The sequence below is a fragment of the Pipistrellus hanaki genome (genome assembly GCF_964339955.1).
Source record: "Pipistrellus hanaki genome assembly, chromosome: 5".
Classification (NCBI taxonomy): domain Eukaryota; kingdom Metazoa; phylum Chordata; class Mammalia; order Chiroptera; family Vespertilionidae; genus Pipistrellus; species Pipistrellus hanaki.
The window spans coordinates 38,910,053-39,198,410 of NC_140507.1; the positions used below are offsets into that span (position 1 = coordinate 38,910,053).

General features: G+C 41.1%; 3 protein-coding genes across 10 annotated transcripts; 2 read left to right on the forward strand and 1 right to left on the reverse strand.

The window, feature by feature from the left end:
* The first annotated feature begins 6,158 nt into the window (after window positions 1–6,158).
* On the forward strand, window positions 6,159–60,069 carry JADE1 (jade family PHD finger 1). Of its 7 annotated transcripts, none has more exons than XM_084884597.1 (11): window positions 6,159–6,403; window positions 23,510–23,587; window positions 33,412–33,497; window positions 36,129–36,286; window positions 38,122–38,309; window positions 40,102–40,313; window positions 43,140–43,307; window positions 44,463–44,579; window positions 47,667–48,188; window positions 53,001–53,118; window positions 56,478–60,069. In XM_084884597.1, the coding sequence occupies exons 2-11, from the start codon at window positions 23,536–23,538 to the stop codon at window positions 57,284–57,286; spliced, it is 2,430 nt and encodes an 809-aa protein (XP_084740723.1). In that variant the 5' UTR covers window positions 6,159–6,403; window positions 23,510–23,535; the 3' UTR covers window positions 57,287–60,069. The 7 variants fall into 7 exon arrangements, with proteins under 7 accessions (XP_084740723.1, XP_084740726.1, XP_084740725.1 ...); XM_084884600.1 differs by lacking the exon at window positions 6,159–6,403 and adding an exon at window positions 6,593–6,615; XM_084884599.1 differs by lacking the exon at window positions 6,159–6,403 and adding an exon at window positions 6,822–6,845.
* Window positions 60,070–64,763: 4,694 nt separating this feature from the next.
* On the reverse strand, window positions 64,764–148,452 carry SCLT1 (sodium channel and clathrin linker 1). Of its 2 annotated transcripts, XM_084884603.1 has the most exons (21): window positions 147,958–148,424; window positions 144,241–144,308; window positions 141,695–141,753; window positions 141,091–141,163; window positions 137,396–137,451; window positions 135,605–135,740; window positions 132,570–132,692; window positions 130,267–130,332; window positions 125,199–125,269; window positions 112,039–112,129; window positions 110,388–110,479; window positions 106,070–106,247; window positions 102,820–102,918; window positions 100,284–100,355; window positions 95,914–95,988; window positions 93,853–93,998; window positions 91,946–92,138; window positions 87,076–87,272; window positions 71,857–71,935; window positions 69,034–69,129; window positions 64,764–65,283 (listed from the first exon to the last, which is right to left on the reverse strand). In XM_084884603.1, the coding sequence occupies exons 1-21, from the start codon at window positions 147,989–147,991 to the stop codon at window positions 65,221–65,223; spliced, it is 2,067 nt and encodes a 688-aa protein (XP_084740729.1). In that variant the 5' UTR covers window positions 147,992–148,424; the 3' UTR covers window positions 64,764–65,220. The 2 variants fall into 2 exon arrangements, with proteins under 2 accessions (XP_084740729.1, XP_084740730.1); XM_084884604.1 differs by lacking the exon at window positions 141,695–141,753 and having other exon boundaries at window positions 147,958–148,452.
* Window positions 148,453–148,527: 75 nt separating this feature from the next.
* Window positions 148,528–167,390, forward strand: LOC311623003 (UPF0462 protein C4orf33). Its single transcript, XM_084884614.1, is given in 7 exon segments — window positions 148,528–148,670; window positions 155,157–155,346; window positions 157,938–157,998; window positions 160,779–160,830; window positions 160,959–161,158; window positions 164,157–164,238; window positions 164,240–167,390. Coding segments are annotated over 6 exon segments (600 nt in total). The 5' UTR covers window positions 148,528–148,670; window positions 155,157–155,165; the 3' UTR covers window positions 164,264–167,390.
* The last annotated feature ends 120,968 nt before the right edge of the window (window positions 167,391–288,358 follow it).

Consider the following 288,358-nt stretch of genomic DNA (forward strand, 5'->3'; position numbering starts at 1 on the left):
TTTTCTTTTAATTTCTTTTTTATTGAATTTATTTTGGTGACAATGGCTAATACAATTATACCGGTTTCAGGTATACAATTCTATAATACATCATCTGGATATTATACTGTATGTTCACCATCCCAAGTCAAGTCTCCTTCCTCCACCATTTCCCCCCCTTTACCCTCTATCTCCCCCTTCCCTATGGCAATCACCAGCTGTTGTGGGTCACCTTTCATTCCAACTTCTTCCTCACTTCTGACATCCAACCCAACACTTCTTGTCTACAACTAAATGTGCTTCAGAACAGGGGGGAAACGTGAATTCTCAAACAATTCTAACAGAAACTGCTTGGTTTCCCTCCTTTTCTTTGCCTCATTAGCACTGGAACGAAACCATGGGGGGCACCTCCATCCAGCTTCCTTTCCCCCCACATCCTCCAGCACTCACCCCCTTCGCCTCAGAGAATTGGGAAGTCAGTTTTTCATTTGCTAATGATTGGGGCTCAGCTTATAATGGGCCATTAAGGGGTTTCGGAAGAGAGGAGGAAAAATGGAGCAGAGGGATCAGGAGGCACTGGAATAGCAACCCTGGGAAGTGAGGGAGGAGGGGCCTGGGATGGATGGGGCTGGGAGACCAGGGCCCAGAAGGACCTGCAGAGGCCCAGCGCCCCCCCCCCCCACCCCATCCCCCCGCCCCAAACCTTTGCCCGGTGTCATCCGTGAGACCTCCAACTGCTAATAAGTCAAGTGACAAGGAGTTGGGGTAAGGAAAGCGACTTTATTCAGAAAGCCAGCAAGTTGAGATGATGGCAGGCTAGCATCCTAAAGAACCATCTTAAAAAAACACACACGGAATTCAGGCTTCTTCATGCAGGGGTGTGTGTGTGTGTGTGTGTGTGTGTGTGTGTGTGTGTAAAGGGAGCCGGGCGGGGCTTGAGGTCAGGAGGTGGCTTATGACCAAGGACACCTGGATTTCAGCAGGGGCCCCAGGGTGGTGGCGAGACTTCTTTGCTTTTGGTCAACAAACTCCAGTTGCCTGGTCCTAGTCACAGTTTCCCGTAAGTCTTCTGATGAACAGTCATCATTTTGCACATACCTTCCTTATCTCCCGGGGGAGGCAGTTTCCAGCAGGGAGGCAGTTTCAGTCATTCCTAGGCTACCGATTGGATTCCTTTAGTGATTAGCATCGCTGTGTGCAGGTCTAAGCAGAAGTCGCTAACTGACCTGTGATGGGAACTGGGCAGGCTCCAGCAAGGTGGGGTCAGGCAGACTGATTATTTTATTTCCTCACTGCCCAGCACCATGGCCTCTACTTTTTGGGAGCCCTCCAGAGGTGTCCCAGAGGCATCCCTGAAGGAGCTCTCACCCCGCCCCAAGCACGTGTTGAACCAAGCAAGCTGGAGACCTCTGGAGGGCTGGAGTTAGCTGTGCCTCCAACACAGTCAGTGTCTGCCGTCTAAGCCCCTATCTCACCGGGTCCCTGCGGAAGCCTCCTATCTAGCCTCCCCACCTGTGTCTCACCCCCACCCATCCATTCTCCACACAGAAGCCAGAATTTTTGTAAAAAAACAACAACAAAAACCAACTCTTGGTCTCCCACCCCCTTCCTCACCTATAATCCTCCAGGGTTCAGGTTCAGGTCATTTATTCTGAGCCGTCTTCTCTGATCACCCTCCTCCCACCGCACACACACAAGTTTAGGGCCCACGTATTCACTTCCTCAGAACCCTGTGGTTTACCGTAAAACTTGTTCATGTTTCAACTGGCCTGTGGCCAGAGAATAGGTGGGCCAGGGACTGGCCACCTTGTCGGGTGCCTGACTCTGTGCTCCCGTGTGGAGGATGGGAGTGAGATCCACACGAGTGGCTCTCAGATGTGGGTGTGGGCCAGAATTCCTTGGAGGGCTTGTTAAAACACAGATTGCTGGGTCCCCCTTTCTGATTTGGGAGGCCTGGGGTGGGGCTGGAAGTAATGCGTCTGGCCAGCTCTCAGGTGCAGCTCCTGGTGACCACATGTGGAGTTCACACAGCTCTGGATCCAGTCAGAGGAGCAGACTGGAGGGCTGAATTGCAGTGACCGTTCCGATAAAAGGAAAGGTCGAGTGAGAAGCCTAAGCTTTGGAAGTCTCAGAGAGAGTAAAACGAGAGACTTCAATCTGATATTAAAGATGGCGGCACTTTCCAATGGTTGACAAGGCCCAGCGAATAAGCATGAGAGCGTGGGGCTGACGTGGCCAGTGGAGGAAGGTGTGGTATGCAGGCGAAGACCTGAAAGTTAAAAAATAAATAAATAATGTTTACTTAATGAAGTACAGGGCTGAGATGAAAATAATGAAAGAGGTAAGTGAAAAGGAAGACTGTAAAGTGGAATGTGTGAAATTATTGCGATTTTATTAAAAAATGCCTAGAAAAAGACTGAACATATGTGGCAATATTTATAATAGGTGAGTTTTATTTCCTTCCTTCGCCTTTCTAAATTTTCAAAATTCTCTCCATTATCATCTTTTCTTTTCAATATTAGGGAAAATCTTTTCCTGTTTTAAACCTCCTCAAATGTCCATTGTCTTGGACACTTCATCTAGTTGAAGTAATTTATCTTCTCTCCTGTCCACTTGTGAGACTTGTCTTTGATATCTTGTGCTAAAAGTATGGAAACCAACAAAATGTAAACAATCCAAAGCAGACAAAAGAAGAAGAAGAAAAAAAAAAGAAAAAAAGAAGAAAGAACCTCAAGAAAAAAAAAACAATTTAGTTGGTACTGATATCAACAAAAAGGTATCTTGGTTTATTGGCCTTCCAATCATTCTTACAACAGAATGTTGTAATCACCTACCTGGCTATTCGGGATCCGTGACCTCACGGACTGGTCTGACAGGGAGCTCTGGTCCTGATCGCCTACCTGTGACCTCCTGTTTCTTCTCATGTGGTTCCGGCATGGGCTGAACATTGTTCCCAACTTCACTCTTCTTGTTCAGAGTACCCACGTATTCTTCCTTGAATTAGATCCCCTCCCAACCGAATAACATCATTCAAAAAAGGTAATAAAGTTATTCTTTTCTGTCATTCAGTTATTAAAATTACTGTTTTTTTCTCTTAGAACACAACCCATTTTATCCAGGAGAGTACTTGTGCAATAGAAAATTCTCTCTATGTAATGTAATGTATACCAATTGGCAATGGTATTTGTCAGTAAGAATTTCTTGCTCATTTCTCTAAAGGAATGAGATAGTACTTTAGCATGTGAATCTACTTCACTTCCAGTATAAGTAATTCTGAATTTCTTGTCAAGACCTTATAATTCTTTACCTATAGAGTAGACACAAAGGATATTAGTAAGTAAACATTTATAGGTGTAATTATGAATGGTTTCACAGTCAGAAATATGAATATCAAAATTTCATAAACTGTATATGACTGCAGCAAAATGCATGGAACATATAGAATTGTAATTACAGTGGTGCCTCACACAACGAACTTAATTCGTTCCAGGAGCAAGCTTGTTATGCGAAAAGTTCGTTATGTGAAATGCGTTTTCCCATAACAATACATGTTAAAAAAAATAATTCGTTCTGTAGCATAAAATATGCTAAGATGACATAAAAAAATATGCTAAGATGACATATTTTTATTTAGATACATCTAAAAACATAATTTTTTTTAAAAAAAACAACACATTTTTTAAATTTTAAGACAGACTAAGTAGAGTCTACCGAATCTTGCACATCTTCCATTTTCTGCTTTTTGGCCGATGGTTTCATGAAAAACCTGTCCAAAGTTCGCTGTGCGATGCGTTCGTTATGCGAGGCACCACTGTATCACCAAGAATACTAATCAGATCAGAAAAGACTAGAATCTTAATATTTCAACTAAACTGACTACCTAGTAGCTATTTCCTTAACTATCTTTTCATCTCTGAAAATAAAATATGAATTAACAAAACCATTTGAGAGATCAGGAAATGGCCATCCTCAGCGATTTGGTAAGGTAAGACACTAAGTGACAGAGTGGAACCAGCAACTCGTTTGCCTAACTGTCAGCTTAGTACCTCTTATTCTAGCATGTATTGTCTGTGCTGCCAGAAGGCAAACCATGTTACCACCTTTCCTATTTTAGAAATAAGTTTCTTTGGAGGTTTGATGGCAAAAGACACCTATTATTTTAAAAATGTCAGCAGCTAGTGATTTAATGAGGGTTTTTCTTTTGTGTGTGTGTGTGTGTGTGTGTTTTGTGTGTGTGTGTGTGGTTTTTTTGTTTGTTTGTTTTTACATATTCTTTCTCCATTCAAGTTGTTTTCTACTCATTAAATAATCACTTTTTAAGCTAGGTAAGAGCAATCAGAAATTAGGAGTTAAATTTGATCTTGTCTATCATCTCAATGGAAAAACTAAGACGCAAAGAGATTTGTCCAGGGTCTTCTGGTCCAGCGTTATTTATAGCGCATGACACTGCCTCAGCCATAACCATTTGGAAGAATTGGCATAATTGAAAGGATGTTCTGGAACCATCCGTCCTGATCAGTGTATCTGTCTGCATGGGGTGTTTGGATGCCGTTTTACTTCTTTAATTTTCTTGTCCATTTTATTCACTTCTTTGATTTTGTTGCCTGATGTTTTGGGATTGGAGACAGTCAGTAAAAGACATGTAAAATAGCCAGTGGCGAGTGCAACCTAGATATTTTAGGGGGAATGAGTGAAGTAAGTCTAATTGGAATTTAGAAGTTGCAATTTTCCATGGAGAGAAGACCAAGAAAGGGATATTGGAGAGATGGCTGAGGGAATCGATAACCTCCTACTGCCAGGGCCTCTGCTGGGCACTTTTATGGGTTTTTCTCTTTCCTCTTAACAACCCTTTAGGTAGGGGCTGTGACCCTCACTTTATTACTCTTGAGGCTCAGAGTACTGTTATTTACCCAACAGATACACACTGATAACAGGCAGAGGCAGGCCAATGCAGAGTTTGTCTGGCTCTGAACCTGTGTACTTCACTTCCGCAGTAGAGTTTGTGTGAGGCGAACCAGTGAAAACAATAACTGCAATGCAGTCCTAACAATAGTAAGAATGGTAGCCTAGTCCTTCACATCCGAGATCACTTTGAACAGGATTAAGTGAGCATGTGAATTGGGCCAATGTGGTGTCTTTTACTCTTGTTAGTGAAACGGCTATGTCTATACTTAAGATTTCCTTTGGCTTACTTTGCTTTCTGAAAAATAATGGAAAGGCTCAATTAGTTTTGCCTCATACATCAGTTTTTAGGTTCCTCGTGTGGGCGGATGGGTTGGTGTGTGACTGTGTGAGGTCAAACCCGATATATTCAGAAGTATGCATCCAATGCCCTTTGGGTTAGATACTAAATTTTGTAATTAGTGATCAGTGTTCCTATTTACTGAATGGGAATTTTAATCCCCACGGAGGTCTTTTTCCTTTTGAGGCTGAATATCATACGCACCCTTATGTCTTTAGGGCGGGGGGTCCATGAAACAAATATGTCAACCTTCCCATGGAAAAGCAAGTCTGTATTCGGTGGAAAATTGATAACCACTCATTTTTACCCCCAAAATGAATCTCTGATGACTAATTTTGTATCAGTCCGCAACTCCAGCTTTAGCTTCGGGCTCAGTTCTCATATTTGGAAGGCGATGCCCAGGGGTGTGGTGCCGTGTAACAGAAAGGCGGTGTCGATTTATAACATTCTTCTAATGAATGAATGAATGCTCATCTGCAATGATCAGTTTGATACTAACTTAGGGAAAGACGTGCTCCGGCTCCAACACTGGATCCTCTGTATTTAAACATGTCATTCTAATGCGAAACTGTTACTACAAAAGAGTTATTTATTTTACCATTGAGTCTAAAAATAGAACCTCTCACCCAAATTTTGTGCCTTTAAGAGCCACTTTTAAACTAGTAATTTGAAAGGATCCATGTCCAGGTTCTGTGATGTCGGACAAGAGTCGGGACTGGGACAGTTAGAAGGGGACAAAGTCAACACCCACTTCCCTGCTGGGAGACACCTCCAGAACTCCAGGGCTCGCAGGCGGGGTGACGGAGGAGCCTCTCCGGGCCGCGCAGGGCCCGCCCCGCGGACGCAGGTCGGCAGGCCCGCCAAGAGTTAACCGGGGCCGCGGAGCCCCCCGCGCCGCCGCGGGCTCCCCGCGCTCCCGCCCCCCGGCCCCCTGTCCCCACCCTCTCGTTTTGGCAAGGGATTAGAGTGCTCCCCCCTGTGGCAGCAGTGACCCAGAAATGAGTTCGATTCACACAGTCCTTCCTCCTCCATAACCAGCCCAACGCCCGGCCGAGAGTGCCTCCCCGCGCGAGCGCCGGGTGTGTGCGCGCCGGGAACGCAGGGGCCCGCCCGGCTCCCTCCCCTCCCGCCGCGGCCCCAACTCGTGCGGCGGAGCCGGCGCCGGCGGAGCCTCCGCAGCAGGTACGCGCGGCCGGGGGGCGAGGGGCGCGTGGCCGCGGGGCCGCGTGGGGACGTGTGCGCGTCCCGGGCCCGCGGCGGCGGCGGCGGCGGCGGCGGCGGCGGCTGCAGGACGAGCCGGGAGGCTCAGCCATATTTGATGGTTTTGTTGCTTCGCTCGGGAGTTCTCGGGAGTAATTGAATGCCGAAGGTCGCTGCCTAGTGGAAATAATATAGTACGTCATTAATATGGCGCCAAAAGATTGGGTTCTCGATACGTAGCGAGGAGGGAGGGAGGGCGGGCAGGCAGCCGGCGAGCGCAGCCTCACTATCCCACCAGCAACTTGGGCATTGCCGGGGCGGGGGCCGGGGCAGGAGCAGGAGGAGCAGGAGAGGAGGAGGAGAAGGAGGAGGAGGAGAGGAGGAGATGGTTTTTGGAGCCTGAGAATTGATTTATGTTGGATCAGTAAGTTTGACTATGATTATTATTATTTTTATTTCAATTTGGGGGGGGGCGAACACTTAGAGCTTCCCCCCCCCCCCTTTTGGGATGTGTGAAGAACATGCGGTTTTTCAGGTGAAGCATCAATGAAACGCGTTTCAGGAGCAAGAAGCCGAGTATAGTTGGCCCCAAAGTGCATTAGGGCTGCATGAAAGTGGAAAGCATAGTAGCAACTTGGTAGACAGATGGCAATGGCAGAACGCAGGTTCGCATACATACATGAATCCAGGGTGTGTGTGACCGGGGAGGGAGGGGGACGGCTATGTTTGTCTAAATATAGGTGTGTGTGTGTGTGTGTGTGTGTGTGTGTGTGTGTGTGTAGAGGTACATTGTGTAGGGTGGCCACAGCCCCGGCTCTTGTCACCGCGTCACCACATGTCCAAAATATTCATTGCATCAATTCAAGGGCAGTGAGCAGGGGGGTGGAGGGACAGCTTGGCAATTAGATCCTTCCAAATTGGGTTTCCAGCGATCAGACCTTTTACTTTACAGCGAGACTGCCTGTTAAAGTGTAAAAACCCCTTCCTCGGTGAAATTAGGAAGGAGTTGCATTGGCGGAGAGCAAAGTGCCGATTAACCGTGAACTTACAACGGGATTGCAAATTGCAACCTTTGGCACCATCTGCAAATTGTGGGGGTGGGGTCGCTGAGTACTCGCTGCCTTAAATGAACGTGCAGTGTGTGTACCCTGGGACTGCAAGTTGCAAAGCCCTTCGGTGCACGTGTCCTGTGCCTGTGTGTGTGTGTGTGTGTGTGTGTGTGTGTGTGAGTGAGTTGGGGGGCTGTTGTTCGGCAGCCAGCAGGCAGGCTTTCCGGGTTGTTGGCGCTGGCTTGCAAAATTCGGGAGAGGGATGGAATGTGGAATGTTGACCGGGGAACCGAATCCTGTCGGAACGGTCCCATTTGCTGGAGAAATTCGATCCCTTCCACCTCCTTCCCGCTCCCCCGCCCCCCCTCACCTCACCCCCCCCTGCGGGCAGGAGGCGGGGCCGGGGACCGGGCTGCTGCTGCTCAAAGTGGCGGAGCGCGGCGGCGGCGGGAGGCAGGTGCACCGCACCCGCCGGTGGGGGTGCCTCAACTTCCGCGGGCGTTTAAATAGCAGCCTCGCTCCCCTCCCTCCGGTAATAGGTGACCTGGCGGCCGGGGGCGGCGGGGGGAGAGGGCCGGGGGACCCGCGAACGAGCCTCCGCGGCGGCACGTGGGCAGGTGCTGGGCGGCCCGGGGGCCAACTTTTGGAGCCCGCCTCCGGCGGCGGCTCGGGGTGGACACGGGGGCGGCGGGCGGCCGGGGTGCTGCTTCCTCGGCCGCGGCGGCCGGAACGTCACCTAACGGTCCCAGCAGCGGCGCCGCGGCGGTCGGGGTCGGGGGTGGCGGGGGGGGGGGCTTCGGGGACGGGGATGCCCGGCCCACCGCGCCCGCGCCGCCGGAGCCCCGCACAAAGCCCGCGCCGCGGGGGCCGCCGCCGCGCCGCCGCCCGGGGACCGGCCCGCAGCCCGCGTCGCTGTCCCCGCGCCGGTTCCGGCGGCTGCCGCGGGCGTGTGTTTGTTGGTTCCGCGCCGCCCTCGCCGCCGGATGGCTTCCTGTGACAGAGGTGATCACAGTTTCCAGAACTGCCTGGGGGCGGGAGCGGAGCGGGAGCGGGAGCCGAGCCCGCTCGGGGCCGCTCGCCGCCGCGCTCGCCGAGCGCCCGCCCCGGCCCGGAGGAGCCGCCCGGGAGGGACGCGCGCGGGGCGGGGGCCGCGCGGCCGTTTGCGGCGGCGCTAGTGGCTCCGGGACGCGGGGGCCGGTGTGATTGGCCGCCGGGGCCGCGCCGATTGGTGGGGCGGCGGCGGGGGGCGGGCGCAGGCGGCGGCGGGGGCGGCCGCTTTCGAACGGCGAGGGCGGCGGCGGGCGCGGCGCTGCGGGGAGAGGGAGCGGCGCCCGGTCGCGCCGGGAGAAGGTGTCATCCCCGCACCCGGAGGGGCCGGGAGTGACTTTCCCCGTCTCCCCCGCTGTGGTTCCTGTCGCCTCGGGAGGAGGACGGCGGGGGAGGGCGGGAGGAGGCGGTGCGCGGGCCTGCGCGCATCCCGGCGGGCGGGCGCTGCGCGGTGAGCACCCCGTGCAGGGCGGCGGCCGCACCCCGACCCCGGGTCGCCCCCAGCCCACCCCGCCATCGCCCCGTGCCCCAGTGTCCCCATCCCCACCCCGGGACCTCCGCCCGGCTCTCCCCGCGGCTGCCCCTCCCAGGCGCACGGCGGCGGCCGTGGCCCCGGGGCCGGTGAATGCAGCGAGCAGACAAAAAAGCGGGCGATTTAAACCTGCCTCCAAACCCGTTAGGAAGGCGTCCTCACTGGGAGATGGTTCAGAAGCAGCCGGGGCTTTCTAGTAACCGAGAGGCGGGCGCTGCACCGCGGCTCCGCGGGGACCCGGGTCTGTGGTCTTCCGCTTACCCCAGTCAAGAGGGAATTCAACATTTCTTTTTGTAAAGTGATAAGCTGCAGTTGAAGGACGTAAGACAGCTACGTTTTCAGGAAAGTGGCAGATAGTCTGAGGTTTCCATTCATGGGGATGCTTGGGGGCTTCTTTCCCCAAGGTTTTTATGATGTGATCTATTTTTTATTTTATATATATATATATTTTTTTTAGAAAACCCGCTGTGAAAGGCTAGCTCTCTAGTTACTTGTAGCTCAAGGCTAATAAATGAACTAGTTTTAAGATTCAGAGAATATTATTTCCCTGAAAGCTAATGTAGGTAGTGATCACCAGTGGTTAGAGGTTATCATAGGAAGTTGCATTTTCATCAAATTACCACTGATCGATATTGAAATCGCGTCTAAGTGGAGAAAGGAAGCCTTCAAACGTAACCATAGTTAACACTTTTGGTGGGATAACTTGTTGCAGAGGGCAGCAGCACGGATTGGAGAGAAGCTTGGGATATTCTGGTAGGCGACACTTCCTAGCAAATAACTGCAACCCAGAATTGTTTTGTCCCAAGTATTTCAGGCTCATGTAATGCCACTTTTACATAAGACGACTTTCTGGTTGTTTGGCCTTGTGCTTTCTTCCTTAAACGTGTGTATTTTTTATACACAAATATATTGTGTGTGATTCCAGCACTTCCATTTCCACATCTAGAACAATCACAGTTTTCAGGTTATTTGCTAGGTTTCCCCATATCTACCTTCATCTTTCACTAGTCAGACATAAAGGGTCTTGCCTGACATGCAGTAGAACTTGACCTTGATGCCATCTTAAGATCATAGATCATACACTGCTTTCTAGTAAGTAAAGTTGCCACAGACATGTTTAACTTTGAATAAGCTGGAGAGAAAGATCCCCGCCCCCCCCTTCTCCACTGTATTAGTTCCTCCTCTGTCACAGGCGTTCAGCCTACAGAAGAGTGTTTTAGCTTTTATGTCTGTTGCCAGGGTTGAAAGAGTAGCTATAAAGGGAAAACGGTGAAAAATTATTAGTGTGCCTGAGAGAGAACAGAGGGGGGGAAAAAACCTCTTTGGAGTTTAAGGAAATGTTACATTTTAAAAACGACTGTTGCTTAGCCCAGAGGCTTGGGGAGAAGGATTAACTGAAAAAACTTGGAGGCCCTGGTGAGAATGAAAGCAGATCTCTGTGTGTCTCACCTATAGTAGGCACATCATAAATACTGATTTTTGACTTGAATGAGCCCTTGGTGGCTTGAAGTATTATTACAGAAGCGGTGTTACACATACATTGTTGAAACTTAGAAAACACAGAGAAGCAAATATAATCACGTATTTCTACCACCCAGAGCTTCATTGTATTGCTTTCCAGATAATTGTCTGTGCATATGTGTGCATGTTTTAATCGAAATGAAATCATACTGTATATACAGTTATGTAAGGAGTTTTGTTTTTTCCCTGTCAGTTAGCTTGGTAAGTTTTCATCTCATCACTGGGACCTAGATTTCCTCAGTTGGCCCCCAAATACGACAGCAGCTTTGTCTATCACACGTCTGGTCGAGGCTCATTTATTGCGCCTGGTTATTCTCCATACATAGACTTTCACCCACAGAAAGTCTCTGACATGGAGGAGGCAAGCCTTTGAAATTGATCGTGATGGGATTTTTTAAAAAGTTGGAAATCAAAGTATCATTTTATTGTAATTTATTGGAAGTCTTAGATTTGGAGATTTTGTTAGAAAAACACTGCTCTAAAGAAACGTGCCTGATGAATTTGCCCACAGACTTGTGGGAAAAAGGATCGGTTTCAGTACTGAGCTGGCTGGAACAGCAAACATCCTCATCAAACACTGATGACATCCTCTGTCTGGAGGGCTTGCATGCCTGAGGAGGAAGCAAGCATATGAGTCTGACAGTTCTGCTCCTTCCTTCCTGTTGGTGAAGTTCTTCCCTCCTTAGTATTAAGGGCACCTGTTACGCCATCCCAGTTAATAGTTCGTCAGAATTGGAATTTACAGACTCAGTTTTCCCACAAGATTAATGAAATAGACATGTTCCGGAGGAAGATATGTCATCTTAGCCAATACACCTTGCTTCTTTATTTGGGTTGGCATTCAGAAGTTTGGCTGGATTGTCCAAACACTGAATTATATCAATGTTAAGCTTCTTCCCTCGCCTCTCTGTCCAAGCGTATACATTAGAACATCGGCACTGTAGACAACAATACTACGTAGTTAAAAAAAAAAAAAAAAAAAAAAAAGTTAAAATACAGGGCGGCTTTGCTTAGAGTTGTTTCTTACGTGGTATCAAAAGTTTGGTAGGAACTTTAATTGGGAAAGTATTTTGATTCCTGAGACGGTAAGCTGTTTACTTGACAGTTCTGGTATTCAGTCTACATTCCCCATTTTCAAGATGTTGCAGCACTTTATGTGATCATGCACTTAAAATTTGAACAATTAATGTGTATTATTTTAGTTCATGATATTTCAGAAAGTCGAGACTTGATGGAAAAATCTATTGCCATTTACTAGTAGGCAGTGTGTCCTTACTATGTGGTGTCCTTAGTATGTGGTGTCCTTATTCAGACTGTTGCCCTGGGAAGGTGAGGGTATAGATTTTGATGTTTTCCCAGTTGGTGGGCTGTGATGGCGGCAGTTACCCACATTCCTAATAAATGCAGGAGTGGCCCGGAGGGCCTTTTTACCTCTGAGTGAAAGTAGTGGCCTGTGTATATGTTTAGTTATAGTGGAGGATCTTGGACCTGAGAGAAAAATCTAGTCTTAAGAGGATTCTTAAGAGGATACCCACCCTGACTCTGGCCATGTTTTGTTAGCCTTAACTAGTCTAGACCTTGAATGATTACTAAGGATGTCTTTCCTCACCTGAAAGTACCAAAAATAAAGACGGCCAGACATGGAGTAGAAAGCGTGGTCGTTGGCGAAGGGATTGTGTGCTTTCATTTTGAATCCTCTATTAACGGTAGACCAGTGGTATATGATGTGCACTTAACAAATGTTCAGGGACCAAACCTTTGGTTACGCTATAACCAGTCCAGCATTTAACCACTGACTTTGGCTTTTAAGGTGAAGACATACTAAGGTGATTGAGGACATTTGGAATAGTTCATTTTTAAAAACGTAGCTTCTGTTGGACTGATTTCTTGAAAGAATTAAACCATATTTTTCTGTCGTTTTGAAAGCATTCCCAAACTGGTATTAACATATTTTTAATATTGATCAATGAATGTCTGCATATGAGACTATTAATTTGAAACTTCACAACGGCTTCTAAGACACTTTTTAAGCACTGACTTTCAGGGAAGCTGTCAGTGCTGAAGGTACAAACCGAAGACCGAGACAAGCATTTGTCTCCTTCACTCCTTCCTCCTCCAGAGCAGGGAGCAGGACTTGGCAAGGTTAACAGCGGTTGGAGTGTGAGCTGCCTGGTTTGCTTTTGTTTAGCCCAAAGTACTCTAAACATGATTTAAGATTTTTCTTGATGACTCATGGCCAGCTTTCTTATGCACATCAGTTATTTCGGTGTTGAAATATAATGACGCACTTAAGAAGTGTAGGCTGAGTGCTGGTGGCTCGTAACTGTTTTAAAAGTCAGACTTAAACCTGTGGGACCTCTCCCCCAGGAAAAAGCCAGGGGCACTGAAATGTACCTGTCATTTCAGGGACTCCCTGGGTACTTTGGATCCCAGGTTAGTGTTTAAATTTTGGGGACTTCTTTTTTATGATTTCTGCCTGATCCTTTTATATCACTGTTAACCATGGATTGTCGTTAAAATCCTTGTCTCGAACAGTCATTTTTCTGCTTGTTGGTGATTGACTTGAAAATCAGATAAGAAGCTTGTTAGAAGTTTTTACAACTTAGTGTACACTGGCCCCAAAGTACGAGCCTCGGGGATTTCCTTTTGAGAAGAATTCTCGGTTTTCTAGACACGGCCTTTATTTAAGTTGCTCAGTACACCCTTCCCCCTTTCAATTCCCCTTGTGATTTCTGTCTGTTCTAGTTAAGGACTCCTTAAGGACAAAGTGTGTCTGATCCTTAACTTTGTAAGCATTAAGGTATTTGTCAGCTGTCCAGGACCTGGTAATTGACATTTCATTGAACATGTAGAATGCTGGTTTCTAAACATCATGCTCCCAGTCTCTTGATTTATAACAAGCATCAGTAAACTTTTTATTTATTTATTTATTTATTTATTTATTTATTTATTTATTTAATGTGTGAGGGCCCAGATAAGATAGTAAATGTCAATGTTTTAGGCTGTGGGCCTGACAGCCTCTGTTACAGCTGTACAGCCATCTTAAGTACAAAGGCCTGTGAGCACAAGGGGAATGAATGAACATGGCTGTGTGCCAGTAACATTTTATTTACTGTCAGTGAAATCTGAATTCTGTGTCATTTCTGTGTGTCATGAAATGTGCTTTTGATACCCTCTACCCCAACCCCAGACCGTTTTGATATGCGAAAACCATTCTCAGCTCAGGGGCAGGACAGAAACAGCCCCGGCCTCTGACTGACAGTGAGACATAGCCTGACCTGGTCACCGGATTGTCTCTGTTAGGGCTCAGTTTCCTTTCAGGCAGGGACCTGAGATCAGAAGTTGAAATCAGAAGTGTGATAAATATGGAGGGAGCTGGCTAGTCCGAGGACTGAGGCTTTTAACCCTTTGGTCCCAGGATCCCCCTTGAGGATAGGGTGTATCACACGGACCCTGCGTACCTAGGAGAGAAAGCTCACTGGGTAGTTGCACCGCCAAGGGAGCCAGGCCAAGGAGCCGCATAAGGGGAAATGCTCTATAAAGCAGTTCCTGCAGAGGGAGATACCCTCTCTCCAGCAGGGAGTGTGTGTGTGTGCTCAGCAGAAGTTAGTGCCTGCTGCTCAGGGCACTCCCCCCTGACAGTGTTCGGGAACTTCTGGCTGCACACTCCTCCAGCTCCACAGGCAGCATGGCTTTTGCAACCCTCGCCACATCAGCCTGCCAGGAAACCGTGTTTGCATTTCCAAGTTCACAGACTGTTGTTCACGGATTACATTTTAGTTGTCTGCTCCCCGACAACATGACAGGGCATGGCCTTCGTCTTCTAGGTAACTTCTTCCTAAATCCTAGCAGGCCTCCAGGGGGAGGAAGCCAAGGTGGGTGGGCACCCAGGTGCCCACTCACCTTGGGGACTGGTCTTTGGTTTGGGGATTGGCTTTGCCCTGGACCTGAGTCTTGACTCATGCTGCTTCACCTCTCCAGAATTCAGTGCGCTTGTCTTTAAAATTCGGAAAGGCAGGTTTAATTATCCTTGGAATGTTCTTTAGCACCACAATGCTGACTTGATGGGCTTCTTTTGGGAAGTTTTCCTGTAGATACAATCCATGGGGTAGACTCATCAGCTTTAAACCCAGAGACTATTTCCCAGACCCGGCTGCTGAGTTTGAGTCTACCTTGTGCGTCTGTCTCTATGAACATAACAAGATTTGTGCATTGTGATGACATGTTTCTTTTCATACGCAACTCAGATGGGGTATAAATGCAATTTTTGTTCAGTGTGCCATCTAGGTCTTCCAGTTCATACACGGGGAGACTTTTGTTTCTTTTTAAACAGTACTTTAAAATTTTTGGAGACTTAACATTGTTAGTGGTAACTGATAGTTTCTGACACCCGGCTATAATCAAGGAACAAAGTTCCTTAAAAACAGCTGCATTTCAATCTGTGTGCAGTGTAATTGTCATTAGCTGGTTGAATCTGGTTTCCGCAGAAGCTGCTTTGTATATCCTGTATAAGAACATCTGGTTTGAACATTTAAAAATCTTTTAAAATTCCCCTGTAGACACTTTGCATTTATTGACTTATTCTTCCAAGGGTGGAATAGGGGTTGTAGATGCTTTTCCTATCTGCACCCTTAACTATGTTCATTCAGAAACCATCTCCTCTGAACACTTCGTTGTTTTTTTTAAAGTTTTATTTTTGTCGTTAATTCTCACCGGAGGATATTTTTTCCATTGAGTTTGAGAGAGAGAAACATTAATGTCAGAGAGACATACTGATTGGTTGCCTCCCATACGCACCCCACCCGGGGCTGGGGATCGAGCCTGCAACTGAGGTACATGCCCAAGGTGCCTGAGACCCTTCCGTCTGTGGCCCGATACTCTCTGCACTGAGACAGATGGACCATGGCTAAAGTGTTAGTTTTCAGTGAACTTTTAGTTTCCAGATGTGTACATATGCGTTATGTAAATTAGACCTTGTTCAGACTCAAACACAGAATGGAACACAAACTTCTGATGTCAGTGAAATGCTTTAGAAAAGATTTTATTTTCATCTATTCTGAAGAGATAGGTCTTACCAGGTAAATGGTCCAAAAAGTGTGCAAGGAGGAGTAGGATTATATCTCCTATGAATTCTGAAGTGGTAGCACTGTGTGTTAAGTAGGATTCTGAAGTCACGCCTGGAATTGTTGAAAAGAATGAATGACCTTAATATGGGTGGAAGGAATGGTGGTTGGTAGTCAACTCTAGAACATAGCTTTTTTTACGTTTATTTTTCCTTCCAAATAGTACTACTCTTAAAATGTATAAGAAGTTGAGTGTTTATTCTTTAAAGGTAGTTTATATCCCAGTTTTCCAGTCTGGGTTAGTTTTCCTATTATGACAGACATTTCTAGGGACTTGCTTCTGGCATTGGCTATTCTTATATTTTGAAAACTTTTGCTTTTGAACTACATAATGAATGGCTGAGAGTAGCATTTTACAGCCTTATCCTATTACCTTTTCAATTTTTTCCCTTCTGCACTGTTCCATCGGGCATTCTTTTGAAGCAAGACAAGCCTTTGATACCCATCCCAGGAAGGAGGTGGAATATATACTTTATTGATGGCTGTTCATTTTAGGCTGGTGCCTTGCATGGGGCCAAGAAGCTGTGCCCCAGGGTCTTCTCCACATGGAGAGGAGCAGGGAGGAAAGGCTTTGGATTTTAAATCTTTACTATTTTAAGTGTAGCACAGGAGCATGGTAACAAAGAGAAATTTTATAATGATCATAACGAGACGTAAAAGTTCCCAACCCGTTCTGTCTAGAACACTTTGGCCATATTTCTCAACGATTAAACACTATTAGCCTTTATGGTCTTCCAGTGATTTTTCATGATTATGCAAGCAATTGGTGTTCGTGTTCTCTTCCCTCCTCCCTTTTTTGGATAAATTAATCCATATTATATTTCAGGTTCTCCCCCTCTGGCTCCCCCCCCCCCCCTGCAGTTTGCCTGTGTTTCTTTCTTAATATGTCTTTGGCATCTTTCCATACCTGAGCATATAAACCTAACAGAAAGGATTTTGAGTACATGAAACCAGGAATAGAAGCTCCAGCTTGGAGGCCTTGGTGACTGCCTTCATCGTTTGGGTGTGAATTCATTTATTTTTCTGTCCAGGAAAGCAAACAAACAAACAAAAAACATTCCAAATACAAATGATTAGAATGTTTGTAGCTGCTTTTCAGTTGTTGACACTGATTGAGTCAGCAATTACAGAGGCCTGGGAGGGGTTAACAGATTGTTTTGGGCACATAAGCAGGAATTGGATTATTTATAAATTGGCAGGCAGTGGCTGCTGGTGATTCATTTAAAACCACTCAAATTTATGAATTCCTTAAAATCTTGAAAAACACTTTTATTGACTTTTAAAGTCTGAGTTTCAAAATAATTTATGAAGAATTTGCAGTTAATTAATGATAGTACTTGGGCTTTATTAGTAATGTTCCTAGGAGTAAATGTTGTAGTGATGCTTATCTGGTCAGTTTTTAAAATCTTTGCTTTTTGGGGAGAGATGGTTATTTATTGCTAACATAAACTCTTTTCAGCTGAATATTTTCTTTTTTTCTTTTAATATATTTTATTGATTTTGTACAGAGAGGAAGGGAGAGAGATGGAGAGCTAGAAATCGATGAAAGACAGTCATCGATCAGCTGCCTCTTGCACACCCCCTACTGGGGATATGCCCGCAACCAAGGCACATGCCCTTGACCGGAATCGAACCCGGGACCCTTCAGTCCCCAAGCCGACGCTCTATCCATTGAGCCAAACCGGTCTCGGCTCAGCTGAATATTTTCAAGTGTGACAACTTTGCAAAGGCTTACAATAGTAGCTTGGCCAGCATTTTCCTTAAACAAATTTTGATGTATGACATAAAGGACACATATTTTAAAGTTCCATTTGGGGGCGCGGGGTTGAGATATTTAGACAAGGTTAAAACTTTTAACAGTTAAGGTCTAAGCAGTTTGTCAATTCAATCAAATCTATATTATTGTTTTAAAAAATGTTTTTATTGATTTCAGAGAAGAGGAAGGGAAGGGAGGGAGAGACACACATCCTTGATGGGCTGCTTCCTGCATGCCCCCTACTGGGGATTGAGCCTGAAACCTGGGCGTGTGGCTTGACTGGGAATCAATTGGTGACCCCCCTGTGCAAGGAAGAACACTGAAACTACTGTGCCACTCCGAATGGATATAAATCCTTTGATTAAAGTGAGAAATCCGGGTTTGAATTATAGTCACATTAGTATTTTTAGACTCTGAGAGCATATGAATTAGATAATGTTGCCAATTTGAAAACTTCTATCTAGGCAATTAATGTTTTAAAATTGAGGGAAGAGCCCTGCTGGAGTGGCTTAGTGGTTGAGTGTTGGACCTATGAACCAGGAGGTCACGGTTTGGGTTTGGTTCCCGATTGGCACATTCCCCGATTGCGAACTGGATCCCCAGTAGGGCGTGTGCAGGAGACGGCCTGGTCAGTGATTCTCTCTCATCATTGATGTCTCTATCTCTTTCCTTTTCCCTTCATCTCTGAAATCAATAAAAATGTATTAAAAAAAAAAAACAAGACATGTAAGAAATCATCTGGATTCCCTTCACATTCACTTAGGGCCAGAAATTACTGTGAAGTAGTGGTCACTGTATTTGGGTACTTTGGTATTCTGAATACTGCGTACTCCGCAGGGAACTACTATAAGGTGGTGACCTATTAAGAAAATGTAAATCTTTTTTTTCATTGGGGTGGATATGTTATGATCAACAATTTAGGAATCAAATTACCAATTACATGGTGTTTAAAGATAGTACCGTATTCAAATTGTGTGAACTTAGAAAACAAACAGAAAGGAGTAGTTCATTACAAAATACTTTATGTGTAAGACCCCCCCTTGGTGACCGAAGATATATTCTTTAACATTTTTATATTATACATTTTCTAAATACATTTTTAAATACTGCATTTAAAACACGTTTTTATTGATTTCAGAGAGGGAGAGAGAGATAGAAACAACGATGATGAGAGATAATCATTGATCAGCTGCCTCTTGCATGTCCCCTACTGGGGAATCGAGCCTGCAACCTGGGCTTGTACCCTGATGGGGAATGGAATGGTGACCTCCTGGTGTATAGGTCAACGCTTAAACACTGAGCAACACAAGCAGGGCTGAATCTACCACATTTAGGTATTAGATTAACTTTCACAAAGCATGGAAGGACACCAATAAATTTAGAAGTAATTTAATGGAAGTTACTCCAGTTAAAGGTCAATTAAGATATTAAAGTGAAAGCTTCTCACATTCCATAAAGCCTCTGAGCATTGGATACAGTTCACGTACCGGAATCCAGTCGTTCATCCAAAGGTTACTGTGATGCTCAGCGCCGCATTTGGGGATAATCCAGAAATATAAGGGGTCTTGAACGGAGCCTTCTTGGACTTCTTGAGAGTGAAATAAATAAGAATGGAAACAGTAGATAAAATTGATATTTTGAGGAAGAAGCTAGCCTTTCTGAGTATGAGCCATAAGATAATTAAAATCACCAGGGTATAATTCTTATTACAGCTGTAGAGTTTATGGCCGGATAAGTGGTCCCTGTTCAACCACAGAAATTCTGGTAACTGGACAAGTTTGTTTTCCTCAGATGGGTCCCTCTTTCCCAGGAAAAGCGTTGAATAAACATCCTCAAAATCTTAATCATCTTAATTCTTTTGTGAAAGCCCTTCTCTCCTTGTCCCTGTGAGTTCATTTCTCATTCTTTCTTGGAGTCACATACCAGTCATGCCTCCCTGGGACCGCACCCTGGTCACTGAACTTGTTCCCTTACACATTCCTGAACCACCTTCGGGGTGGTTCCTGCAGCTAATGGCTGCTCTTAGTACTGGTGTCTCTCTCCTCCCCCCACAAAGGAAACTTGAATTTTAAGGTTGTCAGGTACATTGCTATCTAATGGACAGGTTCCATGTCCCACCAAAATCAACCAGCGGTAATCCGGTAACCTGTAGCAGTGGCCACATTGAAGCTGCTGGTCTAGTCGTGTGCTTGCTGCGTCCATCCGCATCTTCACTGTGTCTCTGGCATCAAACTCCACGCACGTTTAATTGGATTGATATCAGTTGATCCACCACTGCATTTTAACTGAGTGACAGGAGAGACTGAAAGAGAGTGACCTGCATGCGATATTGAGGCTTGGGCCAGTGAGGGGAGGAGCCTGCTTCCTGAGCAGGTGCTGCTCTGAGCAGCCACCACACCTCCCTGCTTGGCATGTCCCTCTCTACAGCGGGTAGGTGAGGAGAAGAGGGCAGAGGAACCACATTAGCAGAGGCAGCGGAGGAGGTGTCTCCAGGGCAGAGGCCTGGCCCAGCCGAGGTAAGCTGGTCAAGCTGGGAGAGAGGCTTGGGCAGGGCTGAAGGGCCAGGTGGCAGGAGACCTCGGTGTTCTGCCTGGACCTGTTTGCATTGTGGAGCAAAGGGAGAGGCGGGTTGGCTTGGAGCACGGCTCGATGAGGTCACCTCAGAGGGAGGATTAGTTTAGAATAATCGGAAAGGGTAAGAAACTGTAGACACTAAGAATGGAAGGGTGGTGCTTTCAGCAATGTAGGTAGAGGTGGTTGATGACAGACCTCTGGGGCAGTGGACTTGAAGAATTCATACATTGTGAATCAACGAGCTTTGGCACTGGAGCACAGGATAAGAAGGGATGTGTATTAGTATAGAAATAGTAAGGTCCTTAGTGCGAAGAGGCTGCTCAGAGTGATATGCTAGTTTGGATACATGTTGTTAGATATGGTAGTGCTTTGCCCAAAATGTTGTGCTTCCTCTTCCAGTTCCCTCCCCTTTGTTCTCCCCGACCTTGCTCAGAATCCTTCCGGACTCCATCAGCCTCTGTCCCACAGCGTGCGCTGACCACTGCCAGGCACTGGCCATCCTGAGCTCCTGTGGCCGTGCCTCTCCTCGGCTGCACCGGCGCTGCCCGCGGTCGGGGCGCTCGCTTTCTTCTCCTGCCTCCCGACAGCCCAGAGATTCATGTGCTTGTGGCCATCCTCTTGCAGCTCTCTCCGCAGTGTTGAGAGTAACCCTGTGATTGATTATTACTTAAACTATTACCGTCCAGATAATAGTCAGCCATTGCCCTGAAAGAGGCAGCAAGGTAGTGGTGCAGGGGCCCTCTGCTCCCTCCCACCGGCTCTTATTGCACGGCTCTTATTCAACAACTGTACCGAGTTTCCTAAAGATCGTTACGTGTATTTTGACTTCTTGATGTCGTAAGGAGCCCCAGGTGAGAGACAGCAGCCGATGTCAGTGTGTAAGTACACCAGAGCCAGTGAGGAGGAAACTGCCCAGCACTCACCCCTTCACCTCTCGGGGTTCCTACAGAAGCACATCACAGTGCTCTCAGCTCCATCACTCAGCATCTTCCAGGGCAAATGAAAATGGAATTCATTAGAAGAAAAGTACTATTTTCACTCTTTACTTTGCATCATCTTGCTTGAGAGTGTTGATGTGTGTTTAGGAGAAGAGTGTCAGTGCTTTTGGGCGGTGCTTGCATTTTCCAGTCAGTGACTGTTCAGTAAGTGCTTCCCCTGGTTTGAGAGGAGGAAGGCATTTTGATGCAAAAAGAGTCTTCATTCTCCGTGTTCTCCTGTGCAGGTACATTTAAGTTGTCTGCATCAATGATGTGTAATCAGCCTTTGTTTTTCTGTTTGTCGCTGGGTGGCTGGAGGGGCCTTCTCAGCCTCCCAATCTTCCTCTCCACAGTTCTCGCACCAGCTCCCGCTGTGTCCTGCTGCTTCACACTGTTACTTTAAGGAATTCCTCTTTAGGTAGCACTTTCTAGTTGTTGTTTTTTTTTTTTTCTTCTTTCTTTTTAAACTCGCTTACAATTAGACTCTGGGAGCTGCAGCTTTTGGGATGAGTGCTCCTTTCTCTCCCTTTCCTCCCTGTACTGCCTCCTGTGGGGCCCAGAGGGGAGCAGGGTGTCCCTGTGAGCAGTTAGTGTACGTGGTGACAGGGCCAGAAGGTGAGCATTTCAGGGGCAGTGGGCCACAGGTGTTTGTGGGTGTGCCCCAGGCCCAGCTGTAGGCAGCTGGGTGTTAGTTACGGGTGATTGGGGCTCTGCAAAAGGGTGGGCGGGTTTAGGACTGTGACCTGCCCCCCAGGATGAAACCCTGGCCCATAAGACAACTCATGACCCAGATCAGGACTCATGTCCTGGCTCTGTAAATTCTTTCCGTGTTTTTTGAAGAATCCGTTGGCAAACAAATATCCACACATCCTAACTGTGGTGGTGTCTCAGAAAGAAAATATAAAATATTGGAATTAGAGATTAGGGGTCTGAATATTCGTGTGAATTGCATAGGTCTATTTTGCAGGTGGGAACGGCCATCCTGGGATCATTTCTGCTTTAAAATATCTATAAATCTATATATCTATATCTATCTATCTATCTATCTATATATATATATATATATTTATTTTTTTTTTTTATTTTTTTTTTTTACGGAGAGGAAGGGAGAGGGATAGAGAGTCAGAAACATCGATGAGAGAGAAATATCAATGAGCTAGCTGCCTCCTGCACACCTCCCATTGGGGATGTGCCCGAAACCAAGGTACATGCCCTTGACCTGAATCGAACCCGGGACCTTTCAGTCTGAAGGCTGACGCTCGATCCACGAGTCAAACCCGGTCTTGTTTCACAGGTCCGTTTGGAGAAGAGCTCTGGGTTGTTCTCTTGGGTCTGGTACTAGCACAATCATTCTCCATACATCTGTGGCCACGCTCCTGTTCACACCACATTCTGATGCTGTGGGTCACACCATCCTGTGGCCACACTCCTGTTCACACCACATTCTGATGCTGTGGTTCCCTGTGACTCAAAAGCCCTCCTCCCTTCCTGCGAATCATTGATCTGCAGTAAGACCAGGGCCCCAAAGATACATAGAGGTGATCAATAGTTGTAGTTTGGGAAAGTTTTTCGATAGTTGCCCTGTGAGTCCATCTAAGTTCAGTGATCAGCCATTGAGGCTCCATCCATGGCCCTTTCTCCTAAATGCAGCCTGCCTCTTACCGGATGGGGCTGAGGCCTGTCATCACCTGTGTCTCCGAGGAGCTGGCACAGTGGGCTGGGCATCTGGACAGCTGATTTCTTAGTGTGCTGCGTGAGGCTGGACTCCTGGACCTCCTGGAAGGAGCTGGGGTGACGTGTAGTGAAAATGGACTGGATTAGGAGCTCCCCACCCACAGAGCGACCTTGTTTGTTTATTTATTTTTTTTATTTTTCGCTTCAGTTTCCTAATGTGTCAGGAGAGGGCTCGAATCAGAATCCTGTGGCTCTCCGGTCCCTTCCTGTCCCAGCTGTGCACCGCTGGGGGTTGGAGGTGGCTGCGGGAGGCTTCTGCAGTCCCACCTCCCCATTTGTCTTCCCCGGAATCTAGGTTATTCGGTTTTTAGGGCTGTTTCAGTGAAATATGCCTGAGAAGCATAATCATGCCCAGTGCAGTGTAAATATTCACACATTCCGGCTCGCCGCCCCCTCCCGGAGACAGGAGCCTGTCTGCAGAGGAAGCACCGTGGTCGTTGGTTGCCTGGGTTTTTCCTGCAGTGCTTGCCGCTGCCAGCTGAAGAGGCTCCTGGAGTAGTTGCCATGCTGTCACAGGGATGAGCCAGGAGCCCGGCACCTCGGGGAGACTCCTGCTGCGTGACTCCCCCGCCCTCCCCCCTCAGCCCTGAGCCCGCTCGGTTAATGATTGCACCTGATCATGTATCTTTGGGCTTTTCGCCGGTGACCGTTCAGGCACTCCTTGGAGCCGATTGTTTGCTTTTGTGTGCCGTAAATCCCGGCTGCCTTCTGAAGCACAACTTGATGATTGTGTGTCTTATCATCTCGGGTTAAGTGCTGTCTCATTGCTTTGCAGGCCGCCTGCTGTTTCCCGGGGAGATCATGAAACGAGGTCGCCTTCCCAGCAGCAGTGAGGATTCTGACGACAATGGCAGTGAGTCCCGCTCTGTTGTTCTCGGAGCCCACCAGGGTTTGGGGCAGAAACATGGGTGTTTTTTTTTTGTTTTTTTTTTAAATGGAATGCTTTAAAAATAGCCGAGGCCCTGGGCCTCCCAGGCAGGTCTTGCCTGTCGGGCAGGTCGCCGAACGCCCAGGCCTGGCCAAGCACCTGGCGTGATGCTGCAGGCCTGTGGCCACAGCTCCCCGGTGACGTGGCTGCGCGGGCGCTCCTCAGGCTCCTGTCTGTCACCCCAGGACGAGGAAGCCAGTTCCAGGAGTCACTGGCCTGTGTGCTCCTCCCGAGCATCCCTGACGGCACTTCACGCCGCCCTGTAGAAGGGAACCTAACCGAAGCCAGTTAATTATTAACGAGCTCAACCCGATAGGGAGGGAGACCGAGGCCTGCCCGGCGGGCGGGGTGTGACGTGCTCGGTGCGGGTCTGCAGAGGGGGCGAGTGGGGGCCCTCCCCGGAGTGACTGACGGTCTGTGACGCCGCTGCCGCCGCACCGCAGCCCGCTGGCAGCCTCGTGTTTTCACAGTGCAGCTGAGAACCAGAAGTTAGTTGGCTTCCAGGCAGCCAAAATAAATGCCACACCGCGTCTGTGTGCTGAGCAGCTAGCAGGCTGCTGCGGAGCGCCCCTCAGATGCCGATGTCCCTAGCACCGGGCCTGAGCTCCAGCCGCCAGCAGGTGTTCTGCCTTAGAGGTGACCTGCGGGGAACCCAGAGAGAGCGCTTGCTTTCCTGTGTGAGGGCAGAGGCATGGGGCCAGCGTGCTGAGTCAGGGGTACGTAGACTCCAGCTCTGATAGACAGACGGCGTCTTGGGCCGTGGCAGAGATATCACTGGTGCCCTATGCAAACGGTGAACGCAGGCATGGTTCACAGGAGTGGGGGGCCAAGGGGGCCCGGGGAGGAGATGGAGGTTGGGGGGCCAAGGGGACATGGGGAGGAGATGGAGGTTGGGAGGGCAGGGGCCCGGGGAGGTGATTGAGGTTGGGGGACCAAGGGGACATGGGGAGGAGATGGAGGTTGCTGGGCGGGCAGGGGCCCGGGGAGGTGATGGAGATTGGGAGGGCAGGGGGTCCGGGAGGAGATGGAGGTAGAACGATGGAATAATTTTTAGGCGAACAGGATCGTTTTGGTTTTCTGTCTCCCAGTTTTCCGTAGATTAAAAGCTGCACGTTAGAAAGCAGGGCTTTGCCGCCAGGGGGGCTGCACTGATAGCCACAGGGAACGTGGAGGGAGGGGCCGCGGAACATGCAAACTTCTTACACACCGGATCTGGTTGGCACTCTGGTCCCGGCGTGGGCAGTGGGAAGCACCGTTGGCGGCTGCGGGAGGGGGCCGGAGTTTGGGGGCACGGGTAAGTTTAGCCGTGACCAGATCAGGGAGCAGCTGAGGGGTTGGCCCTTGGCTCAGGGAGGAGTGAGTGTGAAGGAAGGAAAAACCAGGAGGCGGGCTCTAGAGAGAGGGCTTTCCTTCATTTCGCGGGGAGCTCCTGCGGGCCTGAGCCTGGGCGCAGGCGGTGAGCCACCTGTCCGGCCCGCACCGTGCCTTCTGAGCTCCCCGGCCCGCACTGCCTGTGTGGTGTTTGCTTGGCTCTTTTTTCTCCTTGAGGCAGGAACATGCTTAGGTAATCTTGTCTGCTTCCCGTGGTGCCCATCAAAGGGTCCTCGGAACTTACAAGAGCTCAGTAAACGCTGGCGGAGGACACGCGTCAGTCCTGCAGCAGTTTTAAAAATCTGCTTTTTGGTTAGTTAATCAGAGGAAGGCTTTACGAGCAGCCTTCACCCAGCCGTGCGGGCGGAGGCTGAGCGCGGTGCCCGTGTCCTGTGGGCAGCAGGGTCCTGCTCGCTCCGCCCGTCACCGCCTCTGCTCCCCCCAGGACAGCCCGGCTCGCAGGGGTTCGGAATGTTCCCCCAGAACCAGACCCTCCCCTCTCGGGGACTCCAGCTGCCCAATTGGATGGAAATGTCCTGATCCAGTGTAACTCAGGAAGTTCATTTTAAAATTTTATGTATTAATTTCAATTTGAAAAGCCTCGTGCGTCTGGCGATGACCGTATTGGACAGTGCAGCCCTGGGCGGGGGCCCTCTGCTCCGCAGTAACCACAGCTCAGGCTGGGCTTGAACAACAGAGGCTTATTTTCTCACGGTCCTGGAGGCCAGAAATCCAAGGTCAAGGTGTGGACGGGTTGACTTTCTCTCCGAGGCCGCTCCTTGGCGTGCATGCGGCCGCCGCCTCGCGTGCCCTCACATGGCCCTCTGTGCGCGGGTGCCCCTGTGTCCGTGTGTCCCCGTGTTCTCTTCTCAAGGGGACACCAGCGAGCTTGGGCCAGGGGCACCCGTAGACCTCATTTCATTTAGTCACCCCGTTAAGGCCCCGTCTCCAAATACATCCCATTCTGAGGGAATGCCGGGGACACTGTTCAGCCCATAACTGTGGCCATAGAAGACCGCATCCTTCATCTAAACATGCAGCCCTCCCCCTCCCAAACTCCGGTTAAACATGAAGGAGGCGGCGGCTGAGGCCCCACTGACAGTGTGTCCATCAGAAGTCACCTTTCTGGGGACGGGCTACTTTCCTCCTCCTCCTGATGTGCTCATAGCCATGTGGGGGGCAGGCGGTTCAGGTCGGAGTTCAGAGGGTCCTGGGGGTTAACCAGAGACACGACCAAGCTGGAGGCGCCGCAGCGCTGCTCCAGCCAGGAGTCGGGCTGGACGGGACTAGACGTGGGCAGGACAGTGGCTGCTGGGAGGTGGTGGCAGGTCTTCGTAGTTGGTGTAAAGCAGGCGCTGATGCCTCACAGCCGTGCTGTCCATCCAGGCCTCGTGTAGGGCAGTTACGGTGCCTGATGGCAGTGGTGAGAACCCTGGCATGCCCAGCCTAGGAAATAGGCACGCCACCCACGGAACCACCCCTTCCCAACTTCTTCGAGGGCAGTGGTCGGCAAACGGGGGCTCACGAGACACATGCGGCTCGAGAGCCGAGGTTTGCTGCTCTGCTGACTAATGAGTTTGCTGACCACTGGGATAGGGGCTAAATCACAAGGAACAACAACAGCCTGTAACTATTGGAATCGAGAGTCTAGGTCAGTGGTCGGCAAACTCATTAGTCACAGAGTGGCAAACCTCGGCTCTCGAGCCGCATGTGGCTCTCGAGCCCCCGTTTGCCGCCCACTGCCCTGTGCACTAGAGCTGCCTGCCCTGGGGCCGCCCGACCTTTTGTGCAGTGAGGTGCCTTCTGCCCCTGCCGCCAGGTCCCCAGGCCCCCGCCGGCCCCAGCGGATCTGGGCGCTTGGAAGAAGGGCTGCTTGCAGGGAGGGCTGGGCCTGCAGTGGCCGCTCTCCAGCCTGCAGCCCTGACGGTTCTGGCAGCAGCGCCCGCCCAGTGCAGAGCGTGTCCAAGTGGAGGAGAGGGAGCCACTGACGTCGGCGGGCGGGGGGCCTCGCCGCTGGCCTCGGGCGGGAGCGGGTCAGGGAGCAGCAGAGTGGTATTCGCCGCGGGGAGCGGACGGGCATGCTCCATGCCAGTGCGGGCCTCCCTCCAGCTGCCGGAGCCGCTCCAGGTGCCCCGCGGGGCCAGCCCTGCTCTTGGCCGGAGCGGCCTTGCGGTGTTTTCAGGCTGTGCCTGTAATTGCTGGGCTCCCAGGACCGGGTGGCCCTGCCAGCCTCTGAAGCTGTGCTCGGTGCCAGGGGGTGGCCAGGGAAAATGGGCCCTTCCTTTCCCACTCCCCTGCCTGGGATCCTCAGCCCTGAGGGGTTTCTGCCAGCGTGCAAATGGGATCCACCAGCTAGTTCCAGCATTTCCAGAACCTAAAGGCGATCTCCTTTGATCGGTAATAAAGCTGCAGAGGCTCATTAAGACATCGTGTTCTGGCTTTGGCAGGAATCAGGTGTTGCTGATTATCTCAGGCCAGTTAACAGCTCTGATCAGCATTCTCATATATATTTTTTTTTTCATGTAAAAGTAAGACAACAATTAAATAGTAGAACATAAAGAAGACTGTTCATTTGGCCAATTTTATTTTTATTTTTTTATTTTTTAAATATATTTTATTGATTTTTTTACAGAGAGGAAGAGAGAGGGATAGAGAGTTAGAAACATCAATGAGAGAGAATCATCGATCGGCTGCCTCTTGCACACCCCCCACTGGGGATGTGCCCGCAACCAAGGTACATGCCCTTGACCGGAATCGAACCTGGGACCTTTCAGTCCGCAGGCCGATGCTCTATCCACTGAGCCAAACCGGTTTCGGCCATTTTGGCCAATTTTTTAAACACGTGGGGGCTTTGGCCAGGAGAAGGGAGCCAAGTGTAAGTGGTGGTTTTTGGGTTTTTTTTTTTTTTTTGTGTGTGTGTGTTTTGGTTGTTTTAAAATGTGCCTCTCTCTCAGAGACCCAGAGGGAAGTGAAATCGGTTCTTTTATTTCCCACGGAGAGAGAAGAAGTGTGCTGACAGGTCAGAGTTTTTCCTAAACTTGTGAAGCGAGGCTTCCTTTTTCTGTCTGACGTCCTCCGTCTCAGGGCTGGTCCCCCTCCCCACGGAAGGCCGGGCGTGGCTGGGGTCTGGAGCCAGGCACCGCCCAGGTCCACACCTGTGCCGCCGGGACACGCTCCTGTCTGGTCTGGTCCTGCCGCTGAGCGCGGCTCCCCCTCCTGTCACACGAACGGGCAGAGAAGACTGCTGAGTCAGACTCCCTCCGACCAGTGTTGCCGCTGGTGATGCAGGCCGATGGCTGGCAAGCAGGACGCCGGGAGGGGGTGTCCTCCTGGGCTCCCTCCAGCGCGCAGGCGGCAGTGAAGGCCCCGTCGCTTGTAGCGGAGGAAACAGACTTCCTGTATCACTGCACTCGATGGATTCCCATCGAGTGTTGGATAGCTTGTCTTCATTGTCTGTGTTTGGCCGGCTGTGCTTAGTCACCCCTACACACGTCTTCTTCGGTGGTTTCTCTTCTGCTTGAAAGTGCGCAGTTCTGCTCCCGGGTGACTGTACCTTTAGTTTGCTCCTTTTCCACAGGAGTGGCATAGTTCAGTTGGAAATGTGGGAATTTTGGCTTGAGGTAAGGCAGAACGTATACTTGTATCCATGTCTCCTCAAGGCCCATAGGTGGCTTTGCCCCTTTTCAAACCCAACTTGTGGCTTGACTTTGACATTGATGAAAAGGGGAATAGCTTGGGCTCAAGGAGCCACTGGCCCAAAGGGTCCTGTGCATGGACTAACCTCTGTGGCCCTGGGGCTGGGACCTCAGCAGGAGGTCTGGGGGCTGGGAGACAGTCGTGTGTGCTGGTTTGGTTGAAGAACCCAGGGCGCTAAGTATGTCGGAACGTGCCTGGGCCAGTTCTTTGAATGTACGTGTTACGCTACTTGTTTTGGAAGGTGGCAGTGACTGGGAGGATGGAGCTGAGCTGTGCTGGGAAGGCATAGTTGGGGTAGGCATCGGGTCAGCCCCTGATAGAAACGGCGGCTGTATCCGAGGCTGCCTCCTGTCATCCCGTTACAGTGAACAGCCAGTGACTGCATTAGCTCAGCTAACGTTCCGATAGGGATGTCCATGGCTCTGACTGACCTGCACAGGGCTAGGCTGGCCTTCCCTGGAAGTGACGCATGGGGCCTCCCGGGTCTGCACTGTCCGCTGATGCTGGCCGGCCACTGGACTTCATGCTTGCCAGTCCTAAGCGTCTTACCTTGTTAAGCTGGCTTAACGGATTGGAGACACCAGCATCTTGTTTGCTAGTGCCGGACACACGGACTGAGACACAGGGACTGAGACACAGGGTCCGAGACATAAGGAGACGCACCCTGGGTCCGAGGCGAGGTTCTTCTGTCATTTGCATTTTGTGGTGTGAACACCCAGGCCACCATTCATTCTATAATTTCTGAACCATCCATGCAATGCACGACCTGGGAGGCTCACCACACATGAGCTGCTGTGTGCGAAAGTCATGTGCAGCACGTATTAGGTTTACTCTTGAGGTTTTTTTCCTTATTTGAGATCTAGGGCAACTCAGTGTGGCTACTTTTAATATTTCAAAGGAGCACACTTGCACTATCAGAAAGCTGGTGCCCACAGGATCTGTGCCCACAGTATTGCCACCTGTGAACCTTTTAATGGGAGGTGGGGATATTAAAACAAGACATTTTTTACTTGCATCATTTACGGTATTTAATATACAATATTGTTACTCTAACAGCATAAGAATTTCTCAGATTGCTTACATTTGTCATGGTGTGGACTTAGCTTCAGGTACTCTCTTGAGTGTGGTCAATAAAATAATCACATCATCACCAGATGAGAGTTCCCAGCTCCTCCTGAAAACAAAAAGAAAATAAAACAAAGTCTTACTTGTCACATTTTAAATTTAGTCTGCCTTTAAATGTTAGCCCTCAGAACAAAGCAGAACGGGGCCCCACCCAGTGTGGCCTCAACACACCGTTTCTGAGAACTAGCCAGTGGCAGGTGTTTGCTGAGATAAGCCTTTGTCTTTCAGGGTTTGAAATACTCTCATTTCTGGTTTCACAGTTTTTCCCATTCAGCATTATCTAGTTTTTTGTTTTGTTTTGTTTTGTTTTGTTTTGTTTTTTCCCCCCTAATTACAAAGGGATGCAAATTATTTTTGTTTGGATCGTATCCTGGGAGCTTCTTGACCATCCAAGAGCTGTCCGGAGAGAGCCTGGCTGAGTGGGGAGGACTGGGCAGGGACGTCGGACACTTGTTCGGGTCCCCGCTGTGGGCTCCCTGGGAACCTGTGGATGTCGCTGCATTCTGACCCAGAGGCAGTGGCCCCACCAGGCTGCCGTTACCTGTATCATTGCTTAATTTTCCTTGAGCTCAAACCTAACTTCTGAGAGGCAAAACGGAAGCGTGTTCTCGGTGCTGGGGCCTTCAGTTCAGAAGTGACAGGGATGGTTCTCGCTGAGTAAGACGGTCCTGAACAACGACTCCTCGTTCTTGTCCAGTTTTAAACACACTTACTGAGGATCTGCTGCGTCACAGAGGTCCGGAGGAAGAGACCACCAGCAACAGGGCCCGCCGGCCCGCCCCACTGGTGGGCTGCAGGGTCTCGGGTGTATGCAGCCGCCTGTGCCAAGTAGAAGGGAGCATCTCCTTCTTGTTGTTAGTGGATGATAGGAGACCCTCCGCTATCTCCTGCCCACCTTACAAGTGGATACGCTGATAAGTTCTGACATGTTTACAGCCTCAAAACTCAAGGACATCTCCCCCCCCCACCTTTCCCCTCATCAGATGATCCACTTTCTGTCGCTGGAGATAAATGTAATTTTTCAGCCGAAGCCGGTTTGGCTCAGTGATAGAGCGTCGGTCTGCGGACTGAAAGGTCCCGGGTTCGATTCCGGTCAAGGGCATGTACATTGGTTGCGGGCACATCCCCAGTAGGGGGTGTGCAAGAGGCAGCTGGTCGATGTTTCTCTCTCGTCGATGTTTCTAGCTCTCTATCTCTCTCCCTTCCTCTCTGTAAAAAATCAATAAAAATATATTTTTTAAAAAATGTAATTTTTCAGAGTTTTCTGTAAGTGGAGTAACACGCCACAGACTGTCTGGTTTCCTTCTCTCCATGGAGTTATTCCAACTTTGTCCACACGGCCTGCCTCGGAAGCTCCTTTCTTGGTGCAGCGTCCTGTTCCACTGTGGATATACCACCGTTGTGTATCCATGTCGTCTGTTGGCCCATAATTAAGTTTCTGGGTTTTGGCCTTTATAATTACGCTAAGGACATTTTTCACATCAGTGATAATTGAAACTTAGCTCCCTCCCCCAGCCTCACTTTCTATAAAGTGGGCTTAACAGGATTAACTCTTACTTCTCTCCCGTCTTGCGCATCACGTCCATTAAAAGGAAGAGGAATGGACTGCTCTGGGTGGACCGGTGTTTCTCTCGGGCAGTGTTACTGTCAGGTGCCAGATCTGCAGCGCCTTCGGCTCTCTGTTTTACAAAGTGAGTGTGGTGCAGACACGCACTGCTCAAGGATAGAGAAGCGGCAGTTTCTGTATGACCGTCACTCCTTCGGTTGTTCCATGCCAGCAAGGCTGCAGGCTCCTGGGGACCTTGGAAACGACGCTGGAGGGATGCTGACAGATGCCCAAGAAAAGGCTACAAGGTCCCCAGCCCACCAATGACAGGAGTGTGGCTTCTGCTCAGCTCTGAAAGGACGGCCTCGCCTCCCTCCGCCCCATGTGAGGTTTCCAGGATAGCAGTGGAGTGCATGGTCCTTGTTAAATTTCTGGGTTTGTTCCTTTTCATTATAACCCTTCCATAGTAACTGGGAGGAAAGGATCGTGCCTTCCTGCCCTAACCGCTCTTTCCCTCCTGAGACCTGAGATCCCCGGCACCTCCTGGAGTTGCTGGCTGGTCCCCTGTCTCCTTTTAGCCCTGAGCCGGCCGAGGGGCCACAGGACCCCAGGGTGAGAGAGGCCTGTCTAAGGCATGAGCCACCCACCACCTTCCTCTCCAGGTTCCTAACTTGGCTTCTGTCTTTGCTTTTTCCAGTGATGACAGGATTTGGAACTTCTGTACGTTGGGCTCACCCCAGGGGCCCGGAATATTTCTTTCTCTGTGGGTGTGAAACATTCTAGTTCACGTTCCCTATTTCTTAAAAAAGCATTTTCTAGACGCTTTACTGAGCGTGGCTACAGGGGCGACCTGTAGGAGGTCTGATTCTGCTGTCCTAACAGTCGCCCCATTTACAGGCCTCAGAACTGATGAGTGTGGGTGGTGCCAAAGGGAAGCCTGGCGTTAGATCCCCTTCAGTCTCCGTCATCGCAAATCCGATGATAGGCTTATGTGCAGATTCTATCTGTTAGTGTCCCCAAGGTCTAATGGGCACTTGGTTCTGTCCTTTATCTCTGGGATCTGTAGAGATAAGAGCTTCCAGTTTGAGTGACAGTAGAATGGCGGTTCCCTCCGGTTGGGCTTCTGGGGGGGAGGCTGTTAATTTCTGGGAAATGTAGGTATGCGTTCAGGGTGGAAGTGAGACATACTGTAGGTGGGGCACCCACAAACAGGAGGCCGCAGCCAGTGTCTATACAGCACGTTATGGGCAGTCGGGGGATTGGGGGCTGACTGGGAGTCCGAGGCAATGGGCAGTGAGTTAATACAACTTTGCCATTAATTCTACCTGTCCTGAGTGAGGAGGGCCTCGGGTGGCTTAGATTTCTGAGTTCAAGTAGAAATGTGATACTCACAAGGTTAAGAATAGACGGGGAGGACAGGTGTGGATCAAAGGTTGGGTCCAGTTTTGTGTCGCTGAGGTGACGGCTCTGGGGCGCTCTGAGGTGATGTCTTCATTCGAGGTGAACATGCCCCTGGAGGAGAGTGAGGTGCAGGTCTGACCATCTGCTCAAGCCGGGAGGGCCTGGGCTGGGCCTGGGGAGCGGAGAGGCGCGGAGAGGGGCACCAGGAGAGAAGCACCACCGCTTCTTGCTTTAAGTTTTGAGGTTGGCCTTAGGGTTTAGCATAAAGATCTTAGTCTTCGCATACAGAACGTTTCCTAAAAACTCAGGAAGAAGTTTCCCAGTTGGTATTTAGCACCAGGAGACCCTGAGCCTCTTAACTTCAGAGGTGCAGGCTCCTGGCCCAGAGCCGGTGTCCTCCTGGGTGCTGGGCCGGGGGTCTCGCCCGGGTGGGCCTTAGCGCATGAGCCCTGGGCGTGGCGGGGCCCTGCGAGTCCAGCGCTCTGGCCCAGCGTCATGGCTGTCTCATGGCGTGTGTGGAGGTGGGCCTGGTGAGTTTGGTCAAATAAAACTGAGCACTCAGTGATTTCTGCACTTTTAATCATTCTTCTGTGCATGTTTGTGTCTTCAGGCCTGTCCACCACTTGGTCCCAGAATTCTCGGTCCCAGCACAGGAGAGGTTCCTGCTCCAGACATGAAGATCGGAAGCCTTCCGAGGTATTTCCCGAATGCTGGCGTGACGTATGTCTGACACGTGTGCATGAGAACACGTGATGACATACAACCCTGAGGCTGATACTGTGTCTGTCTGTGAAACTTGGGCAAGTCACCTTTCTGTGCCTCAGTTTCCAACTCTGTAAGATGGGGACAACATAGGTGGTTACCTCAGGACTATTGTGAGGATTAAGGGGTTACTACACAGAGGTCAACACATACAAAGCACATAAAAAGTGCTCAGTAACTGTTAGCTATTATTATCATTGATTATATTCTTCTTTTCCTTTCTCTTCCCTGTTTGCTGGCTCCCAACAACTTTCCTGCTGGCCAGGACATAAGCGAACTCAGCGGCTGCCAGTCACTGCCAGCCTCAAGTTCGTTTTAGCCGTAGATCTGTGGCTTACTTGGCAACAACAGTATAGTTCTGGGAGTTTTGTTCTGGGGATTATGCTTGAGGCTTTCCCCTTCTTTTCCAGTTTGTTTCTCATCTTAACATCTCTCCTGCTCCCCATTTTGTTATCTGTCTCGCTGTCACCTGTCATTCTATTTAAGATTGTCTTTTGGGGCGTCTCTCTGCTGGCTTTCGTTGACTGGGGGCTCCTACCAGCCTTGAGGGGTTTCCTCTGAAAACCTCTGCTGGCCCCCGAGCACGGACATCCTGGGAGAAAAGGCGTAGTTTATCCCAGTGTCCACGCGAGCAGGTCATAAGGGGGAGCGTCTGGTTCTGCCCCTTGGCGGGGTGACCTCACGGACGCCTGGCCACGGCCTCACCTGCAGCCCGCCTGCTTCTCTGGCTGAACGGGGTGTGGGGGGTGCTGTGTGAGTGTAGCAGAGACTCCCTCTCTAAGAGGGAGTAAGGAGTGCTCATCCTTTGGAATTGTAGGAACCTCCCCAGGAGACACTTGAACTTGGGGAGGTTTTACCCCCCCGGGCTCATTCAGGCTGTCCCATGGAGCCTGCCCACCCGCTTCCCTTTTGGTAGCTCTGGAGTGGCCAGGTCTGCTGCTCCTCTTTTAATTCCCCTGCTGTCTCTCCTCTGTACTCCTGTCATTTCAGGGCAGGGATGGGGGCTAGAGAACACCGCCGCCGCCCCCCCCCTCCCCCCGGCCAGGGCACCTGGACTGTGCCTTGTGCCTGATCCATGTTTTGTTGCAGATTTTTTCTAAGATTCCTCTGAGTTCAGACATCTTTATACCTGAAGCACTGACGCTGAATTCTGCCAGGGACCTGGGTGCCCATCTGGGGGCACCTGCTTTGGTTCTGAGCGTCCCCGTCCTGTCTGAGTAAGGAGGTGGTGGGCTGCCACTTTTTTCAGTGCGGTTTGATTCTCCTTCTTCGGAACACGCCTGATTTTTCCACTTACAGGACTCAGTTGGAATGCATTTTCAGTCTGATTTTCTTCCTGAAGCTGTGGACCTATCCTTTGTTTTAAAGGACTCCTTCTTTGGGGCGGGGAGGCCCTGGCCTGGCGGGGCACCTGCTTTGGGATCAGTGCTTATAAGGGAGCCGATCTTCCTGTGCTTTTGTGGGGCCTGCACGGGGTTCTCGCTGTCCCTGGGGCGGGAGCGGCGTGCTGGGGGGAGCTCAGACACTGCCTCAGACTCGGCTGGGGCGAAGTGTATTAAAGCCATCACCAGCTTGAAAAGCCACCAGGAAAAACAAACACGGCCCTATTCGCAGGGAGAGAATGCGAGCCGCGCTCCGCAGCACAAGAAAGAGCCCCCTGTCCTCCTCGGGGGGAGTGCGCCCGGCATTGTGACTTGTGTAAACAGAGAGCGTGGCCTACAGATGCAGGCCCGCTCCTGCCAGGGCGGCGCTGGTGCCAGGGTCAGCGCTGTCGCCCAGAGACGGGCGTGGACGAGGAGACGGGCCGGCTCCGGCCCCGCGGGGCAGTGGGCCTGCAGGCCGCCTTTGTGTGTCCCCTCGGGGCCGACACAGGCCGGAGGAGCCGTCTTGGCTGAGGTCCTTTGGAGACTCTGTGGCTCTGTTTCGGGCAGGGAGAGGAGAGGGCAGGGCTTTCCTTGTCTTCTTCCCCTCTCTCCCTCTCCCGCCTCCTCCCCACTCGGCACAAACAGCAGTTGTGCCCGGAAAGGTGTGCACATGTGCACGTGCTGTGAGGCCCTTTCTCGGACCTGGCTCCCAGGCCTGTCACTGCTTCTGTCCCAGGCTCCTCTGCGCCTGGCACAGGCCAGCTGGGCCCTGACCTCCCAGACGCCCCGCCATATGCCCTGGGGCCTGCGGTGGGGCCGGGGAGGCCCTGGTGGTTCCGGGTTCCAGGTCTGGGTTTGAAGTTGCCTCACGGTCAGTGGAGCTTTGGTTCTTAAACACCACCAGGAGCTCGCCTCCCTGCGGGATCCCGCCCACGGCTTCCCCAGCGCTCCTCTCCGTGAGCTGAGGGTTCGGGGAAGCTGCTTGGCTGACGCCGTTCCAGCAGCTGCCGTGTGGACGTGGAGCCCCCGAGCCCGAGGCCAGGGTGCGGCAGGCTCAGGGCTTCCTGTCACAGGCCAGACTGGTTCTCTGTTGATCCAGTGACCTTGTTCCAGGGCAGCTCCATGGTTACCCTGCAGCTGCCAGTGCTCTGAGTAAGAAAGCAAATATCAAGTGTCCGTGACCCCGTCTCTCCCTCTGCAGGTGTTTAGGACAGACCTGATCACCGCCATGAAGCTGCACGACTCCTACCAGCTGAACCCCGACGAGTACTACGTGCTGGCAGACCCCTGGAGACAGGAGTGGGAGAAGGGGGTCCAGGTGCCAGTCAGCCCGGGGACCATCCCGCAGCCCGTGGCCAGGTAGACGCGCCCCGGGAGGACGGCCCTGCCTCTCCCGCGGGGCCTGTGTGCCCCTCAGCCCGGGGCAGAGAGCGGCGGGTCCTCGGCGGCACTGAGGTCCCGGGCGTAGGGGCACGTCAGGCCCACAGGACAGTGACTTGGAGGACTGGCTGGGGTTCGGGTGTCTGCACCCCTGGCTGTCCCTCTTCCTGAGCTTACATCTCCACTCCTGGTCACATTCACGCTGCAAAGGTGGCTTCCTGGGTCCCATGGTGGCCACTCCCCCTTTGGAGGAGGACAGGTGTGGGGTAGCCAGGTTAGGCGTGTGGAGGGGAGTTTGGGGAGAAGAATGGATTAGGTGACTTTGCCCAGTTCTTGTGGGGCTTTGTCTCCATTGACTCACAAACCACTCTCCCCCTGAGGTTCCTCAGTGACCCAGCTTCACTAGAAGCTGCAGCCAGTTTGCACTTGTCCTCTCATCAGCTCCCCCGACCCTGGGCTGCTGGTGGGGAGAGGAGGGAGCAACCTGGGCTCTGCATCCTCACCATCGCAGAGCGGACAGGGCTTGCCTCACCTTCACCCTCACCCTCACCCCTCCTCCCTCCTTACCCTCACTCTCTCACTTTCACTCTCACCCTCACCCTCACCCTCACCCTCACCCTCACCCTCACCCTTTCCCTCACCCTCACCCTCACCCTCACTCTTCACCCTCACCCTCACCCTCACCCTCTCACCCTCACCCTCACCCTAGCCACCCGGTGTCTCTCCAGGCACTGGCAGTGATCAAGTTTGATCCCTGCTCTTCGGGATCTCTGCGACAAATGTCCGCCTAGGTCTGCAGGTGCAGAGATGGGCCTGGCGGCTCCATAGGCGGGCCCCTGGCCTGTGGGCGGGCTGTCGCGGGGCTCTCGCAGGGAGCACTGTGTTTGCCAATGTGCACGCCTTGGCACCACACCAGCCTGGCAGCCCCCAAGCGAGGAACTTTTCACCAGTTTGCTCACGACATTTGGGAGCCCAGCATAACGGTTACTATATAGCCGATGGACCTTTTTAGCTGAAGAAAAGCCTGCTCTTGGTTGAGTAGGAGAAACAGCTGTCTAGTTAGCCCATCTCCGTGTCCTATAGATGAAATCACTTTAGTAATGATAAAGGTGATGACGAAACCTGACACAGTCTTTGGACAACTTGCCAACTGCTGAACAGAGATGTGGAGGGCTGTGCGGGCTCCCAGCCGGGGGTCTGCAATCTCTCGTGCCATCCGGGCCTGGGGGGCGTGGTGGATGAGACTGCTTCAGGTGTTAGGTGGGGGCAGAGGGGAGGGTGAGGAGGAGAGGGAGCGCGGGTTCTTGTCCTGGGGTGTTGGGAGAGTCCCCGGCCGGGCTCACTCTGGTTCTGGGGCCGCTGAGGGATGGCTGAGGTCAGACAGAGGCTTCCCTTGGTTCCCAGCATCAGCGGCGGCTGCTCTTGCTCCTCCATGTTCCCGAGAACCCAGTGCCTGGCGTCCAGCAGGCTGGGTGGTTCTGGTTGCAGGAAAGGGATTGAATGGGCAACGCTGGGCACCTAAGCGGCCACAGCACCCGCCGCTGTGGGCCGGGGTGGGGCCGGGGTGTCGGGGAAGCTGAGTGGGAGGAGCAGGTTTTGAAGACTTCTGCAGGGTTTGCACCTGGACCTTTCCCTATGGGTGCGTTAGGGCTCCTTAGTTTTACTGGCAGTGATGCCAGGCCTTTAAGCCCGTTAGTCCGGCGATGGCCTGGGCTGGGGGGTGGGGAGGGAGGACTCTCCTGGGGCCTTGGCACAGCCGGGCTGGCCTGCGGCAGGAAGGGTGACCCGTCTGCCCCGTGTTTGCTGTTCACTAGGGTCGTGTCGGAAGAGAAGTCCCTCATGTTCATCAGGCCCAAGAAATACATCGTCTCCTCAGGCTCCGAGCCCCCGGAGCTGGGCTACGTGGACATCCGCGCTCTGGCCGATGGCGTGTGTCGGTACGACCTCAACGACATGGACGCGGCGTGGCTGGAGCTGACCAACGAGGAGTTCAAGGAGATGGGTGAGGCCCTGCTGCTGTCTGTAACGAGCGCTGTCTGCTGAGATGGACTCGGGGACCGGGCCAGCGAGGGACCTTCCCTGCCCTGATCTTCTTTACCCCATGGGCACGGAAGCCTGAGAAACAAAGTGACGGTCCCTGGACCACAGAGGGCCGGCACTCCTTTCCCAAGGTGCATCTGCCCCGCCGCCGAGTCCACTCCAGCCCCCCAGCCCGGCTCCCTTCCAGACCCCGCAGCGCAGTGATGCCTCCTCACCAGGTCCGGCCCCTGAGCTGGAGCGCCTGCCTCTTTCCTCAGGGATCTGTCCTCTCCGGGGCCCGCCCCGCCCCTCCCCTTCCCAAGCCCAGGTCCGCCCAGCCGGCTCTTCCTGGAGTTTGCTCGTTTGCTGTGTGAGTCTGCGCCACACTCACTGCATCTCCAGGTCCAGGTAGAGACCGGGTGGCCTGTGGTTTGCCCTCCGCATTCCTGATTGCTGAGGGTCTGTCTCTCTAGGTGTCCTGATGAGCAAGACGGTGAAGTCTAGTCTGAGCTCGGTGCAAAACACTGGAGTCTTCTCAGAGCTCTCAGGGGTGGATCTGTTCCAGCTTCTTCCATCCACCGCCTGCTTCACAGCGGTTTTGTAGAGACCAGGTTCCCCTGACCGACCAGGTGGCCTGTGTTAGGCCGGTACAGCCAGAGCCACTGGTGCCTTTGAGGTGGTTCAGGGATGAGCCCTGGGCTGGCTCCTCAGTCGGAGGGAAGTGCCCAGGACATAGGCAGCTACTGAACACGTGTTTTTATTAGTCTTTTTAATGGCGAGAATTAATTACAGGGCATCGGATTGTATTTTCAAAACCAGTGGTGTTTTTAGAACTGCATACTGGGAGCGCCTGGCCGCGCAGAGACTGTCTCAGAGTTAAATAGGGTTTGCGATGGTAGGTGCTTTTTTTTTTTAATAACCGTTTAGGGCTTATCACACCGTCAGCTCTATCCTGGTGGTTCTCAGATTTTCATAAAAACCCAAGAAGTGTTAATTTGATGGCTTTAAACTTGCGATAGTGCACAGAAGTTGTGGTTGGCTCTAATGACATTTCTGTTGTTTCTTGCTGCTTCAGTGTTCTGTCTGAATAGCATTTGCAGCCTATTTTTTCCCGTCTGCGTGAGTGTTTTCATGGTAGGAAGTTTGGACTATATCCACACGTGGAAGAAAATAGAAGGCTCATCCCACCACTGGCCATAACCACGAGAACCACTGGGGATGTATTTTGGATCCTTCTTGCCTAAGAATGCAGTTTGATCCACAACGAGCCGTCTCCTGGGCTGCCCACAGTCCTTGTGTTTTGGCCGCTCGTGTGTCTGATTCACTGAGCCTCTCGGTGTAGTCAGTTCAGAGGGTGCAGAGGGATGAACCGGATGAGAGCATCCAGTGCTCACGGAGGAACCTGCTGTCAGGGCACCGTCACAAGTAGTAAGGAAGGAAAGTTTTCAAACAAACACCCAACCCGCAACCCAGGGTCAGGCCAGGGCTTCTGAGCCACTGCCATGGTGGTTGACGTGTAGCATTGCAATGACATGGCTATTGAACGACAGTGCCTTGAACAGCCTCGCTCCCTTTGGGGGTTTATCTCGTGTTTTCTACTTGCAACACAGCGTCTCCCGTGGAAGGGTCTGAGGGCACGCACTAGAGAACGTGCGGTCGCTCAGGATGGATTTACTTATCACATTATGTGTTCACTGCCCATCGCTCACACGTGCAAACACACGGTGCCCGGTGATGCCGGTGGCGGGGTTACCGAGGCGGCTCTGCGCCCGCAGGCATGCCGGAGCTGGACGAGGGCACCATGGAGAGGGTCCTGGAGGAGTTCGAGCAGCGCTGCTCCGACAACATGAACCACGCCATCGAGACGGAGGAGGGCCTGGGCATCGAGTACGACGAGGACGTGGTGTGCGACGTCTGCCAGTCGCCCGACGGCGAGGACGGCAACGAGATGGTGTTCTGTGACAAATGCAACATCTGCGTGCACCAGGTATGTGGGCAGCAGGCGAGGCCCAGACACACACCGGGCCTGCGCCCGTCCGCCCCCGGGGCGCCCAGAGAGGCTGGGTCTCCCTCCAGACCCCGAGGGAGTCCCGGCATCTCGCTGTCCCTACGCGGTCCTTCGTGTTTGAAGTATCTCTTATGCATTTACAACCGGACGCATAGACTCCTTTGTGAGACTCTCTCCTTTACATGGTCTTAGTCCTGCCCATGGAGGTCAGGTTCCCTTAGAAAGAATATACGTGCCCCTTTGCCCGGCGCCAGCACCTGAGTTCAGGTATTAAGAACACTGAAAAGGTGGGTAGTTAGCTGGACTGGTTTCCTCCAGACTGTCATAACGAAGAGCCACAAACTGCGTGGCTTACGTACAGAAGCTTGTCTTGCTGCTCTGGAGACTAGAAGTCTGAAAGCCAGGTGTGGGCAGGGCCATCGCCTGAGGCTCCCCTGCTCCCACTCTCCCAGTGTTGTGTGGTTTGCTGACCATCATTGGTGCTCCCGGACTTGCAGCTGCACAGGTGTCCCTGCCTTCGCCAGGTGGGTCCTCCTGTGGGTGTCTGCACACCTGACATCTTCTCACAGGGCCACCTGTCCTGTGGCATTCAAGGCCCACCCTCCCCCAGCGTGACCTCCTCTTAACTGGCCACATCTGCGATGCCCCTGTTTCCAAATAAGGCTGCCTTCCGAGGCACTGGGTTAGGACTTGGGCATCTCTTTTTGGGATACGGTTTAACCCATAACACTTGCAGATGTGTTCGTGTGCAAACTGAGCTGTTAAGAAGAGGAAGGAGTTCCCTTTCCTGGAAATGGATTTCCTGTCCTCCCTGATGGATTCCGGGAGGGTTTGGTGGTCGCTCGCTGCCTTCTATGAAAAGTAACCTGGAGGTGTCCGTAAGGGTGGACACTGGGCCAACCCCAGGCTTTCTCACCTCTCTTACTTACTTTTAATGCAGTCACGCAGTGACTCGGATTTCTGTGGGGACTCACGTACACTGTTAGGATTTAAAAGGCTACACTGAGGTCCTTTCTTTGAATTCACCTGTTTATGCCGACATCAACTTAGACGGTGGAGATTGCTCAGCGACTTCTTGGTAGAAGAGTCAGGTTTGCTCTGGGACTTCTTGGGTCATTGTTTTCTGAACGATGTGCTGCCTCTTGGCCTCCCCTCTGCCTTCAGCCTGGCCTGCCGTGTCCTGTCCCGCTCCTCCCGAGAGCGGCATGGTCTCTCCCTGCGGCCGCCGGAGCCGCCCGCAGCCCTGGGCTGCCCGTCGTTGGGGGAACTTCCTGGGGAGACCGGGACTCCTTGTAGGGTCTCCTTGTGACAAGACCGGGAGCACTGTGACTGCCATCGTTGTTTTTGTTGCTGGTGCTGTTAACCTGGATGACTTTTCAGGCTTTTTTCCTATTTTACTTAGTTTGCCCCTGTTTGTTTGGAAAAAAAAAAAGGGGGTTCTGCTTGGAAGCTCTCAAACCCCATTTCATAGATAAGTGACTGATATCAGGGGGGTTGCTCAGGGTCCCTGTGGGTTAGTGGCCATTGGAGCTGGAAGTTGGGGTGTCCGGGCCCCCAGCCACCCCCCTCTCCTGGTCTTGTTCCTCCTGCCATCACCATGCTGTGTCTTTCCTTAGCTTTTCCTTGTGGTTCATTTATCCTTTGAGGCATTCTTCAGGGCTTGACTTAAAGGCATATTTTATTTAATCTTTTAATTTTGTTTAGACTTACTTTTCTAGTAAAAAAAAAAAGTTATCTTTTCAAATGTGACTTCCTCTAGAATGCCTGATAGGAACCTTTGGGTGCTGGAAACCTTACTGGTGTCATTTCACTCTATTTAAAGTTGTTTCCCGGCAGCCTGTGTTGACAGTGGCTCATTCATGGCGCTGACATCGCGCCCTGAGCTCAGTCTGGCTGCTGCCTCCGCCCGCTCTCATCCCTGCGGTTTCCTCTCTGCGTCCTGCGCTCGCAGACGGCACTGGGCTGCTTTCCTGTCTGGAGGCTGGAGCCCGCGACTGGCTCCCGACTTCCTGACTCCCGGGTCATCTGAGGACAGCGGCTGGCAGTGGTGTTGAGAGGCTCTGGACCTGCTACCATCATGGTTTTGTTTCCTCACTTGTTTAACACGCTGCCTTTTCTAGCTTTGAGCCATCTTGGCGACTTTGCTGGTAAAAAGCCTTGATTTCTGCGATTGGCTTTCTTGTGCAGAACAGGTTTTGCTCTAAGTGTCAGTTAAAAAGACCAGATCCTCTGGGTCTAGAAAGTCTCACCTTTCTGGGCCCGCGGGTCCACTTGGGAGAGTGTTGGGATCGGCCGGTAGCGTCTGAGCCCGGGGGACGAGGATGGATGCTCCTTAGCTGGTGTTCCATGGTCAGCGCGTTTCATCGCTTCGGGAGGCTCCTGGGTGCCCTGTGTTGTTTTCTCACTTTGAGTCCCACCCACGCCAGGAAGCCGGGGGCAGCTCCCCCTGTTTCACCCCGAGCTCTGCCCTGAGGATCTGCGGCTCCGGGTTCAGAGCTGGGGGGCCCGTGGTGGCCCTGGCCACACAGCAGAGCAGACTCCTCCCGGACCTGACTGTCCTCGGGGAGAGTTCAGAGTCACCTGGCGGTGAGCACGTCGTACTGCACCCACAGACATCACACACCATCCGGCTCTGACCTGGAGGGAGAGGAACCCTGTGTGGTGGGCAGAGCAGTGCTTCTGTTTAGCCACTTGTCCTGATATAAACCTTCTGGGTGTTGTAAGAGTAACAGGTATCATGGGAAAAACGAATCCTTTTCTCTCTCTCTCTCTCTTCTCCTTTCCCCGGGGGCGCTGGCCTCACAGGCCTGCTACGGAATCCTCAAGGTGCCCGAGGGCAGCTGGCTGTGCCGGACGTGTGCCCTGGGGGTGCAGCCCAAGTGCTTGCTGTGCCCCAAGAAAGGCGGAGCCATGAAGCCCACCCGCAGCGGGACCAAGTGGGTCCACGTCAGCTGTGCCCTGTGGATCCCCGAGGTGAGTGTGGTCTCACGGGGGCTCTGCCTTTTGGCCGGGGTGGAGGAGGGGGCCGGTCACAAACAGGCCAGGTGGTATCCGATGAGGAAAAGGACACCTTTTTAGTGCCACCCGTTTGTTTCTCCCCCCCCCCCCCCCCCCATCACCTGAATCTCCCCGCACCTCCTTCTAGCCAGGGGGGACACACTGTGGCCGTACTAACCCAGGCAGCAGTGCGTGGGGTGGTGGTCAGGCTTCGGTTCGGGTGTCCGTCACAGCTAGGCCTCCCACTGGGCCAGGGCCCCGGGGCAGCCCTGCAGCTTGTGGGCGGTGGCCCGGACGCCCAGCCCTTCCCCCGGGACTGCGCCTGGCGCCGGTCCACGGGACGGCAGCACGCTGAGGAGCCACGGCTCTGGGTCCTGTTTCTGTGACTTTTATGGGAGTTCTCCCTTAGCCTCAACCTTTTTAATTTCAGGTCTGGTGTAATTTATTTCCAGTCCCAGACCTTGACTAATTTAATTTGCATGGTTCACTGTGGAGAATATCATTTTCGATTCAAATTTCAGCGTTTTTGGTGTGTGATTCCTGGTGCATTTCCCTCCGGAGGGCGATTATCTGGGGACGGCTGGGGCTGCGGCTTCATGCCTCGGGTGCCGGCAGCGCCAGGCCGCGTGGTTTGCTATTAACGGGGACCCGGTTCAGCGACCCAGGCCCCGTGCCAAGGAGCCAGTGTGTCTTGGTAGTTTTCCACCATGTAGCAGCCTTTCCAGTCGGAAGAGGATGGTTCTCTTTAGTGAGACAGACGCTGAAGTCCGTCTGTGTAGACGTGCTCCACCTCCAGCCCTGACCGCGTCGGGTGGGCCCGCTGTGGGGGGCGCTGAGACGGGCACCCCGGTTATCTGGGAGTTCTGGGAACAGGCGCTCCCGAGTCACATGGCCCCCAGGTGCTCAGGGTGGAGGGAATGGACTCTGGGCTCTGGGCTCTCCTGCCCCCGAACTGTCCCCTGAGCTGTCCTGATGTGCCCCTCCTAGGAGGTCGAGTGCCCCTGGCCCCTGTCTGGCGGAGAAGGGGAGGGGGAGCACGGGAAGTAGCACATCTCTCAGGTTCTGCCACCCGCGCCCAGCCTTGGTCTGTCTGACGGCCTCAGTGCACTCTCGCTGTTCCTCGGGCCCTAGGTGAGCATCGGCAGCCCCGAGAAGATGGAGCCCATCACCAAGGTGTCTCACATCCCCAGCAGTCGGTGGGCGCTGGTGTGCAGCCTCTGCAACGAGAAGTTTGGGGCCTCCATACAGGTATGGCCTAGCCCCAGCGGCTTCTTCTCCTTCCCTGTGTTGCAGGGAGCAGGCTGGAGTTTGGGGGGGAGCGGTGTCTGTGAACTCTGGAAATTGCAGGTGAATTCAGGAAGCAGGATGGGGGTCTCACGCTCTTATGGGGAGGCTAGGGCTGGTCTGGTCCTGTGATGTGGGTAGATTGTGTTCTGTGTAAGCAGAACGCCAGCTTGGCCGGCACAGGGCCACTTGGGCTCCGTCTGAGCAGTGAGGACGGTCAGTTTGTCTGCGGGCACCCTCCCTGCTCCCAGCCTGGCAGCCGCCTCCGGGGAAGAGCCAGCCTTGGCGCTGGAGGGCTGGCCACCCTCTTACCTGTTTGCGGGCTGAGCAGGTGACCCGCCTCCAGCTGCCCTGACGCTGCTGGCTTCCCAGGTGTGCAGGGTCATGTCTCAGGTGAGACGAGGCAGCAGCTGGCATAGCTGGCTGAGGGACACCCCGCGGTGCTGCACCGAACGCAGCCTGGCTGCCTGGTTCTCTGGCACCGTGCGCACGCACTGTGGCTTTTATGTAAACCTGGCTTCTTTGTCCGCACACCAACAAGTGTAAATCTACAGGTAGATAGAGTTAAGGAGAGAACATACAGCTATCCTTTTTCATGTTGTCTAAAACTAGTTGAAGTTAATTTCTGGGCCTTAGGTTATTGGCATCTCCACAGTCAGGACTCGAGGTCTGCAGTGCTGTCCCTGCGCCTGCAGACGCCGCGTGTGGCCAGCTCAGGGCCAGGGCTTCCCCTCGGCCTCCCCTCGGTCCCCGTCACACTCCGAGCAGGCGCACACTCCAGGAGCTCGGTCCAGCTGCCAGTCATGGGTTTTAAGAAAATGACCTCATTTGGCAAAACCGATTTGTATATGGCTGATAAATATTTCTTTCGTTACGGTACCCACTGACTGGTGGTTTTAAAAATTTGTCATTCTATACTGGTGTCTGAGAATCCAGAATGGAACAGAAATATTCAGAGGGTGAGGCATGAGCCAGCTAGTGGGATCGGTCTGCAGACCTTGAAAGCAGTGCAGAGTTGTGTATTCGAATAGAATCTGCTTAAAACTAACACATGGCAAAGAGCCTGGAGTTACAAAAAAAACACGCATTAGTGTGTGTGTGTGTGTGTGTGTGTGTGAGAGAGAGAGAGAGAGAGAGAGAGAGAGAGAGAGAGAGAGAGAGAACTTGCAGGAACAAGCTTTGCAAACCCAGGAAGATGGAAATCTTCCCAGTTACCCCCGTGAGTCCCCGTGAGGCCTGGTCTGTGCCCTCCCCAGCTCCCATCCCGGTCCGCACAGGAGGCAGCGGTCTCTGTCTCTCTTTCAAAGAGAGATAATCGGGTGATTTTTGTGGCCGTTGACCTCTTTTCCCCGAACGTTCACTTGGAAGAGAAGAGGCCGAGGAAGGCCGGTGATTTCTCATATCTGCACAGAGTGGGCCGATGTTATTAAAGAATTCCTCCCCGGAATGTCTGCAGCTGTGAGGGCTGTGGTTTACGGTTCTGTAACATCTGTTTGCTGAGTCAACCTGAATCGGAAAACCCACAGGAAGGCTGCTTGGCGTCCTTACAGAGTCCTGTGTAAATCCTGCGCGGCAGCGCCCTCCTCCGCGGCGGCGCCTGGGCTCAGGGCGGTGTGAGCCAGACCCAGGCCCAGGCCCAGACCCAGGCCCAGGCGAGCCCGGCCTCCGCGCCCCGCCCCTGGCTGCGCTGCCTGCGCCCGGGGGGAGCCCTCCTCCGGGCTCTGCTGGTGGCGGCCAGGTGTGTGCGCGTGTCCTGCCGATTTCACACGTTCCCGGGAACTGAGGTTGTTTATAGGTAAAGTTACAGACAGATTTCTCTTATTTGGCTGTTAAGTGTTGGTAAGGAGGGAGTGGTGGAGGGAGCTGGGTTTTCCGTACTTGTGGGTGTAATAACGGGAGAAATCCCGAGTGGCAGTGAGTTACATGCTGACCTGTAACGGCATGACCTGTTACATGCTGCCATGATGGGGGAGGAGCCCCAGCGCCATCCTCTGCCCTCCGTGGTCCCAGTTCTGGCCGCTCAATGAGTGTAATTCAGCTTTTCAGCTGGCCCGGGGCCCGGGTTCTGCTTCCCGCAGCCCCAGCGAGCCCAGGTCCCGTGGCCTCACGCGGCACAGGTGCTTCTAAGAGACTGGCTTCAGTCTTCACCAGAAGCCTCCTCCAGGGGTTCATCCTGTGACATCAGACGGGAGCCCTCCTGCCAGGCCGCCAGCCCTCTGAGCTGCAGATTGCAGCCCTGATGCTGGGGTGAACCGGAGGCTCCCGGGAGGGGGTGCAGCCATGACGCCTGGCCTCCAGGCTTCCTCGTGACCCGGGGGTCAGCCCCTTGCGGTTCTCTACCACCACAGCCAGTCCCGGGGGCTGCTGGGAGCAGCCAGCACCGCCAGGCAGGGCATGTGTCTAGTGCCACTTCCACTGCCCCAGGAGCATCGGGCGAGGGTCCCAACGGGTGTGGACACTGGTCCCGACCTCCCCGGGCTGGGCTTTCCTTGCCTCCCGCTCCTCTTTCTCTGTGGGAGTTGGTGTTCACCTGCCTCATCTGGAGCGGCGGGCTGGGAGGGAATGTCCCGCTGTGCTGGGCTCCGCTGGCCGGGGTGAGGCGAGCACTCAGGTTCCCGGAGAACCTCCGACTGGTTGTCACTCCTCTCGGGAGATTCCTGTCGTCCGGCCTTTTACACAAACACGAAAGAGCTCAGACCCAGAGAGAAAGCACAGCGGAGCTTCTGCGGGCACCCTGCCAGGGAGCGCACGTTCTCTGGCGTGGAGCGTGAGCGCCAGCCCCGCTCAGGCCACAGGCCCCGTGCAGGCGGTCTGCCCCGGACCCTGGGCCACAGGGCTCGTCCGAGAGGCAGGGTTGGTCCATGAAACCTTCCCTCTGAAGTTTCCTGAACCCCCCGGCCTTCCCTTGTTTCACACACCCCGGGGTTAGTGTGCCGGTAACGCCGGGGCTTTGTCACGGCCACGCCGGGCGCAGCTCTGCCGGGCGCCGGGGCCCGGCACCGAGGGGCGTCAGCCACGGCCCGCCTAACGGTCCCCTCCTTTCCTCGCCAGTGCTCCGTGAAGAACTGCCGCACGGCCTTCCACGTGACCTGCGCCTTCGACCGGGGCCTGGAGATGAAGACCATCCTGGCGGAGAACGATGAGGTCAAGTTCAAGTCCTACTGCCCCAAGCACAGCTCCCACAGGAAAGCCGAGGGGAGCCTGGCGGCGGGGGCCGCCCAGGAGAACGGGGGCCCCGAGCGCTCCCCCCGGAGCCCGCTGGAGCCCTTCGCCAGCCTGGAGCAGAAGCAGGAGGAGGCCCACCGCGGGAGCGTCCGGAAGCAGAAGCTGCAGCAGCTGGAGGACGCCTTCTACACCTTCGTCAACCTGCTGGACGTGGCCAGGGCCCTGCGGCTGCCCGAGGAGGTGGTGGACTTCCTGTACCAGTACTGGAAGCTGAAGAGGAAGGTCAACTTCAACAAGCCGCTCATCACCCCAAAGAGAGACGAGGAGGACAATCTGGCCAAGCGGGAGCAGGATGTCTTGTTTAGGCGGCTGCAGCTGTTCACGCACCTGCGGCAGGACCTGGAGAGGGTAATGATTGACACTGACACCTTGTAGTGACTTAGCCAAGAGGACTGCTCAGAGGCCGCGCTTGCGCAGCCAGCGTGGCGGCCGGTCGCTCGCTCAGACCCTGTACACACTGCAGCATGGGGGTGTGTCCGTGTAGTGTCCCCGGGCTGGGAAGCTCACACGGGGCTTCTCTGTGACCTCCTTTTAAATATTTCCCCGTTAATCCCAGTATTGTTCTTCTGCAAGATCCAATGGGGTGTGTGTCCCCTCCATTCTAGAGCTAGAGTGATCTGAGCCCCAGGAAAACGACCCAGGGATTGGCCCAGAATAGTTTGCAAACGGTTAGGACACCAGTTAGACTTGCCGAACGGTGGTGCAGGCAGGGGGGTAAGATCTCTTGTTCAGCCTGAGGCACACCAGGTGCTGGTCACGTGGCTCTGAGAGGAGTGGGGGGTGCTGCCTCTGCCCCCCCATTCCTGGCTGGCTCGTGGGCGCCCTGTGCTGAGGGGCAGGGCAGGTTGTGGGTGCTGGCGCGTGTGCGAGCACTTACACACGCGTGTCTGCCACAGGTCCTCCTGGCAGTGAGGTGCTACGTCATCCCCGAGGCTGTGTGTATATATCACGTGTGCATGTGTGTGTCCGTGTCACGTGTGTCTGTGGTGTGTCCTGTGTGGTTGTGGGGATCCCGTCCCGCTCAGCACGCACAGTATCGCTGCGCATTGCTGGTGAGGCGGCTGTGGGCTGCCTGGGGCCATGGCCGCTTCCTTCAGCTGTTGCTGCTTTGTGCCTCCACCCTTACCGTTACGTTACGGGGAGTCCCAGGTGGGCTTCCCTCCTGCACAGATATAATTAGGAGGGCGGTCTCCCCCCAGGGCCTCCTGCTCCCAGTAGGTAGCTTCTGACTGAGGCTTGCTAATTGGAGATGCATCTTAGAGCACCTTCTGTGGCAGCTCCCGGCTGATTAAATTCATTAGCGCACAGCTGGACTCTGCTTCTGGCCTGAAGCAGCCTGCACCACGGCCAGGCCTGGAACAGTTAACGCACCTCCCTGAGCCCCCAGCAGGAAGTGATTCACCTGCCTGGGAGCCTCTGCCTCAGAGACTATGGGAAATGAGAGTGTAGGCCAAGCGTAGGGCGAATGGACGAATGAACCAAAAGATGCAGATCTCCCAAAGGGACCTGCCTGGCCCTGGGAGAGGTGGCATCGGCGTGCAGGTGTTTTTAAGTGGTCATTGGAGGCCTGGTCTGCACACGACCCAGGGCCAGCTGGTGACACTCCTTCCTGGAGCAGGTTAGGATTGGGGTCAGGTGAGGCCAGCAGGGAGGGGGGAGGGCTGGGGCTCTCGTGCTCCCACACGCCCCCTGGTGGTGAGTGTGCAGAAGACCTCACCTCCAACCACATGGATGTGTGGCGTTTTTTGTTAATTTGAGAAAGGGTATTCTGAGGGATAAGCTGGAACCCTGGCGAGGAGCCAGTACGTGACGGCCGCTGTCCTGGGCGCACGAGCCCGGAGTCAGATAGTCCTCAGGAGGGAGGACGAGAAGTCTGATGTTTGGACTGTGTTTGTCTCACAATCACCACAAAATAAAAGTGTAGAAAATGTTTGTGGTGTACTAACTCTTTTCTGTGCTTAAGTTACTCAGATTAACACGGACTTATAATTAAATTCTAAACATCTTTTTGGAGTCATCACTGTTGCTTTTTAAGTAGAATGATGCCAATTATGTATGAGAAACAGGGAATAAATCAGGATTTCTGTGTGTGTGTGTGTGGCATTACTTACATTTACTTTAATAAAGAGCTTAACAGATTTTAGGGTATTTAGTGCCAGTTTAAAACGGGCTTATTGTAATGAAAAATACATTCTCCACAATGTGCCATGAGGCCTGTGATGGTGGGGCTTTAGAAGATTGAACCTTTGTCATGCCCCAGAGAGTCCAGGGCTCTTTGCAATCATAAACAAGAAGTATATCAGGCCAGAGGCTCATCAGAACAAATCATAACGTATGCTCTCTTTGTTCTGCCTACTTCACACAGTAGAACATCATAGCAGGCACACAGGATCAGGTGCCACCCGGGACAATTGGGGTTCATGGTCAGTCCCACACTGACCCCTGAGCAGCCTTCATTAGAAATGCAAACCGCTGACACCTGATAATGGCGACTGCTCTTCCCTGCAAAGACAGCTGGAGGCGTTGCACGCCTGGTACCCGGTCCGGACCAGAAAGGATAGGGATGGCTTTCAGGAGGGGCTGGGGACCCACACCTTTAAGAAGACATGATTGCTGATGAGTGCCGGCTGCTGACAGCAAGGCCCCCAGGCCCCTCCCCTCCCGAGGGATCCTTCCCCCTCAATGGGGTTTGCTGCGAGAGGCGGCAGAGTGCCTGCTGAGACAGACACGCTGCCTCTGTGTCAGGAGAGGCTGGTTCTTGGGCCGGTCCACTCAGTGCCCAGTGGCACGGCCCCCTGTGAAACTGGAGCCGCCATTATCCCTGAACAAGAGGCATGTCCGGCTTTGGTGTGGCAGGCAGTGCCTGGGATTCAAGAAAGCCCTGAGAGCACTCGGGCTCCTGAGGGCAGTGGTTCTCAGGATGGTCCCCAGCCAGCAGCATTACCTGGAAACCTGAAAGGCCAGTTTTTGGACCCCACTTCTGACTCCAGAATTCTGGGGTGAGGGGACAGCATTCTGTCTAGGGAAACATACACATATATACACTGATTTTAGAGAGAGAAAAAAATATCGATTTGTCCCGCCTTTTCATGCATGTATTAGTTGATTCTTCAATGCCCTGACGGGATTGAACCTGCAGCCTTGGTGAACCGGGGTGGTGCTCTGTAACCAACTGAGCTACCCTGCTGGGGCCTGCAAACACTGCATTTGATGAAAACCTCACTCAGGTGTCACGTGGTGTGAGGCTGTACCGTGAGCTGGTGTTTCGGGGTACCTCCCTGCTGGCCTGTTTGGGGGGGGTGTGCAGGAAGGGCCAGGCAGGGTCTGCTTTCAGGGCAGAGCCTCCGCTCAGCACTACACACGGGGGCCGCTGGTGCACCCGTCCTGTGAGGAGTGTGTGTGTGCACCAGGGGGTACCGTTTAGGCTGCTCACTATTCTAAATAGCCTGGCCTTCAGCGGCCGATTCATCCCAACTGACAGTGAACCTGGGCCTTTGCCTCTTGGGGTTACAGTTGGATGTTTCTCATCAGAGGTTGTGGGGAAGAGACGGGGAGTTCCCCATTAGCAGCCAGATGGAGGCTTCCCGGGGGAGTGGCTGAAGCCCTTGAAATTAAATTTGAATAAATACCCAATGTCCCGGTCTCTGGCTCCCCAGGCCTCTGTTTCTGTGGGTAATTTTAAGAAAGAGATGTGTCTCTGCCGTGCATCCAGCTGGAACAGAAGAGCCGCCTCTCTGTCCCCAGAGCCAGAAGTAATTCCCACTTCCGGAGGCCAGATTCCTCCTGCTTGTTTTGCAAAGGGTTTTGAATCTGTGACCTCTATCTAGGTCTTGCCTCTTCCTCTTTGAGCTTCCTCTCTAATCTCCCCTGGGTGGAAGATTGCTCATGAACGAGAATAGCCTGGTAGCCACCTCTGTCCCCAGTGGGTCAGGGTTTTATAAAGGACACCTACTTCCTGGCCTGGGGTCTGAGGCTGTGAGATGAAGTGAGAGGAACCAAACTATTTACTCAGGGAACGAGACTTGTTAAGATTTATATTCTTTTTCAGTGAAGGAAAGTGTTAGGAAGATGCTAAATACGTTACACGTGGATGTAAACGTAGGAGCCAGAGAGCTGCCCCTCTGAGAGTCATGTCCTCTCCCTTGGAACCCAACGGGGCTCGGGATGGACTGAAGACACAGGGGCGGTGTCTGCAGGAGCCAGTGCAGTCCTGTGTGCATGGCTGGTCCTCATCCTCACTGCGAACCGCAGAGGGCGAGGACCTTTGACCTCTTCTGTTTCAAGGCAGGCGGCGGGGGAAGGGATTGCCAAGCATAAGGTTTTGAGGGGAGTTGGGAGCTGATGGGGAACAGGAGTCACTGCTCACCGCTGCCAGGGAGGATTGGGGACATCTCGTCCACGTCCTGCAGGAGGCCGGACCGTGTGCTAGCATCTCCTCTGCTGCGTTTTGAGATCTGTGCATTCAGGCCCCTGGAGTCTGGTTAGGTTTACCAATAGGTCTTAGGACTGAGGATTGGAGGGGTTTTATTGACAAATCTTTTAAGTTCTGTTTCTGTGTTGACTGATCCCAGGTTGGCTTAGGACTGAGTCTGTGTTGGTTAGTTACAAGTTTCGAGTGTGTGCACGTGATCCCCAGGGGTGGGCCGTCAGGCACAGTGGAACTGTGGCTCAGTGCCAGCTGACCGAGGCGTTCACCTAGTGAGCCTTGTGCAGGGGATGGGCTTCGCTTCTGATTGCCCTTGACCCTGTGCTGACCTCACTTCCCTTTCAGAAGGTGCTGGGCAGAGTGCAGCGCAGGGGCTTCTGATCTCTCTAAAAGCCTTTCGCCTGCAGGTGCTGGGGCAGGTCCTTGGGGGTGGCGTAGCGATGAGTCTAAGGCGGGTGTGGTGGAGGCGGCGGGACTTTGGGGCGATCGGTAGGAGCTCCTCTCCCATCTCATCCTGTGTGGAGGGGCGTGTGTGGAAGCCTTGTTAGCAGCCCCAACGAGATAAGAGATTGGATAACACATTCAAAGTACATTTTGATTTCAGATGTCACTCAAGGCCCTAGTAGGACAATTTTCTCTCAGGTAAAAAAAAACAAAAAACCAAAAACAGAACAACCACCAAAGTACTGTTACAATGCATTGCTTACTTAGAATCTTTATTCTCTACATTCTAGGTTCGGAACCTCACTTACATGGTGACCCGCAGGGAAAAGATTAAGCGATCTGTGTGCAAAGTCCAGGAACAGATATTCAATCTTTACACTAAGCTCTTGGAGCAAGAAAGAGTTTCAGGTATGCATCAGCCTCGCAGCTCCGGCGGCAGGCGGGGCGCAGGCCTCACGCTCTGCTGAGGAAAGCAAGAGTAGCTCCTTTCCTTTCCTTGTACCCGACAGGATAACCTCAGAAGCACAGGCTTGCCGACTACAGGAAATCTCTGAGCATCTGAGGCCCGGGGCGCAGGGGGAAGGGCTAAGGATTTGGGCCGCATCCTTGATCCTCTACGTCTGGGCCAATCCCAAGCGGGTCTCCAGTTCTCCTAGCCGCCCTGTTTGCTCAGATGGAACTTGAGGGTGGTGGTGCCGCCAGCTACCGCCCGGGAACTGTTTTCAAAGGCTCAAATGAAAGAGTAACTTCTTTATTGCAAAGCACTTGATCAACCGTAAGGCATCCTGGGGAGACCTAAAAAGATAGGGGGTTACCTAGCCTGGCACCTGCCTGTAAGCATACGCTCAGTGTATCTTAAGACCGCGCTCGAGGCATATGTCTGTTTAGAGAACATTCCCAGTGGACTTTTTTGGTGTAGGGCAGTGGTTGGCAAACCGCGGCTCGGGAGCCGCACGCGGCTCTTTGGCCCCTTGAGTGTGGCTCGGCGTTAGAACCACTTCTTCAGAATAGAGTCGCCCAGGCCGAAAACAGACTGCTGCGCATGGGCCACGAAGTTTCGATCGCACTGTTCCTGCGCGCCGGCACGTGGTATTTTGTGGAAGAGCCACACTCAAGGGGCCAAAGAGCCGCATGTGGCTTGCGAGCCTCGGTTTGCCGACCACTGGTGTAGGGGGAATTTGCATCTTTTGGAGACTCAGCACCAAGTATTTATGCATTTGGTGCCTTCAGGTTAACACGGCTCTGGGTAACCAGAGGGGAAAGGAAAAACCACGGCAATCATTGGAGATCAAATACACGGTTGTTGGGCCGCCGTGTAACTTCCCTGGGACTCTGTGGGCTTGCAGAAGAGGCCGGGTCCGGAACCAAAGCTGCCTTTTGGCGCTAACGGTCTGCGCGCATCAACGCAGGGAAGCAGGTTGGGCGGCTTTCAGAAAAGGCGATGCGCCGAGCGTGGGTCAGGCAGCATCGCAGACTGCGGGCACAGGCAGCTCTGAGGGGAGCTTGCCTCGTCTCATCTCTGTGCCTGTCTGCCCTTTGAAGTTAGAGCGGCAACATCTGAAATACTTGCTTTGCGCTGAGTCGCGGCTGGCTCGATGTAGATTATTCCGACACGTGGAAACAAGGTTGTTACACCCTAGAGTGGTGAAATTCGAATTCTGATTTACCCCAAACCAACCAGATCAAGGTGACCAGAGGTACAGAGTGTTTCCTTAGGATGTGAGGAGAGGCCGTGGGAACGCCTCCTTGTTCCTCCCTGTTGGCCTCTGGGAAGCTGGGTTCCCACGCGCCCGTTCTCGGGACATCGCCGAGCCTGTTGGCGTGAAGGGAGGACTTCCTGTGGAGTGGTCAGTGGAAGAAAGAGAAGAAAGCCTACGGAGTGTTAAGTGACATTCTTGAAGTAATATATACTTTTAATAGCATTGATTTACTAATAATATTATCTTAGATTTTTTTTTCCCTCCAGGAATGTATCAAGCTAGTATCCTCAGACTTTTAAAATGAGAATTTTTAGTAGGGTGTCACAAGTGACAGCAGTTCGATTCAGATTCTTTAAAATGGACTCCTGGCTGTTCACTGAGTTTCCGCACGGGTTTCCCCTCTGAGGACGTTGGAGCTGGGCGGGGCGGAGTGCGGCCGCGCCTGGGGGCGCTGGGCCTTCCTGGGACTTTTGCTAAGTTGTTGTTTAAAGGGAATGAGCTGTAAAGAGCATGTGCGCCGGGTTTCACCGAGTCCTTTTTTATGGTGTTGCCGGCAGCTCTCTGCGTTTCCCGGCTGAGGCTCTTCCTTGGCTGAGTGGCGGAGACCCTGTGTGTGTAACAGCTGTCACGCATCCCTCCACTCGCAAGTCCTGCAGACAAGGAACCCCACCGGCCCCCACACACCGGCGGGAAGGGCTGGGCGCAGCCTGTGGTCCCTGTGGGAGCCGCAGCCAGGACGGGGCACCCCCGGGGCCTGTGTCGCTCCTCCTCAGTGTTAGACTCAGCCGGGCGCTGCCTCTGCCGCCCCTCGCCTGCTCTGGGCCTGTGATTCCAGGCGGAGCAGCGCGGACACCCATGGCGTGTCATTCAGGGGCCACGGCTCAGGCTGTGAGTGGCTGAGGACGGGGAGGAGGGCTGTTCTGCTGGGTGAGAGTCCCCAGTGGAGGGGCCGCCTGCAGAGGTCATGCATCGGAGACTTGAGAGACACGATTCCAGGTCAAAGAGAATCCGAGTCAGGAACCCCCCGCCCTTTGCTTTTTCCCCACGGCAGGTGAGAAACAGCCACCAGTGTGGCGTGGAGGTGGACCCTAGCCTTTGATGTTTGAGAAAGCCGGCAGATTATGCCCCCCCCTCCCCGTGGTGGCGGTCTGTGTTTGGAGTCGCTGGCTCTGTTCCGGTTCACGCTTGCTCCGTGTCTGCTCAGCAGTAGGTTCCTTCGGGCGCTCAGGCCTGGGGCTCCGGTGGGACCCACTTTCCTGCTGGTTCTCACGCCACAGGGGACAGAAGCCCGAACCGGCTCTGAGGCCCTTGCTGTGAGCTCACCCAGCTTCCCCAGACCCAGGGGCAGGGCTCCGTGGGTGGCGAGAAGAGCTGAGTAGTTAGTTCATCACTAGCTTCAAAAACAAGTGAAACGGCAAAGGTCAGAGGGCACATCAGATGCTAAAGGACAGTAAGACTTAAGGAAAAGTAGGCTTTTCCTGAGTTAGGTGCAATTTAGCGCTTACTGTGATTGGCATGAAAAATGTTTGAAAAAGACCAGTTTAACTTATCTCCTGTGGGGTTACATTTTCAGTTTAATCCCACAAGTGGGTTTTACATCTGATAGTAAACATTTAAAAAAACATTTGCTCTGTGTCTGGGAGGCGCTTAAACACCTTCCCTTACTCACCTCACAGCTCCTCACATTCCCCGCATCACAGCCCTGGGGGCCCCCACTTCCCTCTCGCCTTAGCCCTGCTGGGAGGCAGGCCCGCCACACCCCTCCCCGCCCCGCCTCCCCTGGGGTCCTTGTCAGCTCAGCTGTGGTGTGGAAGGACGTGCCTTCCTTGGAAAGATGCTGCTTCAGGGGCTCCTCTGTGGCTCTGGCTGTTTCAGAAAAGGCAGCTGCTAGCCGTCCGCAGCTCCAGGGCTGCTCCCCAGGCGGACCCCTCTCCTCTGACGGTTCTGCAGCCCGGCCCTGTGTTGCCTGCGGGACGTTTGCATTGCGCGGGCCCCACTGCGGGTCTGGAGCTGGCCTCCTCGGACTTGCTCCTGCTGTAACCTTTCTCTCTGCTTTCCCCCCCGCAGGTGTGCCTTCGCCCTCCTGCTCCGCCGCCTCCCTGGAGAGCATGCTTCTGTTCAACAGCCCCTCCGTGGGCCCCGACGCGCCCCAGATCGAGGACCTGAAGTGGCACTCGGCCTTCTTCCGGAAGCAGATGGGCACCTCCCTGGGCCGCGCCCTGAAGAAGCCGCACCCGCGGGCCGCGGGCCAGGCCCCGCACCGGGCGGCGGGCGCCCCGCAGGGCTGGCTGGGCTTCGACAAGGCCTTCGCCGACGCCCGGCTCCTGGCCGCCCCGCAGCGCAACGGCGCGCTGGCGCCAGACCCCGGGCGCAGGAGGGACCCCCGCTTTCCCTGCGACCCCGGCCAGGGGGACGGGAGGGACAGGCCTTTCCGACACAAGCCCCTCCGGGCCGCGGACGCGCCCCCGCGGCACCCGGACCCCGCGCCCCGGGCCGCCCGGAGAGAGGGGCCGCCCAAGTGCAACGGCGCCCTGGCGCGGGGCAGCCACCCCCCGCCCGCAGCCAAAGTGCCTACCACGCCCGCCAGCCCCGGGAAGAACTGGGGGGGCTTCCGGATCCCAAAGAAGGGGGAGCGGCCGCCGCAGGAGGCGCCCGCCCCCGGGGCCGCCTGCCCCTGCCTGGGCCTGGGCCGCGGGCCCGCCAGGGAGAGGGCCAAGAGCAAGCCGCGGGCCGACCCCGAGAGCGACGGCTACGCCCCCGACGGCGAGATGAGCGACTCGGAGGGCGAGGCCTCGGAGAAGAAGTGCATCCCCGCGGCGGGCGGCGCCATGGGCCGCAGGACAGACTTCATCCGCAGGAGCATCCTGGCCTCCTGATGCCTGGCCCCGAGCCGCGCACACACTGACTCGCCGTTCAGATGGATTTTTTTTTTTTTTTTTCCAGTCATTTATAAACCGCGAGGAGTGTGTGCTATTTGCACCTGGTTGAGGAAACACGTAGGTTGCGACCGCAAGGCACGGCGGAGACTAGAAGCTTAAACACTAAGCTAAGAATGAATGAATGAAGTGCATTTTTTAAAGAGGGAGAGGCCTACGGAGGCCTCCTGAGTTTTTATTGCTCTGTTTTCTTCCCAAAGCACAAACTCTTGGTCACCCGACTACACGGAGTCAGATATGGTTCTAGACACCCTCGCGTACCGTTGGCTAGCCTGTAACTTATTTCCTGGACGGTGGCGGATTGGAAGCCATGTTCTTGTTGCATTGCAGTCTGCAGGCAGCAGCTCCGAGGAGCTCGAGGGGGCTTCTGTGCAAATGTCCCAGATGGGAGAAGTGTTGAAGGTCACCCCTGGAGGAGCTTCGGGGGCTGGAATGTGAGGGGATGTGGCTCCTCGGCCTGCAGCCCTGGGAGGGAGCGGGATGGAGAGACCTGGTGCAGAGCGAGGTCACTGGGAAGTTCTGTCTGTGGAAGAGGGCAGCTGAGGCCCCATTGACCAGTCCTCTAGACACTCTCTTCCCTAACTGCCGTCTGTGGGCCAGCCTGGGCGGGGTCCCCTAAGCCATTGGCAATCACTGGTCCGCTGGCCTCCAACAGTACAGTAGTCATTCACGTTCAAGCGATGAACTTTCAGACTCCAGTGACTCATACTTCCCAGGGTCCCCAACTGGAACAGATTCCTTAAGAACAAGGAAAAAAGGAAAAGAAAAAAAGAAAAAAAAAGAAAAGAAAAAAAAAAGCGTGAAATAGGCTATATTTTAGAAACAATAGAAAGGCAATAAGTTGTGATAACCTCTTACCATTGACCAAGTTTCTACAGGAAAGAGTTTTAAGTGTAGTAGGTTTTTTCTGGAGTCAGTTCTAGGCTCTGATTCGTAACTTGGACTTCCTAATTGCAAATGGCAATAACTCGTAAGTTATCAGCAATAATGAATTTAGCATTAATTTGGGTACAATGTTCTGTTTTCGCACTGACTGCGGTGCATCTGTGTTAAGACAATGGGTAGTGTTAAGGTCCTGTTCATTTTCTTTGGAATTCAGCGTAGTTGTGCATCAAACTTCAGAGAAGGAAAGTTTAAATAGCGATTAGACTTAGAATTATGGGCACTTGGAACAAGCCCAGCTTCCCCTAAATCACCCCTTAGTTTGCTGGTGTCGGTATTCAGACTCCTGATTCATTTATCCATCTGTTTCCACGTGGCAGGGACATTCTGATACTTGATGAATAATGGTTTGAGTCCTGCGGTTCACTTTCAAGTCTTCCAGAGGATTGTCAACACCAAACAAGGCTTATTGAATTCCATCTTGCTATGCAAGTTTTGTCAGATGATCAAATAGTAGATCGGATGCATCTCCACTGTATGTATGACATTCTCAGACCAAGTCTTAAGCTTTTTGAATACATTGTAGTAGCTGATTCAGGAGAGGGGAAAGGATGACCCAGGTTTAGATGGACTATTTTTGAGCTGAGAGGCTCCTTTTGAAAAAGACTGTTGTCCAGATAAGCTGTTGCTGCAGATAGAAGTTTCTTACAAATCCAAGTTGTACTTTCACTCATAGCCTAATTGAAAAGGCAGACTTTGCAGAGGAGCAGAAACCTTTTGCTGAGCACAGAAGGTGGACTCTACCCGGTAACTTTTGGACTACAGTGACAGCTCTGGTGAGAGTTCGAGGATGTGGATTTGTCAAGCCATAGAAAGAAAACCTAAATTCTAGTAAGCGTATGACCTCTCACCATTTTAAGAGGTTCACAGATTCATTTGCACTATTAGGAATGCTAGTTTTGTGCAAAAATAATGCCTTACCTGTTTCCCCCCCACATTTAGGTTGAAAAGCTTTCAAATGTTTCAAGTTATGCTGAACCAAAAAAAAAAACACACAAAACAAAAAACAAAAACATAAAACGAAAAAAATAAAAAATAGCCCAAGGAAAAGAAGACACACAAAATATAAAAAGCCCACTTTTAATTTCTGCTTTGAGAGGCAAATGGCTAGAGCACGGTGTCTCCGGTGTAATGATAGCTGTGTAGGTCAGTTCTCTGTCCTGCTGGGATGTCTGTGTGGCCACCAGCAGCAGCAACCCCTACCCCCGCCCCATGTACACTTCTTAGTGTGGGACCTACCATTTGCTCTTTTTCTTTCTTTCTTTCTTTTTTTTTTATTTTAAGCTTTATCTTTCCTTGTGCACCCTGACCAAGAAATATCTTTGATTATGATCAATGTATTATGTCAAAATGTAGGCTAGTTAAACTTTTGTAAAGTTGCCTGGAATGTCATTTGTTAGGCTATAAACACAAAATCACAATGAAGGGTTCTATGTGTTGTGTACAAATCTTAATTATTTTCAAATGGACAAACTTGTCATTACATTTGTAACCTTGTACAGAGGATTTTTCACTATGTGCCTAGCTTGGTGTCCATTCAGCTAAAAATTGAAAAGAAAAAAAAAGGTGCATGAAGAGTTACAAATCAGAAATTAAACAAAGTATATGTAGAGATGACTATTTTATATGACATGGCCCAATCCTGTATTTATTTCTACCCCCTTTTTGAAAGTATTTATAAAACTAGTTGAGGACAGCTGTATTTTTTTGTTGGAACTATTTAGTAGAATTTGTGCCTTTTTGTCTGTATGTGAATAAATGCTGTACATTTTTGCAATACATCTTAAGTGTCTTTTGAAATCTGCTGTTGCTCAATGTTTAAAGATGTACAAGACTTAGTCCTGAATCAGCGTGTAGCAAGTGTGTCCTGGTTTAGATGATGAGTGCAAACTGTAGGGAACAGGACAAGAGGTGGATAACCCCTCCCCGGGTGGTGGGCTTGCCCAGCTCTGATGCGGAGACACTGAAAGATGGTCACAGTTTGATTTTTGTCTTCCCTAACTCAATGGAGTTCCTTCCGGATCCCAATCTTAGATCTGAAAACAACTAGCTGTTGAAGCAACTTAAGACCTGAGGGTCCGAGAGACTGGTCACATGACCTTGGCCAGATTGCCTAGCCTTTAGAAGCCTCCATTTCCCCTTCAGTAAGAAGAGGGTAACATCTTACAGTATGACTGGGGTTACTGTGATACTTCAAGCAAGTCCACGCAGTAACTTAGGTACAGCTGTAGAAGGATTTAGTAGCTGGGAGACTATTTTTATGATTAGGAACAAGATTTTTCCCCCCAACATATTGTTGACTGTTGAGCATTCTGAAGCAAAAGCAAAAAAAAAAAAAAAGAAAAGAAAAAAGTTATTTCTGAGTGACAGGAAGATTATTTTATAAGGCTCTTTAAAAGGATAACTTTTAAGAGCACAGTTTTATTAAACGCATTCTTAGGTATGATCTGCATTCTACAAAGATGTGTGGAGGTCACCGCACGGGGCCTGGGCTTCGGCCCCACTTCTAATGACCAGCTCGGTGCTCTCCCTGCCTGAAGCAGCATTCAGTCACCACGCACACAAATGTGCATCAGTGATGTGCAGTTTTGCGGGTCGGGGACAGCCAAGCCGACGTGAGTCGTGCATCCTCACCCAGACCGGGGTGCATAGGAGCCACACCAGGGCGGTGCTACTGCCCTCAGGTATAATTTTTGTAGTGATTTGGCCAGTCAGTGTCTTCTTCTTACACATGAATTGTTCATACATTTGGCTAGAAGTTAATTTCTCCTTAGCCCCTCCTTAGTGACTGTTTACTTCCAGCTTGCTTGCTCTGTCAGACCCCAGAGAGAAAGAACTGGAATTCTTCCTACAGGGTCTTCAAGCTGAATAACCACGATAGTTCCCCTGGGAAATTAAGTCCCCGGGAGCCACAGGCAGGAAGGGCTTAGCCGTGACAGTTCTGCGACGGGATGGGGAATTCGGCCCCAGGGGCCCGTGCCCGTGTTCACCCAGACCTTAGAGAACGGTTCCTACCTTTGAAAGTCTCCATCAGCAGCAAACTTGGTGATGAGCTTCCAAGGTGCAGGAGGATTTCTCTTTACTGCTCACAACGGCGCGGTGATGTGGTCCGGTCTGGGAAGAGCAGGAGAGCTCGGACTGTCTGGTTATTGAAAAAGGCCCACGAGCAGATCCCGTATCTACTTCCCCGGCTGCGGCTGCTCTCCCCTCGGCTGCGTCCACACCTGCACTCGGCTCCTCCTGGGCCGAGCAAGCACCTTTCCTCAGGATGGAGGCAGCTGCTGGGGGTTTTGGCCCATCCTTGTACATCCTGCCTTAGAGACCGCAGCTCAGGCCTGGAACCTGGGAGTGTGTGCGAGTCCTTCCTTCCATTACCAGGGCCAAGTCATAGGCCTGTGGATTGCACTTAGTATCTCCTCAGCATTTCCATTTCTCTTAATCCCAGTACCACGTGCCATGTAGCTCAAGCTGCACCAATTCTTGCCCTGGTTAATTGCAGCTGCCCCTTGTTTCCTTCACTCAAGTCTTGCTGAAATTAATCCCTCCTCCCCCTCAATTAGCTGCAGCTTTGCCAATGCCATCTCCATAGTGATTGCTTATGCAATTAAAACCTGATGTTGTCATTGTGCGCACAGCCGTCAGGAGAACCTCCAGACTCCTGCAGATATGACGGGGGCTTTCACATGGCAGGCACTGGGCTATTTTGTGGATAATGACTGTGGTTAAGCCTCACAGGTGAGGCGTTATCTGATTTGCAGATGAGGAAACTGAGGCACGAAAGTCAAGTTAATTGCTCGAGGTCAGTAGGGGGTAGAGCTGGGAGTGAGTCAATCCCTCGAGCTCGGCTGCCTCACAGAATCTAAAAATAGTTCCCGTAAGGAGCTCTGGTGTTCCTGAGTGTGCTGGGCTCACACCTGGGAACTTCAGGCTAATGAATTTCTATAAAGTAAAGCTGATGATCATGGCCTGAACCCTTACGTCAATGTCCTGGCCGAATGAATCTGAACGAAACCTAATGGCTACTGGCTAATACCGTCTGCTTGTGGTCATCGCTGCCTTCTTCTAGGGAGAATAAAATTAGTTTATGTGGCGTCATAGACATCATGTAGCGAGCACACATACACATTTTCAGATAAAATATGTGCATATCTGAGCAAAGAAAAGAGCTATCAGAAACTCAGTCACAATTCTCCATATCCTGACACCTTCCTGGAAAGTTAGTTATTTAGAGTCACACAGTTTCTTGATGATGAATCTAGAATTAGGACTAATGTCCAAAAACTTTAAACTGATGCTATATCAAACCTTCAAATCAGTATTTTTGTGAGAGAAGATATAATAAATCCAGTTAATTTTTCAAATAAGCCAAACAATGACTTGTCAAATTAAATAGCCAAGATTTTAAAAAAGTACTGTCATTCCTAATTAACACTAATATATCTTGATAGTCTCACTACTACTCGGCTTTTATCTGGCTGAGTTTTAAGTGGTACATTTATAATTATGGGTTAATTATGGCTACTTTACCCACTCATCTGGCTGAAGGAATGATTCTTACCACCAGTGTGGCGTCCCCTCTCCCTGCAGCAGCCTCAGGGTGAGGTCCTCCTTTCCTTGCTCACTTTTGAATGTCTGAGCTTCTTTTTCATGTCAGACACTTGTGATCATATCTTTGCCTCTACTGGTCCCAGGTCCCAAATTTTGACACAGGAAATCATACAATATTATACCAACCACTTTACAATTGCTAAACAAAATTTAACATATTTACGATTTTTGGTGGATGCTTCATAGTGATTTTTACCACCCATTATAGAAAAAACCAAATCCAACTATATATGAAGTTGCTTTTCTTATACCAAGTTTTCTCTGTAATGCATATTAATTAGATGACCAAATGGGCTTTTGGGTTAGCTAGAAAGGGTAAAAAGGAAAGAAAAAGGGCTCACAGTTCAGATTTGTTATAGGGTTGATGAGTGAAAAAGTGGAAGTAGAATTTTTTAAACCCTGATTTGCACCTATATTTCCCATCAAGAACACGATCCTTGAACTGAGAAGGACACACTAATGGGTAGTGAGCAACCAGTGTGGAGGGCACTGGTAGAAGTTATGGGAAGTCCGGGATGAGCAAGTCCAGGATGTGGCCCAGGTGAACTCCCAGGGCAGCCGAGAATGAGAAAGGCGACCGCTCGGTCCCTGCCAGCAAACAGGAGAGAGGTCAAAGGTGTGGCTTCCGTGGCCTGGAGATGCCGCCCAGCGAGTAGAAGGCGTCTGGTGTAGGAGAGGCGGGTGTGAAACCTCAGAGCCACTTCCCGCTTTTGACCCAGAGCAAGTTGGTTAGCTTCCGTCATGCCTTGTATCTTAGGAAATGGAATAACATCTGCCTCGCAGGGTGGTTGCATTATATGAGCTAATAAATGCAAAATGTTAGCACAATGCCTTATGTATGAGTGATAGGTGCTCAACCAACGGGCATCGTTAACACAGATCAGCATGTTTACTGTAGGCCCAGGAAGGAGTCTCCATGAATTCTTGTGGTTATTTACAAAAAGGTGATTACAGCTTCTCTCCGCTTTTTAGATGAAAGGGGATGCTAGTCTCATGTTTTTAATCTTCACAGATGTAAGTGGTAACAGAGTTCCTTATATATCACATTCTGCTCTAATGGCTTTTTTATTCTTTCAAAAAAGGGTGAAAATATTGAATGAAAAGTTCCATGATGCCATACTAAAGGGATGAAAGGGCTTTAAAAAGGAACAGGCAGTCATGACTGAAACTCTGTTGAGCGTTAAGGTTACAGAGACAGGAGTCCTGCTCTCGCGGAGCCTGCAACCTGCTGGGAGGGGGAGAGGACCTGAGAAAGACTCAGTCAGTGACCAGTCTCTAAGCGCGAGGAGAAACCCTATAGCACTCTCTACGAGCAACTCAGCCCTCCCCTAGACTGAGTGGCACCGGGAGAATGTGCACACAGCCAGGTGTGAACACTGCGCTGGGCGGGGAGAGGAGGACCTGGTGAGGGGAGTAAAAGGCAATGTCAGGGGAGGGCAGGAGAGGAGGGGCGACGGGAGTCAGCCCAGCACACAAGGCCCAGGGCCAGCTCCTCCGCCCCACGGCCTCAACTCCACCAAAGACCCCATGGCATCTGGTTGTCGGCATCAGTCCGAAACTTCCCACTGCGGGCTGAATATGGACACAACTCAAACTTAAGGCTCTACCTTTTACCTGCGCCACCGCAGGCCTCCCAGCTTGCTGTCCAGAGCACACCTCTCCGCCCCGCTCCCACTGGGAGCGCAGAACCACCGCAAAGCTGCAGCCCATGAGCCACGCGGCGCAGCCTCAGGATCAAGTCCACCTGATGGCTGCTGCTCACACCTACCGCCCCCCAGCCTCACCGTCAGCATCGATGAATCCTGGAGATCATGGAAGTGAAAAACGGAGTCACTACAGTTACATATTAAAATACACGACAGCATCATTTCAGAACACATAATTTATTATATTTACGAGTTCAAAATAAAATGGATACTTGGGAACCTTAAAAATGAATTAGAAGTAACAATCTGATATAAAATTCTCAAATCTTGGAAACAGAAATCTTAAAATTTTAGCACTTACTTAAAATTTCTTTCTCATGATTAGCATAGTCTAAAGGTTATTATGCTCTTCCAAAGGAGGGGGGGGGTGTTTAGACAACAGACACACCGGTGGAGGCAATGAGGTCTTCTCAGCTGCTTTATTCTCCACTGAAGCCCGGAAGGTTCTGTTTCCTTTACTCCCAGGAGGCCGCCGCTGTCCTGCTGCCCCAAACCCTCAACAACAACGGCGCACGCGCCAGCCGGCGGCAGGGCCTGGCCCTTCGCGGCAGGTTTTCCCATTCGCCCTCCTAGTGCGGCGGCTTCCCCCGCCAAGGCTGGGGTGAGCTACGGGCCTTTTTAGATATTTTCCAGGTTCATCATGGAGGCTGCTTTTCTTCTCTGCACTGTAACCACACTGAGCTGCAAGTGAAATGAACAATCAGTGAGCAGTCACTCTCCTCTGGAAAGTCTTGGGTGAATTTTCCACACTGTGTAACCCGCCACAGCTTACGGCCATCGAACATGACCTTCGTGGAGAGGGGCTTGGGAGAGGTCGCCCTCTGTGCTCACTTCTCTTTTACTCCTGAGACACGTGAGTGCCTGCGCCACACTAGACACACAAGCCAAATACGACCTCCCGCGGCTCAGTGACATCCTGAGAATTCCAGGACTGAGTCCACAGAAGGAAGAAGAACAGCCAGAGGAAAGGGAATTGGAAAAGTGGCTAAAACAGGCACACTGTAAGCAGGCACACTGTAAGCAGGGCTGGTAATAAAGAGATGATAGGCCATAGTAAGAAAAGTCTAATAGGAAAATAATCTTTAAATATTAATTGGAATTGATTAAAATATGGAATATACACATGGTAAAAAAAAAAACACACCTAACAGTGCAAAAAATAAAACGAACAGTACGACGTAGCATAAAGGAAGTCTTCCCACCACTGTGCTATTTCCGTAGCCTTCCTTCCAGATTCAACACTATTTCCAGTTCCTAAGCATCTTTCCTAAAATATCCTAAATGGGGGTAGGCATATGCATATATTTCCTCACCCCTTTTTATTTAGAAAATGATAAAGTATGATGCAGACTTTTTATCTTGTTTTTTTTTTTTTCTCTCCCTGCTACAAGATCTACCTTAAAAATGCTTCCATATTACTTTCTTACTAAAGGAAATAACATGGAAGCATAATATGGAAGCTGGTACATGCCCGTCACTGATATTGAACCTGGGGCCCTTCAGTCTGTAGGCCAATGCTCTATCCACTGAGTCAAACCAGCTGAGGCAAAATGGTTTCATATTAGATCTATTTTATTCCTTAACAGCTGCTAACTGTCCCCTGCCTGGATATTCCATAATTTAGCTGGTTTTCTGTTGATGGGCATTTAGATATTTTTAATATTTTAAAAGGATAAGCAACGCTGCAATTAGGATTTTTCATGCTTCCATGTACAGCTGTGCCCAGGGGCAAGGAGCCACCTGCAGAATAAGTTCTTAGGAATGCTGGGTCCTGGGTCATTACATGTATCGCCATTGGCACCAATGATGTGTGAACCGCAGCACTTCGTTGTTGACGTAGCCACTCTTTGTATGCATTCACGTCATTAGCCTCTTGGTCATACACTTGTTGCTCATACTTTCCTCAGTCCGTCATTGACTTCATGACACTTTTTAAATGTAGGAATTTGAAATCTGACATTGTCACATTTATTGATTTTCTTAGTTTCTAGGTTTGTGTTCTTGCGGAGAAAGGCCGCACCGCCCTGATTTCTAAGACATGGCAGTCATGGCGCGTGTGACTTAGAACCCGGGCCACAGTACTGGCTGGGGGGCGTTGGAGACAGGGCCCGGGAGGAGCAGGGTCAGGACCGGCCGAGTCAGGACTGAGGGGCTCTCTCTGGACCCAGCACGGTGCTGGGCTGCACTGCTGAGAACAGACAACGAGGATCTCTCAGTGCCATCGCTGCATTAAATATCAGGCCCTTAGCAGGATACCATTTCTATTAGCAGTTTCCATTTTTTGGAGGAAAATGAAAAAAATTAATTAGAAAGAATTCAGAGAAGGCAAAGGTAAAGGTTAAAAAAACTGAATATATGTCTCATAAACAAAGTTTATAACTTGGACTCGCTTCAGGTGGAAAAAATATTAACTCCAGGGGATAAATTCCTTTTTGTGTATGGGGAGAAGGCTGAATGGTTACTTTCCATCTTTAAAGAAGAACAAAATAGGAGAAGAAAAGCTTAAGGAAAAAATTGTGATTTACTGAAAAAACATTAAAAAAAAAAAGTTCACAAAGAGAATGGGGGCAACTTTGCCATTGAGGTTAGCAGGAGGCTGCTCAGGCTTAACTGTCTGGAGGGAGACGCAGCCAGATGTCACCGGACGCCACAGCGAAGTTCTGTAACTGCTCCCTTTTTACCACGGGACTCGAGGTAGGTGGTTTAAGTAGGCATTTTCTTGACCATATTCCTTAAAAAAGGCGAACTCCAAGCTTTAAGGATTGTGATGTAAAAAATTTAATTTCTTATATATCTCTCTACTTACCATTTAATGACTAAGTGCTTTGTTTGTGTGAATTCCCTTCACCTTTCAATAACTCTAATGGAAGCGTTTTTCCTGTGTGTGTGTGTTTTAAAAAAATATATTTTATTAATTTTCCACAAAGAGGAAGGGAGAGGGATAGAAAGCTAGAAACGTCGATGAGAGAGAAACATTGACCAGCTGCCTCTTGCACACCCCCTTCTGGGGATGTGCCAGCAACCAATGTACATGTCCTTGACCGGAATCGAACCTGGGACCTTTCAGTCCCCAGACCGACGCTCTATCCACTGAGCCAAACCGGTTTCGGCATAATGGAGGCGTTCTTATCCTATGCTGAGTAAGAGCATGAGGCACAGAGAGATGGAAGCGGCCCTGAGCCACATGGCTGCCGAGGGACAGTAGGCTGTCTGTCCACACCAAACACACGCTCCGGACACTGCCCAGCACACCCTCGCTCCTACTACCCTACAATCCACGCGATGGAGGAATTCTTGAGTAATTAAGTAATCAGTTACTTCATTATTCCATAAGTAATTAAACATTTCATAAAGCTATAATTACTTTCAAGAGGGAGGGGACAGAAGGAGAAGGGCAAATTATGGCTGGATTTCAGTTAAGTGTCGCCTCATGGTCATACCAGAAGCAGACTTAAAAAGAAAATCTGTAAATATCACAAACACAAACTTAATTCAGTATTCAGAGTTGCTTTACTATGTATAAAATGGTGTAATATCTGAGTAATATTAATTTTAATTAAAATAGTAGACTTATATCCAAATATAACTATTAATGTTTTAACTTGGTTTGTTTTTGTCTGTCTGCCTATCCATACCTATCTATCTGACTGTCCATCTATCTGCCTACCTGTCTATCTATCTATCTATCTGAACTGTTTCCAGCCTATCTTTATATTCACTAAACTGATCTCATTTCGTTCTCAAAAAAAGAGACTATTGCTCCTATTGCAGAACAAATGGCCCGTTTCCTAATGATGTGTGTGCATTATGGATAATTACCCCCATATCAATATTTCACAGATGCATTTTCAAACTCTATTTCCCACTGGACTTTATATCATATTTTAGATTTATAGTCGTATACAAATGTGCATTAAATGGAGTTAACCTATACACAAAGTATTTTTTTTCCATTAAAAAAAGTGCAATTGAAACAGTGCTTTCAGAGCGATGCTGCCTACTTCCGACTCTGTCAGAAAACACCTGCCAGTTCACACGCACAGCCTCTGGGGCAGGGCGTCCCCCGGACTTCCTGGGACAGAGCGGCTCACCGTCATGTCCTGCTGTCTGATGTGACGCTTGGTCATTGAGCACCTGGAATCTGCTAGTCTGACTGCAGATTTATTTTAGTTTATTTACTTTTAATTAGTTGGAGCAGCTGCTGATGGCTAGTGTCTGTGAGTGGACAGTGGTTCCAGAGGTGGGAGTCAACTGCAGAGACTGATGTTTATTTCTGTCTTTAAAGTTTACTTTCAACCCCAAGTAATAGAGACTAATTTCAAATTTAATCAGGTAAAAATAACCCTTCTAGTTCTCCGGGGACTTCTGAGGAGCCTTTCTTAGCGTGACCCACCCGGACAGTTCCCGTCAGGGACGGCGCGGAGCCCCTACCTGCTGAGACGCGGACGCGGCTCTCTGCTCCGCCTGGCTGAGCCGCCTCTGGAGTCTGCTGGCTTTTTCTTGATGCTCGAGAATTAACTTTTCACTCTGGAAGAGGAAGCGTAAAACGAATGGGTTAGAGATCCACGCGTGACATGGAGGCGTTTGTGGAATAATCAATGGGAAATCTGGACGTCATCTGACCACTAAAAAATGCAAACAGAGTGTCTCAAAATGTGCATGTTTCAAGTTATGAAATTCAAAGCTGGTTGTACATCCTCACTAAACCATTTTACCCCTCCATGCCAACAAAAATATGGATTAAGTGCAAAGCAAAGAGAATCAGAAGTTGAGAACAGGATTTTCAATTTCTGACCTGTTAACCGTGAGATGCCAGCTCAGTGCTTCCAATGTGCAGAGCGTGAAAACACAGACTGCCGGGCTTCCCACCTGGACCCACTCCCAACTGAGAACCCTTGTGTCTACCCTGTTCCCCGCGGGCGCTGGCACTGCCTGCTGGTGTCCTCAGAGCCACTGTGCTAGGACCAACTTCTAGGGAAAATGGGACATTGTCATTATTAACATTCAAGAAACAAAAAATATTCATTCTAGAAATCCTGGTTTTAACAGTGTTAGATGTGCCTAAATTACTTCTATGCTAAAGGTGTTCTTTAAAAGGTGACGAAGTCTGTTTCTACATGTTCCCCAAACAGCTGTATTCGCCACAAGGTATTAGGGTCAACAGAGTTATTAAGAAACTAGAGGCCTGGTGCACGAAATTCGTGCTCTCAGAGGGTGGTGGAGAAGGGTGTCCCTCAGCCCGGCCTGCACCCTCTCACAGTCTGGGAACCCTGAGATCGAATCCCCCAAAGAGGTAGACCCTGCCCACCCACCACAGCCCACCAGTCAGTGGCCTGGGCCTCCCTCTGCAGGGCGGTCATGGGGTGATGACAGGGCACCCGCCTTGGCTGGCCTGGCACCAGTGCGTATCATAGCGTGGTCGTCTGAACGGTCGTTCTGCTGTTCGGTCGTTAGGTCCATTTGCATATTATGCTTTTATTATTATAGATTGTTATGGGTTGAATTATGCCCCTACATATATATTGAAGTCCTAACCCCCAGTACCTATAAATGTCTTCATTTGGAAATAAGGTTTTTGCTATATGTTAGAATGATATTACTAGGCTTGGCCTTAATCAAATATGACTGGTGTCTTTATAAAAAGGGGGAATTTGGACAGACAGACGTGTGCAAAGGGAAGACCATAGGAAGACTCAGGGAAAACACCATCTACGAGTGGAGGAACACCTGAGGCTGCCGGAAGCTGGGAGACAGGCCTGGACCGATCCTCCTCTGAGCCCAGGAGGAACCAACCCTGCCCTCCAGAGCCGAGACCGCACTTCCCAGTGGTGACCTGGCAGCCCAGCCTCAGGAAGCTCGCAGCTCCACGAACATAAATCTGACACCACACGCCGCCACGCACCGGCTCAAAGAAGCTGTGAGTTAAGAAACGCACCAGACCTCCCATACTTACTCGCCTGAACAAAATGTTTTTGTACAACTGGTATTGTTATTCAGTTTTTCTGGCACTTGTGGGAATTGAGAGAGTAACCAGCCTAATCAGGAATGGAAAGAAAAACACGCTTTCTATGAAGAACAATATAGTTCCCATGTCTTAACACACAAGTGATTACGGGGCCTGTCATGCCTACTAACATAAAATATTGAAATAACAGTATCCTGTTAAAATGAGCTTATTATATTTCTCACTATGCCCCAAAGCAAAATTAAATTTTATGATGAGAACTATACTGGCTATTCCAATTTACAAAATTGTTTAAATACGCAGTCTTAAATTTAAGAGGCACATTTTAAAACTAGAGCGAACTCGGGGGAAAAATGCCATCATCTATAATAATCATTTTCATAGTAACTATCAGACTGCACATAACATACATATTTTTTTATGCTGTCATAATAACGGTTAAGGCATAGTCCAGATTACATAAATCATAATATATAGGCAATTGTTCTTTTTCAACGGTTCATTGTGGTTGCTTCTGCTCTTCTGATATTATTAACATTACTGTGTTGATTATCTTCCTTTAAATTTCCCCCCATTTTAAATAACCCCCCTTAGACCAGATTCCTGGAAGTGGGAACTATACCGAAGAGTACTTTAATGGCTAGGGTGGAATTGTTTTCTAAATGGTTCATATCAATTTACAACGCTACAAAACTTAAGAGCAATGATTTCACTCTGGCAGCTATAGCGGCCCACAAAAAGACGGTGGGCCAGGCAGCCTGTAAAAGAAATTCCAGCAAATACATTCAAAGTTGGGACATCAAAAGGAGAACTAGAGTTCTAGAATGCCCTAATCATAATCTAGAAATTGCTTCCTTTTTAACACTTCAAGAAAAAAAACCTGAACTCTTGCTCTAGTTAGCTCTCAAGTCATCTGCAGGAGTATTTTAATATATTCCAGGAGGCCAAAGTATTTTCTACACATCTCTTGTGATGGATGAAAAGTAAACAAAAGGATCAGGTTAAAAAATAATCTCAGACACACACAGACCTCCGAGGGTCCTAGTAGTCTCTGAGACCGGACCAGCCCCGCATCTGTCATGTGCACATGAGGGATCCCTGACTCCAGGCTTTTATTCACATGGCACCACCTGAGGACTTCTGGGTTATGGATGATTTCTACAAGAAATACGCACATCTGTACGGTCATTTCCAAGTAGAGAATTAATTTGGACTTGGCTCCAGTAAAATTCTCCAACATGTGTATCAGGCTGCAGCAGAAGGACCTCCCGGGGGAGTCATTATCTTACCTCCACTACCTTTTCATTTGCCATTTCCAGCTGAGAAAGCAGCTCTTGGGTATGAAGTTTCTGCCGACTCAGCTCACTCCTATTAATGAAGGGAAGGAGGGAGGAAGGAGGGAGGGAGAAAAGGAGGAAGGAGGGAGGGAGAGATGGAGAGATTGTTTTTTAAAAAATGAACAAATAGAATCCTTATTAGTGAGATGCATGTTCATGTTTCTGTGTGTAAAATAACGTTTCTTAGTAATAGACCATATCTAAAGGACTCATTCATTTCTTTATAAAATGCACATATATTCTGGAGATTGATTATACAGTAATGTGAATACACTTAACACTATTGAATTGTACACTTTAAATGGTTAAGCAGATAACTTTGTTACTTTATCACAATTTTAAAATGGTTAAAACAATACATTTTATGTTATACTTCGCCACAGGACCCCTCTGCCCCACCTATGTACATGAATATATATACTAGTATACTAGTATGTCTTAATATTATCTCGACTATTATTTGGCATTAAATGAAAGCACATTCATATTCATTACTATAACTACTCATAAACTACTGTAATATACAGTGCTTCTTAGAGGAGCTCAACTCTGGGAAAACTGGTAATGTTAATCACTCCACAGTCATCTCAATGTGGTACATTCAGGACTAGTGTTTGGGTTGCATATTTTATACATTCATATCTCTTATGTTTTATTAGCTGGAATTTTCTTATGCACTTTTTTTCTATTCAACATAAATTCATTATATTATTTTTGGCCAAAAATAACTTGAAGAATCCCAGGTTAGAAGTAGATACAATATAGTCTTAAAAATAACTTTAAAAAAAAAAAAAAGATCAACTCAATGTCTTGCGTACTAAAATAATTATTCAGGATTCGGTTTTTCATCCTTTGACCTTACTTGTTCTTTAAAAAAATCAACAGATTAACACTTCCAAAATAACTTCAGCTTTGATTTTTCCAAAGGAGCTACATAAACAGCTTAAAAACCTGGTCTCTCAGGTGTCGTATAGCTAAGTGAATAGTTATTAAAATCAGAAAGCAATCTGGTATAAATACATAGGAGAGAGAAAATAATAACGTCTACAAATCAATTCCACACAAGTAGTTACTGAACATTCTTCAGGCCAAGTGCAAGGTACATGTTAGTAAACACAGACTAAAAGGGACACAGCTCATTCTACCTTACATAGCTTAAAATTCCCAAGATAAAAAAAAGAAAAAAGAAAAAAAGCGCAAAATGACTGAAGTGACAAGTCTTCTGGGTAAAATGCAATTAAAGGTAAATGTTTTGCACATTAGTGCTGATGAGAAATAACCTTTGAGTACTACTGAGATGAAGATAAAACAATGATCATATTTATAAAGTCGGCCAACATCCAGTTTATAGAAAACACCTACTGCATAATTTGATGTCTGAATTATTATTCACTTATATATCCATGACAATTTACCTGAATGACAGTAATAATTTCTAATAAATAGTATTAGTAATAATTTTTCAAAAAATTTAAAATCACAAAAATACACATTATTAAGCCTAAGTTACTTTAAAAAATATATTTTGATTGATCTCAGAGAGAATGGAAGAGGGAGAGATAGAAACATCAGTGATGAAAATCATTGATTAGCTGCCTCCTGCACGCCTCCTACTGGGATCAAGCCAGCAACTCAGGCATGTGCTTTTGACCCAAATTGAACCTAGGACCCTTCAGTCCACAGGCTGATGCTCTATGCACTGAGCCAAAATGGCTAGGGTAAGCCTACGTTACTTTTTAATCTGTGTGAATACTATTCTCTTGTGTGTCAAACTCTGTCACTCCTGGATGGTGAGCAACTGGATCATTCCTTGTGGCTCCCTTTAAGGTCTGGTTCTCAGCAGAGCTGGGCAAGTAATGATGCAGATGATGATGATGATGAGGATGCTGCTGATGATGGTGGTGTTAACAGCAAACACTTCCATGTGCTTCCAACATGCCAGACACTGTCCTAGGTGCTTTATTTAAATAAACTCATTCGTTTTTATGATAACACTATGGGACTCCATTCTCACATATGAAAAAATTTAAAGACAGAGACATATAAAAATAAAGTGAAGTAGTTGTCTAGAGTCATGCAGCTAGTCAGTGTAGAGTCAGGACTGAAAACAGAACCTTTGCTTCCAGTGTGAGCTCTGTGCCCTCCCCTGGATGGCAGGCAATTGCTAAATTAGTGAGTGAAGGACTATGAATTTGTGTGCTTATCAGGCATTCTAGATTATAAAAAGTAACACATTTACTAAAAACCGAACACATTTATCTTTATTTCTGATGTACTTCCCAAAGGTTCAGTCTTACACTTAAACTTGATGCCCAACATCAAACTTCCTGCACTGTCTCCAAAACCTACCACTCAGATTTCACCCCGCCCACACATCTGCCTGGTGGCCTAGGTGAAGTGCAGTCTCACTTGTTCTACAACGCTCCTAAATAGACTCTTCCTAAATAGATCCTTCCTTTGCAATGACTCTCAGATCTGTTCTTCCCTTCTACTCTGTGTTACCATCACAACTCAAGTTCTTAGTTTTTATACCGATGGGCACCGCCAATGGCTCAGGCTTCTGTGAAGCACCCACCATCGCGCCCGCAGAAGTGCTCAGTGAACACAGCGGCCTTCCCTTTCTAATCGCCAGCATGTTCTCGTCCTGAGATACCACTTTAATACCTTGCTTCCCTGAATGACAACTTCTAGGGCATTCTGCTACTGCACAAAACAGTCCAAGACTGGCATTCAAAACCCCCCTGAATCTTCCCGACCTTATCTCTGATAGGAGTCTTCCTTGTTATGTAGGCTCTCACGGTCCTGCAAGCAAACCACCTGTATCCCAATAAGCTTGCATTATGTCATTTTCTGAATCCTTATGTTTAGATTTGCCATTAAAATCCTGCTCTCTCTTTAAGATTCCACTCTGCCTCAATTCTTTCTATGCCTCCTTCCGAATTCATTTTAATTTCATCAAAGGTTTATGCTTATTTTATGTATAGACATTTAGCAATTCTGTATTGTAATGCCGATTAGTTGTTTACACACACACACACACTCACCCAAGAATAATGGAAAACTTTAAAAATGGGGATTACTTTGCCTTGGCTGGACAGGTCAGTTGGCTGAAGTGTAGTCCTGATATGCCAAGGTTGTGGGTTTGATCCTCAGTCAAGGCACATATAAAAATCAACCAATGAAAAACAAAAGAATCAACCAATGAGTGCCTGAATAAGTGGACAACAAATCAATGTTTCTCTCCCCATCTTCTCTTTAAAAATGAAATAAATAAAATTTATTGGGAATTGTTTTTAGTTTCCACAGGATCTACCAAAGTTGCTTTGCACATAAGAATTCAGTAAATATTTGCTGATTTATGGCTTTTTGTAGCAAACCTAAGTTAGAAAGTTCTCTTGCTTATTTGCTCAGCAAACATTTACTGAAGAATCTACCACAAAACATATTTTAGATAAAGATCATTTTTATTTATTTAGATTTGTATATATTCCACTTGTTTCTACAAAGGATTTGAAGTGGCTAAAAAAAGGTGTGTGTGTTTTTTTTTTTTTTTCCAGTTAAGCATTCCCTTCGGTCTCCTTTCTGAATGAAATTTGGGGAGGTGTGAAAGGGTGAAGAGAATGGTGGTTTCACCAGCTCTGTCCCCTGAGACATTCCCAGAGCCTGCCTGCCAGTGCTTTGCAGCTGCTAATCTCTCTGCTGGGATGTTTGACTGCAGGGTAAAGGAAACACCCAGGGGATGACGCGACTCTATTATCTGTGAGAAATTCTCTCTTCGTTAGAGAACATCATTGAGCACTCCCAATATCATTAGTGATTTGGAAAAAACATTAAACAAGACTTTCCAGAAAGTTTCACAGTGGTATGATAGTGGAAACACTTGCCAAATACAGCTACATAATCTCTCCCCTGGAAATCTTTAAGCACAGAAGCATCATTTCCTATCAGGCATGACTGAGGTACAGCCTGCCAGAAGGATAGCAACAGATGACATTTCCAGTTTCTGTGTGACATTGTGGTGCTTAAAGAGTACTTTACGCTAATTAAAGAACTTAACAAATTTCTAATTTCTGGCATATTACAATATATATTATAGGTTTAAGGTAAAATTGTCTTCTACCAAGTTAGCGTAAGTATATAAGAATGAGGAATTCCTTATAATATCACTTGGCCCTCTAAGTCCTAAATATTTTTAGTTTACTTACATAATTTATGTGCATGTAATAAAATATCCTAGTTATGCTTACAAATACAATTTAGAAACACAGTTGTAAAATATAATTGATTTATTATCTTCTGTGTAAGTAAAATTTAAAAACACATACATACAAAATAACTTACATCACCCAGCTAGTGTGGCTCAATAGTTGAGCATAAACTCATGAACCAGAACATCATGGTTTGATTCCCGGTTAATATATAAAAAGCCAGGGGCTGTCATGACCTAAACAATCAGGCGGACAATCGAATAGCAGGCTAAGTGGGGCGACCAGGCCAGCAGGGGGGTTAGTGAAGGATGACCAAACGACTGAACAACAGGCTGCGTGGGATGACCAGGCTGTCAGGGGTGTCAGTTGAGGGCGACCAGGCCAGTCGGGGGAGTAGTTAGGGGTGACCAGGCTGGCAGGGGGGTCAGTTAGGAGCGATCGGGCCAGCAGGCAAAGATGGTTAGGGGTGATCAGGCTGGCAGGGTTGGCAATTAGGGACAACCAGGCCAGCAGGAGGGGGGGGGACAGTTAGGGGCAACCAGGCTGGCGAGGCGGGGGGGGGGGGGAGTTAGGGTAAATCAGGCCGGCAGGCAGAGACTGTTAGGGGTGATCAGGCTGGCAGGGGGGGCATTAGAGGCGATCAGGCAGGCAGGCATGGGAGCAATTAGGAGTCACTATCTACAGTACTTGCTGTCATTGCAGAACTAACTAGATAATTCAGTGATTACATTTTCACAGCACCCATCAAGTGGTGTAATACATTCCTAGCGGACGACTGCTAGGAAAACCAATGCAATGTAGAGCTTTAATTATAAACACCACTCATAGGAAGCTTATGTTAAGAAACTATGTGAAGAATGGACTCAAAGTGTACAAAGTGTGGGTGAACTTCCTCACATATCATTCTAAGTGTGGCCCTAAGGATGCGATTGGGGAGACTGTACAGTCCATTCATTTCATTAAATACTGAATTGAGTGCCTGCTGCATGTTACACATGATGCTGGTGCTTGTGAGATGGAGGAGGGGGGCCTGCAGAGGAGATGCAGTCACTGCCACAGTGAGACAAAGGGATACCAGAAATACTGAGAAGCTACTAGGTTTATAACAAGTAAATGCTATAAAAGTCCTGTGGAGGATGAGGGGATTAGCACGGCTCTCCAGAGGAGCAGGCTTTTAAGCTGATATATGAAAGATGAACAGACATTAGGTGGGCAGAGGCAGGGTGAGAAAAGGAAAGACGTTATAATGAGATCCACATGTGAAGGCCAGGAAATGAGAAAGGATCATCAAGGTAGAAAGCTGGGAGAAGTGCAGTATGGATGCGCCATACAGACTCACTGGAAGTCAGTTGTAGGGGGAAAGAAGCTGAAACACAAGGAAACAGATTGCAAAGGATCTTCTATGTCTTGATAGGAAATGGGGAATTTATCAGACATGATAGGGAAGCGCTGAAGTATTTTAAGAAGAGGTGACAAGATTAGATTTGAGTATCAGGAGATTTTGCTGATTACAGCAGGAAAAATTGTAAGCATCTATGATAACAGTAAATTAGGAGGTTATAGCAGCAATCTAGGTGAGCAATGTTGACACCCGAACTTTGAGAGGGCAATGGACAGATTCAGGAGATATTTTGATGAGAGCGGGGGAGGGTAGAATTAGCAGTACTTGATTTTTGGTTATGAAGAGAAGGGTTCAGGATGATTTTGCCTGAGTGACCGGGTAGATAGCACCACTCATGGAAAAGGAAATGCAGGATGAAGGACAAATTTGGGCCAGGTGTGGAAGAATTGGTTCAGATCTGAATGCATCAAATTGAGGTGCTATGGAAATGTTCAGGAGAGAGTTGGAAATATAGATTATTTCAAAAGGGCAGCATTAGAAGCTGCTCTGTAATAAAAACGAGTCTTTTTCTTCTTCTCTATCATAGAAATGGGTGTCCTAACCCATGCTGAGGGAATTTCTACTCTAAACACACTTCGATTCCCCATATCACAAGCACATGTAATAACTGAATAGTTATGGTTACAAGGTTAAGAGCAAAGTGTTCCCTGCAATGCATTCATCTCTTTGAAAACACAGCAAACACTTTTTATAAAAGAAGAGAAGTTATGGCTCCTTAAGGCATGGAATAAGCATTTAAAATTTGGGCCAATATCTTAGGCTTTATAATTAATTAACGATAATTGCTCAGATCATTATCACTGAGGCACAGTTTAAGATAAGAATGGGCCATGCACATTTTGGTTGATACAGAATAAGGGGAAATTTCCTAATGCATGAAATCCTTTAGTGGTGTCTGAAGAGTAAATCACACAAGACTCTGTTCTTATTAGACAAGAGAATTACAAACAAAGGTGTGCTATTCGTCTCAGAGAAATGATGGATCTGCCAGCTGCAGTGTGTGCTTTCTTCGAAACTCTCTCCTATGACAAATTAACATAGCATATGCCAGATGTTTTTTTTCCTGTTGAATTATACTATAATATGCTTCAATTACTTTTAGCAATTATACATTTTGTAATCTGCCACTACCTGCAGCTGCCTCTCATCCTGTTAAAAAAAAAAAAAAAAGCTTAAGAAAAGCAACATTACAGATTTATAGACAAGAATAATATTTTAGAGATTTAAGAGAATTTCTTGGGCTCAGATGCTGTGTAACTGCATACACACATACACACACACACACACACACAGTTTTGGAGATGAAAATATTACATATTATATATTCATTCATTCATTCATTCATTTATTCAATACAATTTTATTAAACATCTATATGCCTAGCAAGATTTCTGCTCAGAGTCTTGTAGAAGAGATGAATGTAAATGATAGTTATACTACAATTCAGTAAGTGCCATGAAGAAGAATGAGCAGAGTGGTATGGGAGTGTAGGGAAAGGAAAGACTCAATCTGTCAGAGGAATTAAGAATGCCTTACAGAAAACATAAAGATATTTGAGATGGGTCAGGAGGGAAGAAAATGTTTTTAGATTGGGAGTTGGGAAAAAATATCCCTAGAAAGAAATCGCACGTACATACCCCTAGAATCCTCCTTGATTCCTCTCTTTTCCTCCATATGCCACGTTAAATCCATCAACTCCTTCAATTACAGCTTAAAAAAAAGACTCCCATCTTTCTCTTTCTTCTTAGTCTGAGTCACCACCATTTCTTAACAAGACTCTTACAATAGCTTTCTAAGTCCTTTCCCAGCTTTCTTTCCTACTTCTATTTTCCATTCAGAAGCCAATGGTCTTAAAAAAAAAAAGAAATCTGATCAGGTGACTTCTTTTAAAACTGTCCACTAGCCTTCATTCACACTTAAAAATCTTTACCTGGCTAATAAAACAGCCAAGATCAAGTCCCAGATTGGAGCAGAAGCAATCACCCAAAATTCTGTGTGCACCCTACGTGTTTCCTAGACTCTTATGAGTTAGATCAGTTTGGCCAATGAAGATAAAAGGAAGTGATGTGTATCATTCAGAGCCGACTTCCCACCTTCCTCCCCACCCCCACACCTGCCCAACCAGTGCTCTCAAAAAACCACACCTTCAAGGCCATGGAATCTCTACCACCAGAGCCTTACTGCCAAATTGTCTTAGAGACAGGTAATATAAGCAAGAAATAAACCTTGTGTGTTCAGCCCTGGAGTCTCAGAGTCTGGTTGCCCAAATCTGCCCCTCTGCCTTCATTTTGTGTACTGTTTCTTATACTTCAAACATACCTGTCTCTTCACAGTGACTGCTCTCTCCACTCAAAATGCTCTTTCTCCTGATGCTTTAAATGACAGGATCCTTTTTGTCATTAGATCTCACATTAATTCCCTCACAGGGTCTTCCTTATCTACCAGTCTCAAGTGCCCACTCATCCATTATGGTCACATTGGTTTATTTTAATTTTCTCTATAGTACTTTTTATCTGACTTTAAACATATTTATTTGACAGCTTCCACTGCCCATTACTCAATAAATATGTGGTGATGAGTGAATGGAGTGCAGACTAGGAGTTGTAAAGGGCCAGCATGTTTGGTTTATTGGGGAGGTTGTTCAGTGTGGCTGGAACACAAGTAAACAGGCAGACTGCTGATAATAAATAAGGTGAAGGAAAGATTGTAGGAAACCTACAGGCAACAATAAAACAGAAGCCACTAAGTAGACAGGGCAAGGATTTGCTTTTTTAGGAAAATAATTCTGACAGCAGTATGAAAGGTGGAGTGGAAAAACAAAACAAAACAAAGCAGAGCGAAGGATGCTATAATACGTTAAGAGTCTTAGTTGAGGATGTGCGGGGCCTGACTGAAGGCAAGAGCAGGTATGTTATTGCATGTTTACAGAAATGCAAGTGTTTCCATGGGATAAATACTGCACCTGAGATTGCAAAAGGGTCTGCACAGACTCAGTTTTATTAGATAATTCTTCTAAAAAGGATTCACCAGTTCCCACCAATACCATACACCAATTCCTGTTTTCCCATGTGCTTTCGGGCACTGCATGTTAACCACCTTTTACATTTTTGCCAACTTGATAGGTACAATTATTGCTTTAAATTTGCATATTTTTTTATTTTTTTTTAGTGAATAGAGTGGCTGAACCTGGTTTGCATTGTTTAATGGAACTTTGCTTCTGTGAGCTGCCAGTTCACATACTTTGTCCCTCATTCTATTAGGTTGATACTATTTTTCTTAATTATTAAAATCTTGGTGGATTCTTCATATGAATCCTTTGTTGTTGTTTTTTGACATTTGTCTTTTATCTTTGGTATCTTCATATAGAATTTTTATTTTTTGTTAAATCAATATTTTTCTTTTATAGATCTGGGTTTTGTGTTTTGATTAGAAAAACTGTTATATTCCAAGATAATAAAAGTAGTAATTTCTTTTAATACCTTCTTTTTTATTTAGCTCTTTAATCCACCTGAAATTAGTTTTATGTATATGATAGAAATATTCTAAATATTTTAAAATATTATGTTTTCACCAGTGATTTAAAATGCCATATTATCATGAGCAAAATTTCCAATTTTACTTGGTCTGTTTTTCTGTATTCTACTCAGATGATCTGTCCTGTGCATTACCACCACATAGCTTTATCTATTTGATATTGGCAGGACAAATGTCTCTCATTTTTAAATTTAATCTATAAAAATAATGTATCATTCAAGTAAGATTAGTACAGCTACATTGCAGTTACAGATGTTATATATTAACAAGAAACTATTAATACTGTCCCCTCTTGAAAGCTCAAAATTCTCTGCATTACATACATCCCATATAATAAAAGCCTAATATGCTAAGTGTCCGGTTGTCTGTTCAACCAATCAAAGTGTAATGTGCTAATGATATGCTAAGGCCACTCTACCTCTAGTTATGATGTGCACTGACCACCAGGGGGCAGACAGTTGACCAGTCGCCATAATGTGCACTGATCACCAGGGGGCAGACAGTCGACCAGTTGCTATGATGTGCACTGACCACCCGGGGGCAGATGTTCCAACAGGTAGGTTAGCTTGCTTCTGGGGTTCAGCCAATCGGGACTGAGCAAGATGGGCTGGACATTCCCTGGAGCCCTCCCGTGGTCTCTCCCCAGGTGGCCAACCTCCCGCATCTCTCCCCGGCCCCAATCATGCACCGGTGGGGTCCCTTGGCCTGGCCTGTGCTCTCTTGCAACCCAGGCTGAGAGACTCCTCTGAGTGCACGAATTTCGTGCACCAGACCTCTGGTTTCAAAATAAAAGAGTAACCAAGAGGGAATGATTATAAATGAATAAAAATTTACAAATGAAAGCAAACTTCAAACTGAAAGAAGATACCAGAGGAACTCAGACTTTTAAAAAGCTTCTGATACTTACATAAAAAACTTTCTTCTATAGAAAAATGATTTTATTTAATTAATGTGAGTTATGTGTCATTATAGCTATACTTACTTTTTGGTAGATCTTAAGAAATCACAGGTACCTGATAATCATATTTATTTGTCACTTGTCAGGAGGAACAGAAGTTTTCTAAGGCAGCAAAACCAGTCCCTAGAGCACATGTGTCAAACACAACGCCCGCAGGCCAAATCCAGCCCTCCAGGCCTTGCAATGTGGCCCGCACCGCGCTGTCATCACTGCACTCCGCTGTCAGTTTATGACATTGTCAGTTTATGACTGTTCAGTAAACCATTCGGCCCGCGATTTAGGCTGGATTTTAGATTTTGGCCCCTTCTCTGATTGAGTTTGACACCCCTACCCTAGAGGATTCTGGCATCTTAGGGGTGTTGTGGCTATGCTGGTATTTGTCTCTAATGCTCTTGAACTATAGTAAGTAGGTAGACACATGGGAGGCAAGAACATGGCAATATATAAATATTTGTTAAGAAGTAAAGAGGACATATTTCAGGGGAAAGCTTTAATGCATATGGCACGATAATGGTGTGCTGGCAATGAATGCTGGGACGTAACCTGAAAAAGCTCATTGTCAACGGTGACGAATAAATACATTTTATATAAATAATAGAATGCCTGCATTGGTGGCATATACACAGAAATCCTCATGGGGAATGTCAAATGCATCAAATGAGCCATTTGATTTTTAAATGTATTGTTCTGTGGTTTATGTTGTAATTTATTATTAATAAAAGACATAATTGGTTGAAGACTTGGATTGTATCGCTGAATCAGCCTAAAACAAAACTGTTTTTGAGGAAAACAAGTGAACCCTTCCCCAAAGAAACAGAAATACTACCTAGCAGTCAGCCTAGAGAGTTCCTGGAATAATCACATTGCTAGTACCCATATGGAAGCTGTCCTAAATATATCCAGTGAAGAGGAACACATTCGTAATATTTTTTTCACTGGAATAAACATAAATTTCTACTTCAAAATAAAAAAATTATAGCTGCTATGTAATTCTGTTTATGACCAATAGGTGAGGGATAGGTAAAATACTTTGATAGATACTATTTTTATTGTAGCAAGATTTTTGGCTTGATTTCATATATATCCCTCAGTATTATTTATGCCTCCAAAGAGGATACAATTCACATATATAAATCTTTCCTAAAATCTAGTGCTTTCTAGAATTAGTAATGCTTTTTTGTACAATTAAAAATGAAATAAGCACATAAACTTCTCATATACATATCCCATGCATTATAATATGGTTTGCTTGAAATACAATAATCTCTTTGCAGTTATAAAGGCTATTCCCTAAGCCCTGGTTTTACTGTTTCCTTCCTAAATATTTTACATGTCAGAAATGGAGTTAACACTATATATGTATCATATAAATAAAGCCTTTTAGTAACATATGGGATTATAGGTAAGTGTAAAATGTTGAGGCTGGGTGGGATTCAAATTCAGGCTTGATCGCACCCTGAGTCAGTGGTGGTCTCTCTAACTGTTGTGCTGCTTCCTTACATGCTAAAAATATATATATTTTCTCAATACTGTGTAATATATAATCCCTTTATGAAAGGAAACAAGTCTTAATGCAAACTCTTGTGAAAATATTTTCTATTTTGAAAGTAAACATTTTCTTTCATAATGTAAACATGTGGAGCAAACCAACATGCTTTTAGGGACCTAGCAGAGACATGCAGGAAGTCTCCCTAGAATAGTGGAGTGTCTTTCTCTTCCAATCCTGGTTTAAACAACCAACACAGGCACAACAGGTAAAGATTAAGAATGCCTTATGAAAACCGACTTTCCTCTGCAAAATTCTAAATATATACAATGAAACCCTAATTAGAATATAATGCTTTCTCATATTAAAAAAATTATAAAAATTATTACATAACCAAGAAAGATTTAACTTAAGCATAATTATTCCTTTTTAAAAAGATTTCTAAAGAAAACGACTAAATCTAAAATTTTCAAAGCATGTAAGATGTGTAACCTACTTATTTTTTTTATAAACAGTTTAGTTTTAAGTAATCTTCGTCAACCTATTCAACCTACCAAAAATGCCATGGAACATGGGGGCTTTTAAAATTGAATAAGAAGAGTGTTCTAATCCCTGGGACAAAGACTGGATTGTCAAACACACAGAAGAGGCAATGGCTGGAAAATCTGGTTCTTTTTCTCTTGTCTTTAATAAGAGCATTCAAAGAAGGATTCTTCCCCTATGCAGTTATTGTGGATTTGTTAAAAACTAGGTTACACTGAACTGGAATGGCAGAAGGAAAAGCAGTCACAATAATTAGAATCCATATGAACTTGAAGAGATATGATCATGATAAAAACTAAAAATCAGAATACTGAAAAGATCTCAAAGATAGTCAAGGACTAAAGATTCAGGGACAGTAAGGCCATTGAAATATGAATCCTATATAATAAAACCCTAACATGCAAATCAACTGAACAGTGGAATGACTGGCCGCTAAGATACACACTGACCACAAGGGGCAGATGCTCAATGCAGGGGGAGTACTGCTCAGCCAGAAGCCAGGCTCATGGCTGGTGAGTACAAGCTGGGCAGTAAGGAGCAAGGGGTCCCAGACTCTGAGAGTCCTGGACTGCAAGAGGCATATCTGTCTGCTGGCTTAGGCTCAATCCCTGGGGAGATAGGGCCTAAGCTGGTAGGTGGACATCCCCCGAGGGGTCCCGAATTATGAGAGGGCACAGGCCAGGCTGAGGAAATTGCCCCCAAGTGCACAAATTTTGTGCACTGGACCTCTAGTGTAGAATAAAAATATGACTACACACTATTTCTAATAATATATAATATTTACATGAGGCTTAGAGATGATAAAATTAATGCTTGAAAAAATTAAGTGGTTTATATGTAATCACACATTTGTGGAGCAGACCCTGAATTAGAAGCTACAATTTAAGCTTTTTTCAAATTGAATTTATTGGGATGACACTGGTTTGCAAAACTATGCAGGTTTCAAGTGTACAAGTCAACAACACATCATCTGCACATCATCCCAAGCAGTCTCTTTCCGTCCTCATTCTCCCCCATTGCCCACCTCCACTTTCACCGCACCCCCTCTTTCCCTCTAGCTACCACCACACTGTTGTCTCTCTCTCTCTCTCTCTCTCTCTCTCTCTCTCTCTCTCTCTCTCTCTCTCTCTCTCTCTCTCTCTCTTCTCTCTCTCTCTCTCTCTGTGTATATTTGCTTAATCCCTTCACTTTCTTTCATCCAGCCTCTCAACTCCCCTCCCCTCTGACAGCTGTCAGTCTGTCCCATGTATCTATGCCTCTGCTTCTATTTTGTCAGTTTATTTTGTTCAATAGACTCCTTTTTATATACCCTAACTGATTCCTATGTGAAGGTCTTAAGTTAGCTACTCATACTGTGGAGAAAAATTTTAGATCTTTAAAATTGTTATTTCAATAGTTTATTGTTGAAGGCTGTTGATAAATATATGATCCTAAAGCTTATGTTTTTCAGTATTTAAAAGCTGTCAAATTATGAGTTATGCATAAAAGATGGAGACTATTTTGGGAAGACATACACAGTATTCTAAGATTCTATGTAAACTGAAAATAAACATAATGCCTTCAGTTGTCAAATGGTTATAATTTGAAAAGTTTATATTACTTCTACTTAATAAGCTTTGAGAAAAATGTAAGTTCTTAGCAATGACTTACAGAGTAAGTTTGCTGCAAATTCAAATTCATAGATGGCAAAAAAAAAATAAATAATTCACCAAAAGTAGAAATAAAATTGTTAAAAAAAAAAAAGTGTACAACTAGAACTAGGGTACAAAGTGTTGCTTGACTACTTAGGCTCGGCAGGCTTTTCTGTCTGTGTGAGCTGCTGAGCCTTGTCCCTGACTCCCTCTGTCTTGTGCCCAACCCCAGGCTGGCCCTGTGGGGCTCTGTGTGGTGCACTGTGTTCACCCCTGGGAACCTGGAGTACAGAAACTGTAAAACTCTGTCTGGTTTCTTTCTCTTTTGGTTTTCCTCTGGTCTCACTAATTTTACTCAAGGAAGTAGTATAAAAACACAAAGGTATAACAGCATATTTCCTGTTAAGAAATAACATTAAAACCAACTGCTAATGTTTCTTAATTAGAATATGTTGTGTAATAAGTACAACATTAATTCTAACGACCCCAATATTAATTCCCTGCAATAGTTCCAACTGATTTATTTTAATCCATAGGCCAACGCTCTATCCACTGAGCCAAACCAGCAAGGGTCCAACTGATTTATTTTGAAGCTACAGTTGATTTCAGCTTCCTGAATGCTGTAACTGACCATAGACACATGTACAGGAAAAAGTTACCCAAAGCCTAGCTTTCACTAATATATATTATCATGAAATATACATTTCACCAATATATATTATGCCAAATGAGGTGGGATATTTTTAAAAAGTATGATTGGATCCACTACAGGTATATTAGATTATTCAGATTAATCAATTCATTAAAACTGCAATACTTCAAAAGTATTAAAGAGATGAAAACACAGCAAAAAGTGCTGAGGCAATTTTTGAACGAAAGCTTATAATGAGAAAAAGCAGCAGAATATTGGAGCATCAATGATTCCCGCACCATGGAAATCATTTACAACTCCCCACATTTAGTTCTGGTCTGTTGAGCATTTAAGTCTGATCATATCACTTTGCTCAAAGCCTCTATAGCATCCCATCTCACTCAGCATCGAAGCTCATGTTTCTTCTGGGCAGGGGCCAGTAAGCATTTTCTTAAACGGCCAGAGAGCAAATATTTTAGGCTTTGCAGGCCAAATGGATTCTGTTGTATTTACAGAACATCACTATGTTATATTTATATACAAATAGCATTAAGATTCTAAATGGCCATATGCATAAAATTTATAAAAATACACTATATCAGTTTTGGTTTATAATGCTCAATATTTTTTTATAGTGATCCAATAAACATTTGATGAATAAAACATATAAATATAAGGTCCAGGATTATACACTTTTATAAAAATACTATGGCACAGACCTTACACTAGTGGTTAATTTCTTCTGTAAAATGTATGAGGCAATTAACAGGGGACTTACTTCAGATTACTAATCCTCATTTCGGAACTTTCAGTAAGTCTCTTCGTTTCTTCTTTCCACCTATTGGCTGCCTTCTGCTGAGTTGCTAAGAGATGCCTCAGTTCAACAGTGGAGTTGCGGTTAGTATCTTCCAACTCTCTCAGCTGAACTTCAAACCCGTGCTCTTTTACAGAAAATTCATGTTCCATTGCACTGATCTAGGGAATAAAATACACACAGTGTCTTCTCTTTCTTTCCCATTATTCTACAGGATACGCTGACCACTGACACCCAAAAAGAATATTCATTGCATTGTCTGTACACGTAAATTTTTTTATGGGAAATCCACATAAAAGTTGTTTATAACTGTTTTTTTTCACCACTGAGGACTCATCCTCTATGACAGTAAAATTTAGTGAAACTAGAATTTTGATGAACCACAATTTTTTGTGACACTTTCCCCAACACCTTAAAATGCCAGTAGAAAAAAGTATCTTACCTAATAGACAAACATGTTAATTGACTCTATCTTCATGACACCCACAGCCAATCAAGAGTGAGTATGCAAATTAACCAAACAAGATGGTGGTTAATTTGCATACATAGCCACCAAGCAGCTGAGGTGGGGTGGGATGCTTGCGTCATTGCCATGGTGACAATGCAGTTGTTCTGCCCCACCCCCAGCTGTTCTGGGCCTCTGAGTAGCGTAGGAAGGTGGAAAGGTGGCTCTGGCCAGAGCAAAAGCGGTGCCGACAGCCAGGGAAAGGAAGGCCATTTTGGCACGAATCTTCATGCATCGGGCTTCTAGTACTCTATAATGTAAAACTGCTCTCATCATTTACTATTACTTCTGTTGCCATAATCCATGGGAAATGTTCAGGCTCTCAGTCATTAAAAGTTAGGTTTTTACTCAAGCCATTTAAAAAAATGTTTACTGATGTACTATAAAGGCTACAACTCCGGAACAGCAGATTGAAGAGATACACAGGGCAAGGTTGGGATGTAGGGGCTACGAGCTTCCAGGTATAGACCCTAACCTCCTGACATGTTTACCAGCTCAGGAGCTCCTACAGTCACTTTAGATTAATATACTACACTTCAGATTGTCTTTCACAGGGCTTTATGAAGTCACAGAATCCTATATAATAAAAGCCTAGGTGGCATCGCGAGACATTGCCACAAGATGGCTACCATGACATCATCACAAGATGGGCACCACAAGATGGCTGGCAGGGGAGGGCAGTTGGGAGCAAGATCAGGCCAGCAGGGGAGGGAAGTTGGGGGGTGATTAGGCTGGCAGGGGAGCAGTTAGGCACCAATCAGGCAGGTAGGCAGGAGAGTAGTTAGGAGCCATTAGGAGCCATATAGGAGCAGTCCTATATTGTGAGAGGGTACAGGCTGGGTTGAGGGTACCCACTCCCTTCCCCCCACTGCACGAATTTCATGCACCAGGCCTCTATTATTATATATAGGAGTTCCTTCACCATTTCAAAAAGACTATAATAATGATTTTGAGAATCTCATATGGAAATAAGTTCAGTTCATTTCTAGGTAGTGTATGTCATAGTAAACACATTTTATGAACACGTAAATAAATACTGTTGGGATACCCTAGTGGTTTTCTCAGCTGGGATCCAGGGAGAGAATGAAGCCTTAGTGCCCTAAAGCATGTAATGAAGTGCCTCCTCCAGGTGCATCTAGAATAAAACTATCTATGCCCATCCTTGAGGCAACTGAGAAAATGGGCACTACAACAATTTTCTTGGTGTACTCTCAGGACATCTTTATCTTGCTACACTAAAGCAATATTATAAAGAATACCTAACTTTGTGATATTTTCAAGTGTTGGGCTTTAAAATGGTCATAGCTGGCATGGCTTCTAGCAATTCATTAAATATGGCTACTTCCATACTCAAAAAAAGAATGAACAAAGAACCCAACTTTACCAATTCAAAAAACACCAAAGGAAACCCAACAACAGCAAAATCCCTGGCTCATGGAGGAAAACTGCAAACTGTCTGTCTTCACTGCCCCTGCTAAATACATGCTTCTAAGACTCTTAAGTTTGCTTTCTCAAACAGAACACAAGTAGAAATGTAGGACTTTATGAATCCAGGCACTGGAAAACAATACTGATTTCTTAATTTTGTATTGGGCAATCCTCCGGAGGCTCCGTGACTCCTGATTTTTAATACTTTTTCAATTATTAGAGTCTGAAAATTTAGATTTGAATATGCCCCTCCTCCTTCCCTGCCTCAATCTCCACCTTCTCTGGAGAAGCCCTGATTCTGGTATCTTATGCGGAATTGTCTATTTCTCTTTCTCTCACACACATACTAAAAAGGATCTATGCATATTTATATACACACTCATATATATATATAGTTTTAGAATTCTGCCTATCAAGTTAACTTCCCATTGCCACCTAGAAAATCTATTTGTGACAAGCCTGGCTTTAGGTCCTTCATGATAGCCTGATCCATGCCTACTTCTACTAGTACAAACTTGTATTATGCCACCTTCCCCTTCTTCCTTCATTTCTGCCACAATGTCTTCTCATTCTTGGGTCATTTTGACATGTTCTCTTTGCGTGGAATAATCTTTCCCCTTCTGCTCCATCTTGGTTATTTCTAGCCAACTTTTAGAATTCAGACCAATTATTGCTTTTTCAGGCTAATTCTCTACCTATCCAGACAAAGTTAGGTCCCTCTCTAAAAGTTCTCACATTTCCTAAAATGTCTGTAAGTAGATGTTTAAAGTTTGACCAACTCCAGGCACATTTTAAGGTTTTAAGGGTGGGGACTATGTCCTTTTTGTTTGCTATTACATCTTTAGGACCTGAAACATAGTCATCAAAACACAGCTGAGGATTGATCAAATGATGGCTTTTTGGTGTCAAAATTCAGTCTTTAAACAAACCTCAGACCCCTTACTGGATGCAATTCTGAATGTTAAACTGGATAGGTTTGCAGTGATATCGAAAGGCCAATGGCTAAAAACAACTGGGCCTCCTGTGACGAAAGTCCCACAAATGATGGAATTCAGAATGTTGGGTAGGAAAAGAGGACTTAAGTCTCCCTCCCATCTTCTTTTGTGTCCTTCATTGCAGAGAACATAATAAGCACTCTCTTTGGGTAAGTAGCCAGGATTATTTGATATAGAATATATGTCTGTCCAATTTTAAAAGACACTGTCAAATGGTGATTATACCAATTTACATTTTGAAAAGTATTATATGAAAGTTCCAGCTGCTTTACACCTTTGTCAACACTTGATACTGTTAGTTTTTAAAATTTATCCATTCTGGTGGGTATGTAGTGGCACTTGCACCATAGTTTTAACTAATATGTAATAAAGTTGAACATTTTTTCATATGTGCTCTTTTTATAAAGTACCCATTTAAGTCTTGCCCATTTATGGAAATGTGATGTCTGTTATTTCCTTATTAAGTAACTTTTTTCTTATTAATAATTTCCTTTTTAATTGGTAATAGTTTTTATAGTTCGAATATAAGCCCATTTTTTTATTTTATATATTATACTTTCCTCTTTTTATTCTCTCGATGTCTTCTGATGTCATTCATTAATTTTAGTAAAATTCAATTCATCTGTGTTTCCATTATGATCATTGTGTTTTTTTTGTATGTGTTCTGTTTAAGAAATTCTTTCTTATTCAAGGACATGAAAATTTTCTCCTTGAAGCTCCACTGTTTATATTTTCATTTAGGTCTACAACTCAAAATCAATTTGCATGGTGGTGTGATATGAGTCAAGGTTTATTTTTAAAATATGGACTCAACTGATCTAGCATCATTTACAGTCAAGATAAGTCTTTCCCTATTGAATTGCAGTGGTGCCTTTATTATAAATGAGGTAATTATGAAAAACTGGTTTGTTCCTGGACTCTATTTTTTTTCACTGATCAAATTGATTATTCTTATGTTGATTACACATTTTTAATTACTATAGCTTTATATAAAGTCTTCATATCTTGTAGAACAATTCTTCCCTTATTGTTCAAAGATTTCTCACTGACTAAAGTATAAAGTACAAAGTTCTTTGTAGGAGACATAAGGCTCTCGTTTTCGGAATTCAAGCTTTTACCAGTGTTAATACTTAGAACAAGAGGCATTCAATAAAAGTTGATATTAATTTGGGTGAAATGTGACTTTATGAGTCCTCAAAATAACAAAAAATGAAGTGAAACACTAGCATTATCACCCCGCATCCCTACTAGGAAACTAGAAGATACAGATTATTAATGATATAGAGTTAATGCCACTTTTCCAAAAAAAAAAAAATGGGAAAGGTAAGCAACATGTTGGCGGTGATACGTGTGCCCCTTAAAACTCCCTTAAACAGGTAATCATGTTCCTATTGCCAAAGCATGTGAGCATTAAAGGAGAAATGAGAGAGAAAATGACGGGGACTTTTTCCTGGAAGAGAGTTCGTCCCTCACCTTCTTCCGAGTGGAATTTTTAGACTACCTACGAGTGATTGTCAGAACACTCTGAGGTAGCATCCTCTGTACAGCCAGTTTTAGAGGTCAATTTTCAAGAGGCTATTACAGAGGGAGAAGAGAGGTAGTCTATACAGTTATCTAATCTATAGTTTTACTAGCATTGCTTAAATTGCTTTGGCAGGAATCTTAGTGTACTTCACGGTTGGGAAATAATTTTGTGTGTGTGGACAGTGAAAGCAATCATTTTCAAGTATGCTTGCCAAGTTCTACACCACAGAAAGGCCGGTTAACGCTCTGCATTATGATTTAGTGCTATCTGATGAGAAGGCAAAAAAGAAAAAGGGCCTTAAAAGTGTTTTACAAGGTCTCTAAATCCTCTACATTCTGCTTCTCACAGTCCATATTTAACTGTGACTACTATTGAAAATACCTTTAATTTTGCTTTTTTTTGAGCCTCGAGAGCCATCTTTCTTAAATCCTCGGTCTCCTTCTGTAACTGTTCATTTTCTTGCTGAAGTTTTAGCCTTTGTTCACTGACGAAACCACAGTTCTCTCTTTCAGATTCCAGGAGATTTTGAAGTTTCTGAATCATTTCTTGGCAACGTGATATCTCTTCTGAGGAACTGATTAAAAAAAGAAAACAAACAAACAAACAAAAAAACTTAAACTTAATGATAGGTAATGGACGTCAAGAAATCTGTCTATATTTTTACATAGAGTTTGTTTTCTTGTTCTGGACCATTTGTCTTCATCGTACAACCTAACTGCATGGTGTCAGAATTCTATGCTATGCCAGGAAAGCACATTCAATTTAGCTATCTTAACTAAGAATAGAAGAACATTGAGAATCCGTGTGTAAAGAGGACTTCAAGAGAACAAACTGAAGCTAATGGTATGAAAGGTGAAATAGTAATAAAACTTTATTTCCTCAAGCAACCCCCATAGAAAGACATTAGCTGGCCATATTAGCCAATTATAATAAGACCTATTTCATATTTTCCTATTATACTTGTCTTATAAATGGTTTTTATACTTTTCTGATTCTATAAACTTATTTAATCATAGTTTAAATAGGTTATATTTTTTGAACTTTCTCTACAATGGATTGTTGGGTGACACAACTTCCAAACATGTCTAGTACTAATTTTTATCCCTCTCATTTTAAATTTCTATCTTTTCAATTCTAGGTAATCAAATACTGTGAACATCCCTTGGTCAATACAAGGCCTTCATTTCCCATAATATTTATAGGTCTGTTTTTTTTGTTTTTGTTTTTGTCTATATCAACGTTGGCTAATAAAGTTATTAGTGAAATGATGGATATAGGCAATGATCGACAAAGAGTGCTAGTGAGAAAGATGCCTTTAAGACCAGAATTAACCACAGGTTGTGCTCTTCTAAACAAAAGTCCAAGATATCAACACCTATGAAGAAATCCTACAAAAAAAAATGAAAGCTGGATACACTCAAGCCTCTTGACTTAATTATTAGCTTTTAGGAACCACAAGGCACAGAGAAACAAGGTAAATGATTACACATATATGCATCCCACTTAACTGCCAGAAAGAAGGACTTTTTTTAAAATGATAAAATACTATTAAATCTTTTCTGTCTGAAGAAATTAGTCTTCAAAAATAATTTTGAACAAAAATATCTATTTGGTGCTAAAGTTTGTTTTTTTAAACACAAGATATAATCCTATATAATAAAAGATTAATATGCAAATTGACAATCACTCCAAGACACAAGAGGCCGCCCTCATGTGGACACAAAATGGCCACCACAAGATGGCCAGCAGGGGAGGGTAGTTGTGGGCAGTTAGGGGTGACTGGGCCAGCAGAGGAGGGCAGTTGGGGGTGGGACAGGACTGCAGGGGAGAGCAGTTGGGGGGACCCAGGCCTGCAGGGTAGGGAAGTTGAGGGGGACCAGGCCTGTAGGGGGAGGACAGTAGGAGGCTACAAGCAGGGGAGGACAGTTAGGGGTGACCAGATTAGCAGGGGAGTGGTTAGGGGCAATCAGGAAGAGGTAAGTGAGCAGTTGGGAGCCAGCAGTTCTGGATTGTGAGAAGGATGTCCAACTTCCCATTTAAGCCTGATCCCACTAGGATCGGGCCTAAACCGGCCGTCGGATATCCCTCAAGGGGTCCCAGATTGGAGAGGGTGCAGGCTGAGCTGAGGGACACCCCCCCCGCCCCCCCCCCCCCCCCCCGCCACATGCATGAATTTTATGCTTTGGGCCTCTAGTTAATTATTAATCCTATAAAGAAAGTAAAGGATCTGTCAAAAATTGTTTGCATTCTGAAAATGTTATCACAGAAAATTCCATAGAGTGTCTTACTTTATTTCAAATTGTTTTAGTTTATTTTCTGCTGTCTTAAGTCTTAGCTGAAGATCATCTTTTGAACACTCTGCAACCAGACATCTTTGGTGCATTTCTTCCAGTTTTCTGTAATGATTTTCGTTTACTTTGCCTTCACGGTAAACCTGCAGAAGAGGCTCATTGGTATGTTACCTTACAGAGACAATGTTCTAAGAAATTATAGATTTAAAAATGGAAATCAATGATGAGAAATCAAAATCCATGATCCTGTGTTTATCTTTTACCACTTTAATGTAGTAAAGCACATCAATAATTAAGATGGATGTTTTACATTTATAAAATACAATGCTAAAAACTGACAAAATAATGACTTCTTATTTTTTAAAATGATTCATGCTCATTGTAAATTATTCCAATAGTTTTAATATTTAAAAAAATGTAAAAGAGCTGAAGTAAAAAAAAAAAAGTGCTCTAGATGTCACCCTTAAGAGGTAACTGCTTTGATTCTTTGATAAAAATCCCAGAAGTCAATTATTTAAATTTTCAAACACAATATATGTTATGGTGTAATGAGCAGAACTATCTGAAAGTGACTACAAAATGCCCCTTTGTGTTAACTAGATAATGGTCTAGCTGAAATGGGGGTTCCCCCTTGCCTCGCAGGAATGATTGTACCCAAGTTCAGCTTCCTATGTAGCCTTCTCCCACAACATCCTATATAAAAAAAAGCCTAATATGCAAATTGACTGAAGAGTGGAACGATAGGCAGAATGACTGGTCACTTATGATGCACACTGACCACCAGGGGGCAGTCATTCAATGCAGGAGCTGCCCCCAAAACCCAAGCCAGACAAGGCAGTTGCCAGCAGGGGCCCCCTGATTGCCCCATCAGTCACCCCACAGATTGGCCTTGATTGCCAGCCAGACCTAGGGAGGGACCCTACCCATGCACGAATTTCATGCACCAGGCCTCCAGTAGAGTCTATAACACCCCAAGAATTGTAAGGTCTAGGCAGCTCACATTTTCACACAAATCCTACCCTTCAAATCCAGACTGCCTGGACAGGTAACCCGAGTCTTCTCCCACTGATAAGATGCTTTGTTACTCCTACTCTATAAAAATGATAGAATATCAGCACATGTCCTACTACCAAAATGCAGACTCATATTGCAATGCAGCAGGGGACTTTAGCACATTTGTCTTTGGACAGTGGGAGAACCTGTTACCTTTAGCCTTGTAAGTTTTACATTTCTCCAATACAGCCTATTCCTTAACTTATGCTATGTGATGTTAAAATTTCACCTCAAGCCCTGATTGCAATTTAAATGGTACATATATGATGAAAACTGAGAAGCATCAACCATGAAGGAGAATGGTGACCATGAAGTTCCTACCTAAAAATCCTGTGTGCTTTTTTTTTTTTTTTTTACCTAGATAAGGGATTAAAAAGATGTTTTGCTTTTTAAATTACTCTTTTATGATCCTATGTTGTTATGATCTCTGCATGTTAATGATATAAATATATCACATGCTTTTTATGCTATATAGCTCTTGGAAGAAAATCAAACTTTGACTCTATTACTGACTATCTTTTTAAACACTGAGTAATTGTGTGCTGAATCAAATGTAGCCCCTTACCCCCAAGGCTCTTGAAGAGAGTGGGATATTTACTGCTAATAAAAGAAAGTTATCTAAGTAAGAAAAAAATGTTAACTATAGACTCCTTACAATATGTTTCCCTCAAATATCATTGGGGTAAGTGTTTTTCTTAACTATGAAATAAAAATATGCATTTTTAAAGGTAAAAATCACATCAATGTCATAATTTTCAAGTTGGCATAACATTTAAAATGAGAAGACAGACAAAATAAAATTTACCATTGGGATGAGGTTTGAGCAATGAATATAGCTTTTTCATAAAATTTATACTTTTATGTATTTCAAGCCTAAAAAAAACACTCACCAGATGAATACTTATAATATAGGGGTTGCTAGTAGATAGTGTGATGGAAGCAGACAGTAATGTTGAATATTTGCAGTTGGATTTTAGGCAGTTATTTTTTTCTTTTTCTTTTTACCTTTTCTAGTTCTTCTTCCACTGCTTTTTTCTCCTTAATGACTCGTTCAATTTGGCCTTGTTTTTCGGTACACTCCTGTAAATTCAAGTCATATTGTAAATAGCTATAATATTTGTAAATCCTTAAGAAAAATGGAAAAACATGGATAATATTATTTGTTCATAACAGGAACGCCACATTCCCCCTATCAGTATAGCAAGGCCTTGGTTAAAACAAAAACAAACGAACAAACTCCATCTTCAAAGAGCTAACTACTCCAGGATTTCAGAAATCACCCCAATACAGAATGCCAAGTTCTAAGTAAATATACCAGTCGAGTGACAGAAGTTGAGGGACAGCAAGGAGAAAAACATAAATAAATGAGATCCATTTCTCATCTTTTAGCTTTTCTTCCCCATAAATTCTTATCATATTTTAAAAGAAAATACCAGACTAGGCAAAGGCACAGCACCCTAAGGATACATGTGGACTAAAAGCTTGTATATAAATTCTAAAAGTAAAAAAAAAATTTTTTTGCAGAACTTATTAACAGCCAATGCAAGGGGCAGTGCAGAACATGGCTGGCGTTGGTGACATGGTGCTGGCAGTGGTTGGCAGTGAAGGCACTGCCGGCCCCAATGGGCCCTGATGAGAGCAGAACTATGGTGGGAAGGTGGAGCAGGTGAGTGGGCAGCGCCAGGCCAAGGTGGGTGAGAAGGAAGGCTTCAGCGGGTGGCGGCAGCAGGTAGTTGGAGAAAGGGAGGCCCCGGCTGGCAGCCAGCAGCCAGCAGCCAGTAGGGACCCTACCCATGCACAAATTTTGTGCACTGGGCCTCTGGTATGCATATAAGTTTCCTCCATGTCTTTTTATGGCTTGAATGGTCATTTCTTTTTAGTGTTAAATAATATTCCATTGTCTAGACATACCACAGTTCATTTATCCATTCACATAGGAAATGATGTCTTGGTGCCTCCAAGGTTTGGAAATTATGAATAAAGTTTTTATAAATAATCATGTGCAGGTCTTTGTGTAGACATACGTTTTCAACTTGTTCAGGTACATAAAGAGGAGTAAAATTGTTGAGCCATGTGTAGGGGTATCTTCAGTTTTGTAAGAAACCACCAAACTGCCTTCAAAAGTGGCTGTTCCACTTTTCATTCCCACCAGCAAAGAATGAAAGTTCCTGTTGCTCCACATCTTTGCCTCTGTTGGTGTTCTGGATTTTGGCCATTCCAATAAGTGTATCTGGCACTTACTTGGTTTAATGAGTGGTATCACATTGTTGTTTTAATATACACAAATAATAATTTAATAAAAAAAAAAAACTGTCAAAAAAAATAAATCCTTAGGCAACCTCAAAAAAAAAAAATAATAATTTGCATTTTCCTGGTGGCATATGATATGGAGCGACTTCTCATAAGCTTACTTTATATCTGTTTATCTTCTTCAGTGAGATGCCTACTAAGGTCTTTGGTCCATTTTTAATCGACTTATTTGTTTTCTTATTGTTGAATATTAAGAGTTCTTTGTGTATTCTGGATGAGACTTTTATCAGGTATGTCTTTTGCAAATATTTTTTCCTAATCTATAGCCTGAGTTTCCTGAGAAAATATAAATGCTTAATTAAAACACTTTTCTCTTTTTCTTTCTTTTTATTACATTTATTGGGATGAGATATAGAATGGAATACTACTCAGCCAGAAGGAAATATGAAATACTGCCATTTGCAATAACATGGATGGACCTTGAGAATATCATGCTAGCAAAATTAGTCAGACAGGAAAAGTTAGAAACCATATGATTTCACTCATATGTAAGATATAAAATTGAAAGCAACAAATGAACAAACAAACAAACAAAACAAAAACTCATAGTAACAGAAACACTCATAGGCAACAGTAAACACTTTCAATTAGTCATACAGTTTTCCCAATGGAATCAACAGGACATCAGATAATATTGGGTCGGCAACTAAGTAATTGCGGATTTTTTAAAAAAATCAAAGAATTTTTTCATGGAACTAAATAACTTTATTCTGTAATGTATTGCCCATTTTGATCAATGACCTTTTGCCATCTTTCAGGCAGCATCATAATCCCACGTTCAAAAAACTTCTGGTTTTTATTAGCAAAAAACTGAATCAGGTACGATTTGACATCATCATCATTATTGAAATTTTTACCATTCAAGGAGTTTTGTAAAGATCGAAACAAAAAGTAATCAGATGGTGCAAGGTCAGGACTATATGGTGGATGTGGCAAAACATCCCAACCAAGCTCCATTAATTTTTGCCGAGTGACCAAAGATGTGTGTGGCCTTGCATTGTCATGATGGAATACAACACCTTTTCGATTTGTCAATTCGGGCCGCTTTTCTTCAACTGCATTGTTTAATTTCGTTAGTTGTTCAATGTAGACATCAGAATTGATCGTTCGGTTGGGTGGTAAGAGTTCAAAGTAGACAAGTCCTTTGTAATCCCACCAAACTGATAACAAAACCTTCTTTTGATGAATATCAGCTTTTGATGTTGTTTGAGTTGGTTCACCTGGCCTGCTCCACGATCTTTTCCACTTGATATTGTTGTAAACAATCCATTTTTCATCGCCAGTTATCAGTCGTTTTAAAAATGGATCATTTTCATTACGTTTCTTTAGCAAATAGCAGCTGCTAATGCGTTGCGTTAACTGTGATTCTTTCAGTTCGTGAGGAACCCATGTATCGAGTTTTTGAACATAGCCAAGTTGTTTTAAGTGATTTTCAATGCATGTATGTGATACATGAAGCTTCTCTGCAATCTCACGTGTTGTACTGTGACAGTCTGAATTGATTATTGCTTTGATTAGGGCGTCATCAACTTCAACTGGACGACCAGAGCGTTTTTCATCTTTGAGTGAAAAATCACCAGAACGAAATTTGGCAAACCAATTTTGACACTGCCGTTCTTTTAAGGCTTCGTCACCATAAACAGCACATAACTTTTTATGAGCTTGCGATGCGTTTTCCCTTTGCGGAAATAAAAAAGCAAAATATGACGAAAATGTTCCTTTTGATTTTCCATTTTTCAACGAACGCCAAACGAAAACTACAAAACAGATCAAAAAACTTTTTTTACTGATTAACAGCTGAATAGCCAACTATCAAATAACAAAATGTGTTTTACATTTGTACTACGTCTGCAAACCTAAAAATTCAACTGAAGCCATAAATGTGTGAAACCCACAATTACTTAGCTGCTGACCCAATATTTAATATTTTTAGAAAAAGCCACTTGGCTATGAATTAGAATTGTTTCACTGTAAAGCCTAAGAAACATGTATTAAAATAACCTGAAATTATAATTTATTTTACTCCAAAGTGAGTTGACAGAGCTCTGGTTGTTACACAGCTAACAGCTTTTTTTTTTTTTTTTTTTTTTTTTTTTGTGTGTGTGTGTGTGTGTGTGTGTGTGTGTTTTGTTTGTTTGTTTTAAATCCCTGCAGGTCTTATCTAGTACATGTTCTTTTGGGGAAATATAAGGACAAATGTTCTTGTCCGTGTAGAGTTTATAATCCATTAAATAATCCTGAACTAAGGTATGCCCTTCTTCCTCAAAGCTGTTAATCCTTTGATAGCTAAATCACTCCATTTAAGAGAATCAGCAAAATAGCAAGGAGATAGAAGGAGAAAAAAGCGCCGCCGCCCACCCCCCGCCCCCCGCATCCTATTAATTTTACCTAATGTTTCTGTATCCTTAAAACAAATGACACTCATCAGACAAAAAGTAACACTGCTGTTCTATTGGTCTCAGGACCTATGCACAATGACTAAGTTCCCATTATGCACACTGGAGTTTGCAGAATGTGGAGAAGATGTGGTCCTTCTCTCTGGGGTGACTAAATACCAATCAGATATCCTCCCAACTTCAGAAATTCTTATACCTTTACTCCCCTGTAAGCAAGGTTGTTAAACTCCATTTCATCTATCTTCAAGTTAAATTTATTTATTTAATCCACCTCTAGCCACACAAGCACTCTTTTCCTTACCCCTCTTTGCCTACTCATCCTTCAGTACTCCTTCCTTCGGGAAGCTTGTCTTTCTTCCTTCTCACTCTCATATATACCTTTTTTTTCCTCCCTGGTCTCCCATGTGAACCCAGCTGTAGCTGGCTGATTCACTCGTGCCAGGTGAATTCTTTGTCAAAGATAGATAATCAGAGCCATCTTTCCTGCTAGATTATAAATTCCAAGACATCAGATAACATGTTCATTTTGATTTCCTCTCTGTCCCTAGCATCTAGTATAGTTCTTGTCTTAATAAACATCTTTTGAATTAACGAGGTCCAATACTATGTCTCTTGCCCTTTAAAATAAGCAATTTCAGAAGAAAATATCAATACAGGCTTCTAACATACCATCTGAAGGGCTGACAGTTCTTCTGTTAGTCGAGAAATCTGTACCTGATATTGTTTTCTTGAATTGGAAATCTGTAAATTAAGATATTTATGAATTATTAAGGACTAAAATAAAAATTAATAATATCCAATATACACATTTAGAATAATAATTTTGATAAAAAATAAAGTTGTAACTTTTAGGGCATAAAAGATAAGTAAGCACAGGAAATATTAGTTGTAAGACACCACTGCACTCGGACCAGCCAGCACAGGAAATATTAAAGAATTAAGAATTTATCATGAAGTGGGAGGAAAGAGACTACGATAAAGGACAGTGGTTATCAAGCATTTTGGTCCCAGAATCCTTTACACAATAAAAAACAGCTATTTTTTGTTTATGATTTTTTTTCTATTGAAATGTACCATATTAGAGATTAAAACAGAAAATTTCAAAGTATTTACTTATTAATTCCTTCATAAATAACAATAACTAAGGTTTTTACAGTTTAGTACAAATAATATATTTTATAAAAAGTAAGTAACTTCTAAAATTAAAATATTTTGAGAAGAGTGGGATTATTTTACATTTTTGCAAATTTCCAGTTCTGCCTTAAAACACCTAACAAGTTGAATAGAGGTCTGAAAGATCTTTAGATAGAGAGAAACTAGATTTTAGGAGGCAGTTGAATACTTGTGTTTGCAGAAAGGTTTGGACTGAATTCAGAGATTGCAACACTTTTGAAAAAATTACAGAGATTATTAAAGGATTCATGCAAAAGATAACCTCCATTGACCATAAAACTAATGTAAATTTATCTTAGAATTAGACATCAATTAGAGGATGTCTCTTATCATGAGCACTTTGATAAAAACAGTTTCATCATATATATATCTATGTAAGAAAATAGTTAACACCTAGTGAAGGAATACACAGTATATCTAACTACTTTTTATAGAGCTAACTTGCCTTATTTATTAAATTTATTTATTTATTTTTTTAAAATATATTTTTACTGATTTTAGAGAGGAAGGGAGAGAGATAGAAACATCAATGAGAATCATTGATCAGCTACCTCCTGCATACCCACCACTGGGGATTGAGCCCTCAACCTAGGCATATGCCTTGACTGGGAATCGAATTGTGATCTCTTGGTTCATAGGTCAATGCTCAGCTACTGAACAGACTGGCCGGGCAAATTTATTTTTTATTAAATACAGTTGGCATACAATATTATATTAGCTAGAGGTGTATGGAAGCTCATTTTAAAGGAAAAGGTATTATTTTACAATAATTTGTGTTAATAATTTCATTGATAAGTCTTTATAAATATGTAGGCAAGGATTTTAATGTAAATATTTAAAAATTAAACTATAAATTTCTGCTTTTTCTAAACCTTGTCTCTGACAAAGTGTCAAATTAAAAATTATAACCCAGGCTTCTTGAAAAAATGGCAGATTCTAGGTCTGAGACAGGGAAAGCACGGGATAAGAGAGAAACATCACTTATGCAAGAAAGCTAGAGAGACAACCTTATATAATAAAAGCATAATATGCAAATTGACCAAACGGCGAATGACCAGTCACTATGATGCTCACTGATCACGGAGGGATAGACGCTCAATGCAGGAACTGCCCCCTGGTGGTAAGTGCGCTCCCACAACAGGAGAGCTGCTCAGCCAGAAGCAAGGCTCAGCTGGCAAGCCCAGCAGTGGTGACGGAGCCTCTCCTGCCTCTGCTGCAGGCAGGTGGTAAGGAGAGAGGGGTCTTGGGACTGTAAGAGCCCAAGACTACAAGAGGGATGTCTGACTGCCAGTTTAAGCCCGACCCCTGATTGGGCCTAAGCCACAGTTGAACATTCTCCGAGGGGTCCCAGACTGCGAGAGGGTTCAGGCCAGGCTGAGGGACACCCCCCTCAGTGCATGAGTCTCGTGCACTGGGCCTTTAGTTTGAAGATAAAAAGACTGATGGTAATATAATATAACATAAAATGAATCCACAGTGATATTAAAAAAAAGGGGCAGGGCACTTCTCTAGTGAAAAAACAACAGCTTATAAATGTATAGAAAGAATAGAATATTATCATTTTAATCTGTCCATATAATATTTATTTCTGGCAAGAACTATCAATGAGTGCCAAGACCAGTGTATGAAAGATTTTGGTGAAAAAGGATACCAGCATGGTCTTCAACAAACTCCCCCAATTATTTATTAAGTGACAATGGAGAAATCTGATCTTACCATCTCAATCATGTGATCAAACTTAGCATCACCAATGCATACCCTGACATTATAGCTCCCTGATATGGCAGGGCAGGAGGTGGGAGGTATGTATATACATCACTCTGCCATTTCCCTACCCTCCACTGCTTTCCCACTCCACCTCAAATTGTAGGTGCTAATATCCTATGTTGGTTTTTATTTGAAATTTGGTACATTGATGCTGTACCAAATTAGCTGATATTTAAGTAACTAGGTCCATCAAGCAAAACTTAAGCAGTATTGAGTCTTAAGCTGTAAAATTTTTAATTTTAAATATAATTAAAAGCCCCCTTACTTCCTTCTTGGCTCTTGAGGCAGCCTCTTGCATAAACTGAGAAAATGATTTTTTAATTTTCTCTATCTCTTCTTCTTTTTGCTTCTCCTCAAGCAGAGCCTGCAGAAAATAATAATTGATGTTATTATAGGCCACATCATTAATAAAGATAACATAATAAATGGGTAAAAATTTCTTGAAAGCAAACATTTTAAACTTCTGAGACATCTCCACTTGGAGTTCTTACTTAAGTTATGAGTGGTATTATTTTCTCTGACCTCTTCACCTGACCTTGTCCTAACTAAAGATTTATCATTTTCCTTTGGTATTTATTTCATCTAGTCCATCAATCCCTAATCTTTACAGCTGGAGGTCTTAGAATCATTTCTAAAAATTTCTTCTCCCTTTACAAAATAAGTCAAGTCCAAGTGTTTCATTCTTGGAAAAAATCTCTTGGATTTCCCTTTCTATTCATTATTTGGTATTATTGCCATTAAGTCCCTTGTCATTTCACATCTCAATCACTGTAGAGGCCACCTGCTCTGTCTTCTTGATGTGTTTCTATCCCTCCCATCATTTTTATCTCACCTAAAGAACAGCTTCATACTCTCAGTTCTGTTGTCAGTTATACTCATCTCTCTGTCTTCCTATGGAGCCAACTCCTGGCCTCCAAAACTTCCTCCTTCAACCCATGCCAATCAGGCTTTCACCACACTCCAAACCGCCCACTCAGGAGTCATTTCAGAGTAATTGTTATTTAATCTGTCAGCAACACTTGAGATAATGGGTTACTTTCTCCCTTATTTTACATTCTTATTTGGCTTTTTGTGCATCTTGTTTGGTTTTCCTCTCACCATTCCCTTTCAGTCTGTGTTGTTGCTTTTTCCTCTTCTCAACCTCTTTGATATTAGACTCAGGCCTTGGTCCTTTGCTCCACCTATGTCCATCCTTGGTGCTCTAATCCAATATCTTTATTCTAAATATCACTTAGATGCTAACAATTCCCAAGTTTACCTCTTCAGTCCAAATATCTTTCTGAGCCCTGAATCAATCAATCAATCAATCAATCTCAATCTTTCTCTCTCATCATCCTATTAAGTGGTCTAGTGTTCCGATACTACTATTTTTCAAAGGTACCACACGCATTCCCATCTCTCTTTTAAAAAAATCTTTTAATAACTTCCTTCCTGCTTAAATAGGTAAGCTACCCTGTTTCCCTGAAAATAAGACTGTCTTATATTAATTTTTGCTCCCAAAGATGCACTAGGTCTTATTTTCAGGGGATGTCTTATTTTTCCATGAAGAAGAATACGGTACACATTTATTGTTAAATGAAAATAAAGGAAATTTATTACCTGTATACGGTACAGTAGTACAGTAGTTGTCAACACAAACCAGACAAACTGTGAATCCTATAGTATCAAGAATTTACTCATTTATTCAATGACAATTGTGTCATCATCTTCTGGAACATCATCATAACAATCCAATTCCTGAATTTCCTGGTGAATTTCTTGTGACTCTATTTCTTTCAGAATCAGTGGACCAAATCTCTCATGTTTAGCCTAGGGGGGCATTATTTTCGGGGGATGCCTTATATTTCACTCAGAAGGAAACCTGTAAGTAGGTCTTATTTTCGGAGGATGTCTTATTTTCGGGGAAACACGGTAGTAAGAGTAACAGCTATTTGGCTGTGACAACCTGGTGGGGGAGAAGGAAACACTGAGTAAAGGGGGAAGCACTGAAAGAGAACTATGCAGGGCCGTGCTTCAGGTCTGTGTGTGTGATCAGTTTAAAGAACCCTTGACTTCTTGGGACAAGAAGCTGAAGTAGAGAACCCTTTAGTAACTAAGCAATGAGTTGAAAGGCAGCTTAATATTGTAGCCACAGACAGTCTCTATAAAAGTCTGCTGACTTAAGGCCTGGGTGGTAAGAGTTGAGGGTTAGGCAATGAGTGTCACTACGACCTTCTGTCCACCAGCTCTACATACAGTGCTCATCTTTCACAACCTGATGTGAAGAATGCTCATATAATTAGGCTTCAGAGGGCAAAGAAGAACTATTTTGCCCTGCTCTTATTTTTTATTTTACTTTTATTTTTTTTAGCTAATTTAGGTGGTAAGACATAAAATTCCCAAGCATTTTATGTCTATTTTATGTCTATTTCTAAGAGTTGCATGCTATTTCTGGAGGTTTCAACCATTCTAGCAGACAGCATTCAGATGGGAAGATTAGCATTCCTATGGTTTAAATTTGCATAATTATTTATTTTTTAATAGCTTCTTAATAGACAACTTATAGCTTGCTTTTTTTTTTAATGGCACTCTTGGAAAACCCTCTGTTCTGTAAGAAAGGAAACTTAAAGCATTTTCATTGTACTTCCCATATTTCCCAGCATTATTACACATATACTAGGTATTCAATAAATGCTGGTTAAACAAATTAATGATCTCTACATAAGGAAGGCAGCAACATTAAAAACAAATATGAATGCTTTATAATTTCTATAAACTATCATTCATAAGGAAGTGGTAAAGACAAAAATATGATATGTGATCACATTGGAATCGATTGTTAGAAGGTTAAAAAAAAGTGAAATAAAGGCCCCAGTTAATAAATCTCCACAGCTAAATTTAATTCCTGTCAATTAAAATTCTGCTCTATTAAAGTAATTGTGTAAGAGATAAAGGGGAAATAAAGATAAGATTCATCTCATTCAACTGAACAAAATACAGGGTATATTGCAGCAAAGTGCTGTAATAGGTCTTTTAAAATATTTTTTTTTCATTTCAGAGTGGGATGAGAAAGAGAGAAATAGAAATATCAATGATGAGAATCATTGATTAGCTGCCTCTTGCAAGGCCCCAAAGTGGGGGTTGAGCCCACACTCAGGCATGTGCCCTGACCAGGAATCAAACTGTGACTTCCTGGTTAACAGGTCAACGATCAGCCATTGAGCCACACTGGCCAGGATATAACAGGTCTTTTAAAGAGTATAAAACTATAGGGGATGAAGATTAGTTACACAAGGATTATAGACAGAAGAAAAGTCTGATATGTATACATAAGCTTTTGGAGAGGGCTGACACTTTATTATGCTTTATGATATTATAATAAGTCTTATCATCAATAATGTAGTATGCTTATTAAAGGAGAGCAAAGCAATGTCATTTTCACGTGTTTATTCTGTAGTTATAGATTCCCTACTATGTCGTATGGAGGAATATTCAGTATTTTATTTTTTTATAAACATGGTAACTAGTTTTCTTACCTGGTTTTTTTGCAGGTTAGCTTCTTCTAAGAGTTGCATGCTATTTCTGGAGGTTACAACAGCTTCATATCTCTCCTTTTCTAATTCATTGTACTTCGTTTGTAACTCTCTGGTCTGTTTTTCCAAATGTATTTTATCTGCTCTTAGTTGGGTGGCTTCTTGGACTGTCACACATAATCTAAATATTAATAGTCACATTGCAAAAGTTAATTTTTTTTAAAGAGAAGGAAGGAGATAGCATATTTACTGAGCACCTGCTACAGGACAAGCATTATTCCAGTTATTTTCATGTATATTTTCTTATTTGGTTCACATAAAAGTTCTGCATCATAGATTTTGTTATTGCCATTTTAAAGAAAATCAGACCTATTTTAATAGAGGTCATTTGATCAAGGTCGTATGGCTAACAAGCTGTGGGGCTGATATTACGCCTAGATATTCAGATTCTAATTATGTTACATTTTCTATAGTATCATGGTATAATATAGAATAGTTATGTGATAATGTTATAAAGCAGATTCTTTTAAAAAAATATATTTTATTGATTTTTTTACAGAGAGGAAGGGAGAGGGATAGAGAGCTAGAAACATCGATGAGAGAGAAACATCGACCAGCTGCCTCTTGCACACCCTCTTCTGGAGATGTGCCCGCAACCAATGTACATGCTCTTGACCGGAATCAAACCTGGGACCTTTCAGTCCGCAGACGGATGCTCTATCCACTGAGCTAAACGGGTTTCGGCAATAAAGCAAATTCTTTTTTTTTTTTTTTTTTTTTTTAATATATTTTTGTTGATTTTGTACAGAGAGGAAGGGAGAGAGATAGAGAGTTAGAAACATCGATGAGAGAGAGTCATTGATTAGGTGCCTCTTGCACACCCCCTACTAGGGATATGCCCACAACCAAGGTACATGCCCTTGACCGGAATCGAACCAGGGACCCTTTAGTCCCCAAGACGACGCTCTATCCATTGAGCCAAACCGGTTTTGGTAAAGCAAATTCTTAAATAATGAGTAGTTATTTCTATATATATGGTCTTTTTTCTTTCCTTTTCTTTTTGGTTGGCTCCCAGTTCCCATGCTCTACCAGGATTACCCATATTAACTTTGAATATTTTCCCAAGTTCATAAAATCATATACACACATACACAGCATACGTACACTGATCCACAGGTTTCTAAATATAATTATTTTGTTTTATAAAAATTAATATCACTTTTCCATACTTGCTTTTCTCAATGAATAACACATTGTAGAAATCCCCTAGCAGTACACCCAAAAGCTTTTTCCTTTCCTACTATGATGGATGTAATTTTATGTTAATTTGTATGTCCCTGATTACGGAAGGGTTTCAGTATAGTTGAAAAATTTTGTTAGCCACGTCATATCCTTTGCCCATTTTTTTTTCTGATGGGTTATTTACTTTGTCTGTTCCTTTATAAGAACTCTTTGAATATTAAGATAGTAACTTTCAATCTGTTCCTACATACTGCAAACATATTTGTTGTTGTTTGCCTGTTGACTCTACATAGGGAATTTTTTTCACAGGGCAAAATTTCATGTTAATACAGTTAAATTTGACTCTTTTCCCCCCAACTTCTTGGATTTCACTTTTATAAAGGTGTTCTCCATTATCCATAGATTGTGAATGTAAACTCTGAGATTTCCTCAAAAGATTGCTATGTCTTTCATATTTTGACCCCTAAATCTTTAATAACATGTTCTGGTAGGACAACTCTTCCCTAACATTTCACCCTTTACTTTATTTTCAGGCATTTTCCCCCTAAGTGGTGGCAGGAGAAACCTGCTTGGTCCTCTCCCCATCCCCATTCTCACCCTTAAAAACACAGCGCCAGAAGGAAGCTTCCCAGCGCAGCCCATGCTCTCCCCGCTTCCAGTGGACAGAAGTTAGCCTTTTTATTTCATTCCTCTCCTTTTTAAACATTTTGTTGTTGTTGTTTATTTAGTACCTCTGCTTAATCCTAAATGGAGTTAAGGTCCATCACTTAGTTAGGGTTCTGAGCTGTCAGAAGCAGAAGCCAGCCTAAGTGGAAAAGGGTTTATTCGAAGAATAACAGGGTAAATTCACAGACTCACTGGGAGAACTGGAAAACCAGGAATGAAGCTTTGTAGCAAGGAACTTGCCAAAAACTTCCCCCACAGAATTAGCTGGTCTCCCTTTTGGAGATAAATCTGGAGAATTCTACAAACATGGCAGGGAGATGAGATGCAAATGGCCAAAAATAATGATTTTATTTTTATCTAATCACTTTTGCACTCCCTGGCTTTTGCATCACATATTGAGCTGTCCTATCATTTGCTGCATTTAGGTTTATTAATGTTATCTTTTTCAAAAGGCTTCTATTTTCATTATTTAAGGTCCCTCTTATTCTGTTTACTGCTTTTCCCTTTACACCGTACCTTGTGTATAGTAACACCATCACTCCTGCTTTCTTTGTTTACAGGTTGCTGATATTTTATACTAAAACCTTTATTTTAAACTAGAGACCCGGTGCACGGATTTGTGCACCAGCAGGGTCCCTCAGCCTGGACTGCAGGGATCAGGCCGAAGCCAGCTCTCCAACATCCCCAGAGGGGTTGGGAGAGGGTGGTTCTCAGGTGACACACCCTGGAATCGGGCTCCCTCCTCTCTGGTTCCTGGTGCTTCACCCAAAAACTGCAGCTGCCAAGTCATCACAGCTCAGCAGCTCCTGTGTTGAATATCTGCCCCCTGGTGGTCATTGTGCATCATAGCTACTGGTCATATGGTCATGTAAGCTTTTATTTTTTAAAATATATTTTTATTGATTTCAGAGAGGAAGGGGGAGGGTGAAAGAAATAGATCAATGATGAGAGAGAATCACTGATCAGCTGCTTCCCTTATGTGCTCCCACTGGGGATTGAACCCATAACCCAGGAATGTGCCCTGGACCAGAACTGAACCTGGGACACTTGTGTCTGCAGGCTGACACTCTATCCACTGAGCCAAACCAGCTAGGGCAGCTTTTATATACATAAATTTAAAACAAATTCTCCTCTACTTCCCCCTCTTGAGATCTTTGTTCTAATTTATTTATTCTCTGTTTTAGGTGTTTTCTAAAATAACATATTACTGAGCCTTGCTTTTTAATCAAAATCTGCATATCCCTGCCTTTTAACAGAATTTGGTCCCATTATACTTTAATGTAATGATTTCTATGCAGGACATTATTCATTCCACCTTAAATGGCTAAAGCACCTGTGGCAGCAGGTGAAGCACTCTGCCTCTCCCCGAGACCCAGGACACCTGCCACTCTCCGACCATCCCTTCGTCTTTCCTTCACCATGGCCCCAGGCAGGCAGAGCAGATGGACTCACCAGGGGTTATGAAGAACTAGTCAAAGCTTAGCTACTCATAACTCTGTTTGCTCTCATACAAAAATACAAGAGCCTTTTTTTAAAAAAAAAAAAACAATAATGTGAATTTATAGGCAGGCTGTGGCCATGATATTGTTAAAAGATTACAAATGACAATTTTCAAAATTTTTAAGGGAACAGCTAATAAGAGGAAACGAGCAAAACAACAAAAGATTCTTGAGTGAATGTTTGCACTAAGACAGCAATGAAGGACAAAGCTATCGATATATTTAAAAAGTAGTCCAGCCCTGACTGATGTTGCTCAGTGGTTAGAGCATTGGCCTGCACACCAAGCGGTCTTGGGTTTGATTCTCGGTCAAGGACAGGTGCCTGGGTTGTGGGTTAGATCCCTGGGCCCAGTCAACGTGCGTTTGGGAGGCAACCAATCGATGTGTTTCTTTCACATCAATGTTTCTGTCTCTCTCTCCTGCCTTCCCTTCCGCTTTCTCTAAAAATCCGTGGAAAAATATCCTCGGGTGAGTATTAAAGCACAAAAATTAAATAAAAATGAAAAATAAAAAGTATCTAGAGCTTCAATGATAACTGAAAAGTATTGCTTCGGAAACCTCCAGAGAAACCATCTATAATGATTTCTCAAGTATTTTTTTCTCTTTTGTATCTGCTTAGTAAGAAGTGGTTTTTATAAGATTTTTACCAACTTCATTATTATTTTTCTCTGCTTCAGGATAAAAAGAACATGTTTGATTTTGGGATTGATTAAACGTAACTATGATTGCTATAGAGAAAAGGTAAAGATAGAAACGATCTTTGAATATACCAATCATTTGAATACATTTTTTCAGGTAAACAATGTTCAAAATATCAGATTTTTTGTTTAGCACTTATAAAATACATACTGATACTCTAATGTAGAATATCTTTTGAAAAGTATAGGCAAAGCTAGACGTATTTAAAAATTTACCTTGTTTCTAATTGTTTTATACTAGATTGCAACTGCTGTAAACGCCTATCTGATGCTTCCTCTCTTCTTTGGGAAGTCACCATATCCTCCTCCTAGAAAATAAAGAAACTGGAAACTTATTCTGAGTATGTGAAAATTCAATTCATCATTCTAGAGCATAAAGCCTATAGTTCACTCTCTAAAACACACTATTAGAATATAATTTATAAGTTTAAAGCAGGACCGCTTGAGGAGCAAATCATATATATACTAAAAATGGTGAAGAGAATCTTCCTGTATTAGATACCATCAATCCTGTATAAAACAATCAATAATCAAATAGTCATTGCATATAGATTTCTACTACAGTATTTCTATAGAGCAGTCAATTTGCCTTTCAGACAAGCTCTGTTAACTAGGTTATACTGCATCCATTATAATAACAGGATAGTTCTTTGACATGGAGATGCTTTAAAATATATTTAGGTTTTATTTGAACAACCTTTAAAAAAATTCACTGCCTGTCTTTCCCTACCTTCTGGTGTGTTACTTTTTTGTAATACCATTTTAATTCTTCTATTGGCTTTTAGCTATATCTGTTTGGATTACTTTTTTAGGGTTGCTCTAGAGATTAAAATATGCATCTCTAACTTACTCCAATTTACTTAGAGTTAATATTTAATGAATTCAGAGAAAATGTCAAACCTTGCAGCAGTGTGTTTATTGCCATATACCATCCTAGTTTTTAGTGCCTGCCTGTCATATCTTACATCTGCATACTTCACAAATCCATCAAATACAGTGCTAAGTTCTGCTTTAAAGCAATCAAGTCTTTTAAGGTATTAATAAGAGAAAAGAAAAATATGTCGATATATTATTTCATAGTTATAATTCCTGTTGCTCTTCATTTCTTCCTATATCTAAGCTGCCATCTGTGTCACTTCCTTTCAGCCTAAGGAATTTTCTTCAGCATTTTTTAAGTACAGTTCTGCTAGTGACAACTTGTTTTTACCTGAAAATGCCTTTATTTGCCTGCATTTCTGAAGTACAGTTGCACTGCACATAGAATTCTTAGTGAGCATTTTGTGTTTTTTTTTTTGTTTGGTTTTTTTGCCTTCAGCACTTCAGATATATTATTCCAATGTTTTCTGCTCCCACAGTTTCTTGATGGGAAGTCAGCCATTACTCACGGCCGTTCCTGTTTATGCCATTTTTCTGTTGCGGTTTTCATGTCTTCACTTTATAACTGTCGGTGTTGTCAGGATGTATCTAAAAGTGATTTTCTTTGTGCTTGTCCTACTTGGGATTACTGAGATTTTTAGATCTGTTTATATTTTCTACCAAAGTTTAGAATTTTTCAGGCATTATCTTTTTAAACAACTTTTTGCTCCTTATCTTCTGCCTTTGCCTGCTAAATCCAATAGCTGGGTCCATAGAGAGTGAGTTTTACTGACTGCCCTCACTGCCAATAACTACACTTTCCTATCCAGTAAGTTTTGGTAGTTATTTCCAATATTATAATTTAGCTGACTAATTTTATATTTAAATGGAAAAATAATTCTTTTTTTCCAGCAGCCTGTTTAACCCCTAATCCAAATAGATCAGGAATAAAAGACATGGAAAACACTAAGCTATGGGCACTCAATCAGTTGTCTTAGAAATAAGAAAATACCTTCTTCTGCATCTGTCCTTGAAAATCTTCAGTCACTTGAGTTAACTGTTCCACTTTTGCAACTGCAACTCTCATATCTAACTTGGCTTGCCTAAAACAGAAAGTAAATTAGTACAGTTTTCATACACCATAAAGAATGTAAAAAATTAGAAAATGTAAATTTGGTAAAATCAGTACTGACTTTTGTGCACATGCATGCTTAGAAAGAATAATCTGCCAAGACCAGATCTGTATAATAGATGGTTTCCTCATTTCTATCTAATTTGCCTAATGATTCTACTTCTAAATAGTCTCTAAATTGTGTAATCCATTTTCACTTTCATTGTCCAAACTTTGGCTCCATCATTACTTCCCAAGACTATTCCAATAGATTACAAATTCAAATCTTCACTGTTGGCCTCCTCTTTAATTCATCCTCTATACTGCATCCTACCTGCCAAAAAGTTGAGTGATAAAAATTATCGTTTAATAATGATTTCTGGATTCTCCACTTCTTTGGGTACACAATCAACACTCCTCTGCATGGCCTTTAAGACTAGCCATCATCTGGTCTTCAAGAGTCTCATGTCTTGCCAATTCTCCCCATGTAGTTTATGTTCCAGGTATAACAAATTACAAGCCCACTGTTTCCTAAACACGACCCTGTCTATTTTTTTACCTGTTTGATTGGACTATCTCCCTCCCTCTTTTTATGATAACTTCTTCAATCTTTAGGACTTAGTTAAAAAAAATCTCCTCATTTCAAGTATTCCCTAACTTGTCTTAGCTAAAAGACCCTAAAATCCCAGTCCTCATCACTTTGTGCATTACTAACAGATACCCCCTCATGGAATTTGAAATTTATAAAAAATGAAATGAAGATCATTAAAGGCAAGGATAACATTTTTTAAATTGTTAAATCCTCAGTAGAGACCAGAGTGTCTAGCACATAGAAGTAAATATATTATAAATGAACGAAAGAGGACACAAGTAGAAAGGAGACAATCAAGGTATATCTTGATATTTTACTTATATCATGCCTAGCCAATTTGATATTTAGTGTGCAAATTCTAGAGTAATTTTGTGAATCTTTCATTTGAAACAGAATCTCTCTCCCACATAATTTAAAAACTTTTGAGATAATGGTCCTAAGACCTGTTTTGTAAGTCATGAAAAAAATTCTTAAAGTATTTAAATTATTATATTTAATTTACAGGCCAGGTACATGACATTTGTGCAATTGGGATGGGGGGGAGAGGGGGAATTTGTCCCTCAGCCCAGCCTGCACCCTCTCCAATCTGGGTCCCCTCAGGGGATGTCCGACTGCTGGTTTAGGCCAATCCCAGGTAGTCAGACATCTCTCTCACAATCGGGACTGCTGGCTCCTAACTGCTTGCCTGCCTGCCTGCCTGATTGCCCCTAACCACATCTGCCTGCCAGCCTGATCACCCCTTAACCGCTCCCCTGCAGGCCTGATTAACACTTAAATTAAGGTGACCAGACATCCTGCTTTTGGCAGGAGAGTCCCGATTTTTAACAATTTGTCCTGCGTCCTGCAATGTTTTAAAAAAGTCCCGATTTTTGGAAAGATTTGGACTTTTTAAAAATGCCGCAGGACACAGGACAAATTGTTAAAAATCGGGACTGTCCCGCCAAAAGCGGGACGTCTGGTCACCTTAACTTAAACGCTCCCCTGTTGACCCAATCGCCCCCAACTACCCTCCCCTGCCAGCCTGGTCATCCCCAAATGCCCTCCCCTGCTGGCCTGATCTCAACCCCAATTGCTGTCTCCTGCCAGCCTGGTCACCTCCAACTGTCCTTCCCTGAAAGCCTGGTCACCCCTAACTACCCTCCCCTGTTGACTTGATGGCCCCCAACTGCCCTTCCCCTGCTGGCCTGATTGCCCCAACTGCCCTCCTCTGCCAACCTGATCTCATCCCCAACTGCCTCCTCTGCCAGCTTTATCACCCCTAACTGCCTCTGAATGCCTGATCACCCCTAACTGTCCTGATCTCATCCCCAATTGCCTTACTCTGGTGGCCAATTTGGTTCTGATTGGTCGGTTTCTATGCCAGTCAGTGTCAAAAGCTCCGTCTTCTAGGTAGCCATTGGCTCCTCACAATTCACCCAGATTTGGTTCTGATTGGTCGGTTTCTATGCCAATCAGCATCTCTGGGCCTATATCCAGGCCTGATCATAGAGGTGGGGCTGATCAGCAGCTGCCACAGGCTGCTGGTGAGTGGCTGAGCTACTGACCACTGGGAGAGAGTGAGAGGCTTGGCTGCTGGCGAGGGAGAGAAAAATAGGATCTGATCACCCTGCTTTTCTATCTGGGTCTGCCACTGCTGATCAGCCCCACCTCTCTCTCTCTCTGAGAGGTCAGCAGTTATGCCCACGCTGAATGTCTGCCCTTGATTCCTGGACGAGAAATGAAAAGTGGGATTTGTGATGTGCTGCTTAATATCTGAACCTGTCATGTAACCTCCAGCCAGGATTTGTTTACTGATGATTTTCACCTGGAATAACTGATAGCCGGGTTGGGCTATGTGACTAATGGGAAGAAGAAAAAAAAAAAGCCCAGCCTTGAGCTTTCCTGAAGCCAAAATTCACTGCACACATGTTGGTAGTTCAATCTGGAGACAAAGCATGTCTTTGTCTGAATAAAGACCCTGGGGCACTTTGCCTGTGCTGTCTTTTTTTTCTTTTCTTTTCTTTTTTTCTGCACAATATCCTTTACTTTTACGCAAAAGCCTTAAGTGAGTAGCTCTGTGGAGCCTGGTAAGTCCCTTCAAATATTCAAACTTTGAATCGTTAGAGGAACCAACAAAAATAATCCTAATTTTATTTTATGAGGAAACTTCATTAACTATATGTTTATAATATTTAACATGTAAATGTTGTAGATATGTCTGCTTGTGTACAAATTATAGCAAGGTCAAAATTAATTTTTATTTTAGAAAAATAAATTTGATAAAAAATAAACAATTACTAAACAATATGGATGTCACAACTACCCACATATTTTATTTTTGCCCTATAGGAATATTTTAAAAAGCACATTATTTCATTTTCACACATGCTTCATTGTTAAACAATTTCAAATTTCTGGGATTTATCTTTAATTTAATATTAATCTTTATAAATATTTCTAAAAAACAAAGCTTTGCTCTGTTATGCAAAGTATAACCAAGTATAAAAGACAGGATATAGTACTGTAAATTATAGCATTACCTTAGACACATATTAAAATGCTTAAGCATCATTACATGCTTTTGAGATTTAACATCAAACAGAAAGAGTCTACTTTATAAATTTTTTATCAGTTTCTTTTGCAGTCTTACATTAAGGAAATACTAGAAATGTTTATAATAACTTCCATACAATGAAAAGTGATAAGAATCTGAGCAAAATAAGATACAGATTTTACTTATTTGATCTACAGTCTGGTTTTCCTTTTTAAAATAAAAGAGAAATACATCGTTTGGTATTTTAATAAGTGTTCCTACAATTATACAATACTGTAGTAAAGCCAATCATTTGTGTTTAAAAAAATTTTGATTTTGATTTTTTGTTAATCCTCACTGGAAGAGATGATTTTTCCCATTAATTTTTAAAGAGAGTGGAAGGGATTTGGAGAGACAGAGAGAAACCATGTGAGAGAGACACATTGATTAGATGCCTCTCAGGGACCGGGGATCAGCCTTGTGTCCTTGATCGGCATTGAACCTGGGACCCTTCAGTCTGCAGGCTGACGCTCTATCCACTAAGCCAAACCAGCCAGGGCTATGTTTAAGTATTTTGGGAATACCCAAACTTAATTTTACACAAAGTTCTGAAACTTTAAGATAATTTCTGCTTTAGAAAACTGATGTTAAACAGCAAAACTGTGAAAATTTTTTATTTTGTTTTCTTCTTTCAATCTTCAATGGCTATCAATGTTTATACCTATTAAAAAGACAGTCTACCAAGAAAACTCTGAAAGCAAAAGGTATTAATAATCCACAGACTGAGCTGTCAAAACGTTAAAACAGAGGCGCTTGAGTTTTTAAAAATTTAATTCAAAATTATACAAAAAGTAGTTCAAATTCTAATTTCCATGTCAGAATATAAGTTTCTAATATATCAGTTATAGTTGTCTACACCTTCTGTTCATGAACATGAGCTTTCCCCAATTCTGTATGCACAGGCTCTCAGTCTCATTCATTTACAAGGTCTGGGGCTAGTCTCGTCATCAGTTTTTCACACCTCAATAAAGCTAATTCTGAGGTACAGCCATTGTTTTATGTTTATCATTTGTCAACATGTTTGTCTTTACAAAATGATTGCAAACAATGATTAAAAATATGGTTTTAGAGTCATATTACTTTGGGTATCACTGACAAACTGGAGAATATTTAAATTCATTTTCTCTTATTAAGTAGGCTTATGCAATGGACATGCTCAACAATGTTTATCAAGTTGTGATGCTTGAGACACACAAGGCATGTTGGAAGGTGGTACAAAACACACAGGGATAGGTGAGACACAGTAATCTTTAGGAGGGCCACAAAGCACACTTTAAGCATCACCAAAGTTTAAAATAAAGTTTTATGATTCAAAGTAGGTAGTACATTTGCATTTGTTCAAAGAATACTTAAGTGGGAGATATTTAAAAAAAAATTGGCAGAGGACTAGTAAGTCTCATAAACATAAAAAGAGAAAGCTTCAAGAAGGAGCAGAATAAGCATAAAGGTAGGAACCTATAGGGCCTACTCAGGGAAGGTAGGAAATAAGAAAGGCGATGAAAATTAGTGTCAGTGACCTTAATTGACAAGTTAAACAATCTGTATTCATTTAAAGGCAAAGGAAGCTATTTGAAGAGTGGGATCAGGGCTGCACTTTAGGGATTTAAACCTGACATCTGTGAAAAACAATGGACTAGAATAATGGTTCATTCTGTCTCTATCTAGCCAATATATCATAATAAATGAACAAGAAGCAGCAAAAGGCTAAACCAGAGTGATAGCAACAATGAATAAGCAGTTCCACTGAGAGGCATAGATTTGACAAAGATAGAATTTAAGAGATTCTATTCAATCATTTTTTAAACAAATATTTGTTGAATGCTTATACTATGCCAGGCATTGAGCTTCAAGTGCTGGTGGCTCATACAGCTGCTTTGGTTTTTATTTTTATTAAGTTTTATTATGGTGACATTGGTCAAAATGAACATGCAGGTTCCAAAATCTGTATATAGCACCATGTGTCCACCACCCTAAGTCAAGTCTTGCTTTGTTTTCCTAACTATATTTCAGGAACCCTGTATTTACTTCACGGAGCACCTACAAAAACTAACAAAGCACTGTTAATTCAGTGGTAAACAAGAGAGACAAACTATTCCCATAAAGTTTACATTGCTGTGAAGAGATTCGGATAACATGTAAACATATAAATTAGGTAATTTTAGAAGTGATAATTCTCTGAAGAATATGATATAAAACAATGAGAGACCTGGGTCCTCAGGGATAACCTGTGTAAGGGATATTTGAATTAAGACCTAAAGCATGATAAGCCAACTTAAAATTTAGGGTGAAAGAGTTACAGGCAGAGTAAATTTACAATAAATGTAAAGAGTATGAGAAAAGCACTTAAAGAAATGGTACTTAGCTAGGATGTATCACTAACAGGAAGGTAGAAGATAAAGCAGAGAGGAAGGCAGAAGTCAGATCATGTAAGTGCAGAAAGTCCTCAATCAAGAAGAGGCAACAACCAAGGAAAATGGGCCATTTTGTTTTAAACCAAAAAGGTACCAGTAATCCTGAGGAGAAGAAGACTAGAGAGGCAGGACCAAATCCAAATTGAAAGAAATTCCAGAAACCCTAGAGCATATACACTCTTCTTCCAAGCAATTTCAAAGACTAGAAAGGATAAACTATAGTAAAATGATGAATCATCAGGGGGTGGGAGGTCTTGGAAGAGCCCCACAGAGAGAGACTAAACTTTTAAAACGAATATAAGTGAAGGAACAAGATATAAGAAGAAAAAGAAGAGATTTGGGGTTGTACAGTATGCAAGAAATGGGAATAGAGCTTACTAGAAAAGATAAAATAAGAGAAGAAGGCTTCATCTAGTGCCAGGAGTTATAGCAGCAACAGTGTAGGTAAGGCTGATTTTTCCATAGCTAGGAAGGGAAATACCTGCCTATTTATGATATTAATACTAACTCTCAAACTACTAGCATCTGCTTTGTAAGCATTACCCATGCCTATCTATTTGGATAGGTCATACGCTAAAGTAGAATGGAAGAGAGTAAAGATAATGAGAGTCATAAAATACTACAACACTGCAAAGAAAATCATATTTCCATTACAGAGCTGAGGAAACTGAAGTTCATTTGGTTAAGTAACCTGGCCAAGTCAATGAACCAGAAACAGAATACAAAATAGAAAATAAAAAATAAGAAAACAAAACTAGAACTGTCTTATTTCAAAGCCTACGCTATTTATACTTCATACTACACAGAAGCATATTTTTAGGTGTGCAAATGTGAATATTTGCAAAATAAAATTATCAATAAAATACATATTTTGAAATAAATCAGTAATCAATTTTTAGAGGCAAAACTTCCAAACAGCAAAGTTATAGATCTTTTCCTACTCTTGAACAATATGTTCTGGACATGAAGTCTAATATTCTTCTTTCTGACCTTTAAAGATTAAGCACGAACAATATGCTAGTAAACATTTGAGTAATGGGTAACTGTAATTAAAACAGTGTGAACAGACAGAAAAATGACAGCAAAGCCTTATTTCTTAAAACATGTTTTCCATGCTCAGAAGACTAGCAGCCAGCACATAAGGAACTGTCTGGCAATTCTTCTGACTAAGCTCAGGCCATTTCTCACATGGGACAGTTTCCAAGAGACTATGAATCAAACATAGTAATCCAGGGATTCCAGATTTCCATTGCATTCTTATAACAGAAGACACAATATCATTCAAATTGGGACATAAATCAGCTGAGAAAAAACTATTATCTCAGCTAAAATAAAACTATTACCTGGCAAAGGTACATATATTTTTGAAAAGAGATCACATAAAAATTATTGGCACATACAATGTTTTTGAAGAAAAAGATTAAAAATGAATGCAATAAATATGCAGACTGATTTATGTAATTTAGCCTTTGTTGCATTAAACATAATAGACTGATATAAAGAATCACACTGATATCAAATTGCTCTTATGTTTTTTTAATAAAACTACTTATTTAAAAATCCTTTCATTATCACATTTTAAATATTTTTTGGATTTTATTTCACATTTAAATAGAGCACTAACCATTAAAAAATAATTAAATGCATCTATCATGCATTCAAACTTTGGGATGATTGGTACTAAAAACATTTAAAAGTCGGTATAACTTAAAGCCTGGATCCATATTGAGGAACACTGAAAATCTTTTCATTCATTTTGCAAAGCTACTATCAGTTATATTAAAAATGGTTTTCTCTGGTGTGTTGTTGTTGAAATCAACCATTATGTGTCACATATTACTGCATAGCTGAAGAATATAAAATGTAATTTTTACAATGACACTCCAAGAAGATAGTTGTGCCCCCACAAGATCAATGATAAAAGTACACAAAGAGAAAACCCACAAAAATTAGTTTAGCCGTGCCCCTCCTGTGAAGTGCAATTTAATTAATTATTTAATTAACTGAATCACTCAACAATGTTTTTTGAGCACTTGCTGGCAAGATAAAAATGACTAAATTATGAGCCATATCTTTAAGGATCTTAAAAGCTAGCAAGTAGAGATTAACTTATAAAGAATAAAAGTATACTAGAGTGAAAGAAATGCAAGGAGAGAAGCTACAACTAGGATCTGCAGCTACAGCTGAGGCACAAAGGATGGTACACCTGATTCTACCTGGGGAGGAAGAAACTATAAAGATTCAGAAAAAGATTTCTAGAACATGTGACACTTGAATGTTGAGAGGATATTTATCAGAGAAGAGCATTTCAGGCAGCCTGATCAATGTGAACGAAATTAGGGAGTTAGGAAGCAGCATGGCTTGTTTGGAAAACTAAAAGTAGTTTAGAAAATTGAGGTGAGGAGTGACAAGATCTAAAGTAGTCAGGGGTCAAGTCATAGAGGACTTTAGGTTGTGCCGAGTAACTTGGATTACATTTAGTAGCCTTTGAAGGAGAGTGACATGATCAGATTTCATTTTAGAAAGATCATCCTGATGACAGCATGAAAAAGAAAGATAGGGAAGGAATAAACCAATTTGGAGGTCACTCAGATGAGATGATGGACTGAACAAAGGCAATAACAACACAGTGACGTAGAAGTGAAGGATCTGAGAGAGATTTGGGAGGCAGAGTTGAGGCACAGGAGAATTTAAGATACCTCCTAGTTTTATGAAGCAGAAACTGGATGGTGCCAGTCACAAACATAAAGATTCAGGATACATGATAGATAATAAGCTCAGAGAGCCTGCTGAGTTTCAAGTGCCTCTGAACCATCTGGGTGGAGACAACCAAGAAAACCTTGAGCTAGAAATACTGAATGGGGTCTCATCTTTAGTGAGATCACTGAAGCCACAAAGTGTGCATGAGATTAAACAGGTTAAGGTAATTTTAGGCTATCATATCACACATAAACTTATTAAAGGTCGTTTCTACTCCAGAGCACATTTGTGTATGTCTAAGTTCTCAGTAAATATAAAATAAATTGGCAAGTTACAGATTCTATATATGAAGTGTAGAGGCCCGATGCACGAAATCTGTGCAAGGGGTTTGGCCTTACAGCTGTGGCAGCTTGCCTCAGCCCTTGCAGCCCTGGCTTCATCTGGAAGGACATCCGGAAGGTCGTTCGGCTGTCTGGTCTAATTAGAATATTATGCTTTTATTATTATAGATACTATCTATGTATGCTAATAAGATCATTCCTTAGTGGCTAAAATATCCTATATAATAAAAGGGTAATATACAAAGTGACCCTAATGACTGAATGATGAGCTATGATGAGCACTGACCACCAGGGGGCAGACGCTCAATGCTGGAGCTGTCCCCTGGGGGTAGTGCACTCCCACAGGGGGAGCTCTGCTCAGCCACAAGCCTGGCTGATGGCCATGAGCACAGGAGTGATGGCTGGAGCCTCTCCCACCTCCTTGGCAGGGCTCCTGGACTGCAAGAGGGCACAGGGCAGGCTGAGGGACCCCCCACCGCATAAATTTTCGTGCACCAGGCCTCTAGTTTTAAATAAACATTCTGATGGTGCCACAAGGATAACACAGACCCCTATGCAAATACTTTAGTCAGTCTGTATAGCACATCCTTTACCAAGATAATATTGGTTATTCCTGAAAAATATAAACAGATGAAGCCGAAGCTGGTTTGGCTCAGTGGTAGAGCGTTGGTCTGAGGACTGAAAGGTCCCAGGTTCGATTCTAGTCAAGGGCATGTACATTGGTTGCGGGCACATCCCCGGTAGGGGATGTGCAAGAGGCAGCTGGTCGATGTTTCTCTCTCATCGACATTTCTAGCTCTCTATCTCTCTTCCTTCCTCTCATAAAAAAATCAATAAAATATATTTAAAAAATATATATATATATATACACACACACACACACACACACAGATGAAAATCCTTTCCTTCAAAGACTTTACAAGGAAGATATAAAATATGAGCAGGCAAGACTTGAATTACAACCATGTCCATAACTCAGTGGGACATACATTGGAAACAAATATTTACGACAAAAAAGCACTTAAAGAGAAATAGCACAATATTTGTTTAAATTAATTAATGATGAGAAGAGCCACAGGAACAGTAAAAATCTGATAGAATGAATGAGAGAAGTCTTCCTGGAGATGGCAAGTTTTAACCAGGCTTAGAAAGTTATAACATTTTTGACAAACAGAATAATGACCAAAGGCAAAAGGGAAGGAACCAAAATTTTGTTCCATGAGTAACAGTAAGATACTGGTGTGAGCAGTTTGTACATAGCTAGAGTGCTGGGGAAAACCAGGTGAAGTAGGTTTTTGGAAAATAGGCTGAAGAGTTTCATCTGCTATGACAGGGCATCACCAGGATTTCTCAAAAGGAAAATGATGAAAAGCTTTAATTATAAATTCACAGGATTCTACTTTTTCTTGTACCATAACAGCAGACAAATGAAACCAGTATATTTTCAGTATAAGTACAAACTTAATGCTGGTGTTTAAAGAGTTTCCGATCTAGTTATTCTTGGCATGGTTATATAGGGCATCTCAAAACCTACATTCTGGTAACGTCAATATGCCCATCATTCCGAATCTGTCAAACTGGAAAGCAATACCCTCCTCCTTAAAAGAAGCATCTGCTTATCCTTCTGTTCCTTCAAGTCTGTGTCAGGAAAAGCAAGCATTAGTTTTATGTATACAACTCTGAATTGCTTAATGTTAAACCATGGAATACTGCCAGTAAATATTATGGCAAGACTGCTCATGGACAATGAAATGTTAAGACCTTTTAGAAAACCACAACTAGCTTTATCAATCTCTATTGATAGTCTTTGGGCCTGAATGTCCAAAAGCCAAATGAGATGTCAAAAATAATGTAGCCACACTCATCATCCTTTCTTTAACAAGCAGTTCTCATTGACTTCCTTACTTTTGTGAATACCGTTAGACAACCAGGTATAGAAACTCACTAAAATAGCAATTACAACATATGAGTTCTAATTTGGCTTTTTTCATGAAACCTGTATGATCCTATTAACAAGTCACCCTAATAAATTTAACAAAAAAACATTTAAAAAGTAGAAAGTTAAAGACGATCATTAAATTACCTTTAGCAATAAAATTCCATGATTCCCCCTGCCCTTTATCCCAATATCACCACGTTCTGCTCATTTTCCCTATACAAAAATATTTATATGCATTTTTGTTTTCTATTTCCATTATCATTATATGATCACAGGTCTTTATGAACCAATTTTCTTACTCATCTTTCTTCCAGGACCTCGCACCCTGTTTTATACTACATACACCATATTCTTTCTTTTTCCACTCTTTTCTGAACCTTAAGTGCAGAGTTAAATTAATCACACTATTCTTTCCATGATCTGTTATTATTAACTGTGAACTGTTACTCTCATTTGTTAATTTTTGTTTACCTGTGCATTCTCAATCCTTTTCTCATTCTCTTCATCTTGTGGTTCACATTAAAATGTGAAATATACTTCAGAGATATCTATCTATCTATCTATCTATCTATCTATCTATCTATCTACATATATACCTATCTATATAAAGCCTAAGTGACCATTGCAACCGAATGGACGACCGAACAACAGGCTGCATGGGGCGAACAGGCTGGCTGGGGGACAGTTGGGGGCAAACTGGCCAGTAGGAGGGGGGAGTTGGAGGTGACCAGGCTGGTGGGGGGGCAGTTAGGGGTGACCAGGCCAGCAGGGGTGACTAGGCCAGCATGGGGGCAGTTAAGGATAGTCAGGCAGGCAGCAAGTGAGCTTTAGGAGCCAGTGGTCCCGGATTGTGAGAGGGATGTCAGACTGTCGGGTTAGGCCTGGGAATTGGACATCCCCTGAGGGGTCCCAGATTGGAGAGGGTGCAGGCTGGGCTGAGGGAATTCTCTCCCTCCCACCCCCACCACATGCATGAATTTTGTGCACTGGGCCTCTAATATATAAAAATTATATATTGCTATTTGCATGTGGTTTTATGCTATAGATAATATCTTTTTACTTTTAACATACAAACCCTGTTTTATAGATCCATGTTGCTGTAACTACATCTTTACCTGTAAACACATGTTCCTAAATGATACATAGCATTCCACAGGATGCAGTTACTGCATTTTACCTATTTCCTTGGTGACAGACACCTAGGTTGCCTCCAATTCCCTACTTCTACAAAGAGTCTTATTCCACAGAGGTAATCACTAATTAGAAGTTAGGGTATGTCATTCCAGGAAATGTTTTTATTTTATTTTTTTATATACAGACATTTTATTCTTTTACTATATAAGTTAACATAGATATATATCTAAATATATAAGGTATATATAACTGTATATATATATCTATATATATATATAATCAACACACACTATTATTTAAAACATTTAAAATGTATATAAATTGCATCATTCTTTAAGCTCCTTTTGCACTTGTTATTACATTCCACATTATATTTTTGACATTGATAACTGGGTGTGAAGAAGTATCACAATACTTCAACATGTGTTTTCCTGATTGCTATGCCTTTTTACCATCCAGAATGAGTTCTATGTTTTTTAATGGTTTGTGTGAATATGAAAAAAGAGTAGAATCTGAAGTACTCTTGTTAAAACTACAATGACCCCTGCAGTGGATTGAATAGTGACTATACCCCCTACCAGAAACTTTATTTGGGAATAAGGACTTTGTAGAAGCAATTAAAATAAGGATCTCAAGATGGATTATCCTAGATTAGAATGGGCTCTAAATCCTGACTTTTATGCTTATGAAAGAGGAGAGAGTACACAGAGAGACAGAAAACAAAGCAAAGTGAAGATGAAGGTGAGAGATGAGAGTTATGCTGCCACAAGCCAAGCCAAGAAGCACCTCAGGCTACCAGCAGCTGCAGAGGCAAGGAAAGATTCTCCCCCAAAGCCTCAGGGGACCACCGCCCGACTAACCCCTTGATTTCAAACATCTAGCCTCCAGAACTAGAAGGAATAAATTTGTTGTTTCAAGCCACCAATTATCATTTGTGATGGCAGGTGGGAAGCTAATACAACCTCTATGTTGCTGAAGTTAATGAACTCATCCTGCTTTACCTAGCACTGACTGCACTTCACTCAGCAATCATTTCTTCCTCCTTAATATACGTCCTTCACTTAACCTCCAGGATATACTTCCTTGTGTCCCCTATCTCATTGGTCTCTTCTCAGCCTCTTTTGTTGATTCCTCCTCCTTATCCTTACGACTCTGAGCCCAATTGTAGGTTCATCTCTCTTTTCGATATACACTACAATTTAAAGATATTTGTAAATGTCTGTAGCATAGAACAGACCACACAAATAGCTATTGACAGGAACATAAAAGGGAAGGTGGGGAAAAAACTGATGGGAAAAATTATAGCATCACAAGTTCCTCTGAAGAAAAACAACTAGTAATACTAAAATAACAAAATTAATTTTTAAAATACCTAAGTTGTTTTCGGAGTTGCTCGATTTCCACACTTTGTTCAGTTATTGTTTTCAGCAAGTGTTGGTTACCCTACCATAAAAAAAAAAAAGAATATTCAGTATCAGAACATTTAAAACTACTTCTTTAACACCCAGAAACCAATGGAAATTTTATACATCAAGAATGAACTCTCAGAAAGAGAAACTAAAAATATATATATCATCAACAAACCCATTTATTAATGCAACAAAAAACTTAAGATACTTAGGAATAAACTTAACCAAGGATGTAAAAGAACTGTACTTGGAAAACTACAGGATGTTGAAAAAAGAGATGAGAAGATATAAACAATTGGAAGAATATACCATGTTCAGGAGTTGATAGAATTAACATCATTAAAATGAGCATACTACCCAAAGCAATCTATAGATTCAATGAAATCTCTATTAAAATACTAATGGTATATTTCACAGATCTAGAACAAATACTCCAAAATTTATGTGGAACCAAATAAGATCCTTGAATAGCAGCAGCTATCTAAAGAAAGAAGAACATAGTTGGAGGAATCACAATATTGGATATCAATTATATTACAAAGCCACTATAATAAAAACAGTTTGGTTCTGGCACAAGAACAGGCATATAGATCAATGGGGGGTAGGGACAAATGTGATACCTGAATCAATAAAGATATTAAAATAAAAAAGAATATATGCATACTTATGTTCACAGCAATGTTATTTACAGTAGTTAAGCTCTGGAAACAGCCTAAGTGCTTATCAGTAGATTAGTGGATAAAAAAGCTATGTTACCAATGGGATATTATGCAGATATAAAAAAGGATCTATTATCAAGTAGCCTGGAGGGATGTGGAAATGACTGTGCTAAGTGAAATATATCAATCAAAGAAATATCACATGATCTCACTTATATATGGAATCTAATGAACACAATAAACTTGTGAATAAAATAAAACCAGAGGCATGGAAACATGGAAGAGACCGAAGAAACTCAAAGAAAAGAGAGGCAGGGTGTGAGCGAGAAGAAATTAACCAAAGAAATTATATGCATCGCCCATGAATACAGCCAATAGGGTGGTGGGGGGCAAAGGGAGAAAAAAAAAAAAAGAGGGGATCTGTAATATTCTCAACAATAAAATAATTTTTAAAAGGTAAGGAGAAAAATAAGGAGTGCCTACCAAGGAAAAAAACAACAACCCTTCCTCTTTTAAAGATTAACTCTAGGGCATATAAGTAGAAAAATAAAATGAAATAATGACAATAATTAGATGTTTTGAGGGTAAAACAGAACCCTCTACTACTTCAGTGTCACCCACTTCCCTCCAACTACCTGCCTGTGCATTTCCGCCTTCTGGCTTTCTCTGGCCACCTGAGCCTCCTCTGCTCACCTAACTATGCAAAGGCTGTGGGTGTTGTAGAATTCATGCCCCCACTGCTCTGGAAGAGCCTGATAACAACGAATAAAGGGAACTGGTATGAAAACACCCCGAACTCCTGTGTCCCATGGCAGAATAACCTAGTCTATGCTGGCTTCCACAGTTCATGAGCAGAATTAAGTTTCAGTTACCCACAATGTTAATTCACTTGACTGTTGAAAACCCTTACTGGCTGTCTCTCTTCCCTTCCTAGTCTCACTTCCCCACTCCCTTACTGGTGCTTCCTGTATTATTTATAATACTAAAAGGGTAATATGCTAAATAGACTAGATATCTTTTCAGGTGACCTTCCAGATAAAGCCAGGAAGGGGACAGCGGGTGGGGGCAGGGGCCAAGCCCCTTGCAGGAATTTCGTGCATCAGGCCTGTAGTCTCTAAATAAACTACATGCTTTGTAACCCTTTTCTTAGGGTCTACTTGTGAAGGAAACTAAAGTAAGATATGAAGCACTTTTCCATGTGTAGAAATTTTTTTCTAAGGAAACTGATTTTCTCCTGTAAGTGCTGCTTTTACAATGGTGGTACAAATTCCTTATTTCTCTCTATATGCCTTAGATGCAGAGCCATATGGATGACAGTTACTGATAGTCGTGATTTCAGTCTCTTCCTTCTCAACGGATCATACATACATTTCTCCAGCAAAAGTTCCAGAAGCAATTTTCATTTTGCTTCTCTAATACTCTACTTAATACAATGGTATTGACTTCATATTGTTAATACACCATTGTATTTCCCTCTGCCTGGGATGTCCTCCTTCTGCCAGCATTCATCTCTCTACATTCCATGTCATCCGCTCAATGTAAGGCAGAATTAACTGTTTCCTTTTTGCATTTTGATAAAATTTTATATGTACTTTTATAATATATATTGCATTATATTTAAAGTTTATGTATTTCTGGCTACAATATGAGCCATTTTTTTTTGAGGACTAGCTTCTTCCAGAACTCACAGTGTCACTTAGGATATGTACCTGATTTAGCACATTCTAAGTACTTATACCTTTGAGGATTGAATGAATGAATGTCTTTATGAGACCTGAAAGAAGGCATCTGGACTGCATATTTATCTTTATGTTGAGAAGTAGACTACTGCAGACTAGAATTTAGTATTCAATTAACAGACAACAATTTAAGAGACTAAGTATCACATACAGAGGAAGAACTAGAAATAAGGAGGCAAATTATACCACAGCCAAAAAAATAACAACAGCAGCAACAAAAAAAAATAGCAATAAAACCTGGGTGTAACAATGGAAATGAGTCAAGAAAGACATATGATTATATGCAAATAACTGAAGGGCAGACTTGAAGAAGTGAGCTTCCTATAGCATTGACCTATGCACCAGGAGGTCACAGGTTTTATCCTCCAAAAGATAAAACTGGGCATAAGTGAGAAAAAATCTGATGAGAGATTTCTAGCTTTCCAGTAATCAGAGTTGGAAGGAAAAGGCTGCTAGGGGAAGTATAATATCTCTTACAGGGGATATTCAAAACAGGCTAAATTACCATCTAACTGAAAAGCATTTAATAGAAGGATCTCTTTTTCATTTAGGGAAGTAGATGACCTTTAATATAATTTCAAATTCTCTTGTGAAGCTCTTTTAACAACTTCAGCCCAAACTGATTCACTTCTCTGAATTCCTTTATACTATCTGTATTATACCATTAACTAGGGACCCGATGCATGAAATTCATGCAAGTGTAGGCCTTCCTTCCCCGGCTGGTGGCACCAGCTTCCCTCTGGCACCTGGAACCCGGGCTTCCCTCGAAGCCCAGGCTTCGTCGGGTCTAATTAGCATATTATACTTTTATTATTATAGATTTTTTATTATATATACTATCTTGACACTAGCATAAATAATGCTTGTTTTTTTATTATTTGAGAGTATCTTAAAGATAAATGATGTAGAATAATTAGTAGAAATATACATTAGAATCATGAATTATAAGAAGCTAGTGTTGCTAACTAACACACTTAACTTAGTAGCAATCCTAGCAGAAACTCAACAATTGCATCTGTTTTGGCCTAGTTAGGCATTTGTGAGCAGATACAAATGTGGAAGATTCATAGAATGTGGAGATTCATAAAGGTCTAAGGAAGCATCCTTCTCAGTTATCTATTTCAGCACTTTACTCACTAATTATTTCTTCTTTCCTGTTTTTTTTTTTTGTTTGTTTGTTTTTTAATGTTTTTCTTGATTTTAGAGAGAGAGGAGGGAAGAGGAATAGACAGAAACATTGGATTGCCTACCTCCCGCATTCCTTGTATTGGGCATCAAGCCCGCAACCTGGGCATGTGCCCTGACTGGGAATAGAACCTGTGACCTCCTGGTGCATAGGTCAATGCTCAACCACTGAACCACACTGGTCAGGTGTCTTTCCTGTTTTACTAAGTAGACTAGGGGTCTTCAGATAGATGCACTTCCTCTTGAAACTAGAACATCTGTAACAATGCAAGGAACTTAGTAGGTAATTAACAAATATTTTTGAATAATTTGTCAAGCTAAGGAAATCTCAAAAAAGAATATGATTTCAGTAAAGAGAATCTGTAGGAAATATAAACTCTAACTCTAGCTACAGTCATCCTATATAATAAAGAGGTAATATGCAAATTGACCATCACTCCAATACACAAATGGCCACCCCATGTGGACACAAAATGGCCACCACAAGATGGCCAGCAGGGAAGGGCAGTTGTGGGCAATCAGGCCTACAGGGAAGGGCAGTTGTGGGGACCAGGCCTGCAGGGGAGGGCAGTTAGGGGTGACCAGTTTTTATAGTTATTATAAAAACTATAAGTGGCTGGAAATTCTAAATGTTAATATAAGTAAAACAGGGGAAACTGATTTAATATTTTTACAGGATTAAGAGAACATTTAAAAATAAGGGATAAAGTTAGGTAACTTACTTTTGATGACAAAATTCTGCACTTAAACAAAGACATTTTCATTAGGTACTAATAAAAATAGCGGAGTAACTAAGTAAAACAAAGAAAGGAAGGAGAATAATTACCTGAGATGTCATAATCCTATTACTCAATAATGAGGTAAAATAAAATTCCAAGAAGGAAAAGGAAATGGAAGGAAAAAGAGAAAAAAAAAATCTGAAAGAAAAGGAAAGGAAAGTAAGAGGAAAAAATGGTAAAGAACAGAAGTGGGAGGGCTGATTATATTTATTTAGGGGAAAAAAATCACAGGGAAATGTAGGTGTACCAGTTAGTTCTGGTGGTCAGTCAACTAACAAATTGTTCTTAGTGCCCTGTTATTTAAGAAATGAGGCTATTCACTGATTTAACAGTTCTCTTCCTCCTATCACATACCTACCTGTACATGAGTCCCTTTCTTGAGAAGGTCCCAGTCTAGGTTACTCTCAGGAGATCCTACCAAGAAACCTGAGTATTTTCAAATTAAAATATATTTCAGATAGATGTTAGCTTTTGATCTCCAGAAAGTACTGTGAACTCTGTCATGTTATTAAAAATGTGAAAAAGACGGATGAAGAGAAAAGAGTACTGCTTACCTATATTAATGTCATGTAACAAGTTTCTTGTTGATTTACATTAGCATAAATAAATATTTATGGTGACAATTTAAAGTTTATATAAATAAGTACACTAAATGGTATTATCACTTACCATTTCTATGCCCTCAGTATTAGCATAAAGTTTCTTGTTCAATTGTTGAGAATTGGTCAGCTGATTCTATAGTAAAAAACACGGGGTACATAAAGAGCATTTGGTTTGCAACGCTTATTTAAAATTAAACTAAAATCAAGTTTAAAATTATTATGTCCAGTCTAGATGAAATCAGTGGCATTTCTTCTATTATTATGTGAATTAATAGAGGAAGAAATGATAAACTTTTAAATAAATTATCACTGAAATTAAATAAGGTGGCAATATGGAAAGTAATGTAGCTATTTCTGTTTTTTTGTGAAAGCATAATCTAGAAACCAATTCATTAGTCAATAGACATGCTAGAGAAGTCCTGTCCAATATTGGAAAGCCACATTCAAACCCATACGCACCTATAGTGCAAAACATGGCCAAGAAGTTACTGTCCCACTCCCACTTTTAAAAATTCTCACAGCTTGAGTGCCACAAGGTTTAAATCATTTGATTATCTGTAATGCTCTTACTAAAATTACATGTGCAGGTGACAAATAGTTGGGAGTAATTGTTAGTATGTCTGGAGACAGAATTAAAGAATGTTAGATAACTGGGAAAATAAGAACAAAGTATTATTTGTGAAGTTTTGTAAAAAAAAAAAAAAAAAAATTTACTGCAAGCTACAGGTCAAACATAATCTTATTCAGGTGAAAAACAAACAAAACAAACTTCTAATTGCTTGGCTGACTGACCTAAACAAGGAAACAACCTTAGAGAACTTAATATTAGAAATGGTTTCTAGATCTCTAGTCTTACGGATCAGACAACATGGGTTATTTTCAACCCCATATAGATAAGTTATTTAGTAAACTGCAAAGCATCATGTCAATATTACTATGACTTGTTTAGGTAGAAATTCCCAACAGTTCCCTTCTCAAACTCTACAGAAAAACTACCTGAACTAGAAGTACTCCACAGCTGTCAACATACCTAGCAGAAAAAAAACCAAAAGGATAAGAGACAGGTTTTCCAATGGAATGGATGGTCCTGTGTGACAGTGAGTTTATATCAACACGAAGTATGAAGTGAAAGCTAGATGTCCACTTTCAAAAAATATAAGAAATCTTTAAGCAACAATTAAAATGCCTTCCTATTGTAAAATTCTATTCTGATTAAGTTATGTTAGACAAATTTAATATCTATTTTAGTAAAAAGTTCACATTTTAGGTGTCAATTTTTACCCAGTCGTGTGGCTCAGTGATTGAGTGTTGACCTGTGAACCAGGAGATCACCTGGTCAGAGTGCATGACTATATGGTGGGCTCAATCCCTAATGGGGGGCTTGTAGGAGGCAGCAGATCCATGATTCTCTCTCATTATTGATATTTCTATCTCTCTCTCCCTTCTCCTTTCCTCTTGCAGCAATCAATAAAAACACGTATATAAAAAAAGGTGTCAATTTTCATTTTATATAGCGTCGTCCCTATAGTTGTGCAGGTTTCTTCATTTGTCATGATCCAATGAATAGTTTTTGTCTCTTTTAAGCGAGGCAGAAATGAAGACTGTAAAAGCTTTAGAAGTCCATTTATACATAACTAGAGGCCCGGTGCATGAAATCCGTGCACAGGGAGGAGGGTGTCCCTAAACCTTGCCTGTACCCTCTCACAGTCTGGGAACCCCACAATCGATTGCCCCAAAGAGGTAGGCCCCACACACCCAGCCCCAGCTCTTAGATGCATCGCCCCAAAATTGTATCGCTCTGCCTACCTGGCAAGGGCTCTACGACGGATCATCCCCACAGAGGGAGGCCCTATCTACCTGCTGCAGCCTGCTGGTTGGTGGGCCGTGCCTCCCTCTTTGGGGTGATCGTGGTGCCTCCAGATTGATCGATTGCCCCACCAGCCAGTGGTCCGAGCCTCTTTCTGCAGGGCGATCATGGGGCAATGGCCGGGCCCCGGACAATCACATCACACCTGCCTTGGCTGGCCTGGCAACAGTGGATGTCATAGCATGGTCATCAGGAAGGTTGTCCAGAAGGAAGTGAGGAAGGTCGTTTGGCTGTCTGGTCTAATTAACCTATTACACTTTTATTATAATAGATAATCTAATAGCTGCTTAACACTAAATATGGCTTTCACTGCTGATGACAAAAAAGGCAATGTACAGAAGGAACTGCTTTAATTATCGGCTCAAGAGATTTTTTAACTATCAAAGATTTATTAACTGTTACATAAAGGATACACTAGAAACTTAGGTATTCCTCTCCAAAACAGTTTCTCCAGAATATGATTTCTTATTGCTATATAAGATAACCAGGATAGCCAATTTTACCTTTTGTTTTTTTCCTTCAATTACTTTAATCTGGGCCTCAGTCTGATTCTCCAGGCAAAGTTTCTTCACTCTATTCAACTCCTGAGAAACATTCTGCCAGAGTTCCAAAACATAATTTTTTTCCTATAAAACAAAAATATTTGAGAACTCATTAAATTATTAGCAGGCTATTTATGGCATAGTACAAATTAACCATATTCTTTTGCAAAATAAATTCTTGTATAAAAGTCATAAAATTAAAAGAACATGGACAACAGTATAATGTTTGTGAGGGAGAAGGGAGTGGGTGGGGTGGCAGAGGGTATAGGGGGATAGATGATGTGAGAAAGTAAAAATAAAGAAAAAATAGAACTTATGTAAAGATGGTATAATTATAATATTTTTGATGATATGAAGATGAAATAATTTAGAGAATAAAACAAAAGGTGAAAATTTCTTTGAATTTTATTTATTTATTTTGATTTCATAGGCAAAATTAAAGCTCTTAGATCAGAGATAGAGATGAAACCACTCTCCTTGTTCTTCAACAGAGGATAAGCCTTAGAAATTACTGACAAAGAAAATTGCCCCTCGCAAAGTACAAGACTTTTTTTTGTAATTGTAAAAGTAATAAATGTAATAAATGTAGAAAATTGGGAAAATACAGAAAAAGAAAAGAATTACCTATAATCTTACCAGTTGATAGTAAATATTACTAACATCTAGATATAATATTTTTAATAAATGTTAGATGTATTGATATTTATAAATGTGATTTTTGAAGAGAATCTTGTTTTTCTTTTAATAATATTGGAAATGATACAGTTTAATCTTTGTATTATACTACTAGAGGCCCAATGCATGAAGATTTGTGCCAGAATGGGCTTTCTTTCCCCTGGCTGCCAGTACTGCCTTCACTCTGGCCAGAGCCACCTTTCTGCCTTCCCACGCTGCCCCACCAGCAGGCACTGAGTGCCTGTGTATGCAAATTAACCCATCAAAGATAATTTGCATACTTGCTCCTGATTGGCTGGTGGGTGTAATAAAGGTACAGTTACTTTGCATCTTACTCTTATTAGTGTAGATTTTCACCTGGCCTTTTATAACAAGAAGCTTCTCAAATCATTATTCTTTCAATATAGCAATTCTCAAAGTGTGCTTCAGGGGTCCTTGAGGTAAAAATTCTGTTCATAACAATATAAACATACTATTTGCCTTTTAATCTTCTGATGAGTGCACAGTAGAGTTTCCTGAAGTTTATATGATGTGCTTTGTGATGCTGTCATCACTGATGGCTACTGGAATGTGGTGCCATGCTTCCATTTGTTTTCAAAAACATGTTTAAATTTGAAATACAATAAATACTAATAGGTACATAACCTACAAACACAAAAATATCTTTGGGGTCCTCAATAATTCTTAAGCATCCTGATGAGGAGTCATGAAACCAAACTCACTGAGAAACACTAAAGGAGCATGTGGTGAGCATTGTTTTCTTAATGCTCTCTCTGGCCATTGGCCTAGAGTCCCTCAGCAAGTTGATGGCAGAGTCTGGAAAAAACTTTTGTAGGGAAATTTATAGCTAATCTGCTTTCCTCTTTTTGAGTGCTCAAACTTGGACCTCACCAAATAATCTACTAAATAACTGATCCAAATGTAGCAAAAAAAAGTGGGGCCATCTTCAGAGATATGAAAGGAGACCAAGCTGGATGTAGATGGAAAGGTAAAGAGAGGGAAGACAGGAGGAGAAAAGGGTATGAAATGAGAGTATAGTTTTAAAAAGAAAGTTAAAAAAATGTTAAAAAAGAATAAGTAATTTTCAAGTTTTATAAAATCTATCATTGGACATTATTACAACAAAAGTACTCTGAGAGAGATGTTTTTAGAGACATCTTATTTTGTTCATTTGATTTTGTTTTTTGAAACTACAATATAGCAGTTTGAAACTACAAACTACTATATATTTAGTTTACATAAACATTTATAAGTCCTTCCTGATAACACTAGTCTAGAACAAAGTAAAAAAATGACTCCCTCATTTTTTCCCCTCCTATTACTTTTTAAACTCAAAATACATGCTCCTTACCAAGGTAAATATAGCTAGCTGATTAATCTACAATATCACTTTCATAAGTAAACAATTCCAAGTAATAAAAAATATGACTCTTCATAGATAACCATAAAATCTAAATTGTAATACAGAATTTCTAATCCCCTTATATAAATGAAGAAACTGAGGTAACACAGCAAGAAAGTAGAATAGGGATTCAAATCCATACAAGAGATGAGATACCTCAGATATAAAATTATAAATTAGAATAAAATTTCCCTTAGGTATAATCACAAAAAATTAGTATAGAAAACAGGATATATAGAACATGGCTTCCCAAATAGTTCAATTTCTATGAGGATAAAACAAGAAAAAATATAATTCTATAATCTATGAAAATGAAAGACAACAGTATCAAAAGAAAACCCAGAAAAATAAAAAAACATAAATTTACAGAAATAGATAACTAATGATTTTTCTCTTTAAAAATTTCCTTGATGTTAAATATTTTATAAGATAAATTCATGTTAAAAGCTTTATGATTCAATTAAATCTATAATAATAAAAGCATAATATGCTAATTAGACCTGATGGCCGAACAGTGGAACAACTGTCAGGACGACCTTTTGGATAAAGCTGGGACTGTGAGGACTGAGCCCCTTGCACAAATTTCATGCATCAGGCCTCTAGTTAATATATAATGATTAACATAGGTTTAAAAAAGTATATTTTTATTGATTTCAAAGAGGAAGGGAAAGGGAGAGAGAGGTAGAAACATCATTAATAAAAGAGAATTATTGATTGGCCACCTCCCACATGCTCGATGCCACTGGTGATCAAGCCTACAACTTGGGCATGTGTCCTGACCGGGAATAAAACTGAGACCTCCTGGTTCATAGGTTGACTCTCAACTTCTGAGCCACACCAGCCCAGGCAATTAACACAGAATTTTACAAAGTCTCGGTTTACTCAGGATATAATTTAAAAATATATAAATGTCACTTACTTTATTGGCTAGTTGTAACTGTTCTTGAAGATTCCTGACTGTTTCATCATCTATATATATATCATTTCCCATCTCTGTGTCAAAGGGAAGGGCCTCCAACTGTTTTACAACAGCATCTTTTAATTCACTGTGCAACCTTTGGAACAAACAGTTAACACGGTAATAATATAAATTAATTTTAGTAACAGTAATTAATATTTAAGGTTAATGAAACAAACATTTGGGTCAAAAAATCATTTTTTACATAAAAAATCATTTTTAAGCAGGCCAAAATAATTAGAAGTGTTTAATCACCACTAAATACTGTGTGATAAGAATGAAAATTATCTTACAATTTCAAAAGCATTAAATTGGTCATAATGAATTCAAGTGTAACCAGTTTGCATTTTTAAGTTTTCAAAAAGGTAAAATTCAGATACTGTACCTTATTAATTGATAAAACAAGACATTCAGAAAAATATTTAAAATGTGATAGTATTTTTATACAGTCAATAAAATGGAAATGGGATATGAAATCTTATAGAATTATTTGTTGTTTTCTTCATTGTGTTTCACAAAGCTTATTTGACCTCTTCCTCATTTCAGTTAATAAACAGAGAATAAAAGTGATGCTAGTTATAAAATCAAGAATATTGAGGCTTTATTTTTCAGCACCTTCTTACATAAGCTTGATCATAATTCTGAAAACCTTAAATTCAATTTATTCAACTTAATTTGAAGTAGAATTTAAGATTTTCAGAATTATAGTCAAGCAACCTTATGATTTCATTTATATGTGGAATCTAATGAACAAAATAAACTAACAAAGTGGAGACAAACTCATGGAGGGAAAGTCAGAGGGAGAGGTTGGGAGCACTGTGTGAGAAGGGTAAAGGGATTAAGCAAAAAAGAAAAGAAAAACTCAACACAGAGAACATTGTGGTGATTGCCAGAGGGAAGAGGGATGGGGAGAGGTAGAAGAAGATAAAGGGAGAATAAATGGTGATAGAAGGAGACTTGACTTGGGATAGTAAACATACAATATACAGATGAAGTACTACAGACTTATATACCTGAAACTTATATAATTCTATTAACCAATGTTCATCAATAAATTCAATTAAATATTCATATTAAACTAAATTATAGATCCTACTTTGAAACAACTAAAAGAAAGCACAGGAAGGTACATATTAATAGACTAAGTGTTTTATTTTAAAATGATATAAATTTAAAAGAAAAAAAAGTTTTATCAGAAAAACTTCAAATCAATTCATTAACTATAAGCAGAAAATATTTACAATAAACACATAAAATAAAACTAAAAATTAACATATTGTTACAAATACATATACCTATAAAAAACTTTTTTAAAAAAATGACAAATACAAAATTCAAGATAGTGTTAACCTCTTACAGAAGGGAAGGATGGGATAGAGAAGGAATACATGGATAGATGTATCAATTTGGGAACACAGTAGCTCTTAAGTTGGATGAGTGCTTGACCAGTTTTTGTTTTATCAGTATATTTTATAACACATACTATACGCTATACTATTAATAATTGCTAACATTATATGGTGCTCATTATGTACCATATTTCATGTACTTTGTAGACAAAAAGAAAACTACAGTACAAAGAGATTAAGTAACTTATCCAAGGTCACATAGCTAGTAATAGAGCTAGGAATTAAATAAGAAATCAGGCCCAAGAGACCACATTCATAACCAGTATACCACATAAATAATATATTAAATAACAAAAAAATTTAATCTAAGACAATAATAAAGAAACAATAGTAATTGATATACCTTTCATTTTCCTTGATGACACTTTCAAGTTGTAGTTTCATCTCACCCACTTGTTTCTGAAAGAATAAAATATAGTTGTAGTCATACATTTCCCAATGAGATCTCTATGAAGTCTCCATTCGTATGCAAGCAATCATATTCTATCACACTAGTCTTCCAAAAAGAAATAAGTATTCTTTACTTCTAACAAGCAATCTTAAATCTGAATATTTTAATAATATACAAATCTGAGGAAACATTCATTTTGAATCGCATATAAATAAAAGTATTTTACAAATACATTAAGAAAATTATAAATGTAATTCCTATGATTTGTAGAAGTTTATAGAAAAAACAGATATACGATATTCCTCATTATGTCACTATAACAAATATCAGATGCTCCCTATACCGTGAATACATATTTTAATTAATTCATCTTAGTTTAAGTGAAGCCCATGTAAGTGCTTGTATTTCAAAAGTAAAATGTTAATGGTAAAAAAGAAAATATGTGAAGATCTTCTTTAGCATTATTTCATTCAGGCTCCGATTCACTACTTTTATTAACTGTCTAAAGTACTCTGCACTACGCAAGGCTGCTATGTAAACCAATGTAGTCACTAGCATATACTTTAGTAGGGAAGAGAGTTAAAAAATGACTAAAATACCAAGAATAAAATATAGACCATAAAGGGAATGAGATAAAGCCAGGGTTAAATTTTCTCTAGGGGATAAAAGGATAACAGAAGTTCAATGGGAAAGAAAGGGCTTTTCAAGTAGGGAGAAATGTAAGTAACAGCAAAGAAGCAAAAAAAAAAAAAAAAAAAAAAAAATCTAATCCACTGGGAGTGAATCGGAAGTGAAGAACAGGAAGAAGGCCATGTAAAATCAGTTAAAACAAAAATGCAACCAACTCCTGATCTGCCCAATTGTCTTGATTGGGCACCTAGCCTAAAGGAGAGGAGGCAGCCTGGAGGAATCTGGCAAGGGAAGGTGGGAGAGGTGATGCTCCCAGCCTTTCTCTCCACTTCCTGCCAAAGAAGCTGAAGGCAGCTTGGCCCAGAAAATCAGTCCCAGCTAATTCTACCTACAAAGCTGGCTCAAAAAGTGAACCTTTCCCAGCTCCCTGCTGTGCCTGAATCATGGAAGAAATTTACTACCAGATAATTGAGAACTGACCATACCTGGAACAATGGCAGTGAGAGATAAAATTAAAAAGACAGGTGGCAGGTTTTGAATGTCACACTATCTAGGAGGTCTAGATTTTATTTAGTGTAGCAATTATTCCCACTTTGTAATTAAAAAAAAATATAGATCTTTAAAAGTTGCAACAATGTCAGAATATCTTGAAAGGTATTTATTACTCAAACAATTCCAATTATGTGGAAGCTGAGTGAGTGTATTAGCTAGGATTACAGCCACACTAAAAATCTGAAATATTTTTTAGTGTAAAATATTTCAAATTACTTAGAGGTTGGAAGGAAACTAAATCTCATATCATCAAATTTCCCCCTATTATTTACATTTTCTGGAAGAAAATATATATATATATTTTTTTGGTGATTTTTTTTTTTAAATGTGATTTTATTGATCTCAGAGAGGAAGAGAGAGGGAAATATAGAAACACCAATGATGAGAGAGGATCATTGATCGGCTGCCTCTTGCATGCCCCCCACTGGGGATCAAGCCTGAAACCCAGGCAAGTGCTCCTGACCAGGAATCAAACCCAGGATACTTCAGTCGGCAGGGCGACACTCTATCCACTGAGTCAAACTGGCTAGGGTGGTTTCATATAGGAAACTATTGTGATACTTCTCTTGCTTTCAAGATTAACTATTTTTGACTGGGTCAATAAGATAAATAAGTACCAGTTCGAATCAATAATATCTATGTGAGCAACTGTTCTCAGAAGAAGGTATAAGCATCTTTTTATCTATCTAAAAGTAGCAACTATTCTTATCACAGACCCTTGGGCTTTCAGCACCTCTCTTGTCATTAATTCAGTAATCACTCTCAGATGGAGAATGCCAAATGGAAAAATGAAGTTAAACACCTTCGTAAAATAGCAGATTAAAGAGATACATAAATCAGATACATTATGAAAATTTAAAATTTTAAACAGTTTAATTTCAAGATAACAAGCTTTTCCATTTTATAACAATTGAAACGATATGTCATTACAGCAATTCCAAAAGAGGGAATCCAGCAGCAGCACATTGGTCCTAAGAATAAAAGCAAAATGCCATTTGTGCAAAAGAGGGCTTTCTGTTGCTACTGTCAATTAGAAAGATTAAAAGACATTACTATGGTTGGCTCAAAACTTAAATGACCACAGGCATATTTTCTTCTTTTTGCATTACATTAAGGGAACCCTGCTACCCTGTCACAACTAAATTAACTTAGGGGTTAGTATCTGAGCCAAACAAAAAGATGAGTATATTAACACTCTAAGGCCATCACTTCTTTGTGGGCTTCACTGGAACATATAGCATCTATTTAAGAAATGCTTCTACTGTGTGGTTAGCCAACAATCAGAAAGGTTAAAATTTGCGAGGAAAATGAAAAAAAAAATCAAATAAAAGAAAGATGACAAATACTATGTATACTCTAAAACTGTAGCTAACTAAAATTCAGATAGTATCCCAAATAATGATGTGCTATACCTCTAGTTCTCCATGAACCTGCTATATGCCCTAATCTTAAAAATGCTGAGACCCATGATAATATGTCGGTATGGACAGCTTCCTTGGTTTCTTCACTCCCCTTCGCTCCTAAAATAAACCCTAATTACTAAGAAGTTTAGAAAAAATCTGCCACAGCTTAGTCCTACATTAGAAGTGGATCAATAACGTTTAAAACCTGATAGACATAATATTTGAAATTGGGGAGAAAATTCAGAAACCATATAATGGGAAATATGGATAAAGAGAAAGATCTAAAAAGACGTAATGGTTTTAGGTATTTCTAGGGGGAAAATAAAGATGTAGGCAAATAATGTATTAATGAGTGCTTCTACACATCCAAGAGATGCTCCTGCCAGGGAGCAGGAGCAAGGAAACACTGGATTAAAAAATAGGCCAGCTAAAACCGGTTTGGCTCAGTGGTAGAGCGTCGGTCTGCGGACTGAAAGGTCCCAGGCTCGATTCCAGTCAAGGGCATGTACATTGTTTGCGGGTACATCCCCAGTAGGGGGTGTGCAAGAGGCAGCTAGTTGATGATTCTCTCTCATTGACGTTTCTAGCTCTCTATCTCTCTCCCTTCCTCTCTGTAAAATATCAATAAAATATATTTTAAAAAAAAATAGGCCAAAGATAATTTACACACACACACACACACACACACACACACACACACAAACACGCACACACACTGAAAGCTAAATATTTTCTTCCCTATCAATTTTTTTTAATATTTCTTTTTTTTAATATATTTTATTAATTTTCCAGAGAGAGGAAGGGAGAGGGATAGAGAGCTAGAAACGTCGATGAGAGAGATGTGCCTCTTGTACACCCTCCACTGGGGATGTGCCCGCAACCAATGTACATGTCCTTGACCGGAATCGAACCTGGGACCCTTCAGTCCCCAGACCGACGCTCTATCCACTGAGCCAAACCGGTTTTGGCCCTTATCAATTTTTTTTAAAAGGGAGTCTTATTTTACTTTTTCTTTTCTTATAATAAAATATTACAAAAAGCTTGATAACTATGATGTCATACCTGATAGTGTTTCAGCTGCCCATTTAGCTCTTCCAGATGCTTATCATACTCAGTAATAAGAGGTGCTGAAAAGCTAAAGAAAAAATACCAAAAAGGCATACTTTGTTTAATCTGATTTAATAGATATGTAACTTGTGAAATAAATTATGCATCTAAGACCTTTACTATTCTTAATATCATTTTCCCCATAGCAATCAATACTTTGCCTTTTCCCCAAATCAGTAGTTCTTTCCCTTAGCTAAATTAATATTCTGTGCTGAATAATTATTTGTTGTGGGAAGATGACCTGGGCACTGCAGGACATTTAGTGGCATCCCTGGCTTCCACCCAACAGATAACAGTAACACCCTCACCCTCCGTAGCTGTGACAAGTCATTGTCAAATATCGGGGGAGGAGACAGAAGCAAAAACACCCCAGGTGAGAACCACTCTTACAGACTAAGATACTGGCTTTTTTCCCCCTTTTCAATTCAATGACACATAACTCAGATTTGATTACTGTAGAGCAGATTACAAAATAAACATTCCTAATTCTATGGGAATTATTTTGACAATAATTAAATATAATTAAGAAAATAACATTTTTCTGGTAACTCAGCCTTACCTTTGGTCAACTACTAAGTTTCCTAATATGTCACCTCCCTCTCCTTTGAAAGCAGCTTTCTATAAGAGAGAATACTGATTCTTAAAATGTTTTCTCAGATCATTCTAGCCAAAACTGACAGTGGTATAAAATTAAATACAATTAAAATTTTTATAACTGTAGAAACTCTATTCATGCAATTAAAAAAGAGAGGAAAAAAATCATTTTTAGATTTGGTAAATTTTAAAACCTATACATAGTAAAAATCTTGGCATACAAAAAAACAGGAATAACTTGCTCAAATTATTAAAAAAATATATCGACCAGAAACCTACATCAATTATTATTCTTCATAGTAAAACATTAGAAACAATGCCTTAAATTAATGTAAGTATACTCTCTATTGTTAAATGAACTATCTTATAAAGGTCTTTTCTTATGGGTATACTAGAGGCCTGGTGCACGAAATTCGTGCACAGGTAGAGTCCTTAGGCCTGGCCTTCAATCAGGGCTATCTGTGGGGTGACTGGTGGGGTGACCAGGGCCCCCCCACTGACACCTGCCACGGCTGGCCTGGCGCCACCTGCTTGCCGGTCCTGCCTCCTGCCAATGCCGCCAGTTGCCTCCCTCTGCGGGTGACTGGCAGGGTGATTGAGGAGGCCCCCTGCTAACAACCGCTGTGGCTGGCCTGGAGCCTGCGGGCAGCGCCTGTGCTGAGCATCTGCCCCCTGGTGGTCAATGTGCATCATAGAGACTGGTCATTCTGCCGTTGGGTCTATTTGCCTATTAGGCTTTCATTATATAGGATGATTCTGAGAGTACGCATCAGTCAGTTCTAATACTCCCACAGGCTGTATAGAGAGTTGTTCTATATCTTTGTCAATAGTTGGATTCATGGCTTTCACTTTAGTCAGTGGGTATGCAGTAGCATCTCACTGCAGTTTTAATTTGCAAGTATCTGACAATGAAACTGAACACCTTTTCATAAATTTATTGGTTATTGTGAGGTACATGTTCCAGTCTTTTGCCTGTTTTTCTGGTATTGATTTGAAGAGATCCTTTATATATTCTAACATGAATTTTTCCGAAATTTCAAATATGTTTTGCCATTCATAATCCGCTTTTACTTTCTTTGGTTTAATATTACCTCCCCTCTGACTATTGCAATCCATGCAGTGAAAGGCAAGACGTTCTGACCAGTGGGGCCTTGAGAAGCCACATGTTCTGAAGAGTCAGCTGCAGGAGGAACTTTACGCAGTAACATTATACTATCATTAAAAATAAGAGCTGGTAATGAAGATATGATTGTATGACTATAAGAATGGTACATGGAAGAGAAGAATGTATACTTTCAGAGAATTCAAGGAGCTATTATTTCACCATAGAATACACTATTAAGTAAGGGTAGATGTGTTCCTACTTGGTTACCATTAGGCTTTAAGGAATGATAATCACAATGCATAAGGTAGGTAATCTAATGGGCTGACTATTTTATCTGGTAAAATCATCTTTCATAATCAAGTTAGCCATAGATTCCAGGAGATACTGGTATGATGCAACACATTGCCCAGAAGCCTTCTCAGGATTTAAAATGAATCTTTTGTTTGAATCCCCCCTTCAGGCATCCTATCTAATAAAGAGATAATATGCAAATTGACCATCACTCCACCACACAAGATGGCCGCCTCCATGTGGACACAAGATGGCTGCCACAAGATCACTGGCAGGGGAGGGCAGTTGGGGGCGACCAGGCCTGCAGGAAAGGGCAGCTATGGGCAACCAGGCCTGCAGGGGAGGGCAGTTGTGGGTGATTGGGCTTGCAGGGGAGGGCATTAGAGAGCAATCAGGCCAGCAGGGGAGCAGTTTGATGTCAACCAGGATGACAGGAGAGTGGTTAGAGGGCGATCAGGCTGGCAGGAAGAAGCAGTTAGGGGCAATCAGGCAGGCAGGCAAGTGGTTAGGAGCCAGCAGTCCCAGTATATGAGAGGGATGCCCTATTGCCGGTTTAGGCCTGATCTCTGCCTAGACTGGAGAGGGTGCAGGTCTGGCTGAGGGACAACCCCCGCTCCCCCCCACCCCTGTGCACAAATTTTATGTACTGGGCCTCTAGTATTTAAATAAAAACATACAACCAAGGAAAGAAATATTTAAAACAATGCCATGCATTATATACTACTTTGAGCTAGTCTATGCTTCTGTCATAATCTATGAAAACTCTGGTAGTTAAAGTTTACAACTGGCTGTATATTGAGAAACAACTTTAGAATGTGTCAAAACAAAAATGAATTCTCATTTCAGAACTCAAACATGTTAACACTATGCATAATATGTAAACTCCAACTCTTAAAAAAAAAAAAAAAAGGCAGTTTCTATGGTCAAAGAATTTACATTCATTAAGCAAAAACAAGCTTTTCTCCTTACAGGCATCAAAATTTTAGGTAAAATTTCAAACTGCTGTAGGCAACTTCACATGAGAATAATCCAAAGTAGAATTTATTTCAATTCATATTTATACAGATATATTTACAACCAAAGTAAACCAGTTTGTTAGACCTTCATTTACATACCTGCACTGTTGAATATTTGGAAACATTTTCCATTTGACACAGCCTAAGAACTTCGTTTAGTCTTTGAGCTGAGAAAACAACAACAAACAATTTGTAGTTCATAGGGTAATGTTCAATTTTTAAAAACTAGAAATAAAGACATTATTATTTGATATAGCCAATGCAAAACTGCTAGCCTCCACTACTTCTTAAAATAAAATGAACCATCATTTTCAACACAGATTCGGGGCGGGGGGGGGGGGGGGGGGGAGGGGGGGCCTGAGGGCATGAGTCGGGGGGTGGGGGGACAATGGGGCGATAAGGACACATATGTAATACCTTAATCAATAAAGAAAAAATAATTTTAAAAATTTTATCACACCACTTCGAGTTTAAGAATAGGACCCCTTCTACACACCTAAACCAACTATTGTCAATAGGAAAAAGAAGAACAGCTGCAAAGAACCAATTTTTCTGATCTCATAAATTTTAATTTTCTCTCTCCCCTAGCTTTCTCAAAAAAATATTCTGCACATTCTTTTTAAATTCCTGCTACTAGAAGTAAAAGAAGTTGAAAAGATTACTTTTAGCCATATTCTTTAGAACTGTTAAAATCTGCTGAAATTCTTTTTCAGGACAAACTTCCTCATTGAGGAGAAACTGCAGGATGAAGAATCCAAATTAAGTCAGAGTGAGCAGGAGACAAAAAGGAGGTCCAGTAAGTACAAGGTGATATTTTAATTCACAGTAATACACAGCACCTGATAAATTTACAATACTCATTCTTTCAATACCACCCAGAATTGGAAATAAATAAATCTGTATTTATAAGATGAAATGATCGTCTATGTAGAAAATCTAACGGGCTTTACAATAATAAAACTACTACAAATAATTAGTGTGTTTAGAAACACAATTGGCAAAAATAAAGACTTCTCTATAGTAGCAATGATAAATAAAAAAAAATGAAGGTGAAAGTATAATTCTATTTACAATAGTATCAATATCAAAACAGCAATATATCTGATAAAAAGTATGTAAAACCTACTAATATATACTAAAATACCAATATTTCTGAAAGAAATTAATGAAGCAATATTTCAATGGATTTCAACAATTTCAAATATTTCAATTTTTAAAAATATATATTTTATTGATTTTTACAGAGAGGAAGGGAGAGGGAGAGAGAGTTAGAAACATCAATCAGTTTCCTCCTGCACATCCACTTCTGGGGATGTGCCAGCAACCAACATGCCGGCAACCAACATGCCCTTGACAGGAATTGAACCTGGGACCTTTCAGTCTGCAAGCTGTCACTATCCACTGGGCCAAACCAGTTAGGACAGATATATAACTTTTTTTTTTTTAAATATATTTTATTGATTTTTTACAGAGAGGAAGGAAGAGAGATAGAGAGCTAGAAACGTCGATGAGAGAGAAACATCGACCAGCAGCCTCTTGCACACCCCCTACTGGGGATGTGCCTGCAACCAACATACATGCCCCTGACCGGAATCGAACCTGGGACCTTTCAGTCTGCAGACCGACACTCTACCACTGAGCCAAACCGGTTTCAGCAGATATATAACTTTTAATTGATCAGATAACTCAATATAATCTACACAAATTGATCAGTAGTTTCAATGCCTATCAAAATCCAAGCATCTGTTTTTTGTAGAAATTGACAAGCTGCTTCTAAAATTTATATGAAAATGCAAAGGACTTAGGATAGCCAAAACAACTGTGAAAAAGAGCACATTTGAAAGGCTAACACTATCTGATTTAATGACTTACTATAAAACTTCAAACATATTAATGGATCAGAATTATTATAAGTCCAGAAATGGACCTACACAAATACAGAGAACTAACAAAGGGCAAAGGTACCCCAATGGAGAAAGGATATTCTTTCTATTGGGCATCCATATGCAAAACAATGAGCCTCAATCCTTACAAAATTCAACTCAAAATGGGTCATAGATCCAAATGTATAACTTAAAACTACAAAACTTCTAGAAAAAAAAGAAAAAACACAGAAGAAAATCTTTGCACCCTTGGTGTAGGCAAAGATTTCTTAGATGTAACACAGATTCATAAAACAACAAATTGAGGAATTGAACTTCACCACACTTAGAAAGTTCTGTTCTGTGAAAGACACTGTTAAGAGAATGAAAGGAAAAAATGAGTCCATCCCCACTGTCCATAATCACCACTACAAGAACGAATTCTTCATTTCTTAGTTTGATACACAGGTCCCTCTTTGAACAGATCTCCCTTCTCAGATGGAAATGGAAGACTAGTGTTCTGCAAATATGCTAGAAGTTTACTAGAAGCCTGACTAGGTATGGAACTGCCAGTGGTTATGATGTGTAAAGCTGACACTTTATCATGTGGAGTTGCCAGATGAAAAGTACCAAATCACAGTGTCTTGAGCGAGACTATCAAATCCCAATGGAACAAATGAAAAGAGGCAATCAAGTTCCATAGAAGCCAATGTAGAGAATGCCAGAGATGGGCTGAGTTCTTCACCACTGGTCTATAATACTTCCAAAATGAAGCCTACTGTTTCCCTCCATCCCCCCTTATGTTCCTGGTTGCCCTCCACCTCTTTCTCCCAAACCCCCTAATCTCCAATCTCCATTGTACCGACCTTAGTTCATTTCTTACCTGGATAAGTCACCTAACTGCACTGTGCTATAATGCATGCTCCTTATAACAGCCACACTGGGCTTTCAAAATCCCAATTTGATCATGTTATTCTCAGTAGATTTTTTTTTCAGTGGTTCCTGGAACCTGTGCAATGGACGGAACTCCTGAACATAGCAGACAAGACTGTTGACCATCTAGCCTCATTCTTCCCTTTCAGCTGCACTTGTCATTTCTCTAGATAAAGCACATTCCATCCAAGCTAACTTCCTTGCAAGTTGTTAACTAAGCATATTTCTAACCTCCTCAGTGTTGCAAATACTGAGGAGGGTGCCTAGTAAATTCATATTAGCACTTCATATTCCAGCCCAATGGCACCTTCCTTGGCCACAGTTAATAATAAGCCTGTACAATACTAGTTAGTATTTGTTTAGCACTATGTGTCACGTACAATCCCAAATCCCTTACATAGTTAAACACTCTTTTCATCACGCCAAGAACCTAGGAAGAAACGGAGGCAAAGGAGCTAGCAGTTGCTGTCACTTCAGTGTACTTATGGAATTTATCTATTTCCCTCCTTGATTTAAATTCCTGGAGGGTAGGATTGTCCTCTTCACATGGTGGCAGCTATGCTTATATGGCTCTGGCACATAACTGAAAAAGGAGGACTTCTATAAATGGCCAAACGGCCGGAGCTGTGCCTCCAGGGTCTAACTGCGGACTGAGAAACCCTGCCCAGCGGTTGCTCTCTCAGGTCCCAGAGCCTGTGAGAAGCGTAGCAAACATGTTTAGTGTCTAGCAGAGCCCCGGGGAAGCCAAGGGACCTGCACGTATTCACCCAACAGTTCTGCTCTAGTATGTGTACACACATCCTCCTCTAATCCCACTAGGCTTTTCTGCAGCGGACTTCTGTAAGTTTCCACACACTTCCACGCCCGCAAGAGGCATTCCAAAAAAAAAAAAATTATATATATATATATATATATATATATATATATATATATATATATATATATATATATATATTAGTTGGTCCATGATGACGTGGAATGCTAAGGCTAAGAATCCTCAGGAAAGGAAGAAGGAGCTTACTTTTCTCCCTCAGTGGGTCGGTTTCCCTGGCCATTCGGATGAGATGTGAGTTTGGAGTATTCACCACCTTCACTTGATTCCTGAACAAGACACGGGGCTGGTGGGCGGGAAGGCAAACCTGGGGCGCCGCTCCGGACGTTGTTCAGTGCCGTTGTCAGCACCCCACTCCCCGCTCGGGAAGGAGACCTCCGGTTTCAGGTTTGCCGGGGGCGCGCCGAGCGCATGCTGCCCCAGGGCCACACAAATCTCAGCCGGGCGGGACGGGGCGCGGGTGGAGACAGGCGTCGGACGGGTGGCTCCGGTCGCGTCGGGCCACCTAGCGGAGGGAGCGCGGAGGGAGCCGGCGGGCAGCCCGGGGGCGGCGTCCTCCGCGGAGCGAGCGGCGGCGGCTTCAGGACGGACGGTCCCCGGCCGGGGCGGAAGTCCAGGCGGCCCGCCCGGCGACTTGAAACCGGTGCCCTGGACCGCTCCTAGGAGACGGGGATGCCGCGTGCGTCCTCACGCGGGCGTCAGCGCGACGTCATCACGCTGCCTAGCGTTCCCGCACGCCATTGGCTATGTGTCCAGCTGGGAGCGGGGCTGCGGGAACGTGGATGACAACCAGCTGAGCCGGCGGAGCGGTGGCGGGAAAGCTGGCGGGCTTGTGTCTTTGGGTGTGGGGGACCCAACTGGTATATTTTTTTTTAAAGAAACCCCCCAAAATGTAACCCTAGGTAGGTCATTAAGTAGATGTTTTTAATTCCCCAGGATCTTTGCTACCTAGACTTCCGGACTGGGAGAACCCGCTCCCCAAAGGGGGAAAGAGGAGGTTTGGAAAGGATTTGGGGTTCTGCGGTTTGGGGGAGGTGGGGGACGGAGGGAGAGGGGTTTGGAGGGGCGAAACTCAGACTGGAGACTTAAGAGGCCACACCAAGGCTGCCCCGCAGGAGGATTTCTGAGTAAGGACTGGGTAATCTGCAGAAACGAAGTACGTCCTAACCCTCTTGGGTCTTTGGAGGAAGGAGACAGTAGTTTGAATGTTTAACTGCGTAGCAATGAGGCATGTAGTTAGAAGTACTCCAAAGGCCCTGCAAACTCAGCAGTTGTTTCTTTAGTCAACTTTCTTCCCCAAAAGGGGGAAAGACAAAAATTACATTTTTGCAAGGAAAGAATGAGGCAAAACTTTACATCTATGGATGGATTACAATTCCCATTATTAAAAACCTATTTTGTCTGGATTTAAACCCTATCATTCCCCCCCCCCCCCCCACAGTTAGCTTTGGGGGAAATTTCAATGCTAGCAATATAAATGTTAATTTGAACTAGAAAGTGCCTGAACTGGGATTTGAATCCAGGCACTCTGGTTCTATTGTCACCATTGTTGACCACTATGTAGATGCCGCCCGGTAGAGTAATATAATTTACAGCTAGGGTAATATTATTTATAGATGGTGTAATATAATTTCCAGGTTTGGCTTATATAGCCAATTAGCCTTTAGTTGCATTTAGTGAATTATCACTGTACATGTTCTATTTTAATCTTAATACTTTACAGTTGATTTTAAAGTTGTTGCACAGGATTTTATATTGCGGGGTTCCTCTTCCATCTAGAAAACCGCTCACACTTCAATAGAACTATTAGGAGTCTTCAGATGTTCACTGATGGTCCTTCAACATTTTTCTTTCCTAGAAAAATCAGGCGTCAGCTTCAGTCCTCCAAGCCCCGTCTCCAGACTGTGTAGGCAGCGGGGCGGAGCCTAAGCTGAGTCCTCTCCCATGAACTCAGCTGGATGTAGCAAGCCTGGTGGACATAGAGCTTCCAGGTCTGTGTCTTTTATGTTTTTGTTGTTGTTTTATTTTTCATTCTCATTCCTTGCACCTTCCCCCATTCTTGTCGTTAGCTTTTTCTCTCTGGTAACTTATTCAGCTGCCTCCTCCTGCTGGCCCAGTTTACTCCCTCTTTCCGCCTGATTTCCTCATTTCTCCTTTTCTCTTTTCATTGGAGAGGAAGGGGTGTGTGTGTATGTGGAGAATGGAACCGTAAAAGAAATTTTTTGTATAAAACGAAAGAGAATTTCGTGGAATTTTCCTTGCAAAACGTTCTGTTGAGGAACACCATTTCCGTGATTCCCTTCTTTAAACCTTCCTGGAATTTCCCCCCTCTCCTAAGCTTCTAATACTCTGAGCTTCTTTCTCCTTTTTCTTCCTTCACTTCCTTTTAAATGTCTTTGCATATAGGGAAAGCATGAAAATAATTTTAAATTACTTTTGACCTTTTTTTTTTTTTTATGAAAGTGTAAGTTAAAGAATAGCAGTTAAAATGTGGGGAAAATACAGGATTAATAGTAAACATTCTTTTAAGAAAGTTTAAGAGCCAACATTAAAATTACATAGCAAGGTAATGACCATCTTGAATTAATATATTCTTTAACTAATATTCCTCATATCCATTCTAACTTTTTAGACATGTTCAGCATAAATAATATAAAGGAGAAAAGAGGTAGTTACCATACTCTTTAGAGACACCCAGCCTTCCTTCTGACCAGTGGTCTCAGTGGTTAGTGTCTGCCTATGCATCAAAGGGTTGTAGGATAGGTCCCCAACCCAGGTTGGGGCTCTTGCCACAGACAATGTATCTCCTCCATTTCTCTCTCTCTCTCTCTCTCTCTCTCTCTCTCTCTCTCTCTCTCTCTCACTCTCTCTCCTCCTTCTACTCTCTCTAAAACTCAATGACAAAGATATCCTTAGTTGAGGATTAACAAAAGAGAGAGAGAGACCTAGCCTTAAAAAAAAAGAGTTTTAAATTATTCGTGTATTTTTAATAGTAATGTGTATCTATCATAGTATAAATTCAAATAGGTAAAAAAACAAACAAACAAACAAACGATAAAGTGATACTGTTTAAAGTAAGTCTGCCTTCCTCCCCTGTGTTAGGCAGATCCAAAGAGGCAACCACTGCTGCCCCTGGCTTGTTTATGCTTCCTGAGATAGTGTGTGCATTCACAAGTGCAACTAGTCTTCCTTGTAATTTACCGAATACTTACTTTTCTGCACCTTGCTTTTTTTCCACTTAGTATGTTTTAGATATATGTATAGAGGTGCCTCACTCTTTGTAACAGTTATGTAGTTTCTCCTTGTATGATACAGTATATTTTCTGTATCAGTCCTCTACCGATGGGTATTTAAATTGCTTACAATGTTTTGTTATTCTAAACAACGTTACAATGAATATTACTTTGAATATGTGCAGGTCTAATAAGTTCTAGAACTAGCATTTTTGAGTCAAAGGATGTTTGCATTTTTTATTTAGATAGCTATCCAGGGCTTGCCCTTGACAAAGGCTGTGCCAGTTATGCCCCAACAGCAGTGTGTGATTGCTTCTGTGTCCTCATTAGCATGTTACCAAACTTTCCGGTCCTTGAAAATATAAGTGAAGAATAGTATTTTTTAAATTTATTTTGCATTTCTTTAGAAACAAACAATTTTCTGATTGATTTCAGAGAGAGAGAGAGTAGAAAGGGAGAGAAAAAGAGAATAAGAGAGAAAGACATTGATTTGGTGTTCCACTTATTGATGCATTCGTTGGTTGCTTCTTGTATGTACCCAGACCAGAGATTGAACCTTCAACCTTGTTGTCTCAGGTTAACACACTACACTCTAACCAACATGCTACATACTAACCAACTTCTATCATTATAAGTGAACTTGAACATTCTGCATTTTCTTCTGTGAATTAGCTGTTCATATCTCTACCCGTTTTTCTGTTTGGGTTTTGGTCTTCTCCTTGTTGACTTTTAGGAGCCTTTAAAGCAGGGGTCCTCAAACTTTTTAAAGTGGGGGCCAGATCACGGTCCCTCAGAGAGCTGGAGGGCCGGACTATATGAACTACTAATTCCTACTGCCCAAAAAACCTGGCGGGCCGGATCAGACTCCTCTGCGGGCCGCATGTGGCCCGCGGGCCGTAGTTTGAAGACCCCTGCTTTAAAGGTTAAATAAATTAGTTATTTATCTGAATTATGAGTTGTAGAAAATTTTCTAGTGGAAACCCATTGAATAGGATCACACAAATCCTTTAATGTGTTCAGCATTTCGTGGATTTGATGCTTGTATGGAGAATGAATGAATCTACCAATACTTCCTAGTTGCTGAGCTATGTTTTGCCAGGATTGTCAAATTCCAAGTTAAGAGATAGCATGTTCCCTCAGTATATTGCCATCAGAATCAATTTTAATGAGCATTTCTAATATCTTGATTTATTCTTATTTCTTCCTGTATGTAATAAGAAGATACCAAATTTGGGGTAGAGGATATTCTAGTAGATTTATTTTTGAAGAAGACATCTGGATATTTTAACTAAAGAAAATAAATGTATTGTTAATGTTTTATTCCATGCAAGTCAGGACTAAATTCCACATACATGAATTTTTAGTCTTATCACTCACTGAGTTTATTTCAGTACTAGTGGCCTATGCACAAAATTCATGCACCAGGGGGGCAGGGAGCATCCCTCAGCCCGGCCTGTACCCTCTACAATCTGGGACCCCTCGGGGGATGTCTGACTGCTGGTTTAGGCCTGATCACACAACCGGCAGTTGGACATCCCTCTTGCAATCCGGGACTGCTGGCTCCTAACCACTCACCTGCCTGCCTACCTGGTTGCCTCTAACCACTCTGCCTGCTGGCTTGCTGGCCCCAAGTGCCCCCTCTCCTGCCGCCGGCCTTCTTGCTACCAACTGCCCCTCTCCCTGCTGGCCTGCTCACGCCCAACTGCCCCCCCTGCCAGCCTGCTTGCCCCCAACTGCCCCCCCCCCTTGCTGGCCTACTCACCCCTAACTGCCCCCCCACCAGCCTGCTTGCCCCCAACTGTCCTCGCCACTAGCCTGGTCGATCACCCCTATCCACCTCTGCCTTGCCCCAGCCACCATGGCTTTGTCTAATTAACATATTACTCTTTTATTAGTATAGAATAGAGGACTGGTGCATGGGTGGGGGCCAGCTGGTCTTCCCTGAAGGGGGGTCCAGGATCAGGGTGGGACCAGCCTGGGCAAGGAACCTGGGGTGGTTTGCAGGCTAGCCACGACTCTATAGGGAAGGGGGTCCCCGCAGGGTTGTGTGCCCGGCCTGGGCAAAGGACCGAGGACCATTTGGGGGCAGTTTGAAGGCTGGCCAAGCCCCTGGCTTTGTCCAGAAGGACCTCCAGAAGGTCTCGGGAAGGTCTCCTAGTCTAATTAGCATATTACTCTTTTATTAGTATAAATTGTTGAACTTATCCTTTTCTAATATGCTTTCACTTGGAAATGGATTGTAATACCAGAACTACTTTTTAATTTTAGAGGTTACCCCCATTGACTCCCTCCAGTCTCCCCCCTCCCACGCCCCTGCCCCTGGCCTTCAGCACCCTATTGTCTGTGTTCATGGGTTATGCATATATGCATACAAAGTCATTGGTTGATTACCTCCCCCACCTTCTCTGGAAGATTCCATACTCGGTTTCATGCTTCCAATGTTTATTGATTTTAGAGAGAGAGGAAAGGGGAGAGGGGGAGAGAGATAGAGACAGAGATAGAGATAGAACACTAATGTGAAAGAAACATCTATCAGTTGCCACCATATGCACCCGTCCAGGTGTAGAAACTGCAACCTAGGTATGCGCCCTGACTGGAAATGGAACCTGCAACCTTTTGGTGTATGGGATGATGCTCCAACCAACTGATCCTGGCCAGGGCACTACGTACTTTAGCAAAAGGTTTTCAGAGCTGTTGGATTCCTTATGTGATACAGAGCTTATATATTTGGATCTTAAAATGCTTGACACATAGGAAGTACATATTCAATGCAATTAATGCATTCAAAATTTAGTACTTTACTACTTGGAGTAAAAATAACATATGAAACAAGGAAATGCCTTCAAAGACTTCAGATATATAAATTACAGTCTGAAAATATCATCATTTAGTAATCAAGATTCTCCTCTGAACATGACATACGAATCTAGTATAATTTAGAGAATTCAGTACCCCTAAAATAAGGCTTTCATCTCCCTCCAGATTCCTAAAATGACTTCATCTGGGTAAACATGGTTGGCATTGTTTCAATTTCTTGATTTGCCTGTTATGTGACCTTTGACAAGTCAGTTTCTTCTTTTGTACTGAGGATAAAAATAGCTCATCTGCTAGTTTCTAGCGAAATTAAATCAGGTAATGTTTATAAAATGCCCAATTTATAATTTTTAACAATATGTAATTTTATTAACATAATACTCTGTCCTTCAATTTAATCTTTGGAAAAACAACATAAAATGCAAATATTGCTTGTGCTACTTTTGGATATTTCAAGTGTTAAATTACCAAATTGCTTGATTAATCTCTTTTAACCGTTAGAATAATGGAAAAAGAATCGCCAGCATTTAAACTTTGAAATCGACTAAGAAGCTCAGCTATTAGTGGGCTCAGAGATTGAGCACTGACCCAGGAACAAGAGTTCACAGGTTCAGTTCCCAATCAGAGCACATGCCCACAGTGAGGGCTCGATCCCCTGTAGGGGATGTACAGGAGACAGCCAGTTGATGATGTTTCTCTCTCATGGATATTTCTGTCTCTCTATTCTTCTCCCTTTCTCTCTCTTGAAAAATAAATAAAACACATTAAAAATTTTAAAAAAAATAGATTAAGAAAATCTAAACTCTGAGAACAAGGGACTAACATTCAAATAGTTGTAACCCCCATTCCCCCAACTCCCCCCAAAAAAACCAATAACAGGGTTTTAACCAAAAGAGTAGGTGTTTCAGAAATGCTTCTGCTGATTGATAGAATATTTTAATCAAGTTGAATTTTATTTTAAAGATCTTGGTTCTCAAAGGACCCAATAGTTTAGACACCTGCACATTTTACAGTAAATGAAAAAGAATGGCATAAAAACTCATAATGCTTGTAGTTGTTAAGTACATGAACAATTTCTGCAGTGGGCTTACAGTTGTGAAAAACAATTTTGGGTCTAGACTTAGTCTCAAAGCTTTTTGGGTCCAACTACCTATTTTTGGTAAAACTCAGTGTCCATTATTTCACCATAACACAAATGGCCTTTGGACTCTCAGAACCGTCTTCTGTCACTCTGCTATCGTCCTGCTTGGCTTATTGGAAATTTTCACTTCATTTCTGACTAAAGAAAACATTTCCGTATTGTTAAAGAGTTTGTTTTAATATGTCTTTTTTTTCCTTTAGAATCTAAAGATGGATTTTAAAATTGAACACACTTGGGATGGTTCTTCGGTGACGCATGAGCCAGTTTTTGTCAGGCTGAACCCAGGTGACGGAGGAGTGATGTTGAAAGTTAGTGCTCCATTTTTCAATGATCCTCCAGCCCCGCTTGGAGAACCAGGAAAGCCTTTCAATGAACTGTGGGATTATGAAGGTAAGTGGCAGTACGGTGTTTTATTGCAAACATAAATCTTTTTGTAATAACCTCTCACAGAGCTATTATTTTATCTTGCTGTAAGGAAGTGAGTGCTTCTGAGTAACTGACATATGCAGTGTGTGATATTTCCTACCAATCTCTCATTCTGACTTTTTCACCATTACCTATGCGACTTCAACTCTATAACAAGAACAGTGAAAAATGGCAATTACAAACCCAGACTTCTAAATTGCTGCCATATGTCCTTCCTTTACTTCTGTTACCTAGTCTGAGAAGAGTTCAGCATTCTTGTTTTGTCTTCAGATTGCCACTTTAACCTTATAAACTTTCTTTACGGAAGTTTGAGGGTGTTTTACTTATTATAGAAACACCATCAACTTCAATCTGAAATGTAGTTTTTATTTTATATGTACTAACAAGTAATCTCACATATCAAGGGAAGCTTAAAAGACGCCATAAAATTACACTTTCAGGTTTGCTATATGATCCCCGTCTAATGTCTCCTAATTAAGCTACCAAACTTATCTTTCTAAAAGACTCTTTATGATGCCATTCCCCAGATCACAAACCATTACTATCCCTGAGATAAAGTTCAAAGCCTTCTTACAAACATTCTGGGGACTCATGAATAGGGCTATCATATTCAACCCAAACCTTTTGATTTCTAAAAGGCTACTATCCATGTTACTATCCATTCACATTCTCACCCATGTACCTTTTCTCATTCTATTCCTCCTGCCTCTAATGAACATAGTTCAAGGTCTAAATTAGGTTCCATTTATTCAAAGAAACCTTTTTTCTTTTTAAAAAAATAGATTTTAGAGAGGGTTGGGGAAAGAGAGAAAGAGAAACAGCCATGTGAGAGAGATTCAGTGTTCAGTTGCCTCTCAAATGTGCCCTGACCAGGGATTGAACCCAAAACCTAGGTATGTGCCCTGGCCTGGAATTGAACCCATGTCCTTCCAGTGCACAGGACAACACTCCAACCAACTGAGCCATATCATCTAGGGCCAAAGAAACCTTTGATGATTCTTCTAGTCCCTACTAACATCTACTTTCTCTATACCATCTATATGGCATGCATTTTGTCAAAATCCTAATATATAAAAAGGCAGGGGGCAGTTGGGGGTAACCAGGCCGGAGGAGGGGCAGTAAGGGGTGACCAGGCTGGCAGAGGGGGCAATTGGGGGTGACAAGGCTAGCAGGCAGGTGGGCAGTTAGGAGCCAAGGCTCCCGGATTGGAGAGGGTGTAGGCTGGGTTGAGGGGACCCTCCCCCACCACCACCCCCACCCCCTTCATGCACAAATCTCATGCACCGGGCCTCTAGTTAATTTATAAAATGTTAACCATATGTTGTCTATTACTGATACAGAGCTTGTATATATCAGCTTCCCATTGGTATACACACCAGTGTGACTTATCTACTCAACAAGTCCCAAACTCAACTTATCCACTTTTCTCATAAACCTACTTTTCCCCTAATTGCCCAGTCTCAATCAATGGCAGTCATATACCTCAAATCACTGAATATAGAAATGTGATTTTTTCCCCAAGATTTTTTCCCATTCTCTAAGTTTGGTTTTATCTACTAAGTTTTACCAATTTCCCTCCTAAATGTTTCTCTATTTCAGTACCCCTTCTTTATTCCCATCATCTCTGCTATAGGTTAGGCCTTCATCATCTTTTACCTCAAATAGGACAGAGACTTCTAAATAGTCTTTTTGCCCTTAAGTTTATCTTTCTCTCTTGAAAGCCAGAGTGATCTATCAATAGGGGAACAAAGGGGGCATCTGTAATACTTTCAACGATAAAGATACATTTAAAAAAAAAAAATTTAAAGTCATCATTCAGCTACTTAAAAACCTCTCAGGCTTCTGCTTTTCCCAAATAAGTTCTACTCTTCTTAATATGATTTCTATATACGATTTTTCATGACCTGGCCCCTTATTCTCTTTGCAGCATCACTTATTAATACATTGAAAGGTTTGCTTATTTGCTGATTTGCTTATTGCTCTGTAGCCTACTTGTCAAATATCATGGATATCTCTTCATATCAAAAAATATTTAACTGTCTTTGATTTTAATGGTTACATACATATTATAGAATACATAAATTTCATAATTTATATGGTAGCTTTTCTATATAATAGAAGATTTATTTATATAATAGGCAATGATCCTATATAATAGGAGATAATCGTTTAGATAATAACTAATTTTTGAGCAATATTTTGTTGACTAGCATTATATTTACTTATTTTTCTAGTTGTCTGATTATTTCCTTAGGATAAATTCCCCAAAAAAGAGAACTGGCCTAAAATCTATATGATAATGTTGATTTCTTTACAACATCACTAGCTCTAGGCTTTATTAATCTTTTTAATTTATGGCAATCTGATATGGGAAAATTTGATGATGATTTATTTCTAAGCAACGTCGATTTATTTTATTTGTTCCTTTTTCTACTGAGGATACAGCTATAATTAAAAATAATGAGTTAATTTATTTTATACTCTAAAGGAATAAATAAGTAATTTATTGTTGAAGCATAATTAAATTCTCAATATATTGTATCTGTTTTCAAAAGTTGTAGAAGCATTTTTCCTGAACGACATAACTGAACAGTACTTAGAAGTTGAACTTTGCCCGTAAGTATAAAAAAATTTTTTTTTCTAACTCATTACTATATAACTTGAACACGTTGTTTTCTAGTTATAAATCATGTGGTCATAGTAAAAATTTACTAATTTCAACAGAGGAGGGCAAATGCCAATCTGAACTATGCATAATTTCTTATTTTCAATAACTGTATAATTTAAAATATATGTTTAAAATGGGTTTGGCAAAAGTAGGTTCAAAGTTATGAGTATGCAAAACAGAGTTTATTCTTATATTATTATTTATTAATTATTGTATTATTTTCCATACAAACAATTGTAAGCCTACTTTTGTCAAACCCTGTATATATTACAGATATTTGAAAATAGTATTTATGTTATTTTCATTTTACTATGTAGTTGGTCTTTGTAATAAATTTGAAAATAATTCTTTTGCAAAATGAAATATTATTATAAAACAAACTCATTGTTTATTCTAAAAATTGGCGTTATCATGTCCTAGCTACTCAGAAATAAAGGGAGATGTATAGATTTGATAAATTAAACTAATTCATGAAAACGTTTCTTTTAGGAAATTTTTTTAATAACTAGATTACACTTTTATATATTTGTTAATAATGTATTAATGTGTTTCTTCATTTAATCCTCATTTTAAAAAATTTAAATTCTTTATGCTTTAAAGTATTAAATGAGTTTCCTTTTTCCTTCATTGACCTCTCCCCGGCCTCCCTACCCCCAGCACAAGCCCATTGGTTATGCTCATGTGCATGCATACAAGTTCTTTGGTGGATTTCTTATCCCCTCACCCCCGTCTTCCCTCATAGGTTGTACAGTAGTCCTCATTTATTTATTCAGTGTGTACTATGTCACTTTGAAGTGCCAGGGATAAATCACACATTGTTTTTTCTAGATTCATTTAGCGTGTTAACCTGGGACTCTCTTTGTTCAAATTTAACCATTCCTTTGGGAACCTTCTTTACCTGGTTGACAATATTTGTCCTGTAGATATGAAAAAGTGAATTTGTGCCCACCTCTCATCTATATTATAACAAATATAGATTAATGAATATATTTTTTTGTATTGTGATCATTATTTTAAATGGCATTTAAATGTCTTTCAGTATCTAATATCATCCATTAGCCTTTGTCCCTTTGTAGGCTGGGCAGAAAGTTCCAAACAATCAATTTAAATAAGATTTTAGATATAATTTTCTTTTCCCTTAATTTGATTTTTTGCTAACTCTAATGTGGAAAATGTAGCTGTTTCCAATTATATTTTTCAGAGGAATAACCTTGCAACTAACATGCCAAAATATTTTATTGAAACATATCATTGTCATAAACTGTCACATGAGGGAAAAAAAATATTCACCCATTATGTAATTATTTTAATCATACAAGTGAGAAAGCTAAGACAAATAGATTTGTAACTTGTCTACAAGTCAGTAAAGAACTTGGATCTACTAGAATTCTAAAGTTTCATTCTTGGTTTTACTTTTATTAGATAAAAATACCAGTTTATTTTCATAAAGAGATTACTTAGCACTGAATGAATAGGATAATTAGATTCTCTTTTGGTAAGATATTACATAATAACTATTATGTACAAAATTAATAAGTTCTAAAAATTAAAAAATTCTTAAAGTAGTTTGGTTTCATATATATCAGGACAGTCAATAATCAAGAATCAAGATTTTGCTTCAGGCAATCAATTCCTGTGACAATTAATTTCTAGGAAAACAATGTGAAGAATATTGTTGTTTTCATTTACAAGAACTTTTACTTCTAGGATATTATTAAGCTTGCATCATAACAATAAAAATAAGCAGAGGAAAGAATACATGTCATGTGTTAGAGTAGTTTTCTGAAGGACATCCTCTCTGAAAAGCTCACAATAGACTATCTTTATAGAAGTGTTTAGATATAGTCTTTTCCAGAGATAATAAATTTCTTTCATGTAACTACTCGAAAAATCTTTGATTCTTATTGACCCGGCTAGTCCCAATTATGCTCTTTTATTAGAGTTTCCTTTTGAGGATATGTTATGTTTCTTTTTGAAAATGTGACATTGGTGTATGAACTAATGGTAGAAAACAGGAAAACGCAAGAGGAAGACAGATATAGTTTTAAACAATCTATATTTTATATTTTTTTTATTCCTAATGAGCTTCAAGACAGTTTTCTTATGGAAATAACCTTTAGTAAAGTTGTTGGATTAATCTAGAAATTGGTGCCAGCTTCTCTTAGGGTACTTTTGTTTTTGAAAATAGTTTTATTATAAGTGCCAAATATTATAATATCCCTCACCCCTTTGCTGAGTTTTTATCTTCTGACTGAAATATTTTATATAATTTTATATTTAAAAAATATAAAAAACAATCTGAACATGTGTAACTTTTGACTATAATTATCTGGAAAATAATGGCATTTCTAAGTAACTGAACATACTGGCTCTTCCTATAATTATCCAGTATTCAATTTGCAGTTTAAAAAAAAAAAATTGATTTCATAGAGGAAAGGAGAGGGGAAGAGAGATAGAAACATCAATGATAGAGAATCATTGATTGGCTGCCTCCTGCATGCCCCCTACTGGGGACCAAGCCCACAACTTGAGCATGTGTCCTTGACTGAATCAAACCTGAGACCTTTCAGTCCACAGGCCAACACTATCCACTGAGGCAAACTGGCTAGGGCCATCTTTTAATTATTTGGAAATTTAGTTAAAATACACACATTGCAGATATAAACAATAGTGAAGAAAATAATGTTTGTTTCTTTCAAACACTCATGAGGAATTTTAATTTCCACAGCCATGGACAACATTTGGTGCTTTTATTATCTGGAAGAAGAAATGTATGGAAAGTAAGTAAATAAAAATATGAGATAAAGTTCTTAAATAGAAGATCTGTGTATATATTATAATATTTAATATATATGTTTAACTTATAAATATGAATTTACCTTTTATATTTCATATGTCATTTCTGTAGCAAGAACTTGCTCTATCATTCGAAGTGTCCAGAGGAGAGACAAAATGGGAAGGCAGAGCTTATCTTCCTTGGAGTTATTTTCCACCAAATGTGACAAAATTCAATTCATTTGCAATTCATGGATCAAAAGATAAAAGAATCTATGAAGCTCTTTACCCTGTACCTCGGCATGAACTGCAACCAGGACAAAAACCTGATTTGTAAGTAAAAAATGAATGAAGATATGTCCCAACTGTGAAGGTTTTTTGGAAATTAATTTTTGGTAGACCAGTGATAACGTTTTTCCGTCAAAGGAGACATGTGTACAAGCACCTAGTAGGGTACTGTGTTCCCTGATGGTTCTCAGTAAATACTTGACAGACTGTGGACACACTTAGTCTCTCTCACTGCTGTAAGTATAGCACAGAAGTTTCCATGGCAATATGAGGAAAATCTTGCTTAGTGAATATTGCAACAGCTGGTATAGAAGTATTGTTACAAAATCATTTATGATCCCTTTCAGAGCTAACTGGGCAGAGACATTCAAATTCTTGGTGTGAACAAAGGGTTAATAAATTATTTCCCTTACTGCTTGAGAATATGACCTTCAATTAACTCTCTAGCTATCTTCCCTTGGTAACCTCATAAGGATAAAAATGTCAACTAGGTTTCTAGGCAACATAATAATAAAGATGACTCCTAATTGCTAAATTGCATCTGGACAGATAGTTTTATGAATTAATTATAAATACCTGATGGGGACAGCATCGCTTTGGAATAACAGTCATATTCCCAGTGGAGACCCTAGAAGCTATGCCTGTGGACTTATTACAAGAGATACTGGCCCCTGTGGGTACCAGGCATGTAAGCCCAGGTGTCTCCTACACTTGCCCAATTTGAAGCTGTCACCTAAGGAGAATATAGCGCCTGTCCAGCCGTATGAATGCCTCATGGATTGCAGTGAGCTCTACTCCCTTAGGAAAGCCAGATCCTGTCCTAGGGCAAGCTGGGATTTCTGCTCTCTAGCTGTCTGTGTGGCCAAGACAGTCTGGTGAGTGTGTGTTCAGAAGAGCTAACAGAGACATCCTAGTGGAAATAGGGTCCTTTCACAGAGTGATAGGAAAGCATTTTGGAGACCCATGTACGGGAGAATGAGAAGCAGTGGTAAGATTTATTGTAGAAGCAAAATCAAAGGACTGGCCTGGATTCAGCTGTGTCCCGCTGTGAAAGAAGTCCAGCCTTGTCTTCATCAAGTCAAGAGCAAAGGCCAGTGCCCATAAATTCTGTGCCATTGGTTCAGTCAAGTTCAGTCCCTGTCTTCACAGACTCGCTTAGTGCACTGGAGACAGGGAAGTGAGCCTCACACAAGTCCCCCTGTTGCATGCACATCCTCCTGCTGGTCTGTCAATACGCAAATTGGTCATTACTTTGACACCGTTAGGACCAATTTGCATATTACCTCTTTATCCTACCTAATAAAAGAGAAACATGCAAATTGACCACACCTTTGCTAGCCCACAAGCCATGCCCACCAGCCAATCAGGGTGAGTATGCAAATTAACCCAACCAAGATGGCGGTTAATTTGCATATCCAGGCCAGAGCTAAGACTGAAGACAGCATAGAAAGAAGCCAAGCCTTGCAGAAGGGAGCAAAGCTGGGGCAGAGGAGAAGGGAGGGAAGCAGGCGGGGCAGTGACCGCAGCAGGAAGCCCTATTGCAGGAATCTTCCTGCAATGGGCCTCTAGTTATATACAGTGGTGCCTCGCATAACGAACGCCTCGCACAGCGAACTTTGGACAGGATTTTCATGAAACCATCGGCCAAAAAGCAGAAAATGGATGAAGATGTGCAAGATTCGGTAGACTCTACTTAGTCTGTCTTAAAATTAAAAAAATGTGTGTTTTTTTTAAAAAAATTATGTTTTTAGATGTATCTAAATAAAAATATGTCATCTTAGCATATTTTTTTTTATGTCATCTTAGCATATTTTATGCTACAGAACGAATTATTTTTTTTAACATGTATTGTTATGGGAAAACGCGTTTCACATAACGAACTTTTTGCATAACAAGCTTGCTCCTGGAACGAATTAAGTTCGTTGTGTGAGGCACCACTGTAGATAATGTCTGATTCGTTTGCTCCCTCCCTTTATTGATATCTAACTCTAGTGGACTCTGCACCATGGTGGACTGAGTCTCCTGCCTTTTTACCTCTGGAAAATGCTGTTGCTCCTTTCCCTGTTTGCCTTCTCCTTCCTGTCATACTCTTTTTTCACTTTGCTTTCATCTCTTCTAGCCTATTCCTTTTTTTTTTTTTTTTCCTGCCTGATACACTTTTCCCTCTTTCCTCTGCTTTTCTCCCCAGTCCTGACCCTTCCTAACTAGCCTCCCTTCTTTTCCCTTAACCTTCATTGTTGGTTCCTGAACCTCTTCGTCTGGAAATGACAGTTGAGACTCAAACTGGTTCAGTCTGGCCAGGTAAGCAGAATGGGCCCAGAATCTAGATGTAAGTGACTTAGGGCCCTCATATCAAGATGGCTTGTTTCTCTGGTTCTTCACCAGCTAATAAATACCTTCTTATATTTTAGCTCCATAGTGCTATAATATGTTTGACTCCTCAACGTATTTGTTGTTGGAGGCTCTCTAGGTAAAAGTGTGACTATACCATTGGCCAGGGCCCAGCCAAGGCAGAGTGATCTGCTGAAGAGCTGAATTCTACTGCAGCATGTTAGCTAAACCTTTCTCTCCCAATTAAACCACAATAGAAATCTCCGTAGTAGTTAAACAGTGTTCCCAGGAAGAAAAGAGCTAGGATTAGCACTCTTTCAACCTTCTTTGCTTGGGCAAAGAAGTCTATCCTCTTATCTATGGAGTTGAAACTTTTAAAATAGTAGTTCATATAACTGATATAAAGTATATCAAAGTTTAAATGTAAAAACATCTGTAAAAATACAATATGGTTTGTTTAAGGCTAGATGGAATGAGTCAGATTTTGAAAGTAGATTTTAAGTGCTTTGGGATGTGGGTGAATGTTTTCAGAGCTTAATGTTTGAGAGCTAGAGTGAGAAAATTATACATAGAGAATATATCTTACCTTTGGTGTTCTTAAAATAGAATGTTGTCCTATCACAGATGTGACAGAATGAATAGCCTTTCAAGTCACCTATTTCTCAAATGCATAATTCATTCCAATTCCCACCTTCTTTTTCTTTGCATTTAGCCACCGTCTGGAATACTTCAAGCCTTTCAATTTTAACACACTGCTGGGAGAAGAATGGAAACAACCAGAATCTGACCTGTGGGCTAATAGAGAAACCTGATGTATAGGAGTATAGTAGATGACCATATCAATGCTTTCCACTCTATACCTTTTAAGGTAAATCATCCTATATAATAAAAGCATGGTATGCAAATTGTCCCCTCTACCGGGAGTTGTCTGGGAGTTTGACAAGAGTGTGGGGCCAGCCACGGGTAAGGTAGGGAGGCCCTGGCTGGCAGTCAGTAGTCACTAGGGACCCTATCAGTGCATGAATTTTGTGCACTGGGCCTATAGTAATAAATATAGTCTCTTCCAAGTATAATGTGAAAAAATTTCAACAATATTTTCATAAAGGTCAATGAAAATATAGTATCTCTCTGACAAATTTTATACAAATTAACAAGAAAGTGGAAAGTTTATAGATTATTATATCTATAAAGTTAATTTTTTCACAGTCATTTTGTCCAGGAGCCACAGTGTCAATGATTTCTGTCATCTTTACATCACTCTTACACCAAATATCCCTGACTCGGTCAATAAAATCATTATTTCTCTTCCCACTTCCCTTACCTAGCCAGCCTGAGATAGGAAAATCTTATTTTCACACTTTTGAACTCCATGTGCATTAATTCCTTACTCAGAATCTTTTGTCCATTCTTGAACTGGTTGGAAAACAAGTATATATAATATTTCAGTTGAACAGGAAATCCACATCTGTTAAGGCATCATTAAGATACATGTTTTATTTAAATTAGCTATTTTTCTTGTCTTATGACTATTTTTACTTTGTAGAAGAAATGGAATTCAGGTAACAGTTTCTGCTTTTATTTATAAAGAAATGCCATTTTCTGAATGCTAGTAAGTTGAATGTACTCATTTTATTTTGTAAACATCAAAACATCATGGTCTACAATTTTTTAAAATTTCTGTTATAACATATTTCAGAGCTAGAAGCCATCTATATAGTAAATCATTTATGAACTCTACCCGTTCCTTCTTCAGCATTCTAAACTCAAAAATTAGCAGTTTTACAGAAGAAACTTTAAAAAAACAAATCTTTATTGTTGAAAGTATTACATCGACCCCTTCTAACCCAACCCTGCCCCCCACCCCAGGCCTTCACCACACTATTGTCAGTGTCCATGGGTTATGAATATATGCATACAAGTTCTTTGGTTGATCTCTAGAAACTTGATTACTTATGCAGATATCTACTTCCTACACACTACATACTTTCTCCTGTTCTTTACTGACAGAACATTAATTTTTAGGGGCTCTACTCAAAAACTACATTTTCCAAGATTCCTTTGCCAGATAGAAACGACTCTATAAGACAGTTCACAGCAGTGAGAGATGATTATATGTAGTGTTTGGTGAGGCTTAAAGAAAAGATGCTTTAAAGATGAAAGACTCAGCTGCCATACACGCTTTGTCCTTCGCCATTCCCTTCTTTTTTCCTGAGTTGCAGAATGGATCCCTGAGGTAACACACTAGCTTCATTGTGTCAACAAGGAGCCAACCCAGGGATAGGTAGTTGAGTGGAAAGACAAAGGAATCTGGGTTCTGAACTATGCAGTAGAGGAATCTATCTGGACTATGCAGCTATAGAGGAGAAAATAAATGTCTAATTTGTTTCCCCAGAGTGATCTATTGATTCAATGCAATCCAAGTTTAAAATCCTAGAAGGCTTTTTTGGGATAGAAATTGACAAGCTGATTCAAATTTTGTGTGGAAATGCCAAAACAATTTTGAAAAACATAATGAAGTTGGAAGACATATACTAACTGGATCAAGACTTGTCACTAGTCTTCAATAGTGAAGCATATGACCTTAGCATAAATTTAGACACATATATCAATGGGACAGATAGACAAACCAGGAACAGAACTATCTAGAGTCAGTTGACTTGTGACAAAGGTGCCAATGCATTTAAGAGGAAAAGGATAGTCGTTTCAACAAATGGTGTTGGAATAACTGGGGAAAATATTGGGGGGGGGGGAGGGGAATGAACCTTGACCTCTAACATATTAAAAAAAAGAAAAAAGAAAAAAGAATCTAAATGTAACTGGTGAAATAAAGAGAAAATCTTTACAATCTGAAAAAAACACACACAAAAAACAAATTTCAAATAGGACATAAAAAGCACTCACTAAAATAGAAAAATAAATAAATTGGACTTCATCAAAATTAAAAGCTCATAAGAAATCTTCAGTGACAATGTGAAAAAGTCAAAAATTGGGATAAAATATTCAAAAAACACATCTGCCAGAGGACTCTTACGCAGAATATGTAAAGAACTGGGTATCAGTATTAAAAAGACAAGCCAGTTAAGGAGCAAAAGAGTTGGACACTTCCAGAGGAAAACATACAAAAGGCCAATCAGTATATAGAAAGGCTCACAACCTCACTTATCAAAGAAATGTGAAAACCACAGGAAGATGCTACTGAATGACTAAAAGTTCATGAACAACAGCTAACTGGCTAAAAACAAACAAACAACAACCCTGAAATACCAACCGTACTGAGTACATGGAGTAACTGGAATTTTTCAATATTGTGGGTAGGAATGTAAATGGTACAACCACTTGGGGACTATTTGGCCACTTCTAGTATAGTTAAATACATTCCTACCCTATGATTGAGCAGTTTCATTCTTGGATATACACTCAAGAAAAATGAATGTTCTTAGCAGCTTTATTCATAACAGCACCAAACTATAGAAAATCAAATTCCCATCCCCAGGAGAATGGATAATCTGATAGAGTATTACTGTTACAAAAGAATGGCCTGTTGATGCATGCAAAAACCTAGATGAATTTGAAAAGCATTATGCTGAGAAAAATCAGAATATACTGTATAATTATTTTTATGTGAAGGTCAATTATAGGCAAAACTAGGCTATCCTGAATCAGAACGACAGCTGCTCTGCATAAGGAGAAGGGATTCGAATGACCTGGCAAAGGGATACGAAGGAATTTTCTGGGTTGAAATGTTTTGTATTTTGATCTGGATGATGCTATATATACTTGCATACATTTGTCAACATTCCTCAAACTCTATATATTTTAAGATTTGTGGTTGTACTATATGTAAATTATTTCTTAATAAAATGCTGTTATAAAATAAGCTATAAATAAAATGGTGTTCACTTCAAGTTTATGTCATTCCATTAAATAATCGTTAGTGCTGGTTAAATGTGACTTATCAACTGACTTTTTTTTCTTTTGGTTATTAATATCTTCTCTATATCAAAAGAGCTAGTGAAAGATAAATGCTGACTTTTAAGAGGCACTATAACTACATATCATGGTGACAGTGTTAGGCATCTTTGATTAAATACAGAAGTTATATCAGCAACTAACTAATTTGATGTGGTAACAATCTGCCAGTTTTGGATAGGAAAGGCATATTTAAAATAATCTAGGGTGATTTATTTATGTTACCCGAAATAATTTTATAAATACATATAAAACTATGAGGGCAAAAAATAAGATACTTTTGGAGCATTTTTATTTTAGAAATGAAATCAATCACTATGAATTACAAGTTCAGATATGTCATCTAAATGTATATAAAACCCCAATATGCAAATAGACTGAATGGTGGAACAATCAAATGGCCAAACAACCGGTCGCTATGACATGCGCTGACTTCCAGGGGTGAACGTGGAACATGGTGGGCATAAGCTGCAGCTGGCAGAGCATGGAACATTGTGGACATTGGCTGTGGCAGGATTGTGGAGCAGGTGAGCAGGGGTGTCAGACCAAGGCAGGGTCCTGGTCGCTGTCATTAAGGCGAGCCTCTGGTGGTTACTGAAAATTCTTTGCTCCTGCACACCACAGTCCCACCTGGTGCTCACACCCGCTGCCAGCACCCAGCGCAGGCCCTGATTGCTCAGTGCCATCTGGCCCCAATTGCCCCTCAGGGCTTCTCCATCTCCCCTTGCTCCTGAGGGGCGATTGGGGCCAGTAGCTGCCTCTCATACTCAGTGCCAGCGATGGCCCCATTTGCACCCACTGCTGGCGCCAGAGCCGCCACCGCTCACACCTGCTGCCGGTGCCTGGCACCAGTCCCAATTGCTCAGTGCTGTCACCAGGTGTGAGCGGAGCTGAAGCCACAGCAGCAATTGGGCTTTTGGCAGACGGGACTGAGGTCTGCCCCTGTGCCCACAGCAGCCTCGCAGCCCACAGTTCCTTTCTAGGTGCACAAATTTGTGCACTGGGCCCTAGTAACTTTATAATGTGGAGAAAAAGTAAAGCCCAAATACTCTAGATAACAATCACAGCCATATAAAATACTGACTTCAATATGGTGGTTTGTGGGCTTTCTAAAACCTATTATGTATTTTTTTAAAACTGTTTAAATGTATTTTTTTTAAAAACACCTCAACTTTTATCTAGATAATATGTTCCTCTTTCAATATCAAGCAAGCAAAAACACTTTATGAACATTTTCTTTTGAAAATAACATGCAATTTAACCACTTAATTTTTGAAAAGTTGTCCATTAATAAGATGCAAACAATGCACCCTATAGAAACTCAATATTTGAGAGTGGGTGTTTATGATAACTGTTTCAAATTTGTTTTTCAACTTGAAGGTCATGAAAGAGCAATCATTCCTTCACTGAACAGTATGCATGAATGCATTTCCTCCCTGTGCTTTGAATTGTTTACCCCAGTGTCATGCCGATTCTCTCACCACTTAAATAGATTACACAGTGCCTGCATTTATTCAGGTGCTTTTTCATGTCCTTCCCACCCTGTGCCAGTAAATATAAGTCACAATCCAAAGGGAAATATTTTCTTTACTTTTAGGTCTAAAATATTTTATTGGGCATTTTAAAAATTTACTGTAAGAAAAATTTTTTTCTCATTTTTTTTAAGTTAGACTTTTGGGGCAGAAGATAATGAATATAATTAACCTGATACTTAAAAAGAAAAATGATAGCAAATGGATGAAGCAGTTAAATTAAGCCCTCAGCACTTCTACTCATGCCTCAAAACCCCCAAATAATTTCCTTCTTTCCATTTAGTTTTATATGGCATTTTACACATTGCTTTATTAGCACACTTATATCCCACAGTGCATTAGCAAGCTTTTCTAACTAACCGCCAATCCTTTCAGTCTTTTTACTCCAGCAACGGATTGCTCTCTGTGAACCAGCACCTTGCGTCAGTTGTGCTGTGTAGCTTGCTTTCTGCCACGGCTTTGCTGCTGCTTCAGCTGTGTGGACCATCCGCAGGAACCCACTTGGTTGTTCTCATTCTCACACATAAACTATCCTGTGTGAAGAGCTAACACTCCACAGACAACTCTTGACCAAGGAGGACAGGAGTCAGTGGACACGTACTCCTCTCTTTCATTCCTCGGATTGACAGTTCTCAGGTCCCTTCCACATCGCTCCTTAGAGCAGTGGTTCTCAACCTTCCTAATGCCGAGACCCTTTAATACAGTTCCTCATGTTGTGGTGACCCCCAACCATAAAGTTATTTTCGCTGCTACTTCATAACTAATTTTGCTACTGTTAATGAATCTTAATGTAAATATCTGTGTTTTCCGATGGTCTTAGGCTCTACAGCAGTGATTCTCAACCTAAGACCATCAAAAAACACAGATATTTACATTACGATTCATTAACAGTAGCAAAATTACAGTAGCAGCGAAAATAACTTTATGGTTGGGGGTCACCACAACATGAGGAACTGTATTAAAGGGCCGCGGCATTAGGAAGGTTGAGGAACACTGCCTTAGAGGTTCCCTGAAGAAATCATACCCCAGTGGCCAACTAAAAACACTCTGTTTTGCTTTTTCCTCATTTCCTGTTTTCGCTCTTCCTGGTTCCTCACTCATTTGGAATGACAGCCAAATTCAACCTACTCTGAGCCCTTGTTCCAGGTGGGCTTTATGGATTGTTACCCGATTCTACAAATAAAAATAACGTGGAAGCAAAAAGATTTTCGGAAGCCCTTAATGCAGTACATATGCTCCCAGAGAAGATGGATGTTCAAACTACTCCTCATTAATAAATCACTTTTCCCTAAGCCCCTTTTATTTATTGCAGCAATGTCTCTGTCATCGCAGCAGTAGACTTTGGTGGACTAGTGCTCATCTGATTGCAAATCTCTTAGTATCTACCATGAATAGGGAATGAATCAGAGTGTAGTAAAATATGAGAGAGGAAGAAAACCCAGTCTGCATCTATACTAAATCTCCTAACTTGCTATTTGTGAAAGTTCAATCTTGCTTTTTACTTAATTGTATAACTAAGCTTAAAAAGCCTTTGATAGACCTTATAACTCTTGAAGAGAGACTTGGCCTAGACTGGGTAGCTCAGTTGTCTCAATACACCAAGGTTGTGAGGTTTGATCCCCAGTCGGGGCACATGCAAAAATCAATCAATGAATGCATACATAAGTGAAATAACAAATCAATCTCTCTCTCTCCTTCTCCTCCTGTTCCTCCCTTCCCCTCTCTCTAAAATCAACCAATAAAAGTGATGTTTGACATACCACATACCAGTCAATATTATAGGAAGGATCATTCTATTTCTCATATACCACATTCCCTATTACAGGAGGTGACTAGATTCTATTTTTCAACAAATTCTGGGTCTCATCTGGTTTGTTCCAGATGTTTTAGTACAGTTTTTAACAGGTGTCATTAGGTAACATCTGCCCCTGCGAGGGAAGACACAGGTTGTTACTGTATCTGAAACTACATACCCACTGGTTTCAAGAACCCAGGTAGCTGGCTCAGGAATCTGATCAAGGTATCTGTCAGAGCATTCCAATCTCCTTTCTGAGCTGAAAACTTGATGTGTGTGTGTGTGTGTGTGTGTGTGTGTGTGTGTGAATATCCACATGATCAGCTTTAATTTTTTCTTAATTCTCAATGAGTTTTCCTTGAGTGCCACTTAAGGGCATTCTCTATTGTCTAGTCATCTAGGACCCATTTGCCCCTGACTACAGCCCAAAGTCTGTAAATATTTAAATACTCCTCTGAGATCAGGAGTGTAATTCTTCTCCCACTGCTAAATTAGCAGCTCTCAACCCTGCCAATTTTCAGACTTACCTGTTCTTTCTCTCCTCAAGGCTTTTTCTCCCAGTAAGGTACACACATAGCTGCCAATTTCTAAGCAGGAGCATGGCCCTCAAGCCAGGAACTGCCATCACAGAGCCAGACAGCTGCTTTGTCTTGGCTGAGAAAGAATCACTGGGTTTGTACCACAGAGCAGTGTGGGGAAGGGAGGGTCCTTGCAGGGCTCTCTCAGTGACACCATGAGCAGCTTGCTCCTGGCTGCTGCCCTCTTCCTCTGCACTTCCTACCTGCAGCATCTTACACACAGCATTTTCTCTTGTGCTGCCCCTTCCCTAGTCAATGTCTTTCTGACATCATCCAAGGCATGATTGATACCTAAGCCTCAGATTTATTTGATGCCCTTCTATGGTGCAGCAGTTTTAATCAGCTTCTGGGAACAAGCTAACAACTGTCTTTCAAATGGCTTTAATGAGCAGCTGCCTTCGTTTTCAAGTCCAAAATCCAAGGGGTCTTTGCGAGTAGCCCTATTTGATTCCTCCCAGAGGCTTCAAATCTGCATATATTCTAGGAGGCAGACATTGTATAACGTGAACAGTTGGATCATGAGTTCTCAGTGGGTTTCCCTGTACCACCATCCTTTATAAATCTTTTAAGACATTTCTGCTAAGGACCGCAGTTACAATAACATTTATTTTTGATGAGTTTGTGATTGGGGCTAGCAATATTCTCATAGGTGCAATGTGATTTTGCCAAAACCCAAACTTCCCTCTTAGCTATGAGTTTCTTGCATGTTGGAAGGGTCTGTGAGAGAAATAACTTACTTCTCACAGTTTGAGAATAACTTAATTCTCTGGTTGCTCCAGGAATTTCTCAGAATGGCTTGGATTTAATTTTAAGCTAGATTTGTCAACTGTCCTCTATTCATCATAAAGGAGATTATAGACTCAGCCAATTCCAAAGGTTCTCATTTATGTTTTTAGCTTCATGGACTTAACTCCAAAGGGGCTATATTTTAGTCAGTAAACAGTTCCATTTCATATTCAGATAATTACATTGCTTATATGACATTTTCTAAGGACCCATACCCCATCCATCCAAGTCTAGTTTTTTGTTTGTTTGTTTAGTTTTTTTGTTTTGTTTTGTTTTGTTTTTCCCCATAAGCAATCTTAAACCAACCAAAAGCATCCTGCTCAAAGCTTTCCATAGGTAAGGAATCTCCTGTTAGCTAACATCCTTAGTTTGCAGAATTTGTCATGACTTGGTTTACAAGGGGATTTGACTGGTTCACTTTCTTTGCTAGGGCATCTCCATATAAAAGAAGAAAATAGGTTGTCATTCTGCTGTTTAACTATTTTCTTCACAAAGACTTTTGTATTTTTTGCCAGGATATCCTTGGTTTATATTCCTGCTGCAAAATTGTACTCTTGCCCATATCTCTAGAATAGAGATGCCCCTAATTTCCTCAAATATACTCCTGTTCTCTAAATATGTTTATATATAAAAAGTTTACCATTTTATAGACTTGCTCCAACCCAAATTCCCATGGGGACAGGAAAATCGGTGCTTTGGAATGCCTTCCCTCCTTCCCCCTCATTCTTTGAGGTCCTGGTTTCATACAAAACATAGGCTACAAGACTTCTCTAGAAATTGATGACAACTTCTATTCTTTCTTTTGGGTTTAGAAGTTTTTAATGATCACTTTATCTTCCTTTTTGTTCTTTAACAGATATTTTATCTTTGATAATCATATACCTCTTTTTAAATTTTATATGCTTTAAATTTTTCTTCCATTAATCTTTAGCTTTTCATCTAAGATTTTCTAAGAATCACCAAAAAATATGACACAAATATTGAGCTAATTGCTTATTGGCTACCCAAAGACGTGAAGGCATTGTTTAAAATTTATTTGAAAATTGTTTAAAAATATCACCATGAGCCGGGACTGGTTTGGCTCAGTGGATAGAGCGTCTGCCTGGGGACTGAAAGGTCCCGGGTTCGATTCCGGTCAAGGGCATGTACCTTGGTTGCGGGCGCATCCCCAATAGGAGGTGTGCAAGAGGCAGCTGATCGATGATTCTCTCTCATCGATGTTTCTAGCTCTCTATCCCTCTCTCTTCCTCTCTGAAAAATCAATAAAATATATTAAAAAAATATCACCATGATATTTCCAAAGGTAAACTATAATAAAATATTTGCACCAAAGGGAGTACTCTTTATTTTACAAACACATGTAAATAAATGTTAGATGCCATACTATGTGCAGGATAATGTGCTACAAAATTCTGGGTATATATTAGGTGCCCTATGCACCGTAATGTTTTATCTCTATTGAATAGTTAATATTTGCCAGCACTTTATGTGTATTTTCTCATTTAATTCCTGATAAAAACCTTTTTAGGTGGGCATTATCATTACCTCTGTTATACAGATCAGGAAACTGAGGCCCAAAGAAGTTACATGATTTGCCCAAGGTGCAAGAAACTCATAAAAATAATGAGTAAAATATTAATGCTGGTGACTACATATATAGCTTGCCTGCAGTTTGCTTCTCAGGAATTGAGCTTGTCTATTGTGAAAGAAAATGTTAAATGCCAAGGTCTCCAGTTTTAGCAAAACCACATTATACCATGATATAAGAGACCTACGCGTTTCAGTTGCCCATAATGTGGGCACACACGATTGTGAAGTCCGTGAAATGAGTAATGCCGGGCTAGGTTCCAACCACCGGGGTAGTAGTCCTGATGGCCAGATACCGTCACCATTTTGGCTCCAGCTGGCACCATATGGTAACAACCGTTTGTGTCAGTTTAATTACTGAGGGTGAGGCATCAAGTCTTGTGGCTGTTGGGATATCTAAACAGTGGCAATGGCTTCAGCAGCCTCCCCATTCTTTCCTGGCTCCATCCAGGGAGACTAGCCATGAGAATTCTGGAGAAATGAGAATCATTTCTGCCTTGCCAGTTTCACAGATGGAGTTGTCCAGTGAGCCCATCTCCTTTGTTTCATCCTCTCCTCTATGTCATGCTCCATTTCCCCACCTTCTCTCATTTGTAGCAGAATATACATTTTTAGGCTACTTCCATTGTGTGGCAAGGGTGGCTAGGGAGAGGGGGAAAAACCAACAGCCAAATTTGTGTTAGGGGTTGAGGGTGTTAAGGCAGCATTTTCCTATTCTTGAAAATTCTGATGTTCTTGAACAAAAAAATCAATCTTCTTTTAACTAAAAAATATTGAATTTGAAAGAATCATGATATTCTTCAGCACTTCCACTTCCCCCTTATGTAGTCTTAATATAGTTTTAAACGTTGACTGCTCAATTTATATACCATTACATGTTGTTAACTGGCTCACTTGAATAGGGGGAGGAGAAAAGCTTGCTGTCTTGGGGAATGTTTATTCCATTGTTGCAGAGCCCACATTTAACTTCTAAACGTTAGTTACAGAGTGTTAGAAGGGCAGTCCAACCTCACATATTAGGGATAAGCTTTGGCCTTTGAGAGTGTGGAAAATGCACAACTATGCTGTGTGTTGCATGTTACTTTTCATTGATGCTTTTGAAGCAGCTCTAGTAATGTAGAGCAGATGATTGTATCTCCTTCAAATGTTGCCCTCCCTCCTCCCCCCACGTTTCAATTGACTCCATGCTTCAGGTCATAAAGTATTTCACTGCCTATTTTTGAAAAATTAGTTTAACTGATAATTCCAGTGGGATAGGCCAATTTCGGTGGCTCTCAATTTTATCTTTTGAAACCTATAACAACACCATAGTTCTGGACCTATAGTTGAGGAAATAATGAAAGTCTAAATAGTTATTGCCAAAACCGGTTTGGCTCAGTGGATAGAGCGTCAGCCTGTAGACTGAAAGGTCCCGGGTTCGATTCCGGTCAAGGGCATGTACCTTGGTTGCGGGCACATCCCTAGTAGGGGGTGTGCAAGAGGCAGCTGATCGATGATTCTCTCACATCGATGTTTCTAACTCTCTATCCCTCTCTCTTCCTCTCTGTAAAAAATCAATAAAATATATATTTAAAAAATAAATAAATAAATAAAAATAAATAGTTATCTAACAATTTGGCTCAGAAACATAACTATGTATACACAAAGTTTCACCCCTCTTTAATGTGGAGTGATATGTACCTTTATATATGTAGCAGAAGTCTTTGTTAAAAATGTGCTAATATACATATGTGTTTAAGTAACTTTGATATTTATCCCAGCTGAATACTGTCAATTTGCTAAAATACTTATTTAAAAAAATAATTTAAACCTTGGATTGTTGGACTCTTACCATCAGTAATTCCTAAAATGGCATTTAGAACCATTTGACCCTGGTGTTTTCCTAGGACATTGTATCTTACTGCTTTTTGCCACTAGATGGAAGAAGCAGGTTAACAAAACGATATTTTTGGTGCTTCACTCAACTCTACCCAGAAACAACCACAAGGCTGTGTTTAACATAATGACAGTCTCAACATTCTTTTATTTTTGTATTTTTTTTACTGAAGCAGTTCTTTTCATATGAATAGTAGGTCTAAATACTATATTTTTCCTGCTATTTTTTGGTAGAGATTAATTTTTGTTATTATTATTTTAAAGTACTGGAATTTTCAAAAGTCACCAAGAAAGAAATCACTTGCCAGCTGGAAAAAGTGAAGTAAGAATTACATAAAGGCATTGGTAACAGGCATGCTGCAGAGTAACTCTTCCAATGAGTTATTGTCCAAGGAAGCACATACCTGCATAAATATCTCCTCATTAATTTAATTATTCCTTCATAATAATCTGAGCAACTGATACAGCAAAGACTAGGTGCTGAGAAACACACAAAGGAAGACTCAGCGACAGCAACCATTTATGAGAACTTTACATTCTGCAACAGAGCTAAACAAGTGGTAAACCATATGCCTTTATGCATATATCTAGAATAAGATAGAAATGGGTATCAGAAATACAGATGTAATGTTTTGGACAAACAGGGTAGATGGAGAGAATGTGTTCGGGAATGACTTTTCATCTGAGGAACCAGAGATCTCTTTATGAAGAAACTGGAATTAAAATGAATTCTTGAATTGGGAGGGACAGAGAATGGCATTCTGGTGACAGAGGCAGACTGAGCAAAGGCACAGAGGCAGCAAAAGCAATTTAAAAAAATGTTTAAATATGAAAGGACCTTACATTTCCAAAAGCAGTAAAAAAAATTGCATAGATAGGACATTGTAATTTGTATTTTTTCATGTTATTCATCTTTTTGCTTCCTATATTTCCACATTCGTTTTTTTGTTGATTTATTGATAGCCATTCTGACAGGTATGAGGCAATATTTCCTTGTGGTTCAAATTTGCCTTTCTCTGTTGATTAGTGGCATTGAGCATTGTTTCAAATGCATATTGGCCATCTGGAAAAAAATGTTCACCAATGATACATCTGATAATAGGTTAATGTCCAAAATTCATAAAGAACTTATACAATTTAATAGCAGAAAACACCAAACAACCAATTAAAAAATGGACAGAAGACCTAAATAAACATTTCACCAAAGAGGACATACAAACAGCAATAGACATATAATTTGAATTTTTAAAGCAGATGATAGATACGGGAGGCATTTTTACAAGTTAGAGTACCATTCTGGAAAATGGAAGCTTCAGCTTGGAAACAGAAGATCACTCAACATAAAATAACCTGAAAATGGGAATTATAGCACCCATCTGATGCCAGTGTAGGCTTACTGTGCATGTGGGCCTATAAATGGATGAGAAGCCTTCAGAAGAAAATTATAAATTCTGATTCTTAAGGCAGCTGCTATGGCTTCTGTGCTCCTTCATCACTCTGATGCATGTTAGAAAGGAGACTAACATGGTAAATGGTGTCATTTGACTCCAAAGAACCAATACTTAACCTTTAAGACAACATGTAGCACCTACCTTCAGACCTAGTAGTCTACTGATATGAATGACCAAGTAATTCTATTCCAGCTGCTGAAGGCAATGAGCTTGAACACTGATATTATGAGTGCTATAAAATTATCCATCTTTTAAATCCTACCACAGAATTTGATTTTATGACCTCCTATGGAACTGTAGCTACAGGTTAACGAAAGGTTATGAAGTAATATTTCCTTTTTATGGTTTTGAATTCACTGCCTTGTAATTTCGGAGATCACCTTGTTCTACAGTGGGACAAGCTTTATAGCATTATAATTTTGTATAGTTCAATGAGGACCTTGTAGCTTTCTTTTTAAACTCAGATGTTATATTATTCCCATGATATTATTTGTATCTTGGTCATCAATCATTATTTTAATTGCTGAAATGAATATAGGAGACTTTTTTTTAATGTTAAGCCTTATTTTCCTATTTTGTTCTGTGCCTTGCTTATAAATAAGCTATAATTATAACAAAATTAGGTATTATTTTCTATCTTAATGGGGGGTAAAATGCTATGCATTAAATCCTACTTAAATGTGCTATAATAGTACATAGGATTACTAGATCATGTAGAATATATATGTATATATTCTTTTATATAACTCCAAATGAATACATTCAGGTTATAAACATCTCACCTTTTTCTACAAATAAATTTTGTATTAATAGCTATATATATGCTGCTTTTCCTTAATTCAAAATAGTAACTCCAGTGATTTTAATCCTATATAATAATCCTATATAATAAAAGGCTAATATGCAAATAGACCGAAAGGTGGAACAACCGGAATAACTGAACAATAGAACAACTGATCATTGTATGACGAGCACTGACCACCAGGGGGCGTGTGCAGAACATGGTGAGTGTCAGCCATAGTGAGATGATGAAGCAGGTGAGGGAGAGGGGCACCAGACCAAGGCATGGCAGCGGTGGCTGCCTTCAGAGCAAGCCTCTGGTGGTTACTGAAAATTCTTTGCCCCCACATTTGCATCTGCTGTGGTCTTGCACCCGCTGCTGGTGATGGGTGCTGGCCCTGACTGCTTGGTTTCAGCAGCCATCTCTTGCACCTGTTGCCAGCAATGGTCCCACTCACACCCACTGCCAGTGCCAGCTCTGCTCACACACTCAGCTGGCACTGGAGCCATCGCTTACACCTGCTTCCAATGCCTGGTACCAGTCCCAATCGCTTAGTGCTATCAGTGGTTACAAGCAGCAGCTGCCTGCCCTGATCACCCCTGAGGGCTACTCCACTGCCCCCTGCTCCTGAGGGGCAATCGGGGCGGCAGCTGCCACTTGCACTTGCTGATGGCACCAGCCCCACTTTTACCTGCTGCTGGCCTGGCACAAGGGCAAAAACTAAAATCATTTCCCTAAGAACAGAAACAAGACAGGGATGCCTACTCTCACCACACCTGTTCAACATAGTACTGGAAATACTAGCTATTGTGGTTAGAGAAAAAGAAGAAATAAAAGGAAAAGAAGAAGTAAAAGTGTCCTTATTCACAGATGACATGATATTGTACATAAAAACCCTAAAGACTCCATCAAAAACTATTAGACTTAATAAATGAATGCATCAATGTAGCAGGATACAAAATTAATGCCAAGAAATCTATGGCCTTTCTATACACCAATAGTGAACTTGCAGAAAGAGAGATTTAAAAAGCAATCCCATTTACCATTACACACAAAAAAATTTAAGATACCTAGGAATAAATTTAACTAAGGAAGTAAAAGACCTATACGTGGAAAACTGAACACTGAAAAAAGAGATAGAGGAAGACATAAACAGAAGGAAGGAAATACCGTGTTCATGGATTGTTAGAATCAACATCATTAAAATGTCCATGCTACCCAAAGCAATCTATATATTCAATGCACTCCCCATTAAAATACTAATGGCATATTTCACAGACCTAGAACGAACTTTCCAAAAATTCATCTGGAATTTAAAAAACAAACAAACAAACAAACAAAAAAAACAAAACAAAAAAAACCACCAAAAACCCGAATAGCCACAGCAATTCTGAGAAAAAAGAACAAAGTAGGAGGGATCTCAATATTAGATACCAAGCTGTATTACAAAGCCACTGTTCTCAAACAGCCTGGTACTGGTACAAGAACAGATATATAGATCAATGGAATAGAATACAGAACACAGAAATTGACCCAAACCACTATGCTCAATTAATATTTGACAAAGGAGGCATGAACATACAATGGAATCAAGACAGTCTCTTCAATAAATGGTGTTGGGAAAGTTGGACAGATACATACAAAAAAATGAAACTAGACCACCAACTTACACCATACACAAAAATAAACTCAAAATGGATACAGGACTTAAACATTAGATGAGAAACCATAAAAATACTAGAGGAATCCCCAGGCAGCAAAATCTCAGACATATGCCGAAGCAATTTATTCACTGATACCTCTCCTAGGGCAATGGAAACTAAAGAGAAAAATAAACAAATGGGACTACATCAAAATAAAAAGCTTTTACACAGCAAAAGAAACCATCAACAAAACAACAAGGAAGCCCACTGCATGGGAGAACATATTTGTCAATGTTATCACCAATAAAGATTTAATCTCCAACATTTACAGGGAATTCATACAACTTAACAAAAGGAAGATAAACAACCCAAACAAAAAAAAAATGGGCAACAGACCTAAGTTACTTTTCAAAAGAAGACAGAAGGACAAGAGACATATGAAAACATGCTCAAAGTCACTAATTTTCTGAGAGATGCAAATCAAAATGACAATGTGGTAGCATCTCTCACCTGTCAGAATGGCTGTCATCAACAAATCAACAAGTACTGTCCAGGATGCAGTGAAAAAGGAACCCTAGGAATAGGAAACGATTCCCACTGCAGGTGGGAATGCAAACTGGTGCAGGCACTGTGAAGAGTATGGAGTTTCCTTAAAAAACTGAAAATGGAACTCCCATTTGACCCAGTGATCCCACTTCTAGGAATATATTCCAAGAAACTAGAAACACCAGTCAGAAAGGATATATGCACCCCTATGTTCATAGCGGCACAATTCTCCATAGCTAAGATTTAGAAACAGCCTAAGTGCCCATCAGTAGATAAATGGATTAAAAAACGCTGATACATCTACACAATGCAATACTACACTGTGGTAAAAAAAAAAAAGAAGGGATTCTTACCATTTGCAGCCACATGGATGGAACTGGAGAGCATTATGCTAAGTGAAATAAGCCAGTCAGAGTAAGATAAATATCAAATGATCTCACTCACTTATGGAATACAATGAACAACATAAACTGATGAACAAAAACAGATCCAGAGACAGAGAAGCATTGATCAGATAATCAAACCTCAGAGGGAAGGTAAGGGAGAGTGGGGGCAAGGGAGAGATCAACCAAAGGACTACTACGCATGTATATAAGCCTAACCAATGGACACAGACAACAGGGGTGTGAAGGCATGAGTTGTGGGAGTGGGGAAACAATGGGGGGATAAGAACACAAATGTAATACCTCAATCAATAAAGAAATTAAAAAAAGTTAAGTTCTGTAATTGAAGAAATGATATAGCATGAAGTTTTTAGTTAGTTACCCAGACTCTGTATTACATTGATTCTATTGACTTGATAAAATTACATAATTATAACTCACTATCCTTATAAATGCTGATAGAAAACTCTAGAAATAAAATTCTCTAATTTTGAACAACCTAGCCCTAACTTCAATGCAGCTTGTTTTCTATTATTGTACCTTGAAAAATCATTGGTAATTTTCCTATAGAAACTTTTACAAAAGAAGTCTATCAAGAAAAGTTTATAAAAGCTAAACAAAACATGTCTATCAAGAGTGTTGCCTGCTCTTTTATTGACTTTTAGAGGTTTATTTCTTCCAGTTTAGAAAATTTTAGTTTTGCCTCTCAGGAGTCATAGCACTTTCGGCCAAATAACATCTCTCTGTTACTACAGGTGATATACTGTTTATTTGTGGAAACATGATGAAAATGAACAAAAGAAGACTCATCAGGCCAAATTCTGTTCTATGTAGTGCTAGCATCAAATGAGCATTTCCCAAGCTTAACAGAAAGCAGACTTTAAGTGGCTGAGAGTTTGATAAACATCAAGTTGTTTTTGAAAGGAATCGACATCATTTTTACCTCAGAGTTGAGCACAAGGATGCCTAAACCTGCTGTGTTTGGTGTTACGGGGTTTTTTTGTTTGTTTGTTTAGTTTTTCCTTATATACAAAGTAGGATTCATAGTATAGATAGCTCACTTTACAAATTTTATACCAGAGAACATTTGAATACTAGAATAAAAAATATGTGTTTTCTTGTCCACCTATGTTAGTGCAATTTTGTTCCATAAATTTTCAGGTTGGCATTTGCTATTTCTAAACTATACAACAAAACAAGTAGAATTTCCTATAAAATTAAGATTATTTTGACATTCTGAATTTTAACTAAAGGTGTTATTTTGACCAACACTGATAGGTTGGCAGAAGAATGCCTTTGACTATTTGGGCATATTAGGAAGATTATAATCTACTTATAAAGAAAGGGGAAAATACCTTCTATTTTATACATTTAAAAATTATTCTAACTCTTTTTTAAGCAAAAGTCAATCAGAGCTAAACATAACTTATAAATATTTGGTGGCAAAAGAACAATCATACTACTGCAAATGTGGAGATTTAAATTTTTGTGGAGATAAATTTATTTTGCTTTTAGGATGGGATAGTTGTCTAAATGGCTGTTTAAACCTATAGCATTCAGAGCCTACAGTAATTTATTCTTGGCTCTAATTTTTTTTTCTCCATTTAGTCAGAACCACTTTGGTTAATTTTCTTTACATAATGAGAAATGAATAATTTAAGGGGCATGAGTGTATCTGTTACTTGTAGGTTCAAGAAATATTTTGCTGTAGAAAGGAACATTGTTATTGAATTGAGGTAAATTCTGTTCTTGATGATCCTTTTCTCCTACAGACATTTCACAAGCATCATTTGAAATAAAGGCTATAACTTTGAAAATAAAAGCACCCCAGTGTAGTTAGGGGAAATTGGGATAGAAAAGTAAATCCTGAATAAGACTTCACATTTCTTAGAGTATATTTGTTCTTCTATACATTCTCCAGAGTGATAAACCTCATCAATGAGTTCTCTGCTTAAAACCCTTCAGTGGTTGCACTTGGCTTTAGCACACACACACTACTGTTTACCTGCAGAGTCTTCACCCCTTCTACAACCAGGATCCCCCCCCCACCCCGCACCGCCCCGCCCTGCACCTCCCACCATGAACATTGCTCTCAGTTTATATCTGCTCTCCCCACTCCCTTCAGCTCACACATGGCTCCGTGCTTTTGTTCATGCCATTTCCTCCATTATAACACACGCCCTTCCTTTCCTTTTCTGTTCCTACGTGCCTGTCAGCTGTAAGTTCTGTGAAGTCTTTGCATGCTGTCCATTCTTCCAGTTCCCACCCTCAGAAGCACAGGCTCCCTGCTCAGTGCTCCCATGCTTCTGCTGGAGCAGTTGGCACAGCTTCCTCCTGTGTTGAGTACAGGTGTCTTTTCCCACTAGATTGTGAGTCACTTGAAGGCAAGGGGAATGTCTTCTTTTTATAGTTCTAACATCCAGAACAGAAAAGGTGGATGGTGGTGCAATTTTTTTTTTCTTAATTTTTATAAATTTGTAACTTTTTGAGAGAGAAATGAAGGGGGCGGGGGAGACAGAGAGAAACATCGATGTGAAAGTGAAACCGAGTCTGAAAACCAGGGCATGGAAACCAGCAACCTTTTGGTGCACAGAATGATGCCCAACCAACTGAGCCACACTGGCCAGGGCAATAATTTTTAAAATAATAGCAAAATTCTTATATATGTGTGTCTTCTTGATGACACATATTTTTATGAGATAATAAATTATTTCAATATATTTACTACATTCTAGTGTAGTTTATTGCATAGCATTATTGTGGCAAATAGATAACTGATACAAATCTACAAATCACATCCCCTCCCCCCGCTTTTATTTTTATTTTTTTATTTGTTTTTCCTTTTCGACCCCTATTGCCCTAAATAGTAAGGGTTTAACACTTAATAAACATTTAATATGTACATTTTGGGGACTTAGGGGAAATACATACAAGTCAGCAGCTAACATGGAATGTGAACAATAAATGCTGATAGATTGATGTCGTTATTTTTAGTTCTAAAGCTTGAAATTAAAGTAGGCAAAATAAACATCTAAAATAAACTATCCAAAACACTTACATTTAACATACCATATTTTCCGGTGTATAAGACGACTTTTGAAACAAAAAAAAGTCAACCGAAAATCGGGGGTCGTCTTATACGCCGAGTATATCCCGAAAAACGTCTCGATATGCCGCTAAACGAATTTTCCAACTTGATCCCGCACCAATCACTGCAAGGCTGCTTGGACCGCCTCTCTAACTCAGCCAATCCAAGCAGGCTTTTTATGCATGCAAATTATACATGTTCTGTACCTGAAGCTACACTGTATTCTAGTAAAAAGCCTGCTCAGATTGGCGAGAGTCAGAAAGGCGGTCTATTAAAAAAAGAACTGGTGTTGCCTCGGAAGTGGGGGGTAGTCTTATACAGTGAATATAGGCCTAAACCTATGTTTTAACTGTAAAATTAGGGGGTCGTCTTATACGCCAGAAAATACGGTATGTGTTCTCCTTTCTTGTGTAGTTCAAGTCTGGAGATATTTTCTGATTATCCAACCCATATTTTTCTTCATGTTACTATTAGTTTTTTTGTGTTATCCAATCGAGTTCTAAGCCTTTGCTTCATTGAATTGTCATTAGTTTGTAAATGTGCATTTTGTCTTTCCTTCTGCTCATAAAGATTAAATGTTGTTTTAGGGTAGGGATTACTGCATCTACTACTTTGAATTTTTGTCCTCAAAAATTCTTTGTGGAATGAATGAAAGAAAATACCCATCATTAAAAATGATACATACTACGTAAATAAATGTACTTGTGTATTAAGTCACAAAACAAATTCCTTGAATATTTTTTGTAGAAATTTTTCTATGAGTGAATATTACACCAAAGTGTTTTTGCTATAATCAATGGAATTCCCTAAAATGTAGTGGGGCATTGATTGCCTTGAGGACATCAGTAAAAAATGTTATTTCAATTTAATTTGATCAAGATCAGGGAAGCAAGAAACTCATTGCTTTACTTATATCATGGTATTTGCTCTCTGTCTCATTTTGATAGTTGGAATCTGGAATTCCCACAACACACAACAGTTTGCCATTGCTACATGGGCCTCTGACTGTCAAGGTTAAACCTGGGGTTCAAGGACTTACAGATGGAAGTGAATGCTCCTTTCCTTGATGGTCCCCCAGCACCACCATGGGAAGCAGAACTGACTTTTCATGGGCTCTGAGTATGAAGGTGTATGAAGGTGAGAAATTTTCTATTTTGAATGCCAATACTGAGAAAAATAAAGAGTTATGATATATGGCAATTTTCTCTTACAATATCAATTTATCCTCTCACTGTTTCCAAATACCTCATGCTACTCATGCTGAGAATCTCAAAAGTCAATGACATAGAAAGCTCAGGTAAAAAATTATGGGGCCTGGAATTGAAAGCTTGAGGAGTTAATAGTCTATATCTGATAGGTACTTAATACAATTATTTATGAAGCAGTATTAATTGGCAATCTACGTGAAAATATTAATCCAAGTAATAGATAATGGGTAACTGTTTGCTTTTTTTTTTTTTTTTACTATATTTTTATTGATTTCAGAGAGGGAGAGAGAAACATCAATGATGAGAGAGAATCATTGATGGGCTTCCTTCTGCATGCCCCACACTCGGGACTGAGCAGGCATGTGCTCTCGTGGGGAATCTAGGGAAACTGTGACCTCAACCAATACCGGATGGGCTGTATTTGCAATTTTGAATTTAAGTGCTTATATTCAGAGTGCTTCTTATAGTTATAGTGCGGGTCTGATTCTCTATATATCTGAGCATGAGATCTCTACAATCACAGCACAGCTTTTTTTGGAAGCATGTTATATCATGGGAAAAAATAAGAAAAAAAAATCAGCATTAGATTCCTTCAGTTTCAATTCCCAAGTTTCCAGTCAGATAATTTGCTTTCTATCCCATCCCTCTCCCTGAGAAGAAAGGGGTAAGTGGCAGAGGAAACCACCATGCTATTCTTGGCATTAGCACCAGTAACATTACTAAAATGCTTCACCGATTTGGCACGCACACCTGAAGCTTCATGCAGCTATCAGGCAAATCTGATCTCCGTTTCTTCATTGAAGCGAAGTGTGAGCTGATGAAATGATCCAACCAATGAGGCGTTTGAAAGCTTTCTATTGTTGTTGCCAAGTCATGCTAGGGAAGCTAGGATCTGCTTATGGCAACGTCGGTTGTGTTATATAACAGCAGCAATGATAGTGATTAACACTAATGTCATGCTTACATTGTGTCAGATACTATTCTGAGTACTTTTTTCACATTTCAAATCCGTAATCCATTTTACGGGCCAGGGAACATATCTCCATTGCCTGACTTGACCAACATCTCACAGCTTGTAAGTGGCAGTTCCTACTCTGAACCCAAGCTCTCTGGTTTGAGTCCATGCTCTTTGACTCTTGCCTTTGTTGCTAACTTAATCATAATTATATTAACTTGAGTTGCTAAGGTAAAAACTTCAAAATGAATCAGTTGTTTCCTTTTCTCTTATTAGCTGTGTGGATATTCACACCTCAAAGCAAAGGTTAGTTTCAATGAGTGAAACTCAAATGTTTTGCAGTTTTAATCATATAAAATGCACAACCATTAAAAGCAGAAAAAAAAATAGTGCTTCTAGTTTAAAATATTGAATATCCATGACTTGAAATATTTTTATTTATAAACTTATATCGTAGCTCTAGGTATTTTGTAACTAAGTAAAATTTTTTTTCATTATAAGTGAAAGAAGTACAGCTCAAGGAAATTTGAATGGGAAGAGAATTATTGGCTTAGATAATAAAGATCAGAGGTGAACTAGCTGACCTGCCTGAGTTTGCCTCAATCCAAAGATTAAAGTGATGCCAATGGGTATTTATCTCGTGCTCTTTTCTCACACCTCCATATCCTACTCCACCATCCTCTCTGCATCTCTTCCATATCTCAGTGTGTCTGTCTTTATTCCTCCTGTAGAGAAAGTTTCCTTTATGAGGTGTGGTGAAGGAGATGGCTCAGGCTGCCAAAAATGTGCACCACTACCAGCTTAGCCACCTAAGAGGAAACAGAGATTTCACATAATATAACAGATTTCCTCTTTCCAGCTCAGTATGTAAGGAGGCCAAGATAATGTAATTGGCAGCCCTACCAGAATCACAAAGTAATCAGAAAGAATTAGAATTTTCCAAAGGCAGTGAGGGTTCTGAGAAAAACTGGGAAGAAAAATCTGGCGGAGAGAAGTGATTGGTGTCCATGACATCCCCACATCTCTGGGACACTCATCACCTAAATCTTAAGTGTAAATCCTTGAGGGTTCTTCATGCTTTCTTCTATTCCATCTGGAACTCTACCTTTTGGCAAGTTTTCTGGAGTACTAAATGGGAAACAAGTGTTCAGAAGCTATTTTGCCAGGCACCAGGAATTACTAAAATATGTTGTTGGGAGTTAAGATTGAAGTTATTAGCAACTTTAGTTTCTTCTGTTAAAAACATTTGTCTTGTGTAGTACCAAGATTAATAAGAAAATTGAATTTATCATTTTGGTTTTTTCAAGTTTTTATGTGGTAAATTTTTTTGAGTGTCTAACGGATATGCTTAATTAACTCACCATATTTATTTCCAGTTGGAAGATTTTATTATTTGTATTATATATGTAGAAGTAGGCATTTTACAGTATGTCCTTATTGCTTAGGTAATATAATTTCTAAGGCAGGGTGCTGGAAGGAACTAGATTATCTTGATATGTTAGAATCTTGCTTCATTTAATCTTGCTATCCTAATTTATAACATGATATCTGTTGACTTTTGCCATACTTATATTTATACCTTCTGGAGATTCTGTCACTTTACAAAGCTGTTAATTAATTCTTCTTCCAAATCATTAATATGTTTAATTAAAGCAAATAAGGTAAAAGTGTATGTCATGTTCATCTTTGCATTGTCTCTAGTATCTAACACAATGTCACTGTCATTTGTAATTTTTGAAATAAATGTTTATAATAGAGAAAATGAAATTATTTTTATGTAAAAATGTCTTGATTCATTTATTAAACACTTTTCTTTTGAGTGCTTAATGTATGATTCACTGTTTTAGGCACTGGAGATACAGTAATAAAAAAAAAAGGCAAAAGCCTTCTGCTGAGAGAACTTTATTTAATGAATTATAATACATAGATACTATGAATGGTTTATTTTATAGATGTTATATTATTGACTTATAAACAACATTTATTGAGGATTTGCTATGTGAAGGCTATGGTAAGCACATTACACATATGATCTTTTTCATTCTTCACCTGGGAAGGAAGTATTGTTATTTATTATTATTTTGCCCATTTTATAGGTGAGGAAACACGTATAAGAAATTGAGGTATACTAAATGGAAGAGTAGGGATTTGAACAGATTCAACTGTCCTGGAAGTCCCCACTCTTAGCCACAGCACTGTTTTCTTACAATATCTACAGGTTTGGCAGGTACACAGTAGGACTTCAATAAACAATCATTGAATCACTGTACTTCTGAGCCCCACTTACAACAGTGACATTGTGTTAGATACTAGAGACAATGCAAAGATGAACATGACATACACTTTTACCTTATTTGCTTTAATTAAACATATTAATGATTTGGAAGAAGAATTAATTAACAGCTTTGTAAAGTGACAGAATCTCCAGAAGGTATAAATATAAGTATGGCAAAAGTCAACAGATATCATGTTATAAATTAGGATAGTAAATTACTCCAGGATTATAACATAAATCAATCAAACAATCTGAACTGGCTATTATAAATGATGAATGAAAGGAATTTTTAATCCCAATCAAATTTTTCATGAGACATAATTTTATTCTTATATGCTAAATCTAGAGTTTGCCTTCTAGATTTTTGAACATATTAGTTTAAAAGATGTGGTTGTTTTTTTTTTAAAGGGTAGTGACATCTGAAACTTGGTAGTATATAAAAATGATAATTAAAGCACATTTCCCTCTAGTGAGTCAGAATTTATTTCCCTGTAATCTGCTTTTTGGTTATAAGTTACTTAGTTGAGAAGGTTGTCTTTTCTTTACTTCTTCCTCTTCTTTGCCTCAGGCTCTAAATTCTAAGGGTAATCCCTCTAGTGGTACCAGGCCCTGGGATGATTTAGGTAAAGGAATATTGCCTCCAGGCTGACATGGCTAGATGGAGGGGATGTGGCTCTGAATTAGTTTACGGATCAAAGGTATGTTCTAGGTGACCCTATGTCTTTTGCTGGGAGTATTCAATCCATTTATATCTCTTAGAGTTGCCTAGCCCAAGGAGGAGCAGTCTTTCTTTAGCCTGAAAGATATCAAAACACTGTAATACATAGAAAATAAAATATAAATAATACGTATCACTATATGAAATTAAAACTATTCTTTTTGATATTTTGTATTAGGATAAAACAGAATTGACAGATGCCTTCTTTCACTAATGAGAATTTAATTGTTTTGTGTAGTGTTCCGACAATGAAAATGTATTAATTGACAATTGACATACTTACAAAGTAAGATTAAAGGATTGAGATAGGATTTTCCACAAGACAGATGATGGATATTGAACTCAAATGGATGTGGTTTCAAACTCCAGCTCTGGTGCTAACTTGCTGTGTGCCTTTGGTTGAGTTAGCTAACTTTTCGGACACTGAGTTTCCTTGTCTGTGAATTGGAGAGAATAAAAATATTCACTTAAAAGGTTTTTGGAGATGATAAAATGAGATAATGAACGTTAGGCACTATATTAATGTAAAATACATAAAGTAAGCCCTCAAATGGTGATTAACCTGAACTATTAATGAGAATATTTATAGCTTAGAAGAAACAGCATTTTAAATTCCATGTGGTCCATGTCAAGTATGATGATGAAAATATGACTTAGAAAATGCTTATGGAAAGGAGATTCTATCCAGATACAATGAATGAAGCTATGGAAAATTCCAAAGGGAAAGGTGTGAAATTTATGAATTTCAAGTAAGGAGGTTATTAAGGAAGCTGTGAATATTTTATTATAATTTAAAACCTTAGGAAGAAGGTGATAGAAATGGAGAAATGATGCTTCAAAAATGAGTATACATGGAATGGGAACAAAACCCAAGTTGATGGGAAGTAAAAATGGAGAAAGAGCTTGGTTGTTGAATGCCAAATGCTCTTAGGCCTTCTGGGAACTAGTCAAAGCTACTATCATTCATCCTTGTCACTGAGGTCTTACATACAAAAGCAATGAGCTCCATAAAAGACCTAGCTGAAGGCTTTTCCCATTGTAATATCCCAGTCATGAAAGAAGAAAATTGTAACAACAAATATGTAACTATCAACAAGTGAATCTAAAAACCAAGGAAATTAAAAAAAAAATCTGATGAACAATAGTAACTGTTGAATATAATAGAATCAGAGGTATGGAAGGGGAGTGAACTGATGATTCTTGGGGAAAAGGGGAGAGGGGGGCGTGGGAAGAGACTGAACATAAACTGTGCACCTATGGATGAGGACAATGGGGAGTGGGGAAAGGACAGAGGGTGGGGTGGGAACCTGGTGGAGGAGAGCAATGGTGGGGGGGAGGGGGGAAGGAACATTTGTAATAATATGAACAATAAAAACTTATTAAAAAAAAATAAAAAAAATAAAAGATGGGCAATGGCCGAAAAAAAAAAAAAAAAAAAGAAGAAAATTGTAAGCAGTGGCAAGAAATCAGAAATTGATAAGATGCTTACATATACTTCATATCTACCACTGTATTTACAAATCCATCTCCAGTGTTCTCCCAAAAGATTTTCCCATGTTCTTTCTGTTCAGAAAACTCTACACATGCAGCCCCTGTTTCTTAAATGTGTTTATTAAACTCTTGTATTTGGGGTTTTATCTGTTGAAGTTTATCTTGGTGAACTGATTTAATGAAATCTTCTCATTCTTCGTGATTTCTCTGCAGCATGTATGAGACATTGATGATTATACCTTTTTCTTGAGATTCTTTTCAGGATTTCCCTACTTCTCCGATGAGTGTTTTTTTTTATATGACTATTTTCTCTTCTCATGATCTGTCTCCTTTTGTTTTTGCTACCAGGCCTCTGTCTTTACATTCACCATGATGACCCACCTGATCCTCCCCCATGCCTTCAGCCTTCCTTCCTGTTCACATTTCCCCACATCTATTTATCTGGGCCCAAGTTCTCTCAAGGGTGTTGTTCCTACATTCCCAATAATATTTTCGGGTATCTGCACCTGGGTGTCCTACCAGCAACTCAAGCTTAACATTTCTGAAACTAAAATCAATTCCCGGGTTTTGGTTGGGCCTTCCGTATAATGGCACCATTATTTTCTAAATTGGATAGATATGAAACTTCCGCCATGTTCGATTGTTCCATCTCTCTTGTCTTCCAGATACAGTCAGTTGCTATGTTTTGTGACTTTTTAGAGTTTGGCTCTGATGCAGTCTCTGAAGTAGTGTGAGTCCCACTGCATGACATTCCTGTTTATTAAATCAAAAGTAGCAAATAATTCAATAGAAAGTCTATTAGAACTCTACACAGTTCCTGATCGGTCAGTCCTGAAGGGGATGAGTATTGGAAATAAAGTGAGGCTGGGCTGTTAGAGTAGGATGTGGTGGAAGAGAGAGAGGACTGGACTAGGCCTCTCCTTGAAAATCACAGGGTTTGAGGCATGGCTCTCGGAGTCATCTCCTCTGTATGGCTTTGTTAGAATTCTTGGATAGAAACATCTCTAAACATCTTTGAATGTCTTAGCAGACTACATTCTAGTGTTTTCTAGATATGAACGGGACAAGAGAAAAATTGTTTACTTATACATTGCAGATAAAGATAAAATTTCTTTAACTTGATTTCCCCCCTGCTAATAATTTTAAAAATATAATAAAAAGAAGTGATTTGAAGAGCAAACTGGGCCTCGTCAGTGCCTCAGAACAATGTATAGTGTACTGTTGTGCTTTGTCACCTCCCTGCCTATATAACTAGAGGCTATATATTGTCAGCTGCTCTCCTACTCCATGCTGCCTGGCATCTCAAGGTTAAGTTCTGGTCATTTGTGTTTTTGAACTCCTTCCTCTTTCCCAGTGGATTTATGACAATCTAGCAAGGCCCATTAATACAGCGTCTTTTTTTCTTTAAAGTAAAGCAAATGGATTTTTGCATCTTGCCTTACTGACAAGTTTGCAAATTGCCAATCTTTGCTCTTTTCTCTCCTTCCCAATTTTTCATGGTGATAATTAAGGACTGTAAATTTCACTTTATCATTTGTGTTAGGAAAGTAGCATAAATCATAGTAATAGCACCGTTTATTTTAGTAATGCCAGCCTGCCTGCAAATCACTTGTAAATTGGTTCCATGGATGTACCTCTATCAAATAAAAAAAACCACCTGCATACATTTCCTGAGCTTATTCCAGAGGCTTAGTAACAGTGAAGAAGAAAAACCACTGCTGACCTTTTCATCTTTATTTATCTGTAAGTTCTAAATGGCTCATGCATATATTTTCATTTTGAAGTCTGGCCACATCTAACTGAGCTTTTTATGTAGTGCTTTCTTTTTAAATCCAGGTAGGGATTTGTGCCCCAGATAATATACTTGCCACATGGTCCTACTCTGATCCACACAGAGTAATAACAATGTTTGATTGGATATAAAATTATATACCTCTTAAGAGTTTATGAGAAACTAGAGGCCCAGTGCATGAATTCATGCATGTGTGGGGTCCAGCCAACATGCCCCTGATCAGGCTAAACTGGCCAGAGGAGGAGATGTGGGCGGGGCCACCAGGGGAAAAAGAGGCCCTGGGTGGTTGGCTGGCCAGCCCAGCTCTCTAGTTGAACTCCGGTCAGACTCTCGGTCGAGGGGACAATTTGCATTACCATTTTATTATAAAGGGTCCCTCTTCCTTTCTATCTGTAAAAAAATCAATAAAATATATTTAAAAAAAAATAAAGTGTCAGGTATTAGGCAAAGGTTTTACAGATTGACAGTTTGGATTATTTTGCAGTCTTCCATGTGTGGAAGAAGCTCATTTTGAAAATGTCTGAAAGGATACCCACAGTTTAAATAAATATTGGTTTATATATAGATTCATATATGAGCAAATGCATTTGTAAACATTGTAAACATATCTAGGTTAAAGCATGCTTTTATTGTCTAGTGTTTCAGTAATCCATTTTACCAAATTTTTGTGGGAAAGCATAAATTAAAATTAATTTAGCTAGAGGAAAAAAATTTAGCCTATTTGCAGTGGTTTACTATTCATGAAACTTTAAAATATTTCTGTGTCATTCTTAAATAAAAATAAAAACAATAAAACTAAATGTTGAAAGCCATCACATTTTATTTTAAAGTAAATCTATGATTAACTGATGTGCAAGTTCTCCAAGTTGGTAGAATAAATAATCTTTTCACTCCCTTCACCTGTACTCTCTTCTAAAACAAATCATTTCCAGACTGTCAGCAGCGTGAAAAATTTCTAGCTAAAGATCCTTCTTTCTATAAGGCCTCAGAAAGAAGGGCCCAGGGTGAAAAGTGCCATAACTACAATAGGAAGTGCATCCTACCAGGAAAAAATAAAAATTGCAAAGCCTGACAGTGAAGAGTAGAGAGAGGAATTCAAGTGACTAAAGGATTATCCTTGTTTGTGAGGAATCTATCCCGGTAAGAAATGGATCTAGAAACCTCTGCCTACCAAAGAGGCTGGGCAGATTTTGAGCCACAGGGAAATTGCAGCTGAGGCCAGTCATCCGAACAGGGCAGTGATCTGGGAGCAGGTCTTCCGGCTCTAGCAATGGACACCTGTCTTGGCCTCTTTCTGTGTAGTTATTAGGAATTTATTTATCCAGACACCAGCTGTCCTAAATCAATGACACTTGATCTATCAGGAAAGTAAATTTGGTAGTATATGTTTTTATAGCTTTATTAACTTTACCATTTGACTTTCTGCTTTGTAAAAGGTGGGGGAATGAAAATTGAGAACTGTGAATAGGTTGTTTGTTAAGTGGATGCCAACAAGATTAAGATCCCATCAACAGCAGTGGAGGTAGCAAGAACAAAGTGACAGATTTAATGCTGCTGTCTATTTAGGTGTCAGATAGAGTTAAGGAGGCTGCTGAATCTTGAACTGGTTTGCTCTATTGTACTGTAGTGTCTAGCAGAACCCACTCTGAAAGGTAAAGCACAGTTTGTCTTAATTTGTGGTAAAAGTATGCATACTTGAGTATCAAGCAAATTGATATGTTAAAATGGGTTTTATTAATGAAAACACAATTAGTTATTTACTTATATATATATTTGTAAAAATACATATATTTTATTGATTTTTTACAGAGAGGAAGGGAGAGGGATAGAAAGCTAGAGACATCGATGAGAGAGAAACATCGACCAGCTGCCTCCTGCACACCCACCCCTGGGGATGTGCCTGCAACCAATGTACATGCCCTTGACCGGAATCGAACCCGGGACCCCTCAGTCCGCAGGCCTAAGCTCTGTCCACTGAGCCAAACCGGTTTAGGCTATTTACATATATTTATTAGGCAGAAATAAATTCATTAATTCATTCTTTTATTATTTCATTTGTTCATTTATCAAAGTTTCCTTGAGTTCCTTTTACAGGCCTGGCTCTTGTTAGGGGCAGAGGATACAGACAGAGTCTAATACGATCTGATTTTTGCCCTCCTGGAGCTTCTACTGCAATGGAATACATTCACCTTTTCAAAATGTTTTAATTCAGTTAATATTCATTGGATTTCTTACCAACAGGGTTTCTCCAAATTTTTCGTATATATTTTCTTTATATCTACTTAAATATTTACATAAAAAAGAAAAATTTGATATCTAAATAAGAGGCGTTATAATCTTCCCCAAATTGTCAATATCATTGTTTGAAATAGACATGCTATTAAAATCCATTGAAGTCATCATTTGTCAATATCATTGTTTGAAATAGACATGCTATTAAAATGCATTGAAGTCATCATTTTCAATTGTCAACTTTTCTGGCTCAGCTTTATCTATGTGTAATATGGTAAGCTCTACTCTGATTTAATACTCTTGGTGCTATATGTGGGGTTTGACAAATATAAGGGTTCGCAGACCGATTCATTTATCCAGCAAATATTTTGTCAGCAGTTACCATGTAGGGAATTGTCCTTGTGGCTGGGGTTATATGCATGAACAGGAATGATAGTCAAAGCTCCCATCTTCAAGGAATTACTAATATTCCTGGGAAAATCCAGACTTGCGGATTGTAGATGGAGAGAATCCTAGCGATTCTGTCCCACAAAATGAACGATCTGTCTAGGGGAAATGCAACATTGCAGTATAAAACTCAATACCTTTTACATTGACTCTTTTAATCTAAACTTAGTGTGTGCCTACTATGTGCTGAAAGATCCTGTTCAGGCTTTGAATTTTCCCTTAACATTCAGATTCAAGGTATCTTTTTAAAAATATATATTTTTATTGATTTTTCACAGAGAGGGATAGAGAGGGATAGAGAGCCAGAAACATTGATGAGAAAGATACATCGACCAGATGCCTCCTGTACACCCCTCACTAGGGATGTGCCCGCAACCAATGTACATGCCCTTGACCGGAATTGAACCTGGGACCCCTCAGTCCGCAGACCAATGCTCTATCCACTGAACCAAACCAGTTTCAGCCAGATTCAAGATATCTTGAATAGATCTCAGGTGTTTGTATTTTTATAAGTACCTTGTGTGAATTCATAATCAGACAGGTGTTTTTTTTATACAACCGCTTTCAACAATTCCTTTGGAATTTAAATGATTTTACATGGGTTTTTCATAAGAACTCTATGGCAGGAAATTTATAGTGCGGGACAACAGCAAACACACTGTGATGATGCCCTCTAGTATGTGTAGCTGATTAACAGAAGATTGTTGTGACCTTACTCAGGGAAACTGATGGCCAGGATGGTATTTCAGGGGGAACACTGAAGAACCTCACTTACATTATTGCTGGAATGAAAACTCCACTTACTGTAAAGAAAGCTGTGCAGGTAGAGCCAGAGCTTTCCTCAGAAAAGCAATCCTAGTTCCCTTCAAATGCTTAAATAAGCACTTGTTTGGAATTACAGAATAGTCACCATAAACCTTGAAGAGATTGGCCTGGAATATCTGTGAAGCCGGATTTTGTTGTTGTTAATCCTCACCCAAGGATATTTTTTTCCCATTGATTTTTAGAGAGAGTGGAATGGAGGGGGAAAGAGAGACTGAAAAATATCCATGTGAGAGAGACACATTTGATTGGTTGCCTCCTGGATGTGCCCCAACTGATGCCCATGACTGGAATACGCTCTACCCACTGAACCAAATCAGCTAGGGTGTGAAACCAGATTTTTAATGAAGCTTTCGAAACATGCTTGTTTTCCAATTAAACATTTGTGCAATCTAGCAGGAGACACTGGAGGAGGGCTTGGGGAGGGTGGGCAGCCGGCTGATGATGCTGCCGTTGGGGAAACAAGGAGCTCTCCTTTGTGAACATACATAAATGGCACGTCGGTTCCCTCTTGCCGTTACTACATGGTGCCTTTTCATCATCACTCAGGGCAAAATTCAAAGAATTTAGCAGCAGGATATCCAAATGTTGGGAGGAGTAAGGGACGGGGGACAAAGAATACAGAAATAGCTATTTCAATCTGTTACTAGTGCACTTACACTTTTTTTCTTAGGATCTTGCCTGCTGCCTAATATACTGGAAGGTCACTTGACAGAGTCACTTTGGGAAGCAAGAAGGATGATACTGTGAGAAATTAAGGGTGTTAAATCAACCACAGTTATAGAGTTCCCAGTGAATCGATACTTTAATGATATTCATTTATTCATTCATTACTTGACCTGTTGCTCATTAGTCATTCAACAAATGTTAAATGTGCTAGACAGTGAGACATTCTGGTGTACAGTCAGACATCATCCTTGACCTCTTCGAACTACCCGTGTTTCCCTGAAAATAAGACATCCTCCGAAAATAAGACCTCGTGCATGGAAAGATAAGACATTCCCCTGAAAATAAGACCTAGCGCAACTTTGGGAGAAAAAAATAATATAAGACACTGTTTTATTTTTGGGGAAACAGGGTAGATCCTTCTCAAGCAGGAAGAAATAGTGGATGAAAAAATAAAGAAACTATTCTAACTGGATTAGTCTTTTTTGGGGACCTTGAAAGTGACTTCAGATTTTCTCACTGCACAGAATAAAGTAAAACACTGCTGCAGTTAAATGTTTTACCTTTGTTCTCCCTGTGTGAACTACAATAATAATCTGCTTCATGTTGATATTTGTTGCTGTGTTTCTGACAATTATCTGAAAGAGAATTTTGGGTGCTTCACTGGGCTGGAAAAAGTTTAGCTAAACCAGAAAGCAGGTCTAATTAAGCAAGTTTATTCTATATCTATAAAAGGCTAAGTTGACTCATGCATATGCTATACATATAAAGCTCTCACTAATGCCAGTCACACGTGTGTGTTTCCATCTGTCATTGTTGATCATGAATTTGGTTGACACTTCTATTAGAGAGAAAGGGCAAATAGCAATATTAAAATATTTATTCTAATTAATTTCCTTTCAATGTACATGAATTCATGCACTAGGACACTAGTCTTAAAATAAATTGAGAAGTTCTAGCCATAATGGAGAACTCTGGTGAATGCCAATTTCTAAAGGATGCCAAACAACTTACTCAAGTTTGTCCTGGCAGCAGAATAGTAGGTAGGTTTTCAACTATTTGATGATGGACACTCTGTTTAAAAGCTTTTTTAAAAAAAAATTCTGAAAGGGAGACAAGTATTGGCAGCTCTGTGGAATTATTTCAGAGTGAGTTCCGGAGCTGCCCTGGATCAACTTCCTCACAGACCTTCTTTTCTGGATATAGAATAGACTGTTAAGGAAAATGAGGAGCATCAGTGGATTGTGCTTATAAGAGATCGTAGATTTTAGTTTATAGGTCTAAAAGTTGTCAACTGACCTGTGAATAACATAGTCACAGCAGTCCTATAATAGTTTTTTAAATTAAGTAGTCTTGATCTCTAAGGGAATGAAATTGAAAGAGCAGAGAAGGTAATTTGGCTCTTGATCACCACTGTTTCCCAAATGGATACTGTTTAGAATGAGATTGTCAATGATTCTGGCTGACTTCAATTAATATTAGATCCTTCTTTAGAGTTGACAGGATCTTCTCTGGGAGCAAAGGAAGAAAGTCTATGGGGAAACAATCTGAATAAAAAAGAAATCCAATATTCTCTGTTTGGGACATGATGGTTTCTAAAACATATCCCTCTTATGCCTTATCCCTGTTAAAATATTACATTGATAAGCATAAGGAGATGTTTAAAAAAGTAGAAGTTGATATTAGCCAAAAACTTTATTAAAAAATAAAATAAGGCCGAAACTGGTTTGCTCAGTGGATAGAGTGTCAGCCTGCGGACCAAAAGGTCCCAGGTTCGATTCCAGTCAAGGGCATGTACCTTAGTTGCAGGCACATCCCTAGTAGGGGGTGTGCAAGAGGCAGCTGATTGATGATTCTCTTTTATCAATGTTTCTAACTCTCTATCCCTCTCTCTCCTTCTCTGTAAAAAAAAAACAACAACACACAAAAACCAATAAAATATGTTTAAAAATAATAATAAATAAGACCAATATAATAAGTAGGACCATCTTCTGAAATATTGAGAAAGGACAAAATGACTTGAGCAGGTAAGGGCCATTGGAGATTATCTCTGTGATGCAGGTCAAGTTCCTTGGGCTAAGGTGGCTGGGTCTGCTGGGAGCGATCATCATAGGTATTCACAACTATAATAAAGTTTGGGAATGATCAGCAAACAAAGTGGTTTCAGTTTCTTTTCCTTAGAGCTCCAAGCATGAAGAACCAGTACCTAGATGAGCAGTATTATTATGCTCTTTAAAAGTCCGCCATTTGCACAAATCGACTCTGACATTTTTACATGTTTTGTAGCAGACCACAAATACTTTTAACTTTTAATAAATAATAAAACTATGAATGGGGTAAACACTCAGTGGCATTACTAATGAATCGTTAAACCAGGAACCATAACTGATGAACTTGCCTCACAAAGCAATTATATAATTTTATTTAATTTAAACCTTGGTTCTATTTGCCTAACACATAAAATTCACCAATTTCAGATTACGCTGTTTTGATTAATTATTCCTAACTATGAAAGAAAGAGCCAAGTTTACAATTGAGTCAGCATTACCTGGAAGCAGTGGACTGGGATTGGATCTCTTCCTTGGGACTATTGCCCACCTGGTATTAAGAAAATTTATATGCAGCTCATGGATTGGGGATTAGAAGAATTTATGAAGCCCTTTGTTCAATACCACTTGAAGAGATTGAGTAGGAACAAGGGTTTATTTTGTGAGCATGCAACAATAATTTGAGTGCACATTTATTTTTGGCTTTTAGTTATAATGAGTTTTGAGAGAAAGATAAGAGTTGTTTTTTTAACAAATCTTTAAGTTTTTGTGTTTTTTTTGTTTTTGTTTTTGTTTTTGTTTTTTTAATATCCAAGGAAGAGCTTCATTGTATTTCTGGCAATAATAAGTGGCTCTATTCCCAAATAAGATTTTTATAAAATTAATTCTAAAACATTTTCTATTTATACTGTATAAGCTAATAGAAACTGAAAGCCAAAGGCCAATTTTAAATTATTTAAGCTTTTAAAATTGTAGAATTAAATCTATCATGTAATCTTTCTTGTTTATTTATATTATTTTCTCAGCTCTTCATAACTCATAAAAAAACTGGGATATGGTTTGTCTTTTGGAAATATCTCCTATATATTATATTTTGTGAACATTTGAGTTTTTTTGGTTTGATAGCTGAAGATTTCAGATACGGCACATGCTTTTAGAAGATACTTTAAGCATTCATCATTTTTTTTACAGTGCCTAAAATCTAACAACAATTACATGTTCATATAAATTTTATATGAATTTTATAAATATATAAACTTTATAAATATAGTTTTTATATTTTTATGTATAGCAGGGGTGAATTTTATTCAGCAAGTTTGTTTGAACTACTTTTTATGCTTTTATACTTTAACTAAAGGCCAGAGACACAAAAATCGGGCAAGAGCAGGCCTTCCTTCCCCTGGCTGCCGCCACGGCTTCCCTCTGGCACCAGGGACCTAGGCTTCTCTTGCAGTCCTGACTTTGTCATGTTATGCTTTTATTATTATAGATAACTCTATCATTTGGATCACCTTCCACCTAATTGGAAGTGAATCTACTCAGCAGTCAGTTTGAATCCATTTCGCTCAAACTGTACCAAGCACTGTACAGCATGGCGTGATTCCTATTTGTAGTAGTAGTATTAGTAACATCGCTGCTGGCAGTGAAAGCTCATGTACTTTGATAATCTGTATGTAAAGCCCATGTTACAAGAGTGTTGTAAGTACTTAATTAATGTCAGTGTAAAATGGGATTGTTGTTGCTTGAGAACCCACACAATTTTGAAAGCAGAGGCTGTTCTCCGTAGTCTGGGCAGCACTGCCCAGTAGATTTCCTGCAGTGATGAAAACGTCCCATCAGTACAGCAGTCACTAGCCATAGGCTGCTTTTAAGTACTTCTAAGATAGCTAATGACACTGAGGAACTGAATTTTTAACTTTACTTAATTTCATTGAGTTAAAATAGCCACATATTGCTAATTACTATCCTATTGGATAGAACAGATCTAGAGGAATAAGATTCATAGTAAAGTCTTATTAGAACAAAATAAACCAACAAACAATAGAAACAGAGTCATAAAAAGACAGAGAACAGACTGAAAGCTCTTGGAGGGGAGGGAGTAGGAGAACTGGTGAAATAGATGAAGAAATTAAGCAAAACAAAACAAAACAAAACAAAACAGGACCTCATAGACAAATAAGGGTATGGTGATTACCAGAGAGAAAGGGGGGTTGGGGAAGATAGAAGAGGGTATAGGAGGGATAAATGGTGATAGGAGGAGACTTGACTTGGGATGGTGAACACACAATACAATATACAGATGATGTGTTATAGAATTCTATCTCTGAAACCTATATAATTTTACTAACCAATATCACCACAACAAATTCAATAAAAAATATTGAAAATATAGGACATTGAAAATGACAAAAAAATTTTAAACTAACCAGGAACCATGGTTTCATGCTTTTCCTAGCTCTATTGAACTACATAAAATGAAATAAGCTGCTGGAACTTAACCTATACTATACTATACTATACTATACTATACTATACTATACTTCTATGTGAATTGAGCCACTGTGTTTAGTAATTAGGGACTCACAGAAACCATCAATAAGTCATGTAAGGTTACCTTCATTTTTACATGGGGAACCTTAGATTTAGACCATCTTGACATGTTTTCAAATGTGAATTCAACACACTGCTTATATAAACCTTTTTAGGTGTGATTGAATTAAGAGATACATGTATAAAAATACATGCATAATTATGTATATACTAAAGGCCCAGTGCACAATTTTGTGTCCGGTCGGCCCACCCCAATTGGGGCCAATCGGGTCCGGTCCACCAGGGGGAGGGGCCGCAGGCTGTCAGCTGGCTGGCTCCGCCCCCAATCAGGGTGGGAGGGGCTGATCGGGCCCACCGTGCACATCAAAGCTAGCGGGTCATTCAGTTTGTTTTGGTTGTTCTGGTCATTCTGGTCACTTGGATTTTATATATATTGGTAATCATTAACATGGAAAGAAAGGTTTCTCACTCTCCAGTAAATATTGTGTCAAGGCCTAAAAAGGTATACATAGAAAAATTACTTATGTCATTATGTAATTATATAAATATCATTTAAAATATTATAATAGATATATTAAGCATACTTTGTAATGTAATAAAGCACAAATATATTTTCTTTTACATTTTTATACTTAATGAATAAATGAAAACATGGCTATGTGTTGAATATTTAAAATTTGATTTTTTTTCCAATGTGTCCTGAAGCTTTGCTGTATTTTAAACTTTTGATTCTTTGTATCTGAATGGATATTGGGAGACAACTGGGAGCAGCCAGTCTCGGAGTTGTGGAGGGAGTTTTTCTGTGACCCTTTACTTTCTGTTAACAGAGTTTATACTTCATAAAGATACTTAACAAATAGAACTCCATTACCACCATCTTTTGGCCTCAGTTGGATAGCTGGAGTAAAAATCTTTGTCTGCTACCCTGGTAAATATTCCAAGAGCATGCCAAAATTGAATAGGACTTTTTATGTTTTACTACATAATGTTCTCTTAATAAATGGTAAGAGAAAATAATTTTTAGGGTGCTTCTCTTCCATCAACTCATCCTTCCTAGCAAGTTTTCTGTTTCCTGAAATAGAACTTTGGAAAATCAGGGAAAAGCATGCAATGTTTCTTTTAAAATGCCAGTGATAGATTACATGGTGCTGAGACTCATCTAGAAAAATGAGCTGCAGCAGATTTTGCCCTAGGTAAATTTCAGTGCTATGTAAATACATGGAGGTGACTATTATAGCCTCTACTCAATGTTACTCTGAAATATAGTCTGGTTTAATTCCTATACATGACAATGATCTCAGGAATAGCATGCAAGTTATCAGTACTAAGCCTAAAACACCCTAAACAATATTAGTTTAGGGGACCAGAGTAAGTCCATTAGGCATTATATTATTAAACTAGTAGCCCGGTGCACAAAATTTGTGCACTTGGGGATTCCCTCAGCCCAGTCTGCTCCATCTCGCAGACTGGGAGCCCTCAGGGGATGTCCTACTGTGGGAGGTGACCGGGCTGATCAGGGAAAGGCACCAGCCCTATCACCCTGCTGCTGCAGCCACTGCCAACCCTGCAGCTGCCAAGGTATTTTCATCAACACAGACTCTAGTCCCTTCACCATGAAAAAATGACAATTTTCTTTAGGCATTTTTAAGATGTGTCTTTCATAAGATATGAAAATATCTTTTTTTATTTTTATCCTCACCTGAGGATATGTTTCCATTGATTTTTAGAGAGTGTGAAAAAGAGGGAGAGATACAGAGAAAAATCAATGTGAGAAGGACACTTTGATTGGTTGCCTCCTGCATGAGCCCTGACCTGGGCCCTGGCCAGGAAGGAACCTGTAACCTAGGCATATGCCCTTCATCAGAATCAAACCCAGATGCTACAGTTGGCAGGCAGAGGCTCTATCCACTGAGCAAAACCAGCCAGGGCAGGATATGATAATTCTTAGCCCCTCCTGCAGGGGACCTTCATTTTTTCTTCAGGAGTGTGGTGGCAAAACCCTGGATCACCTTCTTGGATTCTTATAACTCAAGTTACCAAGAGCACTGCAAGTTGTGTCATACAGGGAGCTTAGCCAGTGAGCGGTCAGAAAAGGTATTTATGCTCAAACTGGTTTGGTTCAGTGGATAGAGCATGGGCCTGCTCTATCCACTGAAAGGTCCCAGGTTTGATTCTGGTCAAGGGCATGTACCTTGGTTGGGGGCACATCCCCAGTAGGGAGTATGCAAGAGGTAGCTGATCAATGTATCTCTTTCACTGATATTTCTGACTGTCTATCCCTCTTCTCTGTAAAAAAATCAATAAAATATAATTTTTTTTATAAAAGAAAGAAAAAGGTGTTTCCTCTGTGGCTCATGCTCAGAGGACCCCCTGGGTTGTGTCCATTGGGCTAGGGACATGTCCCCACCATGTGGGGTGCTGGGCTAGGTGGTGTGTGGAGAATCTGGGTCACGTATGTGGTGACCACTGCCGGGGTCTCCTCATGTCCCTGAGGCCAGCAGCCAGCCCCTTGTTGTGGGTGCTGGGCTGGAGGTCTTGCAGAGACCCCGGGCCATGCGTGTGGCAGCTACTCCTGCTAGGGACATGACCCCCATGTTGGCAGCCCTGTGTTGTGGGTGCCAGGCTGAGGGGCGTGTGGACCTGGGCAGCCGCTTGATGCCAGTGCTTGCACAAGCAGCCACGGGGAGGGAATATCTGCTTGGCGCCTGCACCCGTAAGCCCAGAGTGTTTGGGAGCATTCTGGACCCCAGCCACTCAGGGCCTAAGTGCGGGTGTATGGTGGCTTGGGTCTTGAGGATATACCTGGGACCCAGGCCTTTTGGCAACTGCATATGCAAATTAACCTGTCACCTTTGTTGGGTTAATTGGCATACTCACTCCTGATTGGCTGGTGAGTGTAGTGGAGGTACGGTCATTTACATGTTTCTCTTTTATTATATAGGATTATTGGGCACTTGTTGGATACAGGAATATCTCATGTATCTATCTAGTCTTCTTTTTCCAGTTCTCAACACTTTGACTAGTTTACTTGTAGTAGTAGCAATAGTCAATTCTGAGGCCATTAACTTAAAAATAGAGTGTTTTTTTCATAGTGGCCTTTGAATTGGGGTGGCAAGAAAGAGAAGAAAACAAAAAATAATTGCTAGGCATAACAGTTGGGCAGAGATTCTCATGGAATCAGATCTTGAAAAATTGACCTATCTTCTTGTTTGCCTCTCTGAAAACAGTTTAGATTATTTGTAAATTGAATCTTTGCTTAGTTAAAACTTGCTATAAATTACCCAATGTGGTTCTTATCTTGTGGCAGCATCATAATCAGTTCTGGGCATTGCAAATAGGAAATATTCTCAACGAAACAAATAAGTGATGACAATAGCAAGCAAACAAAACAAAACAAAGCAAAAAACCTCAAGAGAATCTATTGAATAACAACTTCATTTAGAAACTCACATGAAGTACTCAAGTCCTGAAAGAATGAATAGGAAAAAAATTCCATTATTTCTGAGCACTTATTAAGACCGCCCAGTATTATAAATTTTAAAATTACCAACACTTCAGATGGAAGTTTGAAGGCATACTATACTTTAAATATATGGGGCAGCGAAATTTAAATGTGAAATCATCCCCTCCAGGCTACCAGCCTTCATAGCTGGAGTGAAAAAAAATGTATTCTTATGTCCTGATTCATCAAAGTCCAGTTTTTAGGTCTCGGGTGATGATTAAATCTGTCTGGCAAGAGGCAATCAATTTCATACAAAGGTTTTTCCGTAGGGCTGACTTGTCATACACTTCTGTAAATGGGAGTTTGGGAACTTTAAATGAAAGAGTGTATAAAGTTTTCTTTGCTGAGTGTGATTAACTGAGGGACCCTGGATTAATTTAGCAGCCAGGTTTGTTCTCTCAGCCATAAGCCATGCTGTCAGAGAAACTTAATTACACTTTAAGTGGGATGCAAATGAGTTGTGACACTACATCATTTCACATGAAAGGTTCATTACTTACATTAACTTGCACAATGCTTTCTCCTAAACCTAGACCTCATTACAGTATTCCTGGGATTATTATTTTTTTTAAAAAACATAGCTAAATGCAAGTAGGGTTTTAACTTTTAATAGCCTCTTTCTTTCTTAATATTTAAGACTACAAATGTTCACTTTATTAAATGATTATGAATTGAACTACTGGGTATGTGAATATATTAAGGCTGGCAGGAAAAAAAGTGTTCTACCATGTGTCTGCTCAATAGTGTCTTCTCAGATTATTCTTTAAAGTAACTTTATCCGAATAACTTCTTTAGCATTCCTGTGACTTGAAACAGGAAAAGTATAAGCTTTAAAATAAAAAGTCTAAGCCTTTTATCCCAGGGTTTAATGGATTTTTCTGAGCATCAGTTGGTTGAAGAAATTCATAAAGGCAAACATACATGTTTTGTACTGATAGAGCAAAACATTGAGTGATAGGGATAAAGCAGTCATAACTATCTGGCAAGGTGTTAGAACAAATATAAAACATATAGTTGGTCCCATTTTGAAGAAGTAATAGTCCCAGAATTCTAAGGGGAGAGAGTTCACTTTAGATTTATTCCTCTAGTCTTTGATGTGATGATGAGAATTTTAGGGGGAAAATGGTTGTTTCTTCTTTATATGATCAGCACCATAATTCTTCAAGAGTGTTAGATATGAGTAGTAGGGAATTTTCCCTACAATGGTGAACTTTTGTTTTACTTTTATCAGCTCATTTAATACACAGAAAACTCCTATGAGGCAGGAACTCAATCCCCATTTTACAGATGACAAAACTGAGAAAGAGAAGAGGTTAAGCAAATTGCCCAATAAATGTGAGTCAGGATACAAACCTAGTTGGTTTATTTTTAAAGTCCATGCATTAACCATTATGCCTGATGCCTAAATCACATAAGGGATATTTATATTTATTAAATATAGTAGGAAAAAATTCTGTTAATTGAGGATCATGATGGATTAATGCTATCTTATTGTCTGTTTATTCAAGTAAATTCCTAGAGACTCGAGTCTAAGGATTTTATCTCATACTAACCACTAGATGATGTTTCATTTTGTCACAATATTTATGTATTTTTCCCAAAAGAGTAACTTGTGGTATTTATTAAAAATAGATTTTAATATCAAACTGGAACAGATTTGGGATGATGAAATATATTCTCTACATGGAACAGACAGGTATCAGAGGGGATGGATGAAAGAAGGTGAAGGGATTAGTCAAAGAACATATATGCATAATTTATAGACAAACAGTGTGATGGTCAGAGGGAAGGGGGGTGAGAGGTTGGCAAAGGGGGTGCAGAATGAGGACGTCTGTAATAGTGTCAAAAATAAAAATAAAGTTACAAAAAGAAAAAATATTGAATAAGTTAAAAACATATAATGCACTGAGATGCTCCCCTAAAATTTAATTCCCTGAAATTTTAGTTCATTAACTATTGTTTAAAAGAATTATACTGTTTTTAAAATCTAAATTTACATCCTCATATCTTAACATGACCATCCATCTTTTACATTGTAGAAAATCTACTCCTGGATTAAGGATAAATGAATGCAATGAAATTTATGTTACTCATTATGCCACCTATCAATTTTATGACCTTTCAGCTTCAAACCATTCTTCATTGCCTGCTCTATAATAATGGAGCTGAATTCTGTATCATTTCTAATTTTCAACACGTGTTAAGCAAAGACAATAGAGTGCAGTGGAGAGTCATCTTAGGAGGAAGTTTTTCTTTCTGTTTCCTGTATTTTCTGTTTGACTTTTATTTCCTTCTACTGCTTGGCTTCCAGCAATGGGTGGAGAGCCAGGAACCTTGAGTTGCACTGTACCCTACCTGTGCTCACAGAGCACAGTACCTTAGTGAACCTGAATTTCTGACTATGACCAGTTGACCATCTCACTGCCAATGTGTACACTATGCCTCTTGACTGAAATACACATGAAAATGTATATGAAGTTATTAAAAAATATTAGCATATTGATGATAGAATAAACTTTAGGAGTCTATGTGTTGTCACACCTTTTATGTAGCATGTAACATTTTAAAATATTCTCTTTCAGGGTTTATATTTTAAATAAAAAGACATATGATTATTTAAAATAACCAATTTAAAATTGTAAAGAAGCTTTTTACTGAAATTCAATGAGTATTTATTGACTTTCTACAAATTCTCAAAGGGTTTCATGGAATATAAGAATAAAAAAGATAGAGACTCATATTTTCTAAGCTAAAAGAAAATTTAAATCCTGATTAAGCACTAAATCAAGATAGAATATGATAAGGACCACAAGAGTTTGCCAAGATTAGAGGTCGTATCTGCGGCAATAAAGAGTGCTTTCATGAAGATGATAGGCATATAAAGAGGCCTTGAAGATGTAGGGTTTGAGAGTTGGACCTGAGGAAAGAGGAATAAAGACATATGGATATTTAAAGTAAAACCAAAGCTCTTGCTGGTGTGGCAAAGTTGGCTGAATGTTGTCCCAGGCACTGAGAGGTCACCAGTTTGATTCCAATCAGGGCACATGATCAGATTTAGGCTGGATCCCCAGTAGCCGTGCATATGGGAGGCAGTGTATCAGAGACAGCTGATCGATGCTTCTCTTCCTCTCCCTCCCTTCCTCTCTTTCTAAAATCAATAAAACATATTTAAAAAATTATAAAGTAAAAGCAAAGGTTCAGAGGCAGGAAAATGTTCCATATTTGGATGGAAAATGCCCTCCAGTTTGCTTTCCTGTGGGACAGGCTAAGTGGGAATAGTGGGAAAACTGGGCAAAATAATTGGCTGACATATTGAATTCTAATAGATCCTGATACATGAATCAAGAAAACGTTAGATGATATGAGTTGAGTAAATGAGTTAATAATAATTTAAATTCCTATAAATACATTAATAAATTACATGAGTTACAAAATAGAGCTTTGAAAGCAACCAAATTTTTCATCTTTGGCCTCTGACAAAAAGTTTTAAAAAGAGCTAAAACCATTATGAATGTGACATTAATATAAAGATTTTTCACTGAATCTTATATGTCAGATATGGTTTCATTTTTAGTAATCCTAAAATTATCTTCTCCAATATTGAATTGAATATTAAACCTAATATCCAATATCAATTTATATTAAACTAACTTAAAGGGCTTAGTTTTTCTGGATAGTGGTGATTAGAACAACCCAAACTGCCTTCAGTTTTTAAAAACCTAGAAATACTAGATAAAACATAAAAAACTATTCTTTAAAATTCTCACAAGAGAATTTGGAAAATAGCAAAGGATATAAATGATGAAGAAATGAAAGCTTTGTGGCAGCTATCTTGGGAGGTGGGGATGGTAGTGAGGGTTGGTACCATCTCTCAGTTATCAAGAATTGGAATGTAATGCCCTATGGGGACAGAATATGATCCTGTGGATCCATACGAGCCAGGGAGTTGAAAATGAAATAGAAAATGAAATGAAAAACTATCAAATAATTGAAACACCAGTGAATAGGTCAAGGGTGAATTGGAAAGATATCTACCCACTGGCAGAGAACACCAACTAAGCAACTTATCTGTCTCAGCCTGAGCAAGGAGTTGGGGTAGCAGAGTTTTCCTCTGAGAATTTATAAATAGAGGCCCACCTGCACACTCATTTAGAGCTCAACTTTTCTAGATGGTTTATATATTGAGAATTTAACCTGAAGCATGATTTCAGCGGGTAATATCTCTGAGAACACTGGGTTGAAGCAACCATAAATAACTAGGAGCCAGGCTTCATAGCACTTGGAGCATTTTATTGTTGGGTAAGATTTTTCTATTTTTTATTTTTTTTACTTTTTATTTTTGGAAGGAGGATAGAGACACACATTCACTTTAGACTGATTTAAATCAATTGTTTTTATTCATATGAAAACAAAAATGAGTCCATCGATTATAATATGAACAAAAATCGATTCCAGATGGGTTAGAGACCCAAACATAAAACACAAAACTCCTTTCAGAAGAAAATACAGATAAAACTATTTTGACCTTTTATGTTATGAATAGATTTCTTAAATAAGATCCAGAAAGCGTAGAAAAGATTGATTAATTTAAATAAATTTTCTGTGCATCAAAAGACACTGTAAACATTGTTGGTGAGAGTATAAATTAGTACAGCTACTTTGGAGAGCAATAGGAGATACAAACTTGAAGATGTATATAACTGTAGAACTCAATAATTTCATTTCTACATATATAACCTATAAATACTTCCATATATATGTATAGGATATATAAATTTTTACTGAAGCATTTAAAAAAAATTGGAAACAACTTAAATAATTATCCATAGGAGAATGAATAAGCAAATTAATCACATTAATTTTTTAGAATGGAACAATTAAAATTATGAGTTTTAGCTAATTATCAATGTAGATAGTCTCAAAAATATAACTTTACATATATGTGGTATAAGTATAATATGCTACTATTTAAGAAACATAGAAACATGCAAGATGACACTTTATATATATATATATATATATATATATATATATATATATATATATATATATATATAGTTTATATGGTAAAATTATAAAAACATGATTGAAAATGATAAACACCAAATTTAGGATAACCACTATTTTGAGAGACACTGGGAGACAAATGGATTTTTTTCCCCTTAAATTGGGCGTGTTAAAAATGATTTTAAAAGACAATTTAGATGTTATAAACAAACTCTACTTAACACTGCATGAAGTAGTTTCCAGTCAGAGAACTGCAAAGTAGGGCAGACGCAAGAAGCTTTTATAGGATAAAGAATAAATAAAAAGGAAGAGAAAAATAGAAAATATCTGAATGGCTGGGACCACATAGTCAACCTTGTTTGGGGTGAGAAGGAACAGAAACATTAGTCCAGGAGTCCTCCTCTTATTTGTGGTTTTGTTTTGCTTTCTGTGATTTTAGTTCCTGAGATCAATCAAGGTCCAAAAATATTAAATAAAAATTCCAAAAATAAAACAATTCATAGGTTTTAAATTGTGTGCCATTCTGAGGAGTGTGGTGAAATCTTCAGAGTCCTGCCCTGTCCTACCTGGGACGTGACCCATCCCTTTGTCCATCATCTCCAGAATGGCCCCCAAACTGGCAATTTGGTTATGTTAAAGAGAAGCCAGAAAGTGTTTCCTTTAAGTAAAAAATACAATAAAATATTTTGAGAGAGAGAGAGAGAGAGAGAGAGAGAGAGAGAGAGAGAGAGAGAGAAAGAGAGAAAGAGAGAGATAGACCCTAACTTTGACCACAGAATTATTCTATTTTATTATTAGTTATTGTTGCTAATTACTTACTGGGCATAATTTATAAATTAAACTTTATCATAGGCATATTTGCATAGGGAGAACAGAATATCTGGGGTTTGGTACTGTGGCTATAAGCATGCACTGGGAGTGTGGAAGGTATCCCCCATGAATATATAGACCCCAGAACTGGCTTGGTGTTTGGGGATTAGCTGAGTGGATATACTGAGTTTTTGGTCAAGTGGAGCATTTACAGAGACAGGAAAGCTATCTTACATTTCAGTTTGCTGATATGGCATCTTGGATAGGAGCAGCTCCATCTTGGGCCTGGAAAGTTATTTCAATAGGTGATTGATGCTTAGTATACCTTTACTTTTTAATATGGCTGAAATATTTTATAATATTAATTAAAACACTAATGACAGGTTCTTAATTAATATAGTAATTTTAGTATCAAATAAATATTTTTCACACTGGTTTGCACACCAAATTTTTCCAATATCTTTTATGGGTGTGATTTTTAATTTATGTAAATCCAAAGATTAACATTAAAAGTAAACATATAAAATTATAAAAAGAGGTATAGATAAAAATCTTTGACTATTTTAAACAGATAATATTATAGATTGATATCCTATGAAAATTATGATATCTTGAACGTAAAAGCAAACTTTTTTTTTTTCTTAGAAAGAGTTTTAGAATAGATGTCTCTTTTCACTTTTTTTGACAGATGATAAAACCCTAGTTGCACAAAGATTAATTTACTGAAACCACTAAGGAAAATAGAATCCAATTCTTCATTCCTTTATCTAAGATATCAAAACTTTAGACTTCCCTCTTGCTAGATTATGCTTTAAAATAAAAAACAATTTGAAACTATACTGATTGCTATCACATTCTTCCTTTAATTTTTTTTCTTCATTTTATGCACATGTGGTTCTAAATTTGAGTATGTAACGAAATTACAAAGGGCAATCAATAATGGAAAATGCACTAGAGTGGCAGTCTTTAGTCTTTTGGAACTTTAATTTTGTACATCTACAGAACACAGACAACAATGGCTCATTAACCATGAAATCTGGGCAATTTGTCAAAAAGTTACCAGTGTTGCAAAGCACCATTTGACTCAGCATCCTAGTACTACCCACCAACCCCCGACCTGAAAACTGAATAATAACCTGCCTCTCTATCAAGATCTGAAGTACGGACTTCTTCTCTCCATTGGAGATGGACTTTAGGAGAAAGGCTTCTTAAATGTTTTGTTCTTATTTCTGAACCTCAGCAAAACCACTTTTCTGATAGATTATCCTGATTATCCCCATGAGGGATAGGAAAAACATATACCAGGATATATCAGGCCTGAAGAATTGCATATGGATAATCACCACGGTTCCATTGTCAGCTTTTAATCTGCTGCCTGCATCCTTCAATCTCGGGAATCCTATTTTAAGATAATTTTCTCTTTTAGCAAGAATATCTGGCTCCCCACACAACAAGATTTTAAAAAGCAGATTTTGTGGAAAATATTAGTAGGAATTTCCTAAGCCTGTGGTTACTTTCAGACAAGGCTACTAAAAACGTCTGCCTAAATAGAGGCTGCTTTGTCACCCAGCAAGGCAAACCTCCATTGGTGGAGTAGCATTAACAAAGTGAGGATCTCTAGAGCTAAGGATGTTGTTTTTTTCTTTCTAAATGACTGCAGAAATATTTACAGCCCCAAACATGCAGTAAGATGAAAAATCAGTGCAATTGAAGAAAAAAAACAGTGGCTTAAAACAGTTTGGAAGAAAAGAAAGTATCCCAATAAATCACTTGTCATTGTGGATAATAGAATACTGCATCATCTTCTATCAGCTAAAATAAAGGTTAAAGCACTGCGCTTGCTCTCTAAACTCTATGATATCGCTGGCATATTCAGTAGTGCCTTCCATCATTATTGCCTGTTTGGTATTGGAAACACTTTTCTTTCCTGTAATTGTTTGTAATTCCTGAAAACCCCTTAGGGGATGTCATTTGCTTTAATAAGTAATAAATTCTCTGCTGAATGTGTTCAGAGATAGCAGTAATGGGAAGAGAAAAGGAAACTTCTTTTCCCTGTAGCATAAAATACTGACAGAATGCTTCACAAATTATTTAAAACGTTTTGCATTAAAAAAGGAAGTTTCGAAAAGAAAGCCTGTCTTGCACTGAAAAATGATAAGTTTTAAATGCAAGGCTATGACATTGAAAACTTAATTTGAAAGCCTTGAAATATTCCATCTAGACCATGATCAGCAACAACCCATCACTCAATCTAACCATCAGTCCCTTATGAAGTTCATCTCCTGACTGATCACCTCTTAATCTCTTTTGCACCACTCCCATCTTCTTTCTGGAAAAAAATAAAAAATAAAAAATTGAAGATATTATTTAAATAAAAATTGTGAATGCACATCATTCAAGAAGTTGAAATATTATCCCAGGTTTACTACAAAATCATCAGTCTCCAGATATGCTTCTCATAATTCCCTCTACCCAGATGGACCCCTTTCACTTCTTAGCTGATCATTTAACCCCATTTCATATTTCTATTGTAGTTGGCTAGGTATTTAGTGATTGCATGATTATAACCCTGCAAATGCTATTCAAGGAGCCAAGTTAGGGAATAAACTAAGTTTATGTAAATTTTCCTATATAATTTATGGCTTTCCTGGGAAAAACAATTGTCTTATTCTTCTTGCTCTTCTATATATCTTTCACTAATTAAACCTTATCAAATTGTTGTTATTTCTGGAGTCATTTTCCCTAGAGCTTGTTCCAATCTGGGCTATTTTCCCTGAGACATTCAGGGATTTATTTATTTATTTATTTATTTATTTATTTATTTATTTATTTATTTATTTATCTATCTTCACCCAAGGATATTTTTCCTATTGATTTTTAGGGAGAGTGGAAGGGAGAGGGAGAGAGAAATATAAATACCAATGTGAGAGAGACACATCTATTGGCTGCCTCCCACATACCCCTGACCAGGGCCTGGAGCTTGCAACTGAGGTATGTGCCCTTGATTGGAATTGAACCCCGGGGCCCTTCAGTCTGCAGGCTGACTCTGTATCCACTGAGCAAACTGGCTAGTGCCATTTTGGGAATTATTTATCATGATGCTGGGATCCCTTCACCTTCTCTCCTTGGTTTGGTCTATTTTTTTCTATCCCAGGTCTTCCTCTTTGTTGGTTTACTCTCTCATTTTGCAGACTGCAGCCTTGACTAGCTTTCACAGAAAGCACAGCTTGTGACTTTACATGTCTCAAATGTTTATATTCTACCATGAAATATCAGCTAACCCTTTTTAATTTTATCGAGGTAAAATTGATATAGAGTAAGTTGCATGAGTCTTAAATGTACAGTTTGATGATTTTTTACACATGTATACACCTGTGTGCACCACACAAATCATTTCATCAAAGGTGGAGTAGGCTGAGTGATGTTCTTCTTTAACCCCGGCCTCCCAAGAAGTCCATGTCCTAATCTCGGAACCTGTGAATGTCATCCTAGACGGGACTTTGCAGATGTGATCAAGTTAAGCAAATTGAGATAGGAAGATTATTTTGGGTTATCTGGATAGGCCTGATATAACTATAATGATTCTTAAACAGAAAAGTCAGAGTCAGAGAGAAGGCCGCATGAAGACAGAAGCAGAGATTGGAGTAATGTACTTTGAGGATAGAGGAAGGGAACCATATGCCAAGGATGAGCAGTGGTTGCTACAAACCAGAAAAGGCAAAGAAATGCATTCATTTCTAGCACCTCCCAAAGGAGCCAGCCCTACCAACACCTTCATGTTAGGCCAGTGAAATCAACCTTAGTATTCTGGCCTCTAGAATGGTGAGATAATATATTTGTGCTATTTTAATTTTGTGGTACTTTGTTACAGAGGCCATAGGAAAATAATACATATTGTTTTCTCCTCTTTTTTTCTCTTCTCTATAGAACTATTTTATTATAGCTTTTTGAGAAACAATAGCAATTTTTAATGTTTATTTATTTTTTTTCTCCTTTTGCTCAACTTTCTAGAATATTTCCTAAATTTCTTTTTTCAAATTTTTAGTTTCTACTAAAAGTTCTAATTTTTCATAAATGTATTCTTTTTGTTCTCAGAATGTTCTTTCTTGTTTTTTAGAAGGTGTCCTGTTCTCATTCATGGTTGCAGTGTTTTATTTCTTTTATCCCTAAGGGTCTAGTAATTTTCTTTGGGATTTTATTCTCCCTGAAAAACCATTCTCCTCCAACTTGTATTTAACTGTCTGTTTTGATCTTTGTATTTCACAGTAGAAACTCTCTTTTGTTGTTTTGTAATACTTGGTTGTCTGCTCATACTTAAAAGTTGACAGCTATAAATAAAATGGAAGCACTGAACATGTGGGTAGAGCTTTAACCAACTTTCTGAAGTATGTAGTGCTATCCATTCTTACTAAGACTTTTGCAATGATGTTACAAAATTGGCTTGCTTCTTGGCCACCCTTAATACTGGTTAAGATTCAGGGGTGTGTGTGTGTGTGTGTGTGTGTGTGTGTGTGTGTGTTTCCAGCTTGCTAAATTATCACTTGTCCAACTGTTTTTCACCTTCTAAAGTTGTGTGCTTTCTTCTTCCCTTCTTGTTGTACTCCTGTTCTGACTGTCCTCCTTATGTGTTATACTTTTAAATAAAGATATATATATGTATATATATATATATATATATATATATATATATATATATATATATATGTGTGTGTGTGTGTGTGTGTGTGTGTGTGTGTGTGTGTGTGTGTTCTTTTTTTAGTATGGTTTATGAATAGACTGAAAGTAGATGGATGTGTTCAATCTGCCACTTTTGGCAGAAATGCTATGGCTTCCATTTTTAGCCTAATCCTTAAAATTGATGCTCTTCAGGTATCATCTCATCATCTTTCCTTTTCACTCTGCATACTCTTGGTACTCAATTTTATCCATTCCTATGACTTCAACTATCATCAATAGACCAATTACTTATAACTTTGTAGCTTTATTTCCGACCTTTCCCCTCATTTTCAGAGCTTTGCTTCTTATAGGAGATCCTCAATCAGTAGTTAGGTCTTCTACATCTTCCTCAACAGGTTTTCAGACTTGACCTCACTATTCCTCTGCAACCTTATTGTACTTTCCCTACCACAAGCTTGCTGCTTTTTTGTGTTTCCTCTTTTATCAGTGTCACTGACTATTTAAGATTTGAAACTGGAGCTCATTCTTAACTCTCTCTGTGCCTTTATCTCCTACATCTAACTAGTTATCAAGTCCTGCTATATTTACTTGCTTATTACTTTCACTACACTTCATTCATCCCTCATACATTATCTTGCCTTATTTCAGGTTGTCAAGATCTACTATAGATTATCACAGTAACCTAACTTGACACCTTCCTCTGGTCTCTCTAAAGCTCCAACATATTGATATAAATTAATCATTCAGCAAACATTTATGGACTATCTAAATCTATGCCAGGTATGGTATTCCCTAGATATAATGAGAAAAGACATTGGTTTTCTTTTTGTTAGTGGAGAAATTATTTTGCTGGGAAATTTTCACATTCATAAAGAGTGCTAAGTCTTAGGATAGGAGAAATACTGGGCACTAGTGAGTGATTTATGAAAGCAATCTAACTTGTACTTGAGGACAGTTGGAAAGATTTAGTAGAAAAAGATTATGTATATAAAGACTACAAAATTAGGGAATATGTTTCATACAGAAGAAAGCCCCTGCCAAAGGCTCTGAAGTGGTGGGCACATTTGATGGACTAAGAGAAGTTTAATGACTGAAGTGAAGAGTGAGAAGAAAATGTGGTGAGTAAAGCTGGAGAAGTAATGAAAAGCTATACCCCTCAGTGCCTTTTAAACCAATTGTAGGAAGGAAATTGGGAATTTCTCCTAAGAAAAGAAGGAGACAAACTGGAAACTTTATGATTTGCACTGCATTTTAGGAAAATAGTATTTTCCTATGGGAAATGGATTAAAAACAATCAAGTTCGCAGAAGGAGACCAGTTGTAATAATCTAAGTTCCAGATGGTGTTAGCTTGAAATAGAGTTAGGGAAGTGGAGAGTAAGAAGAGTAACTAGCCTTGCAGGATATGAGGAGGTAGGTTTGAGAGGAAACAAGAGGAGGAGGAATTAAGAAGCATAGCAATGGTGGGTTTGAAGGAATGGTTCAATGATGAGTTAAATTTTTATATTGAATTTGAAATGTTTATGGGACATCCAAGTAATATTATAGAAACCTACTCATATATTTTCTCCCTAGTGTGTTCAACAACAACAACACAAAAAACAATGCTCTTTGTATGTACAGAGTCCATTTCATTCTCACCCTAATACATCTTTCTGGCTTCATCTCTTAACAACAACTCTTAGACTTCTTCCTCTGTTTATTCACACTCTTTCATGCCTCCTTGTCTCTAAATATGCTGTTGTACTTACACCCACATCACATCAATACGTTTGTGTTAACTTCATCATGATTTGAAACACCAATCTCTCACCTCAGGTATTTGTGAGGATGGTAGCCTTGACTGATGATCATGGGGGTTAACAGGAAGAGATCACATCACATTACATAGCACACTAGCTCCTACCATCTCATTGGTCACTTCCCCTTTCACCTACTAGATCTGTGCTGGCCAGTATATTAACCACTGGCCATCTGTGGTGCCTTTTGGACACTTGAAATGGAGCTAGTTTGAGATCAGATGTGCTGTAAGTGTAAAATGCACACCAAATTTTGAAGACTTTTTTTTTTTAAAGAACATATAATATCTTGTTAATAAGTTTTAAAAATATTTATATGTTGAAACGACAATGTTTTAGATATGTTGAGTTAAATAAATCATTAAAATTAATTTCATTTTTATAAAATTATGCTTTTCTTTGAAAAGTATTTTTGTTGATTTCAGAGAGGAAAGGAGAGGGAGAGAGAGATAGAAACATCAATGGTGAGAGAGAATCATGATTGGCTGCCTCCTGCAACTCCTCCTACTGGTGATGAAACCCAACCAGGCATGTGCCCCAACAGAATCGAACTCGGGACCCTTCAGGCCACAGGCCAATGCTCTATCCACTCAGCCAAATCAGCGAGGGCTAAAATTTTTGCTTTCTACAAATGTGACTACCAATTACTTAAAAATTATGTATGTGGTTCACATATTAATTGCCAAGGATGTCATACATGTATATTTCTACTCTACCTCAATCCTAAGACCTCCATCCTACATTGTCTATTCGTTTCCCTCTATTTTGCAAAAACAATTTAACTCTTAAAGTTCAGTTTAAAATTATCTACCCAATTCCATCGCGGATTTTAATTTTATAAGCTCTCCTCAGGAGGAAGTTATTATTGACATAAAAAAAAAAACCCAAAAAATTAAAAATCCAAAACAGTCAGATTCCTACTTTAGTACTCACTCCATTTTGTATGGTTATTTTAAAAACATGTCTGTGTGAACAAAAAGCTTGCCTTACTCCTCTTTTCATTCTTGATACTTAACCTGGCGAGCATGTAGTAGGTACTAAGAAGTGTTTGTTAAATGGCAGGATTGGGTTCTTTATTATCTGAAAAGGAAATATTAGCTGAATTGGAGAATTACATTCATGGCCATCGGTTTGGTGTAATTAAGAATGGCAGTAAACATGTCCTGATAGTCTTATATCCCCCTATTTTCCCTTGACCCTACGAATTGATCCAAGAGTGATCACTTTAAGCTGTTCATTGTGTCTTTGTCACAATGTCTGTGCTAATATCATTCTCCTCTAGACATGTAAGCAGAAGCAGAGAAAGAATTTAAATCAATGCAGCTACCAAATAAATAACAAACTGGAGAAGTGGAACCTGTCACTCAAGAACATAAGGTTTGAAGGGCATATTGACAGTTTCTGGTTACTAACTAGGTTGAATATTGATAGCAGAAGTCCCTATGAAATGAACACTTACATGAGATCATGTTTACATAAAACTGTTATGCAATATTATAGCAAATAGGTATTACAGATACCACTCCAGCATTATCCTTGAGCCCATTAGTTCAAGGCTTATGTCGCATTGCAATTATTGGCTGCAGATATAATCCCTTTAATGCACATTTTAAAGTTTGAAATGTATTTGCTGACTTTACACAACACTAGACTCCTAATGACAGAAACTTTGCCTGTACTTCAGAAGAAAATTTCCAGAGAGACCAAGCATAACGTGATATGGTGAAAAATGATCATACAAATTGAGCCAGATTTCCCCAATGGTTTAGGTACACCTTGACTTTAAATTTAAAGCTTTTGGAAATTGCATTTACCATGTAAGACCACACATTCAGGAGGCACCTTATAATTTCTGTGCATAAGAGACTCTAGGTTCTAAGGGAATACATATAGATAAGAAGAGTGAGGTGAATATTAGTTTACATTCTTGGCAATTAATATGTGAATGTCATCCTGAAACCCTCCAATATTTCAGATAGGGTGTGTATCTTTCTTTCAGAATCAAGGGTACATGCTTAGCATGCAGTAGTCATGCTGCAGGTGAATGGATGACATGAGGTGCCTGGGAACCATTGTAGGCCATGGCACAGGAGCTGCTGGGGTAGCAGGCAGGCTTTACAATGTGCCTGCGTGTCTACATTTTCTCTTCCTGAAACTTGGTCTCTAAAAGGAACAGCAATCTTAAACCATGGCATCCTTTCACCTCCTCCCATCCCTGCATATTTTAAGCATGCTAGAGAAAAATATAAATAAAAAAGTTAAAAACTAGCAGTTTATAATGCCTCTGTTTCCATAAGTATCTTAGCAACAAACTCTTTGGGTTTCATAAAAAACAGTAAATTTTCCAGAAACAACAGTAAAGACATGTATACTATATTTTATCTCCCCCCACCCCTCCTCCCAGTGGTCCCAAAGCATCAAAAAGCCAGCCAAGGAATGGAACTTCTTAACAGAATAGAGAAATCTTTTTATAAGATGAGATGCATAGATAATTTATTCCATTGTTACCTTTTAGTACAATATTAAACTAAAGTTCAGAAAGTGAAGTTTGCCATAATAAAATTTTCTAAAACTAAAAAAATCAGCAACCCTTTCACTCACTTTTTAGGAAGTCTTTTAATAAGGGATAAATTGTACCACAGCACAATGGCTCCTTGAGTGATTCAGAGGATGAAAAATCACTACCCTTATTTGTCATTCATCCCTAGAGATCCCAAATCTAAACAGGTTTCAACTAAAGTCAGTTTACTCAGGGGAAAGATTATTGATAACATGGGAATATATTTAATTATATATGTAACTATTCATTTAATCTACTGGTAGTCCGCCTTTTGTTTTCTTCTTTTTATGTGACTTAAGTAGAACTAAGCAACTAATTTATTGCCTGTCAACTGACAGCCTTTCATATTTCTCTGTTCATTTGGCCAGCACATTTACACTGAGTGGAAATTATTATTATCTCTGAACACATAATAATCTGGCCACTCAGTATATATATATATATGAGTCCCAGTGCATGAATTTGTGCATGGGTGGGGTCCTGCCAGCCTGGCCAGGGGAGGGGACATGGGTGGTTGGCTGGCCTGCCTGCTGGTCGAACTCCTGGTTGAGGGGACAATTTGCATATTAGCCTTTTATTAAATAGGATTATACACTGAGTGGCCAGATTATGATGTGTTCAGTGATCATAATAATCTGGCCACTTAGTGTATATGTTGCCTTTTAAATAGTAATATGGCAATGAATATCCAAATTTCAGGATAGTTAAAAAATTTTCTCTATTGCATGGGAAGAAAGAGAGAGGGAGAGAATGGAGGAGAGAGAGAGAAGAAAAATAGTGAATAGGCAGTTCAAATGATAAGCTGACTTTGAATAGCAATGGCCTCCAAAAAAAAAATACCTAAAAAATGGAAATTGACCAGCACAGCTAACCTGGGTATAATTTATCATACAGTGTGAAAGCAGAGTAGGAGGGAATAGTAATTTCACTCTAATGCTTCTCTAACTCAAAGCCATTTTCCATTAAGGAAAGTTTTTAGGTATTCACAATATTCATTCTTCCTAAAATTAATGAACTTTCTTAAACTTTTTAATTTTCTCTGTTCTAGTTGATCACTTTTGTGATTATGATCAGCAAAAGCCCAGAGTAGACATTTCTTCCAAAGTATTTATTTGCATTCATATTAGAATAAAAAACAGAGCAACTGGTACACTAAGTGTGACCATAGGAGCCAGAAGCATTACTGGTTTTCCAGAGCAAATCACATAATCCCCTCTACTCCTTGAACAGTATTTACCTCTAGTGCCATACTCTCAATAAAACCGAATGGTGACAGTTTAGGATTATTTCTCCTTTATAGATCTTATCTGAACCTTTTTGATTTAAATAATGTGATTCAGTCTTTTTGTACAATCCTCATTTTTGCATAGTGCTGCAGTGCAATGTTGCATACTAATTAATATTCGTAAAAGTGTCAAGATTTAGGATTAGAAATAGAAAATCAGATGAGCAAAGTAGAACTTCTCAAGGTGGTGATAAGGATAAGTAGAATTACAGTTTCAGTCCCCATGGGTAAGAAGGGAGATCAGAGGACCAACTCTCCATGAAGTTCAAAGCAACTGTACCAGAAGCAACCAGCTGAACTTCAATTAAGGTGTCAGCCTGAAAAGGTTCACGTTTCAGAAACCCAGGCATTTAAATGGCTGGAGCCAGGCTGATGGACTTTGTGGAGAGGATGGAAATTGGTATGAAGTAACTGGTTTTGGCTAAGATTAATGCAATTATGTTAAAATAAAACTTGCATTAACTGAAATGTCTTCAAGTCAAGTGAGACACCAATAATTTCGTCAAAAAACAAACACCAAATATCTTTATTTATCCTCCCTCTCCTATCCCCCACTTCCCCCAACTTCCCTTTCCCAAGAGACAGGGAAGCAGGATGGCTTCAGAGAACATAATACATTTCTGAGCAGAAGATTCTTAAGGTTATACCAGACAAATAATATTAGCTCACAGAACGGGATAAAAAGTGGGAGGCAAAGCAAAAGGGTTAGAAGTTGAAAAAAATACAGTGACAAATATGGGTACAAATTCTACATTTTGGATTTTGAGCCCGATGCTGTGATTGGAAGATACTTTTTTAGATCTTAAAAGGGTGTGGCAAATATAGCACATTCAAGGATTGTAAATAATTGTGACCAGACACGGATTGTAGAACAAATTCTTCCAGAGGTGAGGTATATTTCCCCATCCCTTGAATCTGGGTGGCCCTGTGTCTCTGGGGAGTACCCAGTAGCAACTCAGGAGAGGTGGTCATATTTACCCTTCTGCTACACCCTAATTTGTAATAAATCTTTTTAAAAGCTTCAGCTTTTTTTTTAGTTGAACCATGGAAATTAAGAGTAGGGTTTGTGTTCCCTTTTTAAATAGGGATAATACATGATTCAAGGTTATTATGCATACCAAATGAAATAATTTGCCTCCAAATACTCTGAAACGTCAAAGGACCATGAAAATATTTAAAAAATTATAGCAAATCCTTATATCAGGTTGTAGTCCTTGCAAATTCCTGATTCTGATCACGCCTTTTTTTAAACAGCATTTTATGCAGTAGAGGTTTATACTTATATTAAAAATAAAATCCATGAATTAGAACTCAGAACCAAATAGTCTATAATAAAGCTGGTCATGGTACAACTTTAACTCAGAAAGCTGAGGGGAAAGAACAGCAAAATTATGGTAGCAATTGTGCTTCTCCACAAAGTTCTTTTGGGAAAAAGGAGAGAATTCTTAAATAGAGCAATGCAGCCAAAGAAAACTGTTTGACCAAGGTTTTGTCTCTAAGAATCTGTCATTAACAACAGAGGAACCCAAAGATAGCCCTTTTTCTGGGAGAAAAAAAAAAAAAAAAAAAAAAGGCCAAACTCTCAGATTAATTGAATAGCACAAAATTAATACATGTGCTGGCACTCTCCAAAGACCCACAGAAAGTCTGAATCTGGTCAGATTTTGAATAGTAATGATGTATTTTGGGGATAAGTCATTAGATAACCTAATTTATGTCTTAATAAAGTAAATATGTCTTACTGTCGTGTTTTAGCCAGTTGGGGCCACCATAACAAAACCCAAGAGTAGGTAGCCACTGCCTCTTCTTCTGTTTTGTGCTTAATGAGATGGAGGCTAATAACCAAACTGGAACAGGACAGGCCACTTCCCTCATTTATTCAACATGGGCCCATTTCTGGAATCCTATGTAGTTGAAAGAGCTATAGGAAAAGTTGTTCTTTGGACAACTGACAGCTAAGCATCCAATTACATTTTATTTTATTTATTTTTAAAAAAATATATTTTATTGATTTTTTACAGAGAGGAAGGGAGAGAGATAGAGAGCTAGAAACATCGATGAGAGAGAAACATTGACCAGCTGCCTCCTGCACACCCCCTACTGGGGATGTGCCCGCAACCAACGTACATGCCCCTGACTGGAATCGAACCTGGGACCTTTCAGTCCGCAGACCGACGCTCTACCACTGAGCCAAACCGATTTCAGCCCAATTACATTTTAGATTAATTTATAGTGAGTGGAACTGACATCCATATCTTTGGTCCAGTCTAAAGACACAGGATAGAAAAAATAGTATGGACCTTAAGAATTGCTCATTGTCCTAGTCTGTTTGGGTGATGTAACCATTATGTTTATAAAGTAAATTTGACTTTGATGTTTATGGCAAACCCAGTTTGTATAGTTTTCAAATTTATGAGCCATCAGTCTTTTATTCTAAAGAAAAAAAATACTGAGGTCTTGTGGTAAAGTCGTCTTTCTTTTGGGTATTCTCTAATTTGTATGCACAGTAATAATTGACTCCTATTTGTATGTTCCTATTGTATATGGTCTGTTCTGGAATGGCATCTCTTACCTAATTCTAACTGGTTTATTTTCTGGGTCCTGGGAAATAAAAGGATCTTTAATTGGCTGACTCATTCTCCCTGTTGATTTTTTTCTTATGATGGTTTATTTTTAACCTTTATTCTTTTCAAATAAATTCAGTCAATTGTTAGATATTTTTAATATTTTTATTTAATTAGTTAATTAATTAGGATAGAAGTTAAAGTGTCAAATATAACTAACATTCAGTTTTTAAAGCTTTATAAAACTATTAACGTTAACTTTGTACTACCCTCACATTGATTTCCACATTGGCAGTGGTTTAATTTCCATGGAGAACTCTACTGTGTTCTAACTTTTCTCCAAAGATATAGTAATATGCTTCAAAAATGATGACAGTCATTCCAAGAATCAGAAAATGTTATTTTATAAGATTTATAAACCATCATCAATGAGTAACCTTTTAAAATATGTTTTTATTGATTTCAGAGAGAGAAAGGATAGGGAGAGAGAGATAGAAACATCAGTGATGAGAGATAATCATAGGTTGGCTACTTCCTGCACGTCCCCTGCTGGGAATAAAGCCTGAAATCCAGGCATGAGCCCTGACCAGAATTAAAGCATGACCTCCTGGTTCATGGGTTGACACTCAACCACTGAGCCACACCAACTGAGCTGAATAACCTTTAGTGACATATTTATTATATTCAGTTCAGTTCAACAAACAATTAGAGATCATCTATGGTGCTGTACTATTTGCTAGGAGTGAAAGTTACAGATAAATAAGAAACTGTTCCTGGTTTAAAAGATACTGCACGCAGTTCAGCAGGGTGGAAGATGACAGACATTCTAATTTTAAGCATGGACTATCTGGACTTTACATATTAAGAATTCATCAAATATATACAAAAGATCTATCCTTTTCTATTGGGCATTTAGGATCTATCTTTTATCAGAGTGTCTAAGGATTAGTGTATGGTCTTCAGTTTATCTTAAATTTTGATATGCATTGTTCATACATCAGATGCTATCAATATTATAAGGAATTATGCAATTATTTATAATATTGCATATTCTTGATCAAGCAGAGGAAATCAAGGTCAGAGCATGTTATCAGTTGTGTCCTTGGTGTTCAGTACACTGACACTGTGAACAGAGCTGCACCTTGTTGTATCAATACATGACACTGAACCTCAGTGCACTTGCTGTGTGTTTGTTGCTGGGAAGTATCCTAAACCTTGCCTGAGGGCCATACGAATTGTTTTCTTTTTCTTTACATGGAGCCAAGGGCGTCTGTTCGGGTAGTAACCACCCTAATGGCAGAAGTTTAAAGTCTTAGAACTCCCCTGTCCCTTGATTTAGGATGTTTTTTAGGAAAAATATGAATCCCTGCCTTTAGATTTTTATGACCCTCTTTTATAGTCACTCACAAATGGAATTCAGTATGTGCTGTCTTTTTTAAAGAACTCATTCCCTGAAAAGGGATTTGAATTTATAGCAATTTAACATATTGAGAGCAGAGCAGTTTGCCATTAATTCTTTGGATTGTTATAGCAATAAAGATATTCATGACAAACTATTTTTTTCTATTATCTTTAACTGTGGAAATTAGACCTGCTACTTTGATGGGATTTATTCTGAATTTGGCATTTTGCTAATGGAACTCTCCTTTTAAAGTGTGACTTTTATTTCCAAATAAATAACCAATAGATAATTGTATTTGTGATCTAATAGTCATCGATAGCTGCAAACATTTTGATTTTCCAAAGATTTTTCTGTTAAAGATGCTTTCACATGCAGCAATCGCTTTGAAAAATCCTAGAACATTTTTCTAGGGCAATAACAATGGGCCCGGTTGGGCTGTTCTCATCATCACAGCTTCCTGGAGATGGCAGCAAAGTACGCAGAAGCAAGAGGACCAACCATGGCACACAAACAAGGAGAGATAAATGGCGTTGTGCACTTCTGGGGATGCCTGGAGAAATGTATCGGTCTTTTCTGCTCTCAAATGACAGGGCAGGTAAATAGAGAACTGATGTATATATTAATTTGATTTTCAATTATATTGGATAGCTTCCTGTACAAACTCCTAGTTTTTATTCCGTATCCGTGGTCAAGTTCAAGGGTCTCCTGTCTTCTTTCTTGTTTGTTGCCTTTGTTTCTTTTATGGTAAAAGTATTGAGAGATCTCTAGAACAAACATTTTATGAAGCCTTTATTTTATGTGCCAATCTACAGCATTTGTTTTCCCTCATTTTCGTGTAGCTATTTCTAATCTTGTAGCACACTGCATTTCAATCCCTTTGGGTTGTCAGGTTTTCAGAATCTATAATGGGATGATTAACTGGCAAGGCGACGCACAGGCTAATAACAGATTACAAAGGACATCATATTAGACATTGTAAAAGCCCTCTTTATTCCAAAGTATACATCCAATAATGCCCAAGCAGACATGAGTAATGAACATTGGACTCAGAATAACAGGCACCCTATCATTTTGGAATTTGTGCAGAAATGTTATTAAAATGAAAAAGAGAGAACTTTCTACAGAATTGCAACTGTTGGTTTCAATGCTAAACTTGTTTGTCAAAATGCTGTTGCTGGGAATCAGTGAAAGCTTATATAAGATCAAAATATTTCACAAGTTGGTTGAGTACTATTAAGAAATTTTGCTTTGCAGCAAGCTCAATGAAAATTTTTTAAATTTAAAGAACCACTGTTTTTCAGATAAAACCAAATAGTTATCTTTTGTGAGGAATTTTGAAGTCAATTTTACTTTTAAGAAAAGAGAAAAAAAGAACACCCTTCATAATGATTAAAGATTTCTAGTATCAATTTAAAAAGTTAACTTTTCTTAACAAACTTAAAAAACAGGAGGATGTTTATTTTCTCAGACAATATATAAAGAACATGAATTGATTAAATTGTTTTTGGTCAAATTGTTTCGTTAGTACAATATATTTTGGTGCAATGAAAAATTGGCTCTTTAACTGGAACTATGCCAGAAGCATTATTCTGTAGTCATACACCATAGAAAGTTCTGAAGCACTCATTTATAATTGAACAATTGATGAGCCAAATACAGATCATTTCCATCTATTCACCTGGGGAGACTACTTGGAACAGGTGAAAGAGCCCTGAAAAGAAAGGCCTGGAGGCGTGGCTTCAAATTTGGGTGCTCTTTTTCCGTGCAGTCCTTTAACTCAGAGAAGCTTTTTTGTTTTGTTTTGTTTTGTTTTGTTTTGTTTTGTTTTGTTAGGTGAGGGCTTGTTCACATGACATCTGCACATTTTTGAATTTTATGTTTCTTCATTATGATGTCATTAAGTGAACAAAGAGATTTGAATAGACATAAATTGCTGAGAACTGATTCCAGCATGTAATAATTACAAGAGTTCCGTTAAAATGTTGATGGGACTTGGGAGACTCAACAAGGGTGAGCCACACATGTAGTTTACCTGTTGGAAATGGCTAAACAGCACTTCCCCCAAACCTGAATAGAATGATTGTCTGCTGCCAGAAAGATCAGGGCATTTTATTGCCTCCTGTTGGCCAAACACCTGAACAGCTATAGGCTATTCCCCAAACTGATAATGCTTCTGTATTCTACCCTTTGATACTTTACCCTTTGAAGTGTATATTTCCACCTTGCCTTGGGACAAATTGTGCTTAATAAAAGCACGAGATCCTTAGACTTCAGTTCTAAGATCTGAAGAACTTAAGAGTCTTCAGTTCCCTTTAGCTGAAACTTCTCTGACCCCTAATGCCTTTCAAAACTATCTTTTGTCTTTGGACTTCTTCTTCTTCTTCTTCTTCTTCTTCTTCTTCTTCTTCTTCTTCTTCTTCTTCTTCTTCTTCTTTTTAACATCCAGATTCTTTTTATTTATTTTTATTTTATTTTATATTTTTATTGATTTTGTACAGAGAGGAAGGGAGAGAGATAGAGAGTTAGAAACATCGATGAGAGAGAGTCATCAATCAGCTGCCTCTTGCACACCCCCTACTGGGGATATGCCCGCAACCAAGGTACATGCCCTTGACCAGAATCGAACCCGAGACCCTTCAGTCCCCAAGCCGACACTCTATCCATTGAGCCAAACCGGTCTTGGCTGGACTTCTTAATAATCTACACGCGCACAGTCCATTTCTCCAGAATGCTGACCCTTTGTAAGGATGGGAAAAGAACCCCAGCATTATAATGCCTGAACGAGGGGCACCAACAATAAATGATGAATTATTAAAAAACAAACAAACAAAAAAAACCCATGAGTATCTCCTTTTGCTATTCTTCCTCTATGGAAAAAAAAGTAGTAATTGGCTTTCTTTCAGAAGCTGTTGATTAAAAAAAAAAAGTAAACTAAAAGAAGTAGAGGCAAAGGATTGCCCTTCCTCCAATTTTAAATTAAAAAGAGGCCTTGCAAAATAATGGGCCTTCAACAATGCTAACTTATTTTTTTTTTTTTTTTACATGCTATAAGGTTCTCCCTTCTCCCAACTGGTGGGTGGAGTTATGACATTACTGGCATCTGTCACAGAGACATCTCCAAAACATTGAGCCATCAATCAGCACCTGCCAAAGTGTCCTGGAGCCCACCCCTTCCTGTTCTTCCCCTTAAAAAGACCCCCAGACCAGCCACGTGATGCTGATCCTCATGTCCAGGTGGCAGCCTGGCTGGGTCCATTCCCCCTCCCAACTCCTTCAATTATGATTTCTCTTCCTCCTTAATGAGTCCCATTCATTACTGGGGAATAAACTTTACTTTAAAACTCCTTAGTGGACAGCTTCCTGCGCATCAAACCTTACACATGCAATAAACATTAATATTTCAAGAAAAACAGTCTCTCTGAGGCCTCTACTTTCAGTCCTTGGTGTCAAGGGTCTCTCTGTGAGTTTTCCCTTGATTATTCAGAAAGTTTTTTGTTTGTTTGTTTGTTTGTTTTTTTGTATTTTGGTTGTAATACCAGTTTGTTTCTGGGAGCATGTCCAAGCAGCAGTCACTTATTCTGCCGCTATTTTTAATCTGTCAAGGATGCTGATCTTTAACAGATAGATAGGCAGCTATATCTCAAGCAAAATGAGATTATTTTAGAACAAAGAATTGCAATTCAGGACATGTGATCTATTGGTGAACCACCTGTTAGTCCAGAGAAACAAAAAAGGAGGAACACTTTTTTTTTTTTTTTAAATGAACATAGGAGGGGCTGTTGTAAAAAGAAAGTTCAAAGTATAGCGGCTTTCCATTGGCTGAGTTATGGCAGTCTCCCATTGGCTTAGCTGTTACTGGGCAGGGAAGAATCTTTTTGTCCTCCCCATGAGTATTAAAGTAGTATCACTGCCTGTTGGAATGCAGGTACAGCACTTCCTGTTGGGGTCAGTAGTGTGTGTTGAGTGACAGGGGCTTGAGAGTTCTATCTTCTAGCCTCCTGACTTCATTTTAAATGAGGTTTTTGCTTATTGACTTTCATAACGTTCGTTTTCTAATCCTTAGAACCTGTTTGTTACCTTACTTGTCAAAATGGACTTTGCAGATGTGATTAAGAGGGAGATTATCTGGGATTATCTGGATGAGCCCAATGTAATCACTAGGGTCCATGGCGCATGAGGCAGGATGGTTGGAGGAGATGCAGAGGCGGAGGAGGTGATGCCATGAGCCAGCGATGAGCCTCTTTTAGAAGCTGGAAAGGCAAGGTGGCAAAGTCTTTCCCAGAACTGCAGGAGGAATGGAGCTCTCTTGACCCAGTTTAGACTTCTGACCTTGGTGACTGTAAAGTAAAGAATTTGAATTGTTTCAATAATGTGGTAACTTGTTAACAGCAGCAGTAGGAAACTCATACAGGTTCTGAAAGCAGAACTTAGGAATTATTGAGTGATCCAGTCAAGATAATTTTCCGGGTTTTGGTTGTGTTTTCCTTCTATAAGGTTTTCATAGATTTAATAAATACTATAGCTCTTTTGATTGGTGGTGCCAAGTAGCACGATACCAATAATCATCTGAATTTACAAAATACCTTTTACTTCTAGAATAAATGGAATCTATTAGATACATATTTTGAGTGACTGTAAAGTCTTTATTCAATGGGTATCTATTTAACCTCTGTCCAGGTGGCTGATAAATGAATAAATAAGCAGTATAGCCTGCCAGTTAGATTTCCATGCATTTAAAATACATGAAGTAAAAAGACAGACAGTAGGTTTCTTTCAAGTCTTTCAATTTTCAGAACGTTTAAAGTACCAATCTTTTGGGCCTCATTCTTGTGATAAAGAGGGTAGAAAAACCAGGAACAATGGAGCTGTTTGAATCCGTTTTTGAGTTGGGGACTGGGCTAAGAATGGACAAACAGTATGAAACCTCTGTACTATTTTTACAAGTCATTCTCATTAAAGTCTGAAGACTGTAAAGCTATTGGGCTCCTTCTAGGATAATGTCCCCCCTACTGTTATATTTCTTCCAATGAAACCCATCTGTGAGCTTTTTGCAGGATGTTCATGACATGCATTTCAATTGCCTGTTGTGTTTCTGAAACCCCTTCTCCCTGCAAACAAGTGGTGACCCCTTTGCTCTATGATCATTCAAGGGACAGACACTGTACATCATCCCAGGCAGAAAGCCAAATGTGGCCACATCCTGTTCAATGCAAAAATACGCATCTTCATTAAGCCAAGATAATTAGAAAAAGTAGCATAGAGGAATATGAGTAATTCCATCAGTAATTACAGCAATTATACCCTTAATTACCATGCCACCTCCAGTGTCACATTATATATATGTATTAGCATTTTACAGAGAAAACACTCATATGTTTTGTATTAAAGATATACCTGGCTACATCAGATACTTCTAGTGGTTAGCAGATAATTAAGGTACGTAGTATCATTTCATTTCTGCAGTGATCAAGGCAGAATGCACTGAATTGTTCTCATTATTGTCATCATTGAGTGCTTTTTCAAGACATGAATTTCTATGAAGTCAAGAAACACAGAGAAATAAAAAACAATGTACTAGAAACCATTGTTTCTTAGCCCCTCCCCCCCCCCAAAAAAAAACACAACAAACCACAAAAACCTGGTGAAAGCAGTTTCTCTCATTTTCTAATGCCTGCCATTAGATGTATTTTCTTCCAATTCTATTCTTAGAGCATATGCTATCAGCCTATTAATATTTAAAATATTTACCTATGGATGTGACTCCAGTCTACCAGTTCTCTGCTAGTGTATAAGAAACAAATCTAAAGTAAACCAGTGATCCTTACATTCCCCAATATTTTTTGCAGCAAGAAAGCTGAGCAAGGCTGCCTACTGAGCTGATGCCTCTTCCTCAGCTGCAACCTAGTGTAAACGGTGAGGAAGAGACTTAAGCTCATCTGTCCTCTTGCTCAGCTACTAGGAGTGATCCGGGGCTTGGTCCCAGCTTCCTGCTAAATGCCACCCCTCAGAGATGTGATAATAATTCATCCCTGGGAGGCAGGGGCGGAGCTGAGCTTCATGGGGAATCACCTGTTTGGTATCTTACGAAGGCAGGTTTTTGCAACATTTGCTTTTTTGATTCAAAATTGTGAGTTTGAGATGATTCCATCATCTCACAATGACAGGCACGCTCGTGTTCATCTTTGCTCCCTGCATCTCTACCTCTCCTCACCCCACGGAGTGGCTTCCAGTTGCCTCCATGGTGGCGAGTGCAGGGGGAGAGTCCTGGCAGCTGCACGTCCAAACTGTCCAGTTGCCCTACAGGGAGCAAGTGCTTTTCTGTTCCCTCCACTGGGAGTTCACTTCCTGCGGCACAGGTCCCAGTAAAACACGCGAAGTTACACACAACCGCGTATATCTAGTTGCTTTACATTAAAGCCTAAGGCCAAGTCAGTTTGAGCTACAGTGACTCTCTGGTACCTCAGAAGTCCTCCCAGGCAGAGAGAATTCAATCACAGTGTACAACCAAGACCAGCCTCTTGTGGGAGCATCCTTTATTCTATGCACGAATCCCTCCCAGGCACTTTGTACGACCTTCCCTGAAGGAGAATGCAGCTGGAGCTTGTGTGCTTACTCTCTCCCTGCTTACTCTCTACTCACTTCGCTTGTGGCTGTTTTCATTCTGACACTCTTAACATAGCCAGTTTTCAACTGTGTTCTTGGGAGATAACATCTCATTTTGAATTTTCAGGAACGTAGGCACCCTCCAGATTCCTTCTCTTTATTTTGTCTTTTCTTCTCCAATAAGTAGCTGATGTTGGCTCCTTACTTGCTATGCACCTTGACCAAATGACTGAAGCGCTCCCTGCCTCAGTTTCCTCTTCTGTAATAATACCTGCTTTATAGAGTCATTGTGAGGATTTAATGAATTAAGTATTTTGGCGATGTCTGTCATATAGTTAGTGCTCCTTAGATATTAGCTATTCTTTTATATATATAATATATTTTATTGATTTTACACAGAGAGGAATTGAGAGGGACAGAGAGCTAGAAACGTCGATGAGAGAGAAACATCGACCAGCTGCCTCCTGCAAACCCCCCACTTGGGATGCGCCTGCAACCAAGGCACATGCCCTTGACCAGAATCGAACCCGGGACCTTTCACTCCACAGGCTGACGCTCTATCCACTGAGCCAAACCGGTCCCGGCAAATCTTAGCTATTCTTATCACCATGACTGTTACCCTAAATTAACTAAACTTATACATGCTATTTTTCTTAATCTTTTCACCGACAATATATCTTTTTCTGATCAAGATTTCTCATCAATTTAAGCATAGATATTAAACTAATATAAAGCCCCAAAAGAGTGCTTTTCAGATAATTTTCAGATCTTAAATATGAAAAGAAAAATGGGGGATGGGGGAGCTTGCAACCTAGTTCAGTAACTGGTTAAAACCTTAGTCTTACTTCCCCACTCTGACTGACTTGGGCAGAGCTGCAGAGGCTAACCCCAGGGCCTCTCCACAGCTGGCTTGGGCGGAGCTGCAGGGACCCTCAGGGGCCCGCCACAGGAGGAGCTATATAGGTCAGAGCCTCTCCACGACTTTAGTTCAGGCTTTGGATCAGGAATTCCCCTGGACTAGCAGATCTGCGAAATAATCCTCCCTCAGAGTGCTGGCTGATCGTTTTCCTCTACATTCTGCCACCACAATATAAGAGCAATATAGGTAAGTACAAATTTGTCTTTATCTATTAGCTCTGTGATCCTGAGCAAATTACTTAATCTCTCTGAACCTCAGTTTCCTCATATGTAAAGTTGGGGATGGGGTGATGATAAAAAATGTGCCTTTATATGGTTACCATGAAGATAAAATGAGGAAAATCCCTTAAATATGCTTACCTAAAAAGTTTCCTAATATATAGGAAGTCTTCAGTGAGTAATTAAATATATTATTAATAAGAAATTATACTAGAGGCCTGGTGCATGAAATTCATGCATGGGAGTGTGCATGAATCACACTCCCAGCCTGCACCCTCTCCAATCTGGGAACCCTGGAAGGAAGTCTGGCTGCCGGTTTAGGCCTGATCCTATGGGCCTAAATGGGCAGTCGGACATCCCTCTCACAATCCAGGACTGCTGGCTTCCAACTGCTCGCCTGCTTGCCTTCCTGACTGCCCCTAACTGCTTCTGCCTGCCAGCCTGATCACCCCCTAACCACTCCCCTGCCAGCCTGATTGCCCCTAACTCCCCCCGCCCCCCTCTCCCGCAGGTCTGGTCACCCCTAACTGCCTTCCCCTGCAGGCCTGGTCCCTCCCAACTGCCCTCCCCTACTGGCCATCTTATGGTGGCCATCTTATGTCCACATGGGGGAAGCCATCTTGTGTTGGAGTGATGGTCAATTTGCATATAACTTTTTTATTAGATATGATATGCAACTTTAAGTTTTGGGGCATGGACAATAAGAATGGAGCCTGATTTTCTATGTGATTATTTTTCTTTTCTTTTTATTGAGGTCAATATATACAGCAAAATACACAAATCTTAAAGGTATAGGTCAATGAGTTTAGACAAATGTGACCATCATTTGGTCATGTGGCCATCAACCTAAACAAGATATAAAATATTTCCACCATTCCAGAAAGTTCTATTGAGTCTCCTTCTAGTCAATCCCTGCCCCCTCCCCACTCATGCCCTCAACTCCCCTGGTGTCTGTGTCCATTGGTTAGGATTATATGCATGCATACAAGTCCTTTGGTTGATCTCTCCCCCTTACTTCCACCCTTCTCTACTTTCCCTCTGAGGTTTGATACTTTTCTGTCTCTGGATTTGTTTTTGTTCATCCATTTATGTTGTTCATTATTTTCTATAAATGAGTGAGATCATGTGATATTTATCTTTCTCTAACTGGCTGATTTCACTTAGCATAGCATAGTGCTCTCCAGTTCCATCCAAGCTGTTGCAAATGGCAATAATCCCTTCTATTTTTTTTTTTTTTTTTTTTTTTTTACTACTGTGTAGTGTTTCATTGCGTAGATGTACCAGTTTTTTAATCCACTCATCTGCTGATGGGCACTTAAGCTATTTTTAAATCTTAATTATGGTGAATTGTGCTGCTATGAACATAGGGGTACATATATTCTTTTTTATTGGTGTTTCTAGTTTCTTAGGATATATTCCTAGAACAGGGATCACTGGGTCAAATGGGAGTTCCATTTTTAGTCTTTTGAGGAAACTCCATACTGTCTTCCACAGTAGCTGCACCAGTCTGCATTCCCACCAGCAGTGCAAGAGGGTTCAATTTTTTCTGCCTCCTTGCCAACATTTATCATTTGTTGATGATAGCCATTCTGACCGTTGTGAGATGGTACTGCATTGTCATTTTGATTTGCGTATCTCAGATGATTAGTGACTTTGAGCATGTTTTCATGTGTCTCTTGGCCTTCCTTCTGTCTTCTTTCGAAACAATTTTATTTAGGTCCATTGCCCATTTTTTGATTGGGTTGTTTATCTCTCTTTTGTTAAGTTTTATGAGTTCACTGTAAATGTTGGAGATTAAACCCTCATTTGTAATAACATTGGCAAATATTATCCCATGCAGTGGACTTTCTTGTTTTGTTGATTGTTTCTTTTTCTGTGTGAAAGCTTTTTGTTTTGATGTAGTCCCATTTGTTTATTTTCTCTTTAGTTTCCATTGCCCTAGGAGCAGTATTGCTGAAGAAATTCTTCAGCATATGTCTGAGATTTTGCTGCCTGTGGATTCCTCTAGTATTCTTATGGTTTCCCATCTTATGTTTAAGTTCTTTATCCATTTTGAGTTTATTTTTGTGTATAGTGTAAGTTGGTGGTCTATTTTTTTTTTTTTTGCATGTATCTGTCCAATTTTCCCAACACCATTTATTGAAGAGACTCTCTTGATGTTTTTGAGGTTAATTCATGTTTTGCATGAATCAGTAGTTAATTACATGATATACCACATTTTTGTTTATTTTTCTTTCTGTTGATAGTCTGTGGGATTTTAAAATACTTTTTGACCATTATTAATAAAGCTGCATTATATATTTCTGAACAAGTCTTTGTGTGGACATGTTTTCATTTCTTTGGTAAATACTTTAGGATAGAATAGATGATGATGTAGGTGTATGTTTAACTTAAGACACTGCTGTACAGTTTTCCAATGAGGTTGTGCCATTGTACACCCCTATTACCATTTTCTGAGTTTTTTTCATTTAGTTCTTCTAGTGCTTATGAAGTATCGCCTCATTCTGGTTTTAATTTGCAAACTTTGATGACTAAGGATGTTGAGCAACTTTTCATGTGCTTATTTGCCATTCTGTCTCTCCTTTGTAAAGTGAATTCCAAAATTTTTCCATTAAAATGTTTTATCAATGATTTATTTATATTTAGGATCTAAATTCTTTGTCAAGTAGGAGCATTATAAGTATTGTCTTCCAGTATGTAGCTTTCTATTTAATTTTCTTAATGGTATCTTTGGATGAGTTTTAAATTTTGATAAAGTTAGTACTTGTGTTTCTAAAAAAATATTTTTCTGCCCCAAGTCATATACATATTCTTTAAATTTTTTTATTCTACAGCCTTTACGATTTTAATTTTAAGTTCAGCTCTGTGTTCATCTCAAATCAAATTTGTACATGGTGAGGAAAGTGTCAAAATTTTATTTTTGTTTTTTTCACATATTTAAACAGATTTTTCAGTGCTATTTGTTGAAAATACCTTTCTTTCTCTATTGATTTGCTTTGAATTTTTGTTTAAAACATATTCATCAGATATGCCATGGGTCTTTTTTTGAACATTCAATTCTTTTTTATTATTCTATTTGGTCATACCTATTTTAAAACCACACTGTTTTGATATTCAATACCATTGAAATAATATTGATTTTTAAATTAAATTACCTTTTCCAATTATTTGTTACTAGTGTATAGAAACACAGTAATTTTTGTGTGTGTTGACTTTATAAACTTTACTAAATTTACTTTTTAGGTTTAGTAGTGGCTTTTTTGTATATTCCTTATGATTTTCTGCATTCACAATCATTTAGTGTGCAAATAAAATGTTTTATTTCTTTCTTTCTATTCTTGATGTCTTTCTCCATTTAATTCAACTAATGATTTTTATGATAAACTGAGCTCATTTTACCTGAGGGAAAAAAATGTTGAAGATCTGATTACTTCTATTGCTTATCTATCTTAAAAGTATTTGAAAGGCATGTCTGTTTAGAATGCACTACAGAAATCATCTTCAGGAATATTTTGTTGAAAAAATTTAAGGTTGTGGAAAATCTAGAAAGATGAGTTCTGTCAATGCTGCTCTTAACTAGTTACCCAGGGTGTTTGTGAGTAACCATTTGTTCTGAGGACAGTTGGGAGTAGAGATATCTTATCAGTCTATTTTCCAATGTTAAGACTTCATGTTCCTACAAAACTGTTGAACTTCACAACTTTTCATATCATTAGGATTCCTGTCTTTCTACAGGTGTTTTTAACCTCAATGCAGTCTGAAGAAAATTTGGCAGGACATACTGAAATAAGTCAGCAGCACTGTAAAGAAAAACATTTTCTATCCTGGGCAACCCCCTCTTTTACAAGATACTATGGGTTATCTAAATTAATCTGAATGATGACTCTTCCCCACAGAAAAAGAAAAAGATTAAAACTTTAAATCAACCCATCATGTTTCTGCCTGTGTGCTTAAGCTCCAGTGGAGAAGGTTTCTTGGATGCACTTTCATTATCGTAGGCAAATAAGCAGCAGGGGCTTCTGTGTAAATATGCAAATGAACATACTGAATTAAGGCGTATTGTTTGCTCAGTTAATATGTGCTTTGGAGGAGGCATTATTTGCTTATAAAGCTCTGAAATCCCTTTGTAGATACATCATCTTGGGCTGACAGCTTTGGGAAGTGGAAGTTGATGGAGGACTTACTCTAGCAGTCCTGCTTGAAGTGCCATTGGCACAGCTGGTGGGAAGGGGGTGCAGATGGGTAATGCTTCTTTCTGTCACCCTAGCAATGGCACAACCAGAAATAGCAGGCAGCATGTGAAGATGATAGAGTATGAAGGCCACACAGAATGAAAATTACCGGGAATACAACAGGCCTTCTCCCTGAATAGCCGAGACTTGGCGAATAGTCACTCACAGAAAGACACAACATGGGGATCACTCTATGGGTATGCTTATAGGAATTGCTCCCCATACTCAGCAGGAGGTGAAGGGGACATCTATTACCTCCTGTAGATCTCCACCCAGCTCACAGTTTTGAAAGAATGACAGGGAAGAGAGCGCTGTTATGTCGTGTGTTTTTTTTGTGTTTTTTTTTTTGTGTGTGTGTTTTTTTTTTTTTGCTGAGTTATGGCCATCTGCTATTATAAGTATAGACAATGAGAGATAATCACAACTCCTTTTCTCCTCTCTTCCGGAAGTTGGCATGCTGAAATTTGGACTTGTGGCCTTGTATTATTCAGAAGCCCAGCAGGTGTATTCTGGGTCCTTCCATGTAAAGAAACGCAGCCTCAGAATAGCACTGCAGATATTCAACCCAGATTGATGATCACTAGCTAATCAAAGACTTGGTCCTACACGGTGGTTAAATGTCATCTTCACCTAAGTCAGGGGCATTAGATTTTATTGTAATGACAGGAGAACTTTAAACCAAGAAGTTCTTGGGCAAAAACACCATTGCGTGCTGGCTCTTGTGGATGTGTAGCTTATGGCGAATGGCGCCCTTGAGTGTGTGGTGCAAACATACCTTTTATTCTCAAGTTTCTTTTTACTTCTTCCTCTGGTGAGTGTCCAAGAATATAGAGATTATCTTAACAAGGCAGAATAGTTTGAATAAAAAGTTAAGGGTAAAAAAGAGTGAGCTTACAAATTTTGATGAACTTACTAGCAAAGGTATATCTGCTTGTGGTACTTTTTTTTTTTTTTCCTGGCCAATTTGTTTGAGAAGTTATAGAGTCAAAAGTTTTAAAAAGCGTGACACACCAAGTGAATTCATAAGCCAACCTCTTCTACGAAACAAAGCTTCAAGGCACACAGGCACAAAGCAAGGTTTCCCCGCGCGCCACAGACTCACTTCCTTGAAGTCGTCCTGTCACTTTTATAAGCTAAATTGCCACATAGCCAATGGGCAGATTGAAGCAGGTAGGGTCCCACTGTGGACACAGTCCATCTGCAGGCCATTAGGCGCCCACTCCAGCTGTCCTGTGTCGTTCTTATTAAACACTGATCAAAAGGCTGGGGCTCATCATTTTTGCAATTCTCCCCACTTCTTTTAATGCACCTGCAAATAACATGAAATGGGCCTAATAGACTAAGGCTTTGACTGATTCTCATAGCTCTGCCTCACGCGCACTAGTTGCTTCTCGTGGTAATTTACAAGGTTTCCCGCTGTATGATAAAACACAGGTGCTCAGGCTGTCATCCAGAGCAATGATTTATTAGCGTGAGTGGTACCACAGACCTCAGGCAGCAGGCACTAAATCAAGAGAAAATATACTGAAATAATATGTTTTCCAATGATGACCCATGGTGGCTCTTTAGCTGTTCATGCCCTTTACCCACTGCTGTTGGCTTTGCCATTTCTCCTCATTATTTTAAAGCCCACAGGATTTACTTCCGTCTTAATTTCTCACCTGCCAGGATGGCCTCACCAACAGCTTTATTGCTATAGATTTCCACTTGATCCCTCACACCACCAAAGAGTTCCAGCTAATGAGTAGGGGAAAGGGAACCTCAGGGGATTTTTTTTAAAAAGCCTCAGGGATACTTAGAATTCCTATTCTGGGCTTTACTTTGACATGGTTGCTAGACAATAAAAGCTCACGTTATCCTTTTAAAAAACACTTCTTTGAGGTTAACTCTGTCTGGACATTCATTTGGAACATTTCATCTACTGATTATTTCTTCATGAAAATTGGTTAAGAAGACCGGCCTTCCTACTTTCGTGACAGTGACTATCAATCAAAGTGACTTCTTGTTGATTATCAGAGAACCTTATGAACAGATCAGAGAAATCTCTAATTACTATTAAATGCCTGCCAGACATGGGCACAGGGAAGAATCACTCAGTCAATCAGAGCAAAGCCTGCTGTGAACTCTGAATTTTAATGAAAGACAGATTAGAGATGGAGAGGGAGTCCTAATAGGTAAGAAAAGGAATATAGGGAGTAAAGTGTCCAAAATCATTCTGAAAACACAAAAAAGCAGAACACAGAAAACAAGGCTACAGCAGAAAAGCCAATGATGGAAAAGAGTGAGATAAAAATGAACATTGATTATACACAATAGATTTTTTTAAAAATATATTGTGTTGATTTTTTACAGAGAGGAAGGGAAAAGGATAGAAAGTTAGAAACATGGATCAGCTGCCTCCTGCCCACCCCTTGTCGGGAATGTGTCCGCAACCAAGGTACATACCCTTGACCGAAATCGAACCTGGGATCCTTCAGTCCGCAGGCCAATGCTGCTCTATCCACTGAGCCAAACCAGTTAGGGCCACAATAGACTTTTAAAATCCAGAACTTTTCCCGAACGAGGCTAAAATAGAAAGATCCAAAGCTTTGGCCAGAGCCATGGAGAGTCAGTAGTTGCCTGGCCTGTGTGGCTGTTGGATGACAGGTGCAGAACAGCCATGACAGAGCAGTGGAAGTTGGGAGGTATGAGAAGGTTCTCAACTGAGAGTCCTGGGATTTGCCAACACCGGAGTGAGGTAGCCAAGTGGTGAAGATGGTGAGGTTGAGGACCACTCAGGAGATTTCTGAGTACCCTCAAAGGCAATGGATACCCAATTTGTTAAAAGGAAGAAGTGAAATATATATCATTCCCAAGGTGATATTAAAAACGTTCAGTGATGGTGAGGCATGGCCCTCACTCTTCAGAATGGACAACAGCCACTCCCTGGAGCAGGCTCCTGGATACCTCTGCGGGGCAGGCATTAACCCAAAGTGGCTGGGTTCTGTGGAGGTCGGGAGTCCTGGTAGGGGTCTGGGCAGCCAGGGCTGGGAGGGGCTCTTGGGGGGATTCCAGCCACAGAGAAAATGTTTCAATATGTTGGCTTCCTTTTCACCAGGGCGTATTGTTCGATTTTTAGTCCTGTCAAATTTCTCTTTAATGAACGTGAATTCATGATGCTGCAGAAAATCTCTCCTTTATCGATTCTTCTTAAACTATGTAATGAGAGAAAGAAATAACTGAGATTTTTAAAGAGCAAATCACCACCGTGAGGCAATGACTTTCTTCTTCCAGCTCCCTAAAAGCCCAGCAAAAAAGCAACATGAGTCCTGTGGAAACAGTAAGAAATAACCCTCGGGCATTCCCAACCAAATGGAGTTTATAATCCATTTATAATCTTTCACATAAACCGTGACTGTTCTGCCTGGCTCTTTTCTGTTGGTTTTAGGCTGAAGAATAATTCTGCTGTTATGCTAGATATGTTAACTTCTCATTTTCCTAAATACTAACCAACACCATTTTCACTGGACTTAAAGAAGGCAATCGACTAAAAGAGCTAGAAGGGAACTTGAGAAGCTAGTTATACAATTTTCTTTTCTTTTCTTTTAAAAAATATATTTTATTGATTTTTTACAGAGAGGAAGAGAGAGGGATAGATAGTTGGAAACATCGATGAGAGAGAATCACCGATCAGCTGCCTCTTGCACACCCCCTACTGGGGATGTGCCAGCAGCCAAGGTACATGCCTTTGACCGGAATTGAACCCGGGATCTTTCAGTCCCCAGGCCGACGCTCTATCCACTGAGCCAAACCGGTTTCGGCTATTTACATAATTTTCTAATGGGCATTGTACAGAAAAGACACTCAAAACTACTTGTTGAATAAGTAAGTGAGTAAATTATTGCAGCGAAATGGTGTTAAAGTTATACAATCAAAGAGCATTTATATCTCATCATCTATCATATGTTATTCTTAGTATTGTGAAGTCAATACAAACAAGTGACAACAAGTATAAGCAACACAGAAATGTCCTTTTTCCTTTACTGCATTGTTTTCTATAGAGCGGAAAAATATGATTTATATACCTGCTTCTTATTGATAGACATTTCAATTATACCTACTTTTCTACCTTCTCAACAATGCTATGATGTTTATTTTGGGGAAACTTGTTCAAGTATTTCTATAAGACAAATTCTGGGAGGGGAATTGATGTGAGAAAGGTATATACACATTTAAAATTGTAAACATATTGTCAAATCTTCTCAAAAAAATTACACTAATGTATACTTTGACCAGAAATTTAAAAAAGTACTTGTTTCTCCACATTCTCAACAAATTCTCAAAAAAAAAAGATAGAAGTTTATGATTTTCATGTTAAATTTTCCATTTTTTTTCTCCATGGCTTTTGCATCATGTTTAAAAAATATGTCCTCCCTATAAAATCACTATAAAATATGACTATACATAATTTCTAGTCCTTCTATGTTTTCATGATTTTACATTTAAGCATTTATTCTATCTAGACTTGTCTAATTTATATTTAAAGACTTCAGAGAAAGATATTCTGTAGCCTTTCTGGTTACACATTTAATCATTAGCCCTAGATACTTAGAAGAGTCTTTCTTAGAGACATAAAACTTTAAAGCTAAAGAAATCATCTGTGTTATTTTTAAAAAAGTAACTGTGATCTTCAGAGGTTAATAAACATGACAAGCTGGGGGCACAGCAGAGTAGACCCCATTTCTCTGATTTTGAGTTTAGGAACATCTTCCTAAACTGAAAATTGGCTTTTAAAATATGGATATAATTTTTTCAGTGCGAAGTTCAAATGCTTATTCATTGTTTTGTGTCTTCAGTGAGAACATTGTACTCTTTGTGTGTCCACAATAGCCATGACTATATTCATTCCTATTCAGCCATTTTCATCCCCACATTGGAGAACTATGTAAAAGTGTGAGGAAAGAGAGTGTAGTGGATAAAACGTAGAACCTCAGGAGTGTTTGATCATGACCACCATTACTGACATCTGACTGAGGCAATTTAGTTTTGGGAAATACCGTGATCCCTTAAGAAGCAGCTGAAAATGTTCTCGGACTAATGTTTTGAATCATTGGTCATTTGAGAAAGAAGCAAATGGCCAGTAAGTTTGTGTTTACTAAATAGTATACACTCTCCTCCTTTATTAGGATTTCAGTTACCCACGGTCAACCACAGTCCCATAACATTAAATGGAAAATTCTAGAAATAAACACTTCATAGTTTTAAATTACCCACATTCTGAGTAGCATGATGAAATCTCTACTCGAGGTCCCCCTGCATCCCTCCAGGGGAGGGGACACGACCCACCCTTTTGTCCAGCACCTCCACCTGCAGCTGCTCCTGCCCCGTAGCCACTCAGCAGCCACCTGGTTCTCAGGGCTTGTGTTCAAGTCTCCCTTGTTTCACTTCATAACAGCCCCAAAGTGCAAGAGCAGCGATGCCAGGGATTCAGAAAGACCACAAAGAAGCCGTCAGTGCTGCCTTTAGTGAAAGGTACAAGTGCTCCACTTAAGGAGAAAAGTCATATGCTGGGGCTGCTAAGATCTATGGTAAGAATGAATCTTTTACTGTGAAACTGTGAAGAAGGAAGAAGAAATCTTGCTAGTTTACTGTTTACTGGGAGGGAAGAGGAGAGAGAGAGAGAGAGAGAGAGAGAGAGAGAGAGAGAGAGAGAGAGAGAGAGAGAGAGAGAGAGGAGAGAGGCACCATACAGAGAGGTATGCTATATAATAATCCTATATAATGAAAGGGTAATATGCAAATTGACTCTAAGGGTGGGGGCGGGGACTGACCATCACTATGCTGGGCACTGACCACCAGGGGGCAGACGCTCAATGCAGGAGCTGCCCCCTGGTGGTCAGTGTGCTTCCACAGGGGGAGTGCTGCTCAGCTAGAAGCCAGTTCATGGGTGGCCAGCAGAGCTGTGGTGGCAGGAGCCTCTCCTGCCTCCATGACAGCACTAAAGCCTTCAGCTGGACATCCCCCAAGGGGTCCTGGACTGTGAGAGGAGGCAGGCTGGGCTGAGGGACCCCCTACCCCCCGGGTGCATGAATTTTTGTGCACCGGGCCTCTAGTATTGTTATAATCATGCTTATTTTATGAGCTGTTGTTAATCTCTTACTATGCCAAATGTATAAATTTAACTGTATTATAGGTGTGTATGTTTAGGAAAACCCCCGTAGTATATATGGGTTTGGTACTATTCACTGTTTCAGGCATCCAATGGGGGTCTTGGAACATACTCTGGGGAGTAAGGGGTGGATAAGGAGGGACTACTGTATTCAATTACGTAAAAAGAGAAAACTTCAGAATTCTGTGTTAATGGGTTATGTAGTTAGAATCAGTATTCAGGCTCTGCTACTTTTGCTCATAAACAGGCACAAATATGTCATAAATTTGTACATGCCTATAAATCTGTTTTCTCAACCCATTCTGCCCTCTCCCTTCACTCTCTGTGGAACCCCTGGACCTCTCCCGTGTGTCTAGGGCTTCAGCCACCTGCTTTCCTGTGCTCTGTGATCGTTATGCCATCAGTTTTTGGCCTGCCTGCTTGATTTCTGACCTGTGTCTGCCTGACTGACTTCCGGGAGTTGGAAGTCTCTGCATCTGCCTGATTTCTAACTCGAGGCTCCTGTTTGCCCTCCGACGTGCGTCCTTCTGGACTCCCGCCTGCCTATGGCCGACTCACCATTTAGTCAGAACTCAGCTGGCCCCGGATTCCTGACTCTCAATCTCACTACCCTATCTCGGCATTTCTATTATGGTCTGCAATTCTGGCATTCATGCCTAGGATTCAAGACCACTTTCTTTTTCTTCTGTCCAGTGCAGAGGAGAATAGACAGCAAAAATGTAACTTCACTGACCCCACAAAGGCACCAGGATGTTGTGGAATGGGGGACAAAGTCACCCACAAGTCAGATAAGTCATAGGAACACTTTCAAGGTGCTTCTTTAGTTAGGCAGAGACTTGAGATGCACCAGTATGGTTCTTCGTGGTTTCCTTTGCTTAACATGTTCCCTAACTCTTGAGAGTATTATCCTTTGAGAAAAAATTTTATCCTAATTCCGCCTGAAAGTAATTTCTGTAGATAGTATTCCCAGAGAAGTCCTCTGGTACCAAGTCAAAACAGTCCTTTTTTAAAGCTACCTGACCGATGCCTCCATCACAGACGTGCACATCCTACCCATGAAATAATCTCCGAGGAGTCAGTCTCCTCTGCATCTCCCAGCAACCCAAGAGGCAACCGTGAATCCGACTCATACGTTATGTCTTGTCTCAGATCTCATTTCATCTCTTTTTAAACTCATGAGTCCTTGAAGACTCCAGGCTTCCTTATGAACCAGAAGTTCCGGATAAGCCTGTACCTCACAGCATTACAAACTTCCTAGATAAGATGGAGGGTCAAGATCTCCAGGCACTGCAGCCAACAGAAAACCTTCTTTTGCTCCCCACATGCCACATATAGTTTGTTAGGATGTTACTCACCTTGCTTTCTTCATTTATAATTTGACAACAACAACAATAATGTCAAACGTGTACCAAGAAGTCAGCAGACGCTAGCTTTTATTACCTTTGCTGCCTGCATGATTATTTTTAAAAGAATTGAGAAAAAACTGAAAAAAGCTGTTTGTTTTGGATAACATGTCTTTTCCTGAGTCAAGCAGTCCATTCAAATGAATTATATGCTGACATAAAAAAAAACAAAAAAAACAAACAAAAACAACTGCAGAGGAAGGAAAACAGAAATTAAAACAAAAAAATTATTATGAATAAGGTACTGTAAATGGATGGTCGTGGTAAGTGCCCATTATCGCTGATTTTAGATGTATAATATGCCTTTGCTACCCTATTTGTTTGTGTGCTGGATTTGTTTTTTGTTTCTATGAATGCAGGGGTGATGGTTCCCTCATAACTGCAACCCTCTCTCCCAGGTTTCCTTTAAGGTTTAAGTTTTCCGGTCCCTGAAAAGGTAGAATGTTTCTGACAGCTCAGGGAAAACTATGTCCTCACTCCTTTAGAGTTGTTTTAGAATCTCAGCACCGTCTGGAAGTAAATGTCTAGCCACAGGGATTTTCAGGGTCATCCGGTATAATGCAGAGACCAGTCTGTGGCTGAAGTGGTGTGGGAAACAGAGTCTAGCCTGGGTCCTGGAGGAGCAAGGCCGGGAAGGGGATCAGGGCCACAGCCGCACTCAATAGCTTGGGCCTCTATTATTGATCCCAGAGGAGAACTGGATAAAAGCCAAGGCAGAAGTCAAGTCAGGCAGATCTGTTTAAATACAGCACATAAAGAGAGTGAGATAGAGTGATTGCAGCCCTGGGGACTGGATTCATTCCAGGCGACTTCTTACCCGGAAAGGGACAGTAACCTATATCCAGTCGCTCACCTAGACTGGAGCTCACTGGTTCACATCTGTGCGGCATAGAGCAAAGTTCTTTGGAGCTGGATTTCACTCTTTTTCAATTTAGCATTTTGGATGAGTATTTTCACTGTGCTTCAACCTTCTAACCTATAATGAGAACAACCTTACTTACTATCTAATATGAAGTTAATTTTGGTAATGTATGATGAATACTTAGGACAGTGACTAGCACAAGTACTCAGTAAAAGGCACACACTGTTATTATTGTTGTCATCATTGTGACCTGTTATTTTTACTGCTCCTTGAGGCTGAAGCAGAGGATCAGACAGAGGCGAGCAAGAAGCCGTGTGCAGTAACTTCTAGGAGTAGAGAGCAGAGGGGAGAGAGAGGAGGAAAGCTTTGCAGATCCCTTAGTTGGCCTGGGCTTTGTGGACACTGTGGCTAATTCCCTTGTACCTTGGATGATGTGTGTGAACAGATTGTGGCCATTCCACGCCCTTTGTCAGGGATTAGTTCAGAGGTGGATAGAACGATGATGATCTGGACCCATAAGATGGATAAAGTGGGGTGGGGCTTCGGGAAAGAAGTGACTCTGCTATTGGGTGGGGACAAGAAACATCAGCCACACTTGCTTCTGGCAGGACTGCTGCTGCCACAAGGAAAAGCAGCCTTCCCATGAGGCCACAGCTCAGGAGGGGCGAGTGGAGGGTGGAAGGAGCCTGCCTTCCCGCTGACAAGGATGCGGAAGGGCTTATACAGGGAGCTTTAGAAAGTCTGTGTAACTACGAGGGAAGACATGAAGGTGAGATAGTCTGACATGTGTGTGGAGAGCAGTCACAAGTTCACCAATAACCCTCTCCCCACTCTTCTGTCTGATATCTGAAATCAGTGTGCAATAATTTAAAAAAAAAATGTTTAGTTATTTTTAACTTCCGGAGTGTGTTTTGTTTTTTGAGCTTTATACAGTTGAACATGCTAGGACAGTGGTCAGCAAACTTATTAGTCAATGGAGCCAAATATCAACAGTACAACGACTGAAATTTCTTTTAAAAGCCAAATTTTTTTTTAACTTAAGCTTCTTTTAATGTCACTTCTTCCAAATAGACTCACCCAGGCCGTGGTATTCTGTGGAAGAGCCACTCTCCAAGGGCCAAAGAGCCACATGTGGCTCACGAGCCGCAGTTTGCCTACTACTGTACTAGAAGAACTCAAAGTTTGGTGGTCGATGCCTTTCTTTAATGGCTACTTAATTTGGGGGTTTTAAGGAATTGCTGTATCAGCAGTGGTGTTTGCGTTTCCATCCCAGCCTCTTTGCTGACCACTTTCTGCCACAGCAAGGTGTGTTGTGGGAAGAGCTTTGGAAACAGTTACCGGAGGCTGAGTCTGACTTTTGGTTGCGTGATAGCTAACTTCGTTTCCTTTCACTGTACCTTAATAATCTTTTTTTGTTTAAACAAATGAAATCCGGCTCATGTTCTCATGTTAATGTAGTCCCTGGAATCAAGACTTGACCTGTTATTTTAGGTTGTTACTGGAACCGTGGCCGCTCTTCCTGGACTTTCAGGGAGAGATGGCTCTGAGAAAAGTCTGTTGTGTTATAGGATGACGGCATTGTTCTTTTTGGTGCTCGGGCCAAATTCCATTTGGTATATTGCACTCCTTAATACTAAAACGTATACAGTTAAAAAATTAGCCATTACCAGGTGGTTACAGATAATTTTTTCTCACTTCTTGCTCCTTGTTTTACTGAATGGTTTTCAGCTGGCTAGGATGTAAGCTCAATAAATAGAGGAACTTTTTCAGGGTTTTGTTCACTTTGGCATAACTAATTCTCAGAAGAGTGCTTGAAGCACAGTCAGCTCTCAGTAAATGTTTGCTTATGAATAAATTAATTACTCAGCACTATTATACTCCACATGAGAGCTAGTTTATTTTCATGTTGGGAACAGGGATTTCTCCATCACTCTATCTTATTAATTGAATTTAATTGGTGTTTGTTGGAAATATATTTTCTAGATATTCAACAGTTATATAAAGCATTCAAAGTTACACTATGCGCCAAAACTGGTTTGGCTCAGTGGATAGTGCGTCAGCCTGCGGACTGAAAGGTCCTGGGTTCGATTCTGGTCAAGGGCATGTGCCTTGGTTGGGGGCACATCCCCAGTTGGGGGTGTGCAAGAGGCAGCTGATCAATGATTCTCTCTCATTGATGTTTCTAACTCTCTATCCTTCTCTCTTCCTCTCTGTGGAAAATCAATAAAATACATTAAAAAAAAAAAAAAAGTAGCCGAGACCGGTTTGGCTCAGTGGAGATAGAGTGTCAGCCTGCGGACTGAAAGGTCCCAGGTTCGATTCCGGTCAAGGGCATGTACTTGGGTTGCGGGCACATCCCCAGTAGGAGGTGTGCAAGAGGCAGTTGGTCGATGATTGTCTCACATCGATGTTTCTAACTCTCTATCTCTCTCCTTTCCTCTCTGTAAAAAATGAATAAAATATATTTTTAAAAAAAGTTAAACTATGCACATATTTGTTTACCAAATTTTAAAATAAACATAGATTTTGAAAACACTATAATCCACACACAGAATATCTCAATTGTTAAGAAGATGCAGATGAATAGCTTAGTTTAAGTAGTATTCATTTTGTTGAGGTTTTTGCTGTAAAATTGCTTAATTCTGCTACCGATTCAGATGTATACTTGATCTCATTCGCTGCTGTTGTAACCCTAATATTTAGATTCAAAGTATTAAAGATGAAGAAAATGTCATTTTTGCAAAATGAAGACTCTCCTCCACTTTCCCCACCAATTGGAAAAAACCCCACAAACAAACAAGAAAAAAAAAAAAAGAAAAAGAAAAAATTACGAATTCTCCAATGGCATGTTAACTGAAATGAAAACAGTTGAAATAACAAATGTCTCCAGATACCCGGATTTACACGTTGTTTGCCTTGCTGTAAAGGAATGGCCACTATAAGTAAGAGCCGGTGATAATGGTGGTGACTGCCCTGTATGTATAGTGAAGGCATATGTCTTGATGGGGAACAAGGGACTAGGAACATAATGAGATTCAACTGAGGGATTTGGGACTTAACTCTTCCTCAAGTTGGAGTGAAACCAGATTCATAGCAGTAGAAGGACTCCATAAACATAATTCACTGAAATGAGAGGGTGATAAAAGGCGCTTTTTTTTTTTTGCCTTTTGCAGGGATAAATTATATCCAAAGCTACAGAAACGTTTCACTCCAGCTTCAGATTAAGTGTGCTTGTATAATAAACATTTCCGTAACATTCGGCTTCTTTAACCTAGACAGCTCAATTAGGGCTGTGCGATAAAATACTGCCTCCGTGCACTTTGTGAGCACTTAATGTGACTGAGGGCCTGTTAGCAAGAAATCTCGTGGAAAATAGGTCTTGTTGAGTGTTTAAGGAAATTGAATTGGCACTGTGCTTAACAAATATCTATGTACATGTGTTCTTTTAGATTCTGTGTAATTTAATTATATTGACGTATTTTTGTCTCCTTTCGGTGTGAAAAATCTCTTATGATCTCTCTTGTGTGCTGGAATGCTGTGGGGAGCCCTGGGGGATTGTTACATGTAGGCCCCCATGTTTAAAGAGGGTTGAACTCTGAACACTCACAAAGAGGTTTGAGAAAGCCTTACTCCCAAACTTGGAATAGTCATGAATGGAGGGTAAAGCCAGTGATCCCGTTGACCTGGAGTTGGAGTGCTTGGTTAATTTGCACGACTCTATACTGGAGGCACAGGAATATCAGGCCTCTTGTAGGACTGGTTGAGACCTCAGGATGGCAACTGGTGTGTGGGTAGCATCAGGTACTGGAGACTTTTGACAGTCAGCTTGACTCACTTATCTGCATATTAGTGTTACAAGCTCCTTCCCGGCTGTAATTCTAGCCTCGGCGTGGCATTATTACAGTGTCATAAATATTGTCATGATTACCTACCAGATAAAGCTTCAGTTTCTTGGACTGGCTTTCAGGGACCTCCCCATCAGGCATTACCGTCATTTATCCCCACCTTATATTCAGATTTCTAGTTGCTCATGTGTGTAGAGTCCCTGCGCCAAGCCAGTGGCTTTCATGGGACTCATCTGTTTAATTAGAACTTTTTACAGCACGGTGTCACATGTCTCTGACTTTCATGACAAACCTCTGTCCTCGCTGACCAGTGTCTCTGCACCTTTCTGCTGTCCTTCCCTCGGAGTCCTCTGCCTGGCGAGGCTTTGCTTCTCGAGCTGGGTAGAGCCCTTTTGCTGCATTCTGGCAGGGGGCCTCCATGTGATCCCGTCCCCTGGTCGAGCCGGAAGAGTCTCCCCTCAAACTCCTTGATTGCTTCATTTTTACTTCTCCAATGACACATCCATTTCTACTTGTAGTATTGTTATTTTTGTACCTGTCTCCTCTCCCTTGAGGGCAGAGCCGGTGATGGATTCTCTGTCAAGCTTGGCGCTAGTGCTGTATATTCAACTCCATTTTTTTCCTACTTATATTGAGCATATTTATAAACAGGTCTGCTTTCTGAGAACACTGGCAATAGTTTCTGAATATATATAAGTACCATATATACATGTAATTCAAGGGCCCATAATAACGTTGTAGGGAGGACCTGAGTGATCATGAATAGAATACAGAAACGCAGTCCCACTTGTAGCAGAATAGGATCATAGTGTCTTCGTGAAAAATACCTGACTTCTATCCTAGAAGAGAAATCTTACAGATTACACAGACAGGGAAAGTTCAGGGGGGAAAAAATCAAAGATAAAAGATTGATTTTTAACTTTGCATGATGTCTCTGAAAGGAGGTAATTCAGATGTCAGCTGCACCTTTTCTTTACTAGTTTGGTTTATCATCACGGTGTGAGGGGGAGGGGAGCAAATGCCTGAGCCTTTCAAAGGGCTTGTTTTTCCAGTGTTCCAATCACACAAGATAAGTGGGGCGTGAGGGAGTTCTTTATTTGTACGTCTAATTGTTTCCTTAAATGTACCCATAAAAATTCATTCAGAAATTGCAGCAGATTTAAGGAGATAAAATAAGACCTCAGATGGCTGTTAGAAGCACAAATAACTTAGATTGTTTTGCAAATTGCATGTCTGCCACAATTAACAATATGATGTTTATTTTGAAGGGGATGGATACCCTCAGTAAGCAGTCTCTTCCAGCATGTGGGCAGTTCTCTTAGGATGCCCTCACAATGGAAGCATTTTGTTTGCATAAGAAAGATGGGTGTGCAGCAAGTGTTGATGGCCATTTATTCTGGTAGAGCTTGCAGGCACCCCTCCACCTTTTCCTGTGAGCAATGGCTGTCCCCCTTGGTGCAGAGATCCACACAGACATTGGAGCTTAGATCACAGTCACCTCATGCTATCAGTTCTGCCAGTTTGAAGCAATTTGGGCATTACCTAATTCACAGGCATGTGACTGTGGGGAGATTTTGGACAAATATTGATCCGTGAGAAGCCAAAAAGTGTCATGATTACCATTTTTACTATTCCCTTTTCTCATTCTGTAAAAATTGTCTAACCTCTTGAGAAGAAGTAAATAAGATATGGAAATATTGCCCTACTGCATGAGAAGCTAGACAAATATTTTCTTTTCCACTGCAGAATGTGTTCGGGTGCTTGTCAAAATGTCTTGTGGGCTCTGTGAATCTACACTCATATGCCACGGCAGTGCTTGCTTTATCTCCGCTAGGGTTGCTTTGTGCATATACTCAATCATCTCGATGGCTTTGTTTTTACCATAAACATCTATTGGGAACATTATGTAAAAATTAACCACATTTTATTGTATCTGACAATTATGGAGACAGTGCTGTCATGGAAATGGACTGCTTCCCAGACATAAGACATAAACAGAGATGCTGCTTTCATCACTTAAGAGGGTGCTTGGCTGCAAATAATAGAAAACCCCACTACTTATAGTGTTTGAGCCCTCTCTGTCTTTCCTAGCGTGTAGCATGACAGAAATTTTGGTTGCAAGCTGATTGCTGCACCTCCAGAATCCTGTCTGGTTCTGAGGCAGGAGGAAGGAAGGCAGAAGTGGAGGGTCCAGTGTCTGCATCAGGAAATCACAACTTCCCGGAATTCCCAGTTTATACCTCATTAACCCATGAGGGAACCTTTCGCTGTGGTGGGTCCTGGGGACTGCTGCACCAAGTCAGACCTGGAGTCTGCATCAGATGAAAAAAGGATAATGAGAATGAGTTCACTAATAAATAGTATGTTGTGTGGTTTAAACAGGGTCTGAGATAAAGGAGTGGGATGCTTGCCGACAGTTGCTTTTCCATATTGTAGAATCTCACTCTGCTGGGCTGAATATTTATGGAGAGAGGGTTCGCTTGGAAAGAGTTGGCAAGAAATAGAAAACTGGCACAGATCGATGCTTTTAGTTCCCAGGTTGTTTTGGCTTAGAAACTAAGGAAACAGAGAGAAAAATCCTCTCGTCATTGAAATGTGACTCCTTATTTTCATCCTTTCTCCCCCTTTATGCACTCTAGCCTTATCCTTGCTACAGGGAAGCGTATAAAAATTGCCACTTCATTGCTCATGACCTGCCCTATGAAGACAAATATTTGACAAGATAGATAGTGTTCAGATAAGAAAATCCTAGACTAACACCTCCTATGTGAGAAAGAAAAGGAAAGGAAAATATAAGGAAGAAAAACATGAAATGCTGGAACATATGACCTGCCAGGAAATTTATGTTTGTAAACATTTGCCTGGTTTTAATTTCAATATTTATGACTTTGTTATATTACAGAGCCTTTGGCCTTTGATATTACTGTATTGTTATCTTGAGTAGTTTCCCAGGGAAAGGCAGGTAAGTGATCAATTGCTTTAGGGAAAAGTCATTTATTGGTGTCAAATCAGATTTTCACAGTTAATATTATATTCTGGCAATTACATAAATTAATCCAGTAAATCCAGCAAAGCTTATCAAGATTTTTCTGGATTTGCCATGAACATTAAAAGGTCATCAGCATATATGGTAATTTGTACTGCTTATGATTAACCATAATCCCTCCCGTCTCCTGAGAGAATCTAATAACCAGAGCTAATGACTTTAATGCTAAAACAAACAGCAGAAGATCTGAGCAACCTTTTTTCCTTGTGGCTTTTGAAAGTTAGTTGCCTGGTGTGTGTAGAATATTTTCATAGTGCACATTTTTTTTTGGGGGGGGGGGGAGAATATAACTGTTTATTCCTATTCCAACTAAGTAGCTCAATACATCATGGGCATGTTATTTCATTAGGTGAGTTAGACATGTTGTGTTTTATATGGCAAATATTTAGAATGCTCACATCTCCTCAAATTAATCCATAACTATAATCTTGACACATAATGTCTTAAGCCACTATTAATTAAACTACCAGTTCTGTCACTATAACATGGAGATAACAATAGTGACAGGGCTGCCACTAGCTCTTACAAGCCCATGTGTGAAATTCAAAAACAAAACAAAAACCTTTTCCAAGATAGATTGGGCTTGTAGCAAATCGGTTGGCAAGGCAAACGTGGGCTACCTTTTAGTCCCTTGCTTACCCGCTCAACTAGATACCTGTGTGCAGAGCACAGCCTGCTCACGATTAGAATCCACTGTGATAGTAAGAGTCTACTTAATTAATTGAAAGGCACCTCTACAAGAATTCCTGTTAGGCGCCAATATATCTGAATAACCAAGCTGAGGAGAGAATATCATGTTGCAAAAATCAATACATTAGCTGTTTATTTGCTAAGTAAAAACCATACAGATATTTTGATGTTGCAAAGGCTGGGCAAGTTCTTTTTCTTTTTTTGAACAATACCCAAAAAATATGAATTCCTATCAGTCATATGCTAGGAACTTCCTATATACACAACCTCATTAATCTCTTGTAACAAACCTCATTTTATGCACAATGAAAGGTAAGCTTAGGTAAATGTGCAGGGAAGTGCTCACCAGTGGGCCTGGGCTGCTCGAGTCCTGCCGATTCCCTCAGCCTTCAGTGCTGGCTGTTGGATCCTTGGAGGTGACCTCAGAGCCTGTGGGGAATTCAACCTACAAGAGTGTCTCTGCAGGCTTGAGCCTTCGGCCACACCAGATAGTTTATGCCAATGAATAATTTTTGGTAAATACCTGCTTTTGTATGTCTGAAGATTTGGGCCACTTTGCATCAATTTAGGAGGTTCAGAGGCTATGACTAGCTGAGGTTAGTCATATGAGCCTCTACTCTGACACATCCTATTGATTAATCTCCAATTAAGACTCTGAATACAGGGTTGGGTGAGTTTCCCTGGTTGACAAAATTTCACATGTTTTGTCACACATCATGGTTGGGAGAATTAAATACTGTCCATGTGACTGCTTGGTGACAAATGGAAGTTTGTGCCTCGTTTCTCTTAGACTCCTCTCTATGCAGTTTTCCCTTTGCAGATTTCTTTCCCTGTAATCAACCATATCCTAATATATAAAAACCCTGGGTCCGTCATGACCAGAGGCTCAACCAACTGGAAGTCAGTCCTGCAGTCAGCGCTGGGTTGCCGTAGTGACCCGGCACTGACTGCTGCAGCTGCAGACATGGTGACCCAGCACTAACTGCTGAGGGGGCTGTGAATCAGGCCTGCAGAGAGGCTTGAAGAGAGAAGCAGGGTCTAATCCATAGCCTCTGTGGCAGCTGATGAACAGCACTTTCCTCTCTCTTTCTCTTTGGGCCAGGCCATCAGCCATGCCTCCATTTCCTTCCAGGCCTCCATCTGGACTGCTGATCAGCCCCACCTTTCTGATCAGGCCTCACTGATAGGCCTCAAGATGCTGACTGGCATAGAAACTGACCAATTAGAACTAAATCTGGGTGAAGTGTGAGGAGCCAATGGATGCCTAGGAGGCAGAGCTTTTGACACTGACTGGCATAGAAACTGACAAATCAGAACCAAATTGGCCAGGAGAGGAGGGAAGTTGGGGGCAAGATCAGGCCGGCATGGGAGGGCCATTGGGGGTGACATCAGGTAGGCAGGGGAGGACAGTTAATGATGATCAGGCAGGCAGGCAGGTGAGTGGTTAGGAGCCATCAGTCCCAGATTGTGATGGGGATGTCTGACTGCTGGTTTAGGCCCAATGTGGGATCAGGCCTAAACCTGCAGTCGGACATCCCCCAAGATGTCCCCAATTGGAGAGAGTGCTGGTTGGGCTTAGGGACCCCCTTACTCTGTGCACGAATTTTGTGCACAGGCCACTAGTATGAGTATAATCGCTTTTCTCAGTTTTGTGAATTTTCCAAGAAATCATGGAGCTTGAGGGTGGTCTTTGGAATCCCTCACACAGGAGGTTATGTGAGTAGTTTGGTCATGCAGATAATTATGGCACATCTGGCACTAGTTGAACAGAAGTAAAATTGAAAACTGGGCATCACTACAGATTCTTTCCTATATAATAATAGCCTAATATGCAAATTGACCAAATGGTGAAATGGTGGAATGACTAATTGCTGTGATGTGCACTGACCACCAAGAGACAGACACTCAATGCAGGAGCTGCCCCCAGCCCACAGGCCCAGGCCAGACAAGGCGGGTGCCAGGGCCCCCATCCCTGATCTCCCTGCCAATTGCCCCATAAAGGGAGGTGACTGGCAGTGGTGGTGGGGAGGCGAGGCTGGCAAGTGCCCCACAGACTTAAACAGTCCTCTATTAAAAATTGAATTCATAGTTAAAATATTTTCCACTAAAGAAAACTTATGAATTAGATAGATCTAAGAAAAATTCTATCAAACATCTGTAGAAGAAATAAATCTTACACCAATTCTTTCAGAAAATAGGAGAGGAAATGCCTTTCAGTTCACTTTATGATACTAACATTAACCTAGAACAAAAAATTAAACACGTTTTTATAAAAAAATAAAAATAAGGATCAATATTCTCTATGAACATAGACACAAAAATGTTCAACCAAATAATAATGTCTCTCACTCATCCCACACCCATGACTCATGAAGTGTATCCTATTATTATCTGACTGAAAAAGAAGAAAAATTAGGCCTTTATAGAAATGAGTTTGCATAATATACAGGCACCAGTCAGAATTCAATGATGTAGCATCATAGTCTAACTTAGTAGTGGTTAAGAAGGACAGTAGGGAGAAAAAAATCCTCCCAATGGGCAGAATATCAAGCAGTATATCTTGTCTTGTTTGGAAAGAAATATGGACAAAGGAAAAGATTCACAGGGATTTAAGGGAGATAGCTAACAGTTTATCCAAATAATCAAGACCTGGAAATCACACCATTAGGAAATCAGTGACAAGAGGATGTGGGAGAGATATGTGACTGGAACTTTGAAATGGCCACAGAGTGTAAAGATATTTGTGACCTAAGTGAATACTAAGCAGAGGACACCTACTGCAGAGGGGCTTTCTGTACCAGGTGAATAAGGTGACCGGCATTGTAAGCTTCTTTCCCTGGCATCCTCACTACTCGCTGGATGGGATCATGAATAAAGTGGACATATGACATGGAAGGAGATTATGCGTGCTCAAAAAGAGGAAATTTTCCATTCTGAGGCAGATCTGGCCACTTGTGCTACTAAGTGAATAGTATGGCAACACTAGTATGTTAAGACCCAGATATGACATAATTCCTCATGCAACCAGCTAGCCACACTGTGGCAGGTAGTTTATACTGGCTTTCTTCCATCATTGAAGGACCAGTAATGTATCCTCCCTGAGCTATTATATTCTTCGTCTACAATGCTTTTGGTATTATCCCTCATGGAGATGTGCTGTATACATTGAACCAGTGACTAATATGTGGGGCTGTTTCCCCCACAGCCATGGGAATCAAGGTGTGGAAGTGAGTGTGCCTCCATTCACTATTAACCTTTATAATTCATATAACAAATTAATCTCCCTATCTCCATATACATGGACTTTATTGGTTGAGAGGCCTTAGTTCTCAAAGGAGAATTTTTCTATAGGAAATACACTCCTTCCACTGACCTGGAATTTGAGATTTTCCTAGCCACTTTTACCAGTCAACTAAAAGGAAGTGAAGGTTGTCACTACACTGACTGGATAACTGATCCCGATTAAAGAGTACCATGCTGTTGCCCTGGCTGGTTTAGCTCAATGGATAGAGTGTTGGCCTGAGGACTAGGGGGTCCAGGGTTTGATTCCGGTCAAGGGCACATGTATGGGTTGTGGGCTCAATCCCCAGCAGGGGTGTGCAGGAGGCAGCTGATCAGTGATTATCTAATATCATTGATGTTTCTATCTAACTCTCCCTCTCCCTTCCTCTCTGAAGTCAATAAAAATATATGTATAAAAAAAGAGTAACATGCTGGAATCTATTGATTCAGCACCTCAGCTATTTGGGGTTCTTAAACTCTTAGGGTGACATAAACCTTTTACTCCTGAAGTATATAAGTCATTAGTGGCCCTATCTAAATTGAGTTGCTTTACTCTTTATTATGCTTTACCACTGGCTAAAGTCTATCAGGGAAGAGAAAAGTTATACAAGCACAAAATAAATACATGATCACATGAATACATAATTATAAAATGTGTTAAGTGTTATGAGGAGAATCTAACAGGGAGACCAAATTTAGATCCAGGGATCGGGAAAGAACTCTGAAAAGATCTTGATGATATGCTTGGGCTAGCAGGGGGAAAGCAGAAGAAAGGCCATTCCAAGCAGAATGAAATGCTGTAGAAATTTACCTTGACCGAGGAATTATGTGAGGATTGATGTGTCAGGGTGACAGTGGTAGTAGATGGGGCTGGAGAAGTAGGTCAAAACCAGGGCATACAAGGAGTTGTATATGTTGGTAGGGAGTTTGGACCTCTTTTACTAGCTATGACAAGATATTGAGAGGTTTAAAGTAAATGAATAATAAGTGATTATGTTTTATAAAGATATTTACTGCTAAGGACATTGATTGGGTTAGAGGTGGCAAGAATAGATAACATGAGGCTGATTGTGAGGTTACTATAATAATCCAACTAGGAGATAATAGTAGTGGCAGATGGAGAAAAGGACAATGGGTGCGTCAGAAATATACAGTTAGTATGAAGACTTGTATTATGAATTGGAAATGAGGAAGAAGAAGGAATTGATGATAGTTCCAAGGCAATCTAGGTAAATGGAAGGATGATTTACTGAGATGTGGAGACAGGAATTCAAGCAGGTTTCAAGTGGGTTAACTTTTGGACATATTATCTTATTATTTTTCTAATCCTCACCCAAGGATATTTTCTGCATTGATTTCTAGAGAGTGGAAGGGACATAAAGATGGGGAGAGACACACTCAGAGAAAGAGTGAGAGGAGAGAGAGAGAGAGAGAGAGAGAGAGAGAGAGAGAGAGAGAGAGAGAGAGAGTTGCTTCCTGTACAAGCTCCTAATAGAGGCAGGAAGCGAACCTGCAATGCTTGAGTCTACGAGCTGTTGCTGTTACCCCTGAGCACACTGGCCAGGGCTGGACATGGTATTTTTGTTGTGCTTGATGAAATATCAAGTACAGATACCCAGTATACATTTGTATCTATGAATTCTAGTCTGATGTAGTGATTGTGAGTCCCTGGCAAAAATGGTTTTTGAATCTCTGAAAATAAAAGAAGTCAGCTAGAGAGAGACAGAAAAGGAAAAGAAGTAAGTGAACCTAGGATAGGGCCTTGTTTGTGGAACTCTAACACTGTGAAGAGGGGAAAAGACAAAGTACAATGAGAGGGAACACTTTTGCTAACAGAATAGTAAGTCTATGTTAATATTATACTAGATAGAGGCCCAGTGCACAGTACACAGATTTGTGCACTGTTGGGGTCCCCCAGCCTGGCCTGTGGGGATCAGTGGACCTCGGTGCTGCGGCAGCCCAGACTTACCCATCAGCTCATAAGGCCCCAGCCTGCTGTCTGCATCAATCCTGCATGGCACGAAGTAGTGTAGGGAGTAGCAGGTGATCAGGGAAGAGGCTGAGCCTGGGCTGGACGCTGCACTGCTCGTGCTCACTCAGTAGGCTCGCTGCTGCTCTGCTGTGGTCTCCGCATGCCCATCCTAGGGCAATACTGGTGTGCCCATGACTGTGTGGTCACTGTTCATCATTGCAGCCTCGCTCCTAGTGCATCACTGGAGAAGCAACTGCAGGCTGGAGCCCAGTCAGTCCAGATGGTGGTCTGATCCCAGTCCGGTCCAGGTGGGGGAAGGCATGCCGGGGGAGTGTCCATGGGAGAGGCTCACACACGCCACGCTGTGCTCATCAGCCCTGAGCCCGGCTTTGGCACCCCTTGGTCAGCTGAGCGGCACTCCCACTGTGGGAGCACACTGACCAGCAGGGGACAGCTCCTGCATTGAGCATCTGGTCAGTGTCGACTGGTCAATAGGTTGCTTAGGCTTTTATAGATAGATAGATAGATAGATAGATAGATAGATAGCTTATGCTAATAAATGATGATTATATAGCATTTATTATCATAGTTTTGTAAGATGCTACTGTTGATTCAGACGAATATATTGCATGTGATAAATGTGCTTGCTAGTGTAATTGTTCCTTTAAGACAGTGGTTCTCAAGCTTTCTAATGCTGCAACCCTTTAATACAGTTCCTCATGTTGTGGTGACCCCCAACCATAAAATTATTTCATTGCCACTTCATAACTGTAATTTTGCTACTGTTAATGAGTCGTAATGTAAATATCTGTGCTTTCTGATGGTCATAGGGTTTACAGCAGCAGTTCTCAACCTCAGTTTTATTGTATGGAAAATAGATATATGAAAATGTCATATAACCATTAGAAGAGTTACTATCTAACTGGTATAAATCATGTTGGCAGGTACACAAGTACTTTAAAAATGGCTTATTATTGTGTCGTTAGTGGCGTTGTTCCAGTTGTTATCTTTAGAATCTAGTGGTTGCTGGCCTTTCTCTTCCATTCCCAGGGAGTCACGGTGCTGGTGTCTGCCTCTCTGTAGTGATGTCTTTCTTTGTCTGGACTCCAGCACTAGCAGGTCTGCTACATCCCTGCTGGCTCTTTCTTTTTATCCTCTACATAGCAACCTTCTTAAAATATACATTGAATCACTTTAATACTCCCTTTATACATTTTCAATGGCTTCTGTATTTACTTAGGATAAACTTTAAACTCCTTAACAAGGCCCAGAAGACCTCACATTATGTCATTCCTGTGTAATTCTCACACCACATTTTATGCCACTTTCATCCTTGCTCACCACTCATTAGCCACACGACATCTTCCCCCAAGCTCCCTCTTGCACCAGGGCTTTTAATCTTGCCCTTCTGTGTGTCTGGAGCATAGTTTCCCTTTGTGTGACAGACTAGACTCCTTTTAATCTTTCTGTCTTAGCTCAGAAGTCATCCTTTGAAGTGAACTCTGCCCAGTCTAAAGTGTCCTCTCTTATCCCTTGAATTACTCTCTAGCTCATCGTCTTAATTACTAATAAGATGAGCTCCATTAGGGCACTTCTATATCTCCATATTGAGCATAATGCATGGCACATATTAGGAGCTTAATAAATATGTGCTGCATATTTGAATGATTATTGCCATCCCTTGGAATCCCTTAGGGCATCGACTCTGTTTTGCTAGCATCTAGCACATCTAGCATACTCAACACATATATGTTGAATGAAACAATGCATGCATACATGAATGAGTGAATTAATCACAAGTGATTTTCCAGTCTTAGCATCTCTGATAGCTAAGACTACATCCTTCATCACAAAATACGAACACGTTAGCACATTGGAAAAGAAAAGCAATGGTAGCATGTAAACAATGAAATCAGCATGTCCTAACAGAAAAACTTTTCCCTTTCCATCACTGCATTTCAGCTCTTGGTACACAATCACATGTAGAATTTCCCTCTTCTGCTGATCTACAAGTAAAGAGGAAATATAACTATTATTACAGCACAATTTTAGATGTGTTTACTCCACTAATGCATTTGAGGTGGTTGCTTCTGAGCAATTAGGGAATATATTGACCCATGTTTCTGAGCAGTGAATTTTCTTCCTTCTTACCTGTGACTGTCATTCAAATAATGTGATTCTTCCGCAGACTGGACAAACTGAAAAGGGGAGTGAATAAAAAACTCTCAGCTGGAACATTGGACCTGCTACACATATTCCCACAGATAATACAGGTCAGGTTTTTTTTTTTTTTTTTTTTTTTTTTTTAAATTGCTAGTGTGAAAGAAAAAGTTCAGATTAAGAGACACACAAGTGTATAGATCTAGATTAAGTCCCTTACTGATTTGTACTTCCTGACATCTATTGGGGCTGTTGTAACCCATGTTTCTTGTATGATTTAACAGAAGGGCAAAAATCTCATGTTTGAGAATTTATATTACATTCCTCTCAGGTGCACAGTTTCTTTCCTTTCAAAGCTAAATTCAGGTGTGCTCTGGATTTCTTTGACTTAAAGGACATTCTTTTTTTTTTTTTTTTCCCCCCTCCTGATTTTTAGTTAATGTTTTTAATTTAAAGCCTTTATTGTTTAAAGTATTACATAAGTCTCCTTCCCCCACATTGTCTTCTCCCCAGCTGCCTCCACCCCCAGCACATGCCTCAACCACTACTGTCTGTGTCCATTGGTTATGCTCATATGCATAGACACAAGTCCTTTGGTTGATCTCTTAAAGGACATTCTTGATTGTGTTAAAACTTAATAGCTACTGCTGGAATTTTGTGTTTTTCTGAGATTCAATGCTCTGATTCTGGACTCCACCTCTAAGAATTTTCTCCTTGTTAGAACTCCTAGTCCTAGGCCTGCCTGCACTGACATTTACGTCCTGAGTATTAAGCCTAATGTTAAAAAAATACAGAATTCTGTAGAGGAAATATACTTTTGGTTCAACACATTAGTGATCCAGCTGAATCTTTTCAGTTATAAAAATCAAATTAAATATGTTTACCAGAACAGTGCTTCCAGTGTGAATTCCACCTACACATTTTTATATGTCAAGCATATGCATAACTTATTAAAATATCTTACAGATGCAGTTGGATGAAAATGATGCACTTGAAATTTAATAACATTTCATTTACCAGGTACTTCTTCACAGTCCTGGCATAATAGACCTCACATTCTGTTTGGTAGATTTAGCAATACAACTGTAGTAATAGAACCGAATCTTCCAGATAATTTAGCCCACTCATATCACTCTGTCATCCTGGTAGAAATTGCATCTTTCATTGGGAAGTTTTCTACTTGACTTTAAGACCAATCTATATGATAATAACTGCCTGAAGTCCTCAACTTGACGTATACTTTCTGTGTCTCACCTGGGTTCTTTTAATATATTCTGCTGGCATCTTCTAAGTTGATCTGATTGTTTCAAATATACCACAGAAGATTGTGTTTCTTTAGACTCAGAAAATGAAAAGTCATTTTGTTTTTATGTTTAGCACAGCATCGTGTATGCAAACAGGGAAGTTATTAGTATCTTACAGATTACAAATTAGGCACAGCTAGAGACTATATCAATTTCCTTAGGCTAATTAAAATAGCAAAGCAATAATTTGCTAATAGTGTTGAACTTTGCCTACTATTGAATAGGCAAGGAATAGAAAGATCTGAGCTTTTTTCTTCAAATTTGTGTACCTGGCCCATGGGATTAGGTTGAAACTGGCTCTCTGACATCCCTCGAGGAGACCAGGATTGTGAGAGGGCACAGGCCAGGCCGAGGGACCCCATCAGTGTATGATGGGGGCCAGATAGAGATGTGGGAGGTTGGCCAGCTGGGAAGGGACCACTGGAGGGCTCTAGGGCATGTCCAGGCTATCTTGCTCAGTCCTGATCAACTGGACCCCAGCAGCAAGCTAACTTACTGGTTGGAGCGTCTGCCCCCTGGTGGTCAGGGCACATCATAGTGACTGGCTGATCATTCAACTGTCTGCCCCCCGGTGGTCAGTGCACGTCATAGCGAGCAGTTGAGTGGCCTTAGCATATCATTAGCATATTACGCTTTAATTGGTTGAACAGACGACCACACGACCAGACACTTAACATAGAGTTGAGAGATTTTTATGGGCTGAAAGAATTCAAGTGCCTTTAAATTTTAGGGTAGGAGAGCCAAAGCCGGTTTGGCTCCGTGGTAGAGCATCTGTCTGCGGACTGAAAGGTCCCAGGTTCGATTCTGGTCAAGGGCATGTACATTGGTTGCGGGCACATCCCCAGTAGGGGGTGTGCAAGAGGCAGCTGGTCCATGTTTCTCTCTCATCGACGTTTCTAACTCTCTATCTCTCTCCCTTCCTCTCTGTAAAAAAAAAAAAAAAAAAAAAAAATCAATAAAATATATTTAAATTTTAGGGTAGGAAAGCCAGGCTTTAGAAGTACTATTATGATGGTCATTAGATAAGAAAACATATGTGAATAAATATTAAAAGAATGTAAATATACACAAATAAGGAAGTGACTACTTAAAGAAGTTGTCATCTTCCATGGAAAAAACAAACAAAAGAGAAATAAAAATCTCACTTCATTTCTTTGAAATGATAGTTTATAGTTCATTTGCTTTAGGCATTGATTTAACAAGGTATTTCTGGTTAGCTTTTAATAAAGTGTTGGTATTATGCCTTTAAAATAGTCCATCCCATTGAATATAACTATTATACTTATTAATATTACTAGAGCCTGGTGCATGAAATTCTTGTACTTGGTAGGGGGGGGGGGGTCCCTCAGCCTGGCCTATACCCTCTCGCAGTCTAGGAGCCCATGGTGTATGTCCGACTGATGGCTTAGGCCTGCACCCCATGGGGAGAAGGCCTAAGCTGGCAGTCGGACATCCTTAGCACTGCTGCAGACGCAGGAGAGGCTCCCACCACTACTGCTGTGCTTGCCAGTCATAAGCCTGGCTTCTGGGTGAGTGGCAGTCCCCCTGTGGGAGCACACTAACCACCAGGGGGAAGCTCCTACATTGAGTGTTTCTGTCCCCTAGTGGTCAGTGTGCGTCATAGTGACCGGTCATTCTGCCGTTTGGTAGATTTGCATATTAGTCTTCTGTTATATAGGATTATCAATGAGAGGGAATACTTGTTATTTTCTTACATCATGTTTGGCACATAGTAAAATCATTAAATAAATAATACCTAAATTCATTGAATTATATTGAATAAAAGAAAATTTTAATATAAAAGCTAGAACTAAGGAAGTTTAAAACTAAATGGAAACAATATATCTAAAAATCTGGCCAGTCTATTTTAGACCACATGCTATTGAGAATAGTTGTATTTTGAACCCAAATTTTACTTGTTTTTCTATGACTTTAGTCTTATAGGTCAACTTAACATATGCTTGGAGACTGAATTTAGAATCTTGTGTTAGACTCCTGGATCTATGATCACAGTAACTGTCTTAATAGTTGTAGTCCTACTGAGCTGTTCCAATAAAAAAAAAAAAAGGATTCTATATCCAAATAAGTTTGGGCAGTGTTGTCTATAATAACTACCTTCTGACAAATCATAATGCATAGTAGTATAGTAAAGCTCTGAGGGCCAATATATATATAACAACATTTGAAAAAATATATTTGACCATGTGAGCCTTTTTTCAAGCAAGTTTTGTTAATATCCCAAAGATCTAATGTTCTCTTCAACATGTTTTGGGAAATGCTATCTTAAGAAACCATTAATAATTTACATTAATTGTGAAAGCAAGATGAAGAAAAAGTAAACTTGAATATTTTTAGCATTAGGAAAAAAATTAAGCGGTGCCCTTGGAGGAGGAAAAAGAAGCAAAGTATGAATCTATGGGGGTGATGGAGATCAAGTTCACAATTTGTCAAGTGGTAGTCTGCCTGTGACTTCATAATTATCGACAAGTACTGTGTGTACCTGTTGGGGATTTCATTTGATATAGGAACTATTGTCCATGGTGGTTCAGAAATAATGTTAATTTGGACTGAGGGTAAGACATTTAGGATAGTTTCATTTGTAATATAATAGGATCTATTATATTACAAATTTTATTTGTAATATAATAGGACCTAATATAATAGGATCTAAAGAAAAATCAAAATCACAACATTGGAGGAGGCCTTGAAAGATCCCAGTTTATCTCTATTTCATTTTGGAAGTTATTTAAAACAAAACACACCCTGTTACTCTGTTGGTAAATTCTCCCAATTTTCATAACTGTTATGTCACTAAATTCTTTATAATATCAAATCCAAATCACTTCTCTTACAACTTAACCCTCATGTCTTGCCTTTGTGTGCATATTGATTTACTGTCACTTAACAGAATTTTGTCATTTTTTTTGTCTGAAATCTTAACACCTTCCTTGCCCTTAAAACAGAGGGATTTAAAATGTATTCTGAAGCTCGATTTCTGTCACAGAGAAAATGGCTGCAATACCCTTTTCATCAGTGTGTTCAGAGCCTCCCACACAAAGCAAGAGACAGCTGCTAGTATACAGAAGTGCCTAGTTGCTGGGAAGGCCACAAAGAGGTTTTCGGTAAAGTATTTGAGAAAGAGCTGGGATTTTTCTATATTTGGCACCTGAAACATAAGAGAAGTTTATATGAGAATACGTTACTGACTTAATCGTTGCCCAGGTAAAGGAAGTTAGGCAGCGTGTGGATTTGTCAATTCTCTTTCAAGTCAAGTCTGACAAGAAAAGAGGGACTTTGTTGGCATCTGGTGCTTCAAGGGCAGGGAGAGCTCTCTGCCTTGGAAAGCAGGTGCAGGCCTCTCAGAAGGGATCCTGGAGGGAGACTCTGCTCCCAGGGTGCTTTTGAACACCATGAAGAATGCCTTCCTCTCCCTTCAGTTCAATAATTAATGTCACTATTCTTGCAGCTTCAACTCAAGTTGCACCGGCTTTAAAAGGATTTCACTTAAGGTGCTTCATTTCATGGCATCTTTTGGTCTTGATGGGTATATTGTTGTATTTCAGAGTGACACAAAGTGGAGATAGTGTTTTTTAAAAATAAAGACTATTTTGATGAAGTCCACAAAATAAGAGTTAGTGAACTGTTTGACAGAGTATTTTACTAAATCTTTATCATAAAGAGAAGATCAAAGTGGTCATGTGATGGGTGCAGCACTATGGAACCGGGCTCTAACTGAAAGCCAGGGGATTATTTGCACTTGACATGGAAAGTGACTTTGCCTTCAGAACTCTACAATGGTCTCACACACAGGTGGGTGCTCTCAAAGGGGATTTCAGTCCAGAGTCTCAACTGAATTCTAAGGGAATGCTGAAATGAAAGCCACACACACACACACACACACACACACACACACACACACACACACACACGGACTCACACACACTTGGTCTGCCTTGCTTTCCTGGGCTTTGAAGAACATGGTGGTGTGGCTGTAGTCATGGAAGGGAGAGCTGTCTTCTTTATTTTCCCTGGGGTTCTATTTCTATGAGTCTCTGGTTCAGAGTCTTGCATGTGCTTTCTAACAGAATCATGCATGTACTCTCCTTTATCTAGAAAGGCTATTTTATTTAGTATGTAAAGGCTACAGTCATCAGATGTGGCATGTGCTGGACATGATTTTCTACCACTTATTGTGTTTTCTACTAATTATTCTTAAATTTATGTCCCATATTTATATATTAAAATTAATTTTAACACTATAATTATACTTGAAACTTTATTATTTTTTAAAAATTTTTCAACCTGTTATTCATTGATATCCAGGTTTTAGTTCTAAGAGAGACCTTTGTGATCACATGCTCTAAAGCACCATTTTTTATCAGTCTGGTACATTTATTTATTTGCCTCAAGTCACTTGATTGCTTGTTAAAAGAGTGGAAATTAGAATATAGACAACTTGAAGTCATCTGTAATCTTGGACTTCTTATTATGAATTTATGAAACAGTTTTAAAATTAGCTGCTTTTCATACTCCAGAAGTCTTGGGCACATATTGAGTTCTCTCTCAATATTTGTAGACTGAATGAGTAAATAATAGATGTTGAATAATAGCTGACTTAAACCTGTGCACTTGTTTGTTTTATTTAATATTCTAAATCATCCTTTATCCATTTATTTTTTCTGCATAAATTAATAAACTCGCTTTATGCATAGATTCATAAATTTAACCTCTTCATAATTATAAACTTAGCCTCTTTTGCATGGAGACAAAAGTGCTAACCATAGTCTTTTCTTTTTTCCCCCTCTTTTTTTAATTTAATAAATGTTTATTGCTCAGATTTTTACAATTGTTTTTTCTCCCCCCCACCCCCCATAGCTCCCTTCCATCCGGTTCCCACCCCACCCTCTGTTCTTCTCTCCCTTAAATTGTCCTCATCCATAGGTGTATGATTTTAGTCCAGTCTCTTTCTGCACCCCCTCACCCTCTTCCCCCTGATAATTATCAATCCACTCCCTTTCTTTGCCCCTGATTCACCAGTTTATTCTGTTCCTCAGATTTTTAATTCACTTGATTTTTAGATTCACTTGTTGATATATATGTATTTGTTGATCAGAATTTTTATCTTTACTTTTTTCTTCTTTTTCCTCTTTTTAAATAATACATATCAGCATTTCATATAACACTGGTTTGGTAGTGGTGAACTCCTTTAGCTTTTTCTTATCTGTGAACCTCTTTATCTGCCCTTCAATTCTGAATGATAACTTTGCTGGGTAGAGTAATCTTGGTTGCAGGTTCTTGCTATTCATCACTTTGAATATTTCTTGCCACTCTTATCTGGCCTGCATAGTTTCTGTTGAGAAATCAGCTGCTAATCGTATGAGTGCTCCCTTATAGGTAACTAACTGCTTTTCTCTTGCTGCTTGTAAGATTTTCTCTTTGTCTTTTGCCCTTGGCATTTTAATTATGATGTGTCTTGGTGTGATCCTCTTTGGATTCCTTTTGTTTGGGGTTCTGTGAGCGTCCTGGACTTATAAGTCTATTTCTTTCACCAGGTGGGGGAAGTTTTCTGTCATTATTTCTTCAAATAGGTTTTCAGTATCTTGCTCTCTCTCTTCTTCTGGCACCCCCATAATTCTGATGTTGGTACACTTGAAGTTGTCCCAGAGGCTTTTTACACTATCTTCAACTTTCTGGATTCTCTTCTCTTCTTGTTTCTCTGGAGGAATGTCCTTTGCCTCTTTGTATTCCTTTTATTGTTTTAAGTAACTTATTTCTCATAGGTTCATCATACCTATGCTGGCCCACTTGACAAGACATACCCACTTAATAAGTAGAGAATCCAGCCTTCTTTGAGTTGGGAGATAATATTCTCTACATATTTGGAAGTGCCTAATGTGCATGAAAAGATAAAAAGTAACCCAAGTGCCAGTGAGTTCTTCTTTGATACTTGAAATGTTGTCTAGGTTCATATCAACCTTTTTATATATATATCTTAAATTAAGATAGTAAGAAAGACAATTTTTAATCAGAAGTTTATATATTTTGTTCAAACAATTATTTATGAAGGAGTTTTTTTTTTTTAATTCTGTTCAACAATTATAGTTTAACACTATTATGGCAAAGTCACCAGAAGGAGAACAATGACATCTGTGATTTAGAAAGGCCTCTTTGGTAGTTAACAGTGAGATGTTATGAAAAATGGAAAGGTTTCTTTTGCTTGTCTATTTGCATAGGTGCTCTATATATCCATCAGGGACATAGCACTTACAGTTTAAGTAAGATATATCTGCACTGACATAGTAAGAGGTTGGAATCATCTATCGTTGTATTAGTGTCTCCATAAAGACATTTATACATGCAGTAATAGATATGGATAATTAAAGGTATATTGATTTCAACAATATTTTTAAGGAATGTAATCAATCTTTCAAACTTTATATCATTTCTGATTCTTAAAATCTTGGTTTTAAGTAACAGGATTGTTCATTAAATGATCCACTTCTATTCCTCTTTGCTTTTACATTCTGAAAATGCCATAATTAATTCCTTTCTCAAAACTATATATATTCTCTCTCAGATCCCTTCTTTATGACATCCTCAGCATCATCAATTTCAAAACTGAGAGGCACGATCTTATGTTTAATTATCTATTACTCAGTGGTTATGAATACTGTTACTGCTTCTACTCCTTTATGCCTTACTCTGCTGTCCTCTCTCATTTTCACATAAACTGGTGTGTGAACTGAAATAGATCCTGTTGTGTGGAGTCAATTAATTTCACACTTTGATCTAGTAAGGTGCTATCCTTGAATAGGTTTTATAGGCAATGTTAAGTCTCTCACTTTATCCCAGTAAAATCCTCCCAGTCCAACTACCTATTGAGCATTTGGAAATCTTTTCTGATTTTCTATATATGGCTTCTTAGCCTAGCTCTCCAAACTTCCATGGTGTAAATTTAAATCTAAGATGTACTTGAGCTTTTCCTGTAAAGTGTTTTTAATATAGACAGTGTTTAATTGAAGATGGTACTGTAACTGTAGTTTAAATGCATTCTTGTGAATTGTCATCAGGTGTCTAAAAAGCAGCCAGTACCTATCTTCTTTTTAGCTAAGCACCTATTAAAGCTACTGGCTGTACTTGTTGAAAGGAAGCCATTCCAAACTTCTATTCAGGGCTTATACATCAGCTATATACAGTTTTGACCTACCCTCTCCATGTATTAATATCACAGCAGTTTCCTTTTAAAAATGAGCCAACACATCTACTTTTTACCCTCAAGTTTCTTGGACCTCCCTAATGTACTTAGTGGACAAAAATATAGAATAACACATTTCCTAATTTATAGAGACACTAGAGGCCATGTGCAAGGATTTGTGCACCAGTGGGGTCCCTCAGCCTGGCCTGTGCCCTCTCACAATCCGGGACCCCTTGGGGGATGTCAGACTGCCAGTTTTGACCAGGCCTGCAGGGATTGGGCTGAAACTGGCAGTCGGACATCCCCTGAGGAAGGTAGTAGTAGGCAAAGTGGCAGGCGGTCAGGAAGGAGCCCGAGCCTAGGCCAGGCACGCCGCTCCCGCTCATCCAGCCCCACTGTGCCTGCCACTGCTGCTGGTTGGTAAGTGTGCTGAGTGGCGCTCCTGCCGTAAGAGTGCACTGACCGCCAGGGGACAGCTCCTGCATTGAGAATCTGCCCCATGATGGTCAGTGCATGTCACAGTGACCAGTCGACAGATTATTCGGTCATTCAGTCATTCTGTCGTTTAGGCTTTTATATACATAGATTGTATTCTCAAAGGACAGTTGTAAGCTAGGTGTTTGAAATGATATTGTTTCCCCCAAAAACAAAGCTGCACTGTTGTTGCTTAGTTTCCTTCAGCAGCCTTCAGATTTTTATCCTCATAATTTACTCTAGTACCTGCCTGGTACATATTAGGTACTAACTAAAATTTGTGGAATGAATGATTGAATATCATACTAACACTGTAAAACTTAATCACAATGTAGAAAACCATTGCTATGAGCAAATGTTTTCAAATTCTACTTTGGGATGATGTCAGCTATAGACTTTTCTGAGATACGCTAGAGTTAAGAACTCTTACTCATGCCCCCACTATAGAATAGAAACTCCTTTAGCTCAAGTCTGCCTTCCTGGGAGCCCTTAAAGTCCTGCATGGATTAATCCTCCCTTATTTCTTCTATTGGTTCAGTGATTTGGCTTCTTGCTTCCTGGCCCTTTCTGTGGTTTTTGCATATTTTTACTTTAACTATTATTCCTGAAATAAGGAGAAAAATTCTGTTTCTCAAGGGTTGTCTCTCTCCTTTTTTCTTCTTCTTCTTTCCTTGTGCTAATAATAAGTAAAGTATACCACATATTTAAAAAATAACGGAAACAAAACAAAAAAAGAAAAAAAAAACAACACCCCAAATTACCTTCTATATTTACTCTTTTTATTTTCTTTTCTGGTTGTTTACAATAACAATGTAGCATTTTATACAAATTCTAAAAGACAGAGGTATTTTTACTCTCAAAGGACAATTACAGAGGTATTTTTACTCTCAAAGGACAATTAAAAGAATTTTCTATTTAGAGTGTCTGTGGTTAAGCTGTCCTGGGCCAAACTCCAACAGTGGAAGGATTAAGGTTTCATGGGTCTTAGAGTGTATCAGTCAACTTTGGCCGAATTGATACTGATTAAAAACCACTCTGAAACTCAGAGACAGGCAACCATAAACAATTTTTTCCCTTGTTCCTGCATCTGAGATTTGGCTGGGGCTCAGCTGATGGAGACTGGACTTGGCAACAAACTTCAATTGAGGTTTAGATCTGCTTTACATGTTTCTCATTCTTCTGGGGTCTTTGGGCTACTCAGGGCATGCTTTTCTCATGCCTGTCGCAGAGCGTAAGAGGACAAACCTAGATGCATAAGCACGCCTCCAGCCTCTGCTTGTTAATATCCTATTGGCTAAAGAAAGTCCTATGTCCCAGCCCCAAGTCAACACCTAGACTTAAACTCCCCATCTTGCAGGAGGAATTGCCAAGTCACATGGCAAAGGGTGCATACCAGGAAAGGAGTAGACTTGAGAACAGCAATGCAATCTTTCACCCTGGACGAGTGGAGATTATGTGAATGCCTCAATAAAGCTAATAATTTGGCACAGTTTAAAACCATTGTTCTTTAAATAGTTGTTTAGTATTTATGAAGAGGAGGGGGAGAGAAATGAGTATCTATTGGAATAAACTGTGCAAAGAAATATTTACTCAGTAATTCCCTTTTGCAGGCCAAACCAAGGTTAATATTTTGAAGGAAAAAAAAAAGAGACAAAAATAGTGAAATAGTTAAGAGTGCGGGTTGCTTGGCTTTAAGCACCAGCTCTGCTCCTTACTAGCTGAGTGATATAAGAGAAATCATTCAACCTCAAGTTAGATATAATTATTATTAATACTAGGGGCCCAATGCATGAAGATTCATGCACGAATGGGCCTTCCTTCCCCTGGCTGCCGGCACTGTCTCCGCTTTGGCCAGAGCTGCCTTTCTGCCTTCCACACTGCCCTGAGGCCCAGAGCAGCTGGGGTGGTGCAGAACACCTGTGTCATCGCCATGGGGACAACGCAAACATCCCACCCCACCCCTGGCCTCTGGGTTCTATGTATGCAAATTAACCTGCCATCTTTGTTGAGTAATTTGCATACTCACTTCAGATTGGCTGGTGGGCATCACAAAGGTGTGATCAATTAGCATGTTACTCTTTTATTAGGTAGATAGTTGCTGTTTTCTCTTTGGATTTATTTTTCTATATGCCAATGCAGAAAACTTATTAGGAGGCAAAGAATTGAAAATTTAGGCACTAAAAGAAATTTCACTTCAATGAATTTGCATCAGTTAAATTTTGGAATTTCAATTGATTGCCACTGACTTTTATCTTCCTACAACTGCAAATGTTCATTAAAAATATACTCAGTAAAGCTAGATCTTTAGTAGATAGGAGTATTTACTTGAGGGCATTATAAGCTTTCAATAGAGAATGAATTTAAAATATGACAACTTATTTCAGTGTTACTTCAGCCCCCTTACAGATTGACCCCTAATGCAGCTGTTGCTGTGACCTTCCTCTCCATCTTGCTATGGTCCTTCTGGTCCCAGGTTAGAGAAGAGAGCAGAATTTGTTTCTGGAACTGATCAGTCAGGGTGGTGCTGACTGCTGATACCTGAGAGGTTTTGAAACATCACTGGTCATATAAGGACATGTGCTCTATTGAGTTGGAAGGGGTACATTTATAAGTTACTTAGAGTGGGAGGTGAGATTGCAAAAGGCATATTTGAATAATGAAGCTAAATTATTCTACAAGGAAAGAGTTTGGTGAACATACGGACTTTAATTTTTGTGTGTGTGTGAGACATGGAAATTTGGGAATTGCAATACAAGAAGCTGACCTTGTTCTCAATGTAGGGCAGGGAAGGACCATGATGACTGCAGTGTTTTCTACTCTACAACTTAGTTAAATATTTAAATAGACTGGTTGAAAGTAACACCAATTTTTAACGCTGTTTTTAATCATTCATGTGTCTTTGTTTATCTCTACTATGTGACTTACTTTTCTTTTTTTTAAGTCTGTCCTGCTGATTTGGTCTTGGGCCAAGGGGAGAATTAAGCTATGGCAGCTATATCGGGTGCATTATCAAACATTTATTAAATGGCTATCATATTCTAGACATTCCTCTATATACTAAAGAGGAAAAAATAAAAAAGCTTCCTATTTTCAACAAATAATTTAACAGTAGAGTTTATCATATAAACCAATTACTCCATGCAGCATGACAAATTAATAATTGTTTGAAGACAGCTCCTGGCTAAAATACTCATCTCTACTATGACCCCTGTTAGGGAAGGATATCAAGATGATGTGCTCTCAGGTTTGACCTGAGGGCTGGACTTGGGCAGTTGGAAGCTCCCACTCCCTACTTGGTGCTTGGAATGTCCACTCTGCTTGCCTGCCCTGAGCTAGAAGCTGCCCACACAAAGGTCATTGGGATGGGAAGGTGGTGATGAATCTGGGTAAGTGACTGAACCCTGTTAAGGCCTCTAGATAAACTTTTAAGATTCTGGCGGGCAAGTGTGGAAAGCTACTTGTCTTGTGTCTGCCCAAGACAAGTCACATAAATCAGTTTCCTTGCTCATGGAACCTGCCACCTACCAGTCTGGAGTGGTCTGCCTTTTTCTTTAGTCTCTCCCTTACCCTCCATATTGGGAAGTTTCCAAGGAGTTGGCAAAGCAACAACTTCTTTTATGATCTTGATAACAACTTAGATAACCCCACACCCTGGCCAGTAATACCCTGACTTCCTTACTTCCTCTGATCTTGACCTCCTCATACCCACTTTCAGGGGTATACCCAACCCCTGTCTATGGCAGTAGTGGTCTCACCATTAAAATATCAATTTTAAGCATTCTGTATGAAACCATCACTTCCTATTTTTTAGCTCACATTCCCTGGTATTCCAACTTCATTTGTCCTTCACTCTGTCAGGACCCTTTAATCTATAGGCCCTCTCCTACTTCCACACCACTTTTCTCAGTTCTTGCTTCCCACCCTCACCCATGTCCCCACTTCTCTCCTTGTCTAGCTTCAAAGTCAGTAGCCTTTAATCACCACTCTCTTGCATACACCAAAACTCATTTTCTTTTTCTCTTACCTGACAAAATTCTTACCAATTAAATATAATTCAGCTTCATTTTTTACTGAAATCAATTAGCAGAATATGGCTGAGGGAAATACCCAACTTGTCTCTCTCTCTCTCTCTCTCTCTCTCTCTCTCTCTCTCTCTCAGAGGCTTAACTTGGTAAATTTATTTATTAAAAAAAAATCTTTATTGTTGAAAGTATTAGTCTTCTTTTTCCCTCCATTGAGCTCCTTCAGCCTGCTCCACGCCCTAAAACCAGGCCTTCACCACCCTATTGTCTGGTCTATGGGTTATGCATTGTATGCATATTAGCTCTTTGGTTGATAACCTCCCATCCACCCACCCTCCTTCACCTTCCTTCGGAGATTCTGCACTCCATTCCATGCTTCCATGATCACAGGTCTCGGGTGAGTTCTCAGCCCTGCAGGGCAATCTTACTATATTTCTCTAGTAAATTTATTTTCTCTCCCTCTGAGGTGATGACACACTTTTCTCACTTTTTAAAACTTCTATTACTTTTTATCTCTTCCTTATTTTCAGCTGGTGACAAAAGCACCATCACCAAACCTGCCTCCATCTTTGCTCCTTTCTGCTTCTTCTCTAGTTTCCATAGATAAGCAAATGCTCCCTGCTTCTCCCCGCAGCCAGGCTCCTTCCTTTGGGCACTGGCTCCCCCATTCCCTCTTATTGTCTGGCATTCTCTGGGACGGCAATGTCCCATCTGCTTAATCAGTATTTTTCTTTTCTACTGTATCATTCCCATTGATACAGAATTTTTGGACTGGAACCCAGATTCTTTATCCGCCGGAATTGAAGAATGAATCCACGGACAGAAAGTGGTATAGCAAAGGTGGAGATTTATTGAAGAACAAGTACAGACTCTCCCACGTAGGGAGGGAGAAGGGTCCCACAGAAGTGACTACCATGTGGGGAGAGGGAAGAGTCCCACTGGGTTCTTTTTCCCCATGGCTTATATGTATAGGCTGCAGATCCTGGTGCCTTGACATCCCCTCTGATTGGTCACTATTCCCTTAGACTGGTTACTATAGTAACTCCTGGGCTCAAAGGTTGAACCTCAGGTGGGACTTGTGAGGTGTTTCTCCCCACACCCCCCTCGCTTCCTCATTGTTTCCATATTCCCTTTGGGCTTTCTTTCTATCCTGAGTGAAGGGCTTCCTTCTCTTTGTTTTGTAAATATAGACCTTTCTTGGCTAATTCCAGTTCCCTTGTTTTAGGGAAATATACCTGTTGCTGCCTCCTTGACTTATGGAGATGTAACTGCACCGGGCTTCCTTGTGTTATGGAGATGTACCTTCTCCCAGTCTGCAGCCCCACGCTTCCATGGACCCCAATTCTAAAAAAATTCCTAAGCTTGCCTATGTCCCCCTAAAATTCCTGCTTCACCATCAGCTTATAAATGTGGTAGAATAGTTTTTATCTTTAAAAGAAAAACCTATTCTTATTTTTCCTCTCCTTTATCACTCTATTTTTATACCTTCTAGACTAGGGGTGTCGAACTCAATCAGAGAAGGGGCCAAAATCTAAAATCCAGCCTAAATCGCGGGCCGAATGGTTTACTGAACAGTCATAAACTGACAATGTCATAAACTGACAGCGGAGTGCAGTGATGACAGCGCGGTGCGGGCCACATTGCAAGGCCTGGCGGGCTGGATTTGGCCCGCGGGCCTTGTGTTTGACACATGTGTTCTAGACAGTAAAATTCCTTGAAAAAATTTGCCTAGAGTTTGTGTATCTATCTCATTTATTTTTAAAAAGTGTATTTTATCATTATTTTCTTTTATATTTAAAATTCTATTTATATTTCACTTACATTTCAAATTAATTATATTTTATGTACCATAATTTTTACAAATCTCTTAATATCTTTTTTACTAATCAAATATAGCTTAACTTAATAAAAAGAATTTCTCTTTCATATCTGTAATTTCAACATGCTTGGGAGAAGGGCATTTCCTCAATGAGTCATTTGATCCATATCTTTGAAAATAGCTCTGTAATATTTCGTTGTGTGAATGTGCCATGTTGATCCTTTTCCTATTGAGCATTTTGGTTGTTTCTACATTTAAAAAAATAAACAATAAGGGTGTCATGAATGTATTTGTGCAAATTGTAGTCTTATGTGTAATTAGTAGGTCATAGACTATATTACATTTACAAAAATCTATCTTTATTGTTGAGAGTAATACAGATGTACCCTTTTTCCCCCCAGTGATCCCTTCTGGCCTGCTCTCTCCCCCCTCATGCCAGGCCTTCACCACACTATTATTGTCTGTATCCTTGGGTAATGCATATATGCATATGAATTCTTTGGTAAATCTCTTCCCATGCACCCATCCATGCCCGACTTCCCTTAGAGATTCATCAATCAGTCTGGTCCATGTTTCTATGTTTCTGGACCTATTTTGTTCATCAGTTTATTTTAGTGTTTAGATTACACATATGAGTGAGATCATGTGATATTTATCCTTCTCCCACTGACTTATTTCACTTAGAATAATTTCAAAGCCCTTATATATATATATTTCTGGGGCTTTGTTTAAAAGCCTTATAGAAAAGGATTGGCCTAAGTTGAAGGGTCAATATGAGAACAGAAAATCGTGGGCTGCTCTGAATCCTCCCTACTCCTACACCAATGGGAGTGAAGCGAATTACAAAGATTTTTTTTATAGGACCCTGGAGGGAAAAGGGTCTCAACTTTAGAGCCTTATTACATTGGTGAAGTGAGGAAACTGGAAGCACGGAACAGAGAAGCAGGTGGGTCCCTGCATTGTTCAGTAGCAAGACCATCATCAGCTTAGTTTAGGATTAGTACTTTGGGTCCATAGATTCTCTTGTCAGTGTCCAGATAAGGCAGGAGAGGGTGACTGGTGCCTATCACCTGTCAGGAAGATTACAGAGAACTGGGTCTTTCTCTGGCCTTTGCTTAGTTGAACAGAACTGGAGACCATAATTGGTGAGATGGGTACCTGTGAGCTGAAGTCGATCTATACAATAAAGAGCCTTTCTAGGTAAGGCAGAGGAGGGAAGAGGGGTGAGCTGGATTGGAAAGGGACATGAGAGAGACAATGGGGAAGCTATTGTGATTATGAAAGTTGCAGGAGAGATGGAGAAAAAAGATATGTTTTTCCATATCTTGTGAGAGTTCCTAAGAGACTGCAATAAATATATAAATTCCTTTAATTGTTTTTCAGTTGTTAGCCATCTTTTTTTTTTTTATGGGTAAGACATCATACTATGGCTTGTTTCCAGGTAGGGTAAATTGGCCTGGATTAATATGGCATAATGATCAGGAATATTTATCTTGGCAATTTTGAAAAGGGCAGGAGGTTAAGCAGTGGCTATTCTGTTATTGTCATTGATACCTAATTGTGACTTTGAGTTGATGGGACTTAGGGAAACATGGTTACACTTACAATTGCTGACATTTACAAACTGTTAAAGGAGGTGTGGATCTAATATGAATACAAGTAATATATTCTGTGTTTTCTTTTTTTAAATTGATTTCAGAGGGGAAGGGAGAAGGATAGAGAGATAGAAACATCAATAATGAGATAGAATCATTGATCGGCTACCTCCTGCATGCCCCCTACTGGGGATCAAGCCTGCAACTCAGGCATGTGTCCTTGGCCAGAATCAAACCTGGGACCCTTTAGTTCACAGGACAGTGTTCTATCCACTGAGCAAAACTGGCTAGGGCTATTGTGTGTTTTCAATTTACATTATGTCACAAGCACACTGTTTTTTTAATTGCACATTTTATCCATTTTGATGAATATATGTATTTATGAATGCCAAGAAAAATAGAAGTAATTTTGTAACAGGTTTTACTTAAAAGTCAGCTAATAGCACAATATTGAGAATTATGATCTACTTGACCAGGTAGAGTTCTGAAAGCTTGAGCAGAAATTAATTGATTTAAAAAAATAACTGTGGATAAACAAGCTGAGCCAAAAAACTCTGTTACTTTACTGATGATGGCAATTAATTGTAATTACATACTTATTTAATTTGCTTTTATGGGAATAAAACTTTCCTTTTAAGTAGGAATGCAAATATATTAAATACCATAAGTGACATAGTGCATCATGCTTTGATGCAAATTAACATGCAAAAGTGGGCATTTTGAAATTTCTTAAATATATCCTGTTTACTGTGCCCCAGTGACATTAAATGTATCTGAAATGATGTGACACAAATAAATCCAAGGCATGATTAGAATTTTAAGCCCCAAATTGCAGACCGGGGTGACTTGTTTTTTTCTAAGATTCAAATGAGGAGAGCAAGACCTTAGGCCCTCCATCACCTTGTGTATCAAAATCTGCGGAATGAGTGTGAAGCCTCCACTTTTAATACCATGGAACAACTGGTGTCTGAAATGTCACAATTGGGAGATCTTATGGTGTCACTTAATGTGAAATAAAACATGAAGGGATTTCAGGGGAAGCTTGTCTGTGGCTGTGCCAGCAGGCCTCGCTCACCCATGTGGGAGGTGAAGGCCTAGGGTCTCATGGTCCACCTTGTCATGTAGCCCTTGTCAGCCACTCTCTGTTGTTCTCTCAGAAATGCAGGCTCCTGAATTTTCACCTTTTGTTAAAAACTCAACGGGTATTTTTTATCGCTTTAAATTCTGACTGGAAAGAGACAGAGTATTAAATATATCCATTTATTTCAAAAGTATATTTGAGATTCTAAGGAGGATACTAATGAAGTCAGGTGCATGGGCTAGCCGTCCAGGAATGCAAAAATTAATTGGGAGACAAGATCTAGAAATATAAAAGAGTCAAATAATAATAATAATAATAATAATAATAATAATAATAATAATGTGGTTGGGTGGGAGAATGTGGTCTGGTAGGAAGTGGTGAGGAAATGTTGCCATGTGACTAAAGCTTGGGCAGGATTTCTGTCGGAAGTGAGGAAGGGGAGTGGTTAGGTAGAGATGAGGTGCAATATTATGAGTAAAGATAAGAAAGCAGGGGTCTTTGGATGCACAGTAACAGCAGCTAATGACATAAATACATTTATGTTAATGTGCTTCTGAGATGATTCTACAGCAGATGTGCTTTTGAGTTTGCTTATCTAATAGTAATCACAGGATGGGAATGTCATAGCTGAAGGAAAGAGGGGCAGTGAAGAGCAGTTTTCTGGAGATTAAAGAGGTCTGAGTGTTCATCCCCATGCAGTTGTGTCCAAGTGACTTAAGAAGAGTCATTTTATTTCGCCTCATTTATAAGATGAAGTGGTTGGGTAGGATGCTTTTGAGGTCCCTTCCAACTCAGGAATTTTTTTGAGCTGGCTTATGGTAAGCTGGGAAAAGGAGTTTCTGGACAAAACCCCCCTTTTAATTTGTGCTGTTCAGATGCCCTATTATTACATGTGAGATACAACCATTTATCTTCTACATTAGAAAGACAGTAGATGTTCTAGAGGCTGCTGCATTTTGCCCTTTCAGACTAACTAGACTGTTAAGTTTAGCAAGCTGATGTAAGATTTCCCTTTTGGTTCCTCCGCAAGAAGAATGAGGTTACTTTTACTCTTTTATAAGAGAACCTTTTGAGAATAAAATGGCTTTAATGTTTCATAGGGTCAAACAATTTTGAACAGCCTGGAGTGCATTATTCTTATCATGGCCTAGCAGGTGGCCCTGAGTCAGAAAATTCTCTAAATATTTAATAGGAAGCTTGCGAGGACTGGTCTGTTTTTTCCTCTTGGACCAGTCACATCCTTAGTATTTATTAAGAAATGCATATGTATTCAGATTTATAAAACTTTATTATCTAAATTTGATTCTACTGTCAGCATCCACTAACATTTATTGAACACCCACTGTTTCTCTGGCATTGCATTATGCATTAGGATGCTGCATATTAAGGTCTTTATTCTCAAGGACTCTGAAATCATTCTTTTTAGGTTAGAAATAGGAATTGAAACTGGGTATAATAATAAAGTCCAATGACCCAATAAGTCATTGCAAGGTTTATATTCCTTTATCATAATTTGATATACTGTATTCATCTACATATATAAATTATCTTACTATATGTTAAATTTATTATTCTCCTGTTATTTAAATATGGCAGGTGTAACTAATTTGGATATCAACCATCTGCTGTGTTGTACATATCTCTATAAAACTTTATTCTACAATCTAGAATATATCTAAACATGTTCAGAAGTAACTATAGTATCAGTAATCTGTCATATATACTGAGTGGCCATATTATTATGATCTCTGAACACATAATTATCTAGCCATTCAGTGTATATCCTATATAATAAAAGGCTAATATACTAATATACAAATTGTCCCCTCGACCAGGAGTCCGATCAGCAGGCAGGCTGGCCAACTGCCCCTGTCCTCTCCCCTTGGCCAGGCTGGCTGGACCTCACCCATGCACAAATTCATGCACCAGGCCTCCTCCAATATATTGGTTACACTTACAATTGCTGTCCTCTCCCCCTGGCCACATGACTTAGGCAAGAGAAATTACACCCAGCTTCTTCCTGTGACGCTGCCTTGCCTCCACACAGACCTTCTAGGTCAAATGCTTAATTAGGGGCTACTTTAGGGCTTCTATCTCACCATTCATTAGTTTGCTTTTATTTTTTTATTTCTGTGGGACTGTCATCATATGCTTAGTGGCCAGATTATTATGACCACCTGATGTTTGTAGGCAAATTAGCCGTACACTTCATTGTATGGGATATGGAAGCCACAGGCATGTTCAAACACCTTTGCTGTTTGAAGTTACCAAGATAAAACATCTCCAATTCACACAGGAACACAAGGATTGGAGAGTCGAGCCTTGGAAAAAAAGTCATGTGGTCTGATGAATCACGTTTCCAGTTGCATCATGTAGATGGCAGAGTAAGAATTTCAAGGAAACGGCATGAAAGCATGTATGAGTACAACCCTTCAAGCTGGTAGGGGCAGTGTTATGGTTTGGGGCATGTTTTCCTGGCATGATTTGGGCCCTTTAATTTGTACGGAACAACATTGAATAGCACAACATAGCAAAGTATCATTGCTGATCAAGTTCATCCTATTATGTTGATGGCATATGCCAATGGAGATGGCTTCTTCCAACAAGACAGTGTGCCATGCCACCACGGTGCTCGTATTGTGCAGGAGTGGTTTCAAGAGCATGAACGAGACTTTACCTTGCTTAAGTGGCCCCACAATCACCAGATCTCAATCCAATTGAGCATTGGTGTCAGATTCCTCGCATCACCTTTCAACATCTCATGGAGTCAATGCCAAGAAGACTCGCCACAGTATTGAAAGCAAAAGATGCCCCAACAAAGTACTGATGGGGTGGTCATAACAATATGGCCACTCAGAGCGTTTGTGTGTGTGTGTGTGTGTGTGTGTGTGTGTGTATGAATTTTGTGCACTGGGCCTCTAGTTTTATTATAATGAAAGAAGCTCTCAAAACATGTAGTCAAAGTATGTTTGGAATAGTGACAGCTAATTTTTAAAAGATTATTATTTTTATATTTCATTCAACTAGAAAAATATACCTTACCTTTTACAAAACAACCAGAATTCATTTTCCTCCCAGAATGATTAGTAGATTAAAAGTGTGGACAATAGGCTGAGCAATAAATATTTGCCAACTGATTGGTTTGACCTTAAATAATAGAAAAATGTTTATTTTGACTCATTTATCAGTCCTTAAAATAGTACAGCTAAGTGCTTGGTGATTTTCTTCCTTGACTGTGATTAAGCCCCTGCTAAGGCATTGAGCCTGACCATGTTCGCAGAATGCTGATTTGCTCTCTTAAGGAACTGTGCTCACAAGCAGGGTTTCTGGATGTGGTATATGCTCTGAAGTCCAAGAAAAATAAAAAGTGAAATCTTCCCTGTAAGGTAGTACAGAGTAACAATTTCACCATAAACCTATGGTGAATAAATCCTCTGATTATTAAATGTTCTACTTCAGTGACAATAAAAATGAAAAATAGTTGATTTAATTAAAAAACTAAAGAATTTTCTTCCCCGAAATATCTAAGTTTTTGTTAGAGAATAATAGGAGAAAGAAACCTAAAACAGTCTTTTTTTCATTTAAAGAACAAAAACAGGCTTACTGGACCCATGGTCCAGTTCCTTTTAGTAACATAGGCTCTCTCTGGGCCCTAGTGCCTTCCCTGTAGAAGGAAGCATTGGATGGGCGGGTATCTAAGTTAACGAGCTGGGCATGATGAAGCAGCACTCATAGCTGGAGACAGACAGACTTGGCTGCAATCAAAGTTCTGCACTGTTAGTGAGCTCAGATTAGTTAGCTACCTAGCATGGCTAGTTTAGCATCCACATAAGAAAATGAAGATAATAACGGCCTTACCTTATTAGAGTGATTTGAGGATTAAGTGAAATAGTGCATGAAAAGTGCTTGGTACAAAGTAGATGCTGAATAAATAGAGTCAATATTATTGTTGTTCTCCTCTTGGTTCAGGAAACTGGTGCCAAATCAGTTATAAGGCTGGATCTTTAGGCTTCTTTTGAGATAGTGCTCTGTATCTTATAATAGAATGAGAGAAATAAGATATCTTAGAAAAGTTTTCTGAAGTAGCTGGAATTTGAATAGTTCATTGATGATGTTAGGTTTCAACCACCATATTGAGGAGTAGTTTCCATAGCTTAATTTTAGTGAGCATTATATCCCATGGGAACTAAACCATTCAAATTCTTGTAATTCAGAGAAATTTAAAAATTTGAGGCCATCAACTCTATTCTAATCATATTCTTCATCTTATTAAAATGAAAAATTATAGTATATCTCATTGTACTCTCCTGATTTTTCTGAAGGACTATAACCAGTATAATGTGAGTTCTGGCCTTCTTTTCATCTCCCAACCCCACTTAGAGGTTGTAAGAGAGTAATTAGTTTAATTTGGTCACTTATATTAATTTCAGATCTCTATGAGGCTGGATAGAAAGATTTCAGGAAAATGTTCTGACAGGAAAAGGTTTAGAATGCCAATTTTGGTATCTCTGGGACTTGGATGTAGAGTGGTTCTCTCCTAAAGGGGTTGGTAAATGCAAAAAATATTTTTATATGTAATAAAGCCTAAGCCACTATTAGGACTGGTTGACAGATCAACTGGCCCACCCCTGATTGCCCCTGCCCCACCCCATCAGGGGCAGGGCCTGTCAGCCAACCAACCATGGTGCCTCCCCCAGGCTGCACCCCTGATCAGCACCCCCACCCCATTTGGGGGCAGGGCCAGCTGGCCTTCTGCCAACAGCCCCTTCCCATGGCTCGCCCTGCCCCCAATCAGTCCCTCTAACCCCAATCAGGGGTAGGGCCCACTGTCCAGTTGCCCACAGCCCCTTCCCCCAACTGGCCCTGCCCTGATCAGGCCCTATTGGGGTGGACCAGCTGGCCAACCTCCTGCCTTCTCCTTCTCCCAACAGGCTCAGACCCAAACCACCCTGATTGGGGCGGGGCCAGCCAGACCCCACCTGTGCACAAATTCATGTACTGGGCCTCTAGTATTATCTCTATCTATCATCTATGTATCATCTGCCTATCATATAACTGGCACAGGAAGCTGTTTTTGGAATAATCAGCTTGAAGTTATTGAGAGCCTTGTGATTACCAAGTAATTGACTGCATTTATGTGCCAGGACAAATTGCATTAATTGAGTTGATCACAAATAATAGTCCCAAGCATCATTTGAATAATGACCTCAGGTACACAATACTGTAATTAAGACTCTAGTTCTAAGTCATACTTAACCAATTTGCTCTAGCTTCTTGCTAAGTGAGGCATTTCAAGTGGCTTAAGCTTAGCAGCTAACACGTGGGGCTGTTACAGTAGGGCTGAAAAGAGGAAACAGGCTGATGGCCTATAGAATAATTATAGAATATTGTCTGAAAAGATAGGTAGATCTTAGTGAGGTGCAGAATGAGGCATAGACAGGAGGTAACACTAAACCCTGCAACTAAGCAGACTCTGAAGCCAATTCCTAAAAAAAATACAATAAGCTTCTATTTTCACCTCAAATTCTAATAGCTTTTAAAACATCTAAGGGATCTTGAACAATTTTGCATATAGACTCCAGTGATTTTTTTTTTCAATTAAAAAAGAGATATTTTCCCTGGTGGGGGTTCTCTTTCGGCTTCTCGCCCTATGTCTCACAGCATGTGGTTGAGTAGATGGTGCCCTGGATTCCAGTCAGAGCAGCTGGGGTTGTTCAGTAACTCCAGCTAAGTGATGTGGGAAAGCAATGTAGACCTTCTGAATATTGGTTCCTTATGTGGGAAAGGAATTGTAAGGAAGATTTCTTCTAAAAAAAAAAATGAGGTAATTGGTATTAGCATGAGAACAGTATAAAATAAATAATGTGAAATGTTTTATACAAATAACATTTTTAAGAATACTACCATGATTTTATCTGTTTGTCTAATTAATTTACTTCCCCGCCCACTCCCAGGCTACTCATCCCTTTGACTTTGGCCCTTATTATATGCTTTCAATTACATTATATCTCTCTATGGATCCTATTGTATTTATCCTGTAGTTATTTGATGTTTTCCCTTCTAATGTGTAGGCTCTATGTTCAAGGACCCATGTCTGTTTTGTTCACCACTGTATCACACAATCTCTATTGGGATACTGAGCATAAATTGGCTCTCAATAAAATTTGTTTAATCAATGAATGCAAAGAAAAACAATTTTGTACTTATTTGTCTGATTACATGTATGTACTATGTCTGATTCACTAGATGACTACTAACATTAGAGAAAATCACAGTATTACACAATCAGGCTAGTCCTAAGGTTATAACTGGAAAATACTAGTATAATAATCTGTTTTAGAGTCTTCCATCCTCTAAACTGCCTTCTGGTTTCAGACAGTTCTCCCTATCCCTAGCCCACCTCTTCCATCTTTACTCATCTCTTTCCGATGTTTTATAACTCTTGGTTGGGTTGGGTAGGAAGTTATGAAATAGTGGGAAGAACTCCCACTATTTGGAAACTTCTGCCAGGTATTTCTTGACAAATTTCCTTAAGACCTTTATTCTTTTTAGACACAGTTCAATTTTCATTCTTTATAATATTATCTACTGAATAGCTAAAACACACAGGCACTGACACTAATAAATTCCACTTTACTAGCTAAGTGACCTTTATCAAGTTTCTAATACCTTCTACAATTTTCCCACCTATAAGATGGCATGAAGGATAGCACCTACTCCATAGAATATAAAGTGCTTAAAATAATGTTTTGACACTTACTAAATACTTAATAAATGCTAGCTTACATTGAAAATCTGGGTCTCTAGTTTCTTTTGCCATACTTCACAGCCTTCGCCCCCCAAATTATAGGACCTGACGGTCACTTAATTGGACAGATCTGACATCTTGGGGGATAGGAATCCATATCTTGATCCCTCAATTAGATCACACATTTCCTGAAATTAGGGACCATGCCCTGTTACAGTGCCTAGTATATAGGGAGTACTTAATATATATTTGTTAATGGACTTTCTTTAAAAATACTATTTAATTTTTACTTTCATTCAAACTTTCCCTCAATGAGTTTAATTTAGTGTATTTCTTCTATCCCATCAGAAACCCCCAAATTAGTTTGCATTACAGTACACAGGTCAGGGGTGATACCTTTTTAATTATCACCAATTAAGGCAATTAGTTACCATTAATAAGCAAGAAAAACATGGATAACTCTGGACCTGTGATTTCTTTAAATTCTTCTGGCTGCTGGGCCTTGCTGAAAGTCTACTTATTAAAATGTTCAAAATATCAAGGATCATGATACTGCCTTGCTATTAAAGCAAGACCAGACAAAACAAAAAGAGACATGGAAAAAAGAGTATCAGCTTCAAATAGGAAAACCAGCTGCTATGGATACCTTTCAATCAGTCGGAATTATGGACCAATCACACAGCATATAACAGTTGAGTAGAGGTGAACAAAAATTAGGTCAATCTTTGAACTATTTTAACAGGCTAGTCAGAGTGCAAAAGAAAAAAAAAGAACTTAACTTGGTGTACTGGCATCTGTGGGACAGGACCCTATAGTCAAGTGTGCTTTTTTTGTCATTAAATTGATCCACTTTTGACAAATTTGGAAATTTTCTGTCTCTCTCTAATTGGTTGGTGTCATACAGATTGGACCTAGTTTACATTTATTGCAACTTTTCACTCCTCACCCCAGCTGGAAGCACTGGCAGCTGAAGCTGGAAAGAGGAATAATAAAGAGGCGTTGTTGCTTGGTTCTCTGTGGTCTCTGCATCTCTAGTTCTCCATAGGAGAACAGCGCTGATTGAGAAAGAAAGGGAGGTATGGAGTTAAAGAAAGGTACATTGGCAACTGTCCAAAATCACATCCCTTTAGCCTGCTTTAATTAGGGTGACAAGATTATGGGGGAGGAAAATATTTTATTCTACCCTTCTGGGTTTTCCGGCTGGTCTAATAATTAAATCAGCGAGGGAGGTTAACAAGAGAAAATAATCAAGTTTAATTACACAAGTACGTATGGCAACCTCACATATGAAAGAATCAGAGACCCCCACATCCAGGAGAAGTTGGGAGACAGGAAAGGAAAATGGGGTTTATATGTCATCCTGAGCCCAGGAATGAGGTAAGGCACCCTGGGGCTTCAGAGGAGAGGAGAGTAATTTGCAGAATGATAAGAGCAGATGTTCAGCAATTAGATGGTTGCCCTGCCAGATAGATAGATCACACAAAATTATTTCTGGTAATAGCTCTTATGGGTAAGACCCCTACTGTAAATTTTTTAAGGGAGAGGGGAAAGTTTTTTGAGCCTCCAGGGTCTCTGTTGCCTTCAGTTCAAAACAATACAAAGTGGCACATCTTGGGGAGGCCTGCCTAAACCCCTTCAGCTCATGGGAGATGACAACAATTTTCCACTTTCTGTTTTCCCTTGTATGGTACTTATCATGTTTTCATTCTGAAATAAAGAAAAAAAATCAGATTTTCCTTTGTAATTCAAATAGAATTTTTTTATTTTTAAAAATTTTCTTCAACCCTCTTTCTATGACTTACATTAGTTGTGTGCTTTAAAAAAAATGTTATACCCCTCCTCCCCATGGCCATTTAATTTTCTCTTTCACTCTATTTAAATATATTCTCCGAGAATGTGATAAGGATGGTCAAAAAGTAGATACTTGTAATCCCTAACTTCAAGTAAATCATGGAAGATTAACTTTATCTTTCTATAAAAAATGGAATTGTGTGTGAAATGGGCAATTTGAATATTTTCAGGAAAAGAGGATTCTTGCCTTACTTGATTGCTTTAAACCAATCGGAGAGATAAAAAACATCGAACACTTGGCTTCCCCTCCCCCAGCTCTTCTCCTACCAGGCACTCTCTCCTTTCTAAAGCACACATTGACAACATAATGAACACACAGCCCAGCTGTCAAAGGAAACGTTTGAGCCCTTGTGAAATTACAGGCTGCTGCAGAAATGACTTAAGCATGCCATTAACTCTTGCTGCCTTTAGAACAAATAAGCCACCTGCCCTTTAGGTATTATCTGATCTGTTTGAATAGAGGGCTATATAGACCCACATAGAAGACTGCAGACGTTCTCACCCCTGCTTCTGCTCAAAGAACTGCAGCTTCAGCACCTCACAAGTCCTTTTCTCAAAGCTTTCTTCTCTACCTCAGCCTTTGCATACATTATGGAAACAGTCACAGGTCTGTCTCCTGTGTTAATGGAAGCCGCATTTTTGTGATTGCTGTTCCCTAGTTCTGGGCTGCTGTATCTTTGAGCTATGCTAGTTTGACTTTAAACCTTTGTGCCCTCATCCCTATAAAACAAATTGTTTGGACACAAATCCACATCATGACTAAAATCCCTTTGCTATCAGACATGGGTATAATTGCATCAACAGTCTGAAATGGCTAAATTAACTGATACCGGGGCTGCATTCCCATAGCTATTGTCTCTTCAGCAAGGAGGTCCCTGTCAAAGTTCTGCACTGTTAGTGTGCTCAGATTCCCCTCAGGAGCACTACCCTGTGCTCTTGATCAACACTCTAATTTAAGGGTACTAAGTACTGCCTGCGCCAGTCATGTTCCTGGCAAGTAATCAAGGACACTCTGAAAATGTGTAAGTGGAGGAAAATTTGATAAAGTGTTTATTTGCTAAGGTATGGGAAACTCATCAGGGATCATGTGATACCTGAGGGATATTGGAGTGGCTACAGCTACCACCCCTAGGTCTGAACAGATAAAGAGAGAAAGTTCCTGAACTTCAGAGTTGGGGGGCGGGTAGGCATGGAGTGGGCCACTGGACAGAGCTGTGATCTTCTATCAGAACAGGGCATGGCCAGCCTGAGGTAACCTTTCAGGTGTGGGGAGGAAATACAGGGTGGGAAAAAGTAGATTTAAACTTGATCTTATGGAAACAATTACAATCATTAATAAATAATAATATAAAAATTAACTGTCTCCTGTACTTACAGCTATACTAGTAAACCCACTTTTGCCCACCCTGTTGTACCTCAAGCTCACTCTTCTGCTTCCCACAGATCTCGGTGGGTCCTTGCCACTGGCTGAACTTACTAGGAAATCTAGAGGGGGAGGGAGCCGGTGGGGCAGTCAGTCTCAGGTGAGGGAGCAGGTGGAGAATGTGAAGTGTTCCTGAGGGCAAATGGAGGGCATCCATCTCACTTTCTGAGAAGAAAACTGTGCATGATTTTAATGGTTTCCAATAGTTTGTTCCTCAGTCTCCTCCCCTGATTCCAATTTATCCTTTAAACTGCAGCCAGAGTATTGTTCTCAAAGCATAGGCGATTCTATCACATTCTTACAGAAAGGTCTTTCATGGCTCATTCCATAGGGCATAAAGTCCACGTTCTTTATCATTCAAGGCCACACAAATCTCCTTTCCTACTATGTTTTGACCCTTTGCCAACCACTTCCCTTTTACCCCAATCAATTTATTTAACCTGATAGTGTCCCAAAATTTCCCTCCCGCCCCATTTCTTTATTGCTTCTCTTCCATTCCTCTAGATTGCTCTTAACTCTTGACAACTTCCTTCTTCTTAAGATAAATCACAAACATCACATTTCCATGAAGCTGCCTTCTGTCATCCTAGTCAGAAATAATTTTTCTCTCCAATATGCTGCCATGGCATTCTTGTTTGTTTGTTTTCTTATAACATTATAACACATTCTGTCTTATGATTAACTGTGGATATGTCTGCACATGTCTCTTGGTAGACTATGAACTGTACCACATTCACGTTGAAGCTCTGGGTCTGAGGAGAAATAATTCCTTTCACTTGAAAAGAATTGTCCTGGGTTGAGATATGCCAGGAGTGCCCAGAGATGGTAGAATTTGTGGGTGAATCCAGGTTGTGTCTGAGTAGGTAGAAAGGGGGTACAGATGCGCCATATTAGTCTGAGGAGTGAATGAAGATTTAAACACAGGAAAACAAAACCAAAAGGGAATCAGCTGTTGGAAACAGTGAGTGAAAAGAGTACACTCATTATGTGAAAGAGTACAACTCTCTGACTGTGAACTGAGCTGTGATGTTCAACTATGCTCAAGGTTTCTGGTCATCTGAGCATCATCTGTGTGGCTACCTGTAATGAAAAGAGTGGGTTAGGCCAGTGGTCGGCAAACTCATTAGTCAATAGAGCCAAATATCAACAGTACAACGATGGAAATTTATTTTGAGAGCCAATTTTTTAAAACTTATACTT

What these genes read in the sequence shown, in the direction of transcription:
- JADE1 (XM_084884601.1), top strand. An exon ending in GCAACATCTGCGTGCACCAG is followed by an intron (nt 40,314 to 43,139) that starts GTATGTGGGCAG and finishes CTGGCCTCACAG; the next exon opens with GCCTGCTACGGAATCCTCAA. An exon ending in GGAGCAAGAAAGAGTTTCAG is followed by an intron (nt 53,119 to 56,477) that starts GTATGCATCAGC and finishes TCCCCCCCGCAG; the next exon opens with GTGTGCCTTCGCCCTCCTGC.
- SCLT1 (XM_084884603.1), bottom strand. Translation starts at nt 147,991, where the DNA reads ATGGCCAGGGAAACCGACCCACTGAGGGAGAAAA. An exon ending in ATAAAACAATTAGAAACAAG is followed by an intron (nt 106,248 to 110,387) that starts GTAAATTTTTAA and finishes ATTAATATTTAG; the next exon opens with ATTATGTGTGACAGTCCAAG. An exon ending in CAAATGAAAAGGTAGTGGAG is followed by an intron (nt 69,130 to 71,856) that starts GTAAGATAATGA and finishes TTCCTCTTCCAG; the next exon opens with AGTGAAAAGTTAATTCTCGA.